At 40.3% G+C, this 288,358-nt stretch overlaps 6 protein-coding genes and 3 long non-coding RNA genes across 35 annotated transcripts; 6 read left to right on the top strand and 3 right to left on the bottom strand.

Moving 5' to 3' along the window:
* The first annotated feature begins 22,302 nt into the window (after positions 1 to 22,302).
* Positions 22,303 to 32,597, top strand: MED18 (mediator complex subunit 18). 3 transcript variants are annotated; one of them, XM_081308442.1, is made up of 3 exons: positions 22,303 to 22,412; positions 23,038 to 23,178; positions 31,804 to 32,597. In XM_081308442.1, the coding sequence occupies exons 2-3, from the start codon at positions 23,106 to 23,108 to the stop codon at positions 32,355 to 32,357; spliced, it is 627 nt and encodes a 208-aa protein (XP_081164568.1). In that variant the 5' UTR covers positions 22,303 to 22,412; positions 23,038 to 23,105; the 3' UTR covers positions 32,358 to 32,597. The 3 variants fall into 3 exon arrangements, with proteins under 3 accessions (XP_081164568.1, XP_081164569.1, XP_081164567.1); XM_081308443.1 differs by having other exon boundaries at positions 22,355 to 22,464; XM_081308441.1 differs by having other exon boundaries at positions 22,362 to 22,479.
* A 13,371-nt stretch (positions 32,598 to 45,968) lies between these two features.
* LOC308657003 lies at positions 45,969 to 241,284 on the bottom strand. 3 transcript variants are annotated; one of them, XR_014023829.1, is made up of 5 exons: positions 240,967 to 241,284; positions 239,986 to 240,062; positions 239,617 to 239,698; positions 239,247 to 239,299; positions 238,542 to 238,693 (listed from the first exon to the last, which is right to left on the bottom strand). It is a non-coding gene; the product is annotated as an uncharacterized lncRNA (long non-coding RNA). The 3 variants fall into 3 exon arrangements; XR_014023827.1 differs by lacking the exons at positions 238,542 to 238,693; positions 239,247 to 239,299 and adding an exon at positions 45,969 to 45,983; XR_014023828.1 differs by lacking the exons at positions 238,542 to 238,693; positions 239,247 to 239,299 and adding an exon at positions 202,731 to 202,748.
* LOC308657007 lies at positions 72,154 to 76,351 on the bottom strand. The gene is made up of 3 exons (XR_014023832.1): positions 76,201 to 76,351; positions 73,878 to 73,915; positions 72,154 to 72,448 (listed from the first exon to the last, which is right to left on the bottom strand). It is a non-coding gene; the product is annotated as an uncharacterized lncRNA (long non-coding RNA).
* Positions 76,410 to 180,454, top strand: PHACTR4 (phosphatase and actin regulator 4). 7 transcript variants are annotated; one of them, XM_081308403.1, is made up of 15 exons: positions 76,410 to 76,523; positions 110,584 to 110,637; positions 150,562 to 150,624; positions 151,467 to 151,640; positions 152,973 to 153,053; positions 154,359 to 154,523; positions 155,712 to 156,101; positions 159,395 to 159,989; positions 160,772 to 160,956; positions 163,566 to 163,719; positions 171,939 to 171,994; positions 174,192 to 174,253; positions 176,040 to 176,177; positions 177,254 to 177,330; positions 178,441 to 180,454. In XM_081308403.1, the coding sequence occupies exons 2-15, from the start codon at positions 110,622 to 110,624 to the stop codon at positions 178,454 to 178,456; spliced, it is 2,172 nt and encodes a 723-aa protein (XP_081164529.1). In that variant the 5' UTR covers positions 76,410 to 76,523; positions 110,584 to 110,621; the 3' UTR covers positions 178,457 to 180,454. The 7 variants fall into 7 exon arrangements, with proteins under 7 accessions (XP_081164529.1, XP_081164532.1, XP_081164528.1 ...); XM_081308402.1 differs by lacking the exon at positions 76,410 to 76,523 and adding an exon at positions 135,117 to 135,465; XM_081308406.1 differs by lacking the exon at positions 150,562 to 150,624 and having other exon boundaries at positions 76,412 to 76,523.
* On the top strand, positions 188,701 to 189,796 carry LOC308657004. The gene is made up of 2 exons (XR_014023830.1): positions 188,701 to 189,262; positions 189,346 to 189,796. It is a non-coding gene; the product is annotated as an uncharacterized lncRNA (long non-coding RNA).
* On the top strand, positions 193,572 to 206,841 carry RCC1 (regulator of chromosome condensation 1). Of its 5 annotated transcripts, XM_081308426.1 has the most exons (12): positions 193,728 to 193,810; positions 194,025 to 195,031; positions 198,221 to 198,302; positions 199,063 to 199,128; positions 200,026 to 200,213; positions 200,392 to 200,571; positions 201,645 to 201,741; positions 201,856 to 201,978; positions 203,676 to 203,831; positions 204,051 to 204,170; positions 204,491 to 204,643; positions 205,759 to 206,841. In XM_081308426.1, the coding sequence occupies exons 3-12, from the start codon at positions 198,230 to 198,232 to the stop codon at positions 205,932 to 205,934; spliced, it is 1,332 nt and encodes a 443-aa protein (XP_081164552.1). In that variant the 5' UTR covers positions 193,728 to 193,810; positions 194,025 to 195,031; positions 198,221 to 198,229; the 3' UTR covers positions 205,935 to 206,841. The 5 variants fall into 5 exon arrangements, with proteins under 5 accessions (XP_081164553.1, XP_081164555.1, XP_081164552.1 ...); XM_081308427.1 differs by lacking the exons at positions 193,728 to 193,810; positions 194,025 to 195,031 and adding an exon at positions 193,572 to 193,703; XM_081308428.1 differs by lacking the exon at positions 199,063 to 199,128.
* TRNAU1AP (tRNA selenocysteine 1 associated protein 1) lies at positions 214,921 to 236,947 on the top strand. 2 transcript variants are annotated; one of them, XM_081308439.1, is made up of 9 exons: positions 214,921 to 215,072; positions 215,534 to 215,631; positions 221,229 to 221,328; positions 221,950 to 222,002; positions 224,823 to 224,954; positions 226,374 to 226,493; positions 232,897 to 233,059; positions 233,444 to 233,477; positions 236,695 to 236,947. In XM_081308439.1, exons 1-9 carry the CDS (start codon positions 215,046 to 215,048, stop codon positions 236,829 to 236,831), a joined length of 864 nt encoding a protein of 287 aa, XP_081164565.1. In that variant the 5' UTR covers positions 214,921 to 215,045; the 3' UTR covers positions 236,832 to 236,947. The 2 variants fall into 2 exon arrangements, with proteins under 2 accessions (XP_081164565.1, XP_081164566.1); XM_081308440.1 differs by lacking the exon at positions 226,374 to 226,493.
* A 4,910-nt stretch (positions 241,285 to 246,194) lies between the features above and the next one.
* On the top strand, positions 246,195 to 249,638 carry RAB42 (RAB42, member RAS oncogene family). Its single transcript, XM_081305142.1, has 2 exons — positions 246,195 to 246,454; positions 247,354 to 249,638. Exons 1-2 carry the CDS (start codon positions 246,225 to 246,227, stop codon positions 247,775 to 247,777), a joined length of 654 nt encoding a protein of 217 aa, XP_081161268.1. The 5' UTR covers positions 246,195 to 246,224; the 3' UTR covers positions 247,778 to 249,638.
* Positions 249,639 to 253,128: 3,490 nt separating this feature from the next.
* On the bottom strand, positions 253,129 to 280,678 carry TAF12 (TATA-box binding protein associated factor 12). 12 transcript variants are annotated; one of them, XM_081305153.1, is made up of 9 exons: positions 280,546 to 280,654; positions 269,861 to 269,939; positions 269,574 to 269,654; positions 269,034 to 269,065; positions 268,604 to 268,855; positions 265,974 to 266,051; positions 260,634 to 260,748; positions 258,417 to 258,505; positions 253,129 to 256,862 (listed from the first exon to the last, which is right to left on the bottom strand). In XM_081305153.1, the coding sequence occupies exons 4-9, from the start codon at positions 269,049 to 269,051 to the stop codon at positions 256,827 to 256,829; spliced, it is 588 nt and encodes a 195-aa protein (XP_081161279.1). In that variant the 5' UTR covers positions 269,052 to 269,065; positions 269,574 to 269,654; positions 269,861 to 269,939; positions 280,546 to 280,654; the 3' UTR covers positions 253,129 to 256,826. The 12 variants fall into 12 exon arrangements, with proteins under 12 accessions (XP_081161279.1, XP_081161278.1, XP_081161280.1 ...); XM_081305152.1 differs by lacking the exon at positions 269,861 to 269,939 and having other exon boundaries at positions 269,574 to 269,658; positions 280,546 to 280,599; XM_081305154.1 differs by lacking the exons at positions 269,861 to 269,939; positions 280,546 to 280,654 and adding an exon at positions 280,331 to 280,526 and having other exon boundaries at positions 269,574 to 269,658.
* Between the last annotated feature and the right edge of the window lie 7,680 nt (positions 280,679 to 288,358).

Raw genomic sequence — 288,358 nt, 5'->3', positions numbered from 1 at the left:
GCATTTAGCAACTTTCATCCCCTACTGTGTACCAACCACTATCCTTCTCCTGTGTGGGAGTCTGTTTGGAATAGTAGTTAGGAGTGCAGTCTCTATGTAGAGATGGACATTTGAATCCCAGCTCAGCCAGCACAGGTGTTTGTCCTGCGCAAGGCACATCATCTCTCTGGCATACTTAGTGTTATGTGTCTCAGTTTCTCTCTCTCTCTCTCTCTCTCTCTCTCTCTCTCTCTCTCTCACACACACACACACACACACACAAACTACAAGGGCTATTATCATCTCTCATTTTTATTTTTTGCTTATTTTTGTGGTGCTAGGGATTGATCCCAAGACATATGTCCAGTCCAGGGCAAGAGCTGTACCATTGAGCTACATTCCCAGCTTCATCATCCCTCTTTTACAAAGAAATAAATGAAGGCTAAAGGAGGTAAGGAAGGGTAGGGGGTATAGCTCAGTGGTACAGTGCCTGCCTAGCCTGGGTGAGGTCTTGGGTCCAATGCCCAGCACCACAAAAAACAAATAAACAAAAAGAACATTAAAAGAGGTGAAGGACTTTATAAGTGTCACGTGACTAAGTAAGTGACAGACTTTAAGGAAAATAGATTAATAGGATGCAGTCTCTGCAGAGAGCCACAATAAACGTTTAATTCCAATCAAAGAGACAATGAGAGCTAGGCGTGGTGGCATATGCCTGTAATCCCAGAGGCTCTGGAGGCTGAGACAGGAGGATTCTGAGTTCAAAGCCAGCCTCAGCAATGGCAAGGCGCTAAACAATTCATTGAGACCCTGTCTCTAAATAAAATACAAAATAGGGCTGGGGGCGCTGGGGCTGTGGCTCAGCGGTAGAGCACTTGCCTAGCACATGTGAGGCCCTGGGTTCAATCCTCAGCACCACATAAAAATAAATAAATAAATAAAGGTAAAAAACAAAATAGGGTCGGGATGTGGCTCAGTGGTTGAGTGCTCCTGAGTTCAATCCCCAGTACCCTCACCCCACAAAAAGAAAGAGACAATGAGAGACACACAGAGTATTCAGGTGGGGTGAGGCAAGTCTAAGGTCAATTCCAGGTGAGGACAAGTACAAAGGCCTCATGGGGGAAATGGTGGTTGAACTGGTCTTTGAAGATAAGTAGAACTGAAAATAATCAGACTCTGCTTTTATAGACTGATGTCCCCCAAAGTAGGACCATTAGGTTGGGCCATGGGGTGTGTGTATACAGGGATAGGAGCAGAAGATCTGGCTGGGAAAGTTGATAAACTAGGCAAAACTATTCGGTGGAAATGGGCAGAGGTGATGTTCAACAGATTTAACCAGCCAATGGGTATATGCACCAATTAATCAGAATGGATGCTGAACTATAAATATCTCCCATGGGCCATGCTGGTGAGGACAAACTGAATTCCATGCTCAATAATTCTGGAAAGAATTTCTGCATTTACCTACCCAGCCTCCTTTCCACCTCTTGGAAATAGCACGCTCTTGTTTGCTTTAGTAATTCCCATGTCCCATTTGGTTTGGTGGTCCTAACTCCACTCTCATATCCCCAGATGGGGGTGCACAGTGGAGTCTGGTCTGGCTGATTAGAGAGCAACAATGACTGTCAGCTGGGCCAGTGAGAATTCTTCCCCAAATATTTATTGGAATTCTTGGGGAGAACAGGAATCAGGAAATCTAAGAGAAAGGAAAGTCAAGCGGGGAAGGTACTGGGAAAGAACTTTGAGCAAAATTCATATGTACGAACATGCCACAATGAAACCCACCCTTCTGTATTTAAAGAGAGACAGAGAAAGAGAAAGAGTTGGGCATGGTGGCACACACCTGTAAACCCAGCGACTTGAGAGGCTGAGGCAGGATTGCAAGTTCCAAGTCGGTCTGGCAATTTAGTGGAACCCTATCTCAAAATAAAAAGAACTTGGGATGCAACTCAGTGCTTGCCTAGCATGTGCAAGAACCTGGGCTCAAACCCAGTATAGGGGGAGGGGGAGGGGAGCCTGAGGGGAGGAGATAAAGAGAGAAAGACCTTTGGTGGTTGTTGTTATATTGAGAATTGATTTTTTTTTTTTTTTTAGCCCTGTGCTTTATCACTGAGCCACATCACCAGCTCTTTTTGTTTTTTTTATTTCAAGACAGGGTCTCACTAAATTGCCAAGGCTGGCCTCAAAGTTGCAATCCTCCTGCCTCAGCCTCCCTAGTCACTGGAATTATAGGTGTGCACCACTGATCCTGGCTTGAGGGACCAATTATTTACAATAATATTTCAGTCTCTAGATTCAGCTATGCCTGAAGTCTTCACATATACTTTTTAGTTCAATGACCAAAAATTATCTTTTATGAACAAAACAAGTTGAGTGGGCCTTTTTGCCATTTGCAACCAGAAACATGCTAATACAATTATAAAAGTCCTCAAATGTCATCCTAAGGAATTCTACACAGGCTCTAGAAAGACATAAAAGGAAAGGGGAACTGGGCGCAGTACCACATGCCTGTAATCCCAGTGATTCAGGAGGTGGAGGCAGGAGAATCACAAGTTCAAAGCCAGCCTCAACAACTTAGTGAAGCCCTAAAAAACTCAGTGAGACACTGTCCCAAAATTTAAAAAAAAGGGGGGGGGGAATCATATGCCTGCAGATGGTGTCACCTGGAACTTGAGCAGGCATGTAATGGGTAAATCAGGTCTGATGAGAGATGATGGCCAAGAACAAATTAAGAGGGCAGAAGTCCAGAAGTGTATTTTATATATCCAGCCAAAAAAAAAAAAAAAAAAAAAAAAAAAAAAAAAAAACCTTTAAGGCTAAAAACAAGGCAAAACCAATTACCCCTAATCTTAAGAAGATAAACATTGTGAATGGTGAAAAAATTAACCGAGTAAATAAAGCTTTTGTAACATACAGAAGGAAGCTGCACACTTCTCAAAAAGCCTCTCTTCAGAACCTCTGCAGGAAGAACTGATTCCTGAGCACCACGAAGATGAAACCAGTCCATGTTGAAAAAGCTACAAAATCAATGACTCCTGTAATACAGTGGTGAGGCATGAAATTCCCCCCAAAAGATCAATAAATTAAATGTTTTGTACAAATAAATACATAAATAAATAAGGGTTGGGGATGTAGCTCTGTGGTTACGCTCCCTGGGTTCTTTCTCCTGTGCCAAAATAAAAAAAGAAAAGAAATAAAAATAAATTCAAGGGACTGGGGCTGTGGCTCAGTGGCAGAGCACTTGCCTCATAAGCATGAGGCATTGGGTTCAATCCTCAGCACCACATAAAAATAAATAAATAAAATAAAGATATTGTGTCCATCTACAACTAAAAAAAATATTAAAAAAAATTCAAGGTGTCAGCTGGTATGGTTCCTCTGAATGATCCGGGGGTAAATTCATTCCTTGTCTCTTCCATTTTTTGGTGACTGTTTGTGTTCTCTGACTTAAGGTCTTGTCACTCCAATCTCTGCTTTGGTCACCACATTGTGTCTTAGCCTGTTTTGTGCCACTATAACAGAATACTACAGACTGGGTACTTTATAAGGAGCAGAAATTTATCTCTTACAGTTCCGGATGCTGGGAAGTCTAAGGTTGAGAGGCCTAACTCTGGTGAGGGTCTTTTTGCTGCATAATAACATGGAGAGGTATCATACAGTGAGAGAGCATTTGTGGGAGGGAGAAGAAGGGAAGGAGACCAAACTCATCACTTTGGGAAAATAGCTTGAATCCATTCATGAAGGCAGAGCCCTCCCACTCTAACCATCTCTTAAAAGTCCCCCCTCTCGACATTATTACACTGGAGATTTTTCCCATCATATGTACTTTAGGGGTCATGTTTAACCATAACACATTGCCTTCTCTTCTGTAGTCAAATCTTCCTCTTATAATGATAGTGTGAGTTTATTGAGGGCCTATCTAGATAATCCAGGATAATCTCCTCATATATATATATATATATATATATATATATATATATATGTACCTTAAATACATCTACAAAGAGATTAAGTTGTGTATGTTAACATTGACAGGTTCAGAAATTAGGACTTGAAAATCTTTGGGGGCCATAATGTCCTACCACACCCCTTGATTAAAAATGTTTCTTGAGCATGTCTATAATCCCAGTGACTCCAGAGGCTGAGGCAGGAGGAAAGCAAGTTTGAGCCTGGCCAGGACAATTTAGTGACACCCTGTCTCAAAATTTAAATAAAAAGGTCTGGGGGGGCTGGGGATGTGGCTCAAGCGGTAGCGTGCTTGCCTGGCATGCGTGCGACCCGGGTTCGATCCTCAGCACCACATACAAACAAAGATGTTGTGTCCGCCGAGAACTAAAAAATAAATATTAAAAATTCTCTCTCTCTCTCTCTCTCTCTCTCTCTCTCTCTCTCTCTCTCTCTCTCTCTCTCTCCTCTCTCACTCTCTCTTTAAAAAAAAAAAAAAAAAAAAAAAAAAAAGGTCTGGGGATGTAGCTCAGGGGAGAAGCACTTGACTGTACAAGTAAGGCCCTGAGTTTGATTCCCAGTATGGCTAAGCAAAATTTCCTTTCCTACTAATATGAGGAAATGAATCCAGTGATGAATAGGATCATAGCTCTACAACTGGCTTGAGGCTTGTGTTTAGGATATCTGTGCTGATTGCTTTTCTGCTAATTCTGGGTGAGTGGGAAAGTTGCCACTACAGTATCAACCTTTATGCCAGGCACAGTGGTGCATGACTATAACCCCAGAGGGATTACTGAGGCATTAGGATCACAAGTTCAAAGCCAGTTTTAGTAATTTAGCGAGGTCCTATACAACCTAGAAAGATCCTGTCTCAAAATAAAAAATAAAAGTGGTTGGGAATGTAGCTCAGGGGTAGAGAGCACCTAGATTCAATCCCCAGTACCAAACCAAACCAACAAAAACTCTTAGCTAGCAGGGCGCATTGGCACATGCCTGTAATCCTAGTAGCTCGAGAGGCTGAGGCAGGAAGATCAAGAATTCAAAGCCTGCCTCAGCAACAGCAAGGTGCTAAGTAATTCAGTGAGACCCTGTCTCTAAATAAAATACAAAATAGGGCTGGGGATGTGGCTCAAGCGGTAGCGCGCTCGCCTGGCATGCGTGCGGCCCGGGTTCGATCCTCAGCACCACATACCAACAAAGATGTTGTGTCCGCCGAGAACTAAAAAATAAATATTAAAAATTCTCTCTCTCTCTCTCTCTCTCTCTCTCTCTCTCTCTCTCTCTCTCTCTCTCTCTCTCCTCTCTCTCCATCACTCTCTCTTTAAAGAAAAAATAAAATAAAAATAAAATACAAAATAGGGCTGGGGATGTGGCTCAGTGGTTGAGTGCCCCTGAGTTCAATCCCCAGTATCCACCCCTCCAAAATAAACCCTTAGCTAGTTAGGCACTGTGGCACACACATGTTCCTGGCTACTCAGAAGACTCTGCAGGAGAATTGCAAGTTTGAGGCCAGACTGGAAATTTAGCCAGACCCTGTTTCAAAAATAAAATGAAAAGGGGTCTGGGTTCAATTCCCAGTACCAGACAAAAAGTAAAATAAGCCATTATTTTATTTAATTAAAATAAGTCATTATTTAGACTCAGGTCTGCATATTGTGACAATTTCCCTTTAGAGTGGAAAGGGACAGATTTTTGGCAAAGGATTCTGATATCAATTTATGGAGCTTTCTATGCTTCAGGAAATTTACATCTTTTATCTACATTTTCATCCCATAAGTTTTTTTTTAATATTTTTAGTTGTAGATGGATGCAACATTTTATTTTGTTTGTTTAGTTTTATGTGGTGTTGGGGATTGAACCCAGTGCCTCATGCATGCCAGGCACATGCTCTACCACTGAGCCACAACCTCAGTCCCCATAAGTTATTTTTAATTTTAATTTAATTTTTATTTTTTGGTACTGGGTATTAAACCAGGGGTGCTTTACCACTGAGCCACATACCCAGTCCCCCACCCCTTTTTTAAATTTTTTTTAAAAAATATCTTTATTTTTATTCATTTATTTTTATGTGGTTCTGAGGATCGAACTCAGGGCCTCACACCTTCGAGGCAAGTGCTCTACCACTGAGCTATAGCCCTAGCCCCCTTTTTTAAATCTTGAGACAGGGTCTCAATTAGTTGCTTAGGGCCTTGTTAAATTGCTGAGGCTGGCCTCAAACTCAAGATCCTTCTATCTCAGCCTCCTGAGTCACTGGGATTACAGGTGTGTTCCACCATGCCTGACTAGTTATTTTTAATTTTAAAAAATATTCATAAGCCCCTTACATGTTGGAATACATACAGCAAAGGGCTCCTGAGGGAGAAGCTGAAGTGCGTGGTCTGTTATTCAGGATGTGGTCTCTGGGAGTTCTCAGGTACTAGGGTCAGTGCAAAAATTCTCTGTGGCTGCTGAGTCCTCTGGAAGTGCCTACTTTACCCTAGTAGGTGGAACTTGCCCTTTGTCGAATTGGAGCCATTTATGTTTTATCTCTAAAAGACAAATTTGCAAGGTGAATATTTTACAGAATAAGGAAGTTCAAATTTAGAAGGGGTAAGCCTCTTGCCCAGGATCACAAAGACAGTAAGCAGCAGAACCAGGGCTCAGAACTCAGGTCTGCATATTGTGGACACCAAAAGCCCAGAGAGGTCCTGGCTGCCACACCACACTGACTTTCAAGAAATAGGGGTTCCTAGCCTTTAACATGTTCCCCTGTCCCTGACATTGGCCCTGATGGTTATTAGACTAGAAAAACAACCAGGAGATGTTGTATACAACATTGGCACCCCAGTTCAGTCATCCATGACGCCTCAAGGACTAGAGTTCACAGTCTGTGCTTGGCATCCCCATCAGGGATTTGACAAGCAACATGTTTGTCAGAAACGACGTCCTTTCAAGGCTCACCCAGACAGCTCCAGCCTGTTGGTTCCAACCAGCAGAGCAGGCTACCAGGCTGAGTCACTGCCCAGCTTGTTTCACAACCTGTTTGTGCATTAGGCCTCAGAGGCAGGGAAGGTCACTGGGTGCATGGTGTCTTCTTGAGGTCCCGTACAGAAAGGTAGTTCCCAGTGACGAGTGCAAGGAAAGCTTGGTTCACCTGTGACCACCCACCTTTCACACCCAGGTTTCTTTGGCTTTTGGTGTGCTTTCTCTTTGATTTGAGATACAATCCTGAACCAAGAGAAATTGCAACAAACCTCATCTGTAAAGTGGGAACTATATTCATATTTAAATTATTATATACTCTACGTGCACTATATAATTTAATCTTTATAGTAAGCCAGTGTGGTAGATGTTATTGTTTCATTTTACAAATGCAGACAATAAGAATCAGAGATGTTATATCACTATCCAAAGACAGAGCTGGTTGATGCAAGGTTAGGAATCCACCTCCAGTCCGCATGACTAAGAGGCTTATGTTCAGAAGGAAATGGTGAAAAAAGGCTGGCTATCATTCAGGGCTCACTGTTCCATGCTAAATCATTGAGGCGAGTCTCTTTTGCTTTGTGGTCCTTGATTTCCCCATCTGTTTTGTGAGGAGCGGGACAGGAGTTAGACTAAAATGTCTGAAGGCCTGTTTTACTACCTCCACCCCCAGTATTGTACATTGAACCCAGGGCTCCTCAACTACTGAGTACACCCTAGCCCTTTTTATTTTTTGAGTCTGAGTCTTGCTAAGTTGCCCAGGCAGGCCTCAAACTTGCAATCCTTCCTGCCTCAGCCTACGCAGTAGCTGGAATTGCAGTGTCTCTTTCACTTTTAAGTGTATGGTCCTATGATTTTAGGTCAGAAGATATTTTCCCAAAGTCACACCTTGAGCATGGTTCCCTGCACAGCCCATTCTTGAGCTCCCTGTGGAAGAAGAGCAGATAACAGTGATGAAGAATTCTTCCATCTTGGAGATTTCCCAACAAGTCACAGCTCTTATAACGTTCTCATTATTTCCATTGAGCCATGTTCACATTCGTCAAATTAGGATGGTCACAATGCCAGCCCCCGTCACAGAATATGCCACTGTGCTAGGTGCATCATCTACATTTCCTTTTTATCTTCATAACGGCCATAGGAGAAGATGTCACTGCTTGAGGTCACTTGGCTTATTGCAGGTGGAGTTGGTATCTCAGCTTAGGTGCATCTGCCTTTTGCCTTTCACCACACTCCTCTTTCCCTAATCTCCCAGCCTGGATGGTGGGAGCATGTACCAAATGATGGATGGAAAGCACTTGAGCTGTGTTGTCCTGTGCACATGTGAACTATTAAAGGGTTATCATGGACTCTTTTTCCTACCATAGTGGCAGGTAGAACCTCACTCTTCAACTGTTTTTGCATCCTCAAATAATGCCAATGTGGGCCTTTCTGTGGGTTCTTAACATATAGGTGCTGACTGATAAAACTATTCACTAAGGATAAACAGGTAGGATGAGTCCACAAGGAAGTACAATAATATTAGGAACTCACGTGGTACTTGCCAAGTACCCTCTGCCTAAGTTCTCCTTCATTTATTCTCAGCTTTTCTCTGCCATTATTATTTTTGTTATTCCACATTCTAATTTATTTATTTTGGTACTGGGGAATGAACCCAGGAGTGCTTTACCATTGAGCTATATCCCCAGACCTTTTTATTATTTATTTATTTAATTAATTTTTTTTTTAGTGGTCAATGAACCTTTAATTTATTTTTTTATATGTGGTGCTGAGAATTGAACCCAGTGCCTCATATATGCTAGGCAAGCACTCTACCACTGAGCCACAATCCCAGCCTTTTATTTTTTATTTTGAGACAGGTCCTCGCTAAATTGCTGAGACTGGCCTCAAACTTATGATTACAATTCTTCTGGATCACCAGTGTGCATCACCTTGCCAGGCACTACATTCTTATTCTTACTCTTTCTCCCAAAGATGTGGGAGAAGATAACTCTAAGAGCTAACAGAAAACCAATCAAACAATTCCCTATCAGCTCATCTACCTGACCTCCATTCTCATTTCTCTCCTCCCTCACAAGGAGGGAGGTTCTGCCATCTCTGCCAGCCTTATCTGTTAGCGGGTTTCCATTAGGTTTCTGTAGAAGTCTCAAATTTCTGGATATTTCACTCTGTTTACTCTTCTCTGCTTCCTAACAGGGTTCTATCTCATATTCTGCTTTAAGACATGCATTTTTTTTTAAAGAGAGATTAGAGAGAGAGAGAGAATTTTTTTTTAATATTTATTTTGTCATTTTCGGTGGACACATCTTTATTTGTATGTGGTGCTGAGGATGGAACCCGGGCCGCATGCATGCCAGGTGAGTGCGCTACTGCTTGAGCCACATCCCCAGCCCCTCTGCTTTTTAAATTTACTGATACTTATTGTGTATCAAATTCTATGCTTAGAATTGCAGTAACTTTCCAATTTTTCAAAATGGGGAAAGTAACTTTCATGCACATTAGAATGTCCTCCTAAAATGTTAAATTTTCTTACAATGAGCATGTAATGCCCTTGTAACCAGAAAAAGACTATACTTTTTTTTCCCATTATTTTAACCAATTTTACTGCTGTGTTTTGGGTGGGCTTGAGTGTGGCCCGCAAAAGTTCATGTGCTGGAAGGTTGGTGTGGTGTGGTGGTATTGGGAAGTGGTGGAACTTTTGAGTGGTGGGGCCTAGTGGAAGATGCTTATGTCACTTGGAGTACTGCCAATGGAAGGGGTTAACATAGTTACCATGGGCCCTGGATAATTCCTCTGAAAGAAAGCTGTTATAAAATAAGAACAAACCTGGTCCTTGAATCTCTCTGGTTTTCTGTCTCACCATGTAATCTCTCCCTCTCTCATGCATTCACACTGTGTTGCCATCTACCATATTGTGATGCAATCAAAGGGGGCCCTCACCAGATGCCAAACAGATAAGATCTCCTGATCTTGAACTTTCAACTTCCAAAACTGTGAGTTTAGGGGCTGGGATTGTGGCTCAGCAGTAGAGTGCTCGCCTAGCATGGGTGGGACCCAGGTTAGATTCTCAGCACCACATAAAAACAAAGGTTTTGTGTTGTGTCCATCTACACCTAAAAAAAAAAAAATATATATATATATATATATACACACACACACACACACACACACACACACACACACACATATATATATATATATATTTTTAAACCTCTTTTATTTATAAAGTACCCAGACTTGAGTATTTTGTTATAGCAGCAGACAATGGACTAAGACATATATTTATCTAAATGCAAAGTGCGTGAATTTAAAGTATAGCTTGATGATTTTTTGGAAAATATACACACCTGAGTACCCACTACAACAAGCAAGATTTAGAATATTCCCATTTTTACAAAAAGTTCCCTCACGTCCCTCTGCAATCAATCCTCTCATTTCACCCATCACAAGCACAGATCTGATTTCTCTGACTTTACATTCATTTTGTCGGTTCCAGAACACCATATAAATGAAATCACAAATTACACATTCTTTTGACTTCCTCCATTTAAATTATTTTTAGATTTATCTATCTTTTTATGTACATCAGTACATAAAATTTTTATTGCTGAGTAGAATTCCATTGTAGAAATATCACAATTTGTCTATCCCTTCACCTGTTATAGACATTTGAGTTGTTTCAGCTTTTTAACACACTCATCAAAAATGTGGAAAACAGGGCTGGGAGTATCACTAGAACATATGTTTAGCATGCCTGAGGACTTGGCTTAAATCTCCACCACCAAATAAATACATAAAAATTGGAAAAAAAAAAGAGACAAATGGAGAGAAAATAATCTCTAGTCCCATTAATCAAAGACAATTACTGCCAGAATTAGAGTGTCTGGTTTTTCTTCCTCTGTGTACAGACATTTTTCAGATTCTGTATTTAAAACACATTACAGCCCGGTGTGGTGGCTTGGGAGGCTGAGACAGGAAGATCTCGAGTTCAAGCCAGCGTCAACAGCTTAGCAAGACTTTAAGCAACTTAGCGAGATCCTGTCTCAAAATAATATTTTTGAAAAGGTCTAGGGACATGGCTTAGTGGTTAAGCACCCCTGTGTTCAATGCCAAGTACCAAATAAATAAATAAATACATTATACATGAGATTTTATAACTGGCTTTATTGGTTAATATTATATCATAAATATTTTCCATATAATTTCTTCTGTAACCATTTTTAATAGTATATGACATTTTATTACTAAGATGTGAACTAGATTTTATTACTAAGATGTGAACCCTGTCAATTCAGAGATTTAGGTTGTCTACTACTTTTTTTTTTGGCAGTGGTGGGTGGGGACCCAAGCTAAGGTCTCACACATGCTAGGCAAATGCTTAACCACTGAGCTACATTCCCAGCCCTAGCTTATCCTTGTATTCCTTCCTAATGATGCTTAGTCTATAACAGGCACACAATAAATATTGACAGTATTGTATGCCACAATTTACCTTGCTATATCTGTACAAAGAACTAGCCAATTCTCTTTATCATTTCCTTTTCATTAGTTCCTTGTTAAATGCTTATAGCCTGCCTCCTCAACCACATTGCTTGAAAGCAGCGTCTAAGAACACCTACCATGTGCCAAGCACAGCAAGTATCAATAATGCGCTTAGAATAAATTTTGACAAGTAGATAATCTCCCTGTTTTATAAATTTGAGAAACAAACTCAAGCCAGGTGCGATGGCACATGCCTGTAATCCCAGTGGCTCCTGTGGGCTGAGACAGGAGGATCTTGAGTTCAAAGCCAGCCTCAGTAATTTAGCCAGGTGCTTAGCAACTCAGTGAGACCCTGTCTCTAAATAAAATACAGAATAGGGCTGGGGATATGGCTCAGTGGTTGAGTGCCCCGAGTTCAATCCCCAGTACCCATGAGAAAGAAAGAAAGGAAGGAAGGAAGGAAGGAAGGAAGGAAGGAAGGAAGGAAGGAAGGAAGGAAGGAAGGAAGGAAGTCAGAGAAATTAAACTGGCTCAAGTTCATGTCACCAGTATGTAGTAGAGTTCAAATGTTAAAAAATTCATATGTAAGACTCCAAATCCCACAATAATTTTGGGAATAGTTAAAATTGCCTTTTGCCTTGCTATATGCCAGGTGCATCAGACAATTCTCATATCAATAACAAGAGGAAACACTGATATTCTCCCCATTGGGGACATGACAGAGAAGGGAAGTAAAATGCCCAAGTTTTCATGGCTGGATAGAATTCTAACCAAAGAACCCTGACTCCAAGGCCCATCTTAAACCCTAACTGCTAAACCCTTCTGCTTCTCCACAAAGTCTTCTTGAATTTTTCTCTCTTCTGGACTATGCGAAGAGTCTCCCCCAGAAAATGTGTGAGTCGATGTTATAGATAATGCCATATGATGACCCTTTTGATCTAAAGAAGGGGTTAATAGCAATGAGGTCTTAAGGAACCAAAAACAAACCCTTTTACTTCCAAATATTGCATACTGTAGCAGATTCACAGTCGGGCAGATATGAGGTTGGGAAAACATCACCTGTCTCTGAGGGCTGGTAGGAGGAGTAAATGAGTGATATAGATTCACAGAAAGTGCTTACTCCAGAGCCTTGCACCCAAGAAGTGTTCACTAAAGGGGAGCTATCAAAGAGCCTCCATCCAGGAAATCTGAGATTCAGTGGGTTAATTATCCTCAGACAGAAAATGGCACTGACTTCCCCAGACAGCCTGGGAGGGTAGAAACCCAAACAATCAGTTACAGTTCAGCTAAGACAGAGCTAATCTTTAATCTTTTATGGATGTATGTAATACATTAACTGTTAAAGCCTGTCCCCTCGAGGCAGTTCAACACCTGGTCAACAGAGGCTGGAGCTGAGTTGGCTGGGCTAAGTAGAAAGGAGCAAGTAAATAGGCCAATTACCCTTCTGCAACAGACTTTCCTAGGTCCCCACCTTGAGATTAAATGCTCATGCTGCCTGTCATCCAGGGGGTGGGGATGGGAGGTGAGCTCTTGAGTCAGCACCCAGTGAAGAGCGCAAAATGACCTGACATGTTTTACCTGTCTCCCAGCAAACCAAACTTCTTAAGGACAAGAATTGGACCATTTATTATTTGTCATTGGGTGTTTACTGTTGGTAGTTGCTATTAATAACACGGAAAAAAATCCCAAGGTGCAGAATGACTAAGGCTATGAATTATAAAGTCATAAAGTTCAACTCCTTATTTTCTCAATTCTAAGATGCATTTTTAACCGGCTTCCACTTATAATACACGCTTGGAGGCATTTCTCGATTGCCTGAAACTCTGCCCTTAAAATAACTATTGTAGCTTAGAGTGCATGTAAGTAACAAGGAAATGTAATAGTTCAAAATTCCAGTCTGGGCAAGAATTCTTTCTACCAGTTTCTACCAGTTTCTACCAGTTTCAATATTTCCAAAGACAGGGGTTCACTCCCGCCCCCACCCCACCTTGCAGAAGTGGGTATTGAACCCAGGGTCTGGCACATGCTAGGCAAGTGTTCTACAACTGAGATATATCCCAGACCTTTTTATTTTAAGATAGAGTCTTGCTGAGTTGCACAGGCTGGCCTTGAATTTGCAATCCTCTGTCTCTGGCTCCTGAGTAGCTGGGATTACAGGTACAGGTGTGTGTCATAGTGACAAATTGGGAGTTTACCACCCCCCCCCCCGCCCCACCCCAGTTCAGGAGATTGAGCCCAGGGGCAGTCCTACCATGAACTACATCTCCAGCCCTTTTTAATCTTTTTATATTAAGTTGAACACGCTGGCCTCAAATTTGCAACCTTCTTGCCTCAGCCTCCCAAGTCACTAGGATCATAGGTGGGCAACATGGCACCCAGCTAGGAGTTTGCTTCTTACCTAGTACCTTTTCCGTGACTGGACATCATCATTGTAATTGGTAGTTCCTTGTATAAAGCTGAAATCAGTCTCCCTGTCGTTTCCACCCAGAAATTCCACTCCTGTCCTTTGAAACTACACAAAATTAAAATTTTCTTAGGATGCTTTTATGAATTGAACACTTGTGTCTCCCCAAAATTCATTTGTTTAATCTTTTTATTTTATTTATTTTTTAAGAAGTAAGTGGACACAATACCTTCATTTTTATTTGTTTATTTTTATGTGGTGCTGAGGATTGAACCCAGGGCTTCACATGTATTAGATGAGTGCTCTACCACTGAGCCATAATCCCAGCCCTCATTTGTTGAATCTTTTTTTTAAAATGGCAATTCATATATATATATATATATATATATATATATATATATATATATATATATATTTTTTTTTTTAAAGATGTTTATGGATATTTATTTTTATTTATCTATTTAAATGCGGTGCTGAGAATCAAACCCAGGGCCTCACACATGCCAGGCAAGTGCTCTACCACTGAGCTACAACTCCAGCCCCATTTGTTGAATCTTAATCCCCAGTGTGATATGGGGCCTTCAGGAGGTAATTAGTTCATAAGGGTAGAGCCCTCATGAATGGGATTAGTGTCTTTATTATAAGAAACACAAGAGGGATTATATTTTTCTCACGGATATGTATGAACACAAGAAGACAGTGGTCTGCAATCCAGGAAAAATTCCCCCACCAGATATTGGACAAATTAGGACCTTGATCTTGGACTTTCCAACCTCCAGAACAGTGAGAAATAGTTTGTGTTTAAGCCACCTAATTTATGATGATTTGTGATAGCAGTTGGAAGACAAGAAAGTCTTAGGAAAATAAATCTGTGATAGACAGCTCTGGGCTTTAATTCTGACTCTGACACTTACTAGCAGGACCTGTAAAATGTGCTAAACATTTCATTATTGAGAGGTTTGGGGGACATGGTACAGGGAATTGAACCCAGGGATGATTTACCACTGAGGTAAATCCCCATTTCCTTTTGAGACAGAAATAAATAAATAAATAAAATAAAGACAGTTTCTCTGAGTTGTTTAGGACCTCCTCAAGTTCCTGAGACTGACCTCAAATTTACAATACTCCTGCCTCAGCCTCCAGAATCAATGAGATTACAGATTCAACATGTACCTGTAATGAGTAATATGAGATTTATTTATTTATTTATTTATTTATTTATTTATTTATTGGTTGCTCAAAACATTACAATGATCTTGACATATCGTATATCATACATTTGATTCAAATGGGGTATGACTTCTTAATACGAGATTTAAATGAGAAAAAAAATGCATAAAGTACCTGGCACCTGATGCTCAATCAATGTAAGATACTCATCTCTTTCTCGCTCCTCAACTCCTTGGGCTTCGTCATTTTTATGTGCTGGAAGACAAATGCTGTGACTCACCCTTCCCCAGTCTTTTCCAAGTTAAACATTCCCCAGTTCCTAAACCATTCTTCTAATAATAACTCTGATTCATTGCATACCAACATTATACAGTATATGACAGGCACTACTGAAGAACTAAGAAGTTAAATTACAGGCCTATGGCCATCTAAGCATTCACCCCAATTCAAGCTCAGATCTGTCTGGCTCTAGAGCCACAATTTTTTTTCTTTCTTCTTTTGGGGGAGTACTGGGGATTGAACTCAGGGGCACTTAACCACTGAGCCACATTCCCAGCCCTATTTTGTAGTTTATTTAATAGAGACAGGGTCTCATTGAGTTGTTTACTGCCTCGCTGTTGCTGAGGCTGGCTTTGAACTTGTGATCCTTCTGTCTCAGCATCCCAAGCCACTGGGATTACAGGTGTGTACCACCCCACCCAGCTAGAGCCACACTTTCTAATCTAGATTGTGTAGCAATACTATCCCATAGATATTTCATATGAGTCATGTATTTTTAAATACATGAAACTACATTTTAAAAAGTAAATTTAATAAAATATTTTTACTTACACCAAAATAGTAGCATTTCAATATATACTCCATATAAAAATTATTGGGACATTTAATATTTTTTTCACACCATCTTCAACATCTAGGGTGCATCCTATACCCATGGCATATCTTAATTTGAACTAGCCAAAGATGACTCTTGGGTACCATGTAAGATAGCACATATCCTGAGAAAAGCAAAATCCAGTCTGGAATTTAAGGGCTTGGATTTTACTGCATCCAGTGCTGACTACATGTATGAGACCAAGAAGAATGTTTAATAACTCTTCTGCTAAACTTTGTCCCTAGAATCATTTTTCTCAGCAAATACAGTGTTTATGAAGCGCCGGTACTGCACCAGGCATCATTCTAGGTGCTGGGGATGCTGTAGTGAATAAAATAAAGCAAAGGCCTGCATACATGGAGTTTTTCATCTTAATGGGATGAGAAAAAAACATTGGAAAATTGGTGATGAATCACCTGGTCAAATGTGCCATGAAGCTGGGCATGGTTGTGCAGGTCTTTAAGCCCAGTGGCTCAGAAGACTGAGGTAGGAGGACCTTGAGTTCGAAGCCAGCCTCACCAATTTAGCAAGGCCCTAAGAACTCAGTGAGACCATTTCTAAATAAAATACAAAAAAAAAAAAAAAAAAAAGGGCTGGGGCAGGGGCTAGGATTGTGGCTCAGTGGTAGACGGCTCACCTAGCATGTGCAAAGTGCTGGGTTCGATCCCCAGCATCACATAAAAATAAATAAATAAAATAAAGGTATTGTGTCCAACTACAACTAAAAAAACAAAAAAACAAAACACACACACACACACACACACACACAAAAAGAAAACCCCCCGATGGCAATGTGGCTCAGTGGTTAAGCATCCCTGGGTTCAATTCTTGGTAACAACAACAAAAAAGTGCTATGAAGAAAAGTATAGCAGGCTATGGGAGCAGGACAGATAATGGACTGCAATCTTATTTATTTTGAGATGGAGTCTTTAAAAAAAAAAAAAAATATATATATATATATATATATATATATATATATATATATATTAGTTGTAGTTGAACACGATACCTTTATTTTATTTATTTACTTTTATGTGGTGCTGATGATCGAACCCAGGGCCTCACACATGCTAGGCGAGCATTCTGCCACTACTCCATCTTGAGATGGAGTCTTGCTATGTTGCTCAGGCTGATCTTGAACATCTGGTTTTGAGTGATCCTCCTGCCTCAGTCTCCCAAGTTGCTGGGATTATAGGTGTGTACCCCCACACCCAACAGGGAAGACCTCTCTAACAAAGGGATATTTGAGACATGAAGAAGCAACAGAGTGAAACTTGAAATTCATTGAGGAACCAGAGTTCTGGGAATACTACAATTACAAAGACTTAAGATGGAAGCGTGCTTGACATGGCCAAGTTAGAGCAATAAGAACAGTATGGCTGGAGGGCAGGGTGGCACGGAGGGGGATGTTAGACATACTTGGTCAGAGAGGTGATGGGATGGATGTTGGCAGACCATAGAAGCATAAAGACTTCTGCTTTTACTCTGAGTAGAGGAATCAGACATGAACTGATGAGGATTTGAGAGATAATGAGATTGAAAAATGATGGCTATACTTTTTTTTTTGTAGGGCTATCTATATAGAAAGTAGTTAATAAATGTCAGTTACTCATGGAGACTTATATGGAGTTTGTAACACTAAGGTTGGGAGCCTAACACTGAGCTTAATAGGGCAGTAGATCTATCTTAGTTTTTGATAGACCAGTCTAGAAATCCGACAAAGGAAGCATGTATGGGTATGTGTGGGTTGCAATCCATGTGATTAGTCAGCTGTGCTGATGAAGACTGGCCAAATACTGGTCCTACTCCTTTTACCATTGGCTGGGAAATGTTGAATATATGGACTTTTATCCTTTTTACTGCCAACTAATTGCAATAACTGAGAAAATTTACAATGGAAAAAGGGCCCATGAATTCATAAAGAAGCATATAAAAAGACAGGTTTGGTGTCAAATATAACTGACTTTGTGAATTCTGACATTGGCTGTGTGGCCCTAGACAAGTTACTCACCCTTTGGAACCTCTTTTTCCACTTCTGTAAAGTACAGACAATTATATGTTCCTATTTTTTAAAAAATTGAACTTAGCTTTACCACTGAGTTATATCCACAGCCCTTTAATTTTTTTTTCAATTGTAGGTGGACACAATACCTTTGTGTTTTTGATTTATTTTTATGTGTGCTGGGGATGGAACCCAGTGCCTCACACATGCTAGCTAAGTGCTCTACCACTGAGCCACAACCCCAGTGCCCCCAGCCCTTTTTTAAAATTTTGAGATATGGTCTAAATTGCTTAGGGACTTGCTAAATTTCCCAGTCTACTTTCAAAATTGGGATCCTCCTGCCTCAGCCTTCAAATTGCTGGAATTACAGGCATGTACCACCACACCAGAAATATGTCCCTTTAGTAGTATTTGGTTTGAAGCAGCTATTTAATGATTAGTAACTATTCTGGTGTGTTAAACAAGATTTTTAACATCTACTACATCTGAATCACATAAAGAAAATACATGGGGCTTGAGGTGTTGTTCAGTGGTAGAGCACTTGGCTAGCAGAATTGAGGTACTGGGTTCAACTTCCAGTAACACACACACACAATAATAATAATAATAATAAAATACATACAATAAACCATGATTCTTTCCTCCACAATGTTTACATTCTATCCAGGGAGATGAGTCAGGCATAAAATATGTTCAATAAGATACAATGTTATCGGGCTTCGGTGGTAGCTCAGAAGAAGAGTAGTTTGTTTGCACAGTGAGGCAATAGGTTCCATCCTTAACACCACATAAAAATAAAATAAAGGTATTGTGCCCATCTACAACTAAAAAAATACTTTAAAAAGATACAATGTTATTATTCAAATGAGGGATATAAAACTAATATTAGCAACCATTTATTGAGTGCTTACAATAAGTTAGGCAGTATACTAAGTGCTTTATAATCCTCTCATTTAATTTGGCAACCTTCCTCTTATTTTTTTCTAAGGCCTTACCACACTGAATGTGCCTGATCTCAAAAGCTAAGAGGGTCAGCCTTGGCTCGTACTTTCGTAGAAGAACGTATAGGTATGGTGGTGACACACCTGTAGTTCCAGCAGTGGGGAAGCTGAGAGGATCACTTGAGTCCTGCAGTTGGAGAGCAGCTTGGGCAACAATGAGATACTAGGTTTCAAAACCAAAAATTCTATTATTATCTCTTTATAAAAGAGGAAGCTGAGGCTCAGAAAGGGGAAATGAATTGCCCAAGGTTGCACAGGTGGGTGGGGCAGAGCACAGGGGTGAACCCCATTCTAAGCTCTAGGATTTATATCCTTATGAATGTAACCAATTCCTATAATTTAGGTATTGTCTAGGTTTAACCATATTGTTCACACATTTCCTATCTATCCTTTTTTTTTAAGTACTACCAAAGCTATTCAAGGTAGGAATCTAGACACAGGTGACTATCCTCTCTTTTCTCTCTGGTTAGTCATTAAATCATTCTCTAATTTACATTTCGAAATCTTTCTCTCATAGTTATCTCAGCCAGAGTGAATCACAGCTCTCCAGGCTGTCTTCCTAAGTTTTTCCCCACATTGCAGCTAAGATGATCTTTTTATTTTTATTTTATTTTTTATATTTATTTTTTAATTGTAGTTGGACACAATACCTTTATTTTATTCACTTTTATGTGGCGCTTAGGATTGACCCAGAGCCTCGCACGTGCTAGGTGAGTGCTCTACTACTGAGCCATAACCCCAGCCCTTCATTTTTATTCTTAAATTTTTGTTTTTGTTTATTAGTATTGATCCCAGAGTGTGAGCCAGATTCCCCAGCTCCTCCCCCCATTTTGAGACAGGATCTCGCTGAGTTGCTTAGGGCCATGATAAGTTGCTGAGGCTGGCTTTGAACTTGGGATCCTCCTGCTTCAGCCTCCCAAGTTGCTGGCATTACAGTCATGTACCACTGCACCTGGCTAAGGTGATTTTATATATATATTTGTAGACAGACAACAATAACTTTATTTATTTTATGTGGTGCTGAGGATCAAATCCAATGCTTCACATATGCTAGGCAAATACTCTACCAACTGAGCTACAACCCCAGCCCCAAAGGTGATCTTTTTAAAGCTCACATCTGATCTTTAGTTTGGTATGTAAAGTCCTCCAAGATCTGGACCTTATTCCTCTTCCATTTCTTTTTTTTTTAATATTTCTTTTTTTGGTTGTTGATGGGTCTTTAATAGTGTATTCGGTGCTGAGACTCGAACCCAGTGCCTCACGTATGCTAGGCAAGCGTGTTACCACTGAGCCATACTTCCTCTTCCATTTCTTACTCCTTCTTACCTCAGATTCTACAGCCTAATTCTACTTAATTTGGTGTCATCTGGTAATGCTGTTTCCATCACCTGCAATTTCCTTTCTTCCCTTTTAATCTAGTTAACACTTGTTATGACACCATCAAGTTACTTTGTGCATTAATGACCTTTTCCAGGAAGACTTCCCTGATGCCCTCAGGATGGCTGAAGTGTCCTACTTGCTTCCAAAACAGCTGGCCTGTTTATATCTCATTACCCAATTGTATCAAATCACATGGTACTGTTTCCTTAGTTTAACTCTGCTTCCTACTAACCTGCTGATCAACTCTTTTGAATGCATAGTTGGAGTCCACACTTAAAATGAACATCTGACTTTTCAAAGTCAACTGTGTCCAGTTTAAAAAAAAAAAAAAAAGAATCCTGGCAGGTGATGAATCAGGTCTATAATGACAGATTCTGGAGATGGAGGCAGAAGGACAGCAAGTTTGAGGTCAGCCTCAGCAATTTAGTGGGACCCTGTCTCATAATAAAAAATAAAAGGTGAAGGGTTGTAATCAGCTGAAAAGATAAGAGCTCACGCCTGTAATCCCCACAACTCTGGAGGTTGAAGCAGGAGGATCACAAATTCAAGGCCAGTCTCAGCAACACAGTGGAGGTCCTGAGCAATTTAGTGAGATGCTGTCCCCAAATAAAAACAATTAACAAGGTTTAGGGTTAGGGCTGAGGTTGTAGCTCAGTTGATAGAGCACTTGCCTAGCACATTGAGGCACTGAGTTCGATCATCAGCACCGCATAAAAATAAATAAAAATAAGGGTGTTAAAAAAAAAGGCTTGGTGATATAGCTCAGTGGTAAAGCATCCCTGGGTTCAATCCCCAGTACTAAAAAATTAAATTTAATTAATTCATAATTAATTAATTAATTAAATTTTAAAATAAAAATAAATAAAAGGTTTGGGGATGTAGCTCAGTGAAAAGCACTCCTGGGTCCAATCCTAGTACTGGAAAAAATAATAATAATAAAGGCAGAGGGAGGCTGTATAGAGAAAGGAAACCAGAGCTAGAGTTAAAAGTGACAGTATAGTATAGTCCCAAAGAGGATGGATCAATAAACTGCTTGATTTGTATCCCAGCCTCTCTACGCCTTTGCACATAATTTAACATCTGTTGTCTAAATTTTCCCACTGTACCACTATTGCAGTAATAGTGGTACTTGATTCATAGGGTTTCTGTGAGGATCATTAAATTTTGGAAATTTTGTTTGGGCTCTAGGGATTGAACCCAGAAGCACTTTATCACTGAGCTACATCCCCATTCCTTTTTATTTGAGACAAGGTTTCCCTAAGTTGCCCAGGCTGGCCTCAAATTTGTGATCCTCCTGCATCAGTCTCATGAGTTGCTGGGATTAAAAGTCTGGGCCACCTGGGCTGGCTTTACTTTTACATTAACTATGTAAGACATTATTTGTTAATCACTGAATTTTTTAGTATCCTTTTAATTTCTGCATTTCAAGTGAATGCTTCATTCATCTTTCCCTAATCCCTGCTCCCTCCACACTTTATGTGCTTGACGTTAGCAGAGTTCAATAAATGTTGAATTTACAACCCCCACCCCATATTTTTTATTTATTTTTGAGCCTGGGTTGTCTTATATCGCCCAGGCTGGCCTCAAACCATGGGCTCAAGCCACCCCATCTCAGCCTCCTGAGTAGTTACAGGTGCACGCCACTCCCCAGTATTTTTAAATTGAGGTTAATATCCATAGCAAAGTGAAAAAAAAATAAGGCTATTGCTGAGATCCCCAGTTGCTCACAACATTATGCTAAGCAATATAGGGCGTCTTCTTTTTCACCTTCAGGTATCTAATAAAAAGAGGTCTTTGTTTTATAACATTCTCCCCTTCTCTTCGTGAAGCTCCCTGAGTCAGCGTTTCTGCGATCAAAGTTTAAACATAAGTTCTTTCTTCACTTCTACCAGTTCCAAGAGATCTCCTACACAAAAACATCTCTGGGTCATCGAACTTGGAAAAAAATAAATATTTTCCTAGATGAGGGCCTATGACATCAAGCTTCCCCCGCCACCACCGAGCAGTTACTGTACAAACCAGTGCCGCATGTTTGCGCATGCGTTTCCGCTTGCCCGCAAAGAAACAATTTCTGACCCTCTCGGCACCCATACGTCGCGAGGCAGCAGTGTCTCGCCTCGTTTGCGCGACGTCGGCTTCCTGCCGGAAGTGGGAAGAGAAGGAGGCGGGGCGGTTTTGCTCGTGGTGTTTCTCGCTAGGCTCCTGTATTCTGAGGTCTGGAGAGTAATTGTCGCTCAAAGGCTCTGGGGGTGGAGCGCGGGCGGAGGTGTGTTTCTCCAGTGTAAGTGCACACGTCCGGGATGCCGGCTTAGGACGATCTGTACTATCATTTTATAAAAGAACTTCATGCTTCCGCGAGGCTCTCTTCCTAGTCGGCCGCAGGCTCTGCCATTGACTTGGTGTGCACTGTGACTTGCCTTGTATCCCTCTCCGTGTCTCTGTGTCTAATCTATAAAATGAAGGGAAGACAAGATCCCTAAAGTCACTTTTCAGTTTTTCCGAATGTAATTGAATGTCTGTTATTTCTTTTGAGCCACGTAGTCCGGAGGGTTAGTATCCTTGACCCCATTTTATAGGGAAAAGACGGTGAGAGGTTACATGACTTCCTCAAGATTGAACAGATAACTTTTTGAGGTTTTAGAACTTGAAACTAGAATGTTACTCTGTAATTCCATGGTCAAATTTTCTTTGTATATTTCTATATCGTCAGTTCCTGGAACTGGCCACATAAGCGGATACTCAAAAAGTTTTGAATGAATTAATCTTGATTCCAAGGCCAATGCCATGCAAACCTGGTATCTCTCCGTCTCTGATGTATAAACAAATGTTACTTTTCCAGGGTATCCTGTGCCTTACCTTACTGGGTGCTCTGAGTCCAGTTCTGTAGTCTTCAATTAATCAGTCACCATGGAGGCACCTCCAGTTACCATGATGCCTGTTACTGGGGGCACCATTAACATGATGGAGTACCTGCTTCAGGGTAAGTAAACCAGAAAGCTGGGATTAACTGCTTTCCTCTTTTCAGCTTCTGTGGAAATGAAAGACTTACACAAAGGTAACCTGCATAGTTTCTGACACTCAGCAGACAATTTCCATCCCCTGCAGTGCTGGGGATTGAACACTGAACCTCATGCATGGTAGACAACCTCTACCCCAGCTCCTTATTTCTTTTTTTTTTTTTTTTTTTTAATTTTTAATATTTATTTTTTTAGTTCTCGGCGGACACAACATCTTTGTTGGTATGTGGTGCTGAGGATCGAACCCGGGCCTCACGCATGCCTGGCGAGCGCGCTACCACTTGAGCCACATCCCCAGCCCCGCTCCTTATTTCTTAAATTATTTTAAACTTAAAATTATGGTTTCAAGGGGCTGGGGTCCTGGCTTAGCAGTAGAGCGCTCACTTAGCACATGTGGAGTGCTGGGTTTGATCCTCAGCACCACATAAAAATAAAATAAAGGTGTTGTGTCCAACTACAACTGAAACAATATTTTAAAAATATGGTTTCAAATGCATTAAGCACTATAAATTTGCCAGTATAACATTTGAAATGTTGCACCTCATATCTGTTGAACTTTTTCATCTTGCAAAACTGAAACTCTATACCCATTAAATACTAATTTCCCCTCTCTTCTACTCCCAGATGTTAGCAACTATCTTTCTACTTTCTCATTTCAAATATCTTAGATACCTCATATGAGTGGGATAATACAGTATTTATCTTTTTGTGACTGACATATTTCATTTAGTGTAATGTACTTGGGATTCATCCATTTTATGATATAGGACAGAATCAATCTCCATATCTATGTCTCTCTCTCTCTCTCTCCCTCTCTCCCTCTTTTTTCCATACTGGAGATTCAACCAAAAAAAGATTGGCTTACTTTACTTAGCATTATATTCTCTAACTCCATCTATTTACCTGCAAATGCCATGATTTTATTCTCTTAATGCTGAGTAATATTCCATTGTGTATATATACCAAAGTTTGCCATCATATAATAAATTAGAATAAATAAATAATTTAAATAAATAAATAAATAAATAAAATCATATGCTAGCTGTTGGACCAAAAAAAAAAAAAAAAAAAAGAACAGTAGGCAAAGGCTAAATAGACAATTCTGCAAAGAAGACATACAAATGGCCTACAAGCATATGAGAGGCTCAATATCACTAATCACTAGAGAAGGGCATCTGGGTTGGTTCCACAATTTAGCCATTTTGAATTGTGTTGCTATAAACATTGATGTGGCTATGTCCCTGTAGCATGCTGTTTTTAAGTCCCTTGGGTATAAACCGAGGATAGCTAGGTCAAACGGTGGTTCCATTCCAAGTTTTCCAAGGATTCTCTGTACTGCTTTCCAGATTGGCTGCACCAATTTGCAGTTCCACCAGCAATGTATGAGTGTGCCTTTTCCCTCACATCCTTGCCAACACTTACTGTTGTTTGTATTCTTGATAGTTACCATTCTGACTAGAGTAAGATGAAAGTTTTGGTTTTCATTTCTCTAATTGCTAGAGATGTTGAACATTTTTTCATATATTTGTTGATTGATTGTATGTCCTCTTCTGAGAAGTATCTGTTCAGTTCCTTGGCCCATTTATTGATTGGGTTATTTGTTTTTCTTGTGTTAAGGTTTTTGAGTGCTTTATATATCCTAGAGATTAGTGCTTTATCTGATGTGTTTGTGTTAAAGATTTGCTCCCATTCTGTAGGTTCTCTATTCACCTCACTGGTTGTTTCTTTTGCTGAGATGAAGTTTTTTAGTTTGAATCCATCCCATTTATTGACTCTTGGTTTTAATTCTTATGCTTTAGGAGTCTTATTAAGGAAGCTGGGGCCTAATCTGACATGATTGAGATTTAGGCCTACCTATTCTTCTATTCGGTGCAAGGTCTCTGGTTTAATTCTTAGGTCCTTAATCCACTTTGAGTTGAGTTTTGTGCATGGTGAGAGATAAAGGTTTAATTTCATTTTGTTACATGTGGATTTCCGGTTTTCCCAGCACCATTTGTCGAAGAGGCTATCTTTTCTCCAATATATGTTTTTGGCGCCTTTGTCTAATATGAGATAACTGTAATTATGTAGGTTTGTCTTTGTGTCCTCTATTCTGTTCCATTGGTCTACAGGTCTATTTTGGTGCCAATACCATGCTGTTTTTGTTACTATTCCTCTGTAGTATAGTTTAAGGTCTAGAATAGTAATGCCACTAGCTTTATTCTTCTTGCTAAGAATTGCTTTGGCTATTCTGGGTCTCTTATTTTTCCCAGATGAATTTCATGATTGCTTTTTCTATTTCTATGAAGAGTGTCATTGGGATTTTGATTGGGATTGCATTGAATCTGTATAGTGCTTTTGGTAGTATGGTCATTTTGGCAATATTAATTCTGCCTATCCAAGGACAAGATAGATCTTTCCATCTTCTAAAGTCTTCTTTAATTTCTTTCTTTAGCATTCTGTAGTTTTCATTGTAGAGGTCTTTCACCTCTTTCTTTAAGTTGATTCTCAAGTATTTCTTTTTTTCCTTTTTGAAGCTATTGTAAATGGGGTGGTTTTCCTAGTTTCTCTTTCTGAGGATTTGTCATTGATGTACAGAAATGCCTTTGATTTATGGGTGTTGATTTTATATCCTGCTACTTTGCTGAATTCATTTATTAGTTCTAGAAGATTCCTGGTGGAATATTTTGGGTCTTCTAGGTATAGAATCATTGTTGGCAAAAAGAAATAATTTGAGTTCTTCTTTTCCTATCCATATCCCTTTAATTTCTTTCGTCTATCTAATTGCACTGGCTAGAGTTTCAAGAACTGTGTTAAATAGGAGTGGTGAAAGAGGGCATCCCTGTCTTGCTCCAGTTTTTAGAGGGAATGCTTTCAAGTTTTGTCCATTTAGAATGATGTTGGCCTGGGGCTTTGCATAGATAGCTTTTACAATGTTGAGATATATTCCTGACATCCCTATTTTTCTAGTGTTTTGAACATGAAGGGGTGCTGTATTTTGTCAAATCCTTTCTCTGAATCTATTGAGATGATCATATGATTTTTATCTTTGAGTCTATTGATGTGATGAATTACATTTATTGATTTCTGTATGTTGAACCAACCTTACATCCCTTGGATGAACCCTACTTGATCGTGGTGCATTATCTTTTGATGCGCTTTTGTTGTTTTCAGTTTGCCAGAATTTTATTGAGAATTTTTGCATCTATATTCATTAGAGATATTGTTCTGAGTTTTCTTTCTTTGATGTGTCTTTGTCTTTGTCTGGTTTTGGATTCAGGTGACATTGGCCTCATGGAATGAGTTTGGAAGTGTTCCCTCTTTTTCTATTTCATGAAATAGTTTGAGGAGTATTGGTGTTAGTTCTTCTTTAAAGGTCTTGTAGAACTCAGCTGTGTATCCATCTAGTCCTGGGCTTTTCTTGGTTGGTGGTGTCCTCTATTTCCTTGCTTGAAATTGTGTATATAATCCTGATTTAGTTTGGCTATATCATATGCCTCTAGAAATTTGTTGATGCCTTCGATATTTTCTGTTTCATTGGAGGACAGATTTTCAAAATAATTTCTTTTTTTTTAATATTTTAATATTTATTTTTTAGTTTTCGGCAGACACAACATCTTTGTTTGTATGTGGTGCTGAGGATCGAACCCGAGCCGCACGCATGCCAGGCGAGTGCGCTACCGCTTGAGCCACATCCCCAGCCCCAAAATAATTTCTGTAGTGTCCGTTGAGATATTTCCTTTCTCATCATGGATGTTAGTAATCTGAATTTTCTCTTTCCTTCTCCTCATTAGCATGGCTAATGGTTTATCATTTTTATTTATTTTTTCAAAGCACCAATTTTTTGTTTTGTCAATATTTTCAATTGTTTCTTTTGTTTCAATTTCATTGATTTCAGCTCTAATTTAATTATTTCCTGTCTTCTACTGCTTTTGAGATTGATTTGTTTTTCTTTTTCTAGGGTTTTGAGATGTAATGTTAGGTCATTTATTTGTTGACATTTTCTTCTTTGAAGGAATGAACTCCATGAAATGAATTTTCCTCTTAAAACTGTTTTCATACTGTCCCAGAGATTTCAATATGTTGTATCAGTGTTCTCATTTACCTCGAAGAATTTTTTAATCTCCTCCTTGATATCTTTTGCAACCCATTGTTCATTCAGTAGCATTTTATTCAGTCTCCAGGTATCAGAGTAGCTTTTATTTTTTTATTTTATCATTGATTTCTAATTTCATTCCATTGTAGTCTGGTAGAATGCAGGGTAGTAACTCTACTTTTTTGTATTTACTAAGAGTTGCTTTGTGGCATAATATATGGTCTATTTTAGAGAAGGATCCATGTGCTGCTGAGAAGAAAATATATTTGCTCGTTGATGGATAATATATTCTATTATGTGTCAGTTAAGTCTGAGTTATTGATTGTATTATTGAGTTCTGTAGTTTCTTTGTTTAGCTTTTGTTTGGAAGATCTATCCAGTGGTGAAAGAGGTATGTTAAAGTCACCCAGAATTATTGTGTTGTGGTCTCTTTGACTCTTGAACTTGAGAAGAGTTTGATTTATGAACTTAGATAGAGGCTCCATTGTTTGGGGCATGTATATTTATAACTCTTATGTCTTGTTGATGTATGGTTCCCTTAAGCAGTATGAAATGTCCATTTTTTTTTAAGGTGGACACAATATCTTTATTTTTATGTGGTGCTGAGGATCGAACCCAGTGCCAGGCGAGCACACTACCACTTGAGACACAACCCCGGCTCCTGAAATGACCATCTTTATCCCTTTTTATTAACTTGGGCTTGAAGTCTACTTTATTTTATATGAGAATGGAAACCCCTGCTTGTTTATGCAGATCATGGGAATGGTATATTTTATCCCAACCTTTCACCTTCAGTCTGTGAACATCTTTTCCTATGAGTTGAGTCTCTTGAAGGCAGCATATTGTTGGGTCTTTTTTTTAATCCAGTCTACCAGTCTTTTGGTTGGTGAGTTTAGGCCATTAACTTTCAAGTTTATTATTGAGACATGATTTGTATTTCCAGTCATTTTTGTTTATTTTTGCATTAAACTTGACTTGGTTTCTCCTTTGATTGGCTTTTCCTTTATTATAGTTCTTCCTTCTGCAAATTTTCATTGTTGTTTTTCATTTCCTCCTTGTGGAATATTTTGCCAAGAATGTTCTGTAGTGCAGGCTTTCTTGCTGTAAATTCTTTGCTAAGTTGCTGAGACTGGCTTTGAACTTGCAATCTTCCTGCCTCAGCCTCCTGAGTTGCTAGGATTTTAGGTTTGTGCCACCACACCCTGCTCCTAACACTAACCTGTTCAATATCAAACTATTGATTTTTCCACCTCAAAATCTTATTTCTCCTGTAGTCTTCCCATCAAAGTAAATGGCAACTCTCAGCTTTCATCTTCCCAGGCCAAAAACCATGGAATCATCTTTGACTTCTTTCTCCAACATCCTATATCCACCTAATCCACATTTCTAAAACAAAAGCAAAATCCACCTTTCACCCGCTTGATCATTTCTACCTGGTCCAACTTGCTTTCATTTTTGCCTTGCCTTTGCAGTAACCTGTCTCCACCTTTGCCTTTTTTTTTTTTTTTAATGTAGTCTTGCTGTGTTGCCTAAGTTGGCTTTGAATTCCTGAGTTCAAGTGATCCTTCTACCTCCTTAATAACTGGGACTATAGGCATGTGCCATCATGCCTGGTTCATCAACCTCGTCTTCTTTAATCTACACAATAGGCAAGTGGTCTTTTTTAAAATATAAGGCAAATATGAAAAATAAATAAATAAAATATAAGGCAAATAAATCCTCTGCTTAGAACCCTCCAGTTTCCTATGTGATTTAAAATAAAATATAATCTAGACCATTTTCTACAAGATCCTACATATTATGTTCTCTGTTATCTGTCCAACATTATCTCTTCCCACTTTCCCCCTTGATCAGTCTCTTTAGCCAGAATGACATGCCTACTATTGTCTGAAAATAACAAGTATTTGGCAATGTATTTCTCTTATCCCTTATGCTAAAAATGTTCTTCCTTCAGATATTCCCAACACTTTCTTTAGAGCACTACAAAATGTCACTATATTGCAAAAACTAATAGTAAGATTCAAAAGACTGAATATTTGAAAACAAACAGGGTTCTAAGTACAGCAATGGACCACCAGGTCCTGGTAAGCATGTGATTGAAGATTTATTTAAGAGTTGTGCCAGGGCACACTGTGCTAGGCAGTAGGAGGCTCTGACCTTACAGAGATTACAGTTTATTAGAGAAAACAAAAAATAAAAAAGTAAATAAAAAAATAGAAATACAAGGAAATAAAAGGTAGATGATAGAATAATTGGTGGGAAGGGTTGGGGGAAAACCGCTCTGAGGGGTTGGAGTGGTCAGAAAAGGTCTAAGTAGATGAACCTGTGCTGAGATCCAAAGGATGAAAATGAGATGATTAGGGAAAAGAGTTGTCAGGGCACAGGGATGATCAAATGCAAAAACCACGAGGCAGGAAAGAGCTTGGCAGATTCAAGGAAATGAAAGTAATATTTAAAAGTCATTATGAGGGCTAGGGCTATAGCTCAGTGGCAGAGTGCTTGCCTAGCACATTGAAGCACTGGGTTTGATCCTCAGCACCACATAAAAATAAACAAATAAAATAAAGGCATTCTGTCCATCTACAACTACAAAAAATAAAAATAAAAAAAAAGATAATTAGGGCTGGGGATGTGGCTCAAGCGGTAGTGCGCTCGCCTGGCATGCGTGCGGCCCGGGTTCGATCCTCAGCACCACATACCAACAAAGATGTTGTGTCCGCTGAGAACTAAAAAATAAACATTAAAAATTCTCTCTCTCTCTCTCCTCTCTCCTCTCTCTCTCTTTAAAAAAAAAAAAAAAAGATAATTATGAAACCTGGGATTATCTAAGCAACTTAGTGAGACCCTGTCTCAAAATAAAAATAAAAAGTTCTAGGGATGGGGCTCAGTATTAAGTGCTCTTGGGTTCAATCCCTGGAAACAACAACAACAAAAGATGTATGTTAGGCATCCAAATGGAAAGATTGAGTAGACAGTTTGGATATATGAGTCTGTAGTTCATGATTTAAATGTGGGATTCTCAAGAAATAAAATAGTATTTAAAGCTATGGGATCAAATCAGGTCACCAAGGAAGGAAGAGACTTATTTTGGAGGAGGGGGTGTTTGGTGTTTTTTTTGTTTGTTTGGTACCAGGGCTTGAACGCAGGGGTGAGTTACTACTAAACTACATCCCTGGCCCTTTTTTATTTTTAAATTTTGAGATAGGGGGCTGGGGATGTGGCTCAATGAGCTGGGGATGTGGCTCAAGCAGTAGCGCGCTTGCCTGGCATGCGTGCGGCCCGGGTTCGATCCTCAGCACCACATACAAACAAAGATGTTGTGTCCGCCGAGAACTAAAAAATAAATATTAAAAATTCCTCTCTCTCTCTTTAAAATAAATAAATAAATATATATATATATTTTGAGATAGGATCTCACTAAGTTGCTTAGGCCTTCACTAAGTTTCTGAGGCTAACCTTGAACTTGTGATCCTTTGCCTCAGCCTCCTGAATTGCTGGGATTACGGACATGTGCCACCATGCCTAGCAAAGTGACTATTGATAGAGAAAAGGACCAGGAATGAGTTGTAGGACCTTCCATCATTTAGGCAAGATGAAGAGATTAAGCAGAGAAAACTTAAAGGAATAGTCACTGAGTTAGGTGAAGAACCAAGAGAGATTTGTGTCCTAAAGGCCAAGGGTATAATTTGTAACAACTGTGTTAAATGCTGCCAAAAGGATGAATAAATGAGGACTAAGATTAATATTTTTATGAAGCAGTTCATTGTCTTTTCAAAAAATATATTATATAAAATGGAAATTTTAGAGCTGGGGATGTGGCTCAGTGGTAGAGCACTTGCCTAGCATGTACAAGGCCCTGGGTTCAATCTTTCAATCCCCAGCATCACAAAAGAAAAAAAAAAAAACTATATGTTCTTACATAAATGGAAGACTTATGGGGCTGGAGTTATAGTTCAGTGGTAGAGCACTTGCCTAGCATGCAGTGAAGCCCCGAGTTCAGTCCCCAGCACCATATACACACACATGCACACACACACACACAAAACAAAACTTGCTGGAAATAGCAGATAATTGTGGCCAGGGGTATAGCTCAGTGATAGAGCACTTGCTTAGCATGAGTGGGGCCCTGGGTTTACTCCCCAACACCAAAAAAGAAAAAAAAAAATCAATCCCACAAATATAATTGTTAAAATAAACGACATTCTCACCATTGTCTTTTAAAGGCTCTGAGGCCAAGGAGCAAGAACTTCTGGTCATTAGCATTTCTAGGGAGATCCTAAAGAAAGGGAAATAACTTTCTCATAATGTTATACAATATAACTGTTATACAATATAATATACAATGGCAATATAACTCCTTATATATTAGGCCTGTGTTTTACATAGTACTACACTAAACTGTTGGGTTTTTCATTTAAGATTTTTGTTTTGTTTTGTTTTTTTAAATAATCCTTTGCTAATTCTTTGACCCAAAATGAAAGCTGAGATTTAATAGTGCTTTTTCCCTCTTTAGGAAGTGTTTTAGACCACAGTTTGGAAAGCCTTATCCACCGCCTTCGTGGTTTATGTGACAACATGGAACCTGAAACTTTCCTTGACCATGAGATGGTATTCCTCCTGAAGGGCCAGCAGGCCAGCCCATTTGTCCTGAGGGCCCGGCGCTCTATGGATAGAGCAGGGGCACCCTGGCATCTGCGTTACCTGGGACAGCCAGAAATGGGAGACAAGAACCGATATGCTTTGGTGCGAAACTGTGTGGACATTGCCACATCTGAAAACCTCACAGATTTCTTGATGGAAATGGGCTTCCGCATGGACCATGAATTTGTTGCCAAGGGACACTTGTTTCGTAAGGGCATTATGAAGATTATGGTATACAAGATTTTCCGCATCCTGGTGCCAGGGAACACAGACAGCACTGAAGCCTTGTCGCTCTCCTATCTTGTGGAATTAAGTGTTGTTGCACCAGCTGGGCAGGACGTGGTCTCTGATGACATGAGGAACTTTGCTGAGCAGCTGAAACCTCTGGTTCACCTGGAGAAAATAGACCCCAAAAGGCTCATGTGACTAAGACAGTCTGTCCTCATATGTTAGAAAAAAGATGTTATAAATGCCCCAGTTTACCACTGCCAGCCAGGTGTTGCTCAGGAAGGACAGTGAGAATTTACTTGGTTCTTTGCAGTGTATTCCTCATGAGGTTTCACATTCATGGCAGCCTTTTTATTTTTATTTTTTAAATTTTTATTTTTATTTTTTTTTTTTGGTACTTGGAACTGAACCTAGGGATGCTTAACCACTGAGCCACATTCTCAGCGCTTTTTTGTATTTTATTTAGAAACAGGGTCTCACTGAGTTGCTTAGGGTCTCCCTAAGTTGCTGAGGTTGGCTTTGAACTTGGTAGCTTCCTGCCTCAGCCTCCCAAACTGCTGGGATTACACGTGTGTGTCACCACACCCAGCCATGGCAGCCTTTTTAAATTAAAGGCTCAGAATAACACAGAATATGTCTAATCCCTCTGCATAAAGAAGGGAAACTGGGACAAATTAGCTTTGGAAAGAAAAGTCTCTTAATTATTATGTGTAAGGTTTGTAACAGAGCCTGTGAGCTTGTGTTGAATAGTAATAAAAGCTGTTAAAAAATGTCTATAAAAAAAAAATGTCTATAATTCTGCTTCTTTGGTCTCTTATTTTATACCCTCAGGGGAGATTCACTAGCAGTTGAAGCAACAATAAGGGTAATTCTTAGTTTTAATTTTTTGTTTGTTTATGGTGCTCAAGATTAAACCCTGGGCCTCAAGCATGCTTGGCAGGTACTTTATCACTGAGCTATACCTCTAGTCCCTTAGTTTTAATTTTATGAAAATGGTAGTTCTCACTTATCATAAAGTGGCACATTTGTTGATGAGACATTTTAAAGTACAAAATAGTAAAAATAATATCTAAGGAAATACACTAATTCTATTTTGGTATATAGCTTTCTAGTCTTTAGTTTTTATAAATTTATGTACATACATATATATACACATATATATTTGTTTTGGTTTTGGGGGGGGGTACTGGGGATTGAACACACTGAGCCACATCCCCAGGCCTATTTTGTATTTTATTTAGAGACAGGGTCTCACTGAGTTGCTTAGTGCCTGTTTGCTGAAGCTGGCTTTGAACTCAAGATTCTCCTGCCTCAGCCTCCCAGCTGCTGGCATTACAGGTGTGCACCACTGTGCCCAGCTATATATTTGTTTTTATAAAAACATTTCATACATATTGGGTTTCTGTTTATTTCCCAGGATATTAATCTATAGTGTTCTTTTGTAAATGTAAAAAAAAAAACAAACTCATTTATTGGGTTCTAATCATGTTACAGTGCTGTCCTAAATTCTTTATTTTTTTGTTCTTTTTGTGCATAACAGTAGAATGTATTTTACCTACATATGTAGGGTATAACTTCCCATTTTTGTGATTGTATATGATGTGGAGTTACCCTGGTCATGTATTCATATATGAACATTAGAAAGTTATGTTTGATTCATTCTATCTTTGCTAGTCACATCCTCCCTCTGTTCTCTTCATTCTCCTTTAGACAAAGGAGAATGAACTTTACAAAATCCAGTGAACTTCCATTCAGCCTTTGGTTTTGGGGATTGGCTTATTTCACTTAGCATGATAGTCTCCAGTTCTATCCATTTACAGACAAATGCCATAATTTCATTCTTCTTTATGGGTGAGTAATATTCTATTGTGTTTGTGTATGTACCACATTTTCTTTATCCACATTCATCTGTTGACAGGCACCCAGGTTGGTACCATAGCTTAACCCAAGTTCTTTATTTATGTTAAACCAGACCCTTTTGGGCCAGGAGGTATAATTCAGTGGCAGAGCACTTGCCTTAGAGTGCCTGAGACCTTGGTACCTAGCACCATTAAAAAATAAATAAATAAAAAGACCCATTTTGTAAACAGGTACGGAGTAATTATCTTTTTCTAGGTTATACAGCTTTGATTAGCAGAGCTAGTATTTAAATATTGGCAGTTATAATTACTCTTTGTATTTTTATCATTCAAATTTGCAATAAATTGATTCCTCTACTTTTGGATTTTTTAGTTTTATTCCAATGTTTTGCTTTTATGCACAATGCTATAATGCTGGTGCTTTTGATTAAGTCTTTATTGATAGCTATGATTATTCAGGATAAATTTAGGGAACTGCTGAGTCAAAAGGTATGTACTATTTTTTGTGGGGAACACGAGGGATTGACTCTGGCGTGCTTAACCTCTGAGGCACATCTCCAGCCCTTTTCATTTCTTATTTTGAGACAGGTCTCACTAAATTGCTGAGGCTGGCTTTGAACTTGCAATTTTCCTGCCTCAGCCTCCTGTGCTGGAATTATAGGTTTGTGCCACAGAACCTGGCTGGGTATGTACTATTCTAAGACTTCTGCCATGTACCACCAGTGTCTTCCAGAAATGTCCCAGTTTTCATTCCTACCAGCATTAAATGAAGTTTCCAACACTAGGTTACCTGAAAATTCATTTTTCTCATTTGAAGATTAATAGTAATAAGTTTTAATTAAAAAAAAAAATATTCCTTGGGGCTGAGGTTGTGGCTCAATGGTAGTGCACATGGCTAGCATGCGTGAGGTACTGGGTTCGATTCTGCGTACCACATACAAATAAATAAAGTAAAGGTCCATCAAGAACTAAAAAATATTTTTAAAAATTCCATGCTCAGGTTTACATTTTATAAATATTTATTGTAGATACATGTGAATATTTTTTTCCTTATTAATTGTTCATCTTTTCCTTATTAATTTGTAAAGATCTCCTATATAATTTTTCCTATTTATCATTTGACTTATAACTTAATGGATTTTTTTTAGTAGAATAAATATGGATTATTTTAATGTTTGTAGTAGAGTTTCTAATATGCTAGAGAGATTTCAGTTTACCAAAACTTAAAGGCCAGCCAGGCCTGGTGGCATGTGCCTGTAATCATAGCAACTTGGGAGGCTAAGGCAGGAGGATTATGAGTTTGAACTCAGCCTCAGCAATTTAGTGAGACCCTAAGCAAGTCAGCAAGACTCTGTCTCTAAATAAAATATATTTTAAAAAGCTGGGAATGTGGCTCTGTGGTTAAGTACCCCTGGATTCAATCCCTGGTACCAAAAAAAAAAAAAAAAAAAAAAGATATAGGTCATTAAAAATTTTCGGGCTGGGTTTGTGGCTCAGTAGTAGAGTGCTTGCCTGGCATGTGTGAGGTGCTGGGTTTGATTCTCAGAACTACTGCATATAAATAAGTAAAATAAAGTTTCATCAACAATTTCAAAAATTTTTTTCATTTTCCATTTTATTCTGTAACTTCCACTTAGTTATTTCATTTGAACTATATTGGACAATTCACAATTCACTTTGGGTGACAATTTTTTACTCAAAAGATAATAGAGCTGGGGGGTTTAGTTCAGTTGTAGGATGCTTGCATAACATGTGAGGCCCTGGGTTCAATCCTCAACACCACAAAAAGATGCAAGCAAAATGTTCAGCCAGGTGCTATGGTTCTAGCTACACCCGAGGCTAAGGTAGAAAGATGGCTTGAGCCCAGGAATTGGAGATCAGCTAGCATAATGTAGCAAGATCTGTCTCAAAAACAAACAAATGAAACAAAAAAAAAAATGAATGTGTGTGGTGCTGAACAATGAGTGCTGAACACTCATTGACTTGGGTCGCCGAGGCAGGAGGATCAGGTCAAGGCCAGTCTGGAAAACTTAATAAGACTGTCTCAAAACCAGTCAAAAGGACTGGACATGTGGTTGAGTATCCCTAGGTTAATCTCCAGGACTGCAAACACACACACACACACACACCAAAAAAAAAATTATTAGGATGCTTTGTTGCCAATGTTTTGGCTGGGCACAGAATCACGAGCCACCACACACCTTGTAGATTCAAACAGCAATTCTTTATTCCCAAACTCACACCGGCCTCTACACACGTTTTGGGGAAATCCAAGTTCTTCCGCACAATTCATGTCCCAAAATACTTTCTCAATTCCATGAGAACTCAACAGGAACTCAGGCAGCAGGATACGCCCTATTCCCAGCAGCAATAACCTTAAACCTGGAACTTCCCTAAACCCAGATTGTCTTAAACCGGGAACGCCTTAAACCCAAATTATCCTAAACCGGGATACTTCCTAAAACCTGCAGGATACACCCTAAACCTGGATCCACCCTGGTCATTGAGCAGGGTCACCTTTCTCAAACACACATGCAATGTCAAAGCGAATTTCCAAGGCAAGTCCATTTAACATGGGGTACGCTGGCAAGGAAATTTCGATGCGTCATTCCTACTTGGCAATGGCCCTCAGCACTTTGTGCTACAAGTAACAGAAAACCCTCTTCAAAACTGCCTTAAACAGGTTTGAGGATGGTGTTATCTTTACTAGAATGGTGTCCTGGGTTCCATCCCCAGCACTGATGATAAGTTCCAAAATGGGATGGCTTCCCAGTTCGCTAGCCAATTGTTTCAACTAGGATTATTTTCTTGGGCTTCCCCAGCATATTTGCAAAGTAGTTTCTCCCACTCTCTGTTATGACATATTGCTGTTAATAGCATATTAGCATAATGATTCAGGTAAGACCCTTTCTTTTGTAGTCTCCACCTTTATTCCCCCCATTTATTTTTATTTTTATTTTGTTTTATACCAAGGATTGAACCCAGGGGCACTTAACCACTGAGCCATATCCCCAGCCCATTTTTTTATTAATATTTATTTTTTAGTTTTTTGGTGGACACAACATCTTTATTTTATTTTTATGTGGTGCTGAGGATCAAACCCAGCGCCTCGCGCATGCAAGGCGAGCGCATTACCGCTTAAGCCACATCCCCGGCCCTCCCCAGCCCATTTTTACTTTTTATTTTGAGACAGGGTTTCACTAAGTTGCTGAGATTGGCTTTGAACCCGCAATCCTCCTGCCTCAGTCTCCTAAGCCACTGGGATTACAGGTATGTATCACAGACCCCACCACCCCCACATTCTTTTTTCTCTTTTAATTTTTTTTAGTTGTCTTTATTTTATTTATATATGGTGTTGAGAATCAAACTCAGTTCCTTACACATGCTAGGCAAGCGCTTTACCACTGAGCCACAACTCCAGCTCAACCACTCCCATTCTAACCTCTATTCTTATTCCCTTTAACCTCTAGGCACCCACTCAGATAGATATCTTTGATATGTTTGTGATGCCAGTCTGATTTCCTTCTACTTTCCACTATCATAAGTAGTTAAGTGGGTATGTAAAATTCACATAAATGATGCTGCGCCATCATTTATGTTCCTATTATTTATTTTTGCACACTGCTGGCAGGCAAACCCAGTGTCTCACAGCTTGTAATCACTCTGCCTCTGAGCCACATCCCCAGTCTATCTTTTTTTGCTTTTAAAAATTAATGTTTTTCCTGCCTGCACAGCAAATGATGCAATGTTTGTAAAACTGCTTTGACAGGAATAAAGTGTGTTTTTGCAAACTGTTAAAAAAAAAATTAATGTTTTGAGCCAGGCATGGTGGCGCATGCCTGTAATCCCAGCACTTGGGAGGCTGAGTCAGGAGGATCGCGAGTTCAAAGTCAGCCTCAGCAACTGCAAGGCTAAGCAACTCAGGGAGACCCTGTCCCTAAATAAAATACAAAATAGGCTTGGGGAGGATGTGGCTCAGTGGTTGAGTGCCCCTGAGTTCAATCTCCGGTACCCCCTCCACCTCTCAAAAAATGACATTGTGGGCCGGGGTTGTGGCTCAGCGGTAGAGCGCTTGCTGAGCATGTGTGAGGCACTGGGTTCCATTCTGACACCACATAAAAATAAACAAAATAAAGGTATTGTGTCAAATCTACAACTAAAAACTTTATTTTAAAAATATTAACATTGTTCTGGCAGTGTGGTACATACCTTTAAGACAAGGTTCTTAGGAGGCCGAGGCAAGAGAATCACAATTTCAAGACCAGCCTAGGCAACTTGGTAAGCCCCTGTCTCAAATCAAAATGAAAAAGAAGGGCTGGGTCTGGGCATGGTGGCACATACCTGTAATCCCAGTGGCTCTGGAGGCTGAGGCAGGAGGATTACCAGTTCAAAACTAGCCTCAGCAATTTAGCGAGGACCTAAGCAACTCAGTGAGACCCTGTCTCAAAATAAAATATAGAAAAGGGCTGGGGATGTGACTCAGTGGCTAAGTGCCCCTGGGTTCAATCCCTTGTACAAAACGAAGGAGAAGGAGAAGGAGAAGGAGAAAGAAGGGAGAAGAAGGAAGGAGGAGGAGAAGGAAGGAGGAGGAGAAGGAAGGAGGAGGAGGAGGAGGAGGAGAAGGAGGAGGAGAAGGAGGAGGAGGAGGAGAAGGAGGAGGAGGAGGAGGAGGAGGAGGAGGAGGAGGAGGAGGAGGAGGAGGAGGAGCAGCATTTGGGATGTAGCTTCCCAGGCCTGTGTGAGGCCGTGTTCCATCCCTAGCACTGAAACAAAAAGAAAAACACATTGTTTTGTGATACATTCTTGTTGTTTTTCTAACTCATAGTTTCCAACTTGCATGTACTTTCTTTTTTCTTTTCTTTCCTTTTCTTTTTTTTTTTTTTTTTAGTTGTAGATGGACACAATACCTTTATTTTATTTGTATGTGGTGCCCGGGATTAAACCTAGTGCCTTGCGCATGCTAGGCAAGTGCTCTACCACTGAGCCACAACTCCAGTCTTATACTTTCATATTAATGGTAGTAATATTAGTACTTAAATACCACATAACTCTGTAACAGGTGCTTTAAATGTTTTCACTTACATACTTTTTATTACAACCCTGTGAGATAGATATTATTCTCATTTTGTAGATGAGTGTGAGGCATGGAGAGTTTACTAAATTCTACTTCTATTGTCTAGAGTCAAACTAGTAAGTGGTGGAGATGGAATTTCAACTCATGCACTCCACCTCCAAAATCCAGGCACATATCCAATGTTTTGTTCATTCAGACCCTTGATGATAGTAGATTTCCTTCTACTTTCCACTATCATAAAAAAATGCTGGGTTGGGGATGTGGCTCAAGCGGTAGCGCGCTTGCCCGGCATGCGTGCGGCCCGGGTTCGATCCTCAGCACCACATACCAACAAAGATGTTGTGTCCGCCGAGAACTAAAAAATAAATATTAAAAATTCTCTCTCTTTCTTTAAAAAAAAATGCTAAAATAAGCAAATTCTTAGATTACTGTGAAAATTCCTTTAAATTATATAGCTATGGGCATGTTTGGACCTGCCAATTATTGCCAGACTGCTTTTGTTGTTGTTGTTGTTGTTTGTGGTACCAGGGGTTGAACCCAGGGGCATTTTATCACTGCACTATTTTCCCAGCCTTTTTTTTTTTTAATGTTGAGACAGTCTCCCTAATTCCCAGGCTGGCTTTGTATTTGTGATCCTCCTGTTTCAATCACCCCAGTCACTGGTATTACAGAAGTGCACCACCACACCTGGCTCAGATTGCTTTTCAGAATTGCTGTATCATGCCCAGCATGGTGGTACATACTTGTAATCCCAGCAGCTAGGGAGGCCAAGGCAGGAGCATTATGAGTTCAAAGCCAGCCTTAGCAATTTATCGAGGCCCCAAGCAACTTAGGGAGACCCTGTCTCAAAACAAAATATAAAAAGGGCTAGGGATGTGGTTCAGTGCATAAGCACACCTGGGTTTAATCCCCTGTTCCACCAACAAACAAACAGACAAACAAACAAATGGCTTGTATCATTTATGTTCCTTGTGCCATTACATAAAAATAAATATCCACATCCTTACCAGTCCTTTGGGTTGTTAATTGTGGTCTTTGCCAGTTTGATGGATATAAAATGGCATATTTTTAAAAATATTTTTTAGTTATACATAGACACAATATCTTTATTTTGTTTATTTATTTATTTTTATATGGTGCTGAGGATTGATCCCAGTGCCTCATATGTGCAAGGCAAGTGCTCTGCCACTGAGCCACAACCCCAGCCCAAATGGCATCCTTTGGTTATTATTTTTTTTTTTTTTTTGAGAGAGAGAGAGAGTTTTAATATTTATTTTTTAGTTATCCGCGGGCACAACATCTTTGTTTGTATGTGGTGCTGAGGATCGAACCCCGGCCGCACGCATGCCAGACGAGCGCACTACCGCTTGAGCCACATCCCCAGCCCATCTTTTGGTTATTTTGATATGCATTCTCTGATTATAATAAATTAAACAGGAGTTTTTTTGTGTGTATGATACTGGAGATTGAACCCAGGAATGATAATTTACCTCTGAGCTAAATCCCCAGTCCTTTTTATTTTGAGACAGGGTCTCACTAAGTTGCTTAGGGTATACCTTAGTTGCAGAGATTGGCCTCTGTCTTTTTATTTTTTAGTTATCAGTAGGCCTTTATTTTATTTATTTATACACGATGCTGAAAATTGAAGCCAGAGCCTCACAAAATGCTAGGAAGCACTCTACCACTGAGCTACAACCCAGCCCCTGGCCTCTATTTTTCCATCCTCTTACCTCAGCCCACCAAGTCTCTGGGACTACAGGGGTGAGCCACTGTGCCCGGCTCATTTATGTATAGATATTTTTAATATGTGAAACTAAGATTATCTATATTCTTTTCTCATTTTTTTCCCATTTGATTTCTTGTCTTGTTGGTTTGCAGAAATTCTTTATATATTCTAAACATTAATCCTGTGTTTGTTTTAAATTCTGCAGTGCCTTCTCCCAATATCTACTTACATCCTTAAACCTTTTTCTATTTGATTGTCCTGTTGTATTTTTGTGTATTCTAGACATTATTTCTTTGTTCTTAACTTTGTAATATCTTCTCTCTTCATGTTAACTTTGTCTTTGCTGTCATTAGTTAAATAGATATCCTGAATTTTGAGAGTTTCTGTTTGTGTTTGTTCGATTTTTTGTCCTAGAGACCAAACTCAGCACCTTGTTCATGGTAGGCATATGCTCAACCACTGAGTCACATTCCAGCAGATGTCCTAATGGTTTAAAATCTTGTTTATGAAGTCTGTGTGTGTGTGTGTGTGTGTGTGTGTTTTATTGGAAATTCAACCCAGGTCCTTGCACATGCTGGGCAAATCCTCTACCAATGAACTATATCTCCAGCCCTATTCTTTTTGTACCCCTAGGTAATATGATTTTCCTACATTTTCTTACATTAGCTTGATAGTTTTATCTTTCACATTTAGGTCCTTGATCCATTTGGATTCCATTTTCTATATGGTTTCAAATGAAAATACAGCTTTCTTCTCCCTACAGTGAATTCGTTTTTCTCCCACCATATAAAAAATAATCTTCCAAGTGCTTATTATGTCACCTTTAACACATATTAAGTTTCCATGTGTATATACTTTATTTCTAAGTCTCCGTGCTATTCCATTGGAATTTTTCTTTGTTAAGTGCCAGTTGAATGATGTTTTTATTACTGTGGCTCTGTGGTAGAGCCAGTTCTACCAGTAGAGCAGGTATCTCTACTTTATTTTTCCCCTTCATAATATATGTTGTTTTTGTAGATCTTACTCTTTCATATTCAGTTTAGAGGAGGTTTTACTGATGTTATTGAATATGTCTAGACTAATTTGGGAGGTAACTGGCAACTTTATGTGGGACATTCCCTCTGAATTCAGTGTGGCTGGCTGACTGAGAAGCCTTCCCTGGCTATACTAAATTAAGTAGCACCATCACTCCTTGTCACTCTCGACTATCTATCTCTTTATCTTATTTGACTTTTTCTTTTTTAGTATAGCGTTTCTTTCTGTTATTTCACTGCTTTTCTACTAGAATGTGAGATTAATGGGGACAGGTGCTTTGTTTTGTTCTCTTTTAGGCAGCATTGAAGAAACTGCCAAGAGAGAATGTATGCTTTTATGCACAATCCCTAGCACCCACAACATCTGGACTATGGTAGGTACTCTGAATATTTGTTAAACATGAATTAAAATCTTCACACTGCTGAGATCATCCCAAGTATGACATTTATTCAGGACTTCTTATGTCCTGAATGGAGTTTAATTTTTTTTTCTTGACAAACTTCTTAGGCATTGCTTTTATGCTAATTTCTATAGTCAACAAACTCATGCATATCAGCCTGCCACCTGTTTTTGTAAATAAAGTTTTATTGAAACACATACACATTCATTCTTTTTTATGTAAATTTTTATTTATATATGACACAAGAATGTATTACAATTTTTATTACATATATAGAGCCCAATTTTTCATATCTCTGGTTGTATACATAGTATATTCACACCAATTCGTGTCTTCATACATGTCCTTTGGATAGTAATGATCATCACATTCCACCATCAATAATTACCCCATCCCCGGTCCCTTCCCTTCCAACCCCTCCACATTTATTCTTTTAACAATTGTCTGTGGCTGCTTTGTACTATAATGCCAGATTTGAGTAGCTTCAATAGAGACCATATGACTGACAAAATGCAAATTATTTACTGTCTGTCCCTTTATGGAAAAGATTTGTTTATCCTGGAAATACTCTACAGTTTAGTTGCTATTGTAGACAGTATTGTATTTTTTAGTACTTTGTTTTTGTTGGGGGGAGGGATACTGAAGATCAAATCCATGGCATTGCACATGCTAGGCAAGCACTCTACTACTGATTCCAGCCCTTTATTACATTTTTTAAGGTGGTTATCCCAGTGAGTCGGAATATATAGCTAGTGGTAGAGTGTTCACTAGCGTGCTTGAGGCCATAGGGTGTGATCCCAATCGCCAGCATCCCCCCCCCAAAAAATGCTTACTGTTTCAATAGCTTGCCTGTTGATTCTTTTGTTTTGTTTTCCCTACAGATTGTCATATCATTGACAAACAATGACTGTTGTATCTCTTACTTTTCTATTCTTATATACTTCTTTCACTTTTTCTTGTCTGAAAAAAATGGCCTAACTCTCCCATGCTCTAGGAAATACTTATGTTAATAACTAGCTTCCATGACTTAGTCTTGATCTTAATGCTATTGCATCAATTTTTTTTCTACTAAGTATGAAGGAAAAATTGTGATTTTTTTCAATCCTTTAGCTCATTAATGTGGTCAACGATATTGACAGATTTTCTGCTATTGAGCCATTGTGTTCTCTTGCCATAACTCCTATGTGTCATGATGTATCATTTAAATACCCTGTGGAATTTAGTTACCTATTATCTTATTTAGGATATTTTCATTGTTAAATTCCTTAATTGACATTCCAAGTTCTATAGACGATGACTTCTTCCTATCTGTACAACCTTCTCTGCCGAAACTGCAAGCCAAGCACAGGGCAGGATGCCAGGCTACAGCAACAGCTAAGATATAGTCCTTATGTTTTTTAACCAGTCCCCTTTTATGGGTGTTAATTCACAAGATATGAAAGGATTCAGCCATGATTTGAATCTTTGAATTCTTCTTCTTCTTCATTTTTTTTTTTTTTTTTTTAGGGTACTGAGTATTTAACCCAGGGGCACTTTACCACTAAGCTAAATTCCCAGGCCTTTTAATTTTGAGGCTAGGACTCACTAAGTTTCCTAGGGCATTACTAAATTGCCGAGGCTGGCCTTGAATTTGACATTCTCCTGTCTCAGACTCAGAGTTGCTGGGATTACAGGCCCTTACAACCAAGCCCATTTCTAGACTCTAGAAATTTCCATGATAATGGCAGGAACAGGCATTTATAGAATTTATGTATTCATGAAAGCTGTGTGAATAAAAGGCTTCTTCCCAAAGTGAAGACCTTTAGCACTGGTCAAGCATGTCAACTTTCTTTTTCTATGGATACAGTTCGATGTTCTTGTTTATGTATTATCTTTGGTTTTTTGTTTTTTAAATTTTAGTTGTAGATGGACACAATACCTTTCTTTCTTCTTCCTTCATTCCTTCCTTTCAGTCTGATGCTCTTGTTTATGTATTATCTTTATTTTTTTTAACTTTAGTTGTAGATGGACACAATAACTTCCTTTCTTCTTTCTTTCTCTTTCCCTCCCTTCCTCCCTCCCTCCCTCCCTCCCTTCCTTCCTTCCTTCCTTCCTTCCTTCCTTCCTTCCTTCCTTCCTTCCTTCCATGTGGTACTGAGGTTGAAACCCAGTGCCCCACACATGCTAGGCAAGTGCTCTACCACTGAGCCCCAGCCCAGCCCGGATCATCTTCCTTAATGTCCTTTCACGTTTGCCTTTTCCACTCATCTCTATCGGTGTGGCTCCTGCACAACCTAAAAGCAAGATGGAACCATGGAAAGCTTGTAACACAAGAGCTCCCATGTGAGAGACAAAGGTAGCTTTCAATTTTAGCTATGTCATTTCCTAGCTAGATCACCTGGGACATAATGCATACAATCCATTTCCTCATCTGTCAAATTGGGAATAAAAATACTTTCATTACAAAAGCATACAACAAACTAAACTGTATGAATATTTTCAACACAGGGCCCTACAAGTTGCCAGGATTTCTATTACTGTCCTTCTGTGATCATTCCTGACCACAAGAAGGCCATGAAGTCTTTCCTTCTCACCTCTGACTTTTGACAGCAGCTACATAGAATCACTCACTTCACATTTCATCACCTTCCCTGCGTGGTAATTCTGCGTGTATCTGTTTTGACTTCTGGCTCTACCATTTAATCATTTTGGTATCTTGGGCAAATAATTTAAATTCTCACAAAGTCTATTTTCTCATCTCCATCTCATCTGCAAAAAGATCTGTAGCACCTGTTTCCATAGGTCTGCCAGACAAATTATCAATATGCATAAAACCCAGCAGTCTTGGCCCTATAAAATGTGTTTTTTTTTAATATTTTTTTTAGTTGTATGTGGATACAATACCTTTATTCATTTATATGTGGTACTAAGGATTGAACCCACATTGGCTCCTCATTTGCTGGGCGAGTGCTCTACTGCTAAGCCACAACCCCAGCCTTAAAGTGTGTTTTGTTGCTGTTTTTTTGTTTTTGTTTTTGTTTTGTTTTGCTTTGTTTGGTACTGGAGATTGAACTCAGGGCGCTTTACCACTGAGCTATATTCCCCAGCCCTTTTTATAAGTTACTGAGGCTGACCTCAAACTTGATATTCTTCTGCCTCAGCTCCCAAGTTGATGGAATTACAAGTGTGCCACATAAGTCTTTGTACCTGTTAATTGTTTTCAATTCTAGTATTATTAACAAGAATGTATGCTTCCTAAGGGGAGAAACTATGTTTTTTAAAATATTTATTTTCTAGTTGTAGTTAGACACAATACCTTTATTTCACTTATTTATTTTTATGTGTTGTTGAGGATCAAAGCCAGGGTCTCGCATGTTCGAGTTGAGTGCTCTACCACTGAGCCACATGAACTATGTTTTTTTTAAAAAAAAAATTATTTAGTTGTAGATAGACACAATACCTTTGTTATTTTTATGTGGTGCTGAGGATCAAACCCAGCTCCTTGCACATGCTTGGCAAGTACTCTACCACTGAGCCACAACTGCAGCCCCAGAAACTACATTTTGTAGTACAGAATTATGATTATGAGCACAGACTTTAGGTTTTTTTGTGTGTATAGTGCTAGGCATAGAAAACAGGGCCTCTGGGCTGGGGATGTGGCTCAAGCGGTAGCGCGCTCGCCTGGCATGCGTGCGGCCCGGGTTCGATCCTCAGCACCACATACCAACAAAGATGTTGTGTCCGCCGAGAACTAAAAAAAAATAAATATTAAAAATTCTCTCTCTCTCTCTCTCTCTCTCTCCTCTCTCACTCTCTCTTAAAAAAAAAAAAAAAGAAAACAGGGCCTCAAGCATAACAGGCAAGAGCTCAACCCTCAGCCCCAGATGGAATTTGGGGTTCAAATTCAAACCCCACTCAGGGGCTAAGACTGTAACTAAGTAGTAGAATGTAGGTTTAGGATTGTTTAATGCCATGGATTTGATTTGGCAGCAGGGTGGGGGTGGGGATGGTACTGGTGATTTCACCCAGGGACACTTTACCACTGAACCACATCCCCAGTCTTTTTTTAATATATTTTTTTAAGTTGTCAATGGACCTTTATTTATTTACTTTTATGTGGTGCTGAGAATCTAACCCAGTGCCTCACACATGCTAGGTAAGAGTTCGATCACTATGCCACAACCTCAGCCCCAGTCTTTTTATTTTAAGATAGGGTCTTGCTAAATTGCTTAGGGTGGAACTTGAGATTCTTATACCTTAGCCTCCCAGGTCACATGAATTACAGGCATATGTCACCATGACCAGCCATTGCCCTGGATTCGATTCCTAGCACCAAAACAAACCCCTGTTTAGGCCTTAGTTTTCTATTCCTGCAGAATGAGTATAATCAAAGAACTCCATTCCTAGAGATTGCTGTAGGGATTAAATGAGATAACCCACTCATTTAAGAGCACAGTGCCTGGTTGTAAATATTAATTTAGTGTACTAAATATTTTAACACTTACTAAATGTTTTATTCTAAATACTTTATTTCTGTGAACCCCAATCCCCTACCCAACTTAACATGACTCATCTAATAGAATTTCAAATATTTTTTGAATGAATGAGTGAGTGAATCAATGAATGCTGACTTGTAGGCCAAAAGAATCTCACTTGTGTGAACTCGTCTGTCCCAGGTTAACACTCTACATTCTTCTTCAATGAGTTGATTTCTAAGCCATGACACTCAGCATCCGTGAAAATCAGGAAGAAATTATGAAAAATGGGAGTTTTCAGACCCTGGCTTTTTAACTTTAAAGAAATCACTAGTGCTTTAGTGCTTGAATGTATTTTTCAGAACTGAAAAAATGAATTTTAAAAAGTTGTTCTAGGAAAAAATGTTAAAATATACAACATTCAGGGTCATGGAGAACATTGAGCAAGGCGTACCTTTTTGGAGAAAATAAAGGTCAGTGCAACTATTATTGAGGGTGTGTGTTTACCCTAAGGAAATAATTAAGGATGTTCACAAATGTGTATCATAAGGTTATTTATCTTAGTGGTGTGTCTGATAGCAAGAAATGGAAATAATCCAGATGTCAAATAAAAGAGGATGGAATACTTAAATATTACTTCATCCATACTATAAGATATCATTTTGAAAAAAATTTGCAAATTTAACGACATGGAAATATTCCAGTTAGTTAACATTAACTATGTGAACTTAGTCTCCTTATCATTAAGTGGTAATACTAATATTGCCTTTCTTAAAGGGTTATTAGGAGGATTAATGAGTTATTATATGTTAAAAAAATTGGGATAGTACCTGGCCCATCATAAACATTTATAGGCAGAAATTGTAGCCAGAGGTGGGGTTGAACCCTGGGGTTCAATTCCCAGTAATTAACACACACAAAAGAAGGAGGAGGTGGAGGAGGAGGAGGAGGAGGAGGAGGAGGAGGAGGAGGAGGAGGAGGAGGAGAAAAAGAAGAAACTGTACTCATCCAGGAATTTTAAGGAAAAAAAAATAGAAACAATGTGTATGGAATGCTATTTTCTATTTATTTTTATTTTTTATGTTTTTGTGGTGTTAGAAATCAAACCCAGGGCCTTGCACATGCCAGACAAGTACTCTAACACAAAGCCACAGCCCCAGCCCCTAGTTGTTTGTTTTTGCTGGGAACAGGGGATTGAACCCAGGGCCCCTTTACTGAGCCACATACTTTGTCATTTTAATTTTTTTATTTTGAGCAGGGTATCACTACCCTGCTCAGGGCCTCACTGAATTGCTAAGACTGGCTTCAAACCTGTGATTTTTCCTGCCTCAGCCTCCTGGTCACTGCAATTATAGACATGGGCCATCACATCATGCTTGGCTGCTAATTTAAACAATAATATGTACAGAAGCCAGGCACATTGGTTTGGGAGGTTTGAGGCAAGGGGGGAGGTGGCTGGGGTTGCAGCTCAGTGGTAGAGTGCTCACCTAGCACATGCGAGGCCCTGGGTTCAATCCTTAGCACCACATAAAAGTAAATAAATAAAACAAAGGTATTGTGTCATGTACAACTAAAAATATATATATATATAAAAGGGAACTTGGGGATGTGGCTCAGTGGTAAAGTGCCCCACACCCCTGGGTTTAATCCCTGCTATAAACAAACAAACAAACAAAAACCAGAAAAATAAAAGAAAGAAAAAGAATATTGCTTTAATAGGGAACTAAGGATGTCTGTCTAGAATTTTCCACTCTGTGCCAGCTGTTTAGTCAGGTGGCCTGAGTACAAGTGTGAAGAGGGAGTCAGGTTCTCCTACACTTTGAAAGTTGAGCTCTCTTCTCAAATGAGAGAGCATCCTAGCCCCAGGATGCCCTTAGGCAGTGTCAGGTTCTTAATAATGATGGTGACCAACAATGTAAAATCAACTCTGAACAGGATGTGAGTCACCACACTGGCTTTTTGTCAATCTGACTGTAATTGTTTGTGTTTTTCCTTGGTGGTGTGAATGTGAACTGAGACTAAATTTAAAAAACAAACATACCAGAAAATAAACATCTAAATAAGTAGTTCCCTTCAAAGTTTTTTTTTTTTTGAGAAAGTTTTTATTTATAAAACTTTGTTATTGTTCAAATAATTTCTTGGAGTGGGGAGGGGAGAAATCAAGTTCATTGATTTCAAAATTAGTTTATATGAAATATATTTCTAGCTCTTTTTTAAAAATAATTTTTTTAGTTGTAGATGGACACAGTACCTTTATTTTATTTTTATGTGGTGCTGAGGATCGAACCCAGTGCCTCACACATACTAGGTGAGCACTCTACCCCTGAGCCACAATCCCAGCCCTAGCTCTTTCTAAAAAAAAATATTTTTCACTGTAGATAGACACAATACGTTTATTTTATTTATGTATTTTTATGTGGTGCTGAAGATCGAACTCAGTGCGTCACATATACTCTGCAAGTGCTCTGCCACTGAGCCACAACCCAGCCCATTTTCTAGCATTTAATTTGTTTTATTATTATTTTGGTACTAGGGATTGAGCCCAGGGGTACTTTACCACTGAGCCATATCCCCATCCCTTTTAATTTTTTATTTTGAGACATGGTCTCACCAAGATGCTCAGAGCCTTGTTAAATTGCTGAGGCTGGACTCAAGGCTGGCTTCAAAGTTGTAATCCTCCTGCCTTAGTTTTCCTGTTGCTGGGATTACAGATTGGAGTCACTCTGCCCGGCTAGCTCTTAATTTATTGAAATGATGATACCCAGAACTTTTCAAAGTGCAGTAAGATGAGCATCCTCATGTTTCTAGTGGCATTGTAAATTTGAGAAAACCCATCAGAAAGCAATTTGGAAGTAAATATCAAGAACCACCAACCGGGGGCTGGGGATATGGCTCAGTTGGTAGAGTGCTTGCATCACATGCACAAGGCCTTGGGTTCAATCTCCAGCACACACACACACACACACACACACACACACACAAAAGAACCACCAACCGGGCGCTATGGTACATGCCTGTAGCCTCAGCTACCAGAGGATGAGGCAAGAGGAACACAAGTTTCAGGCCAGCTTGAAGGCCATCTCAAAATAAAAAGGGTGAGGGAAGGTGCTCAGGATGTAATTCTGTGGTACAGTTAGTGCCCCTGGGTTCAATCCCTAGTCCTGGAAATAAAAACAACAAATAACTGTCAATTAAAAGGAAAATAAATAAATAAACAAATGCTCATGCCCTTTGACCTGGCTGTTCTATTTCTGGTAATTCAGGTTGAGGAAATAAGCTAAGGTATGGGGAAAGAAATTTTTCATAAAAATAAAAAATACTGGGCTGGGGATGTGGCTCAAGCGGTAGCGCGCTCGCCTGGCATGCGCGGGGCCCGGGTTCGATCCTCAGCACCACATACAAACAAAGATGTTGTGTCCACCGAAAACTAAAAAATAAATATTAAAATTCTCTCTCTCTCTTTAAAAAAAAATAAAAAATTAAAAATATTGAAAAACCCAAGTGTTCAACAAAAGAATCACAGTTCAGTAAATGATGGCAAATTCATTTGATGAACTATTGTGCAGCCAATAAAGTTACTATTATGAAGACCCTACAGCAATATGAAAAATGTTGATGATATAATATTAAATTAGTTTAGCATGTTACAAATTATATGTACATTATTACCACTTTTTTTTTAAACTGGAGATTGAACCCAGAGGGTCTTTACCTCTGAGCTACATTCCCTGACCTTTTGTTTTGTTTAGTTTTGTTTATTTTAAGACAGTATCTCCATAAATTGCTTAGGGCCTCACTAAATTACTGAGGCTGGTCTTGAAATTACAATCCTCCTGCCTTAGCCTTCTAAATTGCTGTGATTACAGGCGTGTGCCACCATGCCCAGAACTATCTTTAACAGTATGCATTAAGGAAAGATAAGCAAACCACACCAAAATAATAACAGCATTTTGTGTTGTAGAGGTACAGTTGTCACTGGATGAGGTACAAGGAGGTCCCCAGAAGGGAGAAAGGGACTTCAACTCAGCCCTGGCAAGTTCTTTGTTTTATTTATTTATTTAGTTACCAGCAATTGAACCAAGGGGTGCTTTACCACTAAGCCACATCCTCAGCCCTTTTTACTTTTCATTTTTTTTCTTTAATATTTATTTATTTATTAGTTCTCGGCGGACACAACATCTTTGTTGGTATGTGGTGCTGAGGATCGAACCCGGGCCGCACGCATTCCAGGCGAGCGCGCTACCGCTTGAGCCACATCCCCAGCCCCTTACTTTTCATTTTGAGACAGGATCTAGCCAAGTTACTTAGGGCCTCACTAAATTGCTGAGGCTGGCCTTGAACTTGTGATCCAATACTGCCTCAGCCTCCCCTGTGGCTGGGATTACAGGTATGTGCTGCTAGGCCAGGCAGCCGATTCTTGATTTAACTACAGAAATTAATTTCAGGATGTGTCAAAAGAGGCACAAGTAGGGGCTGGGTTGTGGCTCAGCGGTAGAGTGCTTGCCTCACATGTATGCAGCCCTGGGTTCAATCCTCAGAACCACATAAAAATAAATAAATAAAATGAAGGTATTGTGTCCAATACAACAACAACAAAAAAATCTTTAACAAAAAAAAGAGGCACAAGTAGAGATTTATTCAGGAAAGCCAATAATAGAGTAAGGCAAAAGGAGTGTGATACTCGGTTGCTGGAGAGTAGGACAGCTCTGAGGGCCTCAGGTTCCTTCTTTTAAAGAAAACCTTGTAATTAGGGGTAGGGATGAGCCTAATGAGCTCAGTTCCTTTGATTGTGGAACACAGAGTAGGTCCTAATGATCTGGTTCTTTTCAAGATCCTCAGGATGACATTTCTAGTTAATAGATAGCACTTGGACTGCACCTGTATCTTGGTTCTTTCAAAGTTTCTCTTTCTAGGCTTCTTTTAATTGGTCTAAAAGTACATCCTGTAAACTAACCAAGAATATAGGCACTATTTAACTGGATTTGCAGTATTTAGGCCTGGAGGAAAACAAGCCTGGAGTTTCTGTTTTTAATATTTATTTTTTAGTTGTAGTTAGACACAATATTTTATTTATTTATTTGTTTGTTTATTTATTTATTTATTTTTATGTGGTGCTGAGGATTGAATCCAGGGCCTCACACTTGCTAGGCCAGCACTCTACTGCTGAGCCACAACCCCAGCCCTCCTGGAGTTTTTAGATTTAAAGTTACAATTCCTGTTTCCTTCCCTATTTGTCTCCTTTTTACCTATCCTTATTTCTCTACCCTACCTCAGGCTGATAGGTAATTTCCTTCTTTCTTTCTTTCTTGTACTGGAGATTGAACTCAGGGTTCTCTACTGCCGCAGTCTGGCTGGGCACAATTCAGGAGCCACTTGTCAAAAGAAACGAACTTTATTTTTAGAACCACACAGGCCAAACAAAACAGCTCCTCAGGAAAAACCCTCAGAGCCCAACTGCCACCACTGGCTTCCTACAAGCCTCTCACACAAAACCCAAGCCTCTCCCACTCCCCCAATCCTCCTGCTCTTGAGGCCGATTGGCTGGGTCATGTGGGCGGAGCCAAAGAAGTCCCCCAATGAGCAGCTCCGTGGTCTGAAAGGGCAGGGAAACAGCCCAATGAGCATCACCACAGAGGAGCCAATCAGCTAGATGTTGCTGGGGCCGCTGTGAGCCAATCATCAGCCGGCAGCTGGAAGTTTGCTGGCAGCTGGAAGTTTGTTGGGGCCCCTTCGGCTGTGGCTCTCAACACTCTACCACTGAGCTATATCCCCAGCTCTTTTATTTTATTTATTTATTTATTTTAATTTCAAGATGGTCTTGCTAAGTTGCTCATGTTGGCTCAAATTTGTGATCCTCCTGCTTCAGCCTCACAAATCACCAGAATTATACATACATCACCATGCCCTGTGATGATTTCCTTTTAAAAATCTCAATAGAGCTTATTGATTTTATCTTTAAAATTAATTTATTTAATAAGGATAAAATCTACATAAGAACCATATAAGATAATCAATTCTATCTAAGGTTCCCCTTTTACCTATTAATTAATTATTTAATTTTTTAATGTTGGGGATCAAAACCAGGGTCTCACACATGGTAGGCAAGCACTCTATCACTGAGTCATATCCCCAGCCCTATTAACTTGTGATTATTTTAAAAATTGAATTCATCTATATAGAAGATAAAGATTTGCGGCCAACATGGATGTTCAAAAGAATGTGTCATACACCTTATAGGTGCTTATGAATTGTGCATCCCAAAACTGTTTTGGAGAGTGGGAAGGTCCCTGGAATGAGAACCCTACCTCCAGGATGAACCACCACCACCAGCGCCCCCCCCCCCTTTTTTTTTTTTTTTGCTCTGGGGTTTAAGCCCAGGGGTGCTTTACCTTTGAACTACATCCCTAGTTCTTTCTTTTTTCTTCTGGGACAGGGTCTTGCTAAATTGCACAGGCTGGCCTTGAACTTTCCATCCTCTTACCTCAGCCTTCCAAGTTGCTAGGATTACAGGCATATGCTACTGCATCCAATGATTATCATAATTTTGAAGTAAGCAATGCTCATTTGTATTTATAAGTTTTGCCCTGTTTTAAAAGAATCAGTCATAACAGGGTTCTAGACCTCAGCTTGACCTTAAATTGGGCCCATTCCTGAAATTCAGGCCTTATCAGGTGTGCCTGATAAGTTAGGTGGCCTACCTTACAGTCATTGTTAAAATTTATTAAGCATTTACTATATCTTGGGCACTTGCTAAAAACTTTGCAAAAAGTACCATATTCTAAATTTAAATTTAAGTGTATTTTTAAATCGATACATAAAAATTGAACATATTTATGGAGTACCATGTATACATTGTGTAGTATTCGGATCATATTTAAACTTTTTTTTTTTTTTTTTTTGCAGTACTGGAGATTAAACTCAGGACTTCACACATGCTAGGCAAATACTCTGCCGCTGAGCTAGATCCCCAGCCTGTTTCCTTTTATTTTGAGACAGGGTCTCACTAAATCGACAAGCTGGCCTCAAACTTGCTGTCCTTCTGTGTTAGCCTCCTGAGTGACAGAGATTACAGCCTTATGCTATTGTGCCAAACTGTCACACTAGACAAATGTTAAGATCCTTGATTTAGGAACTACTGTTCCAGCAACATCATTTACCAGAACTGGAAATTATTTTCAGACATTCAGAAATTAGATCTTGCTTTTTCTTGGAAGCAAGACTGGATCACTCTTTTCTGTTTTCTAGGAACTGGCAATCAGAGAAGTGAGGACAGGTCTCAGGAGGATTTCAGTGTTGGGACTGGGTTTTGAAAGATGAGTACAATTTCAAAGGCAAGAGAGAAAAGACAAGGACAAATGAAAGTTGGTTGAGAGGACAGTTAAGTCTTCCAACTTGTACAAGTAAAGTAAGATTTGAGCCAACACTTCCTCTTCTAGGAATTTACTCCAGGAAAACTATTAAGAGAGACTAGGGTGTAGCTAAGTGATATATGTGCTTAGCATATGCGAGATCCTGGGTTCAATCCCCAGCATGTGTGCGTGCATGTACACACACACACACACATACACACACACACAGAAGAAGAGAAAGAGGAAGGGGAAGAAGAAAAGAAAAAAAAAAGCAAAACTAATAATTCTGATTGCCTGTGTTATGTTATTCATAATTATAAAATAAGTGAATAAGTAAAACCTAGAAAGAACCAATATATCCTACAGTAATGATAGAATACAATGTATATAGTAAAAATTATGCAACTATTTAAAATGTTAACTGTAGAAAATTTAATGCATGAAAAAATGTTCACAATATATAAAGTGAAAAACTCAAGACATAAAACATGACTGATATGATTCCATTTTTAAAATGCATATGTATATCACTTACTCATTCAATTATGATTTTTTTTACCCCTGGTACTGGGAGTTGAACTCAGGGTCTTGAACATACCAGCCCTTTCTATGTATTTTGTTTTATTTTATTTAATACAGTCATCTCCCTAAATTATTGAGGATAATCTGGAACTTTCAATCCTCCTGCCTCAGCCTGCCCAGTAACTAGGATGACAGGCAGGCACCAACATGCCCTGAATCTATGTTGGAATTTAATAGCTACTGTTTTCTAGGTGCTTGCAATGTACCAGTTTTGTAAGCATTTTGACATAATTTTGACAGTTTACAATTTTCAGAATTCAACATTGAACTTTTAAGATTTCTAATTGTTTTCTTTTTCTCTTTTGGTACCCAGGATTGAACCCAGGGGTTCTTAACCACTAAGCCACATTCCCAGCCTTATTTTGTAGTTTATTTAGAGACAGTGTCTCGCTGAGTTGCTAAGCACCTCGGCATTGCTAAGGCTGGCTTTGAACTTGAGATCTTCCTGCCTCAGCCTCCAGAGCTGCTGGAATTACAGCAGGCACCACCATACTCAGCTATTTTTATTTTTATTTTTATTTTGAGACAGGATCTTGCTAAATTGTTTATGACCTTGCTAAATTGTTGAGGCTGGCCTCAACTTGCGATCCTCCTGCCTCAGCCTCCTGAGTCAAAAAGATGACAGGCATGTACCACCACACCAGTTCCAATTGTTATATCTATTTTGTTTTCAATTGTATAAATAATATTTCAATTGACTTAAACCAAAGATTGAGAAGCGATTAAACGGAATATTTTATCCCATGAGCAAGCAACTATGAGGACTGAACATAAAATAAATGACCAGAATTTGTCACAAATTATAAGATACTTGACATATTAAAATTATTTTTTCTTTTATTTTTAATTTTAAAATTTTTATCTTTATTTAATTAATTAATTTATTTTTATGTGGTGCTGAGGATCGAACCCAGTGCCTCAAGCATGCCAGGTGAGTGCTCTACCACTAAGCCACAGCCACAGCCGCAGCCCCTTATTTTTTCTTTTTTTAAAATAATTTATTTATTTTTAGTTGTAGTTGGACACAATACCTTTATTTCACTTATTTATTTTTATGTGGTGCTGAGGATCAAACCCAGGGTCTCGCACATGTGAGGCAAGCGCTCTACCGCTGAGCCACAACCCCAGCCCTATTTTTTCTTTTAAATAACAAAAAATAAAATAAACTGCATGGGTACATGTATTTGCTGGAAAGAGAAGAAAATTTGTTAATAGTGGGATTATGCATAATTTAACATTTTTTCTTTTTGCTTATCTGTATTTGTGAAGTATTGCATTAATTGTGATTATATTCCTTTATTGAATTTGTATTTTGAAAGCATACCCCAAATTAGAAACAAATGCAGCTGGGTGCTCATATGTAATCTCAGCTTTTGTAGAGGCTGAGGCAGGAGGATGGCAAATTTGATGGTCAGCCTCAGCAGCAGCCTGACCTGTCTCAAAATAAAAAGTAGAGGGTTGGGGATTTAGCTCAGTAACAGAGTGCCTGCCTAGCACACACCAGGCCCTGAGTTTGGTCCTCAGCTCTGGGGGAAAAAAAGAAATAGAGCTGGCATGGTGGCACATGCCTGAAATCCCAGCTTCCCGGGAGGCTGAGGCAGAAGAATTGCTAGTTCAAAGCCAACCTCAGCAAAGGTGAAGGACTGAAGAACTCAAGTGAAACCCTGTCTCTAAATAAAATACAAAAAAATAGAGCTGAAGATGAGGTTTAGTGGTCGAATGTCCCTGAGTTCAATCCCTGGAACCAAAACAAACAAATAAATAATATAACTGCAGTATGGCTCAGTAGTAGAGCATCCCTGGATTCATTTCCCAGTACTGCACACAAGCATAAATATTTTTCTTTTAACATTTATTTTTTAGTTGTGGGTGGACACAATACCTTTATTTTATTTTTACATGGTGCTGAGGATCGAACCCACTGCCTCACGCATGCTAGGCACGCACTCTACCTCTGAGCCACAATCCCAGCCCCACAAATATACATTAAAAAAAAAAAAAAATATATATATATATATATATATATATATATATATAGAGAGAGAGAGAGAGAGAGAGAGAGAGAGAGAGAGTCAGTCGTAAATGGACCTTCATTTTAATTATTTATTTGTGATGCTGAGAATTGAACCCAGGGCCTCGCACATGCTAGGCAAGCACTCTATCACCGAGCCACAACCCCTGTCCCCAAGCAAAAATATTTTGATGCGGGGCTGGGGATGTGGCTCAAGCGGTAGCGCGCTTACCTGACATGCGTGCGGCCCGGGTTCGATCCTCAGCACCGCATACAGACAAAGATGTTGCGTCCGCCAAATACTAAAAAAAATAAATAAATATTAAAAAAATTCTCTCTCTCACTCTTTCTTATATATATATATATATATATATATATATATATAATATATGTACATATATATATATATATATATATATATATATATATATAATATATGTACATATATATATATATATTTATATTGATGCTTGTTCATATGGTTTGTTGGAGTCAGGATCCAAACAAGGTCAGCATATATTTGCTTGTTTGGTTTTTTAGCTTCTTTTTATTGTTTCCCTCTTCCCTGTTTTTTCACACCAGTGGCATCAAGTAGCATAGGAATCCAGATTATTTGGTTTACAATACAGAGTTCAATCCATCTGCAGTTGGTGGCCCCCACTGAGAGGTCTCTTTGCCCAGTTATCATTAGCTTTCTTTTGTGTGTGTGTTGGGGGGGGGGGGTTCTGGGGATGAACCCAGAGACTTAGTGCCTACAAGGCAAGCACTCGACCAACTGAGCTATATCCTAGTCCATCATTAGCTTTCTTTATTATGACAGAGGGAATATTTAACTCTTGTCCCATGGGAACTTCCACAAGAACCTTCAGGTTTAACTGAGGAGAGCAAATTCAAGAGAGGAAGACCCAGAAGGACAACTACCACATTCTATGCTTATTTTAAACAACCTCAGTTGCTTTGGATTGTCTGTTTCCTGTCTGAGGACTCTGTCAGTCCATGCCAGGAAATCCATCTCCTTTTGGAGACCCTGCCCTAGCCTCTTGGCCTCTCAGGTTGATCCTGGGAACAAGCTGGCACTGGAGCTCTGGGGATAGTTGGTGGTTCTAGCCCTAAAACCTTGTTATTTCCATCCCCATCTCCCTTGCACTATTGCCTGACTTTGGGAGAGCAGGAACTTCATCACCACCTGGTCCAGATAGAAAGCAGGCAAGACTCAGGTTCAAGTTCACTTGGACAGTATGTTCTTAGCTTTTTTTTTTCCCCCTATTTTTAGTGGATATTTGGGATTGACCTAGAGGTGCTTCACCACTGAGCTACATCCCCAACCCTTTTTATTTTTTATTTTGAGACAGGATCTACCTAATTTGCATAAGGTCTTACTAAATTGCCCAGGCTGGCCTTCAACTTTTCGATCCTCCTGCCTCAGCCTCCTGAGTTGCTAGAATTATAGGCATGTACCACCCCGCTTGTTCTTAAGCTTTTTTTGTGTATGTGGGGTGCTAGGGATCACACTCAGGGCCTTTCCCCAGCCCTATTCTTAGCTTTTCTTAGCTCCTTATCCTGAATGCTTGAGACCCAAAGTTTTTTTAGATTTCAGTTTTTTGGGTTTAAGAATATTTGCATAGATTTTATCAATTGAGCATCCCTAATCCAGAAATATGAAATCTGAAATGCTCTGAGGTCTAATTTTGGGGTTTTTTTTTTGTTTGTTTGTTTGTTTTGGTTTTGGTCCTGGGGATTAAATCCAGGGATGCTTTATCACTAAGTTACATCCTCAGCCCTTTTTATTTATTTTTTTTCTTTTGAGACAGAGTCTTGCTTAGTTGTAAAGCTGATGTCTTCCTAGTTGTAGAGGTTGGCCTAGAACTTGCAGTCCTCCTGTCTCAACCTCCTGAGTAGCTGGGACTACAGGTGTGCACCACCATACCTAATTTAGTAGCAGAATTCTTCTTTTTTTTTTTTTTTTAAAGAGAGAGCGAGAGAGATAGAGATAGAGATAGAGAGAGAGAGAGAGAGAATTTTTAATATTTATTTTTTAGTTCTCGGCGGACACAACATCTTTGTTGGTATGTGGTGCTGAGGATCAAACCTGGTCCACACGCATGCCAGGCAAGCGCGCTACCGCTTGAGCCACATCCCCAGCCCAGTAGCAGAATTCTTAAAGACAACAACCTCCACTCAGACAACAGTCTCTCTCCAGTCACTCTGTCTAAATCAGGACAGGTAACCCTCTACGTCTGGTGCACAGTTGTCTTCTATTCCTTCTCTGTCCTCTTAGAAATTTCCTTTGCTTTCTCCTGTGTTGGCTTTTCCTGCTTCCTGAATCCAGTAACTTTCTTTATCTTTGTAAACCACCTAATTTTTGATAGTCTCTGTTGGCTAGTAGCATCTTATGAAAGGATATATTAGAGGTAAAAAGCTTAAGACCTTAATTTTAAAAAAAACAAAAAGTTTAAAATTTTGTGTATCTGACCTTGTCTTTATTTGTGTTTTGGTGCTAGGGATTGAACCCAGGGAGAGCTTTACCACTGAGACACATCCCCTGGCATTTTTATTTTTTCATTTTGAGACAGTCTCCCTAAGTTGCTTAGGAACTCACTAAGTTGCCCTTGCTGGCCAAGGGTTTACAATCATCCTGCCTCAAGCCTCCTGAGTTACTGGGATTACAGGCATGCATTACATACCCATCTTGCTTTCTTTTTTTTTTTTTTTTTAATATTAGCCTGTAATTCCAGCAGTCCGGGAGGCTGAGGCAGGAGGGTTGTGAGTTAAAAGCCAGCCTCAGCAATTTAGCAAGGCACTTAGCAACTCAGTGAGACAGTCTCTAAATAAAATGTAAAAAAGGGCAGGGGATGTGGCTCAGTGGTTGAACTTCCCTGGGTTCAATCCTCAGTACCAAAAAAAATAAATAAATAAATAAATATATATATATATCTTTACTTTTACTTTTGGGGGCAAAAATATGTGTTCCCATGCTAGGAGACACAGCAGTTTAAAATTTCTTTTTTACAATATTTTCCCAAATATTTTTTTTATTATTTTTTTATTGGTTGTTCAAAACATTACAAAGCTCTTGACATATCATATTTCATACATTAGATTCAAGTGGGTTATGAACTCCCATTTTTACCCCAAATACAGATTGCAGAATCACATCGGTTACTCATCCACATTTTTACATAATGCCATATTAGTAACTGTTGTATTCTTCTACCTTTCCTATCCTCTACTATCCCCCCTCCCCTCCCCTCCCATCTTCTCTCACTACCCCATCTACTGTAATTCATTTCTCTTATTTACATACAGCGGGTGTGCCAGCACAGTCCCTTGCCAGGTTCCTAAGCCTCGTAGACAGGCTCCTCTGGGCTGATGGCTGAGTTGTGTTATGCCAGGAAGTTGGCTCAGCTAGGAGTTCTTGGACTGATGTAATAAAAGAAATGCTATGATTTCCTCCAGTCATGGATATTTTCCAGTACCTTCCCTCATTTTGGGTACTAGCACCTGTGGTGCAGCTGCTCAGTCTCCTTGACACCCAGGCTTCTAAGCTCTGAGGAGTGGACCAGCTCTTGATGTGGATGACCCAGGGACAACTCTCTTGGTCCAGAGCAGTCAGTGTCTGCAGGGAACCTGACAGGGTTGGGGTGGGAACAAGCCTTTTCCTAATTTGGGGGCAATATTCTTTTTTTCCACGAGGAGGCAAATGCAGGTTTTCTAATGTGTGGGTTTATTTCTAAGGATTATCCACATTTTTGGATGATGGCATCGACAATTTAATAGGGTATGGAGTGATAGGTTGAAAATCACCATCTTTTAGAAATTTGAAGGCACTCTTCCCTTCTCTTTTTCTAGTGTTGCTATCTAGAAGTCTGAACCCACTCTGATCCCTGAGATTGACTTATTTTCTCCTTGAACATACAGAATCTTGCCACTAATGTTAACATTCCAACATTTCACAACATTTCTCTCTCTCTCTCTGTTTTCCTTCTCTCAGTACTTTGGATTCACCCCAGGGCCTCACACATACTAGGCAAATACTCTACCACTGAGCTATATCACCAGCCTTATTTACTTATTTAGAGATAAGTTGTCTAGGCCATTCTCAAACTTGCGATCCTCCTACCTTAACCTCTCAAATCCCTGGGATTATAGGAGGGAGCTATTGTGTCCAGCTCTCATATTTTCTATATCTATGTCTTTCTATTTTCTAGGAGTTTTTCTCATTTCTGTCTTCTAAAATTTCTTTTTTTATATCTTCTAATATTTCTATTGGGCCATAACTTCTGCCTTCATATATTTTTAATTTCTAATAGCATTTATTATGGCTTAGATCTGGAACATTCCCCAAAAGCTCATGAATTGAAGAACTGGTCCCTAATGCAGCAATGTTCAGAGGTGGGGTTTGGGGAAAATGATTAAATCATGAGGGTTCTAACCTCATTAATTGATTAATGTATTCATGGGTTCATAATTTGAATGTTCTCTTGGAAGGTGGTAGAAATTATAGGAGGTGGGACCTACATGAAGGGAGCAGGTTCTTAGGGACAGTATCTTACCCCTGGCCCTCTCCCCTCTCTGTCCTTCCTGATCACAATGGGGCAAGCACCTTTACTGAAGTTTTAGTGGAATTGCTGGAGGAATTATATATATATATAAAAAAGTTAAATGCATGGGAAATTACAGCCATAATTTTTTTTTTGTGGTACTGAGGATTGAACCCGGTGCTTCACATGTGCTAGGCAAGCACATTACCACTGATTCACAGCCCCGGCCCTATAGCCATAATCTTTATCCAGAATTCTCTGTTTTTTTTTTTTTTATAGAATCTTCTATATTCTACTTCTTACTACTAACTGACTGACAGGCAAATTACTTGGATTTCTCTATGCCTCACTTTTCTCATGAGCAAAATTAGAAAAATAATAGTACATCTACCACGCGGCCTGCGCAGTGGTTTCATTAATGAGGTTCTAGGCATAAAGTTAGTTAGAAGAGATCGAAATAAAACACACAGACCAGTTACCTTATTTATATTGCTAGGTCCAAGACGGCTCACCTCTCTGGTTCCCACCTCTAGCTGCCCAGCAGGGCAGCGAGGATTACTCAGGGCTAGCAGGAGAGAGAGAGTGTGAACACGCCTGGGAGTAGCCCTTTATTGGGGAACAAGAGATTCAGGGGAGAATTCCATCCAATGAAGGTTGAGGGGGGGCTGCACTCAAAGGTCAGGGTCAGTGATTGGGTCCCCGGGGTCAGTGGTCAGGCACACCCCCACACGGATGGGCTCTCTCATCAGGAAAGGGTCGGGAAAGCTTCGACAGAGCCAGAGAGCCTCAGGCCCTTAACGGGAGACACCCAATCACGTGTTAGAATGGCTTCCCACAAGTACATATTGTGAAGACTAAGAAAAACATATTTCATTGATGTTTTAAAATTTTATTTATTTATTTATTTGGTACCAGAAATTTAAATTTTTTATTATTTTATTTTTTAGTACTGGGGATTGAACCCAGAGGCACTCAACCACTGAGCCACATCCCCAGCCTTATTTTGTATTTTATTTAGAGACAGGGTCTCACTAAGTTGCTTAGCACCTCACCGTTGCTGAGGCTGGCTTTGAACTCATGATCCTCCTGCCTCAGCCTCCAGAGCCACTGGGATTACAGGCGTGTGTCACTACGACTGGCAGAATTGACTTTTTTGATGTGTGTGGTACAAAGATCAAATCCAGAGCCTTTCATACACTAGCTAACTGCAGCCCCCATTAATTTGATATAAAAGATACCTTTTTCCTACATTTTTACATCTCCAAAATTAGAATACTTAGCAAAAGTTCAAATATGTTGTAAACATTCAATAAATGGTATGTTAGGTTTACTGAAATATAGTAATGCACATAATGCATTTGAAGAGTGCCTAGAACTAGATTTGTAATAAACATTGAAGACATAATTATTATTATTCACACTAAACCATACTTAACATTCTGAAAAATGCTTCTTCCACATAATCCAATCTGAGATCATTCTTCTACATCAGTACAAATAGATCTACTTTACTATTTTTTTACTATTTTATTTTATTTTTTTAGTTTTAGGTGGACACAATATCTTTTACATTTATGTGGTGCTGAGGATCAAACCAAGTGCCTCAAGTATGCTAGACAAGCACTCTACCACTGAGCCACAACCCCAGCCAACTTTACTATTTTAAGTTACACGATATTCTATAGAATGAATGTACCATTTAATCATTCCTCCATACATTTTTGTTTCATATTTTTTCTGAAATACCAATAATGGATGCCCTTGAAAATCATCCTTATAAACCTGTGCTAGTATTTCTGTAAGATAAAGACTAAGAAGTAGAATTGCTCTATTACACTTATGAAAAGTGTCTAATAGAAGATTCCAGAATGAAAGAAACATTAGAGTGATTAACCAGTACTCTGATTTAGGCAAGTAATATACAATATGTCTCAAAAAAAAAAAGTGGCTGGTCATATAGCTCAGTTATAGAGCATTTGCCTAGCATGCTCCTGGTTCAATCCCCAGTAACAACATCCCAGTACCACATGCGTGCACGCACACACACACACACACACACAAATATTATGAAAAGTTAGCATTCAAAGGGAGTTAATACATATAAACTGCTTAATATAGAACTCACACTAAGTGCCTTTAGTTTAATTTTAGGTATGATCATGATAATTTTAATTTTTTCTTTTATTTTTAAATATTTGTATTTATAGAGGGACACAATACATTTATTTTATTTATTTTTATGTGGTGCTGAGGATCGAAGTTAGTGTTTCCCACATGCTAGGCAAGTGCTCTATCACTGAACTACAACCCCAGCCCTCTGAATTATTTATTTTTTCTTTTTTTGTGGTTCTGGGGATTGAATTCAGGGTCTCCCACATGCTAGGCAAGTGCTCTACCACTGAGCTACATCCCCACCCAGCCCCATTTGAATTTTTTTTTTTTTTTTTTTTTTTTTTTTTGGTACTGAGGACTGAACCCAGGGTCACTTTACCACTGAGCCACATTCCCAGCCCTTTTAAAATATTTATTTAGAGACAGGGTCTTGCTGAGTTGCTAAGTGCCTCTCTAAATTGTTGAGGCTGGCTTTGAACTCATGATCCTCTTGCCTCAGCCTCCCAAGATGCTGGGATTACAGGTGTGCACTGCTGTGCCTGGCCCCATTTGAATTTTCTTTACAGTACCTCATGCAGTGTTTGGTACGTGGTTAATAATCAAAGCATATAGCTATTATGACAAGTTACCATATAGTTCCTAACTGTCAGAATTATGGCTTTGCTGTTTAGTGATTAACATGATCTGTAGGGGGCTGGGGATGTGGCTCAAGTGGTAGCGCACTCTCCTGGCATGCGTGCGGCCCGGGTTCGATCCTCAACACCACATACAAACAAAGATGTTGTGTGCGCTGAAAACTAAAAAATAAATATTGAAAAAAAAAAAACATGATCTGTAGCCTAGTACTTAGGAACTTGCCTCATCATTTCTGTAATTCTGACAGTGTCTGGCATCATGCCTGATACAGAGTAGGTACTCAGTACATTGCTGTTAGGTCACATTAAATGAAACAGAACATCCATTCAGATATAAGCACAAGAGCTGTGTCATTAAATAGCTATCATTCCAAAACTGACCACCAACCATGACACAGACATGCTTTCACAGTTCATAAGCCACACTTCTGACTTCCTGCATTGCAGATGTCTCAATTATATTTCATGCCACTCCAATGACCTTTAGAAAGAAAGGGCGAACTAAGAAGTATTTAGCTTAACAGCTAAGAGAAGGCGCTTTGACAGGCTTACAACCTGGTTCTCACACTATCTGCTGGGTCAGTAAACCTCTCCAAGCCTCTGTTTCCTTATGAGGAAGGGGTTAATAATAGCACCTATCTCATCAAATTATTGTGAACATCGTGCCTTCTTTCTGCTGTTATCTTTGCCTGGGACTATTTCCCCATGTTTCACCTTATTAATTCCTCCTGCTTTTTCAAATCAGCAATCGCTTCTTCCAGAATGCCTTCCCTGCTGCCTCTGGTAGGTGGGGTCCATGGTTACACTCTCCCTGTAACACCTGCCAATTATTCTTTGTAATCATTTCTTTAAATATCTCACTTCCTTTCTGGATTGCAAATTCCCAAACAATAAGGATGATGTTTATTTCATTAATTCCTGTATCTCTAGTGTCTTGTAGTCCCTAGGTACATAATATTTTCAGTGGACTGTATTTGTTAACTTAGTGAAAAAGTGAAATAATGCACATAATACAGAGCTCAACATTTAGCAGGTCTCAACAAATGAAATTGCTATTGTCAGGCAAAGTGGCTCACACCTATAATCCTAGCAATTTGGGAGGCTGAGGCAGGAAGATTACAAGTTTGAGACAGCCTGGATAATTTAGCAAGAACCTCATCAGCAATTTAGCAAGACCCTCCCTGTCTCAAAATAAATTTGTTTTGTTTTATTTTGGTACCAGGGATTGAATCTAGGGGTGATTAACCACTGAGCAACATGACCAATTCTTTTTTAATTTTTATTTTGAGATAGGGGTTCTCTGTGTCACTTAGGGCCTCCATAAATTGCTAAGGCTGGCTTTGGACTCATAATCCTCCTGCTTCAGCCTCCCAAATTGTGCCACCATTCCCAGCTAAAAAATTCTTTAAAATTTTTTTAAAAAATGGGCTTGGGATATAATTCAATATTAAAGTGTCCTAGGTTAAATTCCCAGTAATGTACACACAGGAGAGTCAGGAAAATGGGGAGATAGATATGGAATTGCTAATATTATTAACAATGAAGTATTGGTACTGAGTTTATTCACCTTGAGCAAACTAAATATAGTGGGAGGAGCAATTAAATTGGAAATAGGTACTATGAGTCTAGTTGTTATGTGTGCGTGCGGGCGTGCATACCCGTGCCTATAAGTGGGGATTGAACCCAGAGTGCAATATCCTTTCACTAATATGCTGTATGTAGATCCCATACTTGAAATCCTTCTACCTAAGCCCCCACAGTTGCTGGGACGACAGGCATGCACCACTGCACCTGGCTTCTAGCTCTGGCTGGCTTTGGACTCACAATCCTCTACCTTTTGTTATGAATTTTTAGTGACACGTTTATTCTTATTTTTCCATTATAAAAATGAACATCAGATATTCACCTTTTTGAGCAACTCAACTTGGTTCTAATAAAGTCTGCCCTTTGCCAGGTCACTCTGGAAAGGCTGTTCTGTTTATGTCCAGAGTTTCTAGAACTAGATCCTATACTGCCTATGTACTTCTCTGCTTTCTAAATTGTTGACTTCTCCATTCTGATCCTGAGTAACTCCTAGTTTGTTACCCCAATTGGCTATCTTCCAACTTTTAGCTTTGAAGTACTGATGCTACTTGGTGTACAGTGGAGATATGGCCTGATAAATCCATTGTAAGTTGGAAATATTGCAAAGTCAAAAATGTATTTTTTTTTAAAAGAGAGAGTGAGAGAGGAGAGAGAGAGAGAGAGAACTTTTTAATATTTATTTTTTAGTTCTCGGTGGACACAACATCTTTGTTGGTATGTGGTGCTGAGGATCGAACCCGGGCCGCACGCATGCCAGGTGAGCGTGCTACCGCTTGAGCCACATCCCCAGCCCCTCAAAAATGTATTGAAGGACAGGCATGGTGGTGCATGCCTCAGGAGGCTGAGCCAGGAGGATCGTGAGTTCAAAGCCAGCCACAACAACTTAGTGAGGTTCTAAACAACTCAGTGAGATGCTGTCTCTAAATAAAATACAAAAAAAAAAAAAAGGCTAAGGATGTGGCTCAGTGGTTAAGTCTCCTGCGTTCAATCCCTGGTACCAAAATAAAAAAGCATGTAAGCCTGGAGCAGTGATACTGTAATGTCAGATTCCTGGGACCCCAATAGACCTCTAGGAGCTGAATCTGATGTAATCACACAAGAATCTTTATTGCAAGCTCCAGCCTGGACTCAAAACAGTTCCCGACGCAGCGGTCCCAGGGAGTGAGTCCTGGTCCTTTGTTCAGTAGGATTTTATAGTTTTTTTTGGGGGGGACACTCTATGCATCACAACATCACACAGCAAATCATTCCATACCACGGGAAAATCAAACAACTCTTTTTTTTTTTTTTTTTTTTTGAGAGAGAGAGAGAGAAAGAATTTTTTAATATTTATTCCTTAGTTTTCGGCAGACACAAGATCTTTATTTGTATGTGGTGCTGAGGATCGAACCCAGGCCGCACACATGCCAGGCGAGTGCGCTACCACTTGAGCCACATCCTGAGCCCTCAAACAACTCTTAACATTGATTAGCACATTCACTGGCGGGAACAAGTTGGGTAGGGGTGATTGGTTAGTACAAGAGGGGGATTCATTTGAACTGACTGGTTTAAGCCACGAGGGGTGTACGTGCTAAACTACATGGTTTCCTAACATGTTATGAACCACCATAAACTACTGCGAGGGGGCCATCTGGCATCCCAGGTATTTTCCCTGTCTCATGCTGATTGGTGGTTGCTGGGGGGTTGCTATGGGACCTCACTTAGCCTAACTGAGTCAGAGACACCTGGCACCGCAAATCTCTCCTGATATTTGCAGACAAACAACTCAGCAGGGTGGGTATGTGCCTAGGAGTGAGTGCTCTGTGGGTTTTTCCAAGGACAAGGGTCACGCCCCTTTCTTGGACAGGCTTTGAGGTAGAAGCTTTTTTCAAAAATGGAGCTACATCAGTTTCTCAATACATACCTATAATCCTAGTGATTGGGAGGCTGAGGCAGGAGGATGGCAAGTTCAATGTCAGCCTCGGCAACTTAGTGAGGCCCTGTCACAAAACAAAAAATGAAAAGGGCTGGGGATGTGGCTCAATGTTTAAGCACCAATAGGGTCAATACATTTGGGGTAAAAATTACATTTAGGGCTGGGGATATAGCTCAGTTGGTAGAGTGCTTGCTTTGTAGGCACAAAGCCCTGGGTTCGATCCCCAGCAACGCAAAAAAAAAAAAAAAAAAATGTATTTAAAGACAGGCATTGCCAGGCACTGTGGTACATGCCTGTAATCCCAGCAATTTGGGAGGCTGAGGCAAGAGAATCAAACTTAGTGAGGCCGTAAGTAACTTAGTGAGAACCTGTCTCAAGTGAAAAATAAAAAGGACTGGGGATTGTCATGTTTCTGGTGACAAAAAACACCCAGGGTCACTCCAGGGGAACTGGGCCGCAGGAAATAACCACACAAGAGACAGAGATACCTTTTTCTTTAGGGGTCCTGTGATGGCTCCTCTGACCATAAGGGTGCGCAGAAAGAGAGACTGACCAGTGTCAGTCTCTGACCAGTTTTATTGAGTAGTAGCCTTCAAATGAAGCAAGGGGCAGGTTTCAAGGGGCTGAGTCTAGCTTCGCGATGTCTGCTGTCAGCAGGATGACTGACATCTAGGAAGGCCATACCCAAGGGCAGAGCAAGAGAAGGGGACACACAAAGGGCGTTTCCATGGAACATTCTATCCCAAACAGGGCAAAGGGGTATATCATAAAGGAACAGGTGAGTGTAGCTCGATCCATGAGGCTGCAGGAAGGCACAGCCTATGTATGAAGACATATTCTGCTACTTCGAGGATCAGGGCAGCCGTCTAGGGCCACTGTGAATGTGGCTAGATCACTATGAAAGTGACCGACAGAGCCTCCACCGATCACAGGAAGGAAAATGCTGGTCACTCAGCACGATGGCCCTCCACAGGGGATATGGCTCAGTGGTAAAGTGCCCCTGGGTCCAATCCCCAGTACCAAAAAATAATAAGTAAGTAAATAAATAAATAAAATAAAATAAAGCCAGGCAATGTGGCACACTCTTTTTGTCCTAGCTACTTGGGAGATTAAGACAGGAGGATTGCAAATTCAAGGACAGCCTGAACAACTTAGAAAAACCCTTTCTCAAAATAAAATTTTGAAAGGGAGTGATGCTTGGGAGTGTAGCTTAGTGGTAAAGTGCTTGCATATCGTATATGAGACACTGGGTTTGATCACCAGTATAGAAAAAAAGAAAAAAAAATTAATAAATCTAACCTCCTGAACATCTTAGTTTAACCTAGCCTACCTTTAACATGCTCAGGATAGGGCTGGGGATGTGGCTCAAGCGGTAGCGCGCTCGCCTGGCATGCGTGCGGCCCAGGTTCGATCCTCAGCACCACATACCAACAAAGATGTTGTGTCCGCCGAGAACTAAAAAATAAATATTAAAAATTCTCTCTCTCTCTCTCTCTCTCTCTCTCTCTCTCTCTCTCCTCTCTCACTCTTTAAAAAAAAAAAACATGCTCAGGATATTTGCATAAACCTACAGTTGGGCAAACTCATCTAACATGATGATGTCTATTATATCTCATGTAATTTACTGAATACTTGTATCAAAAAAAAAATGCTGGCAACTGAGTACACTATAGAGTATTGATTGTTTCCTTTTCTGATTCCATGGTTGACTGGGAGCTGAGGCTCATACCACTGCCCAGAACCACAAGCATATTGTATCAGATGTTGTTGCTAGCTCAGGAAAAGATCAAACTCAAAGTACCTTTCTACTAAGGGCATGTTGCTTTTGTAACACTGTTAGATCAAAACGTTGTAAGTTGAACCATTGTAAGTCAGGGACTGTTTATACACACTTGTGCTCACAAAGTTCAAAATCCTGAAGTCTGGAGCTTCATCTTCCCACCTCCTTGTTCATTGGATTCCAGTCCACAGCTACTCTGAAGTCTCCTGGAGGCACTAATGTCTTTGTCTCAAGGTCTGTGGACATGACAGTCCCTCCAAGCATTGGAGCACTACCCCACCCCATTACTACATCAGACTAACCCCCACTTGACCTTTGTGTCCCAATTTTAGCATCATTTCTCCAGGGAGCATCCTTTGCTCCTTTGAAGACATTAGGTTTCCCTGATATGCACCATCTTTCTTGTACATCAAGTGTGATATATTGTTAGATTTTCTCATTTCAGAATGCCTTTATTTTATTTGTTTATTTTTATGTGGTGCTGAGGATTGAGCTCAGTGCCTTACACATGCGAGGCAAGTGCTCTGCCACTGAGCTATAGCCCAGCCCAAATTTTCACATTTTTTAAAGAGAAGTTCAGAATCTGGATTTAAATGTGAATTTGTGTGTGTGTGTGTGTGTGTGTGTGTGTGTGTGTGTTTTGTAGTGGCTCAGCACCTTGTGCATGCTACGCAAACATTCTACCATTGAACTACATACCCAGTCTGAATTTTTTTTGGGGGGGGGTTCTAGGGATTGAACCCAGAGGTGCTTTACCACTGAGCTACATCCCTAGTACTTTCTATTTTTTTTTTTTATTTTGAGACAGGGTCTTGCTAAGTTGCTTAGGGTCTCACTAAATTGCCGAGGCTGGGCTGGGGTTGTGGCTCAGTGGTAGAGCACTTGCCTAGCATGTGTGAGGCACTGGGTTCGATCCTCAGCACCATATAAAGACAAATAAATAAAGGTATTGTGTCCATCTACAACTAAAAAAAAACTTTTAAAATTTTTTCTTAGACATTGATTCACCTTTATTTTATTCATTTATTTATATGTGGTGCTGAGAACTGAACCCAGTGCCTCACACATGCTAGGCAAGTGCTCTACCACTGAGCCACAACCCCAGTCCCTACAACTAAAACATATTTAAAAAGAAAATTGCTGGCTTTGAGCTTGTGATCCTTCTTCCTCAGTCTCCCAAATCACTGGGATTACAGGCACCTGGCTGAAATTTTTGTTTTTAAGGTTGGCAAGTAATTTTAAAAATGTAAACCATACTTCACAGAAGAAAAAATAGGAACGACCAACAAATATATGAAAAAATGTTCAACATCTCTAGCTATTAGAGAAATGCAAATTTGGGCTGGGGATGTGGCTCAAGTGGTAGCACGCTCGCCTGGCGTGCGTGCAGCCTGGGTTCAATCCTCACCACCACATACAAACAAAGATGTTGTGTCCACCGAAAACTGAAAAATAAACACTAAAAAAAAAAAAAAAAAAAACCACTGGGGCTGGGGATGTGGCTCAAGCGGTAGCACGCTCGTCTGGCATGCGTGCGGCCCGGGTTCAATCCTCAGCACCACATACCAACAAAGATGTTGTGTCCGCCGAGAACTAAAAAATAAAAATATTAAAAATTCTCCCTCTCTCTCTCTCTCTCTCTCTCTCTCCTCTCTCACTCTCTCTTTAAAAAAAAAACTCTCTTTCTCTCTCTCTCTCTTTAAAAAAAAAAGAAAAAAAAGAGAAATGCAAATTAAAACTACACTAAGATTCCAAATCACTCCAGTCAGAATATCAAAATATACTCTACTGTCCTGTTTATATAAAAATAATTTTAAAATGTATCCATTCATCCTTTGAAGGACACCTAGGTTGGTTCCATTGTTTAGCTATAGTGAGTTGAGCTGCTATAATGAAAATATTGTATATATACACAATGGAATATTACTCAGTCTTAATAAAGAATGAAATTATGGCATTTGCTGGTAAATGGATGGAGGTGGAGAATATCAAGCTAAGTGAAATAAGCCAGTTCCAAAAAACCAAAGGCTGAATGTTTCTCTCATATGTGGATGCTAATTCACAATGGCGGGGGGCTAGGGAAGAATAGAGTTATTTTGGATTAGGCAGAGGGGAGTGAAGGAATGGGAAAAGGTATGGGGGTAGGAAAGATATGCACTTGACATTATTACCCTTTGTGCATCTATGACTACAAAACTAGTGTGATTCTACGTCATGTACAACCAGAAGAATGAGAAGTTAAATTCCATGTATATATAATGTGTCAAGGTTCATTCTACTGTCATGTATAAATAATTTAGAACAAAGTTAAAAAATGTAAAACCCTATGGGCCAAATAAAAATATCTGCAGATTAGTAGCTGCCTGTGTCCTGCCTATTTGCAACCTGTGCTGTCCAACCTTCACCTGTAGTTGGTGGCTATTTCTGTACTCATCATCACTCCATCATCATTCCATGGATCATCTGCTCTCTCTAAGCCAGCCACTGTCTTGTGCTTTACATAGATGACCTCATGTAATCTCCAAAACCACCTGTGGGGTCAAGTAAGGTTCAGCAAGGTTAAGACACTTGCCTAAGGTCACAAGCTGTGAAGTGGTGGAGCCAGGTGCTAAAGGTCTTTACCCTGGGTTACTGTGTGTCAAGGTACAATTTGTTAGTTTAGAGTAGGAGTGACTCCGATCTGCCTAATAACAACTATTAATATTTGTTCTGTGCTCACTATGTGCCAGGCATTGTGCTTTACATGACCTGAACAAATCCTCAAAACACTTGTTTGAAGCAACTACTGTTACCACCCCCATTTCACAGATGAAGAAACTGATATAAAAGGATTGCACAAGGAAAAATTAGTTTCAATCCCAGATAAATCTGATGCCACGGTCTCCACTTTAGGAACTCCAAATACCAGTTTGGGTTTGTGACAGAATATGGGCTGAGGAGGGAAAAAAAGAGAACTTTATAAGTAACTTTCTCCAATCCAGAGGCCCACAGAGGTTTCTACTGAGAGGAATACCTGGGTAATTTCCATGAAGTGGATATTGGAAGATATGGCCTGTAGGTGGCAGCAACCTTAACAGTCTTTAAATACTGCAGTGTTAAAAGACATAGTGAGGAAACTTCTCCATTCATTCATTCATTCGTGTCTTGTTTTCTGACTGACCCAATTAATTCTTTGCCAGTTAATTTGATTTCTGGTTCTCAGCCCAGTGAGAGCTGCCAATCTTGTGGAATCCTGGAAAATGGTAGAGAAGAGAGCCCTCAGAGAGATTTGAAACAATGGAAAACCATCCCATCCAACAATGTCAAAGTGATTTTTTTCTTTCTTTCTGTACTGGAGATTGAACCAGGGGCATTTAACCACTGAGCCACATCCCCAGCCCATTTTATTTTTTATTTTGAGACAGGGTCTTGAATTTGCAATCCTCCTACCCCAGGCACTTGAGCAGCTGGGATTATAGACATGTGCCGCTGCACCTAGCTGAATCTTTCTGTCTTTTTTCCCTTCTTTCTTTCATTTCCTTCTTTGCTTGCTTCCTTCTTTTTCTTTTCCTTCTTCCCAACTTTCTTTCCTATTTTTTTGCACTGTTGGGTATCAAACCCAGGGCTTTTCAAATGATAGGCAAGTGTTCTATTACCGAGCTACATCCCTAGCCTTACTGCAGTGATTTTAAACTATGAGTGAAACCATGTTTCAGTGGTCCCCAACATTTCTTTAATTTCTTAGCTTTTGCTTCATATTTTATTTTTGTTTTTAAGGTACAGTAATATATATATATATATATATATATATATATATATATATATATACACTTTTAAAAAATTCAATAGTTCTAAAGATACCCAGTGAAAAGTCAGATACTTACTTTTACTCCAAGTCCCATTATTTTCTAACCCTAAAGGAAATCTTGTGTATCCTTCTAGGTACAGATTACAGATATAAAAGTATAAACATACATATATACATACAAATATATGTAAATATATTTAAAAGTAGTAATCTAAAACTATACACTTCTAAAAGAAAATTTAGGGGGAAATTTTTGTGATCTTTCGTTAGACCAAGATTTTATTTATTCATTTATCTATTTATGTATCAGGGATTGAATCCAGGGGTGCTTAACCACTGAGCCACATCTCCAGCCGGTTTTTATTTTTTGTTTTGAGACAGGCCTTTTCTAAGTTGCTGAGGCTGTCTTTGAACTTGAAATCCTCCTGCCTCAGCCTCTCAAGCCACTGGGATTATAGGTGTGCGACATCATACCTGGCTAGACAAAGATTTCTTAGATATGACATGATCCATAAGAGAAAAAAAAGGAAAAGTTGAACTTAATAAAAATTTAAAAAGATAGACTACAGATTGGGAGAAAAATATTTGCAAATTACTTTATCTGATAAATGTCTTATATCCAGACTATGTGAAAAAAAGAATAAGAAAATAGGAGCTGGGGCTGTAGCTCAGTGGTAGAGTGCTTTTCTTGCACATGTAAGGCACTGGGTTCAATTTTCAGCACCACATAAAATAAATAAATAGGAGGCTAGGTTGTGGCTCAGTGGTAGAGCGCTTGCCTAGCACATATGAGGCCCTGGGTTCAAACCTTAGAACCACATAAAATAAATGAATAAGGGGCCTGGGGATGTAGTTCAGTTGGTAGAGTACTTACCTTGCATGCACAAGGTTCTGTGGGTTCAATCCCCAGCTCTGCCAAAATAAATAAATAAATAAATGAATGAAATAAAGCTATAAACAAAGATATTGTACTTTGTGTCCATTAAAAAAAATAAGAAAACAGTCAGCCAAGCAAAAGAATTAGCTCAAGGACAACATAGATACTTCACTGAAGAAGATATACAGAGGACAAATCAGTGCATGAAAAAAGGCTAAATTTAGCTAATTAGCCAGTTGCAGTAGTGTATGTCAAGAAGACCACAAGTTCAAGCCTAGGCAACTTAGCAAGACTCTGTCATAAAATATGAAAATAAAAGAGACTGGGGATGTGGGGATGTAGCTCCATGGCAGAGTGAGTTCAATTCCTATTCCCAGTACCAAAAAAAAAAAAAAAGAAAAAGAAAGAAAGAAGAAAAGTAAAACTCATAAATCATTAGGGAAAGTGCAGAGTTCATTGAGTTATCATTGCACAACTGGTGGAATAGCTAAAAACAAATAATATATTTTTAAAAAATATTGACAAGCTAGGCATAGTAGAGCATGCCTGTAATCCTAGTGTCTCAGTAGACTGAGGCCTGAAAGGAGTGATGGTAATGTAGAAAATGCAAGAGGGTGGCAAGTTCAAAGCCAATCTGAGCAACTTAGGCAACACTGGGTTCAATCCCTGGCACACACACACACACACAAAAAAAAAGAAAAAAAGAAAAGAAAAATTGACAATACCAAGGCCGGCAAGCATGCAAAGCAACTGAAATGCTTATTCATTGATGAAAAAAGAAAAATGGTCCATCCATTTTGGAAAAAACTGAATGTTTTATCCACAGTTGACAAAACTGGAAATAATCCTAAAGCCCCCCCCCCCCCAAAAAAAAAAAAAACCCACTGTGGTACATACACACACACACATACAAATCCTAATGTCACTCTGGATGTCACTCTTTGTTTTATTTGTATGTGGTGCTGAGGATCGAACCCAGCACCCCGCCTATTCCAGGCCAGCGTGCTACCACTTGAGCCACATCCCCAGTCCTTACTTAATGTCTTTCATGTCTTATTTGCCATCTATTTATCTCCTTTGGTAAAGTATACGTCCAAGAAGGTAGGTATGTATTCATTGATTTATGTGGTACAGGGGATTGAACCCAAGGACTCTATCTCCTAGCCACATCCCCAGTCCTTTTTATTTTTCATTTTGAGATAGAATCTCACTAAATTGCAAGGCTGCTCTCAAACTTGTGATCCCCTGTCTCAGCCTCCAAATTAGCTGGAATTACAGATTGGGGCCATTGTACCCAGCTCAAAATAGTGTTCATTTTTTTATTTTTGCAGTACTGGCTTAAACCCAGAGTCTGACAGGTGCTAGGCAGGTGCTCCAATGAGCTATATTCAGGGTTCTCATATCATTGCCCTAAAGAGCAAACTTTCTAATTTTGATGACATGCAATTTGTTATTATTATTGCTTTATGGGTTATGTATTTGAAAGTCACATATATTTTTCTCCTGTGCTTCTCTCTAGAGGTATTGTAGCTTTAGGTTTTACATTTAGGTCTAATTTGGGTTGTGACACAATAGGTTTGGTATTTTGAAAGATACCTGGCAGCAGCAAGGAAGGTATCTGGAGAGTGATATCCTGGAGGCCTGAAAGGAGTGATGGTAATGTAGAAAATGCAAAGTAGTTGACATATTTTTAAGTATTTTCCCAGAGTGGTTGGGAATGTAGTTGAATGGCCTGGAGGTGTCAGGAATGATTCCTGGGTTTCTTATGCAAAAAATGGTGGTAACTTGCTTCTAAGATTTTTGCCTTTTAAATTGACCCTCAATGTTTCTCTTTCTTTGGTGGTACTGGAGGTTGAACCCAGAGAGGCTCTACTTCTAAGCTACATCTTCGGTCTTTTTATTTTTTTATTTTTTGAGATAGGGCCTTACCAAGTTGCTGAGGCTGGTCTGGAACTTGGGATCCCCTTGCCTCTGCCTACCCAGTCTCTGGGAGTACAGAAGTGCACTACTGCGCCCAGCTCAATTATGTTTCTCTTGGGGAAGAGTGTGACTTGAAATTTGCTCACGCAAAGACTGGACAGTTTCTTTTTATTCCCCATATTTTTTAAAAATTGGTGCATTGTAGTGATACATAATAGGATCAGGTGCTACACATTCGTACGTGCACACAACATAACAATATACTTTGGCCAATATCATTCCCCAGTGCTGGACAGTTTCTAAACTAACACACTTGCGTCAGCTCCTTTCTTGGCCACTTGTGTGGAGTCAATATTGAACCCAGCCCTCCCAAGCCCCAAACCTTTGCCTAGCTCAGTACCACGAAAGGTTCCCAATTTTTTCACACGCAGGGCGCGGACTGCGGGGGGGGCGGGGGCGCAGGCCCAGACAGCCCGTGGGGGGCTGGCAGTCAGGAGGGAAAGGCGGGTAGTCCCCGCCATTTTGTCCCGCTCGCCAGTCCCTGCTGCGACTACAAGTCCCGTGAACCTCCGCGGCGGCACTTCCTATTCTCACTGTCCGGCCGGCTCCCTCTTCCCCCTCCCCGGGGCCGGCGCCTGTGGCTGCAGCCGGGCGGCCAGAGGCCAGGTAGGATTTCCGGGGGAAACTGGTGTGGAGACTGAGGAGGCGGCGAAGGCGACCCGGGTGAGTTCCGCAAGCAAGAGAAAGTGAGCCGCACGCGCGCAGGGTCAGGCTTGCGGGCGCCTCTCAGGCTCCGGGCGCATCCTTGGCTCTGCTAGGGGGTTGCGGTCCCCGCGGGGGGTTACGGCCGGGGTGGCCGCTGCGTCGGGCAGGGCGTGACGGGCCGGGACCGCCGCCTCCCTTCTCCGCCCTCCTACAACGGTCCGGCCACTGCGTCTCCGCTCGCAGCAGGGCCCGCGCAGGTTGCCCTCTACGCCCCCGCAGACACGGTTGAGCCCTTTTGTCTGGGAGGCTTTCTCCCCTTTGTGCGACCGTGAGGAGTCGCGGCCTCGGGGAAGCCTGCAGGTACTGACTGAGGCGGCTCCCCGGGGATCCGATTACGTTAACAGAATCGGGTCAAAGTCCATTTTTCAAAACCTTCCACCCTCATAACTCTGCACCCCGGCTAGACTTAGCGGAGCCTTCGGAGCCCGGCAGTTTCTGTAGAAACCTCGAGGTTATTGGATCCAACTCTTAAGTGTCAGTTCCACGGAGCTTCCGATTACAAATCTGGCGTTTTCATTGGAAGGGAGATGAGTCTATGGTGGGTGGGGGGGAAGCGAGCCCCTGAACCCCATCCTGGGAATCCGGGGAGAAATTGAATTTGCTGCGATGCCTGTTGCCCCTATGGTCGGGGGGACCAAAGAACTCTTGCGAATGGCATTGATTCACACACCTCCCGATCTCAGAGAAGACTAAGTGATTTATAGTTAGGGCATCATTTATTATTTGCAAAAACAAAACAAAACAAAACAAAAAACCTCACTTCATTAGGTCACCCAGATCCTCAATCCTCTGAAAGACATCCTTACTTATTCTGTTTAAAACAAAAAGTCTAAAGAAAAAGTCCATTAATAGAACTATCCACTTTATAGAGAAGCCAGAAACCAAGTGGCTTCCAGAAAGCATTTTTTGACTAAGTAAAAGGCATGAAACCATTTTACGGGAGGAGAGGTGGTATGCTCCTATTGGAAATGGTTGAATTGCATGGATTTAGTTAAATTTGGTTACATAGTGGTAACTTGATGTATGTTCCGTTGAAAGACTGCATCGCTAGATTAAAGCTTTCTTTCGTTTTTTGTTTGTTTTGTTTTGTTTTTTTTTGGTACTGGGAATTGAACTCAGGGACACCCAGCCACGGAGTCACACCCCCAGCCCTATTTTGTATTATTATTATTTTTTAAATTTAGAGACGGGGTCTCACTGAAGCGCCTCGTTGTTGCCGAGGCTGGCTTTGAACCTATGATTCTCCTGTCTCAGCCTCGGAGCCCCTGGGATTATAGGCGTGCGCACCAGCCAGGCTAATTTAAAACTTTCTAAAGGCAGATACCCCCCCCCCCTTTGAAAAATAGATTAATAATTCAAGTTCCTTTAATAAAGGTAGCCAGGACCCTTTTGCATAAACCAGGGAAGTTTTTTTTTTCTTCCTTCTTTTCTTTTTTCTTTTTGCCAGGGGTTTAACCCAGGAGCAATTAACCACTGAACCACATCCCCATTCCTTTTTATTTTTCATTTTGCGACAGAGTCTCCTTAAGTTGCTAGGACCTCACTAAGTTGCTGGGGCTGCCCTGGAATTTGCCATCCTCCCGCCTCAGCCTCCCTAGTCTAGGATTACACGCGTCCGCCACCACACCCTGCAAATCTGGGAAGGTTTTTGAAGTTACATAGGTTAAATTCTCATCCTACTCAAGTAGGCAAATTAAGCCTTTAGTACTTTATTTGTTTGACTTCTCATAACGGAAATTACTTACTCTGAGAATCCCAGATCGAGTTAGTTACTTTGTATAGAAATGGGAGGTCCTTAATGAAGTTGTTCTTCAATTTATTTTTCTTTTTTGTGGTGCTGTGGATATTCTGAAACCAAGGTCTTGTGCATACTAAGGAGGTATTCTACCACTGAGCCACACTCCAAGCCCCAGTTGTTCTTCACTTTGTAAAGCAGCAGTGTTTAGGGGTCTTTTTTTTTATCTTTTTGGATAAACTTTGAAGAAACAGCCATAGAATTGCCCAGTGTTTTAAAAATAAGAAAACAGCAGTTGCTATTCACTAGCTCTTATTTGTTTAACATGATAAAAAAATTCTGTCAATGTTATTTTAAAAATTTTTGTTATTTTTTTGTGGTGCTGGGGATTGAACCCAGAGTCTTGTGCATGGGACGAAAGCACACTATCAACTGAACTATATCCCTAGCCCCAATGTTATTTTTTTTTTATGTAAATAAAGCTGTTTATATTGCATAGATAAAGAAATTTGGTGAGACAATTCCATTAAAGTAGTTACTTTCAAAATTACTAAAAACATTTTTGAAGATATTCATGGTAATAAAGGAAGACATTGTAGTTAGCAGGCAATTACATAGTTTTGACTTTGTATATGTGTGTGTGTATATATATAGTTGATTCAGTATTTACTAAAATACAGAGCATACAGTTATATTTGAATTTCAAAGAACAATACATAATTATATGTATATAATTATATACATATATGTATGTATACCTTAGTCAGGACATATTATAGTAAAGAAAAATAATTATCTGAAATTCAAATTTAATGGGGCTTGGTGTATTTTATCTAGCAATTCTAGTTGTACAGCTACTGGTAATACCAATACAAAAAAAAATATGGAACGCTTCATGAATTTGCTTGTCATCTTTGCACAGGGGCCATGCTAATCTTCTCTGTATCATTCCAACTTTAGTATATGTGCTGCCAAGTGAGCACCCCGATGTTATTTTTATTAAAAAACAACTTAATTCTCAATACAGTTCTATGAGGTGTAGTTCTCACATTTTACAACTGATAAAATCTGGCTTCTAAAATGTTAAGTGACTTTCCCAAGGTCATACAGTTAATCCAGATGGGAAATAGCTGAGTAAATCTTACTTCAAATCTAATACTAGTACTCTTTCCATTATCTTACATTATTACAGCTACTAATGTTACTACCATAAGTGGCTTTAATTTATTGAAATCTGAATACTGGAGAAAAATAATGAGGATGTTTTGCAGTTAGAGCAAACTAAATCCTAAGGAAGTGGAATTCATAGAACCATAAATGATGTCTTTCTGTAGGTCATAATTGATCATTGGTGCCATTAATTTATCTTACAGTATGATTTGTGTCTAGGTAGAATAACAATTTAATGGACAGTCCTGAGGGCAGAAGGGTAGTTACTCAGTTGTGATTTAAACTTTTTATTGGAAGGTGATTAAAAGGTTTAAGTATGTAGAAAATATAGGTACAGCAGCTTTTGAAATTAACATTGAAGACAAAACTCAAATGCATAGGGAGTCTCAAGAAATTTTTTGTTAATTTTAAAAAAATATTGTTTTAGTTGTCAATGGACTTTTATTTTATTTATTTATATGTGCTGCTGAGAATCAAACCCAGGGTCTCATACATGCTAGGCAAGCTCTCTACCACTGAGCCACAACCCCAGGTCCCCCCCCCCCCGCCCTTTTTTATGGTGCTGGGGTTTGAACCCAGGGCGTTAAGCATAGTAGACAAGCATTCTATCACTTAGGTATACCCCCAGCCCTAATAAAACTTTTAATCAGTTTCAAACCTGTAGTTAAGTCTTGGATTTATGTCAGTACATGCCATGAATATGACACCATAAATAGAAACCTACTTCAACTCCCTTACTTAAATTCTTAGGTAAAATGCATAACATGCCAGTTGAATTGAGTCAATATAATTAGTCTAGCCTTTCTAACTAGTAGAATTCTGTTTTAAATCTCTTTTATAATGCTGTCATAATAGGAAAGAACTTTTTCCCTTGTGTTTTTTGTTGTTGGTTACTTTATTTGTAAATCCATCCATGAATGATAAACTGTTATGTTCTAGACCCTGTTATAGTCTAGACCCTGAGGACAAATGAGTGAAAACAGAAGTCTATTCCATCTTAGGGTTTACAGACTTATTAGCATTGGGGTGATAAGAGGGAAGAGTCAAACAGTAAATAAGCAGTTAAAAAAATCCTCTTGTATTGAATCTGTAGCCTTGAATAGTTCATATTTAAGTTCTTTGAATCTCCATTTTTCTAATCTCTAACATGGGAATAATGATTCCTGCTCTAACTTGTGGAGTTGTTTTCAGGAGCAAGTAGGATAAGTATTTGGTTGCCTTATATGCTTCAAATTCCTGTAGTAAGTTACTTTTACTATTAGAATAGGAACAGAGACATTGGAAGAAGGTTATGTTGAAGGAAAGAGAGAAGTGAATGGATGGATTCTCTGGTCTAAGAAAGTCTGATGTCCCTTGTAAACTTTCACAGAACCCTAGTCACATCTTCACAAAAACTATCATAACTGTGTGTACTTTCCCCCCATAGTATTTATTAAGGAAGACTCTTATTTGTTTTATATTGTTGCAGTTAACTGCCATAATGTTAGGGATAAGGTCTGTTCACACCCCTTCTTAGCTGCCCTTGGTGCTAGGGACACATCTTTACTACTTAGCACACAGCTCCAGGTATTTCACTGGAATTGTATTCACTCATTCTTGAATGAGTGAATGAGAAATAAAAGTGGGCAAGTACAATTTTGGAGAGTATTAGAAACAAAATGATTCTTTTATTCAGCAGATATTCTGTTTTACCTGTTGTGTGCTAGGATCAACTTTTAAGATTTGGCAATACAGTGATATGAAGGTATTTCGGCTCTGCCCCCCAAAACTAACTATATTGTAACACATGACAGTGTGTTGAATATTAAATAAAAGTATGTTTTAAAATAGGGACTGAAAGATTCTGCTTTGATAAACAAGCCATTACAGAGGATGTGGTTTTGGAATATGTTCTTTAGGGGCAAGTAGATTCAGCTTTTCATGGGACAGGGAGCAGTTTGAGCAAAAGAATGGATGTGAAAATGTAAGATACTTGTCTAGGGAAGAATGGGTAACCTGCATGGTTAGAGTGTATATTAGATCTTTTCTGAGAGAATTTGGATTAGCATGTAGTATTTTTGCTTATCAGTGTGCCATACCTCTATTTTATTTCATTTCATCTCATCCCTGTGGTAGTGGGGATCCAACCTGGGGCCATTGAGCTACATCCCTAGTCCCCACACCTCTATTTTATAGAGCTGATTCATGTCTTTTCTTAGTGGTAGCAGAAGCACCACATTTAAGTAGGAGGAGGTGGTCAATGTTATTTCTTCAAAGGGAAAATGAGTTTCATTTTTATATTGTACTCTTAAGTACTTTAGATGTTGATTATTTGTGCTTAAAAGTTAAAAAAAGTACTACGTTTCTTTTTCTTTTTGGTACTGAGGATTGAACGCAGGGGCACTTGACCACTGAGCCACAGCCCTATTTTGTATTTTATTTAGAGACGGGGTCTCACTGAGTTACTTAGCACCTCAGAGTTGCTGAGGCTGGCTTTGAACTAGCAATTCTCCTGTCTGAGCCTCCCCAGCCTCTACAGGCATACACCACAACAAATATTACTTTTTTTTTTAATGGCTGTATTTTCTTTTCTTTAAAAAATTTTTTTTAGATGTAGATGGACTCAATACCTTTATTTTATTTATTTTTAATTTTATGTGTTGCCAGGGATCAAACCCAGTGCCTCATGCATGCTAGGCAAGCGCTGTACCACTGAGCCACAACCCAGGCCCAAGTATTACTTTTTTGAACAGACAAAAACAATAACAACAAAAAAATTATAAAATGCTACTGAAAGAGCACAATTGTAAATCTTTGTTGAAAGTGAAGTTTTTTGTTTGTTTTTTTAAATAAACTTTATTTTTTGGTACTTCTCAGTGGCACATGCCTGCAATCCCAGTAACTGGAGAGGCTGCAACAGTAGGATCATAAATTTGAGACCAGCTTGGGCAGTTTTTTTTTTTTTTTTAATTGTAGTTGGACACAATACCTTTATTTATTTATTTTTATGTGGTGCTGAGGATCGAACCCAGGGCCTGACACGTGCTAGGTGAGCGCTCTACCACTGAGCCACAACCCCCCCCCCAACAAAGTGAAGTTTTGAGGTGAAACTGGATTCACTGCTTCTGTGGACAGGTGGGGGTCTGTTTAAGATTGCAGGCTTCTGAAGCCCAGAAAGTGGTGCAGCTCTTAATGGCAGGCTATGCCTTCCAATGTTGCAGCAGACTCCAGGAACTCATTGCCAATTTCTTATTTCAGGGATCTTGTCCAATGAATTTGAAGAATGAAATCCACCACTAGGATGAGATGTAAGAGTAGGATTTATTGAAGAACAGGAGCAGAACACTTGCATTGCAACAGGGGAACCATAGTAGGTTTTCTCCATTAGTGTTCTAGTCTAGAGGCTTATATAGCACTTGGTTTACATAGCATTTGGTTCACTGCTGTTGATTCAAACTTATGCTAATTAGGGTTTGAAAGAAATACCAATGCTATTGGTCCAAATTCATGTTAATTACTTAGAAATGTACTAACACTATTGGTCAATTTTTAAGTCCCAACTTTAATTCAAGTCTGCCCCACTTCCATTTTCTCATGGCAGGTCGGGCAACGGGAGGTTGAAGTCGGTTGAGGTCGTTGGATTGCGTGGAGTGTGCAGCGTACAGTGGGCATTCGCGCTGTATGACACCTGGACTGCTGGGTGGTGGCGGATGGGTTGGCTTCCACTCATCTCAGGTCTGCGCCGCCCTGGCAGACTTGGCATGGCAGCCTGTGCTTGCTGCTTGTGCTTTAGCCCATTCCAGCTGCCATTCTCCCGCTTCACTGCTCCGCCACTGCTTCTCTGCAGGGACCAGTAGGCTGGCTGTGCTGCTTGGCAGCCGGGAAGCCATTTCAGTGTTTCTTTTTCTTTGTGGTAGGTAAAAATAAGTTAAGGTCTTTATGAACACTGGTTCTGTTTGTGGCTGTAAACTGCTAAGTTTTAACAAAAATAGTTCAGAAATAGAAAAGAAGGTTATTTTAGGGAATTGTAAAGGTTTTCTAAGGCTTTCCAAACTTTTAGTCTAAAGAGTAAATTCTGGTCTGGGGCTGTAACTCGGTGGTAGAGTGCTTGCCTAGCGCATAGAAGACCCTTGGTTCATTATCCAGCTCTGAAAAAAAGGGTCGATTCTCTGGTGACAGATAATAAAGATACACATGAGTTATGGTGTTTATTCCTTATATTATAGTAGCATCTAAATTGGCTTTTTTATTTTTAAATACGTATTAACACAGCTTGGTGGCGTGAACTTATAGTCCCAGCACTTTTTTTTTGTTTTGTTTTTGTACTGGGGATTGAACCTATACCTCTGAACTGTACCTCTATAATAGAGTCCTTTTAATTTTTTTTATTTTGAGATGCAGATATTGCCAAATTGCTGAGAATGGCCCTCCTCCTGTTTCAGTCTCCTGAATTGCTGGGTTTATTGGTGTGTAGCACCATGCCAGGCTGGTTCTGGCACTTGGGGAGGCCAAGGCAGAAGGATCACCAGGATTTCAAGACCATACTGGCAACATCTTTTTTTCTCAAAAAAATAATGAGATTCTCATTGAGAATTATTATTACTAATCTCTCTTGAAGCCACAAGGACACAGATTAAGTTATTCTGCAATATTATTTTGGGGGGCCAAATGATTGATCATTTTCCTGTGATTGATACTTGAAACTAACTTGTACTGATTTATCTACTGAGAGATAATCTGAGTTCTTTTGTCCAGTAAATGTTTGTTCTTTGGTTTATTTTGTTTTTTGTTTTCTTGCAGTGCTGGGAATCAAACCTAGGGCCTCATGCATGCTAGGCAAGATCTCTACCACTGAACTATATCCCTTAACCCTTTGTTCTCTGATTTTTGCCTCACTTATTCAGCTTTCTTGGGAGGGATACGATTGAAGAACAGGTGGGATTGGTGGCGTACACCTGTAATCCCATTGATCTGGGAGGCTGAGGCAGGGGGATCACCAGTTCAAAGCCAGCCTCAGCCATTGTTGAGTCAGTTACTAGTGAGTCACTTAGCAACTCAGTGAGACTCTGTCTCTCTATATAAAATACAAAAAACGGTCTGGGGATGTTGCCCAGTGGTTAAGCACTCCTGGGTTCAATCCCTAATACAAAAACAAAAATAAAAACCTGAAGAACATGAATTTACTGTTACAGAAGTAACATAAAAAGGAAAAGGAAAGACAGAAGGATAATCTCATACTCAATGGTTTCCATTTTGGTTGACTCATTTTGTATCTTTATTGCTTGAGGCCATCTTGGGACAGAATAAAGTTAAATACAGAATGAAGGCTGTTTATTAGGATGATCAAGACAGTGGAACTACAGCTGGGGCTGGGGCTGTGGCTCAGTGGTAGCTCACTTGCCTGGCATGTGAGAGGCACTGGGTTTGATTAAAATAAAGATCTACCAACAACTAAAATATATATATATATATATATATATATATATATATATATATATATACACACACACACACACACACACACCATTTTTCCACTTTTTAAAATTTTTTTTCTAATTTAATTTTTGCTTTTAATATGGGAAGTTTTAAATTTGTAGTACATGTTTCTGCATTGCTTTCACTGAATTGACCTAGCCACAGTTCCACATTACCAAAGTTGAACATAGGAAATATGTGAAGAGCTCTGCTAACTCTGGGAAGAGGATAAAATGTATCTTAAAGTTCTAACATTTCTCTTAACCCCACCTAGAGTATGGCTACCATTAGCCACAGTAGTATGTGTTAGATGAGCTGTAGACCAAGGTACTTGCTGGGACGTTCTCTTTCCCCCCTACTCCCCCCCCCTTTTTTTTTAAAGAGAGAGGGAGAGAGAGAGAGAGAGAATTTTAATATTTATTTTTTTAGTATTTGGTGGACACAACATCTTTGTTTTACGTGGTGCTGAGGATCGAACCTGGGCCGCACGCATGCCAGGTGAGCGCACTACCACTTGAGCCACATCCCCAGCCCCCCTACTCCCTTTTTAAAGAGAGAACTCTTATGATGTTGCCAAGGCTAGCCCAAATGCCTGGGCTTAAGCAGTCCTGCCTCAGTCTCCTGAGTAACTGGGACTGCAGGTGCACACCACTGAACTTGGCTCTTAAAAAAAAGAAGTGCATATGAGGATTATCAGAAAGCGGGTCATATCTTTATACTTGATTCTTTTTTTCCTTTTTTTTGACCTGCCTTTCTTCTTTTTTTTCAAGTTATGCCTTTATTTATTTATTTATTTATTTGTGAGAGAGAGAGAGGGGGGGGAGGGGGAGGGAGGGAGGGAGGGGGAGAGAGAGGGAGGGAGGGAGGGGAGGGGGAGAGAGAGGGAGGGAGGGAGGGGAGGGGGAGAGAGGGGGAGGGAGGGGGGAGGGGGAGGGAGGAGAGAGAGAGTGTTTTTTTTTTTTTTTTTTAATGTTTTATTTTTTAGTTTTCGGGGGACACAACATCTTTGTATGTGGTGCTGAGGATTGAACCCAAGCCGCATGCCAGGCAAGTGGGCTACCTACCACTTGAGCCAAATCCCAGCCCCTCTTTTTTTTTCTTTCTCTCCCCCTCCCCCTCCATCTCCCCCTCCCCCTCCTCCATCATAAATGAGGAAATGCTAAATCCTTTTTTTCCCCCCTGGGGCTATGGATTGATCATTGCTAGGTAAATGATCTGCCAAGAGCTACATCTCCAACCTTTATGCTGTTTTTTGTTTTTTTTAAACTGGTGGCAACAACTTTTCAGATTTTTGCAAAATGTAGTGTATCCATTGACCAATGGCATATCAGTGGCTCACTGCTTTTTCTAGAAATGCCTTGCTCTCAGCCTCCATTTATTAATTTCTTAGTTGAAGTTATACATTTTATTTAAAGGACTTTTTTTTTTAGTCCTGGGGATCAAACACAGGGCCTTGTGCATGCTAGGTGGGTAATTGCTCTACCACTGAGCTATGTCCCCAGCCGTGGGTTTATTTTTTAAAAGATTAGATGAGGACTGGGGTTGTGGCTCAGTGGAAGAGCACTTGCCTAACAAGTGTGAGGCTCTGGGTTCGATCCTTATCACCACATAAAAATAAATAAATAAATGTATGTGTATATCTACAACTAATTTTTTTTTAAAATCGGATGAGTTATTAGACTAAAAACAGCACCTGTTGTGTAGTAAACTCTAAATAAGGGCTAGCTATTATTATTATTTTAGTGGCCAGAACTCCAAATGAGGAGATCTAATTGGACTTTCAGGGCAGAATGGTTGGGGGGATAGACAAGAGGGGATAGATTTGAAAAGCATTTGTTTGTTTGTTTGTTTGTTTGGGATATGGAGGATTGAACTCAGGGGCACTCAACCACTGAGCCACATTCCCAGCCCTATTTTGAATTTTATTAGAGACAGAGTCTCACGGAGTTGCTTAGTGCCACACTTTTGCTGAGGCTGGCTTTGAACTTGTGATTCTTTTTTTTTTTTTTTTTTAAAGAGAGAGAGAGAGAGAGAGAGAGAATTTTTAATATTTATTTTTTAGTTCTTGGCGGACACATCTTTGTTGGTATGTGGTGCTGAGGATCGAACCTGGGCCGCACGCATGCGAGGCGAGCGCGCTACCGCTTGAGCCACATCCCCAGCCCGTGAACTTGTGATTCTACTGACTCAGTCTCCCCTGGGATTATAGGCATGCACCACTATGCTGGGCCTTGAAAAGCATTTCTGACTTTATCATGTTTGATTTTTACTGGATGTACAAGGAGTATCACTTAGAAAGCTTGCCACTGCTTTCTAATTATAAACATAAGAGTTTATTTTTGCATTTGTGGAATTGATAAAATTATTGCCTCTTGAATTATTGGTTCTTGGATGTCGGTATTTTAGCTTATGCTTTACTAGATCTTTGGTGTGAATAAAATTGGAATTTGAGATGAAACTAGATTCTCCACTTCTGCTGGCAGGTGGAGTCTGTGTAAGTTACAAGTCTCTGCAGCACAAAAAGTCCATTTTAGTGTTAGCAGCTAATCATAGCAGGGGATCCAACTGTTGCAGCCAGCAAAGCTGATTCTTTACTATTCTTGAGTGGCATGTTGCAGCTCTGAATGGTGGGCTGTGTCCTCCAGTGTTGCAGCAGACCTTGGCAGCTCACTGCCAGTTTCTTTCCTGGTTCTTGTCTTGCAAATTTGAAGAATGAAATTCACCACCAACAACAGAAGGCAAGAAGGAAAGAAGTAGGATTTATTCAAGTCTAAAGAAAAGAAATAGAACTCCCCCAGGGTGAGAGGGGACCCATAATAGTAGGTTACCGCTGGAGTGTTCTAGTCTAGGGATTTATATAGCTCTTTGGCCAATATTATTGGTCAGAATTTATGCTAATTAGATCTTGAAAAAGTACCAACACTATTCCTTAGTCCTTGAGTCTGAACTTCCCTATAACCTCTATTCTGGTCTGCCCCACTTCTGTTTTTCTGCTCCTCCAGGATAAAGACTTTGATTCATAGCCTTAAGGGATTACTGTTTAGGTACAGTAATTGTATTTATTTATATAATAAAGGCAATTGGTTTGTTCTGTGTGTCAGCTTGGCTAGGCTATATATAGTGCACAGTTATTCAGTTAAATACTAATCTAGGTGTTGCTGTCAGGGTATTCTGTAGATGTGGTTAATATTTCTAGGGGCTGGGGATGTGGCTCAAGCGATAGCGCGATCGCCTGGCATGCTCGTGGCCCGGGTTCGATTCTCAGCACCACATACAAAGAAAGATGTTGTGTCCGCCGAAAACTAAGGAATAAATATTAAAAAATTAAAAAAACACATTTCTAGCCATTAGTCTTTACCAAAGGAGATTATCCTTGATAGTATCATGGCCTTGTCCAATCAATTTAAAAGTCTCTCCCTGAGGGAAAAGTCTTCCCTGCCTCAAGATTGCAGTTCCAGCTCCTGCCTAAAAATTTCTAGCTGGGTATGTTGTCCTGTAGGTTTCTGGTTTACGAGCTCTCACAATCACATAAGCCAATTCCTTGAAATAAATCTGTCTTTATACTCAAGAAACATATGTATGTATGTTTATATTCATCCTACTGGTTCTCAGAAGAACCCTGACTAGGGGTTGGGCATTTATGCATGCACAAGGCCCTGGATTCAATCCTCAACACTGGAGGAAAAAGGAAAAACAAAAAGAAAGAAAGAAAGAGAGAGAGAGAGAGAAAGAAAGAAAAAGAAAGAAAGGTAGAAGACTCCTGACTAATACTAATACTACTAATTGAGATCTGAAGGCATTAGCTATATAAAGAGATGGGGAAAAGAGTTTTAAGGTTTTAAGGGAACAATGTGCAAAAGCTTAGGCAAGAAGGAATATGGATGCAAGAAATGGGGTGTGGTTTGATTTGGATGACATGATAGGCAAAGGAGAAGAATGACAGGGAATGAAATCAGGAAGGTAAATAGGCTGAATCATAGAGGAACATGTAAATCAAGTATGAAGTTTGTACTTTATTTTACTCAAAAATCAAAGCAGGGAGTTGTTATGATGAGATTCATTCTCAAACAGTTTTTTTTTTTTTTAAGAGAGAGTAAGAGAGGAGAGAGAGTGAGAGAGAGTGAGAGAGAGAATTTTTTTAATATTTATTTTTTAGTTCTCGGCGGACACAACATCTTTGTTGGTATGTGGTGCTGAGGATCGAACCCGGGCCGCACGCATGCCAGGCGAGCGCGCTACAGCTTGAGCCACATCCCCAGCCCCTTAAACAGTTTCTTAATCCAAGTAATGCTTTATTTAAAGGAAAAAAATTTGGGGGGGTGGTACTGGGCTTTGAATTCAGGGGCACTCAACCACTGAGCCACATTCCCAACCCTGTTTTATTTTTATATTTAGAGACAGGGTCTCTCAGGAGTTGCTAATCATCTCATTGTTGCTGAGGCTGGCTTTGAACTTTCAATCTTCCTGCCTCAGCCTCCTGAGCTCCTGGGATTACAGGCGTGCATCACTATGCCCCGCTTAAAGGAAAATTTTTATTGTTAATCCCCAGTATTGGTTTAAAATATTCTCATTATATTAATGTTACAAACATAAAAGGATATGTAAATTTATAACTCTTGACTATAAAACTAACAATTTCCTATTTAAATACAATAATTATAAACTACTAAAATTTTTGCTATTAATAAGATGGATAATTTTGAAATGAATTGAAGTTTCTGCTGTGTGCAATTCATTTTGAGTTTAGTATTTCTCTACTATTTTAATAATATGAGATGATTTATTTCTTTGGACACTTTTCAATATGTATATTGCCTGGAAACTTCTGTTCCTTTGAGATCCTTTTGGTTTTCTCTTGGCTCAAATGTATGCACATTAAGTCCATTTCTGTTAATTTCTTGTTCATGGACAAAGTAGTATATTTGGTGTTAGTGTTCTTTCATTAAGTATTTTTTGAGCACCTACTGTGTGTGCACATTCTAAATGCTTGGATACAGGGTGAGAAAAACAGTGTCATTGCTATAATGATCTTTCTAGATACTATAAAAATTGATTATTTCTAGATCTAGATAATGTGCCAGCAGGTAATGATAAGTTAAAAGTAAAAATGAAACAGGGTAAAAGGATAGAAAGTGATGGAAAGGGGGTTGATAGTTTAATTAGGCTATTCAGGGAAAGACCCCTTTGACTGAGGAGGTCATATTTGAATTGTTACCCAAAATGAAGGAGAAAATCATGCCAATTCTGGGAAAAGGGCATTTCAAGCTGACTGAACAGCACCTGCAAAGCCCTAGGGCAAGAATATTTTTGTTGAGTTAGAGAAATTGCATCAGTATCAGTGTGGTTGGAGTAGAGTGAGCAAGAGCAAGGATGGAGAAAATGAAGTCAGTGGAGTAGACAGAGGCCAGGTCTCATAGGATCTTATAGTCATGGTAAGAAATCTGAAGTTAACTTCAGATTTGGAGTTAACTTTCAGATGTGATAGGGAGATATGATCTGCTTTTCTTTTTTTTTTTTAATAAAGGATAAACTAGACCACTCCAAAAAGTATCTGAATTATAGGGGGGTCTCAGTAGAAAGGAGGCCAGTGGGGGTTGGTTACAGTAGTCTAGCAGGAGAGGATGGACAACTTGAACTGGTAAGAAGTGGATAAATTATGGGTGTATTTTGGAATCAGAGACAGTAAGATTTTGATTTAGATGTAGGTAGGAGAAAAAGAGTTAAGAGTGATAGGCATGGCTTAATTCCAGCTACTTGTGAGGCTGAGGCAAGAAGATCACAAGTTCAAGACCAACCTCATCAGTTTAGCAAGACTGTGTTTTGTTTTTATTTATTTATATTTATTTATTTTTTTTAAAGAGAGAGTGAGAGAGGAGAGAGAGAGAGAGAGAGAGAGAGAGAGAGAGAGAGAATTTTTTAAATATTTATTTTTTAGTTCTCGGCGGACACAACATCTTTGTTGGTATGTGGTGCTGAGGATCGAACCTGGGCCGCACGCATGCCAGGCAAGCGCGCTACCGCTTGAGCCACATCCCCAGCCCAAGACTGTGTTTTAAAATAAAATTTAAAAAAGGGATGGGGATGTTGCTCAGTGGGTACAGTGCCCCTGCCTTCAATCCCTAGTACCCGGTGTCTGGTGGGTGTGAGAGAGTGGAGGAAGAATGACACTAAGGTTTGTGTCCTGAGCAGTAGGAAATTTTAAGTTGTCACTTTTACTGAAAAGGTGATGATAGTGCTAATGATACAAAATAGCAGCTAACACATGGCAGCTGTTTTTGTAAGTGGTCTACACCTGGTACTCTGTTGGTTGAATAGGGTAGACTAGGGTAGGAACAAGTTAAGGGTGGGGAATCAAGAGTTTGTTTTTAAAATATGATATGCTTCCACAACTTATTAGCTTTTCAAGAAGAGGTAAGTGGGTAAGCTATGATTATGTCAGTTTAGAGGAGAGGTTTGATCTGGAAATATATGTTTGGAAGTTGTGTGTGTGTGGTATTTAAAACTATAGAGCAGGGTGAGAAGACTAGTTATGGTTTGTATTTGGGCTGTTATTGCTTCTCTAGGAGGGATAAAGAAATTTAGAGGATTTTTTAAAAAATATCTTTATTTTTATGAGGTGTTGAGGATAGAACCCGAGGGCCTCACACATGCTAGGCGAGTGCTCTACCGCTGAGCCACAACCTCAGCCCTAGAGGATTGATTTTTGAAGTTTGTGTTATCACCTTTCCTATTACTGTAATGAAATGCCTGAGATAGTTTACTTAAAAAGAGGAAAGGTTTGTGTTTTGCCTAGCAATTTTGGTGGTTTCAGTCTGTGGTCAGTTCCTTTTGGGTGTGTGGCAAGGCAGTACCTCATAGTGAGGAACACCCGGTGGAGTGAGCTGCCCACCTTGTGGCAGCCTCAAATGGAAAAGGAAAGAGAAAGAGAGAGCCCCATAATTGCCTTTGAGGCATAACCTCAAAAACAGAAAAACGTCTTAATAGATCCCACATTCTAAGACTATACCACTTTCCAATATCACCATGGGCTGGGAATCAAACCTGTACTACTTGGGCTTTTGGGGGACATTTGAGGTACAAACTACCCCTGAGCGATGATATCCTCATCCTTTTTTTAGTTCTTTCAAGTATTTATAGTAGCTTTTGTAAAATCTCTTTAAGTCCAACATCAAATATTCTTCAGATACAGTTTTATTGACTGCCCTCTCCTTAATATAGCACATATTTTCTTGTGTCCTATTTAAGATAATATAATATGGCAATTCTGGAAGTAAGATTCCCTCCTCCTCTGTTTTTTTTTTTTTTTTTTTTTTTCTTGTTCTTTGTCTGATGACTTTCCTGGACTAAACCTGTAAAGCCTGTATTCTTTGTTGTGTGTGGCTGTGGAAATCTGTGCTTGGTTGGCTTAGTGTGATGAAACTCACTCACTGGTAAAGCACCACTGGGTTCAGTCCTCAGTACAAACAATAACAACAACAAAAAACCTTTATACTAATTAAACAATAACTTCCCATCCTCACTCCCCTATTCCCTGGCAACCTTTGTTCTACTTTTTGTTTTTAGTTGTAAGTAGATATAACACCTCTATTTTATTTATTTATACGTGGTGCCAAGGATCAAACCCAGTGCCCACATGTGCTAGGCAAGCACTCCACCGCTGAGCTGCAACCCCAGCCCTGTTCTATTATTTATTTATTTATTTTTTGAGAGAGAGAGAGAGAATTTTTAATATTTATTTTTTAGTTTTCGGCGGACACAACATCTTTGTTTATATGTGGTGCTGAGGATAGAACCAGGGCCGCACGAATGCCAGGCAAGCATGCTACTGCTTAAGCCACATCCCCAGCCCCTGTTCTATTTTTTATATCAATGCATTTAACTACTTGACATCCTTTTGTGTCTGGCCTATTTCACTTATCATGTTTTCAGAGTTCATCTATGTTAGTAGTATATATCAGAATTTCACTCCCTTTTAAGGCTGATAGCATTCTGTTGTATGTATATACCACATTTTGTTTATGCATTTGCCCATCAGTGTATATTTGGGTTGTTTCTACCTTTTGGCTATTATCAGTAATGCTGCTATGAACATTGGTGTGTAACTATTTGTTTCAGTACTTGCTTTCACATCTTTTGGGTATTGTTAGATCCTATGATCCTATGGTAGTGTTTCTCTCTCTCTCTCTCTCTCTCTCTCTTTTTTAATCGGTCTCATTATTATTATTATTATTATTATTATTATTATTATTATTTTTAGGTGTAGATGGACCCAATACCTTTATTTTATTTATTTGTTTTTTTGTGGCACTGGGGATTGAACTCAGTGCTTCACACATGCTAGGCAAGTGCTCTACTATTGAGCCACAACCCCGGCCCCCAGGGTCTCATTATTGTTACTGAGGCTGGCCTTGAATTTGCAATTATCCTGCCTCAGCCTCTCAAGTAGCTGGGGTTATAGGTGTCTGTCATCACTCTCAGTTTTTTAAAATTTTTTAAGGTGCCACCATAATGTTTTTCTCAAAAGATGCACCATTTTACATTCTTATCAGCAATGTGCCAAGTTTCCAATATCTCCACATCATTATATACTTGTTATCTTCTCTCTTAAATAATGACCATCCTAATGCATGTGAAGTGGTATATCACTGTTATAGTTGTATTCCTCTAGTGATGTTGAACATCATTTCATGTGCATATTAGTCATTTGTATGTTTTCCTTAAAGAAACATTTGCTCAGGTTGTTTGCTCCCTGCCCCTTGTTGCTAATTTTAGAATCAGCTGTCTGTTTGTTTTTTCTTAGCCCCTCCTCTTTGACACTGCAAACTAAACCCAGAGACATTTTGCCAGAGCTACATCCCAGTTCTTTAGATTTTATTTTTGAGATGGGGGTCTTGCAAACTTATTGAGGCTGGTCTTGGACTTGCAATTTGGGATTACAGATGTGCACCATCATGCTTGACAGCATCAGCTGTGTTTAAAAAAAAGAAATATCAGCAGTTTCTCCTTCTGGAGATGGCCCTTGAGTATGTATTCCTTGCTTTCCTAAATAAACCTCTGTCTTTTTTTTAAATATTCATTTAGTTGTAGATGAACACACTGTATCATTATTTTTATGTGGTGTTGAGGATTGAACCCAGTGCCTCACATATTCGAGCCAAGCACTTTACCACTGAGCTATACCTCAGCCCCTAAGCCTCTGTGTCTTTAAAAAATAAAAAATAAATGTTTTTGGATTGTTGCTAGCATTTGGTTAATTTTCAGAGTTTCAAAAAAGTGTTTGCCACCGCCCCCCCTTGCTTGCTTGCCTTTGTGTGTGTGTGTGTGTATGTGTGTGTGTGTGCACGTGCACACATGCTTTGTGTGTTGCTGGGGGTTGAACTCAGGGGTGTTCTATCACTGAGCAATATCCCATGTCCTTTTTATTTTTTGTTTTGAGACAGGATCTCACTAAGCCTAGAACTTGTGATCCTCCTGCCTTAGCTTTCCAAATCTCTGGGATTAAAGGCATGTGCCACTGTACCTGGCAATACTTCACCTATTTTTATTGCTGAATAATATTCCATTGTATTTATTCTGTTTATTCATTCATCAGCTCATAGACATTAGAGTGGTTTTAAATTTTTAATTAAAAATTAAAACCATTTGGGTGGTTTTAATTTTTTAGTTATTATAAAATATGTTGCTCTGAGCATTTGTATAAAAGTTTTATGCAGATGTGTATTTTTGTTTTTTTTCTACATATGTAGGAGTGAAATTGCTGGATTATATGGTAAACTTAGTGTTTAACTCTTTGTGGAACTGGGAAATTCTTTTTCAAACCTGCCTCACCATTATACATTCCACCAGCAGTATATGAGGGTTTTGGTTATCAACACATGTTATTGTCTATCTTATTTATAGACATTGTACTTGGTTTGAAACATCATCTCATTGATGATTTTGATTTGCCTTTCCCTGTTGACTAATGATGGCTAATGATGGTGAGGTTCTTTTTTATTTTATTATTATTTTTTTAGTTTTCAGCGGACACAACATCTTTGTTTGTATGTGGTGCTGAGGATCGAACCCAGGCCACGCGCATGCCAGGCGAGCATGCTACTGCTTGAGCCACATCCCCGGCCCCAGATAGTGAGGTTCTTTTCGTGTGCCTGTTGGCCCTTTCTTTGTATATCTTCTTTGGAGAAGGACTGCTCAAATCTCTTGCCTAGTTGTAAACTGGGTGTTATTATTATTTATTTATTTTCTTGAGGTGGAGTCTCCCAAAGTTGCCCAGGCTGATCTCAAACTTGTAAGCTCAAGCCAATCATCTCCCTCAGCTTTCCAATGCTGAAACTACAGGGAGGCACTGCTGTACCTGCCTTGGTTAACAAGCACATGTTGTGATACCACCAGTTGGTCCCAGGGTCCTGGTTCTTGTCCTGCACTTAACTGCCAGATGATTTCCTTGATATATGACAAGGTGTTATGGGAATAATACTTGGTAGTGGATCAAACATTTCCTAAGCCTTCCTGATGTTTACGGCAACCCTGAGGGCAGAAAGATTAACTTATACCTCAAACATTATCTATTCCTGTCAGAATAAATTGTTCCACAACCGGAGAAGTGAAAAATTCTGCTCCGTTTGTGTACAGTGAATCGAAAAACTTTCTACTGTCATGTATAACTGATTAGAACTAATAAATAAATAAATAAAAGAATCAATTATTCACCTTTCCATGATAGAAGGGGCCAAGTATAATCAACTTATTATCAAATAGTCAATTGGTTTCCTTAAAAGATGGTACCATCTTGAGGGTTTGTGTTGCTGATTACTTGGATTTTAGAGCATCCTTATTAAGTGGAGGTAAAGCTCATGTGTAGTGTGTCTTTCTTGCTACCATTGCCATCTTTGTTCATGTGTACATTTTGTTAGCACCAGGGAAGCCATGACAAATGATGACTGATGTAAATTGGTTGAGTCATTTTCTTTACTTGGTTATTTAGTACCTCTTCCATTGAAAATGTTCACTGATGAACACTAACATGATACAAAGATCTTCACACTTTAGATCCACTCCTTGTCCTTCCTTAATATCTCTTTGCCTCAATTTCCAGTCTTTCTCCTTTAATATCCCTGGCTAACATTTCAGAACATTTGCCCATGATTTTGCTTATTTGCTAATCTTAGCCACTTTTTTTTTTCCACACAAAGTAGATAGATATACTATCTACAGTTATGCTCATTAGTTTTGTTTTGTTTTTTTTAAAGCACTGTTTATAAGTTCCACCCTCTGAGTGAGGCTGTAGTATACCCTCGTATGGCCAAAAGTATATGCTGAGGGAGAGGCCCTGGTGCAACAATGGCAGATGATTTGACTGTTGGGCTGTCTGGTAATGCTTGTGCCTTTTAATTCTACTTGTGCTTTATCCTGAATGTATCATTTTCATCTTAGGGTGGATTCTTGTTGGGTCCTTACAGTCTTATAACTTAGTGTCATGATGAGTGACTCTAGATTGATGATCACTCATGTCCCATGGTTGGATATACTGTGTCCAGTATACTAGAGCCAGTAGCTTGCCATGAGTTGTTTTACAGAAGACATGCCATTTAACACTGCAAATAGCGTGGCCCTGCTCTATAGCTCCTGGGTTACTGATTCTGTGTATTGATTCTCCCACTTGGTTTATCGTAATACCCCGATAACTAGTAGTGGGATTTGTTGTTACATTCTCATATATGCATACAACTTAACAATACAATTTGGTAAATTTCTTTCCCTAGTACCTCTTTCTTGTTTTTTTTCCAAATCTCAAAACTTTTCTCAAATTTCAACTTTTCAGGTTACCCAATATAAAATTCAGAGCTGTGTTCTCAAGAGTTGTGCTCCCCTCTTCTTGGTAGGAGATACAAGAGGCAATAATTTACCTAGATGCCGTTATTTGAATGTCATGTCTTACCATGCTTCTGACTACTGGGCCTTTTAACATTGTATTGATATGATTGTAGCATTTATCCTTCACCTTCTGGAGATTGTGTATCTTATAAAGGCCTCTGTTGTGCTTTTTAACCTCTTGCTTTTCTAGGCCAGATAGCATGTTATTAATGGAGTAGATCAGAGTGATGTTCTACAGAAAAATCCTAATAATCCATCCATCTCTCTCTCTTTCTCTCCCCTCCCCTCCCCCCTCTCCCCCTCTCCCCCTCCCCCTCCCCCTCTCTCCCTCTCCCCCTCCCCCTCTCCCTCTCCCTCTCCCCCTCTCCCCTTCTCCCTCTCCCCCTCTCCCCTTCTCCCTCTCCCTCTCCCCTTCCTTCTCTCCCTCCCCCTCTCCCCCTCTCCCCCTCTCCCCTCCTCCCCTCCTTCTCTCCCTCTCCCCCTCTCCCCCTCCTTCTCTCCCTCTCCCCCTCCCCCTCTCCCTCTCCCCCTCCTTCTCTCCCTCCCCCTCTCCCCCTCTCCCCCTCCCCCTCTCCCTCTCCCCCTCCTTCTCTCCCTCCCCCTCTCCCCCTCTCCCCCTCTCCCCCTCTCCCCCTCCCCACCGTTTTTTTTTTCTTTCTGTGTTACTGCACTCTACCACTGAATTACATCTTCAGCCCTTAAAAAATTTTTATTTATTTGTTTGTTTGTTTATTTGGTACTAGGGATTGAACCTAGGAGTGCTTTATACTGAACCACATACCCAGCCCATTTTATTTTTTTATTTTGAGGAAGCGTCTTGCTAATTTGCTTAGGGCCTCATTAAGTTGCTAAGATGGCCTTGAACTTGCAATACTTCTTCCTCAGACTCCCAAGTATCTGGAATTACATTACATGCCACCACTTCCACTGAGCTATATCTCTTAAAACTGTACTATGCCAGAGGCTGGCAGGTTGACATAATGCTATAATCTGTCCTGTGTGAATGTAAATTATTTCTTATCCTGTTTTCTAATAGGGGTAAAACAAGTACTTATTCCACCAGTTATTGGTGACTAGCTTGCTCTTGGGTCTGTGCTAATGTGTTCTAGCAAAGAAAGCACATCTGGCATGGCACTTGAAGTCACAGCTACTGTTAGACTGATTTTTTTGTAAGTTTCTACCTTTCTCCAGGATTTGTTTGATTTCTATAGGGATAACCCTGTTAAATACTGCATCCTCTAGGGGTGTAGAACTAATTTCTACCCCGTCCCTTGCCCTGATATTGTTTTGTTTGTATTTGTTATCTAGGTGGGTGGGGTGGGCAGTTTTAGAGACTTTCTTCCACTTAGCCCTCCCCAATGTGCTTAACTCTTAGCTCATAGGCCAAGGACCCAAAATGAAGTTTGCACAAATTTCCAATTATGTCTGTCTCAATTTTACATTCAGGGACCAGGGAAATGATTGCTTGAAAGGCCCACAGACCAGGGGACACACTGTAAGCTGGGTTTGAGCCAGAACTTCATTTATTTCCTAGACCTTATGAGCCTATGATGACACTCCAGACTCCAGGAACCCATGAAAACTTGTCCTCAAAGAATTAGAGTGTTTTCCTTTACTCTCTTACCTGAATAAATAACTATATGCAGAGCAACTGCATAGTTTACATGCCTAATACACTTGGGTTGAAAATGGGCAAGAAATTCCTGCGTAATTGATACCACCGGTTATCAGTGATGAATTTTGCTTCCTCACATGTTGAAGTTTAAACATTAAAGAAGCACACAGAGGCAAGCATATAAAGCAGAGTTTATTTAAAAAGAGGTAACATAGACATCTCCCTGAAGGGAGAAGGAGGCCATAGCTGGTATCCTGGTATCCCAAGAAGTGAGGTTGTAAGGGTCCGGCGAAACGTCGGAGAAGGAGAGACCACACGAGACTAGCTCCATGCAATGGCAAGGGGGATTTATTAGGGATCCCTTCCAGCGCGCTAGGGCTCTGTGCTCACTCAAGAAGGGAGAGCAGCCCAGAGCCCAGAACAGAGGTCAAGCAGAGCTTAAGTACACTTTTTGGAGAGGGCGGTGGGCTTTGCATACATCAGAACAAATCATCATGAGGCGCGGGAAAATTGAACAACAATTCTGATACATGATTAGTCCATTCATTGGCGGGAACAGTTTGGGCAGGGGTGATTGGTCACTTCTAAACGGGATACACATTCAAACTGATTGGTTCTGGGGCCTATATGCTTACGTGCCATGCTACCTGGAGCCCTTAGCTATTAAACAACCAGGGAATCAATGGAGATATTTACTGGGCAGTTCCCGCATTGTCCTAACAACTTTACAGAGATTACAGGTTCCAGGGATAGCAGAGGAATTGTAACAATAGACTTTTACCTTGTAGCCCAGGCCTTGTAATCTAGAAGCTTTACAATGCCCTAGTCTTTTACACTTTAACTCAGACTTTTGCAGCTTAGAATCAGCTTAGAAATTTTACCTTTACATTCCCCACTCCTTTTTCTGACTACTTTTAATCTTAAAAGTACTGAATCATAATTATTGGAAGGTCTCATTTTTCATTTCTGCCAGTGGAGCATATTGTTGTCTGATCACTATGAGTTGTCCTGCGTTTCCTAGAATCGATTTCAGCATGGCCTCCATTTTAGATTTCACTCGATATTAGACCCCGATTTATCTAGTTACACTGACTACCTAACTTTAAATCTGGCTTCATTCTCCCCCCCTAATTTGGGAACTCCTTACTGCTGTGAGGAAGGGGGACGAAGAGAATCTTTCTGGCTTCTTCAGGCTGAAAAGGGACGGTGTGGGACAAGCAGTTTGGAGTCCCCCTTAAAAATATCAGGTCTATCGAGTGGTCCATGATAAAAGTCCAATTGAGAAGTAATAGGCTGGAGAGCCATTTGAATGATAGGTGGTCTATAAGAGACAAAAGAACTCATTAGTACTGGAACCATATTGATGCAGTAATAAATGCCACAGCACAAGAATATGCCAATGAGTATAATAACCAAGACAAAGGTTAACAATGTTTTCCATCAGGCAGTACCAGGAACTAGGAGCTAAGATATTGTCTCCATGACAAAGTTGCTGAGGACATGGCTTCCATCTGAGCATGTAAATCTTTAAGGATATTTGTCACATTGTCAGAGATGTCAGGGATGTAAACACAACAACTAACATTTAGGTTTACAGATGTCTTTTTCCTTAAGATATAGTCTAATAATTTAATGCCATCTGATCCTGCAAAATCCTTTTACTAGTATGACCTCTGTGTCTAATAGAGAAATCTTTAATTCTGCTACTCAGGGCTGGATAACCATATTAGCAAACATCAGGCCTACCTGCGTTGGTTAGAAATAAAGGCCTTAGACTAAAACTACTCTAGCAGTCCCTTTGACAGTTATCAGGCATTTCTGTCTAAGAATCTCTTTGGTAGCCTCCAGTCTACTTATTTATGGAAGTTACATTTAACTATTATTATCATTTAAGATGTCCAGGAACAGCTGTGCTTTGCCTTTGACTGTCTTTGCTAAGTGTTTAAGATGAAGCAAGTCAAACTGACTTCTGTTTCTACCTATTGTTAACAGTCAGCTGAGTCTCCTGGGAGTCCTCGGGAACTTCACAGAAGCTTCTCAGTTCTGCTAGTGCCATTTGCGCTAGGATGGGTCCAGGCCTTGCTTGACCATACGGCTTCCCTCAGAAGCATCAGGGATGTCTCCCTTCTCTGATGACCCTCCTCTTTACAGCAAATGCACTGATTGGCCTTCTGCCCTCCACTGGTCTCATTAATCTCCCTGCTCGGGAAGTTATGTGGCCTAGAGTAGCAGAGCCCTTTGCTCGGTTCCCTATTCCCTGATTCAGACTGACTCAGAGGGCAAGAGCCAAATTTTTAATTTTAAAACTTAATCTTAAACATCTAGCAAATAAGTTAACAGCCTTATATTAAGAGTACTGGGTTTTAGTACCTATCTCTCTATCCTGTAAGTGATAACTCCTTGTAACACATTATCTTAAATTAACCCAGGTTGTGAGTTCTTAAAGCAGTACCTCTTTAAAATATTAACAGGCAATCCTTAGTCCATCTAAAAGCAAACTACAAAACAAAACTAACTAGGGTAAAAACATATTTAGTCTATGTAATAGCTACCTAGAATTTTGGCAGAGTTGTACATTATAATCCCCTGTTTGATATCCTGGCAATCGTGACAAAAACCAACTTTTGGGCACAACTTTAAATGCACTGAAATCTGGCCTACTTCTTTCATAGTCACTTTCACATGCAGTGCAGTGGGATGGGACATAGAGCCTTATCTCAAGTAAGGCAGGGCTCTTCATAAGCCTTAAATTTTATAGTTCTAAAACTGATCTTTGCTTTTCAGACATCATTTTATAAAACTTACATAAATTGTTGCTCAAGTTTACATGAATATTAGCTAACACAACATAATATCACATCTAAAACATGAATTAAAGGAAGGCTGGAAGCTTCTAACCTCTTGTTGGAAAGTAGCAAAGTATTTCTGTGTTTTACAATAAAACCTTCACCCAGATTAGGCTCTCATTGACTTAAAAATACATTTAAATTGTATCTCAGTGTAGAAAGCAACATAGAACTTTACATATCTTACTGATAACAAGTCCAGTTATAGAACACAAATGATAAATAAATTTCCAACATGTTTTTTAAGCCTAAAATTACCATACAACTTTAGAACACCAGCTTGATATAATGTTTTTTTTGAAGCTTCTACCTTACAGACTTGTAAACCTGGAAGATATGAACACATTAAAATTACCATAATTACATTGATAATTTTATATTAACCAAGTTTAGCTTTTAAAGAAATGACTAAGGGGGAGATGGCAGGGCTTAGATAAATGGCAGGCAGCCTGTCTATTGGCAAGTTTTTCCAGATATCATCACCAGCACCTGAAAAAGATCAGAGCGAATAAAAACAGAATGAAGATAAAAATTAGAGCAAAGATCAATTTCTGGCAGAAGTTCCATGTTGGGGGGCTGACAGAAAAGAGACCAAGGACCATGAGGAAGCTTAAAAGGACATAAAGACTCATGAATCCAGGATGGCAGATTAAGAGGTTCTCTGAACTTGTTGTTTCCCGCTGTCCCATGTCCGCTGCATTCCATCGTGCCTGGTAGTGAGCTTCAGCACTGAGTGAATTGTTCTCTTGAAGATGTTGGGGGTCCATCGGTCATCAGAGGCTGGTAGTGCCTAAGCAGAAGCTGGTTGGAAGTTTGATTTGAGACTTTCTGTAATCGGATTTGAAGGAACTTCATTATGCAGAGCAAGAGAGCACAAGAAAAGTATTGAAAAACAACAGTTGTTGTTTAACCATAGTTGTGTAACTTATTCAAAAACTTATATACATAACCAATTTACATAAACCTCCTTTATCCCTTACTTAAACCCTCTTGATTACTTAGTCACATAGACTCTCCTATCTAGAAACACAATTTTTTTCTCTCTATTAGTTCCATACCTAGAACCTTTTAGTTTCTCTCTTTTTTATCTACCAACCTCCTTTTGTTCACATTTTGAAACAATACTTGTAAACTTTTTAAATTTAAGCAGAGTTAACATTTTATTAGGGCCTTTTTGAACACCTAGAAAAACTTATAAGCTTAATTTTAAAGACATCTTTACTTTTATCTGTTTACCCAATCTAAATTGAACCATTTGAATCACGTGAATCAAAGATATTTGGATCCATTTTTAATTTTTTATGAGCGCTCCTCATCTGTCAATTGTTATATCACTGCAGGATATATGGACATACACACATACAGACATACCGACATATAACACATAACAAGAGTAACACATAACACAAAAGGCCTTGCAGCTTTCTCAGGTGAAATCTCATTGCAATGTTTAAAAAAACTCCAGTTGATCAAAAAATAGAACTTATCAAAAAAACATTAACTTGTCTGTAGGATAAAAATCATGAGCTCAAAAAAAAAAACATAGAATCTAAGAAAAGGCAAAAGTCCTTTAATCTAGTTTGAGTTCCCATAAAAAGACACCTTTACCTTTTTTTTTTTTTTTTCCCTTGGGCCTGAGCTCCAAGCTGCTTCTGTTTGCATATTAGCTTAAGCCCTGGCTAAGGTCTGGAAGGAGCAGGGAAAAACTGCTATTTTGAACAGACACTTTAGGCCTAAGGCATTTTAGCCATAAGTCATATTTCCAGATTTGGATGTTGAAAATTATGATACAAATTTAAGAAGCAATTCCCAAAATTTTATATATTTTTTTTACACTAGAAAAACTTGCTCACATAAAACTGGAAATAGGATCTCTACCATCAGAAGAAATTTCTTTAGGACCTCTAAGCCACTTTCCTTGTTCTGAAGTTCCTAAAGTAGCATTAAGTTACATTAAATTTGCCCACACACTACCATGTATATCTGAAATTAAGCTTTGAGAATTTCCAAGACTGTTGTTATTTAATTATTTAATGTTATTTTAATGAGCCAGACCAACGTTTTAATTTAACACGTTTTTTCTAAATCTTACACACTGAGAGAAACAGATACCAAATCATAATTTACTATCCTTGCCCAAATCAATGCACTGTATACCTAGTGAAATCTCCTTAGGCTACCCAGTTCAAAATTGAAACTCTTTAGAACTATCTGAAATCAAACTAAACAATTGCTTAAACCCAACTTTTAACTGCAAGATAGTGCAATGCTTTAGAAACCCATTCAGATACCAGATTGTTACAATAAAAAAATTATATTTTAGACACATTTAACCTAGTTTATCTTTAAGAAACAATCAGACAACCAGATGAGAATATATCCCTCCAGGTTTTGAACTCTCATTTAATTATGACCCCCATCAGTGGCACCATAGACTTTCCCACGAGTGGACCAGATGTTTTCACGTAGGGGCAACTACAGGTATAAAATCAAGGGTCTCAGTGTGACTGGCTTTACTGCATTCAGTGTCCCCTTTTTTTTAAGTAAACAAAGGTGGAGTAATCCTTAAAGTTTAGATAAGAGATAAGGGAGTTCCCCAAAGCAAAATGGCTCTGGCAGCTGCTGGGAGTCCCTTAGTCTTATCTCCCACCCACAGGATTAGCTCCTCCAGTTTGGTTTGACCTTAGGCACTAGGCATTTTTTCCTAACTTTTTAGTAGCCAGCTCCCAAAAAGCTCATCCTCTGCTTACAGTTGTTTCGAGTGCTAGGCTTCCCCAAGAAAGCTGAGTAGAAACTCCTTAGAAGTCTCCTCGGGAGTGTTAAAATTTGTGACTGAAAATTTGGTTCCCATCTCTAAAGCCAATTAACACCAATTTAATAACGAGGACAGGGCTTTGAGAAAAGTCAAAGCAAAATGTCAAAAGTTGTTAAATCTCCAGCAGGCATCTCTATTTGCACTCAAGCTGATTACAGGAGGGAAAGAAAACATTGCTTCCCTAGTCTCAGTCTTTAGCCTTAGTTGGAATTTATCACCGGCCTTGGGCTGCATTTCCAAGCAGCCCAACTCTAGGAAGACCCGTTCCCTTCTTTGGCCCCGGGATTTGGTGATCACTGCAGCCGGGGAGGGCTGTAACACTCGGGGGGTTTGGGGACCCGGTCCCTTCTACCCCCCACGAGGGGGGGGAGAAGGCCGGGTGCCCCCGAGCCGCTTTTTTTGCTTGCCGGGAGGACGGGGGGGGGCAGTCCCCCGCCAACCCCGCCCGCTCTGCTGTGGTGCAAATGCGCCCAGTGGCAACCGGTTGCCGGCAGAGGAGGGGCGGTCCCCCGCAGACCTCACCCCCGATTCCGTCCGCCTGTCCCCCAAACCTGCGGGAGCATTCCCCCCCTCCCGGGAGGGGAGACGGCCAGGGGTGGAGAGGACAGGTGGGTGGAGGGGCCGGGAGGAACAGGGACAGGACAGATCCGCCATACCGCCAGGTGGAATCCTCCCAGCAGACTGCGCGGACCCCACCCATGCAGGAAGAGATTCGAAGAGGTCCTGAAAGGTTAGAAGCCATGATCTGGATGGCCATGCGGCCCCGGCTGAAAGACAATATCTCTGACTTTGCAGATTAGAGAGAGATGGAGGGACTCTCCTGGGGGCCATTCAACTCCGAGGGTGGGCCATTCTGAAGCGCAGAGAGACAATACAAACGTGACGCAAACACGGACACACAGTAAGATGTTTAACACAAGTTCAGAGGCAAAAATTAAAGACAGACAGTGAATTCAACAGAAAGAGTTGCTGGCAAAACCAGACGGGTTGGCAGCAAAATACACCGACAAGGGTTCATCCGCCCCTCTACCTGATGGGGGGCACCTCCGTCCCCCCGAACCCTCCAAAGCGTCCTTCAGAGGGGTGGCTTGTGACTCCCAGGCACGTCTGCCTGTCACCACCAGGGGGAGCTTACGCTCTCCACTGACAGCCACACACACACACACACTGCCAACCCCTCCCGAGGCTCTGAGAGCCGCCAGAGACAGAACCTGAGCGATCGCGAAAGAAGAACAAGGGGGAGAAAAGGAGAAGAAGGAGGGGAAAGAGAGAGAAAGGCTCCTTACTTACCCCCGAAGCAGTTCGTTGGGTCTCCCTGTCCGGCGATGCGCAGTTCCCAGCCAATGCACCAAATGTAAGGGTCCGGCGAAACGTTGGAGAAGGAGAGACCACACGAGACTAGCTCCATGCAATGGCAAGGGGGATTTATTAGGGATCCGTTCCAGTGCACTAGGGCTCTGTGCTCACTCAAGAAGGGAGAGCAGCCCAGAGCCCAGAGCAGAGGTCAAGCAGAGCTTAAGTACACTTTTTGGAGAGGGCGGTGGGCTTTGCATACATCAGAACAAATCATCATGAGGCGCGGGAAAATTGAACAACAATTCTGATACATGATTAGTCCATTCATTGGCAGGAACAGTTTGGGCAGGGGTGATTGGTCACTTCTAAACGGGATACACATTCAAACTGATTGGTTCTGGGGCCTATATGCTTACGTGCCATGCTACCTGGAGCCCTTAGCTATTAAACAACCAGGGAATCAATGGAGATATTTACTGGGCAGTTCCCGCATTGTCCTAACAACTTTACAGAGATTACAGGTTCCAGGGATAGCAGAGGAATTGTAACAATAGACTTTTACCTTGTAGCCCAGGCCTTGTAATCTAGAAGCTTTACAATGCCCTAGTCTTTTACACTTTAACTCAGACTTTTGCAGCTTAGAATCAGCTTAGAAATTTTACCTTTACAAGGTGTTCTGCCTTTTTAGATGTCCTAGGCTTCCTTTGTTCTCCTACCCTCTTGCTCTTATCTTTCTCCTTCCTGCATAGGTGACTAGGCATTTGACTAGGCCTAGGAAATGCTTGGTAGGATGGCTAAAAGGTGGAAAACAGGTGGGCTGAACGGGCTAGGGCAGGATGAAGCAGCCAAGGACTCATTAATTAACAACCTTATAGCTTCCTGTAGGGAGGGGCAATTCCTGGGACAGGTTACCTTAGCAACTGGTTGGAGCAGGGGGAGGTTCTTGATGAGAGTGGAAGAGCTGTGAAGGAATTAACATTTTAATCCCTCAGGGGATAGTCTCCAACTTGCTGGACTCACTCAAAAATTGGCCTCCTTGATCCTACCTGACTTGATTTACCCATCTATGCTAACTGCCTGACTAATTCTGGCTTCATAATCACCCACCAAATCACTGTGGCACTGCCAGCCCAAGAAGGGAAGGGATGGATCCAGACAGCATGGAGTTGGGGGCTAAAATCTTTGATCACATGAGCTGCTATGCCACTCCCCTAGCACATACACCATTTTCCTGTCAGTCTTCACTTACAGAATGTATAAATAAAATTATAAGAATTTCAAAACAGTACCTACAGAGTATTAAGCTCCAAGTATAGGGACCTTTGAGCACCATCATCCTTGAAACCTGTAGCATATAGGTCAGAGCTTTTCAGGGAATTGTTATATTTGGGTGCTGCAAGTTACTTTCTCATGGATACTGGCCTCTTTCAATCAGAGTCTAAAACTGGCTCAAGTCCGGACACTGGGCATGGGATCTTGATTTTTTTATTGGAGCAACTACCCTCAGCATCCTGATCTTCTATTTTTTATTTCTTTTTGTGTTACAAATGTAATAGTATGCATTTAGGGGTGGGGGTGCTGCAGATTGAATTCAGGACCCTGAACATGCTAAGCACATGCTCTATTACTGAGCTGCATTCCCAGCCTAGAATAGCACTCTTATTAACCGCTCTTCTGTTTTGCCTCTAGTGACAATCATGTTCTATTAACTGTCTCCATAAATCTTTTGGTCTGGTGTCTTGGCCATTCTGAGTTTGCTGGTAATTATGGTAACTACATTTGCTGGACTTCTAATAGTGAAGTACCATGACCTGGTCTTGGTTTCAAGAGTTCCTTCATGGCCATTGTGCTCTGTGAGTTTAGTTTTGTAGCAGTTTCTGCTATGGCGGAAAGCAACTATCAAATTTCTTAATGATGCTGGTGCCCCTTCACTAACACATTCCTTATGGCATCTTCTCATTCTTTCCTAAGAACAGAATAATTTGATGGATTACCTGATGAAATGTTAACTTAGTGTGGGCCATCACTTTTCCAGTTTCCAGGACCTACCCTGGAATTTTTTTTCAAAATGGTAAATCCTTTATCTCAAAAGAAAGGTTGATAATGTCTCCTATTTAGACTTACATTCTGGTCCTCATGTTCAAGCACCAGAATTCAGTCACTTGGCTGTTCGTATTGGCTCCTGCCAGTACACACTGGCTAAATTTTGCAGCTCTCTGCTCACCTTATCAGGACCAGAGCATCTGGGCTGGGGTATTCTATTAAAAGACTACTAGATAGGAGGCATGATAGTTAGCTAAGAGTGACAGATCCTGAGGTGGCATTGTTTTGGGGATAAGGTGACAAGGCCTCTATTATTTTTGAGCTAGAGGAGAGTATTTGCTCTTATAGGAAGGATGGGCTGCTTTTATGGTCTCCTGGGATTAAGGGATATCTGAGCACTTGAGATTTTGGAGAGGCATTATAGTAGTCCATTTTGTGTTACTATAACAAAATATCAAAGGAATTCTATATCTTTATAATGAAAAGAGGCTTATTTAGCTCAGAGTTCCAGAGATTGAAGGACAGGGTACCACCATTGTTTTGTCTCTGGTGAGGACCTCATGGTAGATGTCATCACAATGGCAAGAACACAGGTAGAAGAAAGAAATCAGGGGTCAGGCTCAGGCTTTTATAACAACTTGCTCTTAAGAACTCAGGTGTGTGGTACATATACACAATGGAATATTACTCAGCCATATAGAAGAATGAAATTATGGATGGAACTGGAGGCAATCATGCTAAGTGAAATAAGCCAACCCCTCCACCCTCACCCCCCAACCCCCCTCCAAAAAAAAAGACCAAAAAACCCCCCAAAAACCGAAAGACCAAATTTTCTCTCTGATATGCAGATGCTGTTCCATAATAGGCAGAGGTGGGGGTGGGGAGGTGTAGGTTTCCTGGATTGGAATGGGGGGAAGGGTGAGGGAATGGGAATGGGAAAGACAGAAAGAATTGAACATAACTTTCCTATGTTCATGTATGAGTACATGACCAGTGTAGCTCCACATCATGTACAACCACAAGAATGGGAAGTTATACTCCATGTGTATATGATTATGTCAAAATACATTCTACTGTATGTATAACTAAAAAGAACAAATTTAAAAATAATAAAAAATGTAAAATTTTTTTTAAAAATCAGATTCATTTCTGTTCTAATTTATCTGAAGTTTTGACAGATCATCTCATCTACTAAAATATATTTTTTTCTTTTAATTTGTTAATACTACTATATTTATGGATCTTTAATGGATTTATGGATTTTCAAATGTCAGATCATTCCTATGCTTTGGCAACAAGCAAATAGTGGTCACAATGATTGTTATATGTATATGGTTATATTTTGCTATTTTGTGTAGGATATTGCACTTATGTTCATGCCTATAATTTTTTTCTCACATTGCCCTTGAATAAATTGGGTAGTACTTCCTTCTCTTCTACTTTTGGGGGGGAAACCAACCAAACAAGGAGTCCACTAGAGTTACTCTAATCCCTTTGGAGTGCAGTTCCCCTAGTGGTCTTAAAGACCTGCTACTGGGTTCTACTCTTAAAGATTCCACACCATTTTTCAGCAACATCACCCTGGGATCAAGTTTCCAGCACATGAACCTTTAAGGGACAAACCACATGGAAACCAGTGCATTAACTAAGGTGTCTTTTTATCCTCTGTATCAGTGTCTCGTTCTTTCCCATTCAGATCCCTTACATGGGTATAACTCTCTCTCGACTGTGAATTAATCTTTGGAGCCCTGCTTCTCTTATGATTAATTCCTAGGCCTGGTCTTCTGCTTTTCTGCCCTGCTGCAAGAGAAAAGAGCCTCTGCAAGTTATAAATATGCCTTGAGTCTTTTATATTTGATATTCTTTAAAAAAAATTTTTTTTGTAGTTATAGATGAACAGAATGCCTTTATTTTGTTTATTTTTATGTGATGCCAAGGATCAAACCCAGTGCCTCACATGTGCTAAGGCAAGCACTCTGCCTCTGAGGTATATCCCTAGTCCTTTTTTTTGTTGTTGTTGTTTTTGTTTGTTTTGAGAGAGTTCTGCCCTCTCAGCTTCTGGAGTTGCTGGGATTATAGATGTCTGCCACTTGCACTGGCTTCCTTTTTTAGCTTTCAGTAGACTGTTAATCACTCTTACCCTTTTGTTATCTTTTCCTAATTGAGTTTAGCAATTATAGTCTTTCAGTTCCATTGTCATTATAGTTACTGTTTTCTTCTTACCTTCAAGTACCCTGATACATCTAATCAAGTAGTGTGGTCTCCTCCACCCACAGACAACCACTGTTCACCACTGGTGACAGTTTAAAAGTTGGACCTGGGTCAGAAAAAAAAACAAACAAACTGTTCTATCTTTGACCAGTGATGGGTCCTCATTGCCATCTAGTCTTCTAGTGATTCAACTCCAAAACCCAAAAGTGGACCTTTAATGGATTTATGGATTTTCAAATGTCAAATTATTCCTATGCTTTGGCAACAAGCAAATAGTGGTCACAATGATTGTTATATGTTTTCTCCAGTCATTACTGGTACCAACTGGAGTTTAGTATTCGAATTGTTTATTGGGGAATGCCCTTTGGGGTCAAAATCTTGGGAAGGATAAGGAGCTGGATTGGGCAAATTTGTCCCTTGTCTTGATTGGACATGAAGCAGGTTGAATGTCTGTCTATATATAGTCAACTTTTCTTTCAAAACATTTTTTTTGTTTTGTTTTCATATTAGTGGTCTAAACTTACTGAACCTTCTTTTATCATTCCTTTTTTTTTTTTAACTTCCACATTCTTTAGGTAAAATTAATTCCCTCCTTCAAAGATGTCTTTCATATCCTTTTTTAGGTGTTTGTGTTTTTGTTTTACATTTAAAAAATTGCCCTTTTCCTTGTATTCTTGTAAATGCAAGTTCAGGGATTTGAAAGGGAATTTATATGAGGAAACTGAGAATGATATAGTTTTAAAATAAAAATTTAGCTTTAAATGTTTTATCTGTTGTACTATTATCTATATCTCAACCTCCTTTAAATCTTGCAATTAGCAATATTTTTGTTTAATAAGTTGTACATTTCTCTGATGTTCCAGTGTTAAGCTATAATCAGTATTACTGAATTTGGCTTATTTTTAAAAAACCATAAATGACAATGATACAGTTTATGTTTTACCTTTCTCTCATTTTAGAAACTATACCCCACTTTCCTAAACTGGCTAATAGTGGCATGGAAGACCCATTTGGTGAGTATCACCTGCATTTTTCTTAGTAAATTATATTTGTGCTTGATCTCATTTCCATTAAAGCTTTGAGAATGGATTAATTTTTTCATGTTTAGTATGCTTCTGTCTCTCTTTTTTCTTTTTTAACACTAGAGATTGAACCTAGAGGTGCTCTACCACTGAGCTACATCCTCAGCCCTTTTTTATTTTATTTTAAGACAAGATCTTGCTAAATTGCCCAGGCTGTCCTCTGCTTCCTGAGTTGCTGGATTATAGGTGTGTGTTTTGCCTGGCTTCAGTATGCTTCTCTCTAGAATAGTGGTTCTCAAAACTTTTTCACACAGGATCTACTTATACTCTAAAAGATAATTGAGGAACTCAACAAGCTTTTGATTGTATGATTTTTATCTATTAATTTTTAAAATTCTTTTTTAGATATTTTTTCTAGTTGTTGATGAAACTTTATTTTATTTATTTGTATGTGGTGCTGAGAATCGAACTCAGTGCCTCACATATGCTAGGCAAGTGCTCTACCACTGAGCTACAACCCAAGCCCGCTGAGATATTTTTAAATTATTAATGCATCTAAAAATAACATTAGGGCTGGGGATGTGGCTCAAGCGGTAGCGGCTTGCCTGGCATGTGAGCGGCCGGGGTTCGATCCTCAGCACCACATACTAACAAAAATGCTGTGTCTGCCGAAACTAAAAAATAAAATATTAAAGTTCTCTTTCTCTCTCTCTCTCTCTCTCTCTCTCTCTCTCTCTCTCTCTCTCTAAAAAAAAGAATTAAAAAAAATAACATTAATGGGGCTGGGGTTGTTGCTCGGCAGTAGAGTGTTTGCCTAGCACGTGCGAGGCACTGAGTTCAATGCTAAGTACCACATAAAAATGAATAAGTAAAATAAAGGTATTGTGTCCAACTACAACTAAAAAAAATATTTAAAAAAATAGCATTAATAGATCCATGTAGGTTACATAAATGAGGCTTTTAATTAAAAAGAACTCCAAAAATAAGTCCAACAAGAATGGCATTAATAAATGCAAAGTTTTCTATTTTTTAAAAAATATTTTTTAGTTGTTAATGAACCTTTATTTTATTCATTTATTCATATGTGATGCTGAGGATCGAACTCAGGGCCTCACACATGCTAGGCAAGCTCTCTACCACTGAGCTACAACCCCAGCCCAAAGTTTTCTATCTAGATCGTACATTAACTTATGTATACTTTATTTGGGATGGAAATTTAATTCTGCTAATACTTCAGAAACAAGTGCACTTTGTAGTGTTTCATTGTTACTTAGTCAAGGAACAGTAATATGAAAGTGATGAAATAGCAAAGATGTTTTGTCTGTATGTAGTATTTCATATAGCAATGTGAGTAGGAGAATCTAAATCTAGGTACACAAAGGTTTTTTTGTTTGTTTGTTTTTGGTACCAGGGAGTGAACCCAGGGGAATTTAATCTGAGCCACATCTCCATCCTTTTTTTTTGGGGGGGGTAGTTTATGGGGATTGAACTCAAGGGCACTTGACCACCGAGCCACATCCCCAGCCCTATTTTGTATTTTATTTAAAGACAGGTCTCACTGATTACTTAACACTTTGCTTTTGCTGAAGCTGGCTTTGAACTTGGGATCCTCCTGCCTCAGCCTCCTAAGCTGCTGGGATTACAGGCATGTGCCACTGTGCCTATCTACACAAAGGTTTAAATCTGCCTTTTCTACTAAAAAGTGGTTTACTATGTAAACCTTGTTTTCCTGTTAATTGTTATTGCAAAATGAGAGATTAATTCTAGAATATCAGATTTTTTTAATCATAACCTAGGAAGACTAGTTTGGAAGTACTTTACATTTATAAATATGCATCAGCCAAAAAAAAAAAGAGGAATCAGTTTAGTTTAACCTTAGCATGCTTTGAGGAAGTATATGATACAAGCATTTTCTCACTCATCATCACATGGAAAAAAAAAGTCCTTTTTTGTGCCAGTGCAATTTGAGGATGTATTCTTAAAATGATAGTAAGTTTATGTTCTTCTCTTGCCCCATTATCACTGATGACTAAGGTAAGATTTTTGGACTACCGATACTAGTAATCAGATAGCTCAGATTAAATAGTTTTGTTTTTTTTTTTTAAGAGAGAGAGGGAGAGAATTTTAATATTTATTTTTTAGTTTTCGGCAGACACAACATCTTTGTTTGTATGTGGTGCTGAGGATCGAACCCGGGCCGCACGCATGCCAGGCTACCGCTTGAGCCACATCCCCAGCCCAGATTAAATAGTTTTTTACTAGGTTTGAGAAGACTTCTGTTGAAAACCTTGCAAAGAGCAGAATTTCTCTGATATTCATGACCCTAGATGACTGCTTTAGGATGGATTGTTGACTTTTTAGTAATATCAAGTTCATCAATGAGATCTTTAGTTTGAACACTAGATGGCAGTCAGTATTTTGTTAACAAATTTGTAGTTTAATACCAAATTAATTCCTGAGAGGATTATTTATGAAGAATAATAAATTGAGTTTATTTTAGTAGTCTAGTGACAGATTCTAAAGAACTGGAGTGTTGCATGAAAACACTAAAGATTTTTTTTTCTTTTTTACTGACCTTCTTGCCTTACCCTATAAGTACATGTTAAAACCCACTTCAATCTAATGTATGAAGTATGATATGTCAAGAGCTTTGTAATGTTGTGAACAACCAATAAAAAAATAAAATTAAAAAAAAATAAGTACATGTTAAATATCCTTAATCTGAAATCCAAAATGCTCCAAAGTCTGAAATCTTTTAAACACCAACGTGATAATACAAGTGGAAATTTCCACCTGATCTCATAAGATGGATTATAGTCAAAATGCAAACATACTAAAAATACTGTAAAAAATGACCCTTTAGTGGGCTGTGGCTATGGCTCAGTGGTAGAATACTTGCCTTGCATGGTGAGGCACACTGGGTTCAATCCTTAGCACCACACAAAAACAAACAAACAAACAAATAAATAAATAGTCTATCTACAACTAAAAAAAAAATTTAAAAATTACCCTGTGGCTCTGTGTATAAGAAACAAATGAATTTCATGTTTAGACTTATATCTTAACATAAGATATCATTCTGTATATGCAAATATCCCAAAATCTGAAAAAAAAAATTGAAAGCCAAAATGCTTTTGGTTCAAAGCATTTTTTTAAAATTATGTTTTTAGCTATAAATGAACACAATATGTTTATTTATTTTAGGTGGTGCTGAGGATCCAACCCAATGCCTCACACATGCTATTGCAAGCATCTACCATTGAGCCACACCCCCAGCCCCCTTGATTTTGTTTTTGATTCAATTCCAGGGTTGAACCTCTGAGCACTTTGCCACTAAGTTACATTTCCCCAGTCCTTTTAATTTTTTTTTTTTAATATTTTATTGTGAGGGGCTGGGGATGTGGCTCAAGCGGTAGCGCACTCGCCTGGCATGCGTGCAGCCCGCGTTCGATCCTCAGCACCACATACCAACAAAGATGTTGTGTCCGCCGAGAACTAAGAAAAAATAAATAAATATTAAAATTCTCTCTCTCTCTGTCCCCCTCTCTCTCTCTCTCTCTCTTTAAAAAAAAAATATTTTATTGTGAGACAGGGTAATGCTAAGTTGTAGAGGCTGGCCTCGAACTTGCCATCATTTGCCTTAGCCTTCCACGTTGCTGCATGATCCCAAGCATTTTGAATAAAGGATACTCAATCTGTGTAACCTAATTTTTTAAAAAATTATTTATTAGTTGTATTTGGATACAATATCTTTATTTTATTTTTATGTGGTGCTGAGGATCAAACCAAGAGCCTCACAGGTGCTAGGCAAGCGCTCTACCTCTAAGTCACAACCACAGCCCCTGTATAACCTAATTTTTAATATGATTTAATTAGTTAAATATTAGGCTATTTTAATTCAACTGAAATTAAATGTAACTTATATTTATTGAGAGTATTAAAGTGAAAGGTGCTATGGAAGTTATGGTTGGCTGAGTCATCAGTTGAAACATAAAGTGAAATAAGTGAAATGTACTTTTATTGTTTTTTTGGGGGGCTGGGAATTGAACCCAGGGCCTTGGGTATACTAAACAAGCACTGTACCACTGAGCTATACCTCTCAACCTAATGTGTGCTTTTGATTGTTTGCTAATATAGGCAAAAATTTGGGTATTGTGCTAATGGAAAGATTTTCCTCTTGCACCTATTTAACTCTAAGAATTTTTAAATTAACATTTCCATTCCTGATGTGTATTTTATAGGAAAATAGAAATGACTCAATAGTTTTAACAACCCTACTCCTTCTCTGTCTGTACTCTTCCTTTTAAATGTTAAACTGATATCTTTTTTTAGTTGTTTATAAAGCATGCCTATGGTAAGAATTTGGTATATTTGATGCTATTTGATAAAGAATCGAATTCTGAATGTAAAATGAGTTTATTTTTAAGAAGACCAAGTCTCTATAAGATGGAGTTAGAATTTTGTTACAATCAGGATAGCTAAAGATTATGTAGGCATATAAAGAAAGAATTATTTGTAATATTCTGAAAATAAAAATAGTAAAAAAATTTACCTATCAAATTCCAGTGGGACAGACTTAAACATGCGCTTATTTATTTCATTCAAAAATATTTTAAAATCACATTTGTTAATACCACTGCTGTTCTCATCAAAAAAGTCTTTGAATATTGGGAAGGTAAACTCACTCTGGATGTAAAATTTCCAAAATTCAGGTTTTTATTTGAAAGTTTGAATTACATGTATCACTGGGAACAAATAACGTCAGTTTTCTTTGTTAATGACAGGCTTACTTTGAAAAAATGTGCAATGTCTGTGTGAATAACAGTTTGTCATTTATTCTTTCAAGTAAAAATGGTATTTCATGAAGAATACTGACTAATTCAGTTTGCAACTTGATCACACAAGTACCTTCTTGGAGATAACCAGCATGCACAAGTATACAAGTGCGCTTTATACATACTCCTTATTTCATCACACATAATAATAAGACATGTATAGAAAGGTTGAGATTTATTAAATCTAACACTTTTGCAGGGCATAGTGGCGCACGCCTGTGATCCCAGCGCCTAGGGAGGCTGAGACAGGAGGATCACAAGTTCAGAGCCAGCCTCAGTAACAGCAAGGTGCTAAGCAACTCAGTGAGACACTGACTCTAAATAAAATACAAAATAGGATTGGGGATATGGTTCAGTAGTTGAGTGCCTCTGAGTTCAATCCCTGGTACCCCCACAAAACAAACAAAGAAAAAAAAACTTAACACGTTTTATGGCTTCATCAAGGACATTCTTAAGATTAGCTATAGTTTTAACTGTAATTGAATAGAGGGGAAAAATATAGTGACTCCTGCCGCATTTTGGTGCTCCTATCCTGGTTTTTGCATCATCAGTGCAAGTGTCAACATACTGGAAAAGGTAAATATAATTACGCACAGCATAAGGACATTTCAGTCAATGACAGAGCAAACATATGGTGGTGGTCCCAGAAGATTATATCGCCTAGTAATGTTGCATTTGTCTTAGTTTGTGTAGTTCACCCTATGATATTCATACAATGAGGAAATTGCCTGATGGTACATTTCTCAGAACATATCACTGTCATTAAGGGACGTATCAGTGTAAATTTTAACAATTTGAGAGACAGTTGCCAAATTGTGCAGGTTGGCTTCAAACTTGGAATCCTCCTTCCTTGGTTGGGATTATAGGCATGTCCTACCATGTCTGACAAGATTTTGGTATTCTTACATATTTGATTTTACCTCTTAAACTTCTGAAAGATCTTAGGGATTTCCCTGGATCAGTAAGCCATACTTTTCTCAGTTTTCTGATTCACAGAGTTCTATGAAAATTATGGGCAAAATCAAGACTTAGTCTTGGAAATTGTATTGTTCAAACTTTGATTGTGAGCCAGGTCTTAGACATGTGACAGAAATACAGTCAAAGGGAGCAGCACTTCCGTGATTTCTCCTAAATTGACCACAACCTACCTACAACTGAGGATCGAACCCCAGCCACACGCATGCCAAGCGAGCGCGCTACCACGCGAGCGCGCTACCACTTGAGCCACATCCCCAGCCCACAACCCAGTTTTTATCGGGTGGAATGACTCTTTACTCAGCCAGATATGTTGAGAAGAAATTTATCAGCCTTTAGTTAAAACGAGATGTAAACTCACCAGATTTTTTTTCTTTTTGTTTTGTTTTTCTTTTACAATACTGGGGACCAAAGCCAGGGCCTCAATCGTGTTGGCAAGTGCTCTACCACTGAGTTACACCCCTAGCCTTTCATTTTGAGACAGATCTTACTGAATTACCCCAGCTGACCTGAACCTGTCCTCCTTCCTCAGCCTCCTGGGTTTTGGGGATTATAGGCGTGCACCATTGCACCCAACTTGTTCTTAGCTTTTAAAAGAGGTTAAATGAAGCCAGGCATGCTCCTAATAAGTCCCAGCTACTCAGGAGACTGAGACAGAGGGATCCCTTGAGCCCAGGATTTTGAGGCTAGCCTGAGCAACATAGAGACCCCCCCACCTTTCTTAATAGGGTAAGTGGCAGCAGAGATCTTGTTGACAACAGCCTTCAGTATTTTTCTTGAGTCCATCATGTTTCTCTAATCTGGACAGGTAATCCTCTGTATATGGCACACGGCTATCATTCTAGGATATCTCTTCTTTCTTCCTCTGGCAACTCTGCCCCTCTCCTCTCTTAACTATTGTTTCCTGAGTTTCACGTGTTCCTTTCTTGATGCTAGCAATTTCCTTTTTGGAGGGAGAGATGGGAGAGATAGGGTCTCATTATATTGCTCAGGATGGTCTCAAACTCCTCATCTCAAGTGATCTTCCTGCTTAAGCCCCCATGGTGCTAGTACTACAGGTGCATGCCACCACATCTGACTTTTCTAGTAGCTTCTTGATGTTGGATGTCCTAGAATAGCTCTCTAAAGTTCAACTTTTCCTTTTAGCTATACTTCCTAGATTTATTCAACTTTATCTTCTACTAGGTTTTTGGATATTTTTTGTTGTTGTCATTCCTTACTATTATATCTTTAATATGCAGGAAATCTTTGTCTTTTTTTATTTTTATTTTTTTGTTGTTGTTTTGGTGATGCTGGGGATCTAACCCAGGGCCTCACTCATGGCAGGCAAGCACTGTACCACACTGAGTTACATTCTCAGCCTCTAGGAGGTCTTAATTCTCTGAATGTTCCTTTTTTTTTTTTTTTTAGTTGTAGATGGACACAATATATTTCTCTCTCTCTCCCTTTCTCCATCTCTCTTCGTTTTTATGTGGTGCTGAGGATCAAACCCAGTGCCTCACACATTTGTGGCAAGCATCTACCACTGAACTACAGTCCCAGCCCTGAATGTTTCTTCTTTTTTTTGGGGGGGGGGACTTAGGATTGAACTCAGCCACCAAGCCACATCCCCAGCCCTATTTTGTATTTTACTTAGAGACAAGGTCTCACTGAGTTGCTTAGTGCCTCGCTGTTGCTGAGGTTGGCTTTGAACTCGCAATCCTTCTGCCTCAGCCTCCTGAGCTGCTGGGATTACAGGCTGCCTGAATGTTTCTTTCTTTCTTTATTTTAATATTTATTTTTTAGTTGTAGTTTGACATATTACCTTTATTTTATTTATTTTTATGTGGTGCTGAGGATCGAACCCAGGGCCTCGCACATGCTAGGTGGATGCTTTACTGCTGAGCCACAACCCAGCCCCCTTAATGTTTCTTTACATAGTATTTTTCATTGTTTCAACAGATTTTCTTTTTCATTTAACTAATTTAATCAAGTTTCTAATAACTAACTTTCTTTTTTTTTCTCTCTTTTTTTTTTTAAGTTTGTCTTTGTCTTGGTCTCTTTTATGTTGGATTTTTCTCTGATGTCTAGTAACAATTAGCTGTCTGCTCATGATTTAGAGTGGAGGACTAAATAGCCAATTAGAAACTTTAAATGTGTAGGTTGGTTCCTTGTGGGCCTCATTATACGGTGAACTTCTTGACCTTTTTGTTGAAGAACATTCCCATATTGATATCAGGGTCTAAGAGGCAGTCTTTCCATCACTGTTTGGTATGGTGATGGCTAAAGAAGATTGGGTAAAGAGATTTCTATGTTCAGCATTAATTATGCATATACACACTTAATTGCCTTGTTTTTAGTACTGTGTTCCCATCATCAACTGCCTTTGTGTCTGCCAATCCAGAGACCATTTGTTTTATCCCTTCCAGAAAATAGACCTCCACATTTCTGCCATTTCTGTTCTGTGGAACAGACAGACATCCAAGGTCATGGAGTGGGGAAGGTAATGTTAGAGTAATACAGCAGTTTTTACTTTGATTCTCAGCATTTTAGGTCCTCTGTCTTCTATTTCCTTTTGAAGGGAACTAGAAATAACAAAATGAAAGTATTACTTGTTAACCTGTATTGATGTAAACTGCCAGTTAAAGGACAAAAATAAACTGGGTGCTGCGGAGCACATCTGTAATCAGGGACTGGGGAGGTGAAGGCAGAAGAATTGCAAGTGCAAAGCCAGCCTCAGCAACTTATCGAGGCTATAAGCAACTTAGCAAGACCCTGTCTCAAAAAAAAAAAAAAAAAAAAAAAAAAAATTAAAAAAAGAAAGAAAAGAAGAAGGGGTTTAAAAAAAAAAGACAGTCTGGGGATGTGATTCAATAGTTGAACAGCTAATTCCTGCTTTTACTTTCTTTCTCCCTTCTCAACTATTCATGGGTTAACAGCCAGTCTCCCCCACAGCATCTCAGAGATAAAGGGACTGAAACCCTGATATAGAATATGTTAAAAAGTGTTGAATTGTGGGGCTGGAGCTGTGGCTCATTGCTAGAACGTTTGCCTAGCATGTGGGAGGCACTGGGTTTGATTCTCAGCACCACATATAAATAAATAAAATAAAGGTCCATTGACAACTAAACTATATATATATATATATATTTTTTTTAAAGTGTTGAATTGTGAGTTACTTCTAAAGATTTTTGGATTGGGGAAGGATCTATATGCTAATTGCCTTCCCAAAATATTTTACATCATCTGAGGAATTTCATTAATTTCTTACGTACCCTCCCTGTGCAGATAGAGACCCAATTTGTTGACAAATATTTTGGCGGTATGTATTTGATGAAATAATTAAATAATGAGGTAGATTAGTAGTGTGCATTTTGAATTTAAAGCTAATTGCAAAAGCTGTATTCATATGCACAATATTCTGGGAATAGGCTTATAAGGTAATATTTTGATTTCCTTATAAGAATTGTATCATTTAGGAAATATGAAGTAATAAATCTATCATTTCCTAAGCAGATTACTCTCTATCTGAATTTATAAGTAATTATTAGATTACAGAGTTCTATTTTTCCTAGCTTCTCAAGAGCTGGTAAAGGAGCCATGTTCATGTACAACTATAATGCATCAATGAAAAATGCGGGGAAAATTTAAAATTTAAATTAAATAAAAAAGGAGCCATGCTCAAGGCTAATGCACCTCACTTCAAAGTTTATGGAAAATTTTTTGTGATGTTAGGCTGTTACCACTTGAAGCTCAAACTACGTGAATAAGTCTTTCCCTCCCTTTTTAAGAATGAAAGACAAAATATAAACTTAATTAGTTCTGAGATCCTTTGTGTGTAGGAGATAAATTCCTCTGAAATTAAATGAAGCCAGAAATGATGCTAGTTAAAAAAAAAAAAATGATGCTAGTTTCAATTTTTCCCATAGTTTTGATTAGAAATTTAATTTACTGTTTTTTGTTTTTTTGGTTTTTTTTTTTTTTTTTTTTTTTGGTTTTTTTTGAATGGGGTTTGAACCCTGGGGTGCTTTACCATTGAGCTATATCCCTAATCCTTTTTGTTTATTTTACTTTGAGACAGGGTCTCCCTAAGTTGCTCAGATGTCATGTGGTTATTTTTTCTATCAATAGAAGATGATGATCCTTTGTAGTAGTAATGGAAACTTGGAAGGGTAGAAATGATGACATTCTGGGCTATCTCCTGTATCCTCTTACCAATTATTATCACTTCTGACTCTACATACTCCTAGAAAATCATAGCAGATGTGATAGGGTGACTAAATGTGTAGGTTGGTTTCCATCTGAATTTATTTCTGCATATTGAACCCTTACCAACATGTCATACAGTCTGTGTGAGCAGTGTTTTATGTTATGCAAATATTTCCTCCCAACCTTTGACTTGCCTTTTATTTTCTTACTAGCAGAAGTTTGGCATCTTTTTAATCTTTTTTTTTTCTTTTATCGTTTATAGTTCCTAAGTTATCCTTTACGTTTTTCTTTTTTAATATTTATTTATTTTTTAGTTTTCGGCGCACACAACATCTTTGTGCTGAGGATCGAACCCTGGCGGTACGCATGCCAGGCAAGTGTGCTACCGCTTGAGCCACATCCCCAGCTCAAAGGTTCTCCTTTGTTCACTTAATTTTTTACTTTTGAACTCCTGACAAAGTGAATAATTTCTAAGAGCCCAGCACAGTGGTGAACACCTGTAATTCCAGAGGCTTTGGAGACTGAGAAAATGTGGCACTAAGCAACTCAGTGAGACCCCGTCTCTAAATAAAATACAAAATACGGCTGAGGATGTGACTCAGTGGTAGAGTGCCCCTGAGTTCAATCTCTAGTACAAAAAAAAAAAAAAAAAAAAAAAGAATTTTAGGAAATATAATTTATTGAAGTGACTCAAGAAGTAAAACTCCAATGTAAAATAATATTCAAATGTTTCTAAGCCTTGTTGGTTTTGTCGACAATTTCAGTCATAATAAAGGAACAGATAATGTTAAAGTTATATCAACCATGGTATAGCAGGAAAAAAGAAAATTACATCATTCATTTTATAAAGTTAGCACAATCTTGATAACCAAAAACTAACAAAGATGGTGTAAATTTGTACTGTCCCACCTAAAGATTAAATCCAATGTATTATTATTTTTTTCTGATGAAAGAAGCCATACAAACTTACTCCAGAAAAAAATTAAAAACATGGCATTAAAAGAAAAGAAACTTTTGGGGCTGGGGTTGTAGCTCAGTGGTAGAGTGCTCACCTCACATGTGGAAGGCACTGGGTTTGATCCTCAGTACCACATAAAAATAAAAATAAAGATATTGTGTCCATCCACAACTAAAAATATTTTTTAAAATATTTTATTTATTTAGTTGAAGTTGGAAACAGTACCTTTATTTTTATTTTTACGTGGTGCTGAGGATCGAACCCAGGGCCTTGCTCACACTAGGCGAGAGCTCTACCATTGAGCCACAACTCCAGCCCCTACAAATATTTTTTTAAAAAGAAAGAAAGAAAGAAACTTTTAAATCACACTTGATATTTCTACCCAGTGGTAACTATTTTTGTAAATATTTTTTTAGTTGTAGGTGGACACAATATTTTTATTTATTTATTTATTTACATTTATTTTATTTATTTATTTTTCTATGTGGTGCTGGAGATTGAACCCAGGACCTCCCACATGCTAGGCAAGCATTCTGCCACTGAACTACAACCCCAGCCCTGTTGGTAACTATTGATAACATTTTTGCACCTGCTGCTGGAGTTTGATCCCAGTGCCCCACACATGCTTGGCAAGCACTGTACACTGAGTCATATTTGCAGCTCTTTTCTGTTTTCTTTTTTGGAGGGCCGGGGGAAGAGTTACAGGGTATTGAACTTGGGGACATTCATCCACTGAACCTTATCCGCAGCCCTGTTTGTACTTTATTTAGAGATAGGGTCTCACTGAGTTGCTTGGCACCTCACTTTTGCTGAAGCTGGCTTTAAACTTGCAATTCTCCTGTTTCAGCCTCACTAGCTTCTAGATTACAGGCGTGCACACCACGCCCAGCTTCTTTTATGTTTTGAGACAAGGTTTCATTAAGTTGCCCAGGCTATCCTCCTGCCTATTACATACACCACCATGCTCAGCCTAGTTATGTTTTTAATATATTGATTTATAACTGCTTTTTCCTCCTATTTGGTATATCAAATCTAAATACATTGAAAGAGTATGACCAAGAGAATTTCTCAGTATCTTAGGATAGAATATTAAAAAATCTATAATAATACATTATTATATTGATATGTCAAAAATTAGCAGGAAAATTATATGCTCGTATTTGTAGGTGATACTTTTTTTGGATAAAATTTAGCTATTCCAGTTAAATGTTTCAATTTCACTAGGAATAGGATAATTAATTTTTATTCTTAAATATTTAAATAATAACACATTTCAGTCAGTCTAATCAGTTTAAAAATGAATAACATCTAGGCATATTTTATGAAGTAAAACTTGTTAGATAAAGCTTTCTTTTTATTTTATTTATTTTTATTTGATCTAAGTAGTTATACATGACAGTAGAATGTACTTTGACACATCATACATAAATGGAGTATAACTTCTCATTCGTCTGGTTATACATGATGTAGAGTTATATTTTCTTGACGACTACCCTTCAGTGACAACTCACGATATTAATGTATTTCTCTAATTCATTTTTTCTGTTACATTGCTTACATATTTTAATATGATCAAGAATAGTTCTCTGAAATTAATAGACATCACTGTATTTACTAAGGAAATACTGAAGAAATGTCCACTGTTACCCTTATTCAATATTATTTTGGAAGTTCCAGACAGTGCAGTAAGGCCAACACTCAGTAGAGGGTAGGTTTCTTGTAACAGACAAAACAAAATGTAATTGTTGACAGACATTACTGTCTCTTCAGAAAAATAATAAAAGACAATCATTTGAAAAATATTCAATAAAATGGCAGACTAAATATAAAATGTTCAAATGAATCTTTAAAATGTGTTTATGGCTGGGATTGTGGCTCAGTTGATAGAGTGCTTGCCTAGGATGTGTGAGGCACTGGGTTCGATTCTCAGCACCACATATAAGTAAATAAATAAAGGTCAATCAACAACTAAAAAAAATTTTTTAAATAAATAATAAATAATTAATAAATAAATTGTGTTTAATGTCTACAAGCATATAAGTTATACATAGAAGAACTATAGAATTAAAAATTATTTACTTAACAATCAAAATTATACAAAAATAACAACCAAAATTATAAAATACCTAGGAGTGATGTTAATAAGAAGCACATAACTTATATGATAAAACTATAAATTTGTTGTAAATAAATACAAATATGAGAGAAATGATCAGCGGTGCCATTTATTAAATTCTAAATCTACTTTTTATATTTAATAATTGAAGTGAATTTATAATTGCTTTTGACATTTGATAAAGTGGTTAAATATAAGTTGGAAAAATTAAGAGGTAATAAATTGTCCTTGTGTATTGGTTTGTGATGCCATTTGCCACACTGAATTTGCTTCTTCTTTCTTTCTTTCTTTTTTTTTTTGGTGCTGGGGATCAAACCCAGGGGCTTATGCATGCTAAACAAATGCAAGTGCTGTGCCACTAAACTTATATCCTCAGCAGTTGAGTGCTGTAGAACCAGCTGTGAATTTTATACCAGTTCTACAGTGTGATTATTACTACAGTCAAAACAACACTGAATGGCTTCTTAGACTGGCTTTGAGGTTTGTCAGCAAAAGAAAAAATTGGGCCAGGTGTGATGGTGCAGTCTTATGCAGGCTGGGACAAGAGAATTGCAAGTTCAAGGCCAACCCCAGCAATTTAGAAAGATCCTATGTCAAAATAAAAAATAAAAAGGACTAGGACTACAGCTTGAGGAGGAGGAGTGCTTGCCTAGCATGCCTATCCCCAGCACTACAAAAATAAATAAGCAAGTTAAATTAATTCATTAAAAAATAAAAACAGTGGGGTGGGGGTTATGGCTCAGTGGTGGAATGCTTGCCTAGCAAGTGTGAGGCACACTGGGTTTGATTCTCAGCACCACATAAAAAAATAAATAAAGTTAAAAAACAAAACAGGGCTAAGGATGAGGCTCAGTGGTAGAGTACTCCTAGAGTCAATTCCCAGTACAATCAATCAATCATAAGAGAAAAAAATGGAACCAAAGAAAGGACATTCTTGGTGTTTGTTTTTATATTTGTATTGCTGGGGATTAAACCTAGGGCTTCACATATACTAAGCATGTACTGTATCATTGAGCTACACACTGAAGCTGAAAGGACATTCTTTTTAGGATGAGGAATTTGGCTTAATACAGTACTAAAGGTGTGTGCTTATTTAGTTCGTTCTGATTATAATCTAATAATGAATTCATAGTAGATGGCTTATATATTTACAATGAAGGCCAATTGGTATCCTGACCCCAACTAAAAGGTGAATGGTGAATTGATGGACAATTGTCTTACTTAATTCATTCAGTAAATTTTTGTTGTCTTACTGCCCTAGCTGCCATGAAGGAAGAATGAAAATGAATAAGATACAGTTTCATATGTGTGAACATGTAACAACAAATTCTATCAGCATGTACAACTATATTGCACCAATAAAAAATGTGGGGGAAAAAGATACAGTTTCAGCTTTCAAAGAAGAGTTATAGGAACTATTAATGTGAAGCAAAATGAAGTGTTTTTATACAAATGAAAATACTTATTAGATTTTAGTACCATGTTATTAAGCATGTTTTATACTTAAGGACATTATTAAAATAAAACTTGATTGTACAGCACATTTTTCCTATCTGTGTTTTTTTTTTAATATTTTCTTAGTTGTAGATGGACACATTATTTGTTTATTTATTTTTTATGTGGTGTTGGTGATCCAACCCAGTGCCTCACACATGCTAGGCAAGCTCTCTACCACTGAGCTATAACCCTGGCCCTATCTGTGTTTTTTGAACAACATTGTGGCAGTTTCTTTTTTCTCTACTGGAGATTGAACTCAAGGGTACTTTACTACTGAGCTACATCCCCATTTCTTTTTATTTTTACTTTTTATTTTGAGATAGGGTCTCACAAAGTTGCTGAGGCTTTGCCATCTTCCTGCTTCAACTCCGAGTTTTTAGGATTAAAAGTGTGTGCCACTGCGCCTGATTCAGTGATTTCTTTAGAGAGAGGTTTTTTTTTTTTTTAATTGTTTTTGTTTTGCATCTAAGAGAATTTGGTGGACATAGGGAAATAGGAAAAACTAGAGGTTTCTTAACTACCTTAGAGAATATAGGTAACATATTGTCATGAAATATAAATGTATATTGCTAATAGTAATGCCTCAAGAAGCATAAACATGGGTGAAAGGTGATATAAATAAACCTGTGCAGAAACACTGGAGCTAGAATTTTTGTTATGTATTTAGGTTTATAGTGTAGCAAAAGAGTAGAGACTTGGATAGAAATTACTTAGGTATGAATAGTACTTAGCTTTGTTACTTATTAACTTGGACAAATTATCCCCTATGTGACTCAGTTTCCCTATTATAAAATGGGGATAATAAATGGTAACTTTTTCATAGGTTTGTTAAGAATTAGATAATATATGTAAAACATTTAAAATAGTTCCTGATATTATGTCTATATAATTAATATTAACTATTATTATTCATAGAGAATAGGCATGCATAGAAAGTTGAATTAATTTATTTTTCTAAGTTTTACCTTCCTTTCTTCCTTTTGTACTGGGAATTGAACCCAGGGGTGCTTTACCACTGAACCACATCCCCAGCCCTTTTCATTTTTTATTTTGAGACAGAGTCTCACTAAGTTGCTTACAGCCTCACCAAGTTGCTGAAACTGGCCTCAAACTTGTGAATCTCCTGCCTCAGTGTCCTGAGTTGCTGGGATTATAGTTGTGTGCCACCTTACCTGGTTTTAAATCTTAGCTTTCTTTTCACCAAATCTTTTATTAGAGTTGTTCATATGTAACAGAGTAAATGAATTTGAATTTAGTGTTATTTTTTTTTAAATATTTATTTATTTTTATTTTTTTAGTTTTCGGTGGACACAACATCTTTGTTTGTATGTGGTGTTGAGGATCGAACCCGGGCCGCACGCATGCCAGTCGAGCGCGCTACCACTTGAGCCACATCCCCAGCCCTAGTGTTATTTTTTATTTGAATTTTTCTGATAAAGTTTTTACCATTTAGCAACATGATCAAAAAACAGGAAATAAGAATCAAGAATAGAAGAAACAGAGGCCAGAAATCAGCTTTGAATGATTAAAAACTGGTAGTGCTGCAGTTTAGTTCTTATAAGTGTTTCTCTTAGGAACTAGAAAAGCAGAGCTATTATTTAAATCAGTTTTATATAATTCTAAAAGCAACTATACTTTAGAAGATGTGTTTCTGGGGGCTGGGGTTTTGGGTCACTGGTAGAGTGCTTGCCTAGCACTTGTGAAACCTTGTGTTTGATCCTCAGCACCACATAAAAATAAATAAATAATAAAGGTGTTGTGTCCACCTACTACTAAATATATATATATATATATATATATATATATATATTTTTTTTTTTTTTTGGAAGGAGGAGGAGAAGGAGACAAAAAGAAGTGGAATTACTTCAAAAAACAAAGAATATGTGTTTCTGTAGGCATCTGTGGAAGTAAATTTATAAAAATCCATAACCCATGGGTAGCAAGATAATCTCTGTAATGGTTGTCTTTTTCCTTTTTGTCACAAAACTGCTCAGTGATTTTATTACACAAAACTAATCAGTGATTTTATTACACAAAACTGATCAGTGGTTTATTCACTACTTATAGTCCTGGCACATTTTGCAACATAAATACACTATAAACTGAGAGACACCTATAGGCAAACCTTTCTCTAAGAGGAGTTAAAGGTCATATTCTTCTGACACTTGTTTTTTTCAAATATTTATTGAAAGTCTATAACATGCTGGGTACTATGTTACTTGTTCAGTCTACTTTCAAAGAACACATAATGCAATAGGAGACACGGATGAGTAAATAGCTAATTACAAGTGACTTCAGTGCACCTAAGAAGTGTGCTCAACTTGGTCTTAGGTGTAAAACAGAGGAAGACGTCTTGAGGAAGGAAGATGAACTGAATTGTGAAGAAGCTAGAGTTAGCTTTAGGAAGGGAAAGACTGAGAAGAACAGTAAATGCCTAGGTAGGGAGTCCTGGGAGATCATACATGTCAGGGTTTAAGATTCAGTAGGACTAAAAATTAGGGTAGATGAGGGGAGAGTGGTGAGAATAGGCACTGGGTCACATGTTGAAGGATTTTTCTAAGCTATGGAGAACACTTAAATTTATGTTGTTCCTGTCTGGTGGTGTAGTTCAGTGTTAGAGTACTTGTACCTGCCTAGCATGCTTGTAAGGCTCTAGGTCCAATCCCTGGCACCACACACACAACTGTGACACCGGTGTTGAAAATAATTAGAAATATATCAAATTGAATAAAGATGTGAAGACTGCCCCAAATACACACTGGAGAATGTCAAACTTTAAGGCTGTGTTCTATAAACACAGTCTGTCAGACCCAGATTTATAGAATTGTTTAAAGACAGAAGACTTTTTTTTTTTATCCCAAGTGAATAAATTCCAGGACAATTATTTTATCCTGTTACCTTTTTGCTTTTTTTCTTCTCATTCCTACAAATCAACACAACAAACTGGCTGTCAGCTTCTTGGATTTTAGAATAGGTAGTATTTTGAGGGCTCTTGGTTCCTAGGCCATGGAACAAAGAGAATAAGGTATAGTGTTTAGATTTGCTGGCTGAGATAAAAACCACCCAAATTTATATCTTGGAACATGTCTACATTATTAAATAGATTTGTCAGCCCTGGTAAAGCTTTTCAGAAAGGTCAAGGTGGGTTTAGGCTAGTTGTTTTAGCATAGATAGGTCAACAAAGGCAAAAGTTGTGTATGTTTTCCTCTGACCTGACTACATTGTTTTCCTAAAGCATTCATGTGTTTACTCTGTTTTTAAAGTAAGATTTACAAATGAAGATGAAGGTATGTAAAAATCAAAAACATAACTTTCTCTTTAATTTTACACACCTACTTCCTGTAGTTGTGAAAAATTGAGGATTTTGAGGAAAGGGATTGATGTAAAAAGATACGTGAAAACAACAATAGTGCATTTGAATTACTGACTGGAGGAAGTTTGATAGAAATACCATTTATGTAGTCATCCTTACTTCTTTTGCAGGAATTACTTTTGACTCATGAGAGTGTCACCAGGTGTTCATTACTCAGACTTCTTATTTAGTAGAGAATGAAGGCTATATTCTTTAATACGTACACTGGAAAAAATGTTGTTTCAGGAAATTTCTTGTTAGAAATTTCTGAATAACTTTTAATAGATGTTGTAACTATCACCACGCATTTATTGTACTCTCACTGGATACATGACTGAGTGTTGATAATATCAACATTTCCTTCTCCTTTTCTTAAGTGAATTTGAGAGCCAGAAAGAGTTATGAAAGAGAAGGAAGATTTAATAGTCATCTCTTTGAGTCACCAACAATGAATGCCACTTTACTAGGAAACATTCAACATATTTGCAGTGGGAACTCCTTGATTTCTGACTGGTTAGTTTCTACACATCATTAATACCTCTTGGTTCCTTAATAGAGATTACTCAAGATTTAGTTTTTATAGATATCATGTATTGTTATAAAGCATTATATTCTTTAAGTCACCTTAATCTCTTTTATTGTAACTACAAAAATTCCACATTCTGCTTATGAAAAAGTTAATATTTGGAATAGAAAGAATGTTACTAAATGGGTAGCCAGTAAGATGGTAGTTATTAATTTTCAGTATAATAAATGGATATAATTATCAGTAGGTGAAATAAAACCATCCTTGCTTGGTCCCTTAGACTTTATTGATTGATTGATTGATTGATATTTTTTAGTTGTTTATGGACCTTGTTTTTATTTATTTGTATGTGGTGTTGAGAATCGAACCCAGTGCCTCATGCATGCTGGGCAAGTGCGCTACCACTGAGCCACAACTCCAGCCCTTCTTAGACTTTAAATTGTCATTAGTATTTAGAAACTTTAACAGATGTTATTAGAGAAAGTTGTAGTAAATTAAGAATATAAAATTTCTGAATAAAAAATATTGGAATAAATTATTTGTGTGTATGTTGTGTGATATTTAAGATGGAACCCAGGTCTCGGGAATGCTAGACACCAATGTGCTACATCTCCACCCCTTTTTATTTACTTTGAGACAGGGTCATGCTAAATTTTCCAGGTTGGAAAACTTTTTTTTTTTTAACTGTCAGTATTCCTTCAAAGTATATTGTCAGTAGTGTTGTTGCATGGAAAGTAGACTCTGCAGTCTAATGATACATGAAGTTAGGTCTTTGAGATACTCTTGTTATTACTGAAAGACTTCTGAGCATGTTTTAAGAGTCTTTTAGTTTCACATGTCCAATAGAACTTTCTGTAATGACAGAAATGTTCTGTATCTATACTCTTCAGTGTAGTAGCCATGTATAGCTATTGAGCACTAGGTGTGTGGCTAGTCCAAATGAGAAAATAATTGTAAATTGTGTTTCATTTTAGGTAATATGATTATATTTGGCTAATGACCACAATATTGAAAAGGCACAGGTGTTTGAGAACTGAGTAGCACTTTTTTAAAAAAACTTTTTAGTCATATATGGACACAATATCTTTGTTTATTTATTTTTATCTGGTGCTGAGGATTGAACCTAGTGCCTCACATGTGTGAGGCAGGTGCTCTGCCACTGAGCTACAATCCCAGCCCTGAGCAGCACATTTGATAACCAATACTTCTCTCCCAGTGATTAAGATAACACTATAATATAATTAAAATTTTATTTTTAGTATTCTTGAAATCATTGCTTCCCTTAGAACCAAAATTTTGCTGCCCTTAGAACTGAAAGATTAGGAAGATGACAGGAAATTGAGAAATGTGTTGTTTACTTCAGAACTTTGTGTTTATGTCATCTTTCTAATGAGGCACATCTGTTTGCCCAGTTTATAACTTAATATCCTATCTCCCTTTTAGTCTGCCCTATCTCAGTTTCCTCCTTTTTTTTTTCCTTTATAGAACTTAATACCATCTAATATATTAGAAAGAGGTCAAGGTATTTTTTAAAAATATTTATTTATTTTTAAGTTTTAGGTGGACACAATATCTTTATTTTACATTTATGTGGTGCTGAGGATTGAACCCAGTGCCTTGTACATGCTAGGTGAGTGCTCCACCACTGAGCCACAACTCCAGCCCAGGTCAGGGATTTTTTTTTCCCCTCTTTGTACGCATAGCTGTGTCCCAGAACCTAGAACAGTACCTGACACTTTAGAGGTACTTAGCAAATATGTGTAAAATGAAGAAATGAGTTTCCCAGTAATAATAATTCAATTCGGGGGCTGGGGTTGTGGCTCAGCAGTAGAGTGCTTGCCTCGTATATGCCAGGCGCTGGGTTTGATCCTTGGTACCACATTAAAAAAAATAAATAAAGGTATTGTGTCCAACTACAACTAAGAAAAAAATTTTTAAAAATAATTCATTTAACATTTATTTTTCATTATTTGGCAAGCATCAAGTTAGATGAGTTAGAAAGTACACTATAGCCATAATAAAACATTTCTCATAACCGTTCTTTTGAAAAAGAACATTTAATTGGTTAAATCATTGGTTTAACCAGAAGGGACCTTGACAGTAATTTCAGTCAACTGCCTGATGTTACATGATAGTTTAAAGTTCTATCAGTGCCAGGGGCTGGGGTTGTGGCTCAGTGGTAGAGCACTTGCCTCATGTGTGGGATGCAGTGGGTTCAATTCTCAGCACCACATATAAATAAATGGATAAAATAAAGGTCCACTAACAACTCAAAAACAATTCATTTTTATTTTATTTATTTTTTTTTAAAGAGAGAGTGAGAGAGGAGAGAGAGAGAGAGAGAGAGAGAGAGAGAGAAGAGAATTTTTAATATTTTATTTTTTAGTTCTCGGCAGACACAACATCTTTGTTGGTATGTGGTGCTGAGGATCGAACCCGGGCCGCACGCATACCAGGCGAGCGTGCTACCGCTTGAGCCACATCCCCAGCCCCTCAAAAACAATTTAAAAAAAAAGAAGAAAGCAGGCCCCATTACTAAAAAAAAAAAAAAAAAATTCTATTCATGTTATTTATTTTCTTTTCCATAATACCCTGTGATCTTTTAGCTCAGTTTTTTTTCCCTCCACATCCTCTCATCTCCATTCTTACTTTCACTGAGGCCTTTCTCATTTTTCTGTACCCTAAGACACTCTGCAGATCCTTAATCTAACCGTAGAAAAACCCTTTGACCTTTCTTAACTGAAAGATTGATTATAGAAAATGCAGTTTTCCCTATCCATAATAAAATTTTCTTGTTTACTGTAATTTTTTTTTATGGACACAGTACCTTTATTTTTTTTTTATTTTTTAAATTTTATGTGGTGCCAAGGATCAAACCCAGTGCCTCACACATGCTAGGCAAGCACACTACCACTGAACCAGGACTGCAGCCCTATAATATTTTTTTATAACTTCTTCTTTAGTTTTGGAAGTCTCTCTTGATCCCTATGGATCTGTAAGAGCTTATTGTGATCAAAAATGCAGAATCTGTATAGTTCCCATTTCTTTAAAATCTTTTCATTCTGTGGACCTGAAAGAAGTTCTGATGGCACAATTTTAATTTCTCCTATAAACAGATCCATCATATTAGGTTTGTTAACATGTACATTATTTCATGACTGCCATTCTGGAGGGCCTTAAGAAATACTGGTACATCATAAAAGCATAACAGAAGCTCCTCAGTTTGCCCAAAGAATTATGGCATTTGGTGCCATATTGGGTGGGGGTGGGTGGGCTCAGGGCCCAGCGTGGGTCCACAGGTGCTTTCCTAGAGCATCTTCATGTAGTGGAAAATGAGAGTTTTTCAGGAATCATCCAAATGGATGAAGATACACATTATAATAAAGTGATGATGGGGGCTTGGGATGTGGCTCAAGCGGTAGCGCGCTCGCCTGGCATGCGTGCGGCCCGGGTTCGATCCTCAGCACCACATACAAACAAAGATGTTGTGTCCACCAATAACTAAAAAATAAATATTAAAATTCTCTCTCTTTTTCTCTCTCCCTCTCTCACTCTCTCTTTAAAAAAATAAATAAATAAAGTGATGATGGGGTTGGAGGTCACTTAGAAGATGCAGTAATATTTTGGACCCATATCATTAATAGAAATAATGCTGTTGTGACAATTGGTTGCTTACTATGTGAGGTTTGTCATAATACCAATTCAGTTTGGGGGAATCTTTTTTTTTAATATTTATTTTTAGTTGTTGGATACTATAACTTTAACTAATTTATTTATTTTTATGTGGTGCTTAGGATCGAACCCAGGGCCTCGCCCATGGTAGGCAAGCGCTCTACTGCTGAGCCACAACCCCAGCCCCAGTTTGGGGGAATCTTGATCCAAAGATTTGTGATAGATTGTTTTCTGAAGATGAGAACTAAATATTATCAGCAATAAAAAGTCAGAAAATAGCCAGGCTCAATAACACACACCTTTAATTCCAGTGGTGCAGGAGGCTGAGGCAGGAGGATCATGAGTTCAAAGCCAGCCTCAGCAAGAGCAAGGCACTTAGCAACTCAGTGAGACCCTGTCTCTAAATAAAATACAAAATAGGGTTGGTCAAGTGCCCCTGAATTCAATCCCTGGTACCAAAAATAGGGCAGAAAGTGTGTGTGTGTGTGTGTGTGTGTTTTCCTTAAGGAATAGTTATTCTAGTTCTAAAATTTTATGTTTATTGAGACCATCATTGCTTATTCATAGTAATAATAGGGTCTGGTTTAATGAACTTACAAAATGATTAAAACATGTTTTTCTCCTAATGAACACAAAGGAAATTAGTTGCCAGAAAACAGGTAAGGTGCTGGGTGTGGTGCCATATACCTGTAATTCCAGTAACTCTGGAGGCTGAGGCAGGAAGATCACAAGTTTGAGGCCAGCCTTCACAGTTTAGCAAGACTATGCAACTTAGCAGGACCTTGCCTCAAAATAAAACAAAGGACTGGGGATGTGGCTCAGTGGTTGGGTGCCCCTGGGTTCAATCCCTGGCACCCCCCAAAAAAGCAAAAACAACAACAAATTTAAATGGAAAGGGGGGAGCCAAAATATATGAAACACCTTCAGTCACCAGAGTCTTCTCTTAATTTAGTCCTGAAAACAATTATATTAGCAAGTTTTCCATTTAACAGATGTGTAAACTAAGGCTTGTGTAAGTTAAGTCAAGTCATAGAGTCACTTAATCAGTAAATAGGAAAACCGAATCTTTACATAGTTAGATATTACTCCAACACCTCTGCTTTCTTCCATTGGTAAGCCATGCTGTATTCTAGAAGTGGAAGTAAGACAGGGAACAGTTACAATATTTGGTATAGAATGAGAGTTCTATACCAAATATTTGCATCTAGTGAGCTTGCCACAGAAAGAAATCTGTATCATTTAGCAAGAGTGGCACAACCATCCAATGATTCCAGTAGCCCTGCCTTTGTCTGTTTCAGGATATTTCATTTAAGTAAAAATGCTTTCTGCTGCAAATCTTAAGCCTAATGGTAGTGATTATATATGAGGTCTTTTGTGAACATTCATATGACAAATTTGTCTTCTTTGTCACTACTTGCAAAGCAGTAAATTCTTGAAAACCATTGTGAACATGTCAAACCCCCCCCCCAAAAAAAAAAAAGTGTTTCACAGTAACTATGAGGTTATTTGGAATGAGCTCCACATTTCTTCTGTCCTCCATTACTGGCACTCTTCACCATAAATGCCATCTTCTTCTGTTTCTGACTAATCTCCTTATAATGACTGAGGTTTTGCCTTGTATTATCTGGCTCCTCCTGAACTTGCCTCTCCTTTATTGATTTGCTTTTTTACTATAACAACTGTGGTAATTATTGCTTGTATTTACTAAGCATTTTCTAAGAACCAGGCACATTTCATAGCTCTTTATATATGTTTGTGTCCTTGAATCTTCACAACTGCTTTATACTAGAAACTATTGCTGTGCTCTTTGCATAAATTAGAAAACTCAAGGCTCAAGGGCTGCTTATTGTAGCTCAGTAGTAGAAAGCATACATGTGTGAGGCTCTGAGTTCAGTCCTCAGCAAATGAGAGGGGCGGGAGGGGGAGAGGGAGAAAGAGAAAAGAAAAACCAAGGCTCAGAAAGGTGAGGGAACTTTCCTAATGTTAACAGATATAAGTGATAGAAAAAACTGGAATTAAAATTTTAGTCTGACTTCAAAGCTCATGTGCTTATATTGGTTCTGTGCTGACGATAGAGCACCTCCTGGATTCCAATGCATTTTCCACCCTTTGCATGCCTGTTTACATAATGGGAACTTCTGTTGCTCATGGTCTGCTTTTAGGCTAATAAATATAAGTACCTGAGCTCCAAAGTGTTGGACAATCTTAGGTTGGATCATTCTTTCAGAGTGTTTTTTCTTTTACTCTCCCATTTTAAGGGTCATAATGTTTTTCTGACCACTATCAGTATATATAATCCACGGTTTATGGCTGAAAATTAGGATTGTATTATATGTAGCTTTTTCATCCAGATCCAAGATCAAGGCACCTTGAAGATGATGTGATGGCCCTCTTCCTGACTTCCTGACAGCCATCTGTCTTTTTGTTTTATCCTCCACTTGAAGAGCTGGAAATCTCTCTGTGAACTTTTCTAAAACGCATTAATCCCATCCATGAGGACTCCACTACCATGACCTAATTATTTTCCAAAGACTCCACCTCTCTTTCACCATCATTTGGGAATTGGGATTTCAACATATGAGTTTGGAGGTCTGAGAATTTAGGGGGAAAAAATCCAAACTCAGTTTCTCCTACTCTACACTATGTGGAGGAGGGGTGGCTCCCTGCCTGCCAAGCAGGCAATGCTACAGCAACAACCAGGTAGGTGTCCTCTAATTCAATTCAGTTTTGACACTGTCTACCTGGAGATAGCTTCACATTCCATAAGTTAAGGGCTTAAGTCCCCAAGACCATCCCCCTATTCAGGAGCCAGTCACAGGCCCTACATTATTTTACCTAACTTCTGACCAACCAGATATGAGTCAGAGTTCCTAAAATCACCCTCCTAGGGTACCATTATTTTCTTACGGCAACCTACAGAGCTCAGGGAAAACATTTACAATTTTCTTGTTTATTATAAAGGATATTACGAAGGATACCAATAATACCAGAATGAAGAGATGGATAGGATAAAGTGTAGAGACAAGGGGTGCTGAGCCTCCATGCCTTCTCTGGGCTACTCTTCAGGAACCTCCGTGTGTTCAGCTCTCAAAAGCTCCTTGGAATCTTGTCCTTTTGGGGTTCATTGAAGTTTCATTACATAGGCATGATTGATTAACTCACTTGTCATTGGTAGTCAACTCAACCTTCAGTCCCTCTCACCTCCTGGGAGGTTGGGGAAGTGGGACTGAAAGTCCTAACTCTCTAATCTAGCCTTAGTCTTTCTGATGACTAGCCCCCTTCCTGAAGCTCCCTAGGGCTGCCAGCAAGTCAGTCAGTTATTAGAATACACACGCACACACACCACACACACACATCACTACTACTTTGGAGATTGCAAGGAATTTAGGAAGTGTATACCAGGAAAGGAAGATGAGCAAATATACATTTCATGGGGAAAGGGGGATAACTTTCTTTTTTTTTTCCTTTTTTTTTATTATTAGTTGTTCAAAACATTACAAAGCTCTTGACATATTTCATACATTTGATTCAAGCAGATAATGAACTCCCATTTTTACCCCGTATACATATTGCAGATTCACATCGGTTACACATCTACTTTTTACATACTGCAATACTAGTGTCTGTTGTATTCTGCTGCCTTTCCTATCCTCTACTATCCCGCCTCCCCTCCCTCCCCTCCCATCTTCTCTCTCTACCCCATCTACTGTAATTCATTTCTCTCTCTTGTTTTTCCCCCCTTTCCCCTGTTTGTACATAATGCAGTGAAGTTACCAGAACAATCAGATGGTTTTAAAGTAAATGTATACCTAATGGACTCCCATTAGCCTGCTACTTACTCATAATCACCTTTATGGGGTTTTTTTGTGATTAAATTTATAAAAATGTTTTGTGTATTCTTGAGCAGGCTTGCTTTCTTCTATGGCTCTGAGCCTGGAGAGTTCTAACCAAATTCAAAATCGGGAAAAGGAGGTGTGGGCTTTTGGGCTTTGTAGATCAGCAGCTTGAATGTGGTTGGCAGTCTCCTCCCCTTCCGCACTTCGGCTCAGAGTGTGCACTCTGGAATGACAGGCATTCCTGTGTGAGGAGAGCCAGCATGAAGACATTTGTAAGAACCACAAGTGCCCAGGCTGGAATACAGGGAACAGAAACTCCAGCAGATTAATTGACCTCATGCCACTTCCTGACTTTTGGCAGTGACACTGAGAAAAGGATTTCAGCTTGTCTCCTTTTGTGGATTTATCTTTTTAAAAGAAGTTTACTTTTGTCCGGGACAGTTTGTTGTCGTGAGATACATCAAACAGTATAATCATGGGGCAAGCTGATGTCTCCAGACCGGTAAATCCAGATGCAGTTGGTGAGTAATAGAAGGCAAAAAAACAGAAAATCTTGACAGAGGCAGGCAGATTTACAGATGAAGTTCAGTATTTCATAGGAATTTGAATGCAAGAATTTTGATGTTCATAACTTTAGAGCATTTGTGAAGAATGAATGGAAACAGTATTTTCATTCAGTTAAATTAATTTGCCACTCACAGTTTTGTTTTACTTGATCTCATTGGAGTTTTTTATATTATATTGCTAGAAAGTTACTTGTTAATTTCTTGACTATATAGAAGATAAATGCTACCAGAACTCTTATTTAGAATTCAGAGGTATTTTACGAGTATTTTGTAATACACAGCCAATTGTTAGTGTGTGACAAAACCATTTTAAAGAATAGAGTTAATTTTTTAGACTTGGTTATACATTTTCTAAGTAAGTCACAGGCTTTTGGGGGATAGCTAGAGACCAAGTTGATCATTGCAGGTGTAGCTCAGAGTTTCAAAGCTGAAAAGGTTGTCTATTGTCACTACAAGTTCATTTTGCTAACTTTGTAGGGGTTTATGTATAAGATGATGATCATAAACTGAGGGAAAAGTTTTAAGTGAGTATTCACTAAGGAATTGCTAAATATAAGGAAGGCAAGAGAAAGCCTATAAATTGTTTCTGGACACTATACTATTCAAGAAAAAGATTTAGATCTTCATTTTGATTTGTGAAGCATCAGAAAACATGTTCAGTCCTATGATGCTTTTTTCTCCTCTGAGAAATATATTTTGTAACTAAAGGGAAATATAAAAGTGTAAGAACACAGGTAACATTCCCTATCTATCATAATTTGATGTGATATTTAGTTCCTAAATTAGATAATATCTTGTGAACTTCCCAATTAAATATCTATAAAACTATTTTTCATGTGTTACTCAAACTAAGACACATGGATCACAAAGTAAGTTATTCAGCATGAGATTTTTGATACTAAGGTCAGGATTTTATTCACTTTACCTTGATCACCAGAACTGGGTCTTTATCAATTCAATAGCTCACTTTAGAAAAAGATATAGAGAAAAATGTAAAAACCCTCTGGGACCACTGCCCAATTTAAGAAATGAAATTAAAAACAGAGATGAGGGACTGGGGTTGTGGCTCAGTATTGTGTCCATCTACAACTAAAAGAAATATTTCAAAAAGCAAAAACAATATAGTCTCCTCTGTTTGATAAATAATTTTGTAAATAATTTGCTTTTGAACCATTAAATTTTTGGGTGGTTTCTACTCCAAAGAATAGTTCTAAGTACTCTAATAATGTTAGACACTTATCTATGAGACAAAAGTGAAAAAGCTTTTACAATCAGATACATGAAAAATTGTGCTCTATATGTGTAATATGATTTGAGTTGCATTCTGCTGTCATATATAACCAATTACAATAAATAAAATAAAAAGTGAAAGAGCTTTGAAAAACCCTAAATTGTTAAACAGATACAACTTAGTGATAAGGACCCCCCATCTAATCTTAATATATATGAAAGATTTCATGAGTAGATTAAAGATCAAATTGATCTTTTTTTTTTTTTTTTTGCCTACCAACAGCCCTGATAAAAAGATCTCTAAGGAAGAAATAAAATCACTTAGGAACCCAACTATGATTTTTGTATTCTCTCTGGATTTAATTTTTCTATTGTTTCCTATATCTAACTAATTAGTAGGCGTCAACAAGCAATTTTAATGCACTGACTCTATTATAATATTATTTGCAGTTTGTGGTGTATTCTATTTTTTTTTTGTAGTTATAGATGGACAGCATGACTTTTTTATTTGTTTATTTTTATGCAGTGCCTCATGCAAGCTCTCTGCCACTGAACTACAAGCCCCAGCCCCACGCTGTATTCTATTTTAAGCAGATCAGGACTAGTTTATGAAGGTTTAACATTGACAATGTTGAAAGCTATATAAGCACAGTAGTTTCTTAATGAAATTTTTAAAGTAATTTTTAAAGATCAACTGTTTAGAAAGTCATACCAGGTTTTTTGAAATGATAAACAAAATAAATTAAAACTTAAATTTTTTGTTTGATGTTCTGGGCCTATAATAGAGTACTTAGTCTTGAGCTTTGAAGTTAATGGTACTAGGTTGGGCAAGTGATACAAATACATGAATTTGAATATATTAAATTGTTTTCTGGTACTGAGGATTGAACTCAGGGTTACCACTGACCTGCATTTCCAACTCTTGGAATGGGGTCTTGCTAAGTTGCCCAGAGTAGCCTCAAACATGTAATCCTCCTGCCTCAGACTCCGAGTAGCTGGGAATTACAGTGTGCACACCCATCTTGAATGAGTCTATTTATTTTCAAGTCACTATAAATTATATAAAGGATTTTTTTTAAAGAGAGAGTGAGAGAGGAGAGAGAATTTTTAATATTTATTTTTTAGTTCTCAGCGGACACAACATCTTTGTTGGTATGTGGTGCTGAGGATCGAACCCGGGCCGCATGCATGCCAGGCGAGCGCGCTACCGCTTGAGCCACATCCCCAGCCCCTATATAAAGGATTTTGTATAGATGTAATTCATGTCTGTGCTCCCAAGAAGTTTGCTTGTGGGCTGGAGATGAAGCTTGGTGATAGGGTATTTGTCTAGCATATGTGAAGCCTTGGGTTTAAATCCCCAGTGCCACACACAAAAAAAGAAGTTTGCTTTTTAGTTGAAAAATTTATAATATAAAAAGAAATCTGGGGTGGGGTTGTGGCTCAGCCATAGAGCACTCGCCTAGGACGAGTGAGGTACTGGGTTTGATCCTCAGCACCACATTAAAATAAATAAATTAAATAAAGGTATTGTGTCCAACTATGACTAAAAAGAAAAAAAGTCTGAAAGAGTTGTACGTTTTAAAAGATTTATTAAAGCATTCTCCTTTTTTAGTTAGTGAATTTCCTTGGCTTATGATGAAAGCCCAGAGCTGTTAATCAAGAAGAATCTATTTTCAAACAAATAACCTTTTCCTGAGGACTTAACTGCAAATTTATTAGTAGCCATTCAGAATGTTTTTACTTTAAAATCTTTAAACAACTGATAGAATAATTGAGCATTTGAATAGAAAGTAGGAATTTATGCTGTGGTGTTCATTCAAAGAGATGAGTAATTAAACTTAGGAGTTCATAGAAAAAAAATTATTCTTACAGGTAGCACACTCCTGTAATCCTAGCAGCTCCTGAGGCAGAAGGTTCACAGTTTGAGGTCAGCCTGAGCAACTTAGTGAGACCCTGTCTCAAAATATGAAAAAAAAAAAAGTGGGGGGCCTGGGGATGTGGCTCAGTGCAGCCCTGGGTTCAATCCCCGGTACCTTATTTAATTAATAAATTAAGGGCTGGGGTTGTGACTTAGTGGTAGAGCGCTCATCTAGCACGTACGAGGCCCTGGGTTCAATCCTCAGCACCACATATAAGTAAATAAAATAAAGGTATTGTGTCCAACTACAACTAAAAAAAGAAAGAAATACTTTTTAAAAAATTAATTAAAAGTAGGCTGGGGGCTGGGGATGTGGCTCAAGCGGTAGCGCGTTCGCCTGGCATGCGTGCGGCCCGGGTTCGATCCTCAGCACCACATACAAACAAAGATGTTGTGTCTGCCGAAAACTAAAAAATAAATATTTAAATAAATAAATAAATAAATAAATAAAAGTAGGCTGGGGGTATAGTTCAGTGGTAGGTCTCCCCTGGGTTCAATCCTCAGTACCACAGAAAAAGAAAGAGAAGTGGAAGGAAGGAGATGTGCTGCTGTTGAATTTGGAATACCAACCAAAATTTATAGCCCCTCTGTCTGCCCAGTAGATTTTCTGTGTATCCTATCATCATGGCCATGTGTTTCTTTTTTCTACTTGCAAGTAAACTCTGGCAATTTTAAGGGTGTTCCACCCTACACCTCATAAGAGAACAGCTAATACTTTGGCCCTTTATTGTAAAGACTATCCTCTGCCTGTAATTTTTATCAAAAAAGTATGCACATCAAGTTGCCTAGATTAAAGCAGATCACATGATCACATTTAAAAAAAAATTTCTGTGGTGCTGGGCATTGACCCAGAGCCTCAAGCATGCCAGGCAAGTGCTTCACCACTGAGCTATACCCCCACCCAGCATCACTTCTTGATGCAGTCATGGTAGCAAGCTTTATTTTTCCAGAGGTGGAATCTCAGAACTAATCGTACTTACAAATCGTACTTACTCCCTGTCTTCTCTTGAGTGCTTTGCCCTCTTTGTAATCTGCAAGGGTGAGAGCTATGCAAGATTTCCAGGAGAATTATGGGCCTCCCCTAGATAAAGCCTTCTTTGTTCATTAGTGACAGATTTAGGTTCTGTAATTTCATTGCAGTGTTTTGAAGCAATTCTGTAAATCCAGTAATAATCCTTTTAGCAAAAATGATTAAGTACAGTAGTGTTAAGTACCATAAATTAATGTTCTCCGTTCACAAAGTTCTGAAACTCTGAAAATGCTTTTTATAGCAAGATCTATTTCTAGGTAGGTGGCATAAAGTATATTAAACAGATAAAAATCCTTAGATTATAAAGATATTTGGCTCTTTTTTTGCAGGGCGCGGGGGGGGGGGTGGGGGGGGTGCACAGTACCCGGGATTGAACTCGGGCTCTTGACCACTGAGCCACATCCCCAGCCCTATTTTGTATTTTATTTAGAGACAGGATCTCACTGAGTTGCTTAGCACCTCCCTTTTGCTGAGCCTGGCTTTGAATTCACTATCCTCCTGCCTCTGCCTCCCAAGCTGCTGTGATTATAGGCATGTGCCATTGTGCCTAGTGTATTTGGCACTTCTTAATACTAAAGTATGTATATTGTTGAACAGAACTATATATTTTAAAATTCTGGACAAATAACTGATAACATTTTTATGGAGAAAATGAGAGAACTTTGTTTACTTTAAGTCTAAACATCTTATTAAATGAGAGTTGGAGATTTACTTCAGTTGTCAATCACCTGCTTTGCACATATGAGGCCCTGGATTTCATCCCTAGCACCACACACACACACAAAAAAATTACATTCTGTTTCACATTGAAGGGAATAAATAAAGGGAGGTGGGATTTGATCAGTGCATCCTATAAAAATACCTGGCAATATATCACACTGAACCCTTTTAATACATATACCCTAGTATATGTTAATCAAAATTAAAAGTAATTTAAAAATGGAATCTGATAAGGTACCTAAATAGATGTAGAATTCGTCCAGATCCAATAATTTGTCACTTTATTACCAAATCTAGTGAAAACTTAAGTTTTCTGTGGACTTCAGTTGCCTGGGCCAAACCTGGTGATTTTGATTCTTAATCAAACTTAAGAATTGATTGTACCCAAGCACAGTGGCACATACCTGTAATAGTAGTGATTTGGGAGGCTAAGGCAGGAAGATTATAATTTTGATTCCAGCCTGGGCAATTAGGTAGACCATGTCTCAAAAAATTAAAAGGACAGGGGCTGGGGTTGTGGCTCAGCAGTAGAATGCTCGCCTAACAAACGCAAGGCATTGGGTTCGATCCTCAGCACCACATAAAAATAAATAAGTAAAATAAAGGTGTTGTATCTAACTACAATTGAAAAAAATATATTTTTTAAAAATTAAAAGGACAGCTGGACACAGTGCTCTCACCTGTAATACCAGCCATTCAGGATGTTGAGACAGGAGGATCACAAGTTCAAAGCCAGCCTCAACAACGGCAAGACCCTAAGCAACTCAGTGAGACCCTGAGTGGTGGTTCATGCCTGTAATCCCAGTGGCTTGGGAGGCTGAAGCAGGAGGATCTCGAGTTCAAAACCAGCTTCAGTAATTTAGCTAGGCCCTAAGCAACTCGGCAAGATCCTGTCTCTAAATAAAATATTAAAAAAGGGCTGGGACCAAGCACTTTGTCACAGGCCTGTAATCCTAGTGGTTCAGGAGGCTGAGGCAGGAGGATCACAAGTTCAAAGCCAGCCTCAGCAGTGGCAAGGCCCTAAGCAACTCAGTGAGACCCTATTTCTAAATAAAATACAAAATAGGGCTGGGGATATAGCTCAGTGGTAGAGCTACAGCAGGAAAGAGGGGGGAAGAGAGGAAGGAAAGAAGGAAACTAAGTAGTTTAAATATCCGGGCCTGGTTTCAGATACTACTACTACTGAAACTCCCAGTATAATTTGGGTAAATATTTTCCTCTCCTAACCTTTGCTCCCTCCAAGATTCCCGACTGTGTAACATGCTTTCCTAGTGGCCTACAGTTACAGGACTCAAAAGAAAAGTTGTTTTCTTTGGAACACACAATCATAAAACTATAACTAACATTGTGTACTCTATTTTCTGGGACAAAAGGAAAAAAACACGTTTTTTTGTTGCTTGTAGAAAGAATCGCCATAAGGCGATTTAAAATCCCATAACTTGTTTGAGTAAACAAGTAAGATATGTAAGTGTGACTCCAAACCTGTATTTCTTTTGTCCTATTGGAAATGGGAGGAAAGCGGTCATAAAATCAGAGAAGTTCACCATTCTTGTCCCATTATTTACATAAATAGAACAAATTTTATCATTGCAAAAATACAGTGGTAATTTTACGGTACCCGAGTAGACTTTTGTTGTGTAATGTGTTCATCTATAAGTTTCTTTCTTTAGTTTTCTTTTTTTTAACATTTTGTTTAGTTGTCCATGGACCTTTATTTTATTTGTTATATTTTGGTGCTGAGAATTTAACCCAATGCTTCAATATGCTAGGCAAGCGCTTCACCAATGAACGACAATCCCAGCCGCTCTCTTTAATTTTCTAAGTGATGCAATTGAATTCTCTTCCTGTCAAACAAAAATTCATAGTAAGAAGGTTAAGCCAATATAGCAGTTTTAATATATCTAACAATGCTACAGAGATTAACATCTTAATTAGATCTAATCAGCCATTGATTGTTTGGATTATAGACTATCAATCTACTGTCTTTTATATATGTCAGTATTCCAAACACCAAAGTAATCTGATACCCTTGGCTGATTTAACTCCCTTAATAGTTCAGACTTTTAGAATTTTGTGTGGGAAATAATTTTTTTTATTATGTTATTTTGAGATAGAGTTTTGCTCAATTGCCCAATCTACTTTGAATTTGGGATCCTCCTGCCTCAGCCTCCTGCGTAGCTAGTATCACAGGCATGTGCCACTGTACCCAGTTGTTTCTGTTAATGTTTTGATTTTAGTTTCTCCTGGTTTTCTTTTTAGCATATTTTATCTAAACTATGATAAAATATAAATTTATATTTACTTCATTTTTACCCTAGGATTATTAAATACTGCAGAAACATAGTTTTTGGTTTTAGCTCCCTGCCTCCCCAACTTTTTTTTTTTTTTTTTTGATACCAGAGTTGAACCCAGGAGTACTTAACAACTAAGCCACATCCCTAGCCCTTTTTATATTTTATTTTGAGACAGGATCTTGCTTAGTTGATTAGGGCCTAACTAAGTTGCTGAAGCTGGCTTTGAATTCAAGATCCTCTTGCCTTAGCCTCCCAACCTGAGTATATTTCCACATTATCATTTAATTCTTGAAGATCCCACCCTTCATATATAAGACATTTGGTGAAATCAAGTTCTTGTGATTCCCCTCTGGTGTTATCATAATGGATTTGGGAAAGGATAAGCAGATAATTTACCCTTTTCACTAGGAATAATTATAATCAACATCTTCTTTTATAAGCTTCTCTTATATCTTTCATCCTTTACGAATTAAGATTTATTTATTTCAGCAAATATCTAAGCAAAGAGTGGGTGACATTTTATTTTAAACAGTTGTAAGTATTGATCTAGAAAAGCTAAAAGTTGTGTTTCCAGAGCCACTCCTAAAGTAGAGTCCACAAGAAATGTTTACTAGTTTGACTTTGGAGTACTATCTCTCTCCCACCTGCCTTATCAGTAGCATGAAGAATCTGTCTCAACTTGAAGCAAGATCTGAAGAAATATTGTGCATAGCAATTAGTGAAGAAAGATTCTAAATACAGAATATGATTTATAAATAACAAAAAGAATCAGTTATCTGATGTAAAAGTAATATACAACAACAATCTAAATCATTGCTACATATAATTTAAGTCCAAATTTAATTCCTCCCAAAGGAAGTGAACTCAGAATTTATAAAATACCTTATGAAATTTGAAGTAGTTATAACTGGATGACAAATTAGTTTTAAAAAGGACTAGTAGTAAGAAAACACTGGAATATGAAATTGTTTCTTTTGTGGGTGGTGTATTGAACCTAGGGGCCCTTAACCCTAAGCCACATCCTCAGCCCTTTTTATTTTCTTTCTTTTTTTTAGTTGTCAGTGGACCTTTATTTTCTTTTATTTATATGTGGTGCTGAGAATGAACCCAGTGCCTTGCATGTGGTAGGCAAGCACTCTACCACTGAGCTAAGACCCCAGCCCCTTAATTTTCTATTTTGAGATAAGAACTCACTAAGTTGCTTAGGGCTAAATTGCTGAAACAAATTGCTGAAACTGATTTCGAACTCGAAGTCCTCCTGCCTTTGACTCCCAAATTGCTGGGATTACAGGTATGCACCACCACACCTGGCCAAGCCAAATTCTAATTCTGTGATTTTTATTTTATTTATTTATTTTGGTACTGGGGATTGAACCTAGGGGTGAGTAACATCCCCAACTCTTTTTATTTTGTATTTTTAAGTAGAACCTTGCCAAATTGCTGATACTGGCCACTAACTTAACCTCCTACCCCAGCCTTCTGAGTCACTGGTATTAGAGGTGGTACCACACTACCAGCTATCTATCTACTTATTGTGGTGCTGAGGATCAAATCCAGGACCATTTACATGTTTGGGAAGCTTTGTACCACTGACTGCATGACCATATAATGGACTCAACACTTCTGTTATCAAAGTAGACAAAAAAACGAAAGGCAAAATGTTTCTAGAACAATAGAACGGATTTTGTATTGATAAAAAAGGCCCTGTTCAGCAGGAAAACATAGTAAATCTTAATTTGTATACACCTAATATCAGCTTTAAAGTATAGAAAGTACTAGGCCTGGTGGCATATGTCTGTAATCCCAGCCACTTAAGAGGCTGAGACAGGAGGATCACAAATTCAAGGTCAATCTTGGCAATTTAATGAGACCCTGTCTCATAAAACATTAAACAGAGGAGCTGGGCACAGGGGCACATGCCTATAATCCCAGCGACTCAGGAAGCTGAAACAGGAGGATCACAAATTCAAGGTCAGTCTTGGCAATTTAATGAGACCCTGTCTCATAAAACATTAAAAAGAGGAGGTGGGCATAGTGGCACATGCCTATAATCCCAGCGACTCTGGAGGCTGAGACAGGAGGATCTGGAGTTCAAAGCCAGCCTAATCAATTTAGTGAGGCACTAAGCAACTCAGTAAGACTCTAAATAAAATACAAAATAGGGCTGGGATATGGCTCAATGGTCAAGTGCCCCGAGATTAAGTCCTCAATACAAAAAAAAAAAAAAAAAAAATTAAACTGGGGCTTGGGGACATAGCTCAGTGGTAAAACACCTGCCTAGCATGCATGAGGCCGTGGGTTCAGTTCCCATCACCACATTAAAAAAGAAAAGATGAAACAATAACAATAAAATTATTTTTAAAAAATTTTAAAAAGGTTGGGAGTATAGCTCAGAGGTAGAGAGCACTTACCTAGAATGTGTGAGGCTCTGGGATCAATTCCCAGTCTCACACACACACACACACACTCTCTCTCTCTCTCTCTCTCTCACACACACACACACACACACACACACACACACACGGGAGGGAGGGAGGGAGGGAGGGAAATCTACTTTCATAGTAAGAAATGTTAGCATAGTAAGAAAGAAAATAACAAGGGCTGAGGATGTGGCTTAGGGTTAAGGGCCCCCAGGTTCAATACGCTCCCCACAAAAGAAACAATTTCATATCCCAGTAACTGATAGAACCAAGAAGACAGCAAATCAGAAAGAATAGTAATGATTTGTCTAATACAATTAACTCACTTGAACTAATTGGTATATTTAGAACACTACACCCAACAACTGCACAATACACTTCTTTATAAGTACACATGGAACATAATATAAATCTGAAAAAATAATTTTTTTTTCATTTGAACTGTCTTGAGACTAGAAACACCAGAAAGACCTCACAAATTCCTCTGTAGGAATACTTTGCTGAGTAGGAAACACTATAGTATGTCATAATTTTCCCATTTGTTTTTCTTCAACAAAGAAGCATGATGTCTCCTTTTGTATCTTTTAACATGTATGAGATTTCCTAATAATAATCTAGGATTAGATTAACAAATCTGGTTTACCATAAGAATCACTTGGAGATACCAGGTTCAGTGGTACACTCCTATAATCCCAGTGATTCAGGAAGCAAGGGAATCACAAGTTCAAGGCCACCCCTGCAACTTAGCAAAGCCTTTAACAATTTTTGAACCTGTCTCCAAAATATATATGTAGGGGGGCGGGGGATGCGAGAGCCTGCAGGAGCTAGTTGCAGTGGCACATGCCTGTCTATAATCCCAGTAACTTGGGAGGTTGAGGCAGGAGTATCACAAGTTCAGTAATTTAGCAAGGCCTTAAGCAATTTATCAAGACCCTGTTTCAGAATAAAAAAAATAAAAGGGCTGGGGATGGAGCTCAGTGGTAGAATACCCCTAGGTTCAATCCCCAATACCTAAAAAAAATTTTTTTTAAATCACCTGTAAGGGGGCTGGGGATGTGGCTCAAGCGGTAGCGCGCTCGCCTGGCATGCGTGCGGCCCGGGTTTGATCCTCAGCACCACATACCAACAAAGATGTTGTGTCCGCCGAGAACTAAAAAATAAATATTAAAAAAAAAATCACCTGTAAGATTCCCCCACCTGCTTATATTGGAGATGAGACCCACAACCTCGTGTATACTAGGCAAGTGCTCTACCATTAAACTATGTCCCTAGCCCCTGGTGAGATTTTTAAAAACAGATTCCTAGGTCCTAACTCCTGGAGATTCTCTGTGTTGACAAGGTAGTGGGGCTGATTCCAAATATTTGGATAGATTTGGGAGTCACTGAAACAATTTTCTGTTTGTTGTGGAGAGAGTACGGAGGGAGGAAGAATATAAAAATATGAATAGAATGAGTTGGGGATAATAACTGGAAAGACTAGGTGTGACTGAACCCCACTGTATGAGACAAGCGTTTTAAAAACATGAAAATTAAGCACATTTGTGTACAAAAACAAAGAAAAAACCGTTCTGGGTTTTTTTTGTTTGTTTGTTTGTATTCAGCAATGTGTTCAGTGACTTCCTTTTTACATAAAGAGGTGAGCTATTGTTGCCTGGCGACATGGTACAGGCCTATAATAATCCCAGTAGCTCGGGAGGCTGAGACAGGAGGATCTCAAGTTCAGAGCCAGCCTCAGCAAAAGCGAGGCTCTAAGCAACTCAGTGAGACCCTGTCTCTAAATAAAATACAAAATAGAGGTGGGGATGTGGCTCAGTGGTTGAGTACCCCTGAGTTTAGTAACCAGGAGGGGAAAAAAAAGGAGAGCTATTCTTAATGATAGATGTGACTAAACTCGTCCACGGATACATTGGACATTTGCTTTTTCTTTTGTTTATTTATTGTGGTACTAAGAATTGAACACAGGGCTGGAGATACAGCTTAGTTGGTAGAGTGCTTGCCTTGCATGTACAAGGCCCTGGGTTCAACCCCCAGTACCACCAAAAAAAAGAAAGAAAAGAAACACAGGTGCTCTACTACTTAGCAATATCTCCCAGCTCTTTTTTTTTTTTTTTTTTTTTTTTTTGGTACCAGGGATTTTTTAGCTCAGAGGTGCTTAACCACTAAGCCACATACCTAGCCCTATTTTGTACTTTTATATTTTACTTAAGAGACAGGGTCTCGCTGAGTTGCTCAGTGCCTAGCTTTTGCTGAGGCTGGATTTGAACTCATGATCCTCCTGCCTCAGCCTCCCTAGCTGCTGGGATTATAGGCATGTGCCACCATGCCTGGCTAATTTTTGTTTACTAAAATGGGATCTAGCTAAATTGTCAAGGCTGGCTCAAACTTGAAATTCCTGTACCTTAACCTCCCAAATCACCGGAATTACTGGCAATGTGCCACTGTGCCTGACTGACTCTACAATGGACTTTTTAATGCAAACTAAATTTGTTTCCAGTTCACATGCTGAAAGACATAAATAGATTTAAAAGGATTTCATGATTTCATTCTGCATTTTTGTTTATGGCACTGGGGATCAAGCCAAGAGTTATGCTTGCTAGGCTGACACTCTTCCACTGAGCCACATTCCCAGCCCTTTTTCTCATTTTAAATATATGAGAAAAATATGACACAAAAATATATTGTTCTCTGGGCATAGTAGTGCACACCTGTAATCGTAGCAACTTGGGTGACTGAGGCCAGAGGATCAAAGCCATCCTTAGCTACTTGGTGAAACTTCATCAAAATTAAAAATAAAAAGGGAGAGGAATGTAGTAGTAAAGCACTCTTTGATTCAATCCCAGTACTTAAAAAAAAATTATGAATGCCTTGAAATGTCTTCAGTTCTCATTGACATTTCATATTTGACAAAATACTGTTTTAATTAAAATACCAACTTTTTTTTGGCGGAGGGTTACTGGGGATTGAACTCAGGGGCATTTGGTCACTGAGCCACATCCCCAGCTCTATTTTGTATTTTATTTAGAGACAGGGTCTCACTGAATTGCTTAGTACCTTACTTTTGCTGAGGCTAGCTTTGAACTCGTGATCCTCCTGTCTCAGCCTCCCGAGCCACTGGGATTACAGGCATGGGCCATCATATCTGACTAAAATACCAACTCTCAAAAGCAATACCAAATATTCACCCTACTTCCACTCTTGGGGTCTGTTCCAAGGTACCACTAAGGGGAAATATCAGAAATTCTCCTAATATCTCTGGGGATGGAACTCAGCTCACTCTACCTTTTTAAAATATGGTCCAGTGTTACCATCAGATTCTAGTACATTTTGTGTAAAAAATTAATGCAATTAAGACCTGTGTTGCCCTTGAATAAATCATGCATCTAGGAAGAAAAGAGTTACTGTCCTGTGTCATGTCCTTCTGTTTCACTTTAGTAATCAGAATCTGGAAGTCTTCTGACAGCACACTAATGCATGAGCAGTCATCACTGCAGTTACCGATAATTATAATTGTGTAAATCTGACCTTTATCATTTTCCCTAGACTTCTTTTATCAACTGAAAAAGGATCAAATTTGTTAACTATTTCTAAAAAAGCATTAATAGTTATCTGTTGTATATTTCCTCTTACGAAAAAAAAATCTTCATTGTTAAAAGAAGATAATTTTTATAGTATATGTGTTACACTCCACCTTCCCTAAAAGGTGTTATTTCCCTTCACTATATAGGAAATACATCATGTGTTTCTTGATGCATTTTTATAAAATAGTTCCACTTTGATTCCAGGACCCTTATTCCACATGATTTTTTTCCCCCTCAAGAATTCTCCAGAGAAACTTGGGACAGTAGGTGGAGTACAAAGTTGTATTGTGTTGCCTTCCTGCTTTTTTTGTTGCCTTCCTGCTTTAAAAAAAAAAAAAAAAAAAAGTTCTTGGCCCTGCCTTGGCTGCTTCTTTTTCTACCATAAAGCTTACTATTTCTAAATCCTGCATGCTTTATTTTAAGAGGGACTCACGGCCTTTCATCTTGATCCTGCACATATATCTTCATAAAACGTTTCATGTTAGCTCCTTAACAACAGGACAGTCCCTAAAGTGATACCTTGATAGGCAGACTGGAATCTCACTCTACTCGTTGAAAAATTTCCTTCCATTTTAAAACACCCTTTCTAGTATACCCTTCTCTCATCCCAAGCACCTTCCAATTCTCCAAAACTACCTTGAGTCTTTTGTAAAGGAAAAAAGCCTGCTAAACATACACAAGTAAGGTGTTAACACTTGATGGGTTACCTTATACACTAAAAAGGGCATAGAGAGGACAGTGTTTAACAAAATAATTACTCACTAACCAAGGAGTTTCCGGCTCGGTGACACAATGTGTCATACATACTGGGAAGACATCCACATTTTGTGTGTGTGTGCCTTTGAAAGATTTTGACCTGGTTCTGATTATTTTGCTGAATTTTTACCCTAAAATGATGTTAGCTTGGTTTGATTCCTTTAGTAATTTATCTTATATGTATTTTGATGTTTGGTGTCCATGTGACGTCAGGAGTCTGACTGCATGATTGTTTATTTTTGCTCCAATCCTTTCCAGTTACCACAGGAAGAGAGGGAAGGAACATTTTAGAGAGATGCTGAAATAATCAATTGGCTATTTTCTTCCTTCTCTCTCTCTTCTTCATGTAACAGAAGAAGCAGGCCAGCCCACTGCAGACCCAGGCATGGTCATGGACAGTGTGGAAGCTGGAGACACAACACCTCCCACCAAAAGAAAAAGCAAGTTCTCTGGCTTCGGCAAAATCTTCAAGCCCTGGAAATGGAGGAAAAAAAAAAGTAGTGATAAATTTAAAGAGACATCAGAAGGTGAGATATTAAGATTTATGTTCTGAGTTAAAGAGTTCTCTATTTTACAAGTACCCAACTTTTTTCTCTCTTCCCAAGGTCCTGTAGTGCCCTAAATGAAAGCAAGAGTTAAATCTTTTAGAATTTAAACAGCTCATGGCCACTCACTAAGCCTTATATTCTGTAGCTTTATTTCTAGGTTTATATTTTGACGGAATTAGAATCTATTGAGTGGTAATAGAGTTCCTGCACTGTAGCAGATCTAAGGTGCTACTGCTTTTTTACTTTGCCTACTTCCCTTCAACATAGAGTGCATCCATAAATGCCTTACTATTATAATTCATTTAAGCTACAACTATGTAAGACTACTTCCTTTTGGAAATGATACTTTCCCAGTAGGACAGGATGTGAAAGAAATTAATGTGGTTTCATTGTTGGATTTGGTTTGGTTTGGTTTTTGGCAGTGCTAGGGATTGAACCCTGGGCCTGGCACGTGCTAGGCAAGTGCTCTACCACTGAGTTACACACCCCCAGCCCCAGAAATAAGTTTTAAAAACTGAAGTTAGTTTCCCTGTGCTTTTCTTTCTTAAAAATAGAAGAAATTTAGCCAGGTGCATTATCAGTAGCATATACCTATAATCCAAGCTACTCAGAAAGCTGAGGCAAAGGGTTTATAAATTCAAGACCAGCCTCAGCAACTTAGCAAGATCCTGAGTATAAAAATTAAAAAGGGGCTGGGGATGTGGCTCAAGCGGTAGCGCGCTCGCCTGGCATGCGTGCGGCCCGGGTTCGATCCTCAGCACCACATACAAACAAAGATGTTGTGTCCGCCGATAACTAAAAAATAAATATTAAAAAATTCTCTCTCTCTCTCTCTTTAAAAAAAAAAAATTAAAAAGCCTGGGGCTATAGCTCAGTGTTAGAGTACACCTCAATTAAATTCCAAGTACCACAAAAACATAAAAATAATAATTTTTAAATGGACCTTGAGAGCTTGTTTGGAGGTTCTAGCAGGGGAGCGCAGCTACTCGTATACCCTTGACCGAAGACCAGTCCTCTTCTATCGGGGAAGGTCGTCCTCTTCGACCGAGCGCGCAGCTTCGGGAGGGACGCACATGGAGCGGTGAGGGAGGAAGGGGACACCCACCTAGCCAGCCAGATCAGCCGAATCAACCCTGGCGATCAATGGGGTGACAGATGTCGCAGCCAGATCGCCCTCACATCCAGAAATAATAATTTTTAAAAAGTAGAAATTTGAATCACTTTATTCTTTTACCTGTAGATTAAGAATAAGAGTAATGTTGACTTTCCAACTGCCACATTTCTGAGTGCCGTTTTCCAATTCAATGTTAGTTTTAGAGCGAAAAATATCTATGCGAAAACCAAGAGAAGAGCTGGTTAAAAGAGGGGTACTGTTGGAAGACCCTGAGCAGGGTGAGTTTCAAATTAATAGCGTATGCCTGTCTCTGCACTTGATCTTTGATTGGGTCTAACTAGGTATTTGAATTTTCTTTCTTCATTTTGTGATTGCTGTATTTGTGGTGGAGTGGGAGTTTTTAAACAAATTCACTCTTCCTTTTAAGTGTCTTTTAACTCTTGAGTGGTTGGCGAAGGATCCTTGGGCAAGCATTCCTTGTCTCTGTATACTTCAAGTTTTTGCCAACTACCACAGTAGTTGTTACTTCCTTTTCTTGATCAAGCTTGTCTCCATGCCCATGTTTCTGCCCTAATTTTCTGTCATATTTCAACACTCATTGCTAGTTTAATAATGTCAGAGCTTTCTTATGAAGCAGTTTATTATAAATGTAAAACTATAGTATCATATATTGGTAGCATTTTATTTCTCTTCTTTTTACATATGCAATAACTTACTATAGTAGTTATTTTGCTCTCTCCCTTTTTTATTTTGTAGTACTGGAGATAGAACTCAGCTCACTCTGCCATTTAGCTACAACCCCAGTCCTTTTTATTTTTTATTTTGAGACAGGGTCTTACTAAGTTGCTCAATCTAGCCTCAAATTTGTGATCCTCCTGCTTCAGCACCCCCAAGTTCCAAGGACTACAGGCATGGGTCACTGTGTCCAGCTACCTTTATCTTTAGAAGCACATTTTCGCTTATTACTTATTTGCTTCAGACTCTTCCACGTTCATTCTAAACCCTCACCTCTTATAGGGCCTGCCTGAAAATGACAGTTTAATCTCCTACTATTAGTTTGTTATCCTTCGTAGCCCTGCTTTTGTTGGCCATCCAGTCCTACCCATAACCATTTCTTATATACAAAAATATTCTGCCAAACCAAATCACTTGCCAGTCCTTCAAATATGTCCAGTAATTTCTAACCTTTATACATTTCCTTCCTCCTAGATAGACTGTCTTTCATCAGTGTGGTAGACTTCTCCTCTTTCTGAGTCTCGATTTAGACACTGTTTTCTGTCAAGCTTTCCCAAACCCATTCCCACCCCAATAGCCCTTCACATAATATAGCTCTTGACAGCACTGTAATCACTTACATTTATTCATATAGAAAGGTACTTCACATATAAAAGGCAAAAAGATATTTATTATAAAGGAATTACTTCCACTATTACTAGAAGGATACAGGTAACCTAGGTCTACATAATATGCTAAAACAGGAAGAGGGACACAAGAGGATAAGAGAAGGTAGAAACCACCAGCTCTTCTCACAGTCTGACCATGCCACTTTTGCCACTTGGCCCTTTCCTCTTTTCTCCTTGCAGGTGGTGAGGATCCAAGAAAGTTAAGTCATGCTGTATTAAAGAATGGCCACACCACCCCCATAGGGAGTGCCAGATCATCTAGTCCAGTCCTAGTAGAGGAAGAACCAATAAAAACAGCAAATGTTAACAGTCTTTTTCCAGAAGAGGACCCAAAGAAACGACTGGGTAAGATACTGGATTTTTCATTTACGAGCCATGGATCATTCTCTTTTAACACAAATTTGTGAGAAAATAAGAAGAATGAAGCTGGGTGTGGTAGCGCATGCCTGTAATTCCAGTAGCTTAGTAGGCTGAGTTAGGAGGATCGTGTGAGGTGTGACCTCAACTCAGTGTGACACTCAACTCAGTGTGACACGACTCACTGTGACCCAACTCAGTGTGACCCTGTCTCTAAATGAAATACAAAAAAGGGCTGGAGATGTGGCTCAGTGGTCAAGTGGCCCTGAGTTCAATTCCCAGTACAAAAAAAAAAAAAAAAAGAACTAAAATTCAGAGAGAATTATGTTCTTCTTTATGAATTTATTAACTACTTACAACATTTATTGGAACCCTCTACCCACAATTCTTCACAAAATTCCTAAATTTGTAACTCTCTTTTTTTTTTCTCTCTCTCTCTTTTTTATGATACTGGGGTTTGAACCAAGGGGCACTATATCACTGAGCTACATCCCCAGCCCTTTTATAAATTTTGAGATAAGAGTCTCACTAGTTGCAGGGGCTGGCCTCTAAGTTGCAATTCTCCAGCCCCAACCCTGTTTGTTTTTATGTGGTGCTGAGGATCGAACCTAGTGCCTCACATGTACTAGGCAAGCACTCCGCCACTGAGCTACAACCCCAGCCCCAAATGTGTGATTCTTAAGGAGAGAAAAGATTTTAAATATTAGATTTCAATGGGACTTTTTTTAAGCTACATGCTTCTCTTCTTCTACTGAAGGAATTTTTTTGTGCCTCCTCTCGTAGTCTGGTCCTTTGTGTAAAGAGTCCCTACCATAATGAGCCTCTTACTGAGACTAACTTAGTGTTGAGGGTTACTGGGCACGGTGGCACATACCTATAATCCCAGCTACTTGGGAGGCTTATGCTGGAATGTTGTGAATTCAAGACCAGCCAGGGCAACTTACCCAGCCCCTGTCCAAAGTAAAAAAAATTTCAAAAAGAGCTGGATATGTAACTCAATGCTAGAGCGCCCCTGGCTTCAATTTTCAGTATGGGGGAGGGGAAGTGTTGTAGAAAACAGAGAACTATAGTCTGTAAACAGATCTATAAATGGAAGAATTAATGAAGCTGACTGTAAATTCATAGATATATTTGCCTCATTATTTTCTCCCTGTAATCACATCTTTTATTATACAGGCTCAATTGGAAGCCAGTCTAATTCTGAAGCAGAGTCTGTATCTGAGAATGTACCAAAACAGCCTTTACTTCCCCCTAAAAGGCCATTGTCCTCATCTCATGAAGCAAGTGAAGGGTCAGCAAAGGATGTCACTTCTTCTGGCAGCATGGCAAGGTCCATCTCCTCCGCCTCTTCTACCAACATAGCAACTGCTGCCACCACTGCTGCCACAAACCTAGCAAAGACTGTTAATTCCTTTGTCACCCTTTCCCCAGCACCCAGGACTCTGCCTGCTGCTCCTACCAGCACTAACACTACTGCTACCCCAAGCCTTTCTCATATGGTCCCTGCCAAGCAGCCCCCTATCCCTCCCCCTAAACCAGCTCACAGAAATAGCAACCCTGTTATTGGTAAGTAAGTCTTCAGGCCTTTCATATTTTTGGTTTGGTTTTTGATGGTTATTTTATTGGATAGTTGGTATAATATTGATCCATACTAAAAGTGTTTATTACCTTGTATATTATCTGAATGTCTTCAGCATAGGGAAAAGTTCTTAAAATGAGGCAGATGAAAATATCACTAAAACTGAGTTCAGGGCTGGGTTTATGGCTCAGTGGTGTTGTACTTGCCTGTACATGTGAGGCACTGGGTTCCATCTTCAGCCCTTAAAAAAAAAAATTAAGTTCATATATGGAAAGACTAATATCTATTTCCTATAATAGTATTTTAAAGCAATATATGTAGTTGAAGGACCATATATGTGAAGATCATAACAGGTTTAACCTGCATTAAATTATCTGTAGCACTTAGTGAAAAAAGTTAGGATAATTCCACAGCTTACAAGAAGCAAGGCATACTTGTCAGTTAAAAACTTGGGATCTGATAGGCATGGTGGCATACCTGTAAGCAACTTGGGGACTGAGGCAGGAGGGATTGCAAGTTTGAGGCCAGCCCGGGCAACTTAGTGACAGCCTGTCTCCAAAAGAAAAAGGGTTAGGGATGTAGCTCAGTGGTAGATTGTCCCTGGGTTCAATCCCCATTACCACCACTGCGCGCGCGCGCGCGCACACACACACATACACACACACACACAAAAAAAAAACGTGACCAGGAATTGCATGTTTGAGACCATCCTTGGCAACTTAGCAAAACCCTGGCTCAAAATAAAATTAAAAAGGGCTGGGGATGTAGCTTACTCAGTGGAAGAGCAAGTCCAGGAGATAAAAACAATGATTTTGTAGATGCCTATGTAACTTGTGATTCAGCGCCTGGCAGAGTATCTTCATGGGAACTGCAAAAGGTATTATTTAAATTGTTGTGATAAAATCATGTTTTATCTTGGGAAAGTTAAGAATGCCACTCTTGCTGGGTGTGGTGGCGCAAACCTATAATCCCAGCGGCCCAGGAGGCTGAGGCAGGAGGATCACAAGTTCAAACCCCGCCTCAGCAAAAGCAAAGTGCTAAGCAACTCAATGAGAACCTAAGTCTAAATGAAATACAAAAAAAGGACTGGGGATGTGGTTCAGTGGTCAAATGCCCCTGAGTTTAATCCCCAGTACCAAAATAAAAAATGCTACTCTTAAGTTAAAATAAGTCAAGTAAGCAGGGAAGGTAATCAGTAAATTTTTATGGGGTTACTACATTTTTGCATTTATCTACAGTATTATTTAGGTCTGTTTTCTTTACATAAATGTATATCTTTAGTGAACTTTCAAGAAAGGAAGGAGTAACTTAAGTGCTTCAGACCTAATGCAAATACAGTTTTTCAGGAAAAATGATAATAGGCTTATTTCTGCTTAAAGTTACTGAGTGAATTGATGAATAAAAAGTATGCTCATTGACTATCTAATATTACCAAGTTGGGTGGAGTGACTGTAATCCTGAAAAGCAGGTTTGGATATATTATGAGTATGACAGGTTGGAGTGGCCAGATAAAAACAGGATGAAGATTGTTATTGTATCATTACTCAGATGGGTAATGCCACATTGACTTATCTTTGAGGAACTTGAAGAGCTTTCTCATACTATTTTCAAAACCACTTTGTACCATAGTAAACTGATTTTATCTGTTCTAGAGATAGGGCAATTAGAACAGGAAGACTTTGTAACTCACCACGGTTGTAGTTAGTGAGACACAAAAACTCAACTCTCAGATCCAGACCTCTTCTCTACATTGGTGTTCTCAAACCATTGTCTAGATTTATGCTCTCAACAGGATCACCTACAAGTCTTATTAATACAGATTGCTAGCTGGACATGGTGGCACAAACCTATAATCCCAGCTATATAATCCCAGCTACTCAATAGACTAGGCTGGAGTTTTACAAGTTTGAGGCTAGCCTAATTAATGAGACCCTACCTCAAAATAAAAAATAAAAAAGGCCTAGGGATGTAGCTCAGTTGTAGAGCACCCCTGGGTCCAGTTCACAGTAGCATCAAATAAAGAACAACCAAAAAATATATATAGAATTTTAACTAGCTTTTTACTTTGAATGTCCCCAATGGAATGAGATTTAGGACAGTAAAATTTTATTTCAGGAAAACTTATGAAACCATTTGAGAAACAATAGATATGATTAGAGATTGATGATAAAAGAGAGCTATTCTTTAATTATTTTGCAAGGTTAATTTCTTTTTTATGTGATGATCCACTTGTTACATGGAGCCTCCCAAGGGAGTGAGTGGGCTGGATCAGTGCCTGAGTCATTGTGGGCTTTGAGAGGATACATAGGGATATATATTATGATACGGATTAAGGGCATCTCATGTAATAAACATACTGAAGACCCACTTGAACCAAACTCTGTGCACAGCCCTGTGGACAGCCCTGTGGATATGCTGGTGGATATAAGTGTTCCCCTCCCATCAAGGATTCTACTGTGTAAGGGGGAGTGAACATGGGAGACAAGGGACAAGAAGTGCTAACACAAATAAAGATCAGAGACAATAGGAGTCTAGTAACCACAAAGGATACTAGCTAAGTCCATGCCAGCTTGTAGTTACCCAACATCTGTGACCTCAGGTATCATCTCAAGTGATACAAGGAGAATATGACATTAAAGATAGAAAAGCACTTACATTTCTTTAAAGAGCTTTGCATTTGCTATAAAAATTCAAGATGTCATCTGAGCATGTGTCGCATACCTATAATTCCAGTGACTCCAAAGGCCCACACAGTAGAATCACAAGTTTGAGGCATGCCTCAGCAAGTTATCAGTGCCCTCAGCAACTTAATGAAACCAAACCCTGTCTCAAAAAAAAAAAAAAAAAATTCAAGATGTCTTTATTGATAATTTCATAATACAGAGTTGAAGAATCATTATTGTGTTTTTTAGACAAATATTAATATTAATATTGAATATTGAAATTTCTTAATTAAGTACTCTTGTACTAAAGAGCTTTTGATTGGCTTTTTTTATTTCTATTCATATTAACTGTATACCAACATCAAGTTATAAAGTTGTCATATCATGGCAACAAAATGAGATACTTAGCAGAGTTTTACTATATTCATTAGGCCCTCTACCTAAATAAACACAGATTTTGTTTCAGAATAAGATATATAGGGAATGACAAAGCCATCAAATTATATAATTTGCTTGAAAGATTTAAGACTGAGCTCAGCTCTAATTTTAGACCTGGGCTGGCCCCTCAAAGCTTTGTAAAGCGATGTTAAATTGAAGTGTTGCTTTCTCTTTTCCAGCTGAACTGTCCCAAGCAATAAACAGTGGTACATTATTATCAAAACCATCCCCACCCTTACCACCTAAGAGAGGCATTCTGTCAACCTTGGTATCCACCTCGGAGTTGGCTGCTGGCATCAACACAAAAACACCAAGCGATCAAAAAGAGACGAATACATGCTCTGTGGGCTCTGAACCAATGCTGATGATCCCACCTCCTTCTCCATCTCCCCCGCTGCCTACTCATACACCTCCAGAGCCCCCACGGTCTCCACCATTCCCTCCTAAGACTTTTCAACTTGTTCCAGAAGTTGAGATTCCACCTTCCTTAGATCTTGCCCAGGAGGATCCCCAGCAGGAAGATCAGAAAAAGGAAGTCCCAAAGAGGATATTGGACCAAAGCTTTGGGGAGCCCCATGTACCCTGTAGGCTGCCCCCACTCCCCCTACATATTCGAATTCAACAGGCCCTGACCAGTCCCCTTCCCATGACTCCTTTAGAGGGTTCTCACAGAGCTCATTCATTGCTCTTTGAGAACAGTGACAACTTTTCTGAGGACAGCAGTACCTTGGGTCGGACCAGATCACTTCCCATCACTATTGAAATGCTGAAAGTGTGAGTGCCTTTAAAGCTTTCTTCTTGTTTTTCCTTCTTTACTCTTAGCCCTGCTTGGAAAAAATTACTTTAAAAAGAGGAGATATAGCTCGGTTGGTAGAGTGCTTGCCTCGCACGTGCAAGGCCCTGGGTGCAATCCTTAGCACCACAAAAAAAAAAAAAAAAAAAAAAAAAAAAAAACATACAAAATTACTTATAAAAGAAAATTTGAATAAATTTAAGGTACAAAGAGTATTCTGCCAAAAGGTCTTTTTTTTTACTCTGTGATTTCTGTAACTTTTTTTTTTCATAGAGATTTCCATGATGACATAAAAATTACATGTTTATATATAGGAAAATTAAAATCACTACTTTTATGAGATACAAAGGTGAAGTATATTACATGGTACTTAAGAGCCTTGCCTTATATAATGAGATAACCCTGGATTCAAATCCCAGCTCTAACACTCCTAGTGTGTTGAAGTGTAAGTTACTCGATCTTTCTGTTTCTTAGTTATCTATAAGTGGGAATGATATCTTCTCTGTAGGCCTGTGAGAATAAATTTAAACAAATTCTAGAAAGCACCAATATCTAATAAGTGGTAGAGCTGGGATTTGAACCCAGAGTCCTTTAGATTATAGGTATTTAAAAGTTTCTTAGCATCATTGTTAAATGATGGATTGTTAAAGGAGGGATTTATACGTTATTTCATTAATGGATTTTCCCATTGATATTTCAGTTCTTTATCTTGCAAACCAGTATCATCTTTGTTTCTGAAAATATAATTATGTGAATTTGTTAGTCCAGACGATGAAGAAGAGGAGGAGCAAACCTGTCTTTTGGAATTTGTTGAAGATGTGGCATCTACCTCAGTCATTCCTAAATTACCACAGTGTCTGCAGGAGGAAGAAGAAAAGGAGAGTGACTCAGATTCAGAGGGTCCTGTTCAATATCGAGATGAAGAGGATGAAGATGAAAGCCATCAGAGTAAGGAAGGAAGGAATAGCAAAAGAGAAATTCTCTTTTTTTTTTTTTAATTTTTTTTTAGTTGTCAGTAGAATTTTATTTTATTTATTTATATGTAGTGCCGAGAATCAAACCCAATGCCTCACACATGCTAGGTAAGCCACAACCACAACTCTACCACGGAGCCACAACCCCAGCCCAAGAAAATTATTTTATAGATAAAGCTATTTGCAAATAAGATGAATGGAAACAAGTATCTTTTCTGTCAAATAATCTGATTAGCTATTATTGGAAGCCACTGTAAAGGACTCATCCTTGCTATCATTCCTCGGTTAAAATTAACCATGAACTGGGCGCACACCTATAACCCACCTACTTAGTAGAATGAAGCTGGAGGATCACAAGTTCAAGATCAGACTCAGAAATTTAGTGAAAGCCTGTCTCAAAAAAAAATTTTTTAAAGGGTCTAGGGCTACTGGGCGCAGTGGTGCACGCCTATAATCTCAGCATCTAGGGACGCTGAGGCAGGAGGACCATTGAGTTCAAAGCCAGCAACTTAGCAAGGTCCTGAGCAACTTAGTGAGACTGTGTCTCTAAAGAAGGACTGGGAATGTGGCTCAGTGGGTGAGCACCCCTGGGTTTAATCCGCAGTACCAAACAAAAAAAGGTCTGGGGCTGGATGCAGTAGCATACACCTATAATCCCAGCAGCTCAGAGGAATCGCATGTTCAAAACCAGCCTCAGCAACTTGGGGAGACCCTGTTGCAAAATAAAAAATATAAAGGGTTGGGGATGTTACTCGGTGGTTAAGCACCCCTGGTTTCAACCCCTGATAAATTAGAGCACTGGCCTATCATGTGTAAGACACGGGATTCAATCACCAAAAAAAAAAAAAGCCCTAGCAGCCAGGCATAGTAACACATACCTATAAGACAGGAGGATTGAGCCTCAGCAAAACAAACAAACAAACTGGGGATGAAGCTCAGTGGTGAAGCACTCCTGGGTTAAGCCCTCAGCACTAAAAAACAAAAAAGAGTGGGCTGGGGATGTGGCTTAAGTGGTAGCAAACTTGCCTAGCATGCGTGAGGCACTGGGTTCGATTCTCAGCACCACATAAAATATATATATATATATATATATATATATATATATATATATAGTGTCCACCTAGAACTAAAAAATAAATATTAAAAAAAAAGAGTGCCTGAGAGGGAGCCAAGTAGATTGAGCCATTTGAGCTTTAGTTTGATTTTATTTTTTATTTTAAAACCATAACTATTCATCCAGGGAGGAGCTAGGGAATGGTGATAGGGAACAAGCAAGCGTGCTCCAGGCCCTGGGTTCAGTTCTCAGCACCAATCAATCAATCAATAAGAAGTCTATTTAACTTGATAATACTAATAAAAAATACCAAATAGAGAAAAACTGGCACCTGGGGTTCAGTTGAAGAGATAGTTTTCTTCAGTAAACTGAACTTATTGTCATTGGGCAAAGAAAAATTTTAAAATGTGTTCATGCCTATAAATCATTGTGAAATATGGAATCCTGATTTCTAAAATTAGCAAAGCAGCTTTAAAAACAGACTAGGTGGCTGTAGTTAGGCTCAGTGGTAGAACACTTGCCTAACATGTGTGAGACACTGGGTTCAATTCTCAGCACAGCGTATAAATAAATGAATTAGCTAGACACATCGGCATATACCTGTTTTCCTCTACCTGGGAAGTTGAGGTGGGAAGACTGCTTGAGCCCAAGATTTTGAGATCAGCCTGAGCAATTTAGCAAAGCCACATTTTTAAAAAAAGAAAAATTGAACGTGGTGATGCATGCTTATAATTCCAGCTATGTGGGAGACTGAAGCAGAAGGATCCCAAATTTGAGGCCAGCTGGGGCAACCTAGTGAAATCCTGTCTTGAAATGAAAAGGGTTGGGGATATGGCTCAGTGGTGGAGTATTTGGCTAGCATGCACAAGGTCCTAGGTTCAGTCTTCAGGACTGGGGGGAAAAAATTGTAGGATGGTGTTAGTGTGAAAGACACTGAGATTTTAATTGAAATGACTGTCCCATGCTTAGATTCCCTCTCCTCTAGCAGTTTTTATTTATTTATTTGTTTGTTTATTCATTTTTAGTTGTAGTTGGACACAATATTTTATTTATTTTTATGTGGTGCTGAGGATCGAATCCAGGGCCTCATACATGCTAGGCAAGCGCTCTACCTGAGCCACAGCCACAACCCCAGCCCCTCTAGCAGTTTTTATTAAGGAGAAAAATAGTGCTAATAAAAGAGACAAGGTATCTTTTGCCATCTAGATCCATCTAGCTGAAAAGATTTTTGCATGTCTTCACTTTTCCTCTCCTCTGTGTTTTCCCTGAATCATTTGAGGCCAAGTAAGAAGTTGGGAGTTACATTGATTCAGACTCCTCCCCAGATCCCCATGATGTTGAGCCTCTTTTTTTTTTTTTTTTTTTTTTTGGTAGTTGAAGATCAACAGCATTTGATTTATTTTTATGTGGTGCTGAGGATTGAATCCAGTGCCTCTCACATACTAGGCAAGTGGTCTGCCATAGCCACAGCCCCACATTGAACCTTTGTTTCAAGCTTCTACACTTTTTTTTTATCTCCTCATTTATAGGTGCTCTGGCCAACAAAGTGAAGAGGAAAGACACACTGGCAATGAAGTTGAACCATAGATCCAGTGAACCAGAGTTGAACTTGAATTCTTGGCCTCGTAAAAGCAAGGAAGAATGGAATGAAATACGGCACCAGATTGGGAACACACTGATCCGGTAGGCCTTTGCCTAAACTAGTTGGATTTTTGTTTTTTGTATTGAGGATTGAAACAAAGGGCTCTTAACCACTGACCCACATCCCCAGCCATTTTTATATTTTATCTAAAGACAGGGTCTCACTGATTTGCTTAGGGCCTCGCTGAGTTGCTGAGGCTAGGTTTGAATTTATAATCTTCCTGCCTTAGCCTCCTGAGCCACTGGGATTACAGATGTGCGCCACCACACCCAGCCTTCGATATAATTTTTTAAAATTTTTTTTTAGTTGTAGATGGATACAATATCTTTATTTTTATTTATTTATTTTTAAGTGGTGCTGAGGATAGAACTAGGGGCTCATGCATGTGAAGCAAGCACTCCACCGCTGAGCTACAACCCCAGCCCCTTTAGTATAAATTTTAAAAATACATATTATTAAATGGGAGTTACATAATTTCTATTTCACATGTTCCAAGTAACTGCCTCCTTTCAAAAAAAAATTTTTTTTAGTTGTACATGGACATAATATCTTTATTTTTTTTGTTTATTTTTATGCAGTGCTAGGAGGCAAGGGCTTTACCACTGAGCCACAACCCCAGCTCTAAAAAAAAAAAAAATTATAAAAATAAAAAAGAGGGCTGGGGTTATGGCTCAGTGGTAGAGTGCTTGCCTAGCATGTACACCACAAAAACATAAATAAATAAAATAAAGGTATTGTATCCAACTATAACTAAAATATTAACAAAAAAGGAAAAGACAAAATCTACATATTAGACACAGTTGGATAGCCTCTAAGAATTTGGAAATTTTAAGGAACCAGATAGCACTAACTATGAGATAACATATATGGTTTTGCCAAAGTTGTTAAGAGAAGTCTGGGTGGTTCCCAGAATAGCACCTCTTTTTTCATTTTTTATTTAGCTGCTGAACCATGAAATGCAAACCTAATTAATCACACGCACATTTTTCATCATTTCTATTTCACATGTTCCAAATGTTAGTGTGTTTTTAAAGTCAACTAGAACCAAAAACAAAATGCAGACCTGCTTCCTGCATATGCAAAACTCTAAAAGTTCAGACAAATAGATGGATGTTTTCCTGGCACAGATGTTTCTCCCTGTAGAGAGAGGATAAGAAGGTGGACTCTCTCCATAAAATAATTAGCTAAGGATATCCATTAATAAAATTGTATTCTCTTCTACCTTAAACATCTTGATTATACTGTATGTGCCTCATCTAGAGACAAGTTTGGCCCTTGGTCTTCCAGTAGACATTTTTTGGATCCTGAAATCATTCTCTGAGATGTATTTTTTTAAGCATAATGGCCAGTCTGACTACTGTTGAAATTAAGGGTGATTAGGCTGGGTGTGGTGGCACACACCTGTAATCCTAGTGACTTGGGAGGCTAAGGCAGGAGGATTGCAAGTTTGAGACCAGCCTCAGGAACTAAATAAGGCCCTAAGCAAAAGAAATTAAGGGTGATAGAGAGAAGGGAAATAGAAGGCTTTTCTTTCTCTGACAGTGTCCATAACTCACAAATCACCAATCTGAAAGTGATTTGGATAGATGGGCTTCTGGGTGTGGTACCAGAAATTCTTCATAGGGAAAGGATGGTAGACTTGGCCCTTTACATTTAAGGTACAGCAATTTAATATCTGTACTTATTCATTCATTTTATTTTGAAGAAAAAAGAAATTCAGATTACAAAAATGTTGTTGTATGCCCTTCACCTAGAAGTGTTAACATTTCCATATTTGCCTTATTGATTATTGTGCTCACTCTTGCTTTATACACATAACATTCTTTTTTTCCCCTGAGCCATTTGCGAATAAATTGCAGACAATAGAATGCTTTACTTTGGCATGTTATTTCCTATGAAGAAGGACATTGTCTTATATATCCACAGAATACTTATCAAATTCAAAAAATTTAATACCAATACATTCATAGTACATCATTAATCATCCTAATAATACCTTTTTTGGGGGGTGGGGGGCAGTACCAGGGATTGAACTCAGGGGCACTCCACCACTGAGCCACATCCCCAGCCCTATTTTGTATTTTATGTAGAGTCAGGGTTTCACTGAGTTGCTTAGCCCCTCACTTTTGCTGAAGCTGGCTTTGAACTTGCAATACTCTTGCCTCAGCCTCTGAAGCCACTGGGATTATAGGTATGTGCAACCACGCATGGCTACTAATAGCTTTAATAGCATTTTAATAGCATTTATCTAATCTACCATATTGTGTTATATTTAGGTGTCATTTCTTTTTGGTGTCCTTTAATCTGAAACAATTCCTAAGCCATTTCATTTGTGTATTTTAGAGTGCCCTAAATTTGAATTTGTCTTATTTTTTCCTTATAATGAGATTCTGGTTATTCATTTTCTGCTATTCTAATTTATTTATTGTTGTCTTCCTTCTATCATTCCTATAATTTCAGCAATTCGGGATGCTGAGGCCAGAGTATCACAAATTCAATGTCAGCCTCAACTACTTAGTGAGATCCTCAACAGCTTAGTGAGACCCAGTCTCAAAATAAAACATTGGGGCTATAGCTCAGTGGTAAAATAGCCCCAGGTTCAATCCTAGTACCAAAAAATAAACAAATAAATAGAATGGGGCTGGGGGGCAGATAATAGCTCAGTGGCAGAGCACTTACTTAAGCATGCATAAGGCCCTGAGTTCTCTCCCAGCATCAGTAATGATAATGATGGTGATATGATGATGATGGTGGTGGTGGTTTGTTTAAGTTCAGGCTCTAAACAAGCAGATCTCAGGTTGGATTTAGAATACAATATTTTGTATTCTTTCCCAGTGATTTTTGTTTGTTTTGTGGTGCTAGGGATTGAACCAGGGTCTCACACACGTTGGGCAAGCATTTTGCAACTGAGTTACATTCCTTTCTCTTTGCTAGTGTTTTTGTGTGCATATTTTACATGGCACATCTATTACTTTTTTATTATAAAGATTTTCCCTATTTCCATATAGTCTTTGTAATTATTACTAATAGTCACCATATATGAGTCCATTGAATCAATATAGTATAATTAATTGAACCATAACCCTATTATTAGACATTGATTTTTATCTCTGATTTTTTTTTTGTGTGTGTGTGTGTGTGTGACTCTGATTAACTCTAAATCAGTTGTTTTCTACCTTAGCATTCATCTTTTAGGTTTGAATCACCTGTAGGCTTGAAATTAAAAAACAAGTTTTTGAGCTCAATGTCTGGAGGTGTTTGCTTTGTGATGGGGTCTAGTCATCCAGCTGGTTGTGGGATCACTTTAAGAACTACTCTACCTAGTACTAATCATTTGGATTATAGTGCTGGCATCTTTATTCCAATTTTTGGGGGGAAGGGGGATACCAGGGATTGAATTTGGGGTTTCACTGAGTTTGCTTAGTGCCTCGTGGTTGCTGAGGCTGCCTTTGAACTTGCAGTTCTCCTGCCTCAGCCTCCTGAGCTGCTGGGATTACAGGTGTACGCCACCATGCCCGGTGCTTCTCCTCAGTTTTTGTCAGAAAATTTAAATTAGTCAATATACACAGTCACTAATTCCTTCTAAATAGTAAAGTCATCTGTCAAAGTCCTGGTAAAGTCATCTCTAGTATGCCTTCATCTGTCCATATAAAGGATGGCATTGTTATTGTTATCCAGTTTTAGACTGGGCCTGCTTTCATGAAAAGCTGTTTCACTTGAAATAGCATAAGTTAAACAGTAGGACCTTGTTAACCTAATTAGCCACAGGAAAGAGGTAACTGCTCTGGCCTCTGCCAGATACCATGTCCCTTCAACTTTTGTAGGAGTGACAAATAACTAATTTCTTATTAGTTCATCCCTTGATTTTTACTAATAACTAATCAGAAGTTCATAGAAATAGAACTGGGGTTGTTTCTTAGTGGGAGAGCACTTGTCTAGCATGTGTGAGGCACTGGGTTCAGTCCTCAGCACCATATAAAAATAAAAGTATTGTGTCTATTTACAATGAAAAATATTTTTAAAAAGCCAGGTGTGGTGGAGTATGCCTATAATCCCAGCAGAATGAGGCAGGAGGATCAAGTTCAAAGCCAGCCTCAAGAAAAACAAGATGCTAAGCAACTCATTGAGACCCTGTCTCTCTCTCTTTTTTTTTTCCTCTTTTTTTTTTTTTTAAAGAAAGAGAGAGAAAAAATTTTAATGTTTATTTTTTAGTTTTCGGCGGACACAACATCTTTGTTTGTATGTGGTTCTGAGGATCGAATCCGGGTCGCATGCATGCCAGACGAGCGCACTACCACTTGAGCCACATCCCCAGCCCCGAGACCCTGTCTCTTAATAAAATACAAAATAGGGCTGGGGGTGTGACTCAGTGGTTAAATGTCCCTGGTACAAACAAACAAAAAAACTCAGAGAAGCTTGGTGTGATAGCACATACTTGAAATCATAGCAATGCGGGAGAATTGCAGATTTAAAGCCAGCCTCAGCAAAAGTGAGGTGCTAAGCAACTCAGTGAGACCCTGTCTCTACATAAAATGCAAAATAGGGATGGAGATGTGGCTCAGTGGTTAAATGCCCTGAGTTCAGGAAAGGATTTTTCATATCATGTATTTTATGAATGTCTCTTATATGAAGATTTTCAAAACTGAATAAGAAGACAATAAAAAAGGACCAGGTCAGCATGCCTGAAGTCCTGGGTTCAGTCCCCAACACTGGAAAAAAAAATGGCATAAGATTTTAACAGACACATCACCAAAGAAGATATATAGAAGGCAAATAAGCATATGAAAAGAGGCTCAACATTATTACTCATTAAGGAAATGCAAGTTAAAACCACATAATCTGAATAAGACATACAAATGGCAAACACGTATATGAAAAAATGTTCAACATCACTAATCATCAGAGTTGCAAATCAAAACCACAAGAGATATCACCTCTCACCTGTTAGGCTGGCTATTCTCTAAGAAACAAAAGACGAGTGTTGGCAAGGATATGGAGAAATTAGAACCTTTATAAACTGTTGATCGGAATGCAAATTCATGCATCCCATGTGGAAAACAGTATGGAGATTCCTCAAAAAATTAAAAATAGCCTAGTTTATGCAAGGCCCTGGAATCAGTCCCCAGCAACCCCCCCCCAAAAAAAAAAGGTTAAAAATTGAACTTCCATATTATCCAGCAGTCCATCTTCTGGGTATTTATTTGAAAAAATTAGAATCATGATCTTGGAGAGAAATCAGCGTTGCAATCCATGTTCATTGTGGCAGTATATTTATTTATTTATTTGTTTGTTTGTTGGTAGCAGTATTCTTAATAGCTGAAATATGGAGAAAACTTAAATGTTCACTGATGGGGGAGAATGGAGTAAGAAAATATAGTGTACACAGTGGAACATTCTTCAGCCTTAGAAAGAAAACAACATTGGATATACATGTATAAACCCTGAGAACATTATGCTCAGCAAAATAAGCCAATCATAGGGTTAGAAGTATGGCTCAGTGTAGAGGGTTTGCCTAGCATGAATCAGGCCCAGCACTGCAAGACAAAAAAAAAAAAAAAACAGTCACAGAAGGAGAAATGCTCTATGACCCTACTTTTTTGCGGAATTTAAAATTTTCATAGAAGAAAAAATAAAACGGTCATAGAAGCAGAGAGCAGAATAGTGTTGCCAGGTGCTCAGTGGAAGTGTATAAAATAGCTGGTCACTAGTCAATATAAAGTTTTATTTATGGATGATGAATAGTCTCTAAAGAACTACTGAACAACATTGTGTTTATAATTTTAAGTCTCTTAGGAGGCCCCATGGGGATGGTAATACATCCTTATAATCCCATTGACTCTGGAGACAGGCCAGTGTGAGCAACTTAGTGAGATCACCTCTCAAAATAGAAAAAAAAATTAAAAAGGGCTGGGGATGTAGCTCAGTGTTAGAGCACTTCTGGGGTTTAATCCCCGAAATAACCAGCAACCACTCTGTTAAGGGGTTGGATCACATATCAAACACTCTTACCAGCATCACTTCTCTTATATTTATAACTATTTTTAAGTAAAAAAAGGTTACTTCATTTAACACAAGCACCATGATACCATGACAGTCAGTCTCATAACCCAGATGGCTAAGAAGTGACTAATGGATGAATAATACCCACGACAAAGAGCATGATTCATGTTCCAGGTGGGAGAGAGTGGGACAGTTCAAGATTTTAAAAGTGCATGCAATTTAAAACTTATTGTTTATTTCTAAATATAACTATGTTTGTTTATTTTTGGACCATGGTTGACCTTGGGTAACTGAATCCCTGAAAAGCAAAAGCATGGATAAGAGAATACTACTGTAAAATAACAATTTAAATTAAAAAACAAAAAATGAGATACCACTACAAATCCACTAGGATAGCTAAAATTAAACAATTTAATAAAAGACTGGCAATACCAAGAATTACGGAGAATAAGGAGCAACTGAATTCTTACCTACTAGTTGTAGGAATGTAAAGTAGTAGAAGTACTTCAGAAAAATAGTTTGGCTGTTTCTTTAAAAATTAAACATAAAAGCTGGGCATCGTGGCACACAGCTGTAATCCCAGCACTTTGGGAGGCTGAGGTAGGAGAATTGCAAGTTCAAAGCCAGCTTCAGCAATTTAGTGAGGCCCTAAGCAACTTAGTAAGAGCCTGTCTCAAAATAAAAAAGAAAAGGGGTTAGGGATATGGCTCAGTGGTTAAGTGCCCCTGGGTTTAATCCTCAGTACTAAAAAAAAAAAGAAATTATATAATGTAAATTGTGTAGAGAATGGGTCTAGGCGTTCTCCACACAGGCAACAAAAGAGTTGAATAATTAGCAGGTAGAGCCAGACACGATGGTGCATGCCTGTAATCCCAGCAGCTCCAGAGGTTGAGGGAGGATTTCAAGTTCAAAGCCAATCTCAGCAATGTAGGAAGGCTCAAAATAAAAAGGACTGGGGATGTGATTTATTGGGTAAGAGCCCCTGGTTCAATCCCTGGTACAAAAAAAAAAAAAAAGTAGCTGAAATGCTGTCTGATAAATATTGAGATTAAAGTTAAAAAATAAATAGCTTTCTGAATTCAGAAATGACAGAAATGGGTGGGGGCTGTGGCTCAGTGGTAGCGCACTCGCCTGGCTTGTGTGAGGCACTGCATATAAATAAATAAAGGTCTATCAACAACTAAAAAATATTTAAAAGAAAAAGAAATGACAAGTTGTCATTGGTTAGTAACATCATCAGAACTATGAAAAACCTTATCAAATACTTCACAGAGAAGACAAAATCATAGAATTAACGAGAGCTAGGGATGGATACAGAAGACCCTGAGTTCAATCCCCAGCATAACTAAAAATATAATAAAATCATATAATGACAGAATATTACCTAGAAAGAGACCATCTTAAATTTCTGTGTCTCCTAAACCACTGCTTAAAAATCCAAACAGCAGCTGGTCATAGTGATTCATGCTTGTAGTCCAGCTACTTGAGAGGCTAAAGCAGAAGGTTTACTTGAGCCCAGGACAACATTATGAGATCCCATCTCAATAAAACAAACAACAACAAGTACACACACACATGCACATATATATTATATAATAAAGATTACCAGGCTGAGGTTGTGACTCAGCACAGGCCTGGCATGTGTGAGGCATTGGGTTCAATCCCCAGCACTACCCCCTCCCCAAAAAAATATAATATGATATTTTAATATGATATATAATATGATATCTGTAATATTAATACTTTCAAGTTTGTCTTTTCTTTTTTCCCCCGCTTTAATGTTAGGGATTGAACCCAGGGCATCACCTATACCAGGCAAGTGCTATCCACTAAGCTACATCTGTAGCTCTATATTAGTACTTTCTTTTTTTAATTTTTATTATTTCATTTTTTATTTTTTTGTACCAGGGATTGAACTCAGGGGTGTTTAACTACTGAGCCACATCCCTAGCCCATTTTATATTTTATTTAAAATCTTGCTGATTTCTTAGGGCCTTATTGACTTGCTGAGGCTGGTTTTGAACTTGTGATCTGGTCTCAGCGGCCCGAGCCACTGCATGTGCCATGGGCCCGACTTAGTACTTTCAATGTGGAAATTGTTTCATAAATAATCAGATAAGAAAATTAAATATATCCATTTGAAAATTATTGATTTTTTTTTTTAACTTGCTTAGGGGCTAATATAAACTATGGCCAGAAAATCATTGTAAAGAAGAGCTTTAAGTGAGATAATAAGTATCCCCATTTATCTCCCTTTTAGGAGACTGAGTCAAAGACCAACACCAGAAGAACTAGAACAACGAAATATACTGCAACGTAAGTCCAGCTATGGAAATAAAATTATGCAGATATTCTTTTATATGTCTATTATTTTAATGTACATAAAAGATAAAAGAAGTAATTGCTAAAAGGGCCAAGAAGAGAGTGTTTCAGTCTGGGAAAAATATTTTTCCCCTGTGGGAACAGAGTTCCCCCAAGCTTCCTTTGGAAGAAGCTACATGGCATTGTTTAGTATATTATGATACTGTAAAAATTTTTGCTTTAATGTTTTTACATTTTCCTCAAATTGCTTTGGGCATTTGACAGTGTATAAGAGATGTGACCCAACTTTTCTCTGTCTTCATGGAAGGAACTACGGTAGTAACTGTGCATGTGAATGAGACGTTCTTGTGCTAATAGAATCAGAGGACTTGGAATCCAATGCAAGTCCCTAGAATTGCAATTTTCCTGCTGCTTTCAGTCATTAAGACTGTCTTTACCTCCATAGCCCCTAAGTAAGACCATGTATTTAATTTGTTGTCTATGTATATAATTAACTTCCTGAAATACCATTCTAATTTAATACAGATGTGATTTGTCTTTCCAAAGTTTAGAAAAATCTCATTACTGAAGCGGTTCAGGCTTCCCTGGGATTGCTTGTTGGGATGCTTAGTCTGATCATTCCCATAATACTTTTTAGGTATACACAATTTAGTCACATAATGAATTAAAAGTGTGGGAGGCTGGGCTGGGGTTGTGGCTCAGTGAGTGCTCGCCTAGCACATTCAAGGCCCTGGGTTCGATCCTCAGCACCACATAAAAATAAATAAATAAAATGGAGGTGTTGTGTCCACCTACAAATAGATAGATAAATATATAAATAAATAATTTTGGAAGATAAATAAAGTGTGGGAGGCTTTATAAACATATTACCTGAAACTTGGTGTGATCTCTTTTATCCATTCTTAGCAGTTACTCTTTTTTTTTTTTTTAAAGAGAGAGTGAGAGAGGAGAGAAAGAGAGAAAGAGAGAATTTTTAATATTTATTTTTTAGTTCTCGGCAGACACAACATCTTTGTTGGTATGTGGTGCTGAGGATCGAACCCGGGCCGCACGCATGCCAGGCGAGCGCGCTACCGCTTGAGCCACATCCCCAGCCCCTTTAGCAGTTACTCTTGAGCAAAAATATGTAAACTTTTTTTTAAATGGTTCTTAGTGGGCTGGGGCTATAGCTCAGTAGCTGAGCAATTGCCTAGCACATGTGAGGCCCTGGGTTCAATCCTTAGCACCACATAAAAATAAACAAATAAAATAAAGGCATGCTGGCATCTACAACTACAAAAATACAAATTGGGCTGGGATTGTGGCTCAGCTGTAGAGCACTTGCCTAGGATGGGCTGGACCCAGGTTCAATCCTCAGCACCACATAAAAATAAAGGCATTGTGTTCTGTCCATCTACACCTAAAAAAAAAAATAAATTTTTTTTAGGTGCATAGTAAATATTCTGGCTTTGCAAACCATAGAATAATGGAGAATATTTTAGGTAGATATAAAACTGTTAAAAAATGTGAAGACTAGGGCTGAGGATGTAGCTCAGTAGTAGAATGCTTGCCTAGCAAACTCAGAGCCCTGGGTTTGAATTGCAGCATGATCAAAAAAAAGTAGAGACTTTTCTCTCTTTCTCTCTTCTCTCTCTTCTTTTCTCTTCTCTCTCTCTCCCCCTCACCCATCCTCTCTCTCTCTCTCCCTCCCTCCCTCTCTCCCTCCTTCCCTCTCTCCAGGGATTAAGCTTGAGCAGGAGTATTGCAAGTTCAAAGCCAGCCTTCGCAATTTACTGAGGCCCTAAGCAACTTAGCAAGGCCCTGTCTCAAAATTCAAAAAGTAAAAAGGGGTTGTGGATATGGCTCACTGGTTTAATGCACCTGGATTCAATCCTTGGTACCAAAATAAAAGAAAAAAAAAATTGTCTTGGTTAGTTGGGTGCCGGGGCACACACCTATAATCCCAACTTCTAGGGAGGCTAAAATAAGAGGGTAACTTAACACCTATAATCCCTAACTGAAAATGAAAAGTGCTAGGGATGTAGCTTAGTAGTAGAGCACTTATCTAGCATTTGTGAGACTCTGGGTTCGGTTTTCAGTACCACAAGAAAGAAAGAAAGTGAGATAGATAGATCTGTGGTATAATTACCAAAATGTTTGATAAGCAAATTGCCATTTTGAAGTAATATTCATTCTTTGTTTCTGACTGTAGCTAAAAATGAAGCTGATCGTCAGGCAGAGAAACGAGAGATTAAACGTCGGCTCACTAGAAAGGTACAGCTTCCTGTGTGATTGATTTCAATCTGCCTATTGACTTTGTCTTGAATTTGAATGACCTATTTGTGGAAATAATGAATTTGCTATATATGTAGAAAATAATACATAATTTTTCTTTGATTTTTTAATGTTTAAAACAGACCTTTACAAGGAGGAGTTTGATAATTTTTACCTTTTTGGACTTGGGATTTTGATGTATACTCTATAAAAAGTGGTGCAGTTTTGTTTTGTGTTTTGTTGTTGTTGTTGTTGTTGTATGTGTGGGAATTTTTGTTTGTGATGCTGGTAATAAAACCCAGGGCATTGCACCTGCTACGAAAGTGCTCTAACACTGAGGTACATACCCCCCAACCCCTTAAAACTTGTTGCTGTGTAGAGACAATAACAGGAGGAGAGTGTAGCATTCAGTTTTACAAAGCAAACTAATTTTTTGTTGTTGTTGTTGTTTGTTTTTTGTGGTACTAGAGATTGATCCCTGGGGTGCTCAATCACTGAACTACATCTCCAGCCCTTTTTATATTTTATTTTGAGATAGGACTTGCTAAATTGTCCAAGGTGGCCTGGAACTTTGTTTGTTTGGGGTACCAGGGATTAACCACTAAGTCACATTCCCCAGCACTTTTTTTTTTTTTAATTTTAAGATGGGTCTCACTCACAAAGTTGCCTCAGACTTCCAAGGTGCTGTTATAACAGGCATGCATCACTATGCCTGGCAAATACTACTTAAAATTTCTAAGAATCCCCAGAAGAGCAAGGGATCTAGATATTCATTTCTGGAATTATCCTCTTTCATCATTTCTCCTGGAATGGAGGAATTATCTTTGATAATTAGAGGCCATCTTCAGATTGAGCAGGTTACCTGCAATCTTAAATCAGTTTGTTAAGGAATCCTCTACTTTGTGTATTGTTGATGCTGAAATGAAATGCACAAGAGCCTTGCTACTCAAAATGTGGTCCATGGAGCGTAGCACGGTGGCACACACCTATAATCCCAGCAGCTTGGGAGGCTGAGGCAGGAGGATCACAAGTTCAAAGCCAGCCACAGCAACTTAGTGAGGACCTAAGCAAATCATCGAGAACCTGCCTCTAATTAAATATAAAAAAGGCTAGGAGGCTGGGGTAGTGGCTTAGTGGTAGAGCGCTTGCCTAGCATGCTTGGGGCACTGAGTTCGATCCCCTACACCACCTAAAAATACATAAATAAAATAAAGATATTGTGTCCACCTGCAACTAAATAAATAAATAAACAGATAAAAAAGACTAGGGATGTGGCTCAGTGTTTGAGTGCCCTTGGGTTCAACCCCCATACTAAAAAAACAAAAATGTGATCTGTGGACCACCATCATTATTATCACCTGGGGTTTTCTAAGAGATGCTTAGTGTCAGGCTCTACCCAAGACTCAATTAATAAGAGACTCCATTTTATTTATTTATTTATTCTTAAATGTTTTTGGTATTGGGGATTGAAGTCATGGCCTCAAGTATGCTAAGCTTTACCACTGAACTATACTTTCAGCCTAGAATCTACATTTTAACCAGATCCCTGGGGGGATTTGTATGTATGTTGATGTTTGAGAAGCACAGATTCTAGCAGTGTTTCTCAATCTTAGCTGTGCAGTGAAACTACTTAAAAAGAAAAAATTCTGGGGATGATACCCAAGAATTAATAATGGTGAAAGCTCCCCAGGTGATTCCAGTATTAAACAAAGTTTAGAGGCAATTTGAATGCATAAGTGATTGCTAATTCCTGGCATAGAGAACTAAAAGATTTCATTTCTTTCAGCTCAGTCAAAGGCCAACTGTGGCTGAACTACTTGCCAGGAAGATTCTGAGGTTTAATGAATATGTGGAAGTAACAGATGCTCAAGATTATGACCGGCGAGCTGACAAACCTTGGACCAAGCTGACTCCTGCTGACAAGGTAACTGTAAAACATGTAACATATTTTCTTTCATATTTGAGAGCATGCTCTCTTTTTTCTTAACTTGAAGGATGCCAGATACTAAATAAAATAAGGAACCATAAAGTTTCTAGTTTTGATATAATATTAAATTTCAAATCAAGATATAAAATCACAGGGTATACAACCAAAATCTTATACTAATGACTCCACCACCAGCATTGAAAGAAGAGGAGGAAATCCCTGCTGTATCACAAAGTGAAAAAACTAGAAGGAAACAAAATGTTTTAAATTTTGTTTTATTTATTTGTGTGCGTGTGTGTGTGTGTGTGTGTACATGCGCGCAGGCGCTATTGGAGATAGAATCCAGAGCCTGATGCATTAAAACACATTTGTTGAATGGATTTGGAGTGATATAGTTCAGTAATTACACACATTCACACATATTCATCATAGTTCCCTTTTTTTGTTGTTTGTTTGTTTGTTTTTGGCACTAGGAATTTAACTCAGGGGCACTTTTCACTGAGCCACATCCCTAACTAACCCTCCTTCCCGAACTCTTTTTTTTTTTTTTTTTTTTTTTGAGGCAGGGTCTCACAAAATTGCTGAAGGCCACCACACCAGCCCCTCTTTATCGCAAGGTTATCTCTTAGTTGCCCAGGTTGATCTGGATCTTTTAGTCTTCCTGCCTCAGCCTTCTAAGTAGCCGGTATTACAGGCTTGCACCACTGCATCTGGCACACATATTAACTTCTACAGTAGGAAAGGCATTTTTACATGCTGTGAAAAATATAAAACTATAATCTCTCTTCAGGGTTTTCAATATTTGGATTTATCTTGACATTTTAGGTTTATTGTGAGATGAATTGTGTCAGAAAATGATGTATGTTAGGTTCAGAGCTTGGCTTAATGTGATGTATGTTAGGTTCAGAGCTTGGCTTAATGTGTGGACCTGGATTTTTTTTCTTCCCTCTGTGTTGCCTGTCAGGGACTCGGTGACTCTCAAAGTTAAGCACAATAGGGAGTAGATGGCAAATCATAGTGCTATACTACAGCAGACAGAAAATGCTAAAATCTTTTTTATTTCTACCCTACAGGCTGCTATTAGAAAAGAATTAAATGAATTTAAAAGCTCAGAGATGGAGGTTCATGAAGAGAGCAAACATTTCACACGGTAAGAGCCAAAAGACCCAAAAACTATAAGCTAAGTAAAATTTACCCCAACAAACAAACATATCAGAGCTGTTTAGGTTAGAGAACTCTAGACTAAGGATGTAGATCAGGGCTAGAGCGTTTGCCTAGTATGCACAATGCCCAGCACTATCCCCTGCACCACCAAAAAAAAAAAGAGAGAGAGAGAGAGAGAGAATTCTAACATCATCAGGAGGCTGAGGCAGGAGGATCCGAGTTCAAAGCCAGCCTCAGCAACTTAGCAAGGCCCTAAGCAACTCTGTAAGGCCCTCTCAAGGCCCTAAGCAATTCTGTAAGGCCCTCTCTCTAAATAAAATAACAAAAAAAGGGCCAGGGATGTGGCTCAATCCAGTACTGGGGGGTGGAGGGAGCAGGGGTGTCGAATGTCACATGCAACTGAAGGGAATTAAGAGTGGAAAAAAAGGGGGGGGGAAGAGGGGTGAGAGGGAAAGGGAGGGGGCAGGGGATTAGCAAGGATGGTGGAATATGATGGACATCTTTATACAAAGTACATGTATGAAGACTTGAATTGGGTATCAACATACTTTATATACAAACAGAGATACGAAAAATTGTGCTCTATATGTGTAATAAGAATTGTAGTGCATTCCACTGCTGTCGTATATTTAAAAATAATAATAATGAAATCAATAAAAAAGAAAGAAAAATCATTTTTAAAAAAGTGGAAAAAAGACTTTTTTGGGGGGCGGGGTGGTTACTGGCTGTTGAACCTAGGGGTCTTTACCACTGAACTACATCCCAGCCCTTTCTATTTTTAATTTTGAGATGGGGTCTTGCTAATTGCTTAGAGCCTTGCTTAGTTGCTGAGTGTGGTCTTGAACTTGTGCTCCTCCTGCATTATAAGCATGCACCATCACACCCAGCTAAGAAACATTAAAAAAGAATATAACATTTCAGGGGCTGGGGTATAGCTCAATTGGTAAGAGGGTTTGTCTCACAAGCCCAAGGCCCTGGGTTCAATCCCCAGCACCAAAAAAATAAAAATAAAAAAGAATGTGATATTTCATTACTACTGATATAAGAAAAGTTATCTACATTATTTGGTAACCTTTCTTTTGATCATCTGTTTTAGCTACCATCGTCCATAATGCTGAAGTTTGAGAAAGGAACTAAACAACTTCTCCAAAAACCAGGACTGCTTTGCTGCTTGTTTCCAGAGTGACATTATGGAGGGAACTTTAGCACTTCCCCCGCATAGCCAGAATTGCATCCTCTGGGATCTGGTTCTGGAGTGAACAGCACTCCTATGAATGTAGCCTTCCACTGGAATGGATTCTCATGTGCTGCCCCTGGGGCAAAAGCCAACACTTCATCAGTACTTTTGAACTTTTTAATATAGCAACATTCTTGAGGGGTTTTCCCTCACCAGTCACCAAAGTTCTGAGCCACTGGCAGGTTCTGAGTTTTACTGACTTTTCCACACCCTTGCCCCAAAATTACTGCCTGTGCTGAGGCACAGTTTGCACCATTAGCCTTACCTGCCCTGCCCTAATTGTGAGACCCACTTGTATAGGCACTAAATTCCAGCCTTCAAAAATAATTGGTTGTGGGAAAATTTTCTAGAAGCCCCAGCCTTCTGGAAAAAGTGGTCCCCACTTCCAGAGGATGCCTTCTTACCACACTGGGATGTCAGTTGATAGCATTGCACTATACCTCTTGTAACACAGCAATATAGTTCTCTTCAGGCACACATGTCTGAGGGGAAGCTCAGGATCTGACATGTTCCTCCTTTTTGGCACTTGTCATCCTAATTTTTATTTTTAAATGATTTTGAAGAAGTAATGGGAACTTATGTTTTTCCTGTTCATTAAAGTCTGAGCTGCAACCAGAATGCAAGTTGGTCAAATGAGAAAGCGTGTATATTTTTTTGTATATAAAAACAAGAAAAGGCCTTAACATTAATGCCAACTTGGCAGAAAGCTGACTGGTGGTTTAAATTTTATAGGCTGTTGTACTTTTATCGTACCAAATACTGTAAATCACTTCAACCAGTAGTAAAGCAGAGTTGTAGACATGCTGGGTGAGAACTTGTTTGGTGTCAGCCCCCACACTTCCAACCAGAATCACAGCAAGATCCTAAGGGATGTGGGGTGCTACATGGGAAAATGTCTTTGGAGAACCACAAAGGAGGGGCATGTTATGGCTCACTGCCCTTCTCAAAGTGCCGTTTGCCCTCTCCTGCTGCACATTCCCTCTTCACTCTAACACTATTCTCCTGGCATTCTCTGGCAGCTTAACTCACTGTTCCTTTTCTACGCTGTAGCCAGCGTTTTTGGTGCCTAGGAATTGGCTTAGTCCCACCTCATTTTGTAATTGTAATATATGTTAGTATAATTTCCTAAAATAAAAAGTTTGGTTATCCTATTTCCTTCTTTTTTTTTTTGGTGGTGGTGACGGGGGGATTCGGGATTGAACCCAGAGGTGCTTTACCCCTGAGCTACATCCCTAGCTCTTTTTATTTTATTTTTTTTATTGTGAGACAGGGTTTCACTAAGTTGCTTATGCCCTTGCTAAGTTGCTGAGGCTTGTCTTGAACTTGGGATCCTCCTGTTGCTGGGATTACAGGTATGCACCCCTGGGCCTGGTTCTTTTTCATTTAAATTAATTAAATGGACATTTCATTTAAACGGACTGGGCTAGTTTGGTCTCAGTAACCACACTGAAATCATATGCAAGTTTATTTTATTTGCAGTGCTGGTGATTGAAACCAGGGCCTTGCACATGACTGGCATGCACTCTACCACTAAGCTGTACTTTTTTTGTGTGTGTGTGTGGTACTGGGGATTGAATCCAGGACCTCATGTTGTATGCTAAGCAAGCGCTCTACCACTGAGCCTCATCCCACTTAGTATCTCCCTCTTTATTCCTATTCACACTGTAAGTGGAAGAAAGAGACAGTTTTTATTTAACTGATGAATGTGGACTTTTTTCTTCACTGTGATGTTTAGGAAATTGTAGCTGTTTTATAGGTTTCTTTCTGATGTCTTGTCATTTGTTCTTGGTTTTTCGTTTGTTTCTTTGTTTTGGTACTAGAGATTGAACCCAAGAGTGCTTTACCACTGAGCTACATGCCCAGCCCTTTTTTTTTTTTTTAAAGAAAGAGTGAGAGGGAGAGAGAGAGAGAATTTTTAATATTTATTTTTTAGTATTTGGTGGACACAACATCTTTGTTTGTACGTGGTGCTGAGGATCGAACCCGGGCCGCACGCATGCCAGGTGAGCGTGCCACCGCCTGAGCCACATCCCCAGCCCTGCCCAGCCCTTTTTTATTTTTTATTTATTTTTTGTGGTGCTGGGGATTGAAACCAGGGCCTCGTGCATACGAGGCAAGCACTCTATCAACTAAGCTATACCCCTAGTCCCCCTTTTTTATTTTTTGAGACAGGGTCTCACAAAGTTGTTGAGGACCACATTAACTGCAGTCCTCCTGTCTCAAGCTCCTGAGTCACTAGGATTACAGGTGTGTGATACCATGCCCAGCATCTATCATTTTCTGTATGTAATTTTTGAGTAGATTTTTCTTCTTTCATGTTCACATCAGATTTGCTGAAGAATGAGAACATCAGGTCAAAACAAAAAAGTCAAAGTGAATTTACAAGGTAGTATTTTCTCTCTGTGTAGGGATTGGGGTGGGAGTTGGAGTTCTCAATTACTGTCAAAGGTTTTATAAAGGCTATGGAACAATACTAGATCTACATCTCTTTGAAGTTCATTAGCATTTGGAGTAATTGAGGTAAAATCATGAGAATTCTACTAAGTCTGTTAGAGGTCTGGGTATATGGTGGTCACAGATAAACTGCTAACTTGACTCTTAACCATCCTGTCTTGTTGGTTTGGGAACTGCTTGGCATGTGCCTGCATTCTCTGACTTGAAATGACATTTTCAAACCCTTCTTTGACTGCCTTTCTTTCCCTTAATGTGCCAAGCTTAAGACAAAATTTGATTCCTGAGCTACTTGTCTGCCTTCTATGTGCCATCCAAGGATTCTGATTGATCTTTCATCTCATTTGTGTTGTTTAGAAACAAGATACTTTGGGTGTAAAATGTGTTCAATTGTTTATTTAGTTTTTATGTAAATAAAAATGGATTTGTGTTCCCTTTCTGTGTAAATGTGAAGTTCACAATCATAATGTAAAAGAAGAAATAAAAGCTGTGTGTTGTACTTCAAGATGCTGCCCTGATGTACAGAATCTCCATGTAAAATAAATAATTGCATTGTATATCAGTCTTACCATCAATATTAATTATTAAAATATGTTAGAAGTTTAAAATGCCAAGCCTTCTGGAATGTGTTATTTATTTTTTATGCTCTATTCCAAAAGATGAAAGCCTGCTTAAAAATTATATCCAAGAGGCTGGGATTATAGCTTAGTGGTAGAGCACTTACCTAGCATGTGTTTGCCCTGAATTCAATCCCTAGCACCACAAAAATAACAGGTAAACAAAGCCAAAAAAAAAAAAAATTTTTTTTTTTTTCAGTACTGGGGATTGAACCTAGGGGCACTTAAGCCACTGAGACACATTTCCAGCCCTTTTTTATTTAGAGACCAGGTCTCCCTAAGTTGCTTAAGGCCTCTATAAATTGCTGAGGTTGGATTCAAACTCATCCTCCTGCCTCAGCCTCTAGAGCCACTGGGATTACAGGCATGTGCCACTGCACCTGGCAAACCCAAAATATTGCTAATTACCCTATGTGAGAAGTAGGTGATGGGGAAGAAATAACCATAAGGATGTCAAATGTAGCCAGAGGTGAGAGTCAGTCACGTTTGTGTCTGCACAAACCCCAAAAAAAACAGCCAATTGTGACAGCATTGCACTAAGCATCTGTCCTGTGTAGCCCACCCCTAGCCAGTTAGTGATATATGCATTTTACCAGTGAAGAAACTTAAGATGGCCAAGTGCTATGCTATGGTGCATGCCTGTAATCCCAGCCATTTCGGATGCTAAGACTTGAGGATCAGAAGTTCAAGGGTAGGGCTGGGGATGTGGCTCAAGCGGTAGCACGCTCGCCTGGCATGTGTGCGGCCCGGGTTCGATCCTCAGCACCACATACAAACAAAGATGTTGTATCTGCCAAAAAACTCAAAAATAAATATTAAAAAAAAAAAAAGTTCAAGGGTAGTCTCAACAACTTATGGAGACCCTATGTAAAAAATAAAAAGGGCTGGGGATTTGGCTCACTGGTTAAGCGCCCCTGGGTTCAATCCCTAGTACCAAAAGAAAAACTAAGATGAAGTTGCTTCCTGAGGTCAAAGCAATTATGTAATCATTCTTTGCACATATTTGAAGACAAGCACTTGTATTCCAACTGATGCCTTCATAAGGATTTACTAAATGTGGGCCACATATAATTGGACCTCCAGCTGACATCACAAGAGGACAACTGGTTCTTCCTGTACTCTTGGCAAACCACCCAGTTTAATACAGGTGGCCTCAGCAATGACTCACTTTGTACTCCTCACTTCAGAGTCTAGCCTTGTTTAGCACATTATCCTTTATCAAGGAGTAAAGAAACAGAACTGCTCCCAGATTTTCCTTTTACTCACCATCAAAAGAGACCTCGAATTGCCACTGCATGTTTGAGGTTAAACTCCCTCCAAAAGACTATTTGGACCTTGAGATCTTGTCTGGAGGTTCTAGCAGGGGAGCACAGCTACCCTTGACCTAAAAAACATCCTTCTCTATCAGGGAAAGTTGTCCTCCTTCACCCAGCACACAGCTTTTGGAGGGACACACGTGGAGCTGTGAGGGTGAAATGGAACATCCACCTAGCCATCCAGATAAGCCAAATCAACCCTGGTGATCAATGTCACAGCCAGATCGCCTTCACATCCCGAAAGACTACTTGGAAAGAGTACATTGCCCAGTGGTTGCAGAAAAAGAGAATGAATTTTGGGTTTTTGTGGATTTAGATGACTACTCCAGAAGAGGGGGTTTTTGGAAAACCATAATCAGAAAGGGCAGGTCCAGTGGATACTGAATGGACAGGGAATCTTGTAAAAGACTGTACAACAAAGGAAAGCATAGCTGGACACTGTGGCACATGCGTGTATCCCAGCAACTCAGAAAACTGAGGCAGGAGAATGGCAAGTCAAGTCCAACCTCAGTAGCTTTGCAAGACCCTGTCTCAAAAAAAAAAAAAAAAAAGACTGGAGATGTAGCTCAGTCGTAAATCACCCTGGGTTCAATTCCAGTACTAAAAATAAAAGAACTTTTTGTCTTCAGTGTATCCCTGAAGACAAAATAGCCTAAAACACTGCTTCAGGATCCAGGAAGCAAGAAGGGAACCACCAATAACCTGGACCTCTTGCGCCATCTATTGCCTTGTGTGGATATTGTTTATTTCTTCCCCCAAATGCTGCCCCCCAAAGCAGTGTTCTGACAGGAACCAACACAATTTCCCTGTATCTGTTTCTTAGGACACACCCCTTTTTTAATGTTTATCTTCTTCCTATTCTCTCCGCCCCCTCAAAAAAATAATCCCTTGAAACTCCTTTTTTTTTTTTAAGGAATTGTCCACATACTTTTTTAAAACATTTTTTTTTAGTTGAGCCCAATACCTTTATTTTATTTATTCATTTTTATGTGGTGCTGAGGGTTGAACCCAGCACCCTGCACGTGCCAGGCGAGTGCTCTACCGCTGAGCCGCAGACCCAGCCCCTGTCCACATACTTTTTTTTTTTTTTAGAATTCTATTTTTTTTTTTTTTGAGAGAGAGAATTTTAATATTTATTTTTTAGTTTTCGGCAGACACAACATCTTTGTTTGTATGTGGTGCTGAGGATCAAACCCGGGCCGCATGCATGCCAGGCGAGCGTGCTATCGCTTGAGCAACATCCCCAGCCCCGTCCACATACTTTTTAAAAATATAAATATATTTCTTTGGTTGTAGTTGGACACAATATCTTTATTCCAAACATTTAGTTTTATGTGGCGCTGAGGATAGAACCCAGGGCCCTGCGCGTGCTAGGTGAGCACTCTACCACTGAGCCACAATCCCAGCCTGTCCACATACTTTTTTAAAAAATATTTTTTCTAGTTGTTGATGGATCTTTATTTTTATTTATTTACATGCAGTGCTGAAACTCGAACCCAGTACCTCATACATGCTAAGCAAGCACTCTACCACTGAGCCACAACCCCATACCCTTTGAAACTTTTTAAATTATTACCCTGGGGCTGGGGATGTGGCTCAAGTGGTAGCGCGCTCTCCTGGCATGCGTGCGGCCCCGGGTTCGATCTTCAGCACCACATACAAAGATGTTGTGTCCGCCGATAACTAAAAAATAAATATTAAAAAAAAAATTTCTCTCTCTCTCTCTCTCTCTCCTCTCTCACTCTATCTTTAAAAAAAAATAAAAAATAAAAAATAAATAAATTATTACCCTATCTTCTGCTTTTCCTGCACTCCCTTCACATAATCTGCTCTAACATTAAACTTAGGTTCCTATGTAGTACAAGCAGTTGAGCTAAATTATTGACAAGCAGGGGGAAAAGAAGTGATGGATTCAGTATGAAGGTACATGCTTGTAATTCTACCCACTCAGGAGGCTGAGGTAGGTGGCTCTTAAATTTAAGGCCAGCCTCTGCCACTTAAACCCTGTTTCAATTTAAAGGGCTGGAGGTTAGAGGGCTCAGTGATAGAGAGCCACTGAGTTTAATCCCCTGTAACATAAAAAGAAAAAATAAAAGTGACAGAGAAATCAACTGAACAGGTTTCTTGGCATCAATTTATGACCTCTGGTCTATACACACTACTTTCCCTATCTAAAGTCATGTTTGTTCAACTCATTAAAATCTAAACAGAATCTGAACTAGAATGCCTTTCTATAAGGTCTAGTGATTTCTCAGTCACCTGTTATGTTCTGAAGCTTATTTTCAGTTCATCTACTGTCTAGTCTGCGGTATTTGAGGGCTTGAGCCACATCCAAGTCTTGGCTTCTGAGTCAAACACTGACTTGTTTGTCCTCTGATCATGCTTTCTATGTCCTGTCATTTTCTTCCCTGACCACATTCCCCCAACCCTCCAACCCCAACGCCCGTACTAAGGATTGAATCCACTAACCTACATCCACTAACCTACATCAGGAGCCCTTTTTGTTTTTATTTTGAGACAAGGTCTTGCTACATTGCTAAGGCTGGACTCAAACTTTCCAGACTTCTGAGTAGCTGGGATTACTGGTGTACACGAGCTTCAGCTGCCTTTTTGGTTAAAATTCATGTAGAAATGTATGACCTCCTATTGTGAATGTTGTTTTGGTTTAAGTGAGGAAGAATAGGCAGTCTAATGCAGACATGTAGTTGGAAAAGATGTCAGCCATTTTTCAAGTAAATATTACTCCATGATAAAATGTAGCATTTTAATTCACAATTCAATCATGTAAATTATTTTTCTAGCATGAATTACTGTGCTTTTATTTTGTTTTGGGGGGTACTGGAGATTGAACTCAGGTGCACTCAACCACTGAGCCACATCCCCAGCCCTTTTTTTTTTTTTTTTGTATTTTATTTAGAGACAGGGTCTCACTCAGTTGCTTAGCACCTAGCTGTTGCTGAGGCTGGCTTTTGAACTCCTTATCCTCCTGCCTCAGCCTCCAGAGCTGGGATTACAGGTGTGTGCCACTGTATCCAGCTCAACCATTGAGTTTTTGTATGCAGGAAGTGTTTTATGCTTACTTTTCACCTGTCACACAAAATATTACAGATAGATATTCAATGTCTGAGAATTAAAAATAATTTTTACATTCTCATCAAGAACAATTAAAGGTGAAACTTACTTTTTTTTTTTGGTAGGGAGCATTGCATCCAGGAGCAATTTACCGCTGAACTATAACTCCAGTACTTTTTTTAAATTTTGAGACAGGGTCTCATTAAATTGTTTAGGGCCTTACTAAATTGCTGAAGCTGTCCTTGAATTTGCAATCCTCCTACCTCAGTCTAGCCTCACTGGGATTACAGGCTTGCCCTACCATGCCTGACCCTGTCTCACATCTTAAAATCTGGGAAATCATACTAATGTTTTAGAATTGTTATGATAGCAAAATAATAAATGTATAGCACTCAGAGCAAAAGGAGAAATACCATCAACCTTTTTTAGTCAATATACCTTGGATGTGATGGCTGTCAACTTATCTAACAATACACAAAATTCTATCATTTTTTTTTTTTTTTTTGCAGTGCTGAATAACAAACTCAGGACCTCTTGCATAAAAAGCACTCTACCACTGATATACACCCCCAGCCCTGTAAATATGTATCTTCAGGATTCTCTTCTTGCCTACACCTTTGTATTAGTAGGGTTTTGTTTGTGTGTGGTATATGCATAAAAAATTTACCATATTAACCAGATTTTTTTGTTTTGTTTTTTAGTTTTAGGTGGACACAATATCTTTATTTTATTTTTATATGGTGTTGAGGATCGAACCCAGCCAGGCGAGCGTGCTACCGCTTGAGCCACATCCCCAGCCCCAGATGGGTTTTTTTGTTGTTGTTTGTTTCTTTGGGTTTTTTCCCCCAACCCACCTCATAATAGGAATCAAATCCAGGCCCTGGGGCTGGGGATGTGGCTCAAGCGGTAGCGCGCTCGCCTGGCATGTGTGCGGCCCGGGTTCGATCCTCAGCACCACATACAAACAAAGATGTTGTGTCTGCCGAAAACTAAGAAATAAATAAATATTAAAAAAAAAAAAAATCCAGGCCCTTACCCTACCACTGAAATACACCTTCAACCTCCATTTTAACGAGTTTTTCAGTTCACTACCATTAATTACATACCCATTATTGTGCATAGGAAGTATTTAATTTTAGCCAATTCATATAGAAGCAATTCTTTCCAGTATAAATCAAATGTTTCTTTCACATGCGAAAGGGCAGATCCAATTCCTTTTGAGACTTCTTGTGTTTTTCTTTTCCTATTTTGCATAGTTGTTCCTATTCGTTTATGTGCCAGTTTCTCTACAGACAGAACGAACCAACTGAAGTAAACTTTCGAGAAGTAAACTTTCTATTTGTTATGAAAGTTTCCAGCTACACACCCACAAACTTGTTTCTATAACTTACATTACCCAGCAAGATCCCGCGCGAGGGCTCTAGTATCGCGAGAAGCCTAAAATCCCGGTAGGATTGTAGTTTAACCTCAGAAGATCCCAGCAGCCTTAGCGAATTTCCAATGCCCTATATGCTAGTCGTTGCGCAGGCGCAATATGCCTACCTCGACTTCCGGTCCCTCCTGGGTATAAATACAGATGCTTTGGCGTAGTCGGTCTTTTTGAGCTACACTACGGTTCAGGGCTGTTTGGGTTGGTAAGTGCTTGTACCCGCGTGGTTCCTCGGCCTGATCTGTTACTTTGGGTAGGCGTTCAACATTCCCTGAGGATCATGTTTAGAGGGATTGCCTTTAGCTGCATCCACTCAAACTACATTTAGGCATGCGATGGGGCTGAGCAGGATGTGGGCCGCGCAGCCCCAGAAGCTTTTAAGGACTGCTATGCGGGTGTCGGAGACGACTAAGGCACAGCGTTAATTGCTGCCTGGTACATGATTCGGAAAAGAACTGCACATAGACGTTTCGTTCCCTATCCGCGTTTAAAAAATTTTCCAAATTTCGGGCTGGGGTTGTGGCTCCATGGCGGAGCGCTTACCTAGGATGCGTGAGGCACTGGATTCGATCCCCAGCACCATATTTTTAAAAAGAATTAAATAAAGGCATAAAAGGAAAAAATGTATTCAGGGCTAAGGTTGTGGCTCAGCGGTAGAGCGCTCGCCTAGCACATGCAAGGCCCTGGTTTCGAAGTATGCAAGAAAAAAGTTTCGTGGCAGGCTTCTTGTAGCCCTACAATTTGTTTTTTTATTATTGGGGCAGTTTAGCGGTACTAAATGTTTTGTCGCTTAATTATGAGATGACTTTTTTTTTTCTTCCTTTGTGGGGCTGGGGATTGAACCCAGTGCCGCTATCAACTAGAAACTAATAATTGATACAGTGTTTTGTAAGTTAAATGAATTAGAGTGACGGTCCAACGTGGATACTCTCGGGAGGTCACTCTCCCCGGGCTCTGTCCAGGTGGCATAGGGGAGCATAGGGCTCTGCCCCGTGATGTACAGTCCCTTTCCACAACGTTGGAGATGAAGCTGGGCTTTGTGTCTGCACCTGCATATTCCTACGACTTCTCAGAGTCTGTGGACTGTGACTGAGGAGACAAACCATGCAGGAAACAAAGTATTTTTGATTAGTCCCTTGTTTATGGTAGATCTGCTTTAACCGTTTACTCTATTGATAAGTGAATGCTTTGTTTTGCAGATTCATGATTCCAAATACTTCTTGCTTGGGTAAGTAGCTGATGGATTGTTTTTAACAATGTATGCTCATGTTTGTGAAGATTGCTAAGGTATCACATTTTATTTGTTTGAGGAGAGGGTTCTATTTAAAAGTGAAAAGACTTAAAATGGAGTTCAAAGACTAGTTTGGGATTCACTAAAAGCAGTTTCAATCTATCTACAGGTATGGTCAGAGGTGAGAAAAATTAAAGCACATAAGGATGTTAGGACTGTTGGCATTTGTTAGGTATTCCAAACTCCACAGTACTCAAGCATTCCAACGTGGATAACCCGGGAGGTCACTCTCCCCGGGCTCTGTCCAGGTGGCATAGGGGAGCATAGGGCTCTGCCCCGTGATGTACAGTCCCTTTCCACAACGTTGGAGATGAAGCTGGGCTTTGTGTCTGCACCTGCATATTCCTACGACTTCTCAGAGTCTGTGGACTGTGACTGAGGAGACAAACCATGCAGGAAACAAAATTAGTCCCTTGTTTATGGTAGATCTGCTTTAACCGTTTACTATATTGATAAGTGAATGCTTTGTTTTGCAGATTCATGATTCCAAATACTTCTTGCTTGGGTAAGTAGCATATCTAGCATACTAAAATTTTTTAATTAGACTAAGATCTTCAGGATTCTAATCTTGAGTTTATTTTCATTCAGGAGAAGAAGAGCAATATTCAACTTCAGCTGTTAACCTGATAACTTGATTTGGGATCCTTTAATCAGACGTAAGAATGGTAATTATTATTAAGAGTTTGAAAATCATCTCTTAACACAATTTGCATTCCTAGACAATTGTTATCCCAGATTTAAACCTTGACTGCTGACAGAGGCTACCCAGTTCACCAAGTATTCCTGGAAATTAAGGAATTTAAGAAAGCACGGGGGTGAAGTTAAAATTTGTCGTGGTGACTAAGAATATTTGGCATTTTCCAAATTCCAAACAAGACCAGTCATGTTTTCTAACAAATGGACTGCAGAAGAACATGTTGGTATATCTTGAGCAAGATTCATTATGATTTCCATTTTATACTGTTTGTAATATATCTAACAGATATCTGAGGCAAGTTAATGTGCATTGAAATTAAAAAAACTTGTGAATTGAAATAAATGACTGCATGTTTGTGTGATTCTTTTTCATGTAGCATTGTTGGGCTTCAGCCAAATTGAATGGTGCTAGTTAACTTTGTTAGATTTCACTGTGGGGTTAACTTAAAAGTAGTATAAGGTCACAAGATCAAGTCCCAGGTTTTTCCCTTCTACCATTTATTTCTTGGGAAAATACATGTTTTTATACATCTCTCCCCACCCATGTATGGAAAAAAACAGCTTAAGAGATGAATAGTCCATGTGTGCAGCTAGTGTACTTGCTCTATGCTCCTTCCTGAGAGCTTGAAATTGTTGGCCTGCTTCATCATGTTAGAAAGTTAAGTCACAATGGAAACCTGGTCAAGTATCTTGGTTGCCAGCAGTGTGGGAAGATCAGATGGACCAGAGGGAAACCATCTAGAAGGTAAGATTTGAGGTCACTAGGAACAGGGTTGGTTGTGTGAGTTGTATTTCTGTCGGCCATCCCTGAGTTCATCAGGGAAGAGCTTTGAGGGTAGGTGCTAGTTAACACATGGTTATACAACTACCATAGCGGCAGTAGAAGTGATTCCCCCCCCCATTAATTAAGATAATTTCTCATGGGCTGGGGATTTGGCTCAAGCGGTAGTGCCCCAGGTTCAATCCTCAGCACCACATACCAACAACGATGTGTCCGCCGAGAACTAAAAAATATTAAAAATTCTCTAGAAAAAGAATTTTTAAAAAAAAATAATTTCTCACTCAGTGCTACAGTTACTGCCTAGCATATATGAGGTGCTAAATTTTATCCCCAGTGCCTCAAAATCAGACAGTAGCATTTGTGCCATCTAGGTACATATTTCTGCTTTCATAAGGCTGACCAAATACAACTGCCTGAGGATTCTCCGTAGGTGGCTACCAATTTCCTGTTTTTTGAGGAAGCCAGATGAGCCTTCTATTGGAGGACATTCCTTAGTTCAACTTGGTTGAGCAACTACTGGAATGCAGTAGTTGCTCACTAGTTTTTCTCAACAGATTATTGAGGGCTTTAAATTTTTCAGTCACTTGGTGACTACAGTGCATTTTTCTCCTGAGGAAGTATATGAGACATCTATGTTCTGTTGAGCCCCACTGTTGTAAAGGTCAGCTTGCAACACTAGAATTTCTAGTTGGCTCTTCTGGGCATTTTCTGAGTGTATTGTTACTTGAGTGGGTTTGATTTCACCATCAGCTGTCGATGTGGCCATGGAAGACTTTGTCTCAGTTCCCTCATTTGTCTTGCAGGGTCATAACAAGGATTCCCCTCAACTCTTATTTCCCCACATAAACATACCTGGGGCTAAATTTAAGGGCACTTAACCCCGGAGACAGGATCTGGTTAAATTGCTGAGACTGGCCTTGAATTTGAGATCCTCTTCCCTCCATCTTCTGAGTTGCTAGGATTATAGACACACACTGCCATGCCAGCCCCACGTTTCTTACATTTTTTAATATGCTTATGATAACACCTGTAATTCCAGTGGCTTGAGAAACAGCAGGATCACAAGTTTGAGGCCAGCCTCAGCAATGGGTGAGGCACTAAACAACTTAAGACCCTGTCTCAAAATATACAAAGGGGTGGGATGTAGGTCAGTGGTAAAACGCCTCTGGGTTCAATCCCTGCTACCTAGTGACATTGTTTGAGGGGGCGGGGTATTTTTTTGGGTTTTGCTTGTTTTGTTGGGAATGGAAACAAGAATCTTTTTGGTACCAGAAATTGAACTCCGGGGCACTTAACTACTCAGCCACATCCCCAGTACTCCCTCCCTTCTTTTTATTTAGAGACAGGGTCCCATTGTTGCATTAGTGCCATACTAATTTGACAAGGCTGTTTTTTTTTTTTTTTTAATATTTATTTTTTAGTTTTTGGTGGACACAACATCTTTGTATGTGGTGCTAAGGATCGAACCCGGGCCGCACGCATGGCAGGCGAGGGCGCTACCGCTTGAGCCACATCCCCAGCCCGACCAGGCTGGTTTTGAACTCCTGCCTCAACCTCCCAAGCTGCTGGAATTACAGGTGTGCACCACCATGCCCAGCTTGAAACCAGGATCTTGTACAACCTGGGCAAGTGTTCCACCACAGAACTACATCCCCAACCCATAATAACTTTGAATTCCATCACTCTTATCATCTCTGCACTTCTGGGTCAAGTTCAATTAATGGATAGTTCTTTTTTTTTAAGTTTTTAATATTTTTTATTTTTTAGTTGTCTTTGGACACAACATCTTTATATTAATTTTATGTAGTACTGAGGATAGAACCCAGCGCCCCGTGCATGCCAGGCGAGCATGCTACCGCTTGAGCCACATCCCCAGTCCCTGGATAGTTTTTTTTTATGGTTCACATTCAATAAAATAGTGATAGGGTGTGAAAGAAATTAAAGCTGATGTTAAGTGACCCTGGGTTCAATCCCTGGTACAAAAAAAAAAAAAAAGTAACAAGAAATCTCATTATGTACAATGATAATGCACCAATAAAAAATGTGGAAAGAGGGCTGGGGATGTGGCTCAAGTGGTAGCGTGCTTGCCTGGCATGCTTGAGGCACTGGGTTCGATCCTTAGCACCATATAAAAATAAATAAGTGAAATAAAGGTACTGGGGCTGGGGATGTGGCTCAAGCGGTAGCGCGCTCGCCTGGCATGCGTGCGGCCCGGGTTCGATCCTCAGCACCACATACAAACAAAGATGTTGTGTCCACCGAGAACTAAAAAAAAAATAAATATTAAAAATTTCTCTCTCTCTCTCTCTCTCTCTCTCTCTCTCTCTAAAAAAAAAAAAAAAAGGTACTGTGTCCAACTACAACTAAAAAATATTTTAAAATAATAAAAAATGTAGAAAGAAAAATAGTAAAATGAACTATGAAACATTAAAATAAATACATATTTTATATATATATATTATATATATATGAATGAAGGATTCAGGCTGGAGTGGCGCCACATGCATGTAATCCCAGCTGCTCTGGAAGCTGACGTAAGAAGACTGCAAGTTTGAGTCCACCCTGGGCAATTTACTGAGACCTATCTCAATTTAAAAGAAGAAAAAAGGCTTAGGATGTAACTCAGTGTAGAACACCCCAGGGTTCAATCCCCAGTACCACCAATAAATAAAATTATATGTATATACATAAATATACATATGTGTGTGCTTATATACATATGTACATACATATATACTTACTGGGTTTAATCTCCAATATGGCCAAATGTATATATGCGGGTGTGTATATACACATACTTGTATCAAGAATTCAGGTAGTCAGAGCCAAGCACAGTGGTACACGCCTGTAATCCCAGCAGCTCTGGAGGCTGAGGCAGGAGGATCCAGAGTTCAAAGCCAGCCTCAGCAATGGTGAGATGCTTAGCAAATTAGTGAAACCCTGTCTCTAAACAAAAATACAAAAATAGGGCTGCAGATGTGGCTCAGTGGTTGAGTACCCCTGAGTTCAATCCCCAGTACCAAAAAAAAAAAAAAAAATGCATATATATATATATATATATATATATATATATATGAGAGAGAGAGAGAGAATTTTTAATAGCTCTCCTCTCTCACTCTCTCTTTAAAAAAAAATTTTTTAGTTGTAGTTGTCAATATCTTTATTTTTTTATGTGGTGCTGAGAATCGAACCCAGGGCCTTGCACATTGCTAGGCTAGTGCTCTACCACTGAGCCACAACCCCAGCCCCACTCATGAAGTTTTTTGAGGAACAAATGAGCCAATGCCCATGGATGTTTCTGTAGTTAACAAAACAGGTAATATCCCTTTTTACAATTAAAGCTAAGTGAATGAGAAGATCTTGAAGACAGAAGACAGATCAGAGATCCCAGGGTAAAAACTTGGAGAAATTTCACAGTATATCATCCAAAAAAGGAGTTCACGATGGAGGCAGAGGTAAACTTGAACAGGTAAGAGACTCTGAAGGCAGGGAAGTGTTTTGGGGTGGGCACTGCATAGTAGGAAAAATTCAGTTGGAAAATACTCATCAAAAATGTCCCTCTGGCGGGCTGGGGATGTGGCTCAAGCGGTAGCTCGCTCGCCTGGCATGCGTGCGTCCCGGGTTCGATCCTCAGCACCACATACCAACAAAGATGTTGTGTCCGCCGAGAACTAAAAAATAAATATTAAAAATTCTCTCTCTCTCTCTCTCTCTCTCTCTCTCTCCTCTCTCACTCTCTCTTACAAAAAAAAAAAAAAAAAAAAAAATGTCCCTCTGGGGCCAGGAGCAGTGGCGCACTCCTGTAATCCCACCAGCTTGGAAGGCTGAGACAGGCGACTTGCAAGTTCAAAGCCAGCCTCAGCAATGGCGAGGCCCTAAGCAACTCAGTGAGACCCTGTCTCTAAACAAAATACAAAATAGGGCTGGGATGTGGCTCAGTGGTCTAGTGCCCTTGAGTTCAATCCTTGGTACCAAAAGAAAAAAAAAATGTTCATCTGGGGATGAGGGTGTAGCTCTGTGAGAGAAGTCATGTTGATCATGTTGTAGCCCCAAAAAAGTTTTTGGAGTTAATGTATAACACAGAAAATACTCTTCTTCAGTAATTTACTCTGATACTCTGACCTGAGAAATCCCATGACACAAAGTGGCCCCTGAGAGGTCACCTCAGGGCACACCTGAAATCCTGAAGAACTTTGTTTGCAACCTAAAGAAAAAGGATGTGTTGCCAAGAAAGAATATTATGCTTGATGCTTCACATCTTCAACTCCCAAGCCCAAAGTTTCGAACAACATCCCTGAGCTTTCCTGGCTGTTACTGCAAGTGTTGCTTCTCCCATAATGCCTTGTACTCCTAGACTTGGAAGGCCACTGCTGAGTCAAAGGGCTCTGTGCAAACTCTTGTCATAACCCTGTGTGGCTACTGAAAATGATTTCTCATCCTCCCCAGAGACAAAAGATCACTTTTTTCTCCGTACAGACCCTTACGCATCAGATTTTCCCAAACAAACCTGGATTCAAGTAGTCACTCCAGTCGCTCGGTTGTCAATCCACTTGTCCGAATTTGGGGCTTCCGAAATACACAACTCCTATAGCTAGGCCAGGTGAGGGAGCCTGGTCAAAGCTCCCTACTCAGGGAGCGAGCCACTCGCACTTTCTGGGGTGGCCGCCAGGGGCCGCCGGGCTCTTTGTTTTCCTTTCTGGCCAGGGTCGGGCCGGAGGCCTGCAGAGCGCATGCTCCGGGGCAGTTCGCGGCTCGGCCGGTGATCACTGGAGTTCGTTGTAGCCGACCCGCACCAAGGTAGGTCGCCCGGAGACATTCGGAGAGTCCCGGGGGAGGGAAGCGCGTGGGGCGGCCCCGCGGAGCGCGGTGACCTGGGTCGTTGCTTGCTCCGCCCGCCGGAGTCGCGCAATGCCGGCCCACGCGAAGCGGGTGGCAGCGAGACGCGGTGTGGGCGCGCGTGCTCCGGCCCCGCGGACGGCCAACTGGGCCCCGCCTCACCCGAGCCGGGGCCGCGCAGCCCCTCCGCTGCGGCGCCAGAGCGGGCGGGAGATTCAAACGGCCCGGGTGCGGAAGACTGCTCGTGGCCGCGACGACCTCGCGGGCCCCCGACGCGCCGACCCGCGTGTCTCGCGGCTGGGCGGCCGCCGGTGGGGCTGCGTCTCCGCTACAGGGAGAGTGGTTTTGTCCTGCGTTCGTTTGGAGAATGCGGTTTGCACTACAGGGGGAACTCGGCCCCGGAAGGGTCTGCTTTAGAAGCCCAAGGTTGGGGTGGTGAGGCTCCGCTGCAAGGACAGGAACCTCAACGTCAACAGGCACCTCCTCAACTGTTGGCGCGTTAGAGAGGTGTGCCCAGAACTCCGCATCAGTTAAGTCTGTGAACAAATTATTTGTTGGCCATCCATTCTATGCCGCTCTTGAAGTGCTGGACAACAATAGTGAAAAGGCCCATGTGGCCTTTACATCCCTGGGAGAGACTTTGTGAGTGTCCACAGTTATGGTCCCGTGTGGTCACAAAAGTATGCCCCTGGCGCCCAGAGCACTGCTGCTGGCAAGTCATTCATCAGAAAAATTAATTGAACTTCAATCATGTGTGACTTGTGTGCCCTAGCTTTAGTGGAACATATGGAGTGTTACAGGACCCCAAAGAGAGACCCATCAACCCTGCTCAGGAGGGGCAGGGATAGCTTTCCAGGTGAGGTGACTCTTGACTGGGTTTTAATTGAACTGTGGAGGCCAGGTGAGGTGGTGGGGTCAGGGAATCCAGGCAGGGTACACAGCACATACAAAGACATAAATGTATGGGTGAGTGTTGTGATCAAGACCACAGGTGATTTGAGGACTGAAGCAGCTCTGGTACAGCAGAGTCTTGGTGGGACTACTTAGAATACAGGACCAAGGAACACTGCATGTGGTAAAGGAGGCAGGGAATGTTTCCCCAAAGAAGGGCATGAGAGTGGAGCTTGGAAAGATGAATTAAGAGTTAATCATTAAGTTTCAGTTACAGACAACACAAGAACAGGAATCTGTTGCCATTGGGCTACCCACCCAATTCCCCTGAACCTTAGTTTCTTATATCTAAAATATGTATGTGATGAGGATTTCTAGTGTCCTAAAATTTCCATAAAACAGTGGCGCTAACATCTGGTGAAAGCTATGGTCCCTTTCCCCAGGGAAAAAGGATCAGGGAGGCCCAAGCACAGTTCTGTATACTAAGAGGACCACAGAGAGGAACACTTGGTGTGAAATATGCCAGCTCTGTGCCTGGCATAAGAACAACTCAGCAAATGTTTGTTGACATGGGAGCCCTCCTCCCTTTCCTCCTGGGGACCTTTCACACAAAGAGATTCTTCAGCCCCTGAGTCTGGCAGGCAAGTTCTGCTTCCTGGTGTGGAGGAGGGAGGAGACAGCTGCTATGGTCCCAGAGTGCTTGGTTTTCCATTGCTGAAACCAGGATGTGGTGGGAATTGTAGCAGGAACACCAGGATCTTGCTAGACTGTCTATACTGGTGTGCCTACCCATTTCAATCAACAAGTGAGGAAACTAAGGTGGGGGAGGCTCTGGCCCTGGGTGGGGAATGGTCAGAAGACCTGGATTTCCATCCCACCTCTGTGTGGTCTAGGGCACCTTTCCCTGAGCCTCATCTCCTTTATCTATAATAGTGGAGTAATAACTCTTATCTCAGGGCACTCTAGAAAAGGTTGGAGCATTATAGGTACCCATTAGTATACACTGACTCTGTATCTGACTTAACTATTTGTGACTATGTTTCACTCTTCTCCTTAACTGTAAACTTGAAGATGGAAGGTAGAGCATAGAAAGTGGGAATGTGAACATGATGACAAAAGACAAATCCTTGTTCCCAGTCTAGACTCAGGTTAAGAAAACTTGCAGAGCTGGGTGCGGTAGCACACACTGTAATCCCGGTGACTCAGGAGGCCCTGGCAGAAGGATTGAAAGTTTGAGGCCAATATCAGTAATATAGCAAGATCCTAAGCAACTTAGATCAGATAAAACAAGGAGTGGGGGATATAGCTCAATAGTATAGCACCCCTGGGTTCAGTCCCCAGATTGAAAAAAAGAAGCAGAAAAAGAAAACACTCAGGGGCTGTCGGTATAGTTCAGTAGAAGAACTCATGCTTAACTTGCTTAGGGGCCTGGGTTAGATCCCCAGAACAGTGTAAGGGAGGTAATCTGTAGAAAGAACTGATTTGCACAGTTGAGGATATGCTTGCAGGTAACAGGCAGAGGGCTTCACCTTTTAGAAGGTGCCCACTCCCACGCAATCCTGCCTCTGGGGCTCATAGGCAACTCAGGTCTGTGAAACTAAAGCCTGTGTGCTTTCTGCCACAGCAGGGAGCTGTACCCATTGTCTGGATCTGTCACTAGCCCACCTAGAAAGAAGCTCCAGCTGCCTCATTGTCTTCTCTCTGCTCTCAACCTCCTCTTTCTCAATTGACTTCTACTCTCTGTACCTTCTATTTAGCCAAGCTCATTGGGGGTCTGGGGAGGTATTCCTGGTGTGAAGTGTGCCAGCTCTGTGCCTGGCATAATTGCAACTCAGCAAATGTTGGTTTACATGAAAGCCCTCCTCCTTTCGCTCTTGGGAACATTCACACAAAGAGATTCTTCAGTTCCTGAGTCTAGCAAGCAAGACCCTGAGTCTAGAAGGCCTGGCCAGGCTGTGTTAGCCCCCTTCCTGTATCATGGTCTGCCTTGAGTTGACCTTTTCATTTTGTGTGGGGGAAGGGGTTCTGGGCGTTGAAACCAAGGGGACTCTACCACTAAGCTATATCCCCACCTTTTTTTTTTCTTCTTCTTCTTCTTGTTCTTCGGCATTGGGAATGGAATGCCCTTGTGCCTGCTAGGGAAGTGCCCTACTACTAAGCTACATCCCAAGCTGCTTAGGGGTTTTGATAAATAATACATAATTAGCACAGGAAAATGTTTGCCATGTCTAACAGGTAGTATTTGGCTGGGTTTTTCAGGATAGGAAGATGCCACCCAAGCGCATAGCTAAGAGAAGGTCAGCCCCAGAAGATGCCATCCCCAAAAGCAAGAAAGTAAAGGGTAAGTTGGCTGTGGCCTCTTCTTTCTGCTTGTGGGTGGCCTCTTAGAACCCAGGGAACCTGGGACTGGGTTCCTTCCTCCCTGAAAGATGAGAGGCTTGGATGTCCAGGGACCCCACACCCAGCTGGAGGATCTCCTATAGCTCATTGAATCTCATCCTCAAGAAAATAAAAACTGGGCTGACAGCCCAATGTGGTGGTGCACGCCTGTGATTCCAGTGATTTGGGATGTTGAGGCAGGAGGATTGCAAGTTTAAGGCCAACCTAAAGCAATTTATTATACCCTCAGCAAATTAGCAAGATCCTGTCTCAAAAAATAAAAAAGACTGGGGATATAGCTCAGTGGTAAAGTGCCCTTGGGTTAATCCTCAGTACACACATACACACACACACACACAATCAATCAATCAATCTTAGAATTTTGCTCCAGGCAATGATGTATTTTGATTAGGACCACTGATTTCCATAGTAGGTTCAAGTCCTGCCACTTTCTAGATGTGTAACCATAGGCAAGTTAAAACTTAACTGAGCTTGGGTTACCCACTTCATAAAATGGAGATGAGAACATCACTGATCTCTCTGGGCTGTTGTTGTGAGGATTAAATAATTAAATGAGACAATGTTCTGGCAGCATTTGAGAGAGGAATCCCCGGTTTTCTTTTTTCTGAGATCCTAAAGTGGGGCAGGAACAGGAGGAAGCCACCCCCTGTCTGGGAAGAGGGTATGTGAACCCACACTCAGACAGTGTCTGTCTTTTGCAGACTCTCGTAACCAAGCAGTGAGGGCCACTGCCTCCCGCCGTGGTCCCAGCGCCCGCTCCTGCCAAGGTGCCTACAGGCTGAGCCCTCCTGACCAGAAAACCCACCCAGGTGGCTCCCTGCTCAGTGCACTCTCTGCGCAGCCCCCGTGGCCCTGGGGGCCATGGCCACGCACCTGGAGGAGAGGCTGGACGCTATTGGCTGTCTGGGGCTGCCGAGGCCTCCATTGGCTAGCAGAGGGCCTTGTGCCGCCCACTGGTGGGCACAAACCTCACTGCAGGTGGTTCTGTGGCCTGCCTCTTCCTCTTCAACTGCCAGTGTGCTGCCCCATAGGGTTAGAGTGGTCAGTTTTCCTCTGAGAATATATCCAGAAGTTGAAAATCACACCCTGGGGATGGAGGAGGGTTAGGGTAGAGGCTGGTGTCTGCTCCAATCCATGTAGTCTCCCTTGGTTTTAGTGCAGACTGCTAAATTGCCTTATGACCCTGGGAAGGTTGTTGAACCTCTAGGTTGCTCTCTTCCCTTTTCTATAACACAGGATCCTAAATATGGAAAATCTGCAGAGCAAGTCAAAGGTAGAGTAAGCAGTCAATAAAGGGTGGACATTATCTGAGCCCCAGCTGTTAGCACTGTGACTTCTGACAGACAACCTAGGCTAATCAGGAAAACTATCTTGAGTCCTCATGGTCCTCTTCCCCTCCTCACTAAGATTCATTTCACAGAATGGGGTCTCCTTGTTTCTATTTCCTTACTGTCACATTAATAATGTGCTCAGCTTTTAATCTTTACAGAAACTCTTTGAGATGATAAGGAAACTTAGTCTCAAGAATGTCATACTAATGACTTATTACAGAGCAGGGGCTTAAACCCAGGTTCAAGATTGATTCCTGTTGCCAGAGTCCATGAAATGACCTCCCTCTCTCTTATCATCCTGCCCACTCAGGGGCTATCTTCTCCACCCCTCAGTCTCACACAGGTCCCACAACACAGAACCAGGCTTGGTGCTGACACTGGGCCAGGGCGACGTGGGCCAGCTGGGCCTAGGTGAGAATGTTATGGAAAGGAAGAAGCCTGCCCTGGTGCCCATTCCAGAGGATGTTGTGCAGGTTGAGGCTGGGGGCATGCACACCGTGTGTCTGAGCAAAAGTGGCCAGGTAGGCTGGGGGATTGGGCAGTGCCTGGGGTTGGGGGGGATGGGCTAGGGTTGGGACAGGAGCTTTAAGCCATATACATTTCACTGTGGAGATGGAGCTGGCTAGCCAAGCAAGGAATAGCCTAAATGAGAGTGGATTGAGACCAGATCTTGCACTAATGGGGGCTTCCTGGGCATAGGTCTACTCCTTCGGCTGCAATGATGAAGGTGCCCTGGGAAGGGACACATCTGTGGAGGGCTCAGACATGGTCCCTGGGAAAGTGGACCTGCAAGAGAAGGTGATACAAGTGTCAGCAGGAGATAGCCACACAGCAGCTCTCACCGAAGATGGTCGTGTTTTCCTGTGGGGTTCATTCCGGGTAAGACTGGGTCTAGAAGACTGCATGGAATTGAGGGTATAACTCAGTGGAAGAAAGCTTATCTAGCAAGCGTGAGGTCCTGGGTTTGATCCCCAGCACCAAACAAACAAACAAAAAAGACTGGCTAGGTGTGGTGGTGCATGCCTATAATCCCAGAGGCTCAGAAGGTTGAGATAGGAAGATTAAAAGTTCAGAGCCAGCCTCAGCAATTTAGTGAGTCCCTAAACAACTTAGCAAGACCCTGTCTCAAAAAATAAAAGGGCTGGCTATATTGCTCAGTGACTAAGCACCCCTGGGTTCAGTCCCTGGTACCAAAAAAGTTATCTAACCTCCTTACCACCATTGTACTTGGGTTGAAAAAGGCAGGGCTGGGGCCCAGATCCAAATCTCTGGCTTCTTCTGGGCCTGTCCACAGTTCTAGCTCTTTCCTTAAATCTGATGTTATGAAGTGCATTTCCTGAGAAAGGAGTGGGTGAAAGATGCCTTTGGGTTGAGGCTGATATAGGAAACTGGTCTTGTCATCCCCTACCTGAACCTCTCTCTTCCCTTCCCAGCCCTCTTCCCTACTTTCCAGAGGCTTTGGGGGAATGAGGCAGGAATTGTCACATCACAGTGTTTCCAAGGCAAGGGAGTGTAGTTTAAAAAACAGTTTCAGCATTAAGATTGGTACCTTGGTATTTATTGTGAAGTCTCATAAAAAAAATAAGGAATCCGATGAGTGTTTCCTCATCAAGGTTATTTTAAAATTTTTATGGAGGATTTCTTAAGAGTAATTAGAATTATATATTGAACACCCAGCTACTTGACACCAAGTTTCAACAGTTATCAACTTTTTAGCCAGACATATTATTTCTACTCACCTATTCCTTCGTTATTATAATGCAAATCCCAGATCATGTATGATTTCATTCATAAATATTTCAGGATGCGACCTGGCTCCTGTCTGCTCTTTATCCCTTCTGCTACTACTTACTACACTTCACCAGATAGCTCTGTGGCCTCCTAAAAGCCTGAATGTGGCTGCTACAGGGCAGGCAGGACTAGCTGATAAGTGCTCTCTTCTTCCCTTCTAGGACAATAATGGCGTGATTGGGTTGTTGGAGCCCATGAAGAAGAGCATGGTGCCTTTGCAAGTGCAGCTGGACACACCAGTGGTAAAGGTAGCCTCAGGTGGGTCTAGGAGTATTCACCGTAGGCAGGAGCTAAAGGACCTTCTTCTGGGGCTGGATCAGCCTTGGTCCTAACAGATAAGCCATGCATCCTCCACCTTCCTCTCATCTTCAGGAAATGACCACTTGGTGATGCTGACAACTGATGGTGACCTCTACACCTTGGGCTGCGGGGAGCAGGGCCAGCTAGGCCGAGTACCTGAGTTATTTTCCAACCGTGGTGGTCGGCAGGGCCTCGGTAAGTAGTTTCAGTACATCTAGTGGGGTAACTTGGCAAACCAACCCCTGTGGTGACTAAAAGCAGGAGGGAGTCTTGAGCTTCAGACTTGCATCAAATAGACTTGTAGTGTTAACATCTCACACTTTAAAAACTGGTTTGGGGATATAGCTAAGTTGGTAGAGTACTTGCCTTGCATACACATAGACCCTGGGTTCAATCTCCAGTGCACCCCCCACCCCACTCCCGCCCCCGAAAATAAATAAATAAATAATAAAAACTCAAACTTGAGTGAGGTGTGGTGGCACACACATATATTCCTAACTACTTCAGAGGCTGAGGCAGGAAGATCACAAGTTCAAAGCCAGTCTTGGCAATTTGGCAATACCCTATTTCAAAGTTTTTTTTTAAAAAATAGGGCTGAGGGGGGCTGGTGTTGTGGCTCAGTGGTAGAGCATTTGCCTAGCATGTGTAAGGCCCTGGGTTCCATCTTCAGCACCATTTAAAAATAAAGAGATAAAATATTTTTTTAAAAAATGGGGCTGAGGGCTTCAGTTGTGGCTCAATGGTAGAGCACTTGCCTGGCATGTGTGAGGCCCTGGGTTCAATCCTGAGCACCGCATATAAATAAATAAATAAAATGAAAGATCCATTTACAACTAAAAAAATATTTAAAAAAAAAATGGGGCTGGAGATGTGGCTCAAGCGGTAGCGCGCTCGCCTGGCATGCGTGCGGCCCGGGTTCGATCCTCAGCACCACATACCAACAAAGATGTTGTGTCCGCCGAGAACTAAAAAGTAAAATATTAAAATTCTCTCTCTCTCTCTCTCCTCTCTCACTCTCTCTTTAAAAAAAAAAAAAATGGGGCCACGGGCTGGGGTTGTAGCTCAGTAGAAGAGTGTTTGCCTTGCACGCGTGAGGCCCTGGGTTCAATCCCCAGCACCACATAAAAATAAACAAGATATTGTGTCCATCTACAACTAAAAAAAATATTTTTAAAAAAATGGAGTTGGGTATATAGTTTGGTGGTAGAGCACCTGCATATCTGCTTATCATGTGCAAGGCCCTGGGTTCATTCCCCAGTATTGACCAAAAAGGGTGGGGGGGGTTCAAACTTTGGAGACTGGCTACCCTGGGTATGGGAAGATTTTTTTGTTTGTTTTTGGTGCTAGGGATTGAACCTAGGGTTGTTTGTACTTTACCACTAAGCTACATCTCGAGCCCTTTTTATATTTTTGAGTCAGGGTCTCACTAAGTTGCTTAGGGTCTTGGTAAGTTGCTGAGGTTGGTCTTGAACTTGCAGGCCTCTTACTTCAGCCTCCTGAGTTGCTGAGATTACAGGTAAGTGCCACCATGCCCAGCTACCATGAGTTTGAATCCTGTTCTGTTATCTACTAGCTATGGGACCTGCGCCATATAGTTTCCTTATCTCTAAACCTGTCTTTAACCTTACTTCATTGTGTTGCGTGAAGATAGATAAGTTAATTAGAAAAATATCTGGCACATAGTAAGTTCCACATAAACATTACCTCTAATACTGTGGGAATCTGAGCATAGCACTTACACTGGCTTTAGTATCCTCTTCTGTAAAATAAGGTTTAGAGTTCCTGCTTAGCCTCCTCCCAATGGTTTTCAAAACATAAGAGAAACAGGCCCAGGATCAGAGAAGAAAAAGGCCATGTGCTTCTGTCACTGACCCTGGCTGCTTTACCTACAGAACGACTCTTGGTCCCCAAGTGTGTGATGCTGAAATCTAGGGGAGCCCGGGGCCATGTGAGATTCCAGGATGCCTTCTGTGGTGCCTATTTCACTTTTGCCATCTCCCAAGACGGCCACATATATGGCTTTGGCCTTTCCAACTACCATCAACTTGGTGAGTCTGAATGCAGCATAGCATAGGGGTGGCCCAATGACCTGGTTCCAGTCCTGGCTCTGTCACTTATTCACTGTGCACCCTTTGTAGAGTTCCTTAATTCCCCAGAGCCACAGTTGTGTCTGTAAAGTGAGAATATTCATATCCTGGTGAGGGTGGCCTTGCTATGGGATGGGATTGATAAAACATCTCCTGAAACACCTTTACCCCTGATGGCAGGAACACCAGGCACAGAATCTTGCTTCATACCCCAGAACTTGACATGCTTCAAGAATTCCACCAAATCCTGGGTGTGCTTCTCTGGTGGCCAGCACCATACAGTCTGTCTGGATTCAGAAGGTAGGACCTCCAAGTCCTCTATGTTAGAGACAAACTAGGCCTATCCAGACCAGGGCCTGTTCTACAGTTTGGGCCAGACATGGGTCCATAAAGATCACCCTTGTCCTCCAGAGTCCTGGTGCTTCCAAGTACAAGTTCATTGGAGGCCTATTTGAAGATTCTCCTAGGACTCACCCAAAATGGGGACACTACATACCTCCTTCTGACCATGCTGAGAGTGGGGACAGGCTCCTGAGGATATGAGAACTCACCTGGCCTGCTGCCTGTTTTGCCCAAAGGATGTCCTCTGCTACTGCTTATCTCTCTCCCTCTTCCCACAGGAAAAGCATACAGCCTGGGCCGGGCTGAGTATGGGCGGCTTGGCCTTGGGGAGGGTGCTGAGGAGAAGAGCATACCCACCCTCATCTCCAGGCTGCCCACCGTCGTCTCAGTGGCCTGTGGGGCCTCTGTGGGGTATGCCGTGACCAAGGATGGTGAGTGGGGCTCCCCACACCTCGTCTGGTTGGGGCCTGTGGGTTGTGATTCTTATCATACTCTCTAGCAGGCTGTCTATCATCATGCTGGAATTGAGATGTAGAAATTGGTCTTTGCTCCTGACCCTCAGAAACTCTCTGATTTGATGAATATAAATGAGTAAACAGATTATTTGAGACTGGGTCTCACTGTGTTGCCCATGGTAGTCTGAAACTCCTGGGCCCAAATGATCCCCCACCTCAGCCTCCTGAGTGCAAGAACTTCAGGCACATGTGCATGCCACAATACCTGCTGGCTAGAAGTGATTAGTTCTGCAGAGGAGAAAAATAAAGAGGAGATATCATTGAGACCCAGAGTCCCAGCTTCCCATGGAGTTATACTTAAGAATCTTAGGGGAAAACAGGCTGAGTAATCAGGGTCCTGGCCAGCATAGGAGAGGAGGATGTCAACAAGTGACTGCCAAAGCCTAAAGGGGTGAGGGGGCACAGTAAGGGAGAGCTGCTAGAAGGCTGGCTGGCAAGCCGGTTGTGGTGGTGCACACCTGTAATCCCAGTGACTCAAAAGGCTGGGGCAGGAGGATCACAAGTTAGAGGCCAGCCTCAGCAAATTAGTGTGGCCCTAAGCAATTTAGCCAAGGCCTTGTCTCAAAAAATAAAAAGGGCTGGGATGTGGCTCAGTGGTAAAGGGCCCCTGGGTTCAATACCCCAAAAAAGAAAAATGAAGTCAGCAGAAATGCTTGATCTGAGACTGGGAAGACCTCTGAGGAAGTGAGGGCTTGCACTGTACCCCAAAGGTTTTATTCTTCAAGGAAAGTACAGGAAGTCATTCCTAGCTGGGTAACTTCCATAGCAGTCTCAATGACAATTGGTCCTGAGAATGGAGGGTGGATGTAGGGATTTAGGAAGCAGCCAGTCATTTAGGGCCTGGGAGCAGGAAGAAGTCTTTACATTATCTCCTTGACTTCTCCCAACTTCCCCGAACTCCCAGAGACGGGACCTTATCTGGCTGCTGTTGGCCAAGGCCAGAATTTACCCTCATGTCCCAGGTTTTGCAGTGTGGAAAGGTGTAGCCAGAAATCCTGGAGACAGCTGCCTCCATTTCTTTCCCCCTACAGGTCGTGTTTTTGCCTGGGGTATGGGCACCAACTATCAGCTGGGTACAGGGCAGGATGAGGACGCCTGGAGCCCTGTGGAGATGACTGGCAAACAGCTGGAGAACCGCGTGGTGTTGTCTGTGTCTAGCGGGGGCCAGCATACAGTCCTATTAGTCAAGGACAAGGAACAGAGCTGATGAAGCCTCTGAGGGCCTGGCTCCTTCCCCTGCCCTCCCTTATAGAACAGGGAAGCAGAGACAACTACAGATTCCAGCAGGCCTCTCCCCAGCCCTGAGCACTGTCGGTCTTCTGCCATTTTTCCATCAGCAGAGCAGAATCCTTTTCTCTCTTTCCTCCTCTTTTCTGGAATCATCCTGGGACCTGCAGGATAAAAGGGGAGGGAGATGGGAGGGTCTGTCAGAAGGAACATTGCTCATCCCAGACTATGTAGTCAGACCTTTCCTTCTACTTCCCTACCCTCTGGTGGTCCTGGCTGGCCCTGACTTTGCCTACAAAAAAACAAAACTTCTTCCCCTGGAGGTGTGGTACCTGCACTTTGAGAAGTTGGGCTTTATCAAGCCCCATTCTGGTCTTGTGTTTCTAACAGTCCCCAGGCAAACAGATGGTACAGTCATCATACCCAGTTGTCATGGAGCCATATCTGGGGGAATTTGGAGGAAAGACAAGGCTACAGGACCTGTGCGCAACCCCAAGCCAAATATTTGGCTCTAAACAGGTGTCCGAATGAGCCACTTGATGAAGAAAAAGCCAAAAGCTATTCTCCCAGAAGCACAAAGCATACCCTTGTCTCTCAGGCATTGCCTGTGGATTCCCGCATTTGTTGGGCCACACCTGCAACCAAGGACATGAAAGCCGGGCTGGGCTGGGCAGGGCTGGGCAAAGCTGGGCAAAGCATGGGGTAGATGAAAGGTTTTATGAACAGCAATATTGGGAGGAAGAGAGGGGAAGGAGTTGGAAGGGCAAAGGCTGGTCCTCAGAAAAGGAAGCAGCAACTTGTACAGTGGCTGTGAAAATAGTTTTGGATTTTTTTTTAATTATAAAATATTTTGGAGGGGAGAGTGGAAATCTTGTAACACTTTGAATAAATTTAAAGTTTTATAAAACAGGTCACTTGTTTTCAATACACACCCTATTCTTTTAAGGGACTACCTGCCATGTTCCAGGTACTTTTGGGAAGGGCAAAATAAGCCCAGGCCTGTGAACTTGGTGTCAAGGTTATAGCTTAAAGGCTGTCAAGATGTCCCAACGTGGGCTGGGGATGTGGCTCAAGCGGTAGCGCGCTCGCCTGGTATGGTGCGGCCCGGGTTCGATCCTCAGCACCACATACCAACAAAGATGTTGTTTCCGCCGAGAACTAAAAAATAAATATTAAAAAAAATTCTCTCTCCTCTCTCACTCTCTCTTTAAAAAAAAAAAAAAAAAAAAAACAGATGTCCCAACGTTCCCGTGTGCTTCCCTGGGGCAATTAGAATCTATCAAAAAGAAGAAAATGGTTGTTTGGGTGTTTATGTTTCAGGAATCACTGGAGGGTTTTTTGTTTGGTTTGGTTTTTGTTTTTTATGATGCTGCAGAACTGAGAAATGGGATAAATCTTTGAAGTCTCTAATCCCAAGTCAAGTTTTTTTTTTCCCTTTTTTTTAATTAAATGAAGTTATACAATGGATGGAGAGATACTATTTTTTTTTTTTTAGAGAGAATTTTTTAAAAATATTTTTTAGTTTTCGGCAGACACAACATCTTTGTTTGCATGTGGTGCTGAGGATTGAACCTGGGCCACACACATGCCAGGTGAGCGTGCTACCGCTTGAGCCACATCTCCAGCCTTTTTTCTTACTTTTTGACTAGTGTTATTTATTTTGTCATAAGTAAGCCACATCTCATGTTAACTTGAGATTAATTCAGTAATTGCAGTCAATTTAGAACTTTGTTTTAGAATATTTTGCCTTAAATATGTTTATTCTTTTACCCCCAACATTTTCTGTGTATTATATGAGCTTAACAGGTCAATAATACACGTTTTTCCCACTCTCCATGAGTAATGTCTTTTTTTTTTAACCTTGATTTTATTAATTTATTTTTATGTGGTGCTGAGACTCGAACCCAGGGTCTTGTACGTGCTAAGTGAGTGCTCAACCACTGAGCCATAACCCTCGCCTGAGTAGTTTGTAATTCTGTAACAAATAAGAACTTATTTCCATTATTTAAGGTAGGGAAAATTGGACTATATAACACCTTTACTCTTAATTTTAGCTTCTTTAGATGTAGATAGAAAAACAACATAGTGCCCACATTTAAGAAATAAACCTGAAGAAAAAATATCTAACAAGGTCTATGATATCCAGAGAATTTATTTGTGTGACTTCCATGGTCTCCTTAGCGTCAACAGTGTCGCTGTGGTTCATTTGGTTGGTGTTCATGAAAGCTTCTACATATGATTATGAAGTTCTTTCTCCCCTACTAACTAATATATTAAAATATTATGAAGTCTGGAAGATCAGAGGTATCAACATTTGATATATGACAAATCACCAAATTTTTACTGGGTTAAAAAAAGACATTCTACATGACTATAAGGGAGCATTTTGGACTGGGTTTAGCTGAGCAATGCCTATGTTGAAGACTTTTGAGTATAGTACATCTCGAAATGCTTACAGAGTTACCTGTATTGTTTTCAATAGTTGATGTATTTATTTAAACATGGTACAGTATCTTAAGATAATTTGTGTATATTAAAGAAAATTTTCATAAGCATTTGAGCAACCAAATCAGAACTGATTCCCTCAATATAGTGGTCACCATTTAGGTGTTCCTATTTACATTTAAATCAATTTTTTAAATTTAAAATAATGTTTTTTCAGTTATACAAACCATTGATTATCAAGTACTTGATAAATCACATGTGGCTTGCGTCTATGGTATTATGAAAATAACATTTCTATCATGGCAGAAAGCTAACAATGGACACTGGCATGTTATGGACAGAGTCTATGTTAGGAAGGTTATACTACCAAACAGATTCTTGGATGTTTGGTTTGGGTTTTGAGTTTTGGTTCTGGGGATTGATCACAGGTGCCAGGGGCAATTAGAATCTATCATCCTTTTATTTTTTTGAGAGGGACTTGCTCAGTTGCTGAGGTTGGCCTTGAACTTGTGATCCTCCTGCCTCAGCTTCCTGAGTCACTGGAATTACAGGCATGCACCACTGCCCTTGGCAAGATTTTTGGATATTGATGATTCTTAGAAAAAACATGAATATGAGGGCTGGGGCTATAGCTCAGTGGCAGAGTGCTTGCCTTGCACATGTGGGGCACTGGGTTCGATCCTCAGCACAACATAAAAATAAATTAAAGGCACGCTGCTGTCTATAACTACAAAAACAAATTTTAAAAGAAAAAAATGAATGTGAGCTGGGTACATACTAGGCAAGCACTCAACCACTGAAGTAGGTTCTCACCAAGTTGCCTGGAGTGAACTTGACCTTGCCAGTTTTCCTGCCTCAGCCTCCAGAGTAAGTGGATTACGGGTGTGCACCACCACACCTAGCTACAATACCACATTCTTTTGTTTTTTTCCCTTGTTTGTATTATTGAATTGTACATAGTGGGATTTGTTAAAGAGAGAGAATTTTTTTTTAATATTTATTTTTTAGTTCTCGGCGGATACAACATCTTTGTTTGTATGTGGTGCTGAGGATCGAACCCTGGCCGCACGCATGCCAGGCGAGCGCGCTACCACTTGAGCCACATCCCCAGCCCCTGTTATGTATATTTACATGCATATAATATAATTTGACCAATATTCTCCAGTATATCCTCTTTCCCTTCCCTCCTCCCTCCCTCTGGTCCATTTCCTCTCTTGATCTCTTTAATTTTTGAGATTCTCCCCCCCCCCCATACACACACCTTTCTTCTATCTTTTCCTCTCTAGCTTTCACATATGAGAGAAAACATAGGGTCCTTTCTGAGTTTCGCTTATATCTCTTAATGTTCTCAAATTCCCCCCATTTTCTTTTTTTTTTTTGAAGGGGAGGTACTGAAGATTGAACCCCAAAGCACTTTACCACTGAGCTATATCCCCAGGCTTTTTTAAAATTTTGAGATAGGATCTTGCTGAGTTACTTAGGGCCTCCCTAATTTGCTGAGACTGGCCTTGAACTTGCAATCCTTCTGTCTCAGCCTCATGAATTGGTGGAGAAATACCCCCCAACCCCTGCCCTTTTTTTTTTTTTTTTCTGAGACAGGGTCTCTCTTAGTTGCTCAGGCTGAGGCTGGCTTTGAACATGCCATCCTCTCACCTCAGCCTTTCAAGTGACTGAGATTATATGAATATATCACTTCACCCATTCCTAAAAACATGAAATTGTTTGTTTGATCCTCATAACTCTTCAAGGTAGGAATTGCAAAGTGTTGACTGGAATGACTTGCTTGAGGTCCAGAAGCCACCATGTACCCAGAATGGGCTGGACTCTAAATCAACCTCCACCTAATCCAAAACCTCTTTCTCTTCCTCATATTGTATCCAAGAGTTAAGCTCTCTAAGTGCTTTACATGCCGGACACATAGTAGATACTTTCTCTGTAAACCATTGTGATTATTGTACATTTTTTTTTATTCTCTAATTATTGCCTTTCTTTCCCCCAGTGTTGAGGATCAAGTCCAAGGCTTCACACATATATGCAAGGCAAGCACTCTACCTCTGAGTTACAACCCTAGTCTTGCTTGTTTTCCGGGTGTTTATATTTTTATTTTACTTGTGTAAATACCATTAGTTCAGTTCCAATATACCAGAAATATCATCTGCTTTTGTGTATTCAAACACATCAAGTACTTCCAATTTTGTTTACTTTTTCTTTCTCCAAACTGGATTGGTTACCCCAAAACAAATGTGATCATAGTATAACATTGTTCAACTACAAGAAATATTTGCAAAGTCATAATGTAAATGTTTTTTTTTAATTGTCAGAAATTCTGCATTTCTTTTTTTTAGAGAGAGTGAGAGAGAGAGAGAGAAATTTTTTAAATATTTATTTATTTATTTATTTTTAGTTCTCGGCAGACACAACATCTTTGTTGGTTTGTGGTGCTGAGGATCGAACCCGGGCTGCACGCATGCCAGGCAAGCGCGCTACCGCTTGAGCCACATCCCCAGCCCCATAATGTAAATGTTAATAGTGCTTTAACAAAAATTAGAAGATGGAGAATTGTGTATAGGGACCAAACTACAAATGAAGAGACAGTAGCATAGTATGTTATTTAGAAATATGCAGATAGATTCAGGAAAAACATTTGGAAATAGTCACTTTAAGGGAGTGGAAGTTGGGGGCAAGGATAGGTAGTGTTTTGCTTAGGTCATAAATTCATCAAATAGGGGCTGGGGATGTGGCTCAAGTGGTGGCGCGCTCGCCTGGCATGCGTGGGGCCCGGGTTGGATCCTCAGCACCACATACAAACAAAGATGTTGCTTCTGCCTATAACTAAAAAATAAATATTAAAAAATTCTCTCTCTCTCTCTCTCTCTCTCTCTCTCTCTCTCTCTCTTTAAAAAAAAATATTTTAAAAATTCTCTATCTCTATCTCTCTCTTCTCTCTCTCAAAAAAAAATCTATATAAAAAAAGAATCTTGCTAGGAGCATTGCACACTCCTTTTAAAAAAAAAATTCATCAAATATTTCTGAGTGCTTATCATGCCCCAGATAATGTAGGAATTTGATTAGAAAACAAAATGGACAAAGTCCTGCCTCAGAAAGCTTTTTTTTTTTTTTTTTTTTTGGATACTGAAGATTGAACCCAGGGGCACTCTACCACTGAGCCACATCCCTAGCCCTTTTTATATTTTATTTAGAGACAAGGTCTCCCTAAGTTGCTGAGGCTGGCTTTGGACTTGCAGTCCTCCTGCTGTACCCTCCTGAGCCACTGGGATTACAGGCATGTGCCACTACACCCAGCAGAAAGTTTATATTCTTAAACTTTTTGGGGGGAGGATTTAATTGGATTTAATTGTGGATGTGAACATATTACATCAGGTACAAGTATGACATCTCTGGGAAAGCAGAAGTGGGACCCACATCACCTGCTGGGAAGCCAAGTGCTCCCAGGGAACAGGTTAATGTTGTGTGTGAAGTGTCACCAATGTCAGGGCTGCAGGCCACAGCTAGGTGGGTAGTGTGTGGAGGAGCACAGCAGCCCCTCCAGCTCAGCAAGGAGAGAAGAGCACTCCTATTCCTATCATGCCATTCACCAAGGGCTGGGGGAGCCTGGCCTCTTGGCAGTCATGCCCAGTCCTTGCCCCTTGCTTAGTCTGGTCAGGGTGTGGGTGCTGCTTTTTGAGAAGGCAGTACAGCATGAGGTGGACCACATGGGTGGTCTCATCAGCACTCTTCCCCAGCATCTTTGTTAACTGCTCCAAGTCTCTCTGGATGTGCTGCTGCAAGAATCCTTTCGGGTCACTCAGTGGAGGCTTGATGATGTTTATCACAGCCTATACTTCAGGAGCAGCTTCAGCACCACAGAGAAGATGACAGGAGTCTTATCCATGGCATCATCAAATGGCGAAAGAGACTTGATGTGTTTCCGGTGTCATTGGGGAGCATCTCTCATGAGCTCCTGCACAACAAGTAGAAACAGAAGCCTATCAATCACACTCTTCTGAGGAGAAGTATTGTTTTTTAAGAACATAGTAGAAACCAGTTCCATGAAGAAACTATTGCACATCTGCTGGAATTGGGTGTGTTTCCCAATGGCCACCCTGTGCTCTTGGGAAACTGTCACAGAGAACTCCTCTGGCAGGCCAGTTAAACAGTAGGGGCAGGTCATCTGCCTAGAGATGAGCCAGATCTTGATGCAAGGCAGGCAGTACACATGGTCACAGGGCAAACACACAGGATCCTGAGCATCTCCCAGGCAGAAGTGGCATAGTCGCACTCCAAACCCTCCAGACTCTTGCTGGCTTGCTCCTTGCACTCATAGAGTGGTCATCACAGCTACAAAAGGCCTGTGGGTCTTGAGATCAGAGTTCTCTTCATATTCTTAACCTTTTTAAAAAAATATTTAGTTGTAAATGGATACAAACCTTTATTTTATTTTTATGTGATGCTGAGGATTGAACCCAATGCCTCACACAAGCATTGTATCACTGACCACAACCCCAGCCCACATTCTTACCTTTATAAGAAATAAACCCAGCAACCTGGGGGGCTGAGGAAAAAGGAGTGCAAGTTCAAGGCCAGCCTCAGCAATTAAATGAGACCTTCAGCTATATAACAAAACCTATGTCAAAGTTTCAATAAATAAAAGGGCTGGGGATGTAACTCAGCAGTGAAGTGTGCCTGGGTTTAATCCCCAGTTTAAAAATATGCATTTAAAAATCGTCTATGTGTAAAATAAAAATTTTAAATAGTAAGCAAAGGGAATATCATAGTGACTGGCAAATAGTGCAAAAGAATAAATATCAGTTATAATTTGAAGATCTTCAACTGCTGTTCTCAAAGATTTACTGGATGCCAAACAGTGGACCCATAGCTTTCACAGATTCTCATTTTTTCCTCACAACATTGAGACAAGTACTGTTGTTAAACACACAAGGCTCAGAGACTTGCCAAAAGTAAGCAAGATGTGGGCCAGGAATTATGCACCTAAAGCTTCTGAGCACTACACTGTATTTTAGCCACAGGAGAATAAGGCTGGATATTTGGAAACTCAGTAGTTGGACCTTAGGTCATCGGATTGATGAGTTCTTGGCTTGAGGGCACATCCTAAGCTTGGGATGTATACACTGGTAAGGAAGGACTTTAAAGGTCCCTGAAGCACAGGGGGTGAGCTTCATCGTGAGAGATGCCAATTTCCACCTAGAAGCTTCCTTTTCTCAATCTGCGTGATATTGAGGCCTGGGATACTTCCAGCCTAGGAGCTCTGGAAAATCAAACCATCAAGCTGAGCACAGTGAGGAATGCCTGAAATCCCAGCGGCTCAGGAGGCTGAGGCTGGAGGATCTCAAATTCAAAGCCAGCCTCAGGAACCCATCATTATTTACAACCATAATGCACCAATAAAAGTATGTGAAAAGAAACAAAAATAATTCCAGTCTTAGCAATTTAGTGAGGTCCTAAGCAATTTAGTGAGACACAAAAAAAATTTTTTTAAAAAGGGTTGAGGATATAGCTTAGTGCTTAAGTGCTTAATTATATTAATAATAATAATGTATTATTATTACCTAGAATAATAATAATAATAATAAATTTAAAAATCAAACTATCAAGATTATCTGGTAGTCTAAACCATGTTTACTGAGGGCTTTCTCCAAGCAGGTCACTGTTCTGGGAGGAATTAGTCGCTGGCGTTTTAGAGTAGGATGGTGGGCCTCAAGAAAGCAGGACACGGCTGGGGTTGTGTCTCAGTAGTAGAGCGTTCTCCAAGAACGTGCAAGGCCCTGGGTTCGATCCTCAGCACCACATAAAAATAATAAAATCAAGGTATTGCGTCCAGCTAAACTAAAAAGTAAAATTTAGGGGCTGGGGATGTGGCTCAAGCGGTAGCGCGCTCGCCTGGCATGTGTGCGGCCCGGATTGGATCCTCAGCACCACATACCAACAAAGATGTTGTGTCCGCCGAAAACTAAAAAATAAATATTAAAAAATATAAATAAATAAAAAGTAAAACTTAGAAAAAAAAAAGAAAGAAAGCAGAGGGACAAGACTTAGAGACTTGTTGAAAGGACAATTCAATCAGTCTCTAATTCGGGTGTGACTGAAGAATCCTAGTCGAGCTTCAACCAGAAACTCACGTTTCAAGGACTAGGAACCCTGGAGGGAGGATATAGCTGGAGCCCAGCAGCGGCTTGTGTAGGATCACACTTCTTGGAACCAAATTTAATGAAAACTGGCTCCCATAGAGGGTTCTTTCACTCTTTCAAACGCTTATATTTGCAATATTTTACAACAAGCACAGGTCAGTTTTTAAATTATATATGCACTCATACAGGTGTGTGGTCTTGTTTGTTTTTGTTTTTTTAACTACTCAAAACCGAAAACAAATTCGCACCGCTCGCTGGCAGCGCCGCCAGTTAGCCACCAGTCTCCTCAGGTCTCTGGCCAGAGCTTCGCCCGCTGCGGTCCGGAAGCTCGGCCTCCGCCGGGGTCGCGAGGAAAACCCGGAACGGAATAGCGAGTCGAGCCGGAGCTGTGGCGCGTGCGCAAAAGGCGCAGCAGGCGCGAGCTCCCGGGCGGTCCCCGAGGCGCGGATTGGCGCCCGCGCGCGCCCCGGAGGCCCGCGAGGTGCCCGCCCGGGTGCGGGATGGCGGCCAGCCTGTGGATGGGAGACGTGAGTGAGGACGGCCGCCCCGGCTCCGAGAAGGAGGAATCTCGGTGTCCCGAGGGAGGAGGATATAGGGGGAGGGGACCTCGGATCCCGACATGGTGGAAGTGAACGGGAGGAGGGTTCCCTTTGGTGACACAGAACCGGGTCCCAGCGTCAGAGTGAAGCGTCTAAGTCCGGGGGGAGGGGGGGTGGTCCTGGGGCCCCTCCTGGGTACCTGGAAGGGAAAGGGAGGTTCTTTGGGGGAACAGAAGGGGCGGGACCCAAGGGTTGAAGCTTGGTTCTAGGCCTGCAGTGATGGGGCTCCTGACTCCTCGGGCAGGTTTGGGAGTCAGGAGTTGAGACATACGTCTGCAGAGGAGGGCCCCGTGCCCTGCATCAGCCTGCGGCTTGCAGGTAGGGGCCCTGTGCCCCGGGATGGGCAGCTGGACGCGGGCCTGAGCAGCGTCGCTCTTGTTTTTATGTAGCTGGAACCCTACATGGATGAGAACTTCATTTCTAGAGCCTTTGCCACCATGGGGGAGACCGTGATGAGCGTCAAAATTATCCGAAACCGCCTTACTGGGTACTTCTCTCTTCATCTTCCTAGTTCTGCAACTGTCATTCAGGGGAATGTAGACATCACAGAAAGGGCTCATCACCACCTCTGATAGTAGTTTACAATGTTATAAAAACTAACATTTGGGGGCATATTGAGTGGAAGTATAGCATATTGTTTAAGAACAGGATGCTGAAGCCAGACTGGGTTTGAAAACTATTTCTGCCATGTGACCTTGAATAAGTATTTGTTTACCTTGTCTCATTCACAAGGTAATGAAATTGAGTGTGAAATATGAGAGTAATATTAGAATTTACCTCATAGGTGAGGACTAAATTAGTTAATTGATATTTTGCATTTAGAACAATGTCTGGCTTATGGTATAAGCTAGTAAGTATGGATGGATTATGACTTGCTACATAATAAAGATTTTCATTCATTATCTGTTTAAAATCACAAATACCTCTGAGCTGAGTACTTTTATAAAAGAAGATCAATAATTGTGTTAAAGTGACATAGCTTTTTTTATTTGTGCATGTAGTACTGGGAGTGGAACCCAGGGCCTCTGGTACGTTAGGCAAGCTCTCTACCGCTGAGCTACACTCCGAGCCCCTAATGCAGCTATTAAATGACAAACTAGGGCTCAAATACAAGTCTGTCCTCAAAATTTTCTCTTGAGTGTCCCTTAACTCTTTTTTTCCCCCTTTTTTCTTTTACTCTCTCTCTTTTTGTTGTTTTTATTATACTGAGAATTGAACTCGGGGTTTCATACATGCTAGGCAAGCACTGAGATACATCCCCAGCTCTTTTTTATTATATTTTGATACAGGATCTTGCTAAATTGAAGAGATTGGCCTTGAACTTGCAATCTTCCTGCTACAGCCTCCTGAATACCTAGGATCACAAGCATGTGCCACCTTACCAGTTGTCTCTTAATTCTTATGCTAGTCATTAAAAATATACATTTAGCCAGGCACAGTAATCCCAGTGACTTTAGAGGCTGAAGCAAGAGGTTCACAAGTTCAAACCCAGCTTCAGCAACTTAGCACCCATGTATATATACATACACACACACACACACACACACACACACACACACATATATATATATATTTATTTATAGAGATATTACTATAGGGCTGGGGCTATAGTTCAGTTGATAGAATGCCTGCCTCCTATGCACAAGGCCCTGAGTTCATTCTCCAGCACGGCCAAAAAGGAAACCAAAAAAATTTATTACCACAAGCTACAGTGGCACATGCCTATGATCCCAGTAACTGGGGAGGCTGAGGCAGGAGGATCAGAAATTCAATTCTGCAATTCAGCAAGACCCTGTCTCAAAATAAAAGGATTGGGGATATACCTCAGAGGTAGAAAGTTCCTGGGTTCGATCCCCAGTACCACAAAGCAAAAACATTACCCAAGGACACATTTTCTGACTGGGAGATCATGCTGGCCTGAACATTTCTGTTCCTGATTTTATAAACAGAAAATCCCAGATAATCAGCTACTGGTATGAAAGTTCATTTTTTAACACTTTCTGCTTTTTAAAAAAATTTCATAGATCCTCACATTTTAGCCTTTGTTTGCCATAAGATTTGAAACTATCTTTTCTTACCAGTAATTGCTAAACTGTTACTTATGATGGTACCTGTGGACACATTTTATTTATATCCTGCCTCACTTGACAAAGGCTTTGAAATGGCTTAGAAAAATACTGTATAATAAATAAATGTAAATTTTAAAAATGAAGACCAGAAAAAAATAAGGTAAAAATGTAACACCCAAGTAAAAACTATGCAATAAAGCATAGTGCTGCTGCAGTAGCACAGGCCTTAAATCAAAGAATTCAAAGGCAGAGGGGAAGTTCAAGGCCAGCCGTAGCAATTTAACAAGGCCCTCAGCAACATAGTGAGACTCTAAGATGAAAATTTAAAGGGCTGGGGATGTGGCTCAGTGGTTAAGTGCCCCTGGGTTAAATTGTTAAATCCTTAGTGCAAAAAAAAAAAAGAGAGAGAGAGAGATCTTCCCCTAAGACCTGGCAAGTCCTGGCCTACTTATTTCCCCAAGAGAAAGGATGACATGTATATTTTTATTACAAAAAAATAGACCTTGGGGCTAGGCTGGGACTCAGCAGTAGTTTACTTGCCTGGAATATGTGAGGCACTGGGTTTGTTTCTCAGCACCACATATAAATAAATAAAATAAAAGTCTACCAACAATTAAAAAAAAAAAAAAAAGACCTTGAGCTGGGTGTAGTGGTGCACACCTGTAATCCCAGCAGCTTGGGAGTCTGAGGCAGGAGGATCTAGAGTTCAAAGCCAGCCTCAGCAATGTGCTAAACAACTCATCGAGACCCTGTCTCTAAATAAAATACAAAATAGAGCTAGGCATATGGCTCAGTGGTGGAGTTCCCCTGAGTTCAACCCACTCCCCAAAAAAAGACCTTGAAAAAGAATGTTCAGAGGAGCTATGTGACAACAGCCAAAAACTGAAAATAGCCCAGGTATCCATGAAAAAAGAAAAGTATGTATCAGAGCATTCATAGTGATTGCCTTTGAATGGCTGGGTTATTGGTGATTTTATTTTCTTTGTACTTTTTTTTTGGGGGGTGTGGGTACCAGGAATTGAATTCAGGGGCACTCAACCACTGAACCACATCCCCAGCCCAATTTTTGTATTTTCTTAGAGATAGGGTCTCACTGAATTGCTTAGCGTTTTGCTGTTGCTGAGGCTGGCTTTGAACTCTCAATCCTCCTATCTCAGTCTCCCCGAGCTGCTGAAATTACAGGATACATCACCGTGCCAGCCAGGCAAGCACTCTTTCTTTCTTTTTTTTTTTTTTTTAATAATTTTCAATATTTATTTTTTAGTTCTCGGCGGACACAACATCTTTGTTTGTATGTGGTGCTGAGGATCGAACCCAGGCCGCACGCATGCCTGGCGAGCGCGCTACCGCTTGAGCCACATCCCCAGCCCGCACTCTTTCTTTTTTGTGCCAGGGATTAAATCCATGGGCACTTAACCATTCCTGAGCCACATCTCCAGCTGTTTTTCATTTTTTTAATTTAATTTTTTTTTTTTTAAAGAGAGAGTGAGAGAGGAGAGAGAGAGAGAGAGAGAGAGAATTTTTAATATTTATTTTTTAGTTCTCGGTGGACACAACATCTTTGTTGGTATGTGGTGCTGAGGATCGAACCCTGGCCGCACGCATGCCAGGCGAGCGCGCTACCGCTTGAGCCACATCCCCAGCCCCTATTTAATTTTTTAAATTTGTTCTAGTTAGTTATACATGACTCATTTTTAAATTTTGTTTAATTTTTTTACTATTTTTTTTCAGTTGGTGATCGACATTTTTTAGGGGTACCAGGATTGAATTTAGGGGCACTTGACCACTAAGCCCCATCCCCAGCCCTAGTTTGTATTTTATTTAGAAACAGGGTCTTACTGAGTTGCTTAGGGCCTCGAAGTTGCTGAGGCTGACTTTGAACTCCCCATCCTCCTGCCTCAGCTTCTGAGCCGCTGGGATTACAGGCATGCGCCTCTGCACCCTGCTCCATGATGGACCTTTTTATTTATTTATTTTTAATTATTCTTTTTTTAATATTTTTTTAGTTGTAGTTGGACACAATACCTTTATTTTATTTATTTACTTTTTTTTAAGAGAGAGAGAAAGAGAGAATTTTTTAATATTTATTTTTTAGTTTTGGGTGGACACAACATCTTTGTTTGTATGTGGTGCTGAGGATCGAACCCGGGCCGCACGCATGCCAGTCGAGCGTGCTACCGCTTGAGCCACATCCCCAGCCCTTTATTTATTTACTTTTATGTGGTGCTGAGAATCCAACCCAGAGCCTTGCACATGCTAGGCAAGCACTCTACTGAGCCACAAACCCAGCCCTGGACCTTTTATTCATTTATTTATATGCTGTGCTGAGAATCGAACCCAGTGACTCAAACATGTGAGACAAGCACTCTTCCACTGAGCCCTAGCCCCAACTCTTTTTAATTTTTTATTTAGAGATAGGGTCTCCCTGAGTTGCTTAGGGCCTCACAAAATTGCTGAGACTGGCTTTGAACTCTCCATCCTCCTGCTTCAGGCTCCTGAGCCAGTGGGATTACAGGTATACACCACTGTGCCTGGCCAAACACTCTTTAATTTTACTGTTTTTTTTTTTCGTGTTTTTGTTCTGTTTTGTGACACTTTACCATTGAGCTACATCCCCAGCACTTTTTATTCTATATTCCAAGACAGGATCTAGCTAAATTGCTGAGGCTGGCCTTGAACTTCTGATTCTCCTTCCTGAGAACTACTAGTCACTGGGATTGCAGGCATGTACCACTGCATCTGGCCCTTTAACATTACTTATTTTGTTGTTTAAGTACTGGGAATTGAATTCAGAGACACTCAACCTACATCCCCAGCCCTATTTTTTATTTAAAGTCAGGGTCTCACTAAGTTGCTAAGCGCCTCACAGTTGCTAAAGAAGTAAGGGTAGTTTTCTCATATCATGTTCTACATTTTTGATTCATTTACTTATGTAGTAATTTACCAGTTCTATCTCTAATATTTTTTGCAAACTAGATGTTAAATCTAAAGCTTGATTGAATTGCATTAAATATTTTTGGCAAGAGTACTTTACCAATGATATAGTATATAAATAAATCTTTACCCAGTGAGTCTGGGACTCTCCAAATTAGCAGTCCTTATATTTAGGTTTGTAAGTTATTTCCTAACTGGAATATTGCGAACAACAGAAACTGTGGGTTCTGCCAGGCGCAGTGGTGCATGTCTATAATCCTAGCAGCTGAGGAGGCTGAAGCAGGAGGATCTCGATTTCAAAACCAGCTTCAGTAAAAAGTGAGGCTGTAGGCAACACAGTGAGACCCTATCTCTAAATTAAATACAAAATAGGGCTGGAGATGTGGCTCAGTGGTTGAGTGCCCCTGAATTTAATCCCCGATACCCAGAAAAAAAAACAAACAAAAAACTTGAGGGCTGGAGATGTGGCTCAAGTGTAGCATGCTCGCCTGGCATGCGTGCAGCCTGGGTTCGATCCTCAGCACCACATACAAAAAAATAAATAAATAAATAAAGTTGTTGGGTCTGCCGAAAACTAAAAAATAAATAATTCTCTCTCTCTCTCTCTCTCTCTCTCTCTCTCTCTCTCTCTCTCTCTCTCTCTCTTTAAAAAAAAAAAAAACTTGAGTTCTGATTAGAAAATCATTTCTCTTTTCCTTCAGGCTAAGACTCATGGATATCTTGAACCCATTAAGTCCGAAGTTTTCAATTCTGTGACTATTTCAATGAAATTGACCAACATGCATTAAAATATGTCAGAATTCATAATATAGAGATTATTATGTGTTATTATATTGTTAATCATTATATTCTGATTATTAAACAACTATTTATGTAATATATATAAAAAATAAGGTGTTTTTGTTTTGTTTTGTTTTTTGGTGGTGCTGGGGATTGAACTCAGGGCCTTATGCATGCAAGGCAAGCACTGTACCAACTGAGCTATATTCCAGCCCCTAATATTTTAGTTTTTACAAGTGTTCCACTTCTGGACAGTGTAATAAGATGGGTTAACCATTCTCTCTCTCTGCTTTCTTTCCAGGATCCCAGCTGGCTACTGCTTTGTAGAATTTGCAGATTTGGCCACAGCTGAGAAGTGTTTGCATAAAATTAATGGGAAACCCCTTCCAGGAGCGACACCTGTAAGGACATTTAGATAATGATAATGTTGCCATTTTCATTGTCTTTAATTACCACCATCTATTGAAGCCCTACTGTATACTTACCTCATTTTATTTAATCCCATAACAACCCTGTGTAGCAGGCATTGTTATCTTTGACATAAGAGGAAACTGAAGCTCAGGGAAGTAAATAACATACCCAGGGCAACACAGGTAGTGAGTGCAGAGCCAGGATTCAGACTGAAGATTGGTTGCTTCCAAAACCTTTGCCCTTTCCACTCTGCATCACTGCCTCCTATGACAGAAGACTTGAAACTCTAGGTCTTTTGCCTGACTGAGAAACTAGAACAGGCTGGCAGCAGCAGGAACCCATTTCAAGAGAGTTGCATTCTGCTCTTCCCACAGTTACTTAGCTTACAGCTGCTGCACCAGCTGCCACACCTGGGCTCATAGAACCATGGAGCTGGCAGTGCCCTTAACGGTCATCCGTGCAACCCCCTCATTTTATACAGGAGAAAAGGCTGAGGCTTAGAGAGGGGGAGATGTTTTGGCCAAGGTAATTTATTTAAGTTTTTTTCAAATATTGTTTGACTGTTGAAACACCTTTCTTTTGTTTTAGTTTGCTTGTTTTTAAATTTCTAGGCAAAACGTTTTAAACTGAACTATGCCACTTATGGGAAACAACCAGATAATAGGTAAGTACAGAGCAATCCCAATGTAGCTTCAAGGCCTACCACAGGGGTGAGATGTGGCAATGTGCCAATGATTGCCAGAAGGAGGATGGGGAACCAAATTTGGCTGCCTGCACTTTGCCCGCTCCTGAGGGAAGACACACTTCCACTTCCCATTGGTGGACCTTCCTAGGGTGCATCTTGTCACAGCCATGTCTTTTCCCTGCAGTGGTAGAACACTTGCCTAACATGCTGAAGGCCCTGGGTTTAATCCGGGAGGCAGGGGGTTTTTCTGTATCTGGTCCCTCCCCAGTCTTCTACTTTGTTACTATCCACATTATTGAGGTTTATTCAGTAAGAATCCACCTGTGATAGCAACATAAATTGATTGGCATTTCAGGTTGCTATTTTAAAGTTTTAGAACAATGTATTAAAAGCTTTAAAAAGCTTTGCACCCATTGACCCTGTATTCCTGCTTTTCACAGTTTATCCAAGAATGTGTGCAAAGAGTAGCCTTGAAAGTGTTCATTGCACTGGGTACAATGGTGCATGCCTAAGCAGTTTGGGAGACTGAGGCAGGAGGATCACAGGTTCAAAGCCAGCCTCAGCAACTTAGAAAGGCCTTGTCCCTAAATAAAATATTAAAAGAGGGGCTGGGGATGTGGCTCAAGTAGCACACTTGCCTGGCATGCGTGCAGCCCAGGTTCGATCCTCAGCACCACATAGATGTTGTGTCCGCTGAAAACTAAAAAAACTAAAAAAATAAATGTTAAAATTCTCAAAAAAAAAAAAAAAATTAAAAGGGGCTGGGGTTGTAGTTCAGTGGTAGAGCACTTGCCTAGCACATGTGAGGCACTGGGTTCAATCCTCAGCACCACATAAAAATAAATAAGGTATTTATATATACATACGTATATGTATATTATGTATATGTATGTATATTAAAAGGGGCTAGGGATGGGGCTAAGTGATTAAATGCCCCTGGGTTCAATCCCCATTACCAAAACAAACAAAGTCATGTTGCAGAATATTGATTTTATCAAGAGGTTGTCAGTACGTGCAGTTTTGTTGTTGTTGATGTTGTTGTTGTTGTTTTCTTGGTACTGGGGATTGAACCAGGGGCACTTGACCACTGAGCCATATCCCAGCCCTGTTTTGTATTTTATTTAGAGACAGGGTCTACTGAGTTGCTAAGCACCTTGCCATTGCTGAGGCTGGCTTTGAACTCACAATCCTCCTTCCTTAGCCTCCCGAGCCACTGGGATTATCGGTGTGCACCACTGTGACCAGCACAGTTTTTGGTAATTTTTGTTTTGTTTTGTTTTTAGAGATAGAGTCTCATCATGTTTTCCAGGCTGGCCTCAAACTTCTGGGCTCATGTAATCTCCTGTCTCAGCTTTCTGAGTTCCTTGGGATATAAGTGCATATCATTGCCCTTAGTTGTTGGTGATATGTCAAAACTAAATGGGGTAGAAACAAAACAGGATAGGCTCGGTGTGGTGGTATGTGACTATAAACCCAGCAACTCAGGAGGCTGAAGCAGGAAAATTGCAAGTTTGAGGCCAGCCTCAGCAATTTATGATCCCTGAAGCAATTTAGCAAGGCCCTATCTCAAAATAAAATGGGCTGGAGACAGTCACAGTTGCAAATTCCTGTAATCTCACAAAGGAGGATCACAAGTTCAAAGGCAGTCCCAGCAACTTAGCCTAGACCCTGTGTCAAAATAAAAAGAATGGGGATATGGCTCAGTGGTTAAGCACCCTTGGGTTCAATCACCAATACGCAGGAGGAAAAAAAAAAAAAAGAGTACTGGGGATATAGCTCAGTAGTAAAGCACCCTTGGGTTTAATTCCCAGTACAAAAAAAGAGAAGCCATAGAAAAAAAGAAAAGTATGTATCAGAGCATTCATAGTGATTGCCTTTGAATGGCTGGGTTATTGGTGACTTTATTTTCTTTGTACTTTTTTTATGGGGGTGTGGGTACCGGGAATTGAACTCAGGGGCACTCAACCACTGAGCCACATCCCCAGCCCTATTTTTGTATTTTATTTAGAGACAGGGTCTCACCAAGTTGTTTAGCACCTCACTTTTGCTGAGGCTGTCTTTGAACTTGTGATCCTCCTACCTCAGCTTCCCAAGCCATTGGGATTACAGGTGTGCACCATAGAGTGACCCTCAATCCCCACCCCCACAGTAGCTTGGATTACAAGTATGTACCACTACCCCCTGGCTTCTATTCCTTAACATTTGATTTTAAAATGTTGAATGCACACAGAATGTCCAGTTTCTTTCAAAAAAATTTCTCTTTTGAGTTTTTCAGAGATGTACCTCTGACCTGTTCCTCCATCTATATGTATATATACTTTTTTTTTTTAATTTTTTTTTTTTAGAGAGAGAATTTTTAATATTTATTTATTTATTTTTTTTTAGTTCTTGGCGGACACAACATCTTTGTTGGTATGTGGTGCTGAGGCTCGAACCCGGGCCGCACGCTTGCCAGGCGAGCGCACTACCGCTTGAGCCACATCCCCAGCCCTGTATATATACTTGAAAACTTGAAAGTAGACAGGCCTGTGTAGTAATAGAGGAATTCAAGGCAGGGGGCTGTTTCCCTAATTCTTCTGCCAGAACTGTAATGAAAAAGATTAGAACCTGGGTAAGCCTAGAATGCATGAGACCCTGGGTTTGTTCCCCAGTCCTGGGAAAGGTGGGTGGGGACATTGTTAAGTCCACCCATCAGATGTGTTTCCTAAGAGGCTCTGAAGAAGTTTATCAGGAAGTCCCAAAAGAGCTCTGCAAAGCAGGGCTTTTACTCTTTATCACTGATTCTTGTTCTCTCCTCAGCCCTGAGTACTCCCTCTTTGTGGGGGACCTAACCCCAGATGTGGATGATGGCATGCTGTATGAATTCTTCGTCAAAGTATACCCCTCCTGTCGGGGAGGCAAGGTGGTTTTGGACCAGACAGGCGTGTCTAAGTAAGGCTTTATCTGTAACTGATTCTGTTTTGAAATTCTCCTCTGGGGCAAGTGTTAGCATGTTGCTTCAGAGCAGAGGCTCTGGAGCCAAATTGGTTTGAATCCTAGCTCCAATACTGGCGAGGGACTATGAAGTAAAAAGCAAGCCTCTGCCCGTATTTTCTTGTCTGTAAAGTGGGGCTAATAGTATCTCTTATAGAACTGTTATAAGGATAACTAATAAAGGATATAAGTAAGTCATATAGGAAATGCTCTATGGTTGTTTGCTGTTGTATTTATTATTTTTACTGAGCCTTTCAGTGTAGTTAGAAGTTGTCACTTCAGAAAGTGAAAAACAGCCAGGTGCAGTGGTACATGCCTGTAATCCTGGCAACGAAGGAGACTGAGGCAGGAGGATCACAAGTTAAAAGCCAGCCTTAGCAACTGAGAGAGGCCCTAAGCAACTCAGCAAATCTGTTTCTAAATAAAAAATAAAAAGGGCTGGGGGTGTGATTCAGTGGTAAAGCACCCCAGGGTTAAATCTCTAGTAACCCCCCCAAAAATAATTAATTAATTTTAAAATGTAAAAAATGAATAGAAAGGGAAAAACTTTAAGAAAGGTTTGTTTTGTTTGTTTGTTTGTTTGTTTTTTAAATGGCAGTGCTGCATATATGAGGCAAGCACTCTACCACTGAGGCACACCCCAGCCCAAACAGGCTTATTGTTGATTAGCACAGTACTTACAAGCACAGGCTTTGGAAGTCCGACACATGTGGATTTGATTTATGCTTCTACTATGTATAACTTTGGCTACCTCTTCAGTAAAATGGTGGATACTATCTTATGTGATTGTTGGACAGTTTGATGAGATTACTTAGGGAAAATACTCAGTACAGTGCCTGGGAAATAATTAGTGATCAATAAATGTTACCTATCCCTAGTTCATTCCCCAACAAGAACATGAGCTCAGGAGAGCGAAACCAAGTCTCTGTGACTGCTGCATCCACACAATACCAAACATACAAAGACTCTGGAAATATTTGTGGAGTGGACTTCTTCAACTGTTATTATTACTGCTACTACTATAATTATAGTGATAATAATTTATTATTTTCCAGTAGATTAGGAAGGATGCTCTTAACTGGGAAGGAGTCCCACAGGTGAAGGTATTAAGAATGGTCAACTGAAAGTAGGAATTCCTGCAGATTTCAAGGTTGTCCAGTGCTTGAATCTGGCACTATTCTGTGGATACCTCCACTACTGGGACTTGTCCTTTCCCAGATTGATGGATTCTTTCTTCCTTCTTACCCTCTTTTCTTTTCCTCAATCCTGCCTGCCTCTAACTCTTCCCTCTAACTCTTCTTTTCTATGCCTCCATTCTTAAAACTTCATCACATTTGTGACCTAAGAGTGTATTGGGTTTTTTTTTCCCCCCTGCAGGGGTTATGGTTTTGTGAAATTCACAGATGAACTGGAACAGAAACGAGCCCTGACGGAGTGCCAGGGAGCAGTAGGACTGGGGTCTAAACCTGTTCGGCTGAGTGTGGCAATCCCTAAAGCGTGAGTTCGGTAGGGAGGGCGGAGGGCCTTAGACTCATCCCACCCACATTCCTTATCTGTTTGCTGACCGCCAGGTATGGGACTCCCACTTGGACGGGAGGCTGCAAGAAGGCTGACTTCAAGTCATGATTACCAAACATCTGCCTTTGGGCAGGTGGGTGCTGGGTATTAGAGATGAACTACTATAACCTCAACCCTTCAGAGGTTGAAGACAGGTATAACTGGGGGAGGCAGATATATTCAGATGTTTCTGGTAGCAATACTGTAAAAGCTGGCTATACTTGTCCAATGTTCCTTTTCTTCGCTCAGTGGTGTTGCTATTGAGAATTTATAAGAATTGAGCAGAAGGAAAAAAGTTGCTTCCAGTGTGAGCTATATTTATGTTAATGAAACCTTCAAACCTCCTATGAAAGTCCCTTGCTGTGGATATGGCTAAGAATGGATTCTAAACCCCTTATAGAATATTATATATGTCACTATTAGATTTGTCATGGTAGGTAGAAAACCTTTTCTGCCTTTTCTAGGTAGAAAATCCTTTCCTAACAAGTCCCAGAAGTTTTTTTGTTTGTTTGTTGGTACTAGGGATTGAACTCAGGGACACTCAGTCACTGAGCCACATTCCCAGCCCTATTGTGTATTTTATTTAGAGACAGGGTCTCTCACTGAGTTGTTTAGTGCCTTGCTTTTTGCTGAGATTTGCTTGGAACTCGTGATCCTCCTGCCTCAGCCTCTCGAGAGATTGGGATTACAGGCTTGCACCACTGCCCAGCTCAAGGAGATTTCTTGAGCAGATGTAAGACAGCCTTTCTCTGAGTAGCATCTTTCACTATTTAACCAAGGTAACAATTCTCAACTGGGGGCAGTTTTACCCCTAAAGGGATATTGGCAACATATACAGATACTTTGGTTACCTCAATTAGAATGGCATCTAGTGTGTAGCAGCTAGGATTGCTGCTAAACGTCCTACAATAACTGTGTGTTATTATTATTTTATTTTTTTTTTTTTTGGTAGGGATTGAACTGAGTTTCCTAAGGCCTTGCTAAGCTGCTGAGGCTGGCTTTATTTATTTATTTTTAAAAATATTTATTTTTCAATTGTAGTTGGACACAATATCTTTATTTTATTTATTTATTTTTATGTTGTGCTGAGGATCCAACCCAGGGCCCCGCACATGCTAGGTGAGCACTCTACCTCTGAGCCACAACCCCAGCCCCTGAGGCTGGCTTTAACTAACTTGAGATTCTTTTGCCTCAGTCTCCCAAACTGCTGGGAATAACTGTTTTTTTAAAGTGATTTGGGGGGCTGGGGATGTGGCTCAAGCGGTAGCGCGCTCGCCTCGAATGCATGCAGCCCGTGTTCGATCCTCAGCACCACATACAAACGAAGATGTTGTGTCTGCCGGGAACTAAGAAAAAATAAATAAATGTTAAAATTCTCTCTCTCTCTCTCTCTCTGTCCCCCTCTCTCTCTCTCACTCTCTCTTTAAAATAAATAAATAAATAAATAAAGTGATTTGGGAATTCTTTGTGTTTTAACTATGTTTAATACATTGAATGATACCAGGTATGGTGGCACATGCCTGTAATCCCATTTGTTTGAAAGGCTGACACAGGAGGATCGCAAGTTCAAAGGCAGCCTCAGCAACTCAGCGAGGCCTTAAGCTACTCAATGAGACCCTGTCTCTAAGTAAAATATTTTTTTAAAAGGGGCTGGGGAATGTGGCTCAGTAGAAAAGCACCTCTGGATTCAATCCCTGGTACCTCGACCTCCCCAAAAAATAATAATACATTAAATGAAGAACAACCTGAGTGATTTCTTTTTTTTTTTTTTTTTTAGTTGTAGATGGACACAGTATCTTTATTTATTTATTTTAATGTGGTGGGCTGGGGATGTGGCTCAAGCGGTAGCACGCTCGCCTGGTGTGCGTGCGGCCCGGGTTCGATCCTCAGCACCACATACCAACAAAGATGTGTCCGCCGAGAACTAAAAAGAAATAAATATTTAAAAAAAAAAAATTCTCTCTCTATTTTAATGTGGTGCTGAGGATCAAACCCAGGGCCTCACATGTGCCAGGCAGGCGTTCTACCACTGAGCTACAGCCCCAGCCCCCGCCCCAACCTGAGTGATTTCCCCAGTGTACTCTATGTAATTACATCCCTAATCCCCCCCACTTGTTTTTTTTTGTTTGTTTGTTTGTTTTTTGGTTTTATTTTTTGTGGCAGGGTCTTACTAAGTTTCTTATGGTCTTCCTATCTTGGCCTCCCAAATAGCTGGAATTAAAGGCATGTGCCACCAAACCAGCTAGCAAAATTTTTAAAAGAGAAAAATTTCCTCATAATTACATTACTCCAAAATTACTATAATTTCAGCCAGGTGTAGTAGTGCATTCCTGTAATACCAGTGACCCGGGAACCTCAGACAGGAAGATCAGAAGTCTGTCAGGATCAGTCTGGGCTACTTAGTGAAACCCTGTCTCAAAATGAAAAATAAAGGCGGGGGTACACACCTATATCCCAGCAATTCAGGAGGCTGAGGCAGAAGGATCACAAGTTCAAAGCCAGCCTCAGCAACTTAGCGAGGTCCTGAAAAACTTAGCAAGACCCTCCCTCAAAATAAAAAGAGCTGGGAATGTGGCCTAGTCGTTAAGCACCCCAGATTTAATCCCCAGTACCAAAAAAAGAGGGCTACAGAATGGTGTTGTGGCTGAGCTCAACACCACATAAAAATAAATAAATAAACGAAATAAAGATATTGTACCACAGAAAAAAATTTAAAATTACTATAAAACTTCTTTATATGATTTTTACAAGACTCAGTTTACATAGCATAGTTTTTCTTTTTCTTTCCTTTTTTGGCGGTGCTGTGACCCAGGGCCTCATACATGCTAGGTAAGCATCCCACTACTGAGCCACATACCCAGCCCCTTTATTTTTTTATTTTGAGAAAGGATATCACTAAATTACACAGACTGACCTTAAACTTGTTATTCTCCTGAGTAGCTGGGATTACAGGTATGTGCTACTACATCTAGCTCAACCCTTCATTATTTAAGTTATAAGAGCGATGCAGGTATAATGGTGAAAAAAAAAAAGTGTTCATTGGGTTTGTTTTCCAGTTTACTTAGCACATACACTTTTTCATATGGTTGTAAAATCCTCGTATATTTACGTGATGGGCTGTGCTGGATATTGAACCTAGAACCCCATATTGCTAAGCACACTCTATATTGAATAACCCCAGACAATAATGTTTTTTTGTTTGTTTGTTTGTTTGTTTTGTTTTGTTTTTTAAGAGAGAGAGAGATAATATCTTTTTTTGTAGATGGACACAACACAATGCCTTTTTTTTTTTTTTTTTAATGTGGTGCTGAGAATCAAACCTCGGTCCCACCTGTGCTAGGTGAGCGTTCTACTGCTGAGCCACAATCCCAGCCCCAACAATAATTTTTTTTTTTAAAGAAGGAAATGGCTTGATCTTTATAATGATCCTATAGAGCAGTTTTTTTTTTTTTTAAGAGAGAGAGAGAGAGAATTTTTAATATTTATATTCGGCTGACACAACATCCCTGTTTGTATGTGGTGCTGAGGATCAAACCCGGGCTGCACGCATGACGGGCAAGCACGCTACCGCTTGAGCCACATCCCCAGCCCCAACAATAATGTTTTAAAATAAAATGCAGGATAGAGTTGGGGATATAGCTCAGTGGTAGAGTGCTTGTCCTGCATGTAGGGGACCCTGAGTTCCATCCCTATCACTACAAATATAAATAAATAATTAAACTTCAGGATATGTTTCCCCTCACCTCCCAGGACTGGTAATTGAACCCAGGGTCTTGGACATGGTAGACAAGCGCTTTACCACTGAGTTACATCCCCCTTTTTTAGAGTCTCACTAAGTTGCCCGGCCTCCCAAGTAGCTAGGATTACAGGCATACACCTGTACACCAGACTTTGAATATTCTTTCATGGTACATTCTGTCCAGGAATTCTTCTGATGTATACCAGTTTGATATCTTATCATTTGTTCAGTCAGTATTTACCGAGTCCCTGCAACTACATAGGTCCAGTCCTAGACTTTGGAGATATAGCTATAAACAGGGGAAACAAAGAGGTTTTAATCTGTTCTGTTACTTGTTTGATATTGTTGTCAGTGATTGGTACCTGCCTAAGGGGAGGTGCCCTAAAACCCTGGGAATGAGGGTGACCAGAGTTCTTTTTGAGAATTTGACTATAACAGCTGTATATAAAGAAACAGAACAGAAATGTCTTAATTGTCTGATGAAGACAAAATCAGATTCAGGCTAGGGAGACTGTACCTTCAATTTCCTTAACAAGTCAGAAGAGTGGCAGATATACTTGAAATCATGAAAGGGGAATCAGAGATGAATAGCAGGAGTGTCCAACCTAATGCTGGGCAGGGAGCAGGAGTCTGCCAGTATACTTCATTGAACCATGTCTCTAGAGGGGAATTGCTTCAGTCTAGGTCTCAAGCAGTCAGAGGTGGAGTCCACCTGACACCTCTGGCTAAGTCCTGCTGACCAAGCAGACTTTGAACTCGAAAGGAATAGCATTTGTAGTTCGTATAATAGGGATTTATTTGTATAGTATTCAGCTTCTGCTTATGGCTTGGTTACCCATCTAGCTTGACTATAGACAGCAAATGAGGACATCCATTATATGGAACCCTTATGAATCTCCTTACAAACCAACCAGTGGCATGATGTGGTTAGCTTCTGTCTCCTTCCTGTTTGTTGGCACTTATAAGACACTCTGGGGCTGGAGTTGTAGCTCAGTGGTAGTGAACTTGCCTCCCAAGTGTGAGGCACTGGGCTCGATCCTAGCACCACATAAAAACAAAGGTATTGAGTCCATATACAATTTAAAATTAAAAAAAAAAAAGCAAAAGACACTCTGGAGCCCTTCAGAGAACAATGAATGGAAACACTGCCACATACTGAGCTTGAGTTATGTTGTTGTGATTCTTCTCATCTAGGATCACTGGTAAGAACCCTAGGATCACTGGTAAGAACCTGGACCTCTTTGATGTGCCTGTTCACATATGGTTTATATGTCACTGCAGGCAATAGATTCTTTGTGGTCTTGGCATTCTGACTTTGGTTAGTAGCAACTATGGCTACTATGCACTGAGAAGGAAAAAGCTTTACAACCAACACTGGGAGCATCAGCCCTGATTGATGAATGCAAGATGTAGAAGACAAGTTGTTGTGAGCTTGTCAGAGCAGGTGCTGTTTGTAATGGTGTAACATTAGAAGTGTAACTCTTAAAGAGTTAAATGTGGCTCCAGACCGAAGCATAGCCTTCAGAAATCACTCAGCTTTTTAGAGATTTGATATCCTCATCTGTATAATGGGAATAATAAATAACAGCTTTTTTTTTTTTTTTTTTTTTTTTTTAGAGAGAGAACTTTCAATATTTATTCCTTAGTTCTCGGCGGACACAACATCTTTGTTGGTATGTGGTGCTGAGGATCAAACCGGGGCTGCACGCATGCGAGGCGAGCGCGCTACCGCTTGAGCCACATCCCCAGCCCTAACAGCTTTATTTTAGGGCCGTGCAAGACTTAAATTAGGTGACCATAGATGAACAATGATTATTACAAAACCAGAGTAACTACTTAAATAGATGGCACAGTGTCTGTGGATGTAGCTCACTGTAGAGCTCATGCTTAGCATATGCAAAGCCTTGAATTTGATCCCCAGCACACACACGCATACACACACACACACACACACAAGATCACCCTAATGAACCATAGTGATAAGACTACTGGAATACTGTTTGTTTTGTTTTGGTGTTTCATGGGAAATGTGGTGGCACATACCTATAATCCCAGTGGCTCAGGAGATTGAGGCAAGAGGATCTCCAGCTCAGAGCCAACCTCAACAACTTAATGAGGCCCTAAACAACTAATGAGACCCTGTCTTAAAATTTAAAAAAAAAAAAGAAAACTCTGTAGTTTGAAATACTTCTTAGATCATCCTAAATCCAGATTCTCTAGCCATGTTTACCTGACTTTTGTAGCTGGAAGAAAAAAAAAATAATAATAATAACCTCCCAAGATCTTGAGAAGGGAGAGAAAAATTGGTCCTGACTTTGATAAGAGAGACAAACCTAACCATTAGGAACTATCTTAAAATACATGGGTTCTGGAGACAGACTGCCTGAATTTGAATCTCTTAGTAGCTGTGAGACTATGGACCAATTATTTAATCTCTGTACTCAGTTCCTAATCTGAAAGTAGGAATAACGTTATACTAATTACACAGGGTTATTGTGAGGATTAAATGAGTTAATCTGCATAAAGCATTTAGAACAGTCTCTGGTCACATAGGAAATGTTACATAAATGTCTGCTTATATTTGTTTTTATTTCTTCATTTAAGGAGCCGTGTAAAGCCAGTGGAATATAGCCAGATGTATAGTTACAGCTATAACCAGTATTACCAACAGTACCAGAACTACTATGCCCAGTGGGGCTATGACCAGAACACAGGCAGCTACAGCTACAGTTACCCCCAATATGGCTACACCCAGAGCACCATGCAGGTAACTGATTTGGTAAAGCAGCCACTCTTGGGTTACTTTTCTTTTCTTTTCTTTTTTTTTAAGAGAGAGAGAAAGAGAATTTTTTAATATTTATTTTTTAGTTTTTGGCGGACACAACATCTTTGTATGTGGTGCTGAGGATCGAACCCGGGCCGCACGCATGCCAGGCGAACGCACTACCACTTGAGCCACATCCCCAGCCCTCTTGGGTTACTTTTCTCCTCTAGAAATGGGTCAATCTCCAGGATGGGATTAGTAACAGGGCTTAGGCTTCACAAAAAGTGGGAAAGCTAAAGTGACCCAATTCTTATTAAAAACAAGCCACCATGCCCACAGGCTAGGATTTCATCATGTTCATCTCTTCCCTCTCTGGTCTCTTGACAGACATATGAAGAAGTTGGAGATGATGCATTGGAAGGTAAGAAAGAGTTTATTCATTCATTCCTCTGTCAAGGGTTATCATGTGATTGCTTTATGGTTCGCCCTGTGCTTGAGCTAGATTCTGAGGAATGCAAGGTAAAGTCTACTCTGGAGGAATTTACATTCTTCTGAGAAAGCCAGACACATACATGATAATGGCAAAGTGTGAAGCCAGAGGTGTGAGTGTAGATCCCTTGGAAAATGTCCACACAATTCGGTAGTTTTTCAAATAGTCACAAAGTTATGCATCCACTACTACTAGTTCCAGAACATTTTCTCATCCCTAAAAGAAACCCTGCAACCATTAGCAGTCACTCTGTATACCCCTCTTCCAGCCCCTGAAAACCACTCTTATACTTTTTGTCTGGACTTTCTTTGGGGCGGGGTTACTAGGGGTTGAACCTAGGAGTGCTATACCACTGAGCCGCATCCCAACCCTTTTTATTATTTATCTTTTTTTGAGACAGGATTTTGCTAAATTTGTTAGGGCCTAAAATGCTGAGGCTAGCCTTGGATTTACAATCCTCCTGCCTCAACCTTGCAAGTAGCTGGGATTAGAGGTATGCACACCACACCAAGCTTCTAGGAGTTTTAAATAAATAGAATATATGTAATATATGATCCCTTTTGAATAGCATCTTTCATTTAGCATAGTGTTTTCAAGGGTCATTTGCATTGTAGTCTTTAAGTACTTCATTTCTTTGGGGACCAAACAATATTCCATGCATTTTGTTTAGCCATTCATCAATTGATAGACATTTGGGTTGTTTTCACCTTGGGCTATTATGAGTAGTGCTATTATAAATATTCATGGATGAGCTTTGGTGTGAATAAAGACAAGTTTTCATTTATTTACTTATTTTTAGTTGTATATGGATTCAATGCCTTTATTTGTTTTTATGTGGTATTAGGATGGAACCCAGTGCCTCACACTTGCAAGGCAAGTGCTCTACCACTGAGCTACAACTCCAGCCAAGTTTTCATTTCTTTTAGGTACATATCTAGGAGTAGATTATTTGGTGAACTGTTTAACCAGTTATTTTGCCAAACTTCCATTTTACCTGCCACGTTTTATATTCCTTCCAACATGTTTGACATTCCAATTTCCCCACATCCTCATTGGCACTTGTTTTTTTTTTTTTTTTTTTTTTTTGGAGAGAGAGAGAGAATATTTAATATTTATTTATTTATTTTTAGTTCTCGGCGGACACAGCATCTTTGTTGGTATGTGGTGCTGAGGATCATGCCAGGCGAGTGCGCTACCGCTGAGCCACATCCCCAGCCCTGGCACTTGTTTTTTTTCATTCTAAGTGCCTGGGTTTGCAGGGTATCTCATTGTGGTTTTTTTTTTTTTTTTTAATACATTGATTTTATTTATTTATTTTTATGTGGTGCTGAGGATTGAACCCAGGGCCTCGCACCTATGAGGCGAGTGCTCTACCACTGAGCCACAACCCCAGCCCATCATAGTGGTTTTGATTTGCTGATTACTAATAGTGTTGATCATCTTTTCATATGCTTTTATTGGTCATTTGTTTATCTTTGGAAAAATGTCTACTTAGCCTTTGCCCATTTTTTAATTGGTTTGTCTTTATTGTTGAGTTACTAGAGTTAGAGTCTTTATATCTTATTCTGGATAGTATTCTCTTGTCACATGTATGACTTGCAAATATTTTCTCCCATTTCATAGGTTATTTTTTTCACTTTATTGACAGTCTTTTTTCCCCCACAGTACTGGGAATCAAACTCAGGGGTACTCTACCACTGAGGTACATCCTCAGCCCTTTTTTGGCAGGGTGCAGGTACTCCCTAAATTGCTGAGGTTGGCTGGCCTCAAACCTGTAATCCTGCTGCCTCAGCTTTCCAAGTAATGGGGATTATAGCATGCATCTTGACCATAATTCTTTTTTTTGTTTTTGTTGTTGTTGTAGATGGACAGCATATCATTATTTTGTTTATTTTTATGTGGTGCTGAGGATCGAACCCAGTGCCTCATATATACAAGGCAAGCACTCTGCCACTAAGCTATGGCCCCAGCCCTTAGACCATAATTCTTTTATCAGACATTTGTCAGTTCTTTGAGGTGGCACTTTGGACACAGCAATTGTGTGTGTGGTGCTGGGGATCAGACCCCAGGCTTTTGCACATTGTGAGACAAGCACTTAACTACTGAGCTATACCCTTGGCCCAACTAAGTGTTGTTGTTTTGAGGGGGGTACCGGGGATTGAATTCTACCACTGAGCCACATCTCCAGGCCCCCTCCCCCCCCCCCGCTTTTTTTAGTTGTAGTTGGACACAATACCTTTATTTCATTTATTTTTTATGTGGTGCTGATCCTCATACATACTAGGTAGGCGCTCTACCACTGAGCCACAACCCCAGCCCTCCCCAACCCTATTTTAGAAACAGGGTCTCACTGACTGTTGCTGAGGCTGGCTTTGAACACGCAATCCTCCTGCCTCTCAGCCTCCCTAGCCACTGGGATTACACGCATGCACCACTGCGCCTGGCCAACTCAGTGATTTTTTAAAAAAATATTTATTTTAATACTTATTTATTTATTTATTTTATTTTTTTAAAGAGAGAGTGAGAGAGGAGAGAGAGAGAATTTTTAATATTTATTTTTTAGTTCTCGGCGAACACAACATCTTTGTATGTGGTGCTGAGGATCGAACCCGGGCTGCACGCATGCCAGTCGAACGCGCTACCGCTTGAGCCACATCCCCAGCCCTACTTATTTATTTTTAATATTTATTTTTGGGTTGAGGCAAAATTAGTGATTTTGACCAGATTTTTCAAGCCCAAATTTGAAATGAGGACCAGACGAGAAAATCCAGGGCATATGATTACTAGATATAGGTGTATCTTTTTAAGTATTTGCATTTATTTTTTTTAATGTTTATTTTTTAGTTATAGTTGGACACAATGTCTTTATTTTACTTTATTTGGTGCTGAGGTTCAGACCCCGTGCCCCATGCATGCTAGGTGAGCGCTCTACCTCTGAGCCACAACCCCAGCCCCTAGGTGTAGCTTTTAATAAATACGAAAGGAAAAACAAACCCCATTACAGGTATTATATTCTCTAAGAACATTATCATTTTCATCCTGGTGGTCTTGCCCCTCCGGGAGGCCTAGAAGTAGGAAACTGGGTCCAGATCCCTTGTGGCTGTCGTGCCTTAGTCTGCCCTGACCCCATCCCTGCTTTTCCCCCCAGACCCCATGCCACAGCTGGATGTGACTGAGGCCAACAAGGAGTTCATGGAACAGAGTGAGGAGCTGTACGATGCACTGATGGACTGCCACTGGCAGCCCCTAGACACAGTGTCTTCAGAGATCCCTGCCATGATGTAACCAGGACAAAGGACAAGTCAAGATGAACTGACTTTAAAAAAAAAAAAAGTGAAAACATTTGCTTTTGGAAATGATTTGTAAGATTTTAATGACTTTACTAAGATTATTACTACTTCTGCAACTCTGCTGCCTCTTACTTGGTAGTGAACTATGAGTGTGAAAACTAAGAGACCAACTGTTCAACAGGCTCAAATATTTTGTTGAACTAGTCATTTGCCCAAGTAGTAGGTTTACACTCAAACTCCTGGACAAAGGGCAGTTTGGGGTCAACATGTGGATCATGAGATTCATTTACTAAACCCTGGTTTATAAGCCATTCTCAGGCATCTAAATTCCTTGGGTCAGAATTTGTGGAGCTTCTGCTGTGTCAGCAGTATTCAAGGCTAGCAGGTAAGCTAGGAAAGGTGTGACTCACTGAAGAGGAACTTGTTGGTAGAAGTGATCCGAGCTTCTCCAGAGCCAAGGCAGGATTGTAAATTCAAAACCAGTCTAAGCAAAATTGCTATATTAAAAAGAAATTAAGAGGGGTGGGCACTGGGATGGTGGCTCAGTGATAGAGCACTCTCCTAGCATGGGTGAGGCCCTAGGTTTGGTTTCATTTCTTAGCACTACATAAACAAAAAATATATATATTTAAAGATATTTTAGTTGTAGACGGACACAATATTTTTATGTGGTACTGGGACTGAACCCAGAACGTCACACATGCAAGGCAAGCACTCTACCACTGAGCTACAACCCCAGCCCTAAAAAATAAACATTTGAAATAAAGCTGGGCAAGGAGCATACACCTGTAATTCCCACAACTCTGGAGACTGAGGCAGGAGGATTCAAAGTTGGGAGACCAGCCCAACTTGTCTCAAAGTGCAGGGGATATAGCTCAATGGCAAAGTGCCCCTTGATCCAATCCTGCCTTCCCTACCTCCCAAAATGCAGTGGCTGGGCCTAGAAAGCTCAAACTCTGAAACTTGCCCCAATAATTAGTGTTTCCAAGTAGCCTGAGAAAGTATGTTCAAAGACATTACTAACTGGGCATGGTGGAACTCAACTATAATCCCATCAACTAGCTTAGTATGGCGGCCTGCACCTGTGATCCCATCAACTGAGGCCAGAAGATTAAGAGAATCTAATAAAGGGAGCCAGATACAGTGTGATCCCAGTGGCTTGAAACTGAGACGGAAGAATCATAACTTCCAAGCCAGCCTCAGCCACAGCTAAGCAACTCAGTGAGGCACTATCTCAAAATACAATAGAGCTAGAGATGTGACTCAGTGCCCTTGGGTTCAGTCATTACAGTGTCATGTGTCCCAATTCCCCCTTCCCATTTCTTGGCCTTAATTGCCTAAACTAAGTAGGTATTCTATATGGTGGTTCACAAGAGGTAATGTGATTAAAGTGACTTGGTGTGAGCCACAATCCATGCCAGACTCATACCCATCCCTTATCAAGTATATCTAGTACCAGACACTTCTGAAAGGTCTATGGTTTATAAAATCTCCATCTCTTCCAATTAATTTTATACCAGAGGAACTGGGGTGGTGTGTACAGTTGCTGCTTTAGGCAAAAAGGATCTAAACAAACAGTCTCAGGCCCAGCAAAAGAAAAAAAATGCAAATTAAAACAGTCAAAAAAAATGGATCAATCTTATGAAGGGATTAGATTATAATTCAGTTGCATATATGGGATATAAGTGAGGAATAAGCAACAACCTGAGGGACAAACATTTCCAAAGCCTTTTATTGTTTATGGATAGCTACATATTACAGCATTTGCAAAGAAAAAAATCTGCTTACAAAGCTACCATTTTCTTCTTTAATAACTGGTCACCTTTTTGTGTGCATCTTCTTTCCCACAGTGTTTTCCTGAAAAGGAAGTATAAGCCCATGTGTTACCACAGCCCTGGGTAATTCCCACCCAGGCACTTTCCTAAGAGCTGGTCTCAGTCCCATATCCGCATTTCTCATCCATAGATGTCCACTCAGATTAGGTTTCATCCTGGACCAGTGAGTGACCCTAAAAATATCTTAACTACTCCTTTCTAACCACTAGTCTACCTCCCACTCTCCCAGGGGTAGAGATGAGCTCACACAAAAAATTATGGCATAAGCTCCAGTCACTACAGGGTATTTGCAGCTCAGTCCTTCTTGCCCAAGGAGCAGAGCTGTTCCCTCTGCTGCTTCCAGTAGCTGTGTTTATGGCAAATTCACAGATAATTTGAGGCGCTGAGGCTCAGTGTAGAGCACTTGTAGGGCATGTGAGGCCCTGGGTTAGATCCTCAGCATCACACTGACAATTTAATGGTTTTTAAATGCTAAAACTTCCATAGCAGTGTAATATCTGTTATACTGCTTAAGGACAGGGTTTGCAATAGTATAGCACTGCCTGAAGCTAGAAGGAAGGTAGTCGTTAACTCACCCAACTCTGTAGCCAATTATCGAAGATGAAGACAACTTTCTGGTTACAAAGACCTTTAAAAAAAAAAAGACACCCTCTATCAAGAGAGAAAACACCCCTCAAATACAACATTATCCAGCAATTCCTAATCAAATGCACACAGCATCACACTCATCCTCTTATCCTCCATTGTACAGGGGAAGAGCAAACAATTTCAAAGAGAATTCACTCCTGTTTGAAATTAGCCCATGTGTTAGAAAACAGACTAGAACACGGTTAAGGCCAGCTTCAGTATTACTTTTCCTCCTTTTACGACCACCAAGACCAGTATTCAGATCTGATGGGAAAGGGAACCAGAGGGTCAAGTGTAACTTTACCATGGTAACTTTACCTTAATCTAAAGCACAACTCCAGAAACAAGCTGGTCTTTTCACTCTTCAATATCACACACTTCCTGGAAACCTGGGGGCAACCTGCAGAATCAAAGCTTATTGTGAAGTTGATCCAGTACAACCACCTACATGGAAGTTGACGGAACACACCTGGACCTGGTGTGGCAGGCTTCCAACCCAGGTCCTGATGACTTTATAGGAAAGGTGAGTGGCAGCTGCAGGTATTGGGCTGACCTGAGCTGTCAAAGTCTCTCCAGTTGTTCTTGCATGCAGTTGGAGATCCCATGGCCACAACCAGCCACAGCCCTTGGAAACATGCTGTATTGTTCCACCAGGGAGCTCCCCATGTAGCTCCAAAAGTAACTTACCAAGTCCTGAAGTTGTGGCATTTCATCACCATGACCCTCACTCGCCACCATCTTCATAGCATCTTGATCTGGCATGGCTAAGATGAAAGACAGCACAACTGTCCTGATTGATCTTAGCATTTCCTTCATCCAATCATAAAGGTCTGCCTGGCTTTTAATCCTAATACTGATGACTTAGCTTTTCAGGACAGAGACCAAAGCACTGGCATTCTCTGTGCCACTGATCTTTCCAGGACTGGCATCCCACACACCCCCAAATGCCCTTTCATTCTGGTTCCTGGGCTCAACTAGTTATTTTTCAACACCTCACCCTGATAACTCTACGTTCAATATTAATAAAGGTCTCCAGCTATCCCTAAGAAATAGCAAGAACAATGAAGTTGTCTTTTCCCAAAATGTTGCAGATCAGTTACAGCAAACAGAACGGCGACCGTCAAGGAAAACTGCTGCTCTGGGCTCCTTTTTGACCACAGCAGCTATGTGGAAGCAGCTGCAGCTTCGATAAGGGCCAGGGGGCAATGGAGACCACAGAACCTCAAAGCCAAACCACACTTATCCTTCCTAATTCACCTAAATCCTGTGCATCATTGGCTACCAAAGGACACTAGTCATCCTGTAGGCCCTAAGGGCTGTACTGTGTACCAGTCTTTTGTATGCATTATCTCAATCTCACAAAATCATTTTAAAGGGTTGGAGATGCCGCTCGGTGGCAAAGTGCTTGCCTAGCATGTGGGCTCAATCCCAAGCACCGGGGGGGGGGGGGGGGGGGAAGGGCAGGAAAAAGAGCGTCTGAACGACTCCAAAACCCTCCTCCTGAAAATCTTGTCCTTATATTCACACCAAGATACCTTCTAGAATACCCTATAGTTAAGTCAATTGTCCGATGTCACGCAGCAGTTCTCAGGCTCACCGATTGGTGTTATTACCTAAATTAGGTGATCTGAGGCCCAAGACTTCAGCCCCAAGTGCCTAATTACATACCCAACTCGTTTCCAGCACCCGGCCGCCCGCTCGCCTCATCCACGGGTCAGGCGCCAGGGTATGGCTGCGCCAGCGGAGACGGGAAGAGGACACCGCCCCGCGGGTGCCGACCCGTCTCACTGCGCAGGCGGCCGTCGTGGCCTTCAGGCCCTCGGCAGCCCAGGCCAAGAGGCCCGGCCCGGCACTCTACATCCCGCAGTCTCTAGAAGCAGCCCGGACGAGTGCGGGCCTATGGAAGCGAGCTAAGGAGGCTACGGGCACCGGCCTCGTGGTCCCACGTCCAGACACCTCCAGCGCCAGGGACAGGAGAAAGGACGCACGGGCCCCGGCAGCAGGCTTATATATGCCCAGTCTGCGACTACGCCTGCGCTTCCTGAGCGCCGCGCGGGGCTGCTGGGATCTGTAGTCCACGCGCCCAGGCGCAGCCCCATACGCGTGGCGGGCCGGGTGTGGTTTCTGCCGGGCCCGAGCGGTTCCTTCAGCTCGATTCCGGATCCTTGGATCGCCCACATCCAGTCCAGGGCCCTGGGCTCACAACTGAAGCTTACTGGTCTTGCCCTCCAAATTCAGTCTCTGGAGCGACCTTCGATTATCCCGCTGAGCTGTGAAAGGGCTTGACTCCGCGCGCCTTGGGATACCCAGAGTAGCAACTGAGAGGGTTTCCGCAGGGGCGCAGTGAGGTTTTGGAGTGGAGGTCTTGGGAGTGCTTCTCAAAGGAGGCGATTGAAGACTCAGATTGATGCATTGTTTAAGGCTTGTCTCATCCGCTAACTTATAACTTTGCTGAGTGCCTTCTGTTAACACTGAGCTCGGTTATCTCATCTAGTTTTCGTAACAATTCTGTGTGTAGGTATCATAGTTCAGCTCATTTTCTAAAGGAAATTGAGGAATGGCTCTCTAGTGAGTGATAAGTCAAGCCCAGAGATCACACAGTCACTACAGTATGTTTTTGTGCTATATTTTACCCATGGAATAAATGAGTAAGCGTCAACATAAAAATACAAATAGTAGTTGCCAAGCAACTTAATCTGCTAATTTTTTACCTGACGTACACCTTAATAACTAGGTTAGCAGGGCGTTTCGGCTATCTGTGGGACTGGAGACCTACCTCCGCAACCTAAGAAGAGCTTAGTTCAAAAGAAAAACAAAAAAAAAAAGTAGGTTCTACTATTATTCCCGTTTTTTGGAGAAGACAACAGATTCTGATTGGATTTGAAACTCATGACTTTCAAATGTGCATTTCCAGCTCCACTTCTCTCCCAAGCTCCAAACTTAACCCCCTGAATCTTCCTTGACATCGCCTAGAGGTCTAATGAGCTTCTTACAACACAACAGCTGCTCTTCCCCGTTTTGCCATGTCCTTGAAGAGACCCTCTACTCCAGTCTTTTTGTAATATTCCATGTTCAATTCGTCAGCAAATCCTATGTGCTGTGCCTTAAAAATACATCAAGACCGTTTATTACTGTCTCCACAGATACTACCACTGTCACTCACCTGCTCACCTGAGTGATAGCAGTAATTTCTCAACTAGTCTCCCAGATTCAACCATTGGCCCCTACCCCTTCCATATGGTCTCAACACACCAGCCAGGGTGTTAATAGCAAAGGTTTTTAGTTTGGGGGGTTGGGGGTGTAGCTCAGTGATGGTTTGTGTACTTAGCATGAATGAGGTCCTGGGTTCAATTCCCTGCAAACCCCACCCCCTGCAACACCACCCCAAAAAAGAAAAAAAGATCTATTTTGAGTTTATTTTTCTGTATGGTGGAAGGGAGGTAAGTCAGTGATGACTGACATCCCCAGCTCTTTATTTTTAGACAGGGTCTCATTAAGTTGCCTAGGGCCTCCCTAAATTGCTGAGGCTGGCTGGAACTTACCATCCTCCATCCTCAGTCTCCAGAGTCACTAGGATTACAGGCATGCACTACAGTACCCAGCCCATGCTTTTGAGGAACCTCCATACTTATTTCCATAGTGCTGTACTAATTTACAATCCTATCAACAGTGTAAAAATGTTCCTTTTTTCCCCATATCCTCTTCAGCATTTATTTATTTTTTTAAGAGAGAGAGAGAGAGAATTTTTTTTTTTAATATTTATTTTTTAGTTATCGGCAGACACAACAGCTTTGTTTGTATGTGGTGCTGAGGATCGAACCCGGGCCGCACGCATGCCAGGCGAGCGCGCTACCGCTTGAGCCACATCCCCAGCCCCTCTTCAGCATTTATTATTGATTGTATTCTTTGTTTTATTTTTGTGTGAGTATTTTGGGGGTTACTGGGGATTGAACTCAGGGGTATTCAGCAACAGAGCCACATCCCCAACCCTATTTTGTATTTTATTTAGAGACAGGGTCTCACTGAGTTGCTTAGCACCTCAGTTTTGCTGAGGATGGCTTTGAACTTGCGATCCTCTTGCCTCAATCTCTGGAGCCTCTGGGATTACAGGCATGCACCACCATACCCAGGTGATACTTTAGCTTCCTGACTAGGCTGGGTCATTGCCCCTTGCCAGCCTGAAGCAGTCAAGCAGGGATCTTCACCCCTCACCAACCCTTAAGATTAAAGGACCAAAGTCTGGGCTGAATGAGATAGGGATTTAGGATAAAAAGAGAGATATAATGAGTCTTTTTTAAAACATATTTTTCTAACTGCTCATGGATCTTTATTTTATTATTTATTTATATGCAGTGCTGAGAATCAAACCCAGAGCCTCACACATGCTAGGCAAATGCTCTAACCCTGAGCCCCAGCGGAAATAATGAGTCTTAAAGGAAATGCACTCAAGCCATGAGATGCAGAAAACACAGTTGTAAATCTTGAGTGACATGCCCTTGGTCAGTGCCCTTGTAAAACGAGGAAAATGCCCAAACCCAGGGAAAACACGCCAAAAATTGTGCAGCTCCACCTCCAATTCAGAGACTAACTACAGTGCTTCTATAAATATTCAACTCATCCCAACCTAAGGAGGGTCTTCTCACTCCAGATAACCCACATTCTCCCCTGAAAGCCTGTCTACTTCCTAAATAAACCTCTGTTTATGCTTTGTCTGACTTGAGCTGAAATTCTTTTCCTTCACATATCCCAAGAACCCTGCTGGTCCTGAGTCAAATTTCCCCTCCTCTCTGGGAACTCCTTGGATTCTTCTCTGGAAATGTCTCTTCTCCAGGACAGAACTACAACCCAGATCTATCTGATGAGAATGTGCAGAACTTTCGCTGTTGCAACACACAGTACCTCCAGAACCACCCTGTAAGGTGGGTCCATGATTTGCCTTGCTTAGCAGAAAGAAAACAGGGTTCAGAGATGGGAAATAGCTTGCCTCTTGGGTCACACAGTGATTCTAGGGCAGACTAGCTGATGTCTAGATTCTGCTGGCCGGTGCAATCATAGGCAGACACATGACCCCAACCCACAGCTGGAGAGTCTGGGAGAGGGAGGAAGTTCAAGATGCTGACAGTGAGTGCACTGTCACATGAGCTGACCAGAAAGGCTTCAGGGAGGCTGGGTTCAAGCAGCATTTCCAAGGTCAATTTCCTATAGCTCTGCCTTTGCCCAGCTGCTCTGGCCAGAATTACTTGGAAAACTGATAAAATGGCTTCCCACTGAGATGTTTAGAATCAGTCAGGAAAAACCTGGCTTTTCTCAGATCCCCAAACTCTCTGGTTAGAAACAGAAAGAGTAAACAAAGCTTTGGCCTTGAGTAAACTTGGCAGCTAGTCTGTCTTCCTTGCTGAGTGAGCCTAAATTAGATATTTAACTTCTCTGAGTCTGTTTTTTTCTTCCTCTGTAACAATGAGCAGAATAGTGCCACCTATTCACAAGGTTGTGCAAAGAAAAAATATAATGACATGATGATTTCAATAGTTCCTCAAACCACCAATTTGCAAAAACAAACTGATAAGACTCCTCACACTGGTACAAGCCTGTAATCCCACCTGCTGCAGAGGCTGTGGCAGAAGGATCCTAAGGTCAAGGTCAGCCTCTACCAATTTAGAGAAACCGTGTATCAAAATTCAGAAAGGCTGGGGATGTATCTCAGTGGTGGAGGGCCCCTGGGTACAATCCCCACTCTCCATCCCCATATACAAAGGGTTACTACATAAAGCACAAAGAAATGATCATCTGGCTTCATAAACTTCATCGGACCAGCTGTACCACTAGAGTTGCAGATGGCAGTGAAGGATATGGAAGACAACAATCCCCAGGAAAAAAAGAAAACAACCCCCAGGGAGAAAGAAGGACAATGGGTTCAGGGACAGAAGGAAAACAATGGGCTCTGGACTTTCACCATTTCCCAGCAACAAAGGCTTTGAACTTGGACAACTGTTCCCCCTAACTGCCCAACCTAGGAACTCTGCTGTGAGTCAAGTCTCACTTAAACCCTATTAAAAAAAAAAAAAAATCAGACCCCCTCTCATAACCAGTTGCCATTTTCTCCCCTGAAAATGTGTCCCTCAGCTACTTGATAATAAAAAGCACCATTGATTCGTCAAGGTCTTTCCCTGTTTTGGTTACTTTTGCTTTCAGGCAGTGTTTGTTCAGATTCCCTCCGGGAAGCCTGCTCTCCAGCACTGACCTGCATGGTAGAAGCAGGGGAACTGTTTAACATTGAACCCGAACCTTGAGCTGGATGCCCCAGGCAGGTCTAATAGGGCTCCAGGAAAGGGGCACCACAGTGATGTCCTCAGTCCAGAACCAACAGGGCAGAGGGCTGGAGAGAGACACCACTCCAGTGAGTGGATCAATGAATGGACGTTCCAGCACCCTTGATCTCTCAGGCCAATCAGTGCTTGCTTGGCCAAGCTTTCCGTATTCCTCCTCCCCACTATCCAGCTTAATCTCTCTATCCGGTGGAGTAGGGATTATTAGCCCTATTTTACAGAAGGGAAAACTTTTTTTAAATTTATTTTTTACATTTTTTAGTTGTAGTTGGACACAATACCTTTATTTATTTATTTATTTATTTGTAGTGCTGAGGATCGAACCTGGGGCCTCGCGCGTGCTAGGTGAGCGCTCGACCGCTGAGCCACAACTCCAGCTCCAGAAGGGAAAACTTTTTACAGAAGAAATGACTTCCTCCATCCCAACTCCTTGGGGTCCCATCTTCTCTGTGTTGAAAATGTCCCAGGCTCCCCCGACCTCTGTCTGCTGGTGACCCTTAGCTCAGGGCGGGAAGCAGCGATCCCGGGAAGGAGGAGGACCCGACGGGCAGGGGCGGGGCCAGACAAATAGCCGCGAGGGCGGCGTATCGGGATTTGGCTATGGAGACCTGGGATTGCCGCTACCAGTTTCGGATCGCGCTGCTTGGAGAGGCAGCGGTGGGCAAGACGTCGCTGCTGCGACGTTACGTGGCGGGGGCGCCTGGGCTCGAGACCGAGTCCGAGCCGGAGCCCACCGTGGGCGTCGAGTTCTACAGCCGCGCGCTGCAGCTGACTGCCGGGCCGAGGGTAAAGCTGCAGCTGTGGGACACCGCAGGACAGGTGCGCTTCAGGTGCGGCCGCTGGGGCGGTGGGCAAGGAGGAGCAACACGGAGGGACCTCTGGTTTGGGGGGAGGGAGGAAGGGGCCCCTGGCCATGCACATCCCCGACTTCATCCCTCCCTGGGTCTCTGCAGATCGCTCTGGCCAGACCCCCCCCTCCCTCTATACTTCATCTTACAAATACCGCGTGTGGGCCAAGTCCCACAGCGTCGTTAGGTAAGCACTTTACCTCTGGGCCACATCCCCAGCCCCCAGTGCTAGAGGAACATTCAGTTTTTCGGGGATTTGCACCCCAGCTTTCAACTCGATGTATGACCTGGGTGCCAGAATTCCCATAGCCCAAAGGGGAGTGTCAAAGGAAGAGAGACTGGCGCCTGGCCTGATGGCACAGACCTGTAATCCTAGTTACTGGGGAAGCCAAGGCAGGAGGATTGCAAATTTGTAGCTTTGGCAGTGTAGCAGAACCCTGTCTCAAAATAAAAAGTCCTGGGAACATAGCCTAGTGGTAGAGCAACTGCATAACATGTGAGAGGCCCTGGGTTCAATCCTCAGAACTGCAGAAATTAAAAAGAGAGAGAGAGAGAGAGAGAGAGAGAGAGAGAATATGAGAATTTATGTTGGCCCTGAATGGTGAGTAGGAATTTGTCGGGCAGAGAATGGAGAACAGAGAATCACCAAGGCTCCTCCAGGATTGGAGAAATGGTTAGGAGTTTGTAACTCAGACTTGCTTCCAGAGTGGGGAGTGTCCGAGTGTTGGGAGAGAGACAGACGCTGACCTGTCAAGAAGCACAGGGCTGTGAATGAGCTAGAGAGGGGTGTGAGGCATTCTGTGGGTCCTAGGGAGAAGGTCCAATCTCTGGGGATATCTTGGTGTCCTCAGGCTCTCCTAACTTACCGTCCCCCTCCCCAGGTGCATCACCAGGTCCTTCTACAGGAATGTGGTGGGAGTTCTGCTGGTCTTTGATGTGACGAACAGGAAGTCTTTTGAACACATCCCAGACTGGCACCAGGAGGTCATGTCCACTCAGGGGCCCAACAAGGTGATCTTCCTGCTGGTTGGCCACAAGAGTGACCTGCAAAGCACCCGTTGTGTCTCTACCCAAGAGGCAGAGGAGCTGGCTGCCTCCCTGGGTATGGCCTTTGTGGAAACTTCAGCCAAAAACAACTGCAATGTGGCTCTGGCCTTTGATGTCCTCACCACTGCTATCCAGCAAGCCCTGCAGCAGGGGGACATCAAACTGGAAGAGGACTGGGGGGGTGTCCGGCTCATTCACAGGGCCCAAATCCCTAGGTCCTCTAGCAGGAAACAGCACCCAGGCTCATGCCAGTGTTGACTTGGGAGAGAAGGTGTTAAAGTAGAGCAGACTTCAGATTCCCTGGTGGGACAGAGTGTTAGTATCTTTGGAGGGCAAATGAGGAGGGTTAATTTCAATGGAATCTTTTGTTGTTGTTGTTGTTGTTACCAGGGATTGAACTCAGGGGTATATGGCCTCTGAGCCACATTTCCAGCCCTATTTTGTATTTTATTTGGAGACAGGGTCTCACTGAATTGTTCAGTGTCTTGCTTTTGCTGAGGCTGGCTTTGAACTCGAAATCCGATCCTCTTGCCTTAGCCTCCCAAGCCACTGGGATCACAGCAGTAGTCACCATGCCTGGCTTCAACAGAATCTTGACAAGATCATGCCTCCTGCATTTTGGGGGTTTAGCTCAACTCCTTTCTAGATTAAGGTTTAAGAAACCAATTATTCAGTGTCCTTTCCTTAAGCCTCAGTTTCTCATCTGTCAATAAGGCTTATAAAAGATGAACAGGGAATTTGTGACCATGAATGAAATTATAGGTGTGCTCACTCAGAGTCTGCCATTCTGAGAACTGAATAACAAAAGCTGTCATCCCCTCCAGTATCTTTCTTGACTTAGGCTGTTTCTGGAAGCATTCCTGGGCTTAGCGTCTGGACGCTGCTGCTCTGGCAATGAGTGTGGGGAATTCCAGTACAAGACTGGCTTTTAGAGCCTCCTTAGGTCCTCAGGCCAGAAAGAGTTTGGGCATGGAATCAGATGTGGCCTCAATCTAGGGTTGCTGCCCAGTGTTCCCACAAGCCCAGGGGCTAAATGAGTGTGGGAGGCAGGGCTGAACATGAATGTGTAGCAAGCATGCTGAGCACACAGTGGACACTATGATGAGCCACCAAGGGCAGAGGGATCTGTGCTCCCACCTACCACCCTACCCCTGCTGCTGGGAGTACTTCGAGGTGACAGACATGATTTGAAATACTCTCTGGGAACTGTCCACCCCTAAAGGGCAGTCCATATCCAATTTCCATGTATGGGTGGGAGGATAAAGGCCTTGCCCTCTCTTCCCAACTCTGAAGATCAAACCCAGATTCATCCCTCTCTATCTAAAGACTTCATTGAGAACATTATTGTGACAATATCACAGCCAAGTTCTCCCTCCTTCCCTTCCTTCCCCAACCAGGTAGGGACTTGAAGAATGCCCCATAATAAATGTCTGCCTCCTGAAGAATTTAATTTGCTAGGTGAGACTATTGTGGACTTCATGGAAGAAATGGTGCTTATGTTGGACAGATCTCAGCAGGCATAGAGAGTATGTCACTGTGCCAGTGGGCATGAGCAGAGCATGGACAATTGCCACAGTAAAAAGACCATAACCACTTAACTCATTTTGTGAGTTGGGCCAGTTACCTCACCTCAGCCTCAGTTTCCTCCTCAGTAACACGTGATTGATAATCCTTCCTTCCTTGAGTTCTTGGGAGGTTTTTTTTTAATATTTTTTTTAGTTGTTGATGGACCTTTATTTTATTCATTTATATGCGGTGCTGAGAATTGAACCCAGTGCCTCACACATTTGAGGCAAGTGCTCTACCACTGAGCCAGAGCCACAGCCCCAGCCCTCTTGGGAGGTTTTCAGTTAGGTTGTTTCTTAGCTTCCTCCCATGGAGGCTGGTCTAGGGTTGACCTCTCTGTGAATGTGGCCCTCCCTTTTTTAAAAACAACCTCACTAGGCTGGAACAGTGTACAGGTTTGTAATCCCTACTTCTGGGGTGGGGGTGGGGTGCTGAAGCAGCAAGTTTGAGGCCAGCCTCAGTAATTTAATGAAACTCTGTCTAAAAAAAAAAAAAAAAAAGGTAGGGTGCAGGGATGTTAGCTCAGTGATAGAATAGTGTCCCTCAATTTTACTCCCAGTACCGCTGAATAAACAAATAATTAAAATAACCTCACTTATCCTTGTAGTAACCCTCTAAGGTCTGTACAGTTATCCCCATTTCACATCTGAGGCCAAGAGAGGGAAAGTATTTGTTTTAAGGCATATTTTCATTCCTTCATCAAATTTTTTCTGAACAAGCATCTACTCTGTCAGAATCTCTGGAGATATAGCAGTAGCCATAACTGAAAAGCCCTTTAGGGCTGGCATTCTAGTGGAAGAGAGAGAGAAAAAAATACAAATAATGAACTAACGATTTCCAGTTGTAAGTGCTGTGAAGATGTAACAAAAAGTTAAGCTGGGCGCAATGGCGCACCTCTGTGATCCCAGTGGCTTGGGAGACTGAGGCAGGAGAATAGAGAGTTCAAAGCCAGCCTCAGCAAAATCAAGGCACTAAACAACTCAGTAAGACCCTGTCTCTAAATAAAATACAAAAAAGGGATGGGGATATGGTCAGTGATTGAGTGTCTTGAGTTCAATTCCCCAGTGCCAAACAAAACAAAACAAAAAAACTTTAAGACTCCTCACTTTTGCCTGTAAGTGTCAGACAGGTAGCTAAAAGCAGGATTAAAGGTTTTGCATCTCCATCTCCATCTTACATCCATCCTCTTTGTTCTGAGTCATCTTGGATTATAGGAACAAGGCCTGATTCAATAAACATCTTGTGATGAGTGGAAGCTACCTCCTGTCCTTAGGCAAAGGCAACTTTCTTATCTGAGGGCCACCTGACCCATCCTGAGATAATGATGGATAGATCACACCTAATCAAGATCACCTGCTTTGGCAGCTGTGACAAGCCTCTGACTATGCAACCCCATATACACACCTTGTCTTTATTCACCTATAAAACCTCAAAGTCTCTGTCAGGGCTAAGGACATGTATCCTCTTGTCTTTTTTTTTTTTTTTTTTTTAATTTTCTTTCTTTCTTTCTTTCTTTTTTAAGGAGAGAGAATTTTTTGACATTTATTTTTTAGTTTTCGGCAGACACAACATCTTTGTTTGTATGTGGTGCTGAGGATCGAACCCGGGCCGCACGCATATCAGGCGAGCACTCTACCGCTTGAGCCATATCCCTAGCCCTCCTCTTGTCTTTTTGATGTAGTTATACTGATTAAAGTTCCTTCATGCTTTTTGCCATTACCTTTTATGTTTGTTTTTTGGGGTGAGTGACCAGATCTGATTTGTTAAATCCCCAGAGTAAGATCTTATTATTATTATTATTTTTAAAAAATTTATTATTTATTTATTTTTTAGTTATTGGCAGACACAACATCTTTGTATGTGGTGCTGAGGATCGAACCCGGGCCGTACGCATGCCGCTTGAGCCACATCCCCAGCCCCATTATTATTATTATTATTATTATTATTTTGAAGCAGGAGGAGGAGCTGAGCCAAGACCAGAGATGGGAACAGAGGAAAAGAACAATAACCAAAGCCCTCTCTGACCAAGCGCTGCTTCCTTTGTTTTTTTGGGGGGGGTTGACCTGGGGGCTTTGCCACTGAGCTACATACATAGCCCTTTTTATTTCTTGAGACAGGATCTAAGTTGCTGAGACTGGCCTCAAATTTGCCATCTTCCTGGGGCTGGGGATGTGGCTCAAGCTGTAGCGCACTCGCCTGCCATGCGTGCGGCCCGGGTTCAATCCTCAGCACCACATACAAACAAAGATGTTGTGTCCGCCGAAAACTAAAAAATAAATATTAAAATTCTCTCTCTTAAAAAAAAAAAAATTTGCCATCTTCCTGTCTCAGTCTCCTATGTCTGGATCTCATTCCCCTGCTAGACTGTCACTCTTCAAGGGCAGGGCTGTTTTTTTTAATTCTCTTGGAGAGGCTGCCTTGGGCAGGGTAATACTGGGCTTTTCTTTTCTTTTCTTTTCTTTTTTTTTTTTTTGAGAGAGAGAGAGAGAATTTTTAATATTTATTTTTTTTAGTTTTCGGCGGACACAACATCTTTGTATGTGGTGCTGAGGATCGAACTTGGGCCGAAGGCATGCCAGGCGAGCGCGCTACCGCTTGAGCCACATCCCCAGCCCCAATACTGGGCTTTTCATTTTTTTTCTTTTTTAAGAGAGAGAGAGAGAATTTTTAAAAAATATTTGTTTTGTAGTTTTCGGCAGACATAACATCTTTGTTTGTATGTGGTGCTGAGGATCGAACCCAGCGCTGCGCACATGCCAGGCGAGTACGCTACCGCTTGAGCCACATCCCCAGCCCTGGGCTTTTCAATTTTTTTAAAAAATAAAGATTGAGCTGGGGCTATAGCTCAGTGGTAAAGCGCTTGCCTTGCATGTGTGAGGCACTGGGTTTGATCCTCAGCACCAGATAAAAATAAAGCTACTGTGTGTTAATCTATAATTAAATAAATATTTTTTAAATAAAATTAAAAAAAAGATTAAAATAGTCCAGAGTATAAAATAAAGACTCCTTCTACCTATACCTCAGCTTCAACAACTATCAGTGGGTATGGCCAGTCTTGTTTTTCATTATTTTTTAAAATATTTTTAGTTGTAGATGGACATGATACCTTCATTTATTTATATGTGGTGCTGAGGATCAAACCCAGTACCTCATGCATGCTAGGCAAGCACTCTACCACGGAACCACACCCCCAGCCCACCAGTCTTGTTTTCAGGTTGTTCTGCAGTTCTGGGGGCTGAACCCAGGGGTGCTTTACATTCTCAGCACTTTTTTTTTTTTTTGTTAGTATTGCTGGGGACTGAACCAGGAACTTGTACATATTAGGCAAGCATTCTACCAACTGAACTATATCCCCAGCCCCTCCCAGCACTTTTTGAGACAGAGTCTCCCTAAATTGCCCAGACTGGCCTCAGACTTGGGATTCTCCTGCCTCAGTCTCCCAAGTCACTGGGATTAAAGGCATGCACTATGGCAGCCAGATTGTTTTATTATTTTTGGTTTTTGGCAATGTTAGGGTTGGAACCCTGGGTCTGGCATATGCTAGACAAGTGCTCTACCACTGAGCTACAACCCCAGCCCCTGGCCAATCTCATTTTATTATGCCCCCCAATTTATGATTTCCTGGGATCCAGCCCTGGCACAGAGAAGGTGCTGTCTGTGTTGACACGTGTAGGAGAACCTGCCTTGAGCTCCTGGCTGGGACACTTTATCCCAGCTGTGCTGGAAGACCTAGTGTTAGGAAAGGCAAGCTTTTCCTTGTTCAACCTCTGTTCCTACAGGCCTGGGGCTGTGACTCAGACCAGCAGTGAAGGAGACAGCCTAGCATATGGGGGCTGTGACCTCTGTAGTCTTTTAAGCCACCACCACAGGTCTGAGTCCTAGCCTGCCCACTGACTGCTCCATATCTCAGTGATCTTACTTATAAAATATGGGGCCCACATTGGAAGGCCTCTGAGGGACTTTCCTAACTCCAGGTATTTTTAAGACCTTTAGTACAGATCTACCCTCCTCCTCCCAGTTTCATCCCATGCAGGTACCAGGATGGCTTCCTGGTCCCAGGTGGCTCCTTCTGTCTCAGAACTCATCCCATCCTTGTTGTAGCCAGCCCTTATCCTGCCTTAAAACCCTTTGACTGGGCTGGGGTTACAGCTTAGTGCCAGAGCGCTTGCCTAGCACGTGGGAGGCACTGGGTTTGCTCCTCAGCACCACATAAAATAAATAAAGATATTGTGTCAATTACAACAAAAACAAAACAACAAAAACAACCCTTGGACTAATTCTTCCTCAGGAGGACCTCTTAAGCCTTATTACTTGACCATTAGTCCAAACAACTACAGCAACTTCCTGGCTGGCCCCCTCCTGCCTGCTTCCAATTCCACTTTCCACACCAGCAGCTAAGCAAGGTTTTACCATGCAAACAGCAAAATCAGTCCTTAGCTAAAACTTACCTGGCTTCCCACTGCCTGGCACTGTTTTTCATTTTGGTACTGGGGATTGAGTCCAGGGGCATTTTATCATTGAGCTATACCCCCAATCCTTTTTATTTTTCATTCTGAGATGGGGTCTTGCTATGTTGCTTAGGGCCTCACTAACTTGCTAAGGCTGGCTTTGAATTTGTGATCCTCCTGCCTCAGACTCCTGAACCACTGGGATTACAGGTGTGTGCCAAGGCAACCAGCCAAACTTCCTGTTTATATGCAAGTTTTAAGCATCAGAATCCTCTTGTCTGATGGGATCTTTGTAGGAGCCAACAGTTAAGAAAGATGTTGCTCAGTCTAAAGAGGAGTGGGAAGCCCAGAGTTGGCCTGCTGAGCCTCCCACACTACTCTCCCATTCCCTGCCACACACAAATAGCCTAAGCATGGGCACCGAACTGAGGGCTTCAGGTATACATGTGAGAAGCCAGAATGAAGCTGAGGTAAGATAGAAGAAATTTAAAAATAGGTAGAAAGGAGACATAAAGGAAGGACAGGAAATAAGATTTTAATTCAGAAGTTCTACATGCTTTTCCAGGCCTGTCACTTCCAATTTCTTGCAGACTTGTTATTCCCCCGATTCCTGAGAAATCTGTACATTGTCTGTACACTGTTAATTAAGCCCCCAATAAATAGATCTAACAAAGAGATTTCGAGGAACCTCTAATTTAGGGAACTTTCCAGTGCTATCTATCGATCACATATAACAAAGACCACATCAGCCTAAGATCTAGACACTGACCAACCACCAGACTGCTATCATTCCTACATACCTTTCTATACCCATCCCTCGCCAAATTTCCTTTAAAAGAAGACTAGAACCCCCAAAAGGCATCTCTCACTCTTGGCAGTGGCCTGCATTCTCCCTTGAATGCATATTCTTTGCTTTACCCCCAAAGGCATCTCTCTGTTGACTCTCTAATGACAAAGTGACACTACCAAACCTGAGGGCTGTCCACCCTAAGGCTCCCTTTCTGCTCATCTTTAGCTACTCTCTCCAAATCTTGCAATTTGAGCTTTAGCCACATTGATTCTTTTATTTATTTATTTGGTACCAGGAATTGAACCCAGGGGCATTTAACCACTGAACCATATCCCCAGCCCTTTTTGAGACAGGGTCTCGCTAAGTTGCTGAGACTGGCTTTGAACCTGTGATCTTCCTGCCTCAGCCTCCTGAACCACTGAGGCATGTGCGACCAGCGAGGATGCACTTCTATGATATGGGTATAAATATCATCCTTCTGAGGCCTCCAAGGCACTGCAAGACTGGGCTCAACCTACCTCACTACACTATATATTTCCCTGGAAGAGATTCCAGCCCTTTCACCTGGATCCCTCAAATCTCAGCTCAAATATTTCTCTCCAATTGCTCAGCCCCCTCCCCCAGTCATGTAGACCTTTCTTTTGCTGCTTTTGTCTGTCTCCAATGGCAGGAATGTTCACTGGGTGTTTTATTCATCATTGTATCCTCCTGTCTAGGTCAGGCATGAGCACAGCTTATAAACACTTGCTGAGAAAGTGGCCAGGTGGAGGGAGACGGGGAGGGAAAGGGAAAATATTGGGGAATGATACTGACCAAATTATATTGTTATATCATGTGCATGTATAAATACATATTAATGAATCCCACTATTATGTAAAATTACAATGCACCAATAAAAATATAGGGATAAAACTTGCTGAATGAATGAAAAAAACTCCTCGATGTACAGATAGGACAATGAGATTGAGGTAGAGGAAGCCACTCACCTTTAACACAGCTGACTTAGGAAAAGAGGTCTTTTGACTACCTCAGTTCTTTCAAATTAAATTCCCCCAATTCCCTTGTCCCCTTCTATCCTCAACACAGGACTTAAAAAACTAAAGCTGGATTCTTCTTGGGTGCTGAGGTCAGTGAGCTGCTCCTATTGTCAGAACTTTTGCTGGAGGCCTCTTGCTGTTTGATATCACCAACAGAACATCCTTTGAGAGTGTCGCCCAGTAGCTTCAGGAAAAAATTAAGACCCCTTAACATCATCCTGGTGGCTAGCCTCAAGAGTAACCTGGTAGCTTAGAGTCAGGTAATGCTGGAGGAGGATGGAAAGCTGGCTGCCCCCTTGACCTCCGCTAAGAGCAACAGAAATATCAGCAGGGACTTTGAGTTGCTCACCCAAAAGACCTAGGAGCTGTGAAGAGAGGGGTTCTGGGGTCAAAATCAGAGTGTGGAGGAGTAAAGAGTAGGGTCCCATCTTAGGCTGAGTCTTAGGAAGAAGAGGACCAAAGCAGGGCAAGGTGGTGGACCCTGGGCAGAATGGCCACTTTCCCTGAAGCCCAAAGAACTCTCACAATCCACAAGGGCAATACTGGGCACAGGACAGGATGATGCCATTGGAGGACATGACTCTGAGGTCTGGAAGGGGCCTAGTTTCCTCTGCAACATGGTGAAAATCCCAAGATTGGATACCAGTAATTAAGGACAGACAGGATTTTCCCAAGGCTATTGCCATCCTTTCTCATGGCACAGGTGAACATAGTTCTCTAGAAGTTCCAGAACAGGTCAAAAAGGGCTCTTAAGCACATTCACACTGCTCAAACCAGGATGCCTATTCATTGTATGGCTTTCTAGAATTCATCATGCCTGATGGCAGAGAAAGTGGGTTCAAACCACTACTGATGGCATCTATCCTCCCTTAGAGTAAAACAATGGAAAATCCCTGAGCATTTCTCCAATGCAGAAACTGACACCAGTGCTGCCCCCTGCTGTTAAGAGCCTGGCCAGTCCTGCTCTTCCCCCTGACTTCCTCTGGCATTTCAAAGGTTTGTAAGCCACACAACCTTGTGGCTTTCGATTAATAACTTCTTTATTCTGGAAAAGCAAATCAAATTCATATTCATATAAACACTGACATTACAAAGTACAGGGAAAGGGGGAAGGGAGGAGGAAACAAAACTCTCTACAAATCCTGCTAATACTGTCTCACCCAACAAGACCATAATGCTTTGTCCCATATTCAATTACTTATATAATAAACCACAAATAAAATCTTCTCTGGAAGATACACTGCTCCTCTTTGAGATGTCAGGGAAAAGGGACCAGAAGTAAGGGTAGGAGGCTTTATTCTTTTGGCAGATCCTCTCAGTCATTATAGATATTGCTGCACTGTTAATAAAAAATATATGCTTCTCTGTAAAGCATTTAAAAAAAAAATTCCAAGGATGAGATGGCTGAAATCTCAGCTCAAGTATCTCCAAATACATTGTTGTCCATTCCCTGACCTTTCCGTGTGTTATTTCTTGGTTGTTTTCCGGATCAATGCCATTCTCTGAAAGGAGAGAGAAATAAGCAATTATACAGATTAGAGTCAAGAGCTTTAGGAATATGCATATGCAGTTAGTAGGCAGCATGGTCTACAGTATAGGCTAGAGCCCTTGGGGACTTGCAGTCACAGAGAAGCTCAGCAGCCTTCTTTTAACCAGACAGCACAGTACAGAGACTGAGATAGGCCAGCAGGTCCATTTCACCCACCAAAAGACTCAAACTGCTCGGGGTATCAGGATGGCAAAAAGGTTAAAAGTAGAAGAGGACAGCTCTTGCCTTTTGGGGACATAAGGGATAGGTCAGCAAAACATGTTTTCTAGGATTCCCTCACCCCAATGTCTTCTTTCTCTAATGATGGAGAAAATAGGAAAAGGGCCTCAGTTTCAAACCTGTTGCAACACAAAGAGAGTCAAAATTTCACCCGTGATGATGTGCAGTAAAGGGCAACTGAAGACTAACAACTTCTACCACAACCCACTGTGGACCCAGTCAGATCACGGGTTTCCATTTTTAGTAACTTGCTTTTGCTCACTCTTTTTGACCAAGACGTTACCCCTTTATTATGCCATTTTTTAACTAAACAGAGCTCTAGAGCCAGAGAGACAATCTGGAGAACTCCCTTCAGAAGAACAGTATGGACCTCTGATTCAGGCTATTGGTGGCTTCCCAGGAGGGCTCCCTCTATGAACTCTGTAAACAACTACTCCAGAGACCCCAAAGATGAAAAAGCAAGGGACATTCACCCAGGACTTCCCAGTGCCTATCAAGCTTGGAAACATCTCACTCTTCATTTCTTTCTTTCCTTTTTTCCTTTTTTTTTTTTTTTTAACTCTAACATGTTATATATGACAGCAGAATGCATTAAACATCTCATTTTTCAAATCAGAGTAGCCAGTTAAAGCAGAAAGGATAACAGCCTTTCAAAGGGAGGCCAATTCTGCTACTGGACTGACCAATGACTAATTCTTACACCAACATCTAGGTTCCTTGTTAAGAAGGGTAGAGAACAAAGGTTAAGCTGGGGACGTGGGCCAGAATGCTTAGCAGAGCAGCCTGAATACTCCATCTTAGCATAAGCATAGGATATTTCTGCTTCCTCTGACCTTTCTCTATTCAAGGGCATGTTCAAACCAGCAACAAAAGGAAGATTTCATTAAGGAGATTGGGAGGGGGTGAGCTTGAACCAAGCACAGTGGTACCTGCCTGTAACCTCAGCTACTTGGAAGACTAAGACAGGAAGAGTACAAATTCGAATCTAGTCTCTCCAACTTAGTGAAATCCTGTCTCAAAATAAGAAAGGGCTGGGGATGTAGAGTGGCCCTAGATTCACTCCCCAGTACCGAGAGGAAAAAAAAAAAAAAAAAAAAAGCTTGAAGTGAAGCCCATCAGAGTTGAGAGAAAAAACTGAGATTCCATATAGAAATAGCACAGTGCTAAGGAAATATCTGACTATTGCTGCCTCTGGGCCTCTCTGACCTTTGATCCAGAGAATGAAACCTGCTTTGCGGGGGAAGTGAGACCCCTAGAAGGTAGCCCGACACCATGCCCGGCTCCTCACCTGTTTATGAGCTTCTGTGGTGCAAGCTTTTTTGTAGGGCCGTATTTCTTCAGAACCAAATCCTGGAATCCACATGTTCCACTGGCGTTCTGAAAAGAAGAAGCAACAGAGTTAAGGGTACCAGGAAGGCAGCATCAGGGGTGCAATATGCCCCTTCCAGTATCAGGGAGGATAAATCTGGGCATCAACTATACTAACACTAACCCTACTAGGCTATTCTGTGGAATACAATGGGAAATCACACCTGGCTCCTTCAAGAGCTTTTTTTTGTGTGTGTGGTCTGGGGAATTGAACCCAGGGGCACTCTACCACTGAGCTACATCCCCAACCTTTTTTGAGACAGGGTCTCACTGAATTGCTTAGGGCCTCACTAAGTTGCTTAAGCTGGCTTTGAACTTGTGATCCTCCTGCTTCAACCTCCTAAGCCACTGGGATGATATGCATGCTCCACTGTGCCAGGCCAAGCAATAGTTTCTTTTTTTTTGGCGGGGGTGGGGGGGGCAGGGGTATCAGGGATTGAACTCAGGGGCACTTGACCACTGAGCCACATCCCCAACCCTATTTTGTGTTTTATTTAGAGACAGGGTCTCACTGAGTTACTTAGCCCCTTGCTTTGCTGAGGCTAGCTTTGAACTCGTGATCCTCCTATACCTCACCCTCCTGAGCCACTGAGATTACAGGCATGCACCAGTGCACCCAGCTGCGAGGGTATTCTTTTTTTTTTTTTTTTAAAGAGAGAGAGAGAGAGAGAGAGAGAGAGAGAGAGAGAGAATTTTAAATATTTATTTATTTATTTAATTTTAGTTTTCGGCGAACACAACATCTTTGTTTGTATGTGATGCTGAGGATCGAACCTGGGCCGCACACGCAAGTGCGATACTGCTTGAGCCACATCCCCAGCCCAGGGTATTCTTTTTTTGACTTGTCTTTTTTTGGTACTAAAGATTGAAGCTGGATGCTTTCTCTTTTTGTTTGTTTGTTTTTTAATTTTTCTTTTAAAGAGAGTGAGAGAGGAGAGAGAGAAAGAGAGAGAGAGAGAGAGAATTTTTAATATTTATTTTTTAGTTCTCGGGGGACACAACATCTTTGTTGGTATGTGGTGCTGAGGATAGAACCCGGGCTGCACGCATGCAAGGTGAGCGCGCTACCGCTTGAGCCACATCCCCAGCCCCTAATTTTATTTTTTAATATGGGGGATTGAAACCAGGAGTACTTAACTACTGAGTCACATCCCTATCCCTTTTTTGTGTTTTATTTATTTTTTTTAATTTTTTTTTTTTTAAAGAGAGAGAGAGGGCTGGGGATGTGGCTCAAGCGGTAGCGCGCTCGCCTGGCATGCGTGCGGCCCGGGTTCGATCCTCAGCACCACATACTAACAAAGTTGTTGTGTCCGCCGAGAACTAAAAAATAAATATTAAAAATTTTCTCTCTCTGTCTCTCTCTCTCCTCTCTCTCTCTCTTTTAAAAAAAAAAGAGAGAGAGAGAGAGAGGAGAGAGAGAATTTTTAATATTTATTTATTTATTTTTTTTTTTTAAGAGAGAGCGAGAGAAGGGGGAGAGAGAGAGAGAGAGAGAGAGAGAGAATTTTTTTTAATATTTATTTTTTTAGTTCTCGGCGGACACAACATCTTTGTTGGTATGTGGTGCTGAGGATCGAACCCGGGCCGCACGCATGCTAGGCGAGCGCGCTACCGCTTGAGCCACATCCCCAGCCCTGGATGCTTTCTTAATAAGTTATATCCTCAGTCCTTTTTTATTTTTGAGATAGGGACTTGCTGAGTTGTTGATGCTAGCCTCAGGAAAAGTTTATTTGAATAGCAGAGATATAATGGTAACTATAATTGCTAAGCACTTATTTTGTGCCGGATCCTATACCAGTTACTTTATATATAAAATCTATAATTTCACAATCATCCTGTAAAGAGGATATTAGGATCCCTACTTTACAAATAAGGAAACGGGCTTATCTAAGAGAAATCAAGTAGGAATGATAAGATGATTTAGCTAGAAGTGGCAAAATCTGGTTTCAGATCAAATGACTACCCCCTTCCTATGGATAGATTTCTTTCTTCTATTTAGTGCTACTATTAAATGAATATATAAGTCCCAGGACCCAAAAGTCTGGTCTTGGCACAAAGGTTTCTCTGACTACGCTTTCCCTGACAGTCCTGAAGGTATAGTTATGTGGATACTTCAGGGAGAAATAAGACCACATACCTAGATGCAACTGGACATCTTTCACCTCCAGAGTGCTGGACTTGCGATGCCGGGCAAGCTGGCAGGCTGCTGTCACCACACTCTCAATAAAATCATCAGCAATCTGCAGCAGCATCTGGAGAAGGTAAAGTGAGTGACAGTAACAGTGATATTGGCAGGATAGGGATAGGCTCCTGTTGCTGAGACAATAGTTTTCTGCCTGCATTTAAAATTTTGTTGTTGTTGTTGTTGGGAGGGGTACTGGGGATTGAATTCAGGAAGATTCATCCACTGAGCCACATCCCCAGCCCAATTTTCTATTTTATTTAGAGATAGGGTCTCAATGAGTTGCATAGCACCTCGATGTTGCTGAAGCTGGCTTCAAACTCTCGATCCTCCTGTCTCAGTCTCCCAAGATACTGGGATTACAGGCATGCACCAATGTGTCTGGCTAATATTATTTTTAGATGTTGATGGACTTTTATTTTATTCATTTATTTATATGTGGTGCTGAGAATTGAACCCAGTTCCTCGTGCTCTACCACTGAGCCACAACCCCAGCCATCTGCCTACATAATACATAATATGTGTGCGTGCGTGTGTGTGTGTGTGTGTGTGTATTTCTTTCTTTTTCTTTTTTTGCTTTTGGTACTAGAAGTTGAATTTGGGGCACATTACCATTGAATAATATCCCCAATCCTTTTTTATTTTGAGACAGGGTCTCACTAAGTGCTAAGGGTAGCCTTGAACTTATGATCTTCCTGCCTCTGCCTCCCAAATTGCTGGGAATACAGATATGAGCCAATGTGTCTAGTCTGAATTACATATTTCAATAGACTTTCTATTAGTAGGCCTGAAATCAGCATTTGGGCTAAGGTGGGGATAAGAAATGAGGAGGACAACAGAAACATTACCCAGATCAAAAGTTAGGACAAGGGCTGGGGACATGGCTCAAGCGGTAACGCGCTTGCCTGGCATGCGCGGGGCACTGGGTTCGATCCTCAGCACCACATAAAAAAAATAAATAAAATAAAATAAAGATGTTGTATCCACCGAAAACTGAAAAATAAATATTAAAAAAAAAAGTTAGGACAAAATGAAGATAGATGAAAATGTTAAGACTCAGGAGAACCAACTTGCTTATGGCTATGTAACTAGAAAGCAGTGGAAACAGAATTTCACTTCATTATTCTGAGTCCAAATTCTAAGATCTTTTCACTTCACTGTTGATTATTCCTAGACCATGGGGAAAGCAAAATCAGAATTCTGAAGATAAAAATCTACACCAAGGGGCTGGGGTGCTCAGTGGTACAGCACTTGCCTAGTATGTGTGAGGCACTGTGTTTAATTCTCAGTACTGTATATCAACAAACAAATAAATAAAGGTCCATCAACCACTAACACACACACACACACACATACACACACACACTCACACACAAAATCTACATGAAGCAACTTAGAGAGGCCCTAAGCAAGTCAGTGAGAACCTAAGCAACTCAGCAAGACCTTGTCTCTAAATAAAATATTAAAAAGGGCTGGAGATGTGGCTCAGTGGTTAAGTGCCCCAGCGTTCAATTCCCGTACCAAAAAAAAAAAAAATCTACATGAAGCCGGGCAACTCAGGAAGCTAAGAAGATCGCAAGTTCATGGTCAGCCTCAGTAACTTGGTGAGGTTAAAAGGTTTAGAACATAATCTAAGGAAAACCTTAGCAAGTAGAAGTACAACTATAAAGGGATGAAAAATTAGAAAAAAAAAAAAAGCCCAAAGAGGATCAATCCAACCACTTATTGTTTCAGAAGAAAGATAAAAAATAGAGAGGAAATTATCAACAGTAGTATAAGAAACTGTAATCTTCCTACCCTGGCGATGAGAATGTACAATTATGTACTTCTTGGAAAATAAGTGGCAGTCTCTGGAAGGTTAAACACAGAGTTACCACATGATCCAATTATTTTACTGCTAGGTATACACCCAAGAGAAATGAAAACATGTATCTACACAAAAACTTGCACATACATTTTTTTTCAAAAAAGGGGGAAAAAACTTGTACAAAAATGTACACAGGGGCTGAGGTTATGGCTCAGTTGTAGAGAACTTGCCTAGCATGTGTGAGGTCTTGGGTTGGATCCTCAGCACCACATAAAAAGAATAAATAAAGATATTGTTATGTCTATCTACAACTAAAAAAAGAAGGTACACAGCAACATTATTCATAGCAGCCAAAAAGTAGAAGTAATCCAAATATTCATTAACTATTGAATAATATTTATACAATAATATTTCATTGTGTGTCTATATCATATTAACAAAATATGATATAGGCATTGATATAGACATAAACTTTTCATTTATTTCATGTAGGTTTTTTTTTTTTTTTTTTTTTTTTAGCACCGGGGATTGAACCTAGGGACACTTTACCACTGAGCTAAATTCCCAACTACTTTTTCTTTTTTTTTGAGACAGGGTCTTACTAAGTTGCTTAGGGCAGCACCAAATTGCAGAGGCCGATCTTTTGTGAATGTGATATAGGAATACAATGAAATATTACTGAGCCATAATAATATGGATGTACCAATATGTGTGGAATAACAGGGATCGAAGTACTGCTATTACATAAATTTTGAAAACATTAGAGTAAATGAAAAAAAAAAACAGTTATAAAAGACCAAATATCATGTTTCCATGTATTTGCAATATTCAGAATAAGCAAATTCATGGAGGTAGAAAAGATCAATTGTTGCTTATGGCTAAGTAGATTGGGAGAAAATGGGGAGTGAGCACTAATGGGTATGGGTTCTTTTTGGGGTGATGAAAATATTCCAAAATTGCTAGGCATGGTGGCACACACCTGTAATCCCAGAAGCTTGGGAGGCTGACACAGGAGGATAGCGAGTTCAAAGCCAGCCTCAGTATGTGATTTTTTATATATATATATGTTATAGTTGGGCATAATACCTTTATTTTATTTGCTTATTTTTATGTGGTGCTGAGGATCGAACCCTCACATGTGCCAGGTGAGCACTCTACCACTGAGCCACAACCCCAGCCCCCATATGATTATATCTCAATAAAGCCATTATAAGAACTGGATGTAACCCAGTGGTAGAGCTTTTTTTTTTTTTTTTTTTTTTTTTTTTTTTTTTTTTTTAAAGAGAGAGTGAGAGAGAGAGAGAATTTTTAATATTTATTTTTTTTAGTTCTCGGCGGACACAACATCTTTGTTGGTATGTGGTGCTGAGGATCGAACCCGGGCCGCACGCATGCCAGGCGAGCGCGCTACCGCTTGAGCCACATCCCCAGCCCCTGAGCCACATCCCCAGCCCCGGTAGAGCTGTTTTTTAACATGCAAGAGCCCTGGGCTCTATTCCCAGAACCACCAAACAAACAAGCAAACAAACAAAACATATAGCTATAAAGCTGTTACATCACACACACATACACACACACATACACACATACAGGGCAAATATTATGCCTCTGCTTAAAAAAATAAAAACAACAATAGAATTTCATTCCAGAATCAAGAAAGAAATAAATAGAAATAAAAGAAGCCTCCAAGAAAGCTGGGTATGATGGCACACACCTGTAATTCCAGCAATTCAGGAGGTTAAGGCAGGAAGATCACAAGTTCAAGTCCAGCCATAGCATATTAGCAAAATCTTGTCTCAAAATAATAAATAAGGCCAGGTGCAGTGGTGCACACCTGTAATCCCAGTGGCTTGAGAGGCTGGGGCAGGAGGATCACCAGTTCAAAGCTAGACTCAGCAATTTAGTGAGGCACTAAGCAACTCAGTGACCTTCTCTCTAAATAAAATATAAAATAGGGCTGAGGATATGGCTCAGTGGTCAAATGCCCCTGGGTTCAATCTCCAGTAAGCCTCCTCCCAAAAAATAAATAAATAAATAAAAAGAGCTGGGGATCCAGGACTGGTGGCATATGCCTGTAATCTCAGCAGCTCAGAAGGCTAAGGCAGGAGGATCATGAATTCAAAGCTAGCCTCAGCAAAGGCCAGACACTAAGCGACTCAGTGAGACCCTGTCTCTAAATAAAACACAAAATAGGGCTGGGGACGTGGCTCAGTAGTTGAGTGTCCCTGAGTTCAATCTCTGATACCCCCCCAAAAAACACAACTAAACAACAACAACAAAAGGGCTGGGAATATAATTCAGTGCTAATGTGCTCTGGGTCTAATCCCCAGTACAAAAAAATAAAAAAGAAGGCTCTAAGGGGGCTGGGGATATAGCTCAGTTGATAGAGTGCTTGCCTCACATGCACAGGGCCCTGGGTTCAATCCCTAGCACCAAAAAAAAAAAAAAAAAAAAAAAAACAAAAAAGAAACAACAACAACAAAAAAAGAATGCTCTAAGAACCCAGCATATTACACAGTGTACGAAAGAAGGTATATACTAAGGCACATTATGTGAAAATACAGGTTGGAGGTAGAGTTCAGTGGTAGAGTGCTTGCCTAGCATATAGAAGGCTCTGAGTTCAATCCCCAGCACCTACACCTCCCCTGCAAAAAAAAAAAAAAAAAAAAAAGAACAGGAGAAAAATAAAATCCTAATAGAATCCTAGTTGGAATAAAAATAGCATAAGAAGGCTGGGGATATAGCTCAATTGGTAGAGTGCTTGCCTTGCATGCACAAGGCCCTGAGTTCAATCCCCAGCACCACAATCAATCAATCAACCAATTAATCAAAATAGCCTAAGATTTCTTTTTTTTTTTTTTTTGGGGGGGGGGCGGGTACCAGGGACTGAACTCAGGGGCACTCAACCATTGATCCATATCCCCAGCCCTATTTCATATTTTATTTAGAAACAGGGTCTCACTGAGTTGCTTAGTGCCTTGCTTTTGCTGAGGCTGGCTTTGAACTTGCAATCCTCCTGTCTCGGCCTCCTGTGCCGCTGGGATTATATGTGTGTGCCACCAAGCCCGGCCGAGATATTAACAATAACCCTGTAAGTAAATACTGTCACACTCAATCAACATAAGAGGAGCCCCTAAGTCTCAATTCTCTTTTTGATACTAGAGATTGAACCCAGTGGTGCTTTACCACTGAGCTACATCCCTATTCCTTTTCATTTTTGAGACAGGGTCTTGCTAAATTGCTGAGATTAGCCTTGGACTTGTGATCCTCCTGCCTCAGCCTCCTGAATCACTGGAATTATAGGCATGTGCCACTCCTCCCAGCAGGGCTGAGTCTCCAAAAGCTTAAGCAACTTGTCCATAACTGCACAGCTGGTAAGAGGCAGAGCCAAGATTCAAATTCAGATTCATCTGACCCTAAAGTTTCTCTAATCACTATGTCATATCAGCCCTCAGGGGCAGTCTCTGGAGAACCCAAATCCACCTTACCTCCTCCACATCTTCATCCAACTGCTCATTTGGATCCACTTCTCTTACTAAATCCTGTAATTTCTTCTTGGTCAATACCTAAAGTTAATTGTGAGGAGATTCTTCAGTGAGTAAGGAAGCAAAATAACTTGTAATCCCATACTGAAGAAAGGCTGTCAGTTTGTTGGGTTTAGTTTCCTTTCCAATGAGTTCAGTATGGCCCACTGGTGGCACTGCTACCAAACTACACTTCCAAGACAGAAGTAGTCCAGGGAAAGACAGAAAGAGTAGTTTGGAAAAGAGGTCAGCATCCAATTGTCAGGCAGTTTATTTCAACCTTAACTCTTTTTCTTTTCCCATTATGCCTCACCTCTCTCTATATTAAGCAATTTCTAGTTCTCTGAACACCACAAATTGCACCCCTTATACCATTACCTTTAGACATGCTCTTCCTCCTTTTTTCCTATATGCTCAGCTCACGGCACTCTATTTTTTTCTTTTTGGTAGTGGGATCAATCCCAGAAGCACTTTACCACTTAGCTACACATGCAGCTCTTTTCAATTTTTTATTTTGAGACAGGAGCTCATCAAGTTTCCAAGGCTGGCCTTGCTTTCCATCCTCCTGACTCAAGCCTCCTGAATCACTGGAATTACTGGCATGAGCCACTGCACCAGTTCAATGAGACTCTTTTCTGATGCCTTTCCTAGACAATGCAGGTAAGCACAACCACTTGTAATCTTTTCTATCCTCTGTGTACCCTTCTATCTTATGTATATTATAAATTTGCCTGTGATCTGACTTAACAGGTTAAAAATTCTATGAGGGGAGGGAACTTGTATTATCTATAACTAAATATATTAAATATGTATAGCTACCATCCCTTTTTCATAAATAGTGTTATATTACATATATACACCATTAAAAAGTGATCAAGGTGGAAGCTGGGGATGTCTCTCAGTGATACAATGTATGACTAGCATGTGTGAGGCCCGTGGGTTTAATCCCCAGCACTGTAGTAATGATAATAATAATAGACGCAACAACAATACATAAATACTGGTTAATGATGTCTCAGATTTATCCATTCTTCTCCATTTTACCATTATTACTTAATTCAAGTCTTTTTTTTTTTAAAGAATTTTTTAAATATTTATTTTTCAGTTTTCGGTGGACACCTTTATTTTATTTTATGTGGTGCTGAGGATCGAACCCAGCGCCCTGCGCATGCCAGGCGAGCACGTTAGCGCTTGAGCCACATCCCCAGCCCCAAGTCTTTTTTTAATATTTATTTTTTAGGTGTAATTGAACACAATATCTCTAATTTTATTTATTTATGTGGTGCTAAAGATCAAACCCAGGGCCTCTCACATGTGAGGTGAGTGCTCTACCACTGAGCCATAACCCCAGCCCCTAATTCAAGTCTTTATCACGTCTTAATTTATTTCAAGTCTTAGAATTGATCTTCTTTCCACTTTATCCCTCTTTCCTACCCCTTTATTTCCTTACTGCCAAGTTAATCCTTCCTAAGGTATACTACTTTTATTATGTTAATGTTACTCTCTATTAAATATTAAATATCTGCAAAGATTGTCTATTACCTAAAAGGCCTACTATGTTCTGTTGTAGTCCTACTTTATAGTTTTATTTCTTGCTCTTTCCAACAGACCATATACTTAAAAAACATATTTGTTGCACCAGGCATGGATGGGACATGCCTGTAATCCAAGCAACTCAGGGGGCTGACCCAGGAGGATCCCAAGTTGAAGCCAGTCTTAGCAACTGAGCAAGGCCCTTACAACTTAAGAGAGACTTTGTCTCAAAATGAAAAATAAAAGGACTGGGGATAAGTGCTCAGTGGTAAAACACACTGGGTTCAATCCCCAGTACCAAAAATACATGTTTATCTCCTTATTGTCTACCCAACTCTCCCCCATTTACCTTACTAGTCCCTCCACCCATTCCCTTGAAATGTCTCCTCATCCATTCTGCTCAGCCTATAAGATCCAAGCCAAGGCATTATACTTATTTCTTGTGGCTCTAGATAGTAGAATCAGGATCACAGCTAGAAAGGGAAACAGATTTTTAAATCACTGCAGAAATTAACAAAGGCAGCAGTTGGATGAACTAAAAGGAAGACTGGAGACAGAATACTTTTATTTTAGAAGTAAAAAAGCACATTTATTATTTTATTTAACAACTATATAACTAACACATATAAAGCATCTGTCATATGCAAGGTGTCATGTTAGTATATGCATGTGTATGTATGTATGTACATATGCATACACACAAGCATATATAAGAGACAGTAAAAAAGGATCTTGAATATGATAATTTGATAAAGAATCTTAGAGGGGCTGAAGCTATAGCTCAGTGGCAGAGCATTTGCCTAATGTGTGAGGCACTGGGTTCGATCCTTAGCACCACATAAAAATAAACAATAAAAACAAAAAGGCATTCTGTCCATCTACAACTATTAAAAAAAAAAAAAGAAAAAGAAAAAAAAGAATGTTAGAATTCCAAAGGCAGGAACAGACCTTCTTTTTCAACTAAGAAGAGGCAGCTCCTGAGATGGCCATTTCTCAAAGAATTCCTGGTTCAAATAATAAAAAGAGGTGACTATAGAAAGGAAAAAGTAAGGGGATGATACCTGATTGTTTTCAGGGCTAAGACGACCTCCTGTCCCAGGAGTGCCTGGAATTTTTACCACTGTAGTGCTATTAGCCATGGAGCCTTGTGGAGGGGTACTGGCTGGTTCCGGTTTTATGGATGAGAAATTGGAGAGGTTGATTAGTGCTGAGGGGCCAAACTGGTTCATAATCTGCCGAGCTTTGGACTTCAGCTCATAGAGCTTATCAAGATCCTGTTTCTTTTTGGAGCTGTGAGGACCAAGGCCAATCAACTGAAGAAGAAAAACATGAGAATTAGTGCTAGAAACACCTATAATAAAGAATAAGTTTTGAAAGTAAAATTATGTGAAATCTGTCAGGCTTTGAGGACTCTTCAGTATATCTGGGATGGTGACCATTTGATACCTACACATTAAAATGGAGAAAATGAAGAATGTTCATTGCTCTCACCTGATATTTAGAAACCATCTCTTCTCCAAAAGCTAAATGAAATAGTCCACAAAATTGAAATAAGGAAGAAAGTAAATGAAATGAGGAATCTTATATAAAAACACATTAGATTAAGCAAGACATTTGAGGACTTTGAATAAAATACTTGATGAAGTACTACATGCATTATTATTTAAGTATCAAATAATGTTAAATTCAAATAAGTCATGTCACAATCACATACTTAAAACTTAGTCACTAAGTTCAAGAAAACAGATTAGTTCATTTTGGCATTTCAAAACATGCTTGAGCCCATTCAGGGCTATGTCAAATAAACACAATTTTTAGAACTTTTCAAAGTAAACTATTCTTTATCATAAAAAGCAAATTTTCTCTGTGTTAGCAATGCTAAGTACATGCAGAAATCCTAGCCCGAAGCAGCCAAAATTCCTAAATCTTAGAGCCATGGTGTTGACTCTGTGGACATCAGCTTTGGTGTCATCAGGATCAGAAGCACATTCATCAAGTTCTGCCCATAGTGGCCTCAAGGAGCTTACTTACAGCTATCTGAGTGTCTAGATCTTTAATTACATCAGCAACAGCTGTGAGCCCGGTGAAATGAGAGGCAGCCATTTTCAAAAGCTACCTGTAAATGAACAACTAGCATCAAGCACCACCCTTGCCACAGAAGCACTACTGTAGCATGACCTGGTACATCTTCAGTAATCAGGATCCAGGCAAACTATCTCCTTGTCCCTATTATGTGGCAAGAAAAAAATCCCACTCTCTTTTCAAAACAACTTTAAAAATTAATTAATAATGAATATTTTGAAGACTAATGAGAGTACATGCCTGTAATCTGGGACTCAGGAGGCTGTGGCAGGAAGATCGCAAATTCAAGGCCAGTCTGAGCAACTTAGACAGACCCTGTCTCAAAACAGAAAATTTGAAAAAAAAGGGCTGGAGAGGAAATTAGTAGTAAAGCACCCCTGGGTTCAACTTCCCAGTACTAAATAAAATAAAACAGGGGCTAGGAATGTATCTCAGTTGGTAGCATGCTTGTCTAGCATGTAGGAGGCCCTGGGTTTTATCTCTAATGCCATTAAATAAATAAACAAATAATAAATAATAAAAAGACAAGGGATGTAGCATAATGGTAGAGTACCTGAGTTTAATCCCCAATACCGTAAAATAAAAACAAAAATTAATGATGGTGACAGGCATGGTAGGACACGCCTGTAGTTCCAGCATTCTAGAAGCTGAGGTGGAAGAATCACTTGTCTGGAGTTCAAAACCAGCCTGGACAACATAGCAAGACTTTGTCTCAGTGGGGAGGGAATATGTATATATATACATATGTGTGAGGGTGTGTATATACATATATGTACATATATATATATATATATATATATATATATATATATATAATTGAATAAATGGTGCAGCTGGCTGGGACTGTAGCTCAGTGGCAGAGCACATGTTTAGCCACTGGGTTCAATCTCCAGGACCATTAAAGAGAGAAAGAGAGGACTGGGTTTGTGGCTCAGTGGTAGAGGGCTCCCTCACCTAGCATGCATGAGGCACTGGGTTCAATCCTCAGCACCACATAAAGATAAAAAAATAAAGATATTGTGTCCACCTAAAACTAAAACATAAATGTTAAAAGAGAGAGAGAGAGAGAGAGAAACTGAAAAATTAATATGGGCACAGTGATACATGCCTGTAATTCTTGCAACGCAGAAGATTGCAAGTTTGAGGCCAGCCTCAACAACTTAGCGAGATCCTGTCTCAAAACAAAAAATAAAGGTACAGGGATGTAGCTCACTGGTAAAGTACCTCTAGTTCAATCCCCAGTATCAAAATTAAAAAAAAAAAAAAAAAAAAAAAAAAAAGCAGCAGCAGCAAAATTGTGTGATCTGAACCTGCGGGAACCATGTAACATCTTTCAGGATCTGGGAAAGCTTAGCAACCTGAATGTGTCTATTCTACTCCTGTCCCTATTGCTGAGTTCCTCCCCAACATACTATTTAACTTTCTAATATGAGAAAGCAACGTTTGTACATGTTCTTCTGGTTTACTCTAAATAAAAGCAACTAACTGTGCATTGGTTAAATTTAGAGGTCTCTATAAAGGGCTACAAGGAAAAATCTAGGAAAACTGGAAAAGTATATACCAGTTATTTTTTTTTTATTCTAAGGGCCTCCAAAATGCTAAGCAAACCAGGCATGGTGGTGCATGCCTATAATCCCAAAAGCTTGGGGGGCTGAGCAGGATGACTGCAAGTTCAAAGCCAGCCTCATCAGCAACTTACAGATGTTCTAAGCAATTTAGTAAAACCCAGTCTCAAAATGAAAATTAAAAAGGTCTGGGGCTGGGCTGTGGTTTGGCTTAGCGGTCGTGCACTTGCCTGGCATATGGGTTCGAGTCTCAGCCCTCATATAAATAAATAAAATAAAGATCTATCAACAACTAAAAAATACAAAATAAAAATAAAGGGCTGGGCTACAGCTCAGTGGTTAAGTGCCCTTGAGTTCAATCCCTATTTCCAAAGAAAGAAGGAAGGAAAATGCCAAGCACACATCTACCACTGAGTTATATACACAGCCCCATATTGCTTTGACTCCACAGATCCATTTTTAATAATTTATATTACATTGATCTTGTATATGAATAGAATAGTACTATACTTACTATACAGTACATATAAGAAATATCTATCAGGGCTGGAGTTTTGGCTCAGTGGTAGAGCGCTTGCCTAGCATGTGTGAGGCACTGGGTTCAAACCTCAGCACCACATAAAAATAAACAAACAAACAAAAAAATTTTAAAGGAAAAAAAATCTATCAAAGTGATATAGTTAGGGTTGGGTATATAACTCAGATGGTAGAGTGCTTGCTTTGCATGCACATGGCCCTGGATTCAATCCCACCAAAAAAAAAAAAAAAAAGTGATATAGTTAAATAAATTAGGGTATAACTATATAATGGAAGAATGAGATAGTCAGATATGGTGTATACCTGTAATCACAGCTACCTGGGAGGCTGAGGTGGAAATATCACAAGTTCAAGGCCTGTCTCAAATAATTTTTAAAAATAAAGGAAAGGCTGGGCATGTTGCTCTACGGTGGAGCACTTACCTAGCATGCACCAAGACCTGGGTTCAATCCCCATTACCAAACCAAACCAAACAAAAAATAAACAAAAACCAAAAAAATGGGCTGGGGTTGTGGCTCAGTGGTGGAGTGCTTGCCTAGCATGCAGGAGGCGCTGGGTTCGATCCTCAGCACCATATAAATGTAAAATAAAGATATTGTGTCCACCTAAAACTTAAGAATAAATATTTTTAAAAAATTAAATTTAAAAAGGGATCAGGTTGTAGCTCAGTGATAGAGCACCTCAGTATTGGGGGGACCTAAGGATGGAGAATAAGGCAAATGAAAATATAATGCTACATGAAAGAAACCATTTTAAAAAGACCATATGGGCTGTGGTGTGGCTCAGCGGCAGAGTGCTCACCTAGCACATTCAAAGCCCTGAGTTCGATCCTCAGCACCACAAAGAAATAAATAAATAACGGTATTGTATCCAATGACAACTAAAAAATAAATATTAAAAAAGACCATATATTATGCAATTCCATTTACAAGAAATGTCAAAAACAGGCAAATCTATAGTGAAGTAAAGTAGACTAGTAGCTACCTATGGCTAGGAGGTATGGGAAGGTAATAGGAAATGGTTGCTACTGGGCATAGGGGTTTCTTTTGGGGAAGATAAAAATAATCCAGAATTAGATCATGACAACATTTGTACACCACTGAATGTACCAAAAAAGCCCTAAATTGTACGCTTTTCAATTGGTGAACTGTACAATATGTGAATTATACAAATATAAAGCTGTTAAAAAAAAAAAAAACAAGGACAATCATAAAATGATCTCCAAGATACACCATTCAGTGGAGTACTAGGTACAGAATACTAAGAATACTTTAGTATCATTTATTTAAATTCCACATAGGGTCTGGGAGTGTAGATCAATGGTAGAGCAATGGTAGAGTGCTTGCCTAGCATGCTCAAGGCCCTGGATTCAATCCCCAGTACTGAAAAAAAAAAAAAAAAAAAAAAAAAGAAAAAGAAAAAAAAGAAAAAGAAAAAAGAAAAGAAAGAAGAAGAGGAAGAAAACTAACAACCCAACTTTTAAAAAAGGAGCTGGGAAGCCAGGCAAGGTGGCACAGCCTGTAATACCAGTGGCTTGGAAGGCTGAGGCAGGAGGATCACAAATTCAAAGCCAGCCTCAGCAACTTAGGATAAAAGCAACTCAGTAAGACCATCTCAAAATAAAGTAAATAAATAAAAAGGGCTGGGCTCAGGCTAGAGTTGAAGCTCAAGGTAAAGCACTTGCCTAGCATGTGTGAGGCACTGCGTTTGATTCTCAGCACCACATATAAGTAAATAAATAAATAAAGGTCCATTGACAACTAAACAAACATTTAAAAAAATAAAATAAAAGGTCTGGGCTAGGGCTGGGGATATAGCTCAGTTGGTAGAGTACTTTGATCGCATGCACAAGGCCTAGATTCAATCCCCAGCACAACAACAACAAAAAGGGCTGGGTTTGGGATGTATTTTAGTAGTCATCCCTATATTCAATCCCCAGTACCAAAAATAAACAAATAAATAAAAAGGGGGCTGAGGATCTAACTAAGCAGTACAGTGGTTGCTTAACATGTTTGAGGCTCTAGGTTGATACCCCAGCATCACGGAAAAAAAGGGCAATAAAAGCTGCACAACAAAATAGGCAAAGGATCTGAATAGATCCAAAGATAAACAGATGGCAAATAAACCTGTGAAAAGATGCTCAATATCATTAACCATTAGAAAAATGCAAATTAAAACAATGGGATATACCTTTTAGAATAGCTAAAATTACATACACATACAAGTGCTTGAGAGGATACAAAGCAACTGAAACCCTCATACATTGCTGGTATGAACGTAAAAATGATGCACTCTTCTGAAAAGATAGTCTGGCAACTTCTATATATTATATAGGGCTGGGGTTGTGGCTCAGCAGTAGAGCGCTTGCCTAGCACCTGCAAGGCCCTGGGTTCGTTACTCAGCACTACATAAAAATAAATAAAATAAAGGTATTGTGTCCAGCTACAACTAAAAAATAATTTTAAAAAAATACTGATACATGCAACAAATGGATGACTCTCCAAGTGAAAAAGGCAAGACCTGAAAGGCTAATTGATAAATTTATATGATACTCTGAAAAAGGCAAAGTTATAGGGATGGAGAACAGAGATGTGGTTGCCAAAGGGTCTGCTGTGGGGTAAGGTTTGACTACAAATGGGGAACATGATTAAATTTGGGGACAGGTGGAAATATTCTGAATCTTCAATGTTAATGTACTTATATGACAATATGTATGTCTTATTCCCAGCTGTGACTGTACTCTAAAAGAATTTTATTTGTATGTAAATTTGAAAATAAATTTTAAAAATCAAACATCGTTGGGCTGGGGTTGTGGCTCAGTGGTAGAGTGCTCGCCTAGCATGCACGAGGCACTGGGTTCGATCCTCAGCACCACATAAATGTGAAAATAAAGATATTGGGTCCACCTAAAACTAATAAATAAATATTTTTAAAAAAATCAAACATCGCAACCTGATTAGTATGGTCAATGACTCCATGTCCAAATTACCTGTTTACGGATAATTTTCATCAACCCCAATTGTGGATGACATTGATGAAGCCCAATGGAATTAACTGACTGTAAATAACTTGAATTCCATTATGTAATATAGCACAATTGCTTTTCAGCTACTCAAATTTCTAACTCTTGCTTCCTCAAAATGCCAAAAAAATAGGTAGCCAGGTGTGGAAGCACACATCTGTAAACCCAGCAACTCGGGAGGCTGAAGGAGGACTCCAAGTTTGAGGTCACCTTTAGTAATTCAGCGAGGCATTCAGCAACTTAGCAAGATCCTTTCCCTGATGCATCCACTGACCTCCCTCCTTTCTGCTCCTGAACATATACATTAAAATCGGGGTAGGGGTTACTCTAGTCTCGGTGTGCTCAGGCTAGACAAAAAAAAAAAAAAAGATCCTTTCCCCCCAAAATAAAAAGGGCTGAGGATGTGGCTCAGTTGTTAACAGGGATTGTCCCTGTTATCTCCCCACAAAAGAGGTAAAAACAGAAGCATTAACTGTGGGATATTTGAGAAAATAATTATAATAGCTAACCCCTTTTGGTACCTGCTATGTGAATTTTAAGTGCCATGAGATTCACATGTAACTTCAGAAAGTCCATGCCTCAGTGGGCTACAAATGAAAATATTCGGGGCTGGGAAGCCAGGTATGGTGGCTGCAAGTTTGTAATCCCAGGTACTTGGGAAATTAAGGCAGGATATTGACCAAATTCAAGGTCAATATCAGTAATTTACTTAGGCCCTGAGGGCTGCTGGGGATGTAACTTGGAGGTAAAGTGCCCTAGGTTCAATATACAGAAAAAGAGAGAGAGGGGGGGGGGGGAATAGAATACCATACTGTTTTTGCAACTTGTTTACCTTTAAAATGTTTAGGATTTATTTATTTATTTATGGTGCCAGGGATTGAACCCAGAGGCATTTAACCACTGAGCCACATCCCCAGTCTTTCTATTTTTCATTTTGAGACAGGGTCTAAGTTGCTTGAGGCCGGCTTTGAACTCATGATCCTCCTGCTTCAGCCTCCAGAACTGCTGGGATTACAGGTTCGTATCACCGTGCCTGGCAGGAATTTATTTTTTAAACAAAATGACTGTAGTACATGACTGGATTTTCTACCTACCTATTTCTCTCCTTGGCTTCCAATTCTATCTAAAACAGCTCATATTTCCCAGCCTAAAATCAACCACAAAGAATCAATGATTTGTTGTCTATGAGACTTGAAAGCAAAAGAAACAAGGAATTTTTTCCTGTCTGAAGCTAATGCTTGTTTTGGCTAGTGTGAGCCCATGTAGGTGACTTTGACTTAAGAGAAAGGCAATACAGTGCAGTGGGAAAGGATACAGACTCTGGTGAGAATCTCTGAGGTCAAGTACAAATGCTGCCCCTTACCTATATGTACTTAAGCAGTTACCTAATCTGTTTATGAGTCTTTTTATTTATTTATTTTTTGGGGGGGCAGTACTAGGGATTGAAGCCAGTGGCCCTCTACTACTGGGCTATATCCCCAGCAGCCTCAGGGCCTCACTAAATTGCTGATGTTAGCCTTGAGTTTGGGATCCTTTCCGGAAATTAATTATTTTTAATTTTGAGACAATCTTTTGCCCAGACTAGTCTCAGACCTGTGATCTTCCTGTCTCAGCTTCCAAAGTCACTAGGATTACAGGCATGCGCCACCATGCCCAGCTAATCACAGCTACATGGCAGGCTGAGGCAAGAGGATCTCTTGAGCCCAAGAGTTCAAGGTCATCTTGGATGCCATTATAAGACCCTCATTTTAAAGAATAAATAAGGGGCTGGGCATGTAGTTTAGTTGGCGAAGTGCTTGCCTAGCATGTGCAAGGTCCTGGGTTCAATCTTGAGCACCACCAAAATAAATAAATTAATTAATTACATAGATAAATCAAGTTAGCACATGCTGGCAATGCCAGCTACTCAGGAGACTAAGCCAAGAGGATCCCAAGTTCAAGGGCAGCTTTGATGAGACCATGTTTCAAAAGAAAATTTAAAAGGGCTGGGGATGTAGCTTAGTGGTAGCATGCTTGTCTAGCACATGTGTGGCCCTAGGTTAAATTCCCAATACAGCAAAAAATAAAAACAAATAAATGGAATAGTAAATGGAAAATTGTGGAAAACCAAAGTCAAGAGGAGTAAGTGTCAACCAGATGTGGTGGTACATACCTGTAATCCCAATTACCTGGGAGGATGAGACAGAAGGAGGATCCACAAGGACCCTGTCTCAAAATTTAAAAAAAAAAGGGCTGGGGATGTGGCTCAAGCGGTAGCGCGCTCGCCTGGCATGCATGCGGCCCGGGTTCGATCCTCAGCACCACATACCAACAAAGATGTTGTGTCCGCCGAGAACTAAAAAATAAATATTAAAAATTCTCTCTCTCTCTCTCTCTCCTCTATCACTCTCTCTTTAAAAAAAAAAAAAATTAAAAAAAAAAAAAAAGAGTGGGCGCAGCTGAGGAATCTAGCTCAGACATGGGTGAAGTCCTAATTCCAATCTCCAGTAAAAATAAGAGAAGTAGGCACCACCTTTGACTAGAGTTTTTGCACCTATAATTAGGAGCCAGACCAGGAAGATTTTTTTTTTTAATATTTATTAATTTATGGTACTGGTATTTTGGGCATTGCAAAATCCTGTCTCAAAATAAGAAATAAAAAAGACTAAGGATATACTCCACGGTAAAGCACCCCTGGGTTCAATTCCCAGTACCAAGGGTGTGGGGAGGGCGCTAAACACCCCAATGCTACAGCTACAAATGAGTAAAATTGAGTATATTTTGCAAATGTAGATAAAGATGATAACTCAGGAATAAATTATCACTAAACCATCAATGAAATTGTGACACAGGCATGCTTTCTCTCATAATTTGCTGTGTATAAATTCTAACTATTTGTATATAGGTACTTGCAAATAGTATAGGGTAAGTCATGGGAGAAAAATAGCAGTTTCCAACAAATTAGCCCAATTGCCCCAACCATACAGTTTATGTTAACAATTAATTGACAAGTTAATCCAATTTTTATATTCTTTTGTGGTTCTGAGGATTGCCATGCTAGGCAAGTGCTTTACCACTAAAGTATATGCCCACCCTTTTAAATTTTGAGACAGGGTGTTGCTAAATGTCCCAGGCAGGACCAAGTTGCACTTGCTTGACCTCTTAATTTTTTTTTTTTTTTTTTTTTGTACTGGGGATTGAACCCAGGGGTACTTAACCACTGAGCAACATCCCCAGGTCTTTTTATTTTTTTAATTTTGAGACAGTCTCACTAGGTTGCTGAGGCCAGCTTTGAACTTGTGACTCTCTTGCCTCAGTCTCTGGGATTACAGGCATGCATCACTACACCTGGCTTTGGCCTCCTAAATTTAAAATTAAATATACCTAATTCTGCTGGGCTCTATTGTAAGGAAAAACTATAAATGTTTCTTTTTGTCTATCTTGAATTATGCTCTGTGAAAACATAGAAATTTAGTTCTCCTCAAATACCACATTAAATATACTAACAAGTTATAGTCTTTGACATTAAGAGAAATCTTATAAAGAAGGGAGTGCTTTCATTCAATGACATGCTTTATATAACTATTACTTATATTTTGCTGATGGACAAGACAGACATGGAGAGGGAATCCACTTAGAAAAAGTAGAAAAAAAAAGTTTTGGAGACACAAATAACTGGGCTAGGTCACTTGATTTCAGGGAAAGTACTTAACCTCTCTAAACCTATTTCTTTATCTGTACAATGGACCTAAAATACCTAACTCCTGGGGCTGTTATAATTATTAAGCCACACAATACTTCAAAGTACTTAAACCAGGCCTGGTAGTGAATGCCTGTAATCCTGCTCAGGAGACTGAGGCAGGAGGATCACAAATTCAAGACCAGTCTGGTTAACTTAGCAAGACTCTTGTCTAAATAAACAAATAAGATTAGGGGTGTAGTTTAGTGTGGAGCACTTGTTTAACATGTATAAAGCCCAGGGTTGGATCCCCAGTACACAGAAAGGAGGCAGGGGCGGGAAGGAAAAAAAGTGCTTAAATTGTGCCTAGTTAACCTCAGTAGCTTTCAATAAAAAATACTAGTGAAGAAGTGTCTGAAGTGTCTGGTCCAAGTCCATCCTTATCTAAAAACAGCCATCCATAGTAATACTTGTGTCAAAAATATAGGATACAACTTATTTGCAACTTTTTTGGGGGGTGGGTACTAGAGATTGAACCCAGGGTACTCTACCACTGAGCTACATCTCCAGCCTTTTTTTTTTAATATTTATTTTTTAATTGTATTTAGACACAATACCATTTATTTGTTTATTTGTTTGTTTATTATGTGGTGCTGAGGATCTAACCCAGGCCCCAGGCCTTGCACTTGTTAGGCCAGTGTTCTACCCCTGAGCCCCATCCCCAGCCTTCCAGCCCTTTTCATTTTGAGATAGTGTCTCACTAAACTGCAGAGGCTGCAATCCTCTTGCCTCAGTCTCCAGAGTGTCTGGGATTACAGGTGTGCACCACCATGCCTGCTATTTGTGACTTTCTAGTGTATTTTTAAAAAAATTATATTTGGCTTCACTTAAAGGTTTCTTTACTGGTGACATTCACTATTATCTATGTTAATATAGTAATGAGACTCAAAGTATTAGACTCTAAAATAATTTCCTTCTTAAGTCTGAAGGTAAAGATTCCAGAATCATTTATTCAAGGAATGTTAATCACGCATCATATGCTACACAGTAGGATACTGTACCAAATTTATGATCCAACCACTCCTTGTCTCACTGTGATCCTAAACCCCTTTTGGTCTTCTTCTCCTTACATGTAAAACAGGAATTTTAAATAGATGATCTTTTCGGGCCCTTCCATCTCTGAAATTTGGGCTTTGGAGATCTGTGCTCAGTTGGGGTTGATTGGAATGGAATTCAAAGCACTTAGCAAGTATATATCTGAGTTCAAACTGCTTCCAACTTCACATCCAATTCGCAAGAATGAGAAGAAAAACGAAGATTCTTGCATGTGAACTTCCTAGGTTTAAGTATCTGACACAAGAAAAACCTGCCTGCCAAAAACCAAGTAGGCAAGCGCGAAGGAGTCGTCTTCCCCTGAATACATCTTTTATCACTCTGGGCATAGAGACTACGAGGGGGTTAAAAAAACCTGATCGCTTCTTTTCCAAATCCTTTCCCTTTCCCCTTCCAGTGGAGGCTGATCTCACAGTCCCGACCCCTTAGATTTTCCGTATTTTGGAGCCGTGTTCTCACCGCCCCGTTTCCTCAGGAACTCGGGACTCTCTAAAGCCCCGATCCCGTCCCCATAGAAGCCCTAGTCTTCACTGCACGCTTCTGTTCCCTCCCAAACTAAAGTCTTCTCCGCCTGCTTCTGCCCTTCAGGAACCTAAGTCTTCGCTGCCCTGTTTCTGAATCCTTAGGAGCCGGGGTCTTCGCTGTCCCGCGTCTGCCTCTTAGGAGGGCAAGTCCTCACTACTCCACTTTTACCTCTCCGGAGCCCGTGTCTTCACGCCCGGTTTCGTTCCGACCCTATCATCCTAAAAGTACCGGACCTCACAATCCTGACCCTCTCAGACCGCGTTCCCTCATGTGCCGGAGAACTCACATTCGTCCCGGTTCCCTAAGTCTCCTTCGGAGCCCGGGTCCCCACAGCCGCGTCTTCTCCGAGCCCGATCCCCACAAGTCCCATCCCAAGAGCCTGATTGCTCACAGCCCAGTCTTCTCCACAACCTGGTTCTTCAAACGCTGACCCACTGTGGGTCTGGGTCCTGACTCCCTCCTCCCACTCTTCTTCCTCAACTGCCAGGGCCCAAGACTCACAGGCAGCAGCGTCTATCTCCCCATGATATGCGGAGACTGCCCCAGTGAAGCTTTCGTCTCAGCAGCCGGTCCGACTGCGCGGCCCTCCCCGAGTACTTCCGGCACCGCTCCCCGCCTCCAACCCGGAAACGCGCGGCTCTTCCGGCTGACGGGCGCGCGCCTGGCTTGCGCAGACGCAGACCGCCCTCCGACACGTGGTCGCTGTACTGGGCTGCAGCTCACCTTTTCGGGTTGTCCCTTCTCCAGCTTATGACTGACTGGTGGTGTGGGCGACTGTGCGTTTTCTACCTCGGCGTTTCGAATCCTGCCCTAGCAGTTTCTTTCCGACTCTTCTCTTTCGCTAGCATGACCGGTAAATGACGCCCTCGGTTGATTTTGAAGTCGCCATTTTTGGTCGGTGCTTTTGTCGTGATATCTGGACGGGAATATCACCTGGGACTGCAGTACCCCATGGTATCCTGTTTGGCCGAAACAGGGGAGTTGGCAGCACAAAAGCCCGAGGACTGGAGAAACCGGTTGTGAAGTTGTAGCTAATAACATTTAATAACAATTGAGCGCGTACTGTCCAGAACTGTTAATCCCTTACTTCCGATGTGTCATTTAATCTTTTCAAGGAAACCTGTGAAAAATTTATCCAGGTTAAGTATAGAGCCTCAATTTGAATAGAGAACTCTCACCCCAAACCTGAGCCTGGCCTGTAATTAAGTTCTGGTCTTTTGAGTTGTTTCATCCAGCAAATGCTTGGTGGCAATTATTGCTTTTTTTTTTTCTTCTTCTTCTTCTTTTTTGCCCTAGTCCCTAGACGTGTAAGCAAGACCCGGTTTCAGCATTTGCGGTAAATGGAATTTACCGAGGTAAATCCTCGGTAAAATGGAAAACAACTTACAAACAATGTATAAAGGTCTGTGACAGCCCAGAGCTTGAAACAGTAGCTGCCAGCAGGAATTGGGAAAAAAATGGGTGCAGCAACTTGCCCTGTCTTTATATCTTCCCATCCTTGACCCCACAATGTTCCCAAACCACCCTCTACCCTGATACTAGAACCAGATTCTCAGATTCAAGGCCTCATCACCATTAGGTGCCAACCTGTTGTCTTGCCTAGCCTTATTTTCCTGCCACTATTCTCTTTGTTCTCTTGGCATGTCAGCTTTTGTTGTCGAACTCCTGTTTGTCTTTTTAATACCCTACTTGAATGTATATGCATCCATTCAACAAATGTTTATTGTCTTATTGGGTGCCAAACCTTTTGCTGGATACATACTAGTGGCTAAGCAGACATCCTTGTCCTTGGAGAGTTCACAATCTAGGCCAAATGCACGAAAGTGTAAAAAAGTACCACAATAAGTTAGGCTTATCTATCTTAGTGATGAAGGTACTTGAGTGAAAGCTCTAGGTTAGGAAATAATTTAGTCAAGGACCAACTCTTAATATGTGACAGGGAGAGACAGTGAGGTTGAATAGGTAAGCAGGAATTCATTTCAGGCCAGACTGTATATTATAGTGGGAATTTGTAATTTTATTATTGTGCAATGGGAAGGCATTGGAGGGTTAAGGAGAGGAGTAAGATGATGGTTTGCATTCATTTTATTATTATTATTATTTGTTTGTTTTGAGACAAGGTCTTGCTAAATTGCCTAGGGCCTGGCCAAATTGAGGAGGCTGGCTTTGAATCACAATCTTCCTTTCTCAAGCACCCCCCTCTAGAATTACAGGCGTGCACCACCACACCCCAGTGATGATTTGCATTTAAAAAGTAATGTAGCCAGGTGCGGTGGTGTACACCTGTAATACCAGCAATTCAGCAGGCTGAAGCAGGAGGATGGCAAGTTTGTGGCCAGTCTCAGTAACTTAGTGAGGTCCTAAGCAACTTACCAAGACCCTGTCTCAAATAATGAAGAAGGGAGATGTAGTTAGTGGTAAAGCAACCTTTGGTTCAATCCCCAGTACCAAAAAATAAAATAACACTGGTAGATTATAGGAGGAGCCCCCAATAATCGACAGCACCCATCTGTATACTTCCCACCAGTTTCTATACTTCTTCCTATTACAATGTAAGAACTATTTCTGTGTCGCCTTGCTCTTGTAATTTCTACTCTAAGGAATAGAAATCTCCATACATTATTAAAATAGATTTTAAAAAAAAATTTTTTTAGTTGTAGATAGACATAATACTTTTATTTACTTATTTTTATGTGGTTCTAAGGATTGAACCCAGTGCCTCACACATGCTAGGCAAGTGCTCTACCACTGAGCTATAGCCCAGCCCCTAAAATAGATTTTTTTTTTTAGAGAGAGAATTTTTAATATTTATTTTTTAGTTCTCGGCGGACACAACATCTTTGTTGGTATGTGGTGCTGAGGATCGAACCCTGGCCGCACGCATTCCAGGCGAGCGCGCTACCGCTTGAGCCACATCCCCAGCCCTAAAATAGATTTTAAAAAGTAAAATCTCTAGCCTGGGGATATATCTAGTTGGTAGAATGCTTGCCTCAGTTGCACAAGGCCTTTGGTCCAATCTGCAGCACCACAAAAAAGAAAAAAAAATGTCTAACAGTCCATGTTCTTCGATATCTTTTTAAAAAATTTGTACATATAAATACAGCTGTAGAAAATATATTAGGACTGGATTTTGCACTGGGGGTGTTCTTTATTATATTTTGGTACTGGGGAGGGTTGCTTTACCACTGAGCTGTATCCCCAACCCTTTTTGTTTTGAGACAGGTTCTTAGTTGCTGAGGCTGACCTCAAACTTGAAATCCTGTCAGCCTTCTGGGTCACTTGGGCTCCTGAGCCTGTGTGCTCTTTCAACATCATTTTTACATACTTTTAAAAAATTAGCCATTGATCTACTTAAGTCATTCCATGTACAATATTGCTTCATTTTTTGTATTAACGGTATCACGTTCTACCTTATTAAAACTTACTGCTTCGAACCTTTGTGCCTGTATTCCCAGTGGCTGGGGAGACTAAGCAGGAGGATCACAAGTTCAAAGCCAACCTCAGCAAAAGCGAGGTGCTAAGCAACTCAGTGAGACCCTGTCTCTAAATAAAATACAAACTGGGGCTGGGGATGTGGCTCAGTGGTCCAGTGCCTCTGAGTTCAATCCTCAGTACCAAAAAAAGAAAACCAAAACCAAAAAAAAAAAAAAAAAACTTATTTTGATGTCTAATTCACTCCGGTCGAAGTGCTGCATATAACATGCCATCATATGAGCACACTGTGACATTATGCTTATCACTTGATGTCACCTGGGAGTTTAGAGTGCTCCCAGTTTTCCCCTCTTAAGTCATGTGATGCCTTCTCTGCACTCCCGCAGAAGCAGATCTAGGGTGACCCAAGTTTGCGTGTTTGCTATTTTGATAAGTCGGGATTCGTATGTTCCCATTAGGTAACCATAACCACCGATATTCGTCTCCTCCTACGGGAGACCCTTCGGGTGAGAAGCAAAAAACCACAGGGAGGAACCCCACTGCGCATTGCTGCTGGTACCACCAACCCGCTTGCGCCTGCAGCGGCTCAGGTTCGCTTCTCAAAGGGCGTCCGCCAAAACCTTCCCAGCAAGCACTGCTCATATTTGCATATTAACTCTAGTCCTTGCCTTTCCTTCTAAATAAAAATCGAAAGGACAGTATTGATTCTGTATGTGAACATTTCCCTCCGCCTCAAAAGATTTTGGAACTTCCTCCTTAGTTTCGGGAGTATAGAATCTGAAGTAATTTGCGCTTTTTTTTTTTTTCACCTTTACCAAAAGATGAATCGAACTACATCGGCTCTCTGGCTTAAAAATGCTAAAGCAAAAAGGGCTTCTGTCGTGAGTGGCACACGTAGGGCAACTCGATTGCTCTTCGTGCGGAATCGACATCAAGAGATTTCGGAAGCATAATTTTTTGGTACTTGGGCAGCTGGTGATCGTTGGTCCCGGCGCCCTTGAATTTGTTACACCAACGTAAGATTCTGTAGGGGACGCTTTTGGTTTTTTTGTTCTATGTTTTAGAAGTCTGTATAGGATTTGCTGTACGCTCTAAAGTTTCCTTAAAAGGATGGTAGCTAAGTAAGATGCAGGTGTGAAACTTGTTACTGTGCTTCGGGAAGTGCTCTTAGATGTTCAAGCCCAAAGTCATCCTCAGCTCTTCGCTAGACAAGGTCTCAGCAATTAAAAATAAGTAGGGCTGGGGATGTGGCTCAAGCGGTAGCGCACTCGCCTGGCATGTGTGCGGCCCAGGTTCAATCCTCAGCACCACATACAAACAAAGATCTTGTGTCCACCGAAAACTGAAAAATAAATATTAAAAAAAAAAAAATAAAATAAAATAAAAATAAGTAGTTTGGGCTGGTGATGAGGCTTAAGCGGTATTACGCTTGCCTGGCATGCGTGCGGTCTGGGTTCGATTCTCAGCACCACATACAAATAAAGATGTTGTGTCCGCCAAAAACTAAAAAATAATAATAATAATAATAATAATAATAAGCCAGTTGGGTCAGGCATATTGGCGAGTCCCGGAGGTGCATAATTTTTGCACAACTCTGGAGACTCCGGTGAGAGGATTCCAAACTTGAGAGTAGTCTCAACATTTAGGGAAATACTATTTTTAAAAAACAAAACAAGGGGGCCTGTAATCCCAGCGATTCTGAAGGCTGAAGCTGGAGGATCCTGAGTTCATTTATTGAGACCTTGTCCAAAAAGGAGAATATAGGGAGGGGAGGGAAGTGTATATATAGTTCCCTTCTCTCAAGGGAGGGGAGGGGGAAGCGGGAAGGGGCTTTTCGCTGAAGCTTAGTGGTAGAAGTGCTTCCCTGGAAGTAATAAAAGCACGGACACCTTATAACTTGGTACAACTTGGATGAACCTTGAAGACTTGTTTAATGAGACAAGTCAGATGCAGAAGGGCAAGTGTATATAATACCACTTACATGAGGTAAATAGAAAAGTCGAATTCAGGGACTAGGAGAGAGGAAAAGGAGAAAAGGAGGTGAGGAGGTGGAGTGGAAGCTACCTTCAATGGATACACAGAATTTCTGTTTGGGATGATGCAAAAGTTCCGGAGATGGAGATGGATATTTTTTGCACAACAATATGAATGTCCTTAATGCCACTGAATGAAAAAATATGTGTGTGTGTGTGTGTGTGTGTGTGTGTGTGTGTGTGTGTATATATATATATATATATATATATATATATATATATATTTCTGTTTTTATCCTTTTTGAATTTTATATTTTTAAATGACTAAAAAACAAAAAAAATGAAAAGGGCTGTGGTGGAATTTGCTCCGGAGTTCCATTTCCAGTACTACTATATACATAGGTTATAAAACAATAATAATTTGCTAATAGGGGCTGGGTTGTATCTTACTGGTAGAGTGCTTGCTTAGCATACATGAGGTGCTTTCCTCACATGTGGAAGATCCTGGATTGGATCCTGAGCACTGCAAAATACATAAATAAAAATGGCTAAATGGCTGGGTTCGGTGGTGCATGCCTGTAATCCAAGAGCTCAGAAGGCTGAGAGGAGGATTGCAAGTTCAAAGCCAGCCTCAGCAATTTAGTGAGGTCCTAAGAAACTTAGTGAGACCTGTCTCAAAATAAGAAAATGAAAAGGGCTAGAGATGTGGTTCAGTGATTAAATACCCCTAGGTTCATTCTCTGGTACTGGGGGAAAAAAGAAAGAAAGTAAGCAAGTTGAAAGCCACGTGTGGTGGGTGCATATCTGTAATCCCAGCAATTTGGGAGGCCGAGACAGGAAGATCACAAGTTTGAGAGCAGCTTTAACTTAGCAAGGACTTATGCAACTCAACAAGACCCAGTCTCAAAAAATAGAAAGGGCTGGCAATGTAGCTAAATGATAAAGGATCTTGAGGTCAATTCCCAGTACAAGAAAGAAAGAAAACAGGCAGAAGCAGAGACTAGTTCAAGGTCACAGGGCCAGCAGGACTTGAGTCTTGTACTCCAGGACTCCCAAACCAGAAATTGGCTTTTTGCTTTGGGTCCTGGTAGTGGACTGGGTGTCAGGGTAGGGCTGGGGCTGGGATGGGGGAGGAGGTGATCCACCTGGGTTTTTTGTTGTTGTTTTTTGTTTTTTTGTTTTGTTTTGTTTTTTTCACCAACTGCCAAAACTTTCTCCCTTTCTCCCTCTGCCTTCTTTTCTGATTCACTCCCCATCTGTTAGTGGTTTCTGGCTTCTGGGAATGTGGATGATGCATTAGGGAAGGGTAAACTGTGGGGGGTGGGGAGACAGACACAAAAGTGCAGGAAGTCCTAAATAAACATTTTTTTTTAGTGTTCTCTGTGTACCAGGCAATGTTCTAGGATCTGGGTGTTATCCTGTGACTAATATTGCTCTAATGGATATTCCATTTTAGAATTTACATTGTGGTGGTGGGGGAACTGGTTCAGACAGGAATGAGCCAGCTAAGGAATGGGTGAGGGCCTTACAAGAGATGCAGAAAGAAACTGGGCAAAACTTGAGACTGTGAGAACAGGGAGGCTCTGGGAGACGGGAGGAGGCAGCTGGAGTCTGGAGGAAGAATATGCCAGGCCTGGGGGACAGTTCCAGCAAGGACCACAGAACCCACATGTTGAAGGAACATTGAGGAGGCATTTGGGACACAGCAGAGGGACACAGTCAAGAGAATATCCCAATGCCAGGTCAGGTAGGGACATGTAGAGTGATGAGTTCAGATTTTATTCTAAGGGGACAGGAGGCTAGTGGAAGGTTAAACACTGAAGATTCAAGGCCGCAGAACAGGAAGTAGGGCGACCAATTCAGAGGCTCTGGCTGAAACCAAGGCAGGTAAGGAAGGTCCAGACTAAGTGGGGTTCAGAAAAGAGGTATTATGGGGGTCTGTGAGAAGTAACTGAGATGGAAGCACTATTCTCTGACGTAGGGGAAATGGGAGGAAAAGCAGGTTTTGGGGGGCCATCCAAGGAGAATGGGAAAGAGAAAGGTGAATTATGCTGTGGGAATGTTGAGTTGGGCGAGTCAGCGGCTGCTCAGGCAGTTGGAAACTGTTCCAGGCTGGAGGTGAATACCTGGGAAGAGAAGCTGCCACCTGGGCACACGAGGTCATTTCTCTTTGTAGATGAGTAATGGAGAACCCGGATGACTTTTTTTTTTTTTTTTTGCAGTATTAAGGATTGAACCCAGGGATGCTCTATCACTGAACTATACTCTGAGATCTTTTTAAAATTTTTATTTTGAGACAGGGTCTTGCTAAGTTGTTTAGAGCCTTGCTTAAATTGCTGAGTCTGGCCTTGAATTTATGATCCTCCTGCCTCAGTCTAAAGGGTCTCCGAAATTACAGGGATAGGCCAATGCACCAGCTGACTCTTGATGTTTGTTCTTTTTGTTTTGTTCTGTTTTTTTTTTTAGTTTTAGGTGAACACAATGTCTTTATTTTATTTTTTATGGGGTGCTGATGATCAAATCCAGTGCCTCATGCATGCTAGGCTAGCACTCCACCACTGAGCCACAGCTCCAGCCCCTATTCTGTTTGTCTTAACTGGGCATCAACATTTATAAATTCAGAGATACCAAATAACATCCAAGATTTCCACCTCCTCTTCCAAATTAAGATACTCTGGCCACAATGGGCACAGAAATGGGAAAGACACAACAATTCAGCAAAGGAGCTGCTTCCTCTCCAGATGACCCAAACTTTGGCTGGTCCCCAACTCCAACAGAATTGCTACAGATCCCACTCAAGGCCCCTGCCAGATTTCTGTTCTCACAACTAAAAGGCTCAGGGGTCACTCCAGTTGAACTGGGCTAACTGGGCTGCGCAAAATAACCACACAAGAGACACAAATACCTTT

This window comes from Spermophilus citellus (assembly GCF_964194105.1).
Source record: "Spermophilus citellus genome assembly, chromosome: 9".
Lineage (NCBI taxonomy): Eukaryota > Metazoa > Chordata > Mammalia > Rodentia > Sciuridae > Spermophilus > Spermophilus citellus.
The sequence above is the reverse complement of the archived record's forward strand: the minus strand, read 5'-3'. Positions and strand labels throughout refer to the sequence as shown.

Bases quoted from the DNA above. Each gene is read 5' to 3' on its own strand.
- RAB42 (XM_081305142.1), top strand. From the start codon at position 246,225: ATGGAGACCTGGGATTGCCGCTACCAGTTTCGGATCGCGCTGCTTGGA. The intron at 246,455-247,353 runs GTGCGGCCGCTG...CCCCCTCCCCAG, and splicing joins GCAGGACAGGTGCGCTTCAG to GTGCATCACCAGGTCCTTCT.
- TAF12 (XM_081305143.1), bottom strand. From the start codon at position 269,645: ATGGCTGCCTCTCATTTCACCGGGCTCACAGCTGTTGCTGATGTAATT. The intron at 268,856-269,573 runs GTAAGTAAGCTC...TTTCTTCTTCAG, and splicing joins ATCTAGACACTCAGATAGCT to TTGATTGGCCTTGGTCCTCA. The intron at 256,863-258,416 runs GTGAGGAGCCGG...CTCTCCTTTCAG, and splicing joins CCACAGAAGCTCATAAACAG to AGAATGGCATTGATCCGGAA.
- RCC1 (XM_081308427.1), top strand. From the start codon at position 198,230: ATGCCACCCAAGCGCATAGCTAAGAGAAGGTCAGCCCCAGAAGATGCC. The intron at 198,303-199,062 runs GTAAGTTGGCTG...TGTCTTTTGCAG, and splicing joins CAAAAGCAAGAAAGTAAAGG to ACTCTCGTAACCAAGCAGTG. The intron at 199,129-200,025 runs GTGCCTACAGGC...TCCACCCCTCAG, and splicing joins CAGCGCCCGCTCCTGCCAAG to TCTCACACAGGTCCCACAAC.
- TRNAU1AP (XM_081308439.1), top strand. From the start codon at position 215,046: ATGGCGGCCAGCCTGTGGATGGGAGAC. The intron at 215,632-221,228 runs GTACTTCTCTCT...CTTTCTTTCCAG, and splicing joins ATCCGAAACCGCCTTACTGG to GATCCCAGCTGGCTACTGCT. The intron at 233,060-233,443 runs GTAACTGATTTG...GTCTCTTGACAG, and splicing joins ACACCCAGAGCACCATGCAG to ACATATGAAGAAGTTGGAGA.
- MED18 (XM_081308442.1), top strand. From the start codon at position 23,106: ATGGAGGCACCTCCAGTTACCATGATGCCTGTTACTGGGGGCACCATT. The intron at 23,179-31,803 runs GTAAGTAAACCA...TTCCCTCTTTAG, and splicing joins GATGGAGTACCTGCTTCAGG to GAAGTGTTTTAGACCACAGT.
- PHACTR4 (XM_081308402.1), top strand. From the start codon at position 135,408: ATGTGGAGGAGGGGTGGCTCCCTGCCTGCCAAGCAGGCAATGCTACAG. The intron at 151,641-152,972 runs GTGAGATATTAA...ATTCAATGTTAG, and splicing joins ATTTAAAGAGACATCAGAAG to TTTTAGAGCGAAAAATATCT. The intron at 159,990-160,771 runs GTGAGTGCCTTT...TGAATTTGTTAG, and splicing joins ACTATTGAAATGCTGAAAGT to TCCAGACGATGAAGAAGAGG.